The sequence below is a fragment of the Nematostella vectensis genome, chromosome 15 (genome assembly GCF_932526225.1).
Source record: "Nematostella vectensis chromosome 15, jaNemVect1.1, whole genome shotgun sequence".
Classification (NCBI taxonomy): domain Eukaryota; kingdom Metazoa; phylum Cnidaria; class Anthozoa; order Actiniaria; family Edwardsiidae; genus Nematostella; species Nematostella vectensis.
The window spans coordinates 3334578-3554376 of NC_064048.1; the positions used below are offsets into that span (position 1 = coordinate 3334578).

The window sequence follows — 219799 nt, forward strand, 5'->3', positions numbered from 1 at the left end:
GCTACTTTTTTTCCAGATGCAAAAGGTGAGTAACGATGGCTATTTCTGATAACATTGTTGCAGTGTCTCGGTAAGAAAGGCAACAACCGTTGTTTTTTTAGATCAACAGGTTTAGGTAAAAAAAAAGAAATGTGAAAAAGGAAAATACAGGCAGGGACTGAAATGATGAAAGGTAGATGAGGGAAGGAGAAAAGAAAGTTAAAAGGAAAAGGCTAAAAAGAGTTTTTAGGTTAACGACTCTGAATCTGATTTGTGTTATCACCGAAAAATTACTAATCATTATATGCTCCAGCAATGGGATAGTGTCGTTGTTATGGTAGGATGATTTTCACAGTGATTTAAGTGACCTTGGTTCCTATTCCATAGATTTAATGGATTTCATGGATTTACCCACGATGTCCCCATTTTATGGATTTACCCACGATGTCCCCATTTTATGGATTTACCCTCCATATTCCATTTCATGGGTTAACCTTTCATATATCCATTTTAATGATTTACCCTCCATTTTCCTATTTCATGGATTTATCCTCAATATCCCTATTTCATAGATTTACTCTTCATATATCAATTTTATAGATTTACCCTCCATTTTCCTATTTTTATGGATTTATCCTCCATATTCCCATTTTATGGATTTAGCCTCCATATTTCTTTGTCATGGATCCATTCTTCATTTTCTATTTCATGAATTTATTCCGCAGATATTGCCGTAAAAATATTTGACATTGAAAATCAACGTAAAATTAAAGAATTGCTATCCTTGGTGAAAGAGAACAAGGAGCTGTTTGCTCTTTTATTTGGAGCTCCTTTAGCTGGAGCTGCTAGCGCGCTTGTTCTGCAGCGGGTTCAGAGTGGGAGTATAACATTCATCGTTCGAGCACAATCACTGGCTGCTTTAAAGGAGTTATGGAGCATGTACCAGACCGGAGAGCTCAAGAGAAGATTCCAGGAAGCCTTTGCCAAGATATTGGATGGACAAGAAATCAAGTTTTCTGTCTTCATAGACGAGAATGAGTTCCGAAGTATCTGTCTCAATCTGGTCCATTTGTCAAGAGCTGGTAGGTTGTACTCTAAACCCTATAAGGTCTTGGGTCGCAGTTGCCATCTTTGGCAGTGGCGAATCCAGCGGTTGATTTCTTTATCCAATGGAACCACTGTTTTTAAATCAGAATGCCGCTTGTCTTATCCTTAGTGGTATGAAGGCTTGTTAAGAACTTTTTGATGTTTTTTTTTTATTATTATAAACAAAGCACTTTTTTTTATAATGGGGACATTCCCACGTGCGCGCACTGTTTTGAAACTGCTTTGATTCTCAAGCAGATATTACATACTATATGAAGGCATGTGGGTTATGGTATATATTAACTTTTCTTTATAATTAAGAACCTATTTAAAAACCTAAGTAGCCTAAGATTTAAAATAGTACCCGTTAAAATAAGAACCTGTTTAGGCTTAACCGGAAAAACCTAGGTTCTTATTAGCGGGTAAGTACTGTAATTCAAATTTCATTCAAATTTCTTTTCAAATTTCCTTTTCAATTTTTTTTTAAAGCTTATATCTAGATTCCTTCTTTTAGCTAGATTACCTTTAGGGAACTCCCTGATTATAAAAACTTACTTTTTAGTTAATAAACCCCTTCTGGCGGCTGGAATATCGGCGTATAATCTCCAAGGAAATGGTACGAAAAATAAACAGTTGGCCGAGAAACGGAGCTTCGAGGGCAACTGTGAAATTTTCAGGACCAATTTTCATCCGCGGACATCCGCCGATATCACTGTAAGCCAAAGCTTTATTTATTTTTTTATCCCTGGATCCGCCACTGTTTGATTTGGTGATGTGCCTCCTTACCAGTAGCGTGTGTATCACCCTGATTTGTAACAATCAACGGGATAAGTAACAACAACCGGATTTGTAACAATCAACGGGATAAGTAACAACAACCGGATTTGTAACAATCAACGGGATAAGTAACAACAACCGGATTTGTAACAATCAACGGGATAAGTAACAACAACCGGATTTGTAACAATCAACGGGATAAGTAACAACAACCGGATTTGTAACAATCAACGGGATATGTAACAACATCCGGATTTGTAACAATCAACGGGATAAGTAACGACAACCGGATTTGTAACAATCAACGGGATATGTAACAACAACCGGATTTGTAACAATCAACGGGATATGTAACAACAACCGGATTTGTAACAATCAACGGGATATGTAACAATAACCGGATTTTTTAAACGATCAACGGGATATGTAACAACAACCAGATTTGTAACAATCAATGGAATAGGTAACAAACTAGTCAACCGGCTTTATAACAAAAATCAACCGGACATGTAACAAACTAGTCAACCGGATTTGTATCAAAAATAAAACCGCAAATCAGAGTGATACACACGCAACTGGTTGGGAGGCAGAACACCAAATCAAACAGTGGCGGATCCAGGGATTATAGTTAGTTTTTATAACCAGGGAGTTCACTAATGGTAATCTAGCCAAAAGAACGATTCTAGATAAGCTTGAAAAATAATTGAAAGGGAAATTGAACTAGTTAACTAGTCAACCGGCTTTGTAACAAAAATCAACCGGATATTTAAAAACTTGTCAACCGGACAAAAATCAAAATCCGGGTGATTTCCTAAGTTCCTTCTGATAATAATACATGATTTTGGTAGGTGTCGTCTGCTAATGGCTGATATGAGATGCAGCGCATCCATTTGAAATGTTTCAGTTTGAGTGTCTATACCCATGCCTAAATTACTCGTTATAAAAATTATTATTATTTTTTTACATCTTTTAGAATTCGTTTCATCTGGTGAGGCAGAGAGACCTGAAAAGCGAAGAGCGTTATCAATTTCATCAGTTGATGATCTCGATCGAGAGGTCAGAGAAAAACAAGAGTTGATAAGGTGCATGAGAGAAGTCGAGGATGCAGCACAACGCGAGAAGGAGAAACGAAAAGCCATTGAAGCGGACATGGCGCAAATGGTCCAAGAAAACACTTCCAAGATTGTTGACAAGCTGAAAAACAAAGAGTTAACGGAAAAAGAAAGAGAAGAATTGCTCAAGCTCTTGGTAAATCATCACAAGGCGCTTCTTGAAAATGTTTTTTGTTTTGAAGATTCGTTGAGAGATAAAGAACTCGACTCCTTGACAAACATTGTTCACTACCTGAGCAATAGTGTAGAGAATGTTCATAACGGAAAGGAAGAGCTGGCCAAACTGATTCCCAAGTACCATGAGATCTTGATAAAGAAAATCGAACAAGATCCCAGCAGTGAAAAAAGCCACCAAGCACTGAGAGACACGACGCACGATTTGTTTGACGGTTTGCGATACTTTGATCAAGCAAAGGAGGAGCACGCCAAACTGATTCCCAAGTACCATGAGATCATGATAAAGACCATCGAACAAGATCCCAGCAGTGAAAAAAGCTACCAAGCACTGAGAGACACGACGCATGATTTGTTTGACGGTTTGCGATACTTTGATCAAGCAAAGGAGGAGCACGCCAAACTGATTCCCAAGTACCATGAGATCATGATAAAGACCATCGAACAAGATCCCACGAGTGACAAGAGCTACGGCGAGCTGAAAGAGATGATGTGTGAATTGCAAAAACTTACGAGCTCCTCAGAAATAGGAAAGGAAGAGTACGCCAAACTGATTCCCAAGTACCATGAGATCATGATAAAGACCATCGAACAAGATCCTACGAGTGACAAGAGCTACAAAGCACTGAGAGACACGACGCATTATTTGTTAGACGGTTTGCGAGACTTTGATCGTGCAAAAGAGGAGCACGCCAAACTGATTCCCAAGTACCATGAGATCATGATAAAGAACATCGAACAAGATCCCACGAGTGACAAGAGCTACCAAGCACTGAGAGACACGACGCATGATTTGTTAGACGGTTTGCGAGACTTTGATCAAGCAAAGGAGGAGCACGCCAAACTGATTCCCAAGTACCATGAGATCATGATAAAGACCATCGAACAAGATCCCACGAGTGACAAGAGCTACGGCGAGCTGAAAGAGATGATGTGTGAATTAAAAAAACTTACGAGCTCCTCAGAAATAGGAAAGGAAGAGTACGCCAAACTGATTCCCAAGTACCATGAGATCGTGATAAAGATAATCGAACAAGATCCCAAGATTGAAAAAAGTTACCAAGCACTGAGAGACACAACACGTGATTTGGCAAGTATTGCCAGGGATCTCCCTGACAAGGGTAAAGAAGAGGTAACCGAAATTCTCGTTAAGTACCACACGTTCCTCTTAAAGAACATCGAGCAGGAGCCAATGAGTGAAGGAAGTCACAATGCACTAATAGCCGCGACGCATGATTTGTCAAAAATTGTTGCATCGTGGGTCACAGACGAGGGAAAGCAGCAACTTGCCAAACTTCTCCCTCAGTACTACACCACATTGTTTACAAATATTAAACAAGATCCAATGAGTGAAAGCAGCTTCGGCGCACTGAAAACCGCAACTGATGATGTGTTACAAATGTGCCGCTCATCAGAGATCGTCAAACAGGAAATGATCAAGTTTATCCCCAAGCATAATGAGAACCTACTCTGGATAACGAAAAGGGTAGTGAACGAGTCGGGATCTACAGACAGTGGACTTGACCGGTTAGAAAGGGTGATTTCTATTTTAACAAGTTTGGTAGAGCCCCCATCGCAGGATAATCAGATAATCCTCGACCTGATCGATAAAATGGCCGATAAAATATCACAGGACACAGATTCCGGAAAGGGTCTTGATCGAATTGAGAGGATGGTAGGAAACCTAGTCCGTTTTCTTCGACTCTCTTCCTTGACTGACGCCGGGAAAAAGCAGTTGATCGAATTGATAGAAAAACTTTGTAACCCACTGATGCACTTGGAAAAGCCTTACGTTACGTTACGTATCATTCACACTTTTGTAGCCTTGTGTGAAAACCTCTCTGGGCCAATTTCTGACAGAATTGTTACTTCATTACTTTCTGTAATTGAAGCAGCCTCACGGTCAAATTCAAATATTCCACCGCCCGATTCCGACCTTCTCGACAGATTGTGTGACATTGTGATTGAAAGAATGGAGCTCACTCCTATAGATAAAGAAGAACTCTCCTGTATCCTGACCAGCTTGAACAAGTGTTTCGCTGCCTTAGCAGCTGAGATTGCTAGTCCCAAAACAGGCCCGTGGTGGGAAGACACAAGACAGGGACAGTCCGACAAGTTGCAGTTCATAATGGACAATTTGCAGTCGATGCTGGACAAGCAAATGAAGGCATTTGAGGAGATGATTAGAAGGCTTCAAACGTCTGGGGTGTAAGATACCAAGACTATTCCCTCCAGCTCCCTTGGCATCATGGGAATTGAAACAGGAAAATGGCAAGTTGAACAAAAACAAAAGAAAAGGGATCCCTTCGACTTCGCCAAAAAGCCAGTTTGAGACCAGGGAAGACACTGACGTAATATGAACAAATATTTACAATGTAAACATGATAATAAGTCTAAGAGTAGAGGAATGTTGTAGAAGAGTGATTTTAGTGTTATGTTATCTGTATACAGACGCGTACACAGGATTGGCTGGGGGGGGAGGTGCGCAGTCATAGGAAAAAAGCATAGCATTTAAAGATTTCTTGATAAGAAATGACCCACCTTTTAGCCGCAGGCGCACTCAACACTGTGTACGCGCCTGGTACATGTCTCGAACTCGAATGTCATGTCGGAAGATAAAAATAAGCATCCAGGTTTATGATATGACCTTAGCTCTTTAGATAATCAAGTCTGTATTTCACTATTATATTATGTAGTAACTATATATGATGTAGTCACTAGCTATCAAGTGTGTATTTCACTATTATATAATGTAGTCACTATATATGATGTAGTCACTAGCTATCAAGTGTGTATTTCACTATTATATAATGAAGTCACTATATATGATTTAGTCACTAGCTATCAAGTGTGTATTTCACTATTATAATGTAGTCACTATAAGATGTAGTCACTAGCTATCAAGTGTGTATTTCACTATTATATAGTGTAGTCACTATATATGATGTAGTCACTAGCTATCAAGTGTGTATTTCACTATTATAATGTAGTCACTATATATGATGTAGTCACTAGCTATCAAGTGTGTATTTCACTATTATATAATGTAGTCACTATATATGATGTAGTCACTAGCTATCAAGTGTGTATTTCACTATTTTATAATGTAGTCACTATATATGATGTAGTCACTAGCTATCAAGTGTGTATTTCACTATTATAATGTAGTCACTATATATGATGTAGCCACTAGATATCAAGTGTGTATTTCACTATTATATAATGTAGTCACTATATATGATGTAGTCACTAGCTATCAAGTGTGTATTTCACTATTATATAATGTAGTCACTATATATGATGTAGTCACTAGCTATCAAGTGTGTATTTCACTATTTTATAATGTAGTCACTATATATGATGTAGTCACTAGCTATCAAGTGTGTATTTCACTATTATAATGTAGTCACTATATATGATGTAGCCACTAGATATCAAGTGTGTATTTCACTATTATATAATGTAGTCACTATTATGATGTAGTCACTAGCTATCAAGTGTGTATTTCACTATTATAATGTAGTCACTATATATGATGTAGTAACTAGCTATCAAGTGTGTATTTCACTATTATATAATGTAGTCACTATATATGATGTAGTCACTAGCTATCAAGTGTGTATTTCACTATTATATAATGTAGTCACTATATATGATTTAGTCACTAGCTATCAAGTTTGTATTTCACTATTATAATGTAGTCACTATATATGATGTAGTCACTAGCTATCAAGTGTGTATTTCACTATTATATTATGTAGTCACTATATATGATGTAGTCACTAGCTATCAAGTGTGTATTTCACTATTATATAATGTAGTCACTAGATTTAGTCACTAGATATCAAGTGTGTATTTCACTATTATATAATGTAGTCACTATATATGATGTAGTCACTAGCTATCAAGTGTGTATTTCACTATTATATAATGTAGTCACTATATATGATGTAGTCACTAGCTATCAAGTGTGTATTTCACTATTATATAATTTAGTCACTATATATGATGTAGTCACTAGCTATCAAGTGTGAATTTCACTATTATATAATGTAGTCACTATATATGATGTAGTCACTAGCTATCAAGTGTGTATTTCACTATTATAATGTAGTCACTATTATGATGTAGTCACTAGCTATCAAGTGTGTATTTCACTATTATATAATGTAGTCACTATATATGATTTAGTCACTAGCTATCAAGTGTGTATTTCACTATTATATAATGTAGTCACTATATATGATGTAGTCACCAGCTATCGAGTATGTATTTCATTATTATGTAATGTAATCACGATGTAGTCACTAGCGATCAAGTATGTTTCATTATATAATGTAGTCATTATCTCTAGCCCGTGACTTTAGGGTTTTTTGGGAGGGTGCGAATTCGCGAAAAGTGAAGCATTGGTATTTTTTATTACCTTGCTAGATACCCAACTACTCAAACCAACGTTTGCACGTTTAACACAGTAGACTAGGATTTAACCATAATCATCATTCTAGGTATTTTGTAAACACCTTTTATTCATTTTATATGCTAATTGTTATATTGTAGTTTTTTTATTCCCTTGAAGTTAGGCTCGTCCCCGGGCTCCTTTTCGCGCGACTTCTCGTCAGTGTCTCGTCACGTTTGATCTGCCGCTTGCCCACAGCAGTGTCAGCGCTACCTACAGCAGTCCGCAATTTTGAAATGATGACCGCGTTGCATCATGGGGTCCACTAAAAAAGAGCTGACAAAGGATAAGCCTGGGAACGAGGCTAACTTGGCACCTAATTTCTATTGATTTATAGATTGTTGAAGCAGGTGCATAAGATTTTTTAGTTTATAAATAAATTCACTAAGTCTTGGAGATAATATTAGTAGTAATAGTGCTAGTAATATACCGGCTGTTCTATCGTAGTAATCTATATTAAGTTCAAGCCAGGCTTGAAAATTTTGGCTTCTGTTTAGTTATAAATATTTGTAGCTTCAGTTAGATATTTGATTGTTTTCAATTAGAGTGTAAGGATTTTTTTTTCCCTTCACACATTTTTCACCTAAAATCTCCGGGTTTTGTAGACCATTGCTTGTATCTAATATTCGATTTACCTAATAAAATTGTTGCACTCATTTTTCGTTCTATTATTTTTCCTTGTAGGGCTGATTTCGTTAGTCTATTTCTATGCCTTTTTGGTACGATTTCGCGGGCATACTACGATGGATACTTTTTCCACTCAGTATTTTCCTAGGGTGACAAAATGGCGGCGGATCCGATTCCATTCTCTTATGTAAAGCTTGTTGCAGACACTGTTGCCGGTCCACTTACTTGCATAATAAACAATTGTATATCCAGATTGTACTATCCAAATGCCTGGAAAAAAGCGAGAATTAGTCCCATCCCCAAAGTAGACGACCCTACCGCCAACGAACACTTCCGAACCATATCAGTTCTACCTGTGCTCTCTAAAATATTTGAAAAGCTTATTGATAAGCAAATGACTAACTTCTGTGTGGAGCATTCTACTCTAAGGGATACTGTGTCTGATTTCCGGAAAGGACAATCAACCTGCACTGTTCTTATGGGTATTCGCGATGATCTTCTGCGGGCCATGAAGAAGGGCGAAGTTACTCTAAGGTCATGGCCGACTTTTCAAAGGCTTTTGATACTGTCCACTATACGACTCTAGTCCGAAAGCTTCACACACTTGGTTTCTCCAAATCATTCCTGACTTGGCTTTGCAGTTATCTATCGGACCGCTCATATTACGTCCAAATTGACGACCACACATCAACCACCCTCAAATCAAAATTTGGTGCTCCGCAAGGCTCAATTTTAGGACCTATGCTTTTAAATTGACACGTAGCAGATCTCCAAAACAACCTCGCGGCCGGAGCAACTACGTATCAATACGCTGATGACACTACAATCTACCTTGGTGGTCGTCCATCTGACCTCCCTCAGCTTGCTTTGCAGCTTAATTCATCTCTTGAAAACCTATGATCTTGGTCAGCCAATTAACCTTGCGCTAAACCCTATCCAGACCATAACGATGGTCATTTCTACCCGACAAATTTCTCGCGTCCATAAGTTGGACCAATATGACCCCGGTCTGACAGTCTCTAACACAATGCTCGACCGAGTCTGCCAAGCCAAACTTCTAGGCCTACACTTTGACCAATTTCTCAGCTGGGAGGAACACGTATGTACTGTCGCAATTTGTAATAATCGTCGCAATTTGTAATACCTGTGGCAATTTGTAATAAAGTTGTCGCAATTTGTAATAAAAAGCTGTCGCAATTTGTAATACGAACCCATCGCGATTTGTAATAAAAAAAAGCTGTCACAATGTGTAACACACCTCCCTCGCGATTTGTAATAATTATCCAATTAAGTTTATTATTAGCTTATATACGAGAGTTCATTGCTGTCATGTCACACTAAGAAATATTAATTTAAAACAAACAGACAAGCAATGCAAGAAGCCTGATATCTTTTAATATCGCAAATTTGATGAAAAATGCGAGCTTAAAGCGAACTTAACTTAATTCTCGCGAAATTTACAGCTGTTTCACGTCAGGGGCGGATTCAGACTATATCAACTGTATCATACGATGGATGAACGCCTGGCTAAGATTGCGAGAAACAACGGAGCTCAAATGGGTCGTTATTACATCAATTTTGTGGAAAGCGCACAAAAAGTGAAGGCCTTTCTATTAGTTCAAAGTTAGTTTTTGCTCCAAATACGTTATACATGTGGAAAGAAAGAAAAGATACTAAGCGTTGACTCACACAAATTTGAGTATACTATTTTTAAATGTACGTTTGAGTAAAAAGCGACGGCTCCGTTCCGTATTTTCTTCCCTATTTACTAATTCTGTAGTGTATACGTTTTGATATAGGCTTGAAAGGATAATTATCTTTACTTATTTGTTGAACAATTTGAATCCCACCTTTGCTTTGTGTGACCACGACTCGTCGAGTATATTTTATCTTTTCGCGTGGATATTCTTATTTGAAGCTTTCATATTCTTGTTGTGGAATAAATAAAAGAGGACATTCCAATGACGTCACCCTTGTCATCAAGAATAATTTGCAAAGGGAAACCTCGTTTTACTTGTTGGAGTTGTTTTTTAATTTTAACTTTTTTTATAACACCTAATTATTACAAATCGCGACGGAGGTGTGTTACAAATTGCGAAAGTTTTTTTTATTACAATCTTGACAACTTTATTACAAATTGCGAAAGGTATTAAAAATTGTTCCCTGCTAGCAGAGGCCTCTTTTCTCTGTATTTCGCTGGGCTGGAGCTCGCGAACGCAAGCACAGCGAAATACATAGAAAAAAGGCCTCTGCTAGCAGGGAATACAAATTGCGACGTTTATTACAAATTGCGACAGTACACACGTCAAAAAGCTTTCAAAGGCTTGCTATGGCGTCCTCTCGGTTTTGCGCAAAATAAAGCATTTCGCTGATTTTAAACTCAGAAAGCAACTGGCCGAGGGTGGCTGCCAATTCAGGAACGAAGAGACTTTCATCTTCTAAAACTTGTTTTTAAATCTCTTCACTTTAAATCATGGCCCTCTTACCTGAGTCTTCAAGAGGTGAGCCACACCCGCAATCTTCGCTCCAGTTTGGCCCGGCGGCTTGTTATCCCTTTTGAAACAGGCACCTCTCAAGATAATGCTGCAAAACTTTTCAACAGCCTCCCTGCCCATATCCGAAACACCAGCGACCTCAATTATTTCTGCAGGGAGGTCAACTTTTTATTGAGGGCTCGCATCACTGCCTAGCCCATCTACTTTATCGCTTTCTTTCTTTTCTGTTATGTTCTCGACCTATAGTTAATAAAATTTTAAACATACTAAAGTAATATTAGTCTTTTACAGTCAAATAAAATTTTAAACTTATAGTAATATAAATCTTTATTTAGCTCCACTATAGTAAGTCTTTAGATAGCTACAATGTCAGCTGGAGAGCCTCTCTGGGATGCTCTGATATTCTACCATTATTATTTTTATTATCATTATTATAACAATAAAATTCCGTTAAATTTCGCTGAAATGCGCCTTACTTTGTGACGCGCTATCCGTGTTTTTTATTTTAGAAAACCGGGCCAAGCTACGTTGGCGTAATCTCCTATGATTTTTAACGGAAAACGCGAAAAAATTGTCAAAATATTGAAAGCAGTGTGTCTATTGGAAGTTTCTTCGAGGATGTGATCGATAATTTAGAGAGGATGGCCTGTTAAATATCTCGGATTCTAATAGATTCTTTTGTCTTTCAACGGTTGAGGTTTCCGTCGGACCTCCGGAAGTAAACTGGTTACAATGCGGCTTTAACAAGAAATGGGTAGGGGAGTTTGAGTTTCTTACAACACACTAGGATATCAAATATCTTTTTTTATTTCTAAATTTTGCCTATGTACAACTACACAATCATACCAGATGATATGCACATATAGAGGTTTTACCTTTTTACATCAGCTCCAAACATAATCTAAAATTCGTGTAATTTATTGTCGAGTCGTTGGGGGTTTTTACAGGGTTTTGTCAGGAAATTCTAAAAGATTACTATTGGAAGCAGTGTGGAGCAGATATCTGTAGCTCAAACTCTAGATTCTCATAACCCTAACCAAGGTATGCTACTGTAGTTAGAAGAATTATAGTGCGACGCGCGCTACCGTAGCCACCAAGACAAAGCTTTGAGATAGCAAGCCAATCAGAATGCGAGAGTCACAGCTTTGACACCTTGATGATTTATTGTCGTTTTCTGATGGGCAGTGAAGCGCTGGCTGGCTAGTGAAGCCCATGTCAGATAACACGTTCCTCGCATTCTTATTGGCTCTCTTAAAAAAAAACTGTGAAAGTGGCCACGGTAGCACGCGTCGATCTGCAAAGACAACTAGTAGTTTATATACAGTCATCTCTAAACGTCAAATATTCTCAAAATGGTGACCACAATAACGGGAGCTGGCATTAGTTTAATAATAGTTCTATCAAGGTTCATGGTTTCGAAGTTTTAATATAGTTATGTCAGCAATGAACTTCTAAAAAGCTTACAAAATAAGATTTTCCCTATTCTATGTGTCAACTTACAAGACTTAGTTCTACCTGGAAACGTGCAGGCAATGTTTGAGTGGTATTAGCTCACCAACAATGGTTGTCAAGCCATAGTACTGATGACATACTGAGAATACAGAGTCTCTAGTCCAAGGAAGAACACAATATACAGATCTGTCAATCAGACCTGTTTCCATCCAATCCGCAGCGAGGTCCCTCCTGAGTGGGGGCAAGGCAAGTCCATTACTTCCTTGCTCTGTTCTTGGTTGTGTAAAAGGGGGCTCACCAATACTTAAAGGTCAAGTAAGGAAGCCGTCCCTTTTACTGAAGCAGTCCTTTGCTTTGATATGTAAAGTAAGTTCCTGTTGAAGAGAAATGCTGAAAACATCGTTACGACAGAGAATTTGGTTAGGCAATGATACGCAACATAAACGCTACAGCAATAATAATACGAGATTGGAATGAAGAAAGTGTTAGAGTAAGCCCGAGAAGGTAAATCGACAACAATAAAACAATAATCAAACGAAAGTGCTTATGTAGAAGCAACATAAACAACAGTTACAAGCAAAAACAACACTTACAAGTAAAAAAACAAGCAACAAGTGAAAACAGTTGCAAACAAAACAGCAACAATACCAAAAGTTACATCAACCTTCTTTTAGCTTAAATCTGTTTTAGCATGGACTTTTCTCCTGTCATAGGTTTCTACTTTCTTTAAACCTGTTATGTGTATTCATCTGCGACTTATCTATAACTGATCAGGAATAAATTGGAAAAATACCTGCGCCCTGGCTTTGTGAATTTCTAAGTTGCATTGTTTGCGTTTAATAATATAGAACGGATTGTAAAATTATCAAAATATTTGAATTAAAAAGTATTTTTGACAGATTGAACATCTTATTTTACAAACCTTAGACTCTAACAGTTCCACATAAATACAAATTATAAAGCTCTATAATATAAAAGTATTTGGCTGGCAGACAAAAATGCTGCTATCCCAAATGTTTAAGGAAATGCACCGTTGTTAGACTGGCGGATTTACAGCGCACCCGGTACCTTACATCTATGCTATGAGGCGTTGCCCTAGCAATGCCAGCCATAGTCATTCACAACCCAGTCAAGCAATTTCATACTACGCGCTAGAAGTCTTGTAAGACTCGCATACTTGTTTCAATTAAGGAATTCAAAAAAAGTTGTCATTGCAGTGTTCTGGGCGTAAATATAATGACATTTGATATGGAATATTTTGTTGAGTGAACCAACCAATAAAATCGTGTTAACCTTACAGCAGTCCATCAAAGCGATTGGTGGAATCTGAGCAATAGGAGACGCAGCATCTGTGATGTCATTACCACCACTTGAGCAATTACTCTGTATTCGATTCTACGAAAGGATCTCTTCACTTTTCCTCAAGCACTGTTTCTAGGGAATCCTCAACAGCAGGATTTCTTAGAAGTCTACCTTCAAGCAAACTTTCTAGGAAGCTCCCAACATCGGGATTTCTAGGAAGTCTTAGCCGGGATGACCTTTCAGCAAACTTTCTAGGAAGTCCTCACCAGCTGAATTTCTAGGAAGTCCTAGCCAGGATGACCTTTCCCGTAAACTTTCTAGGAAGTCCTACCGAGGAGCGTTTCTAGGAAATCCTACCAAGGAGCGTTTCTAGGAAGTCCTGTATATCGACGCCGTTCTCGCGGCACTTTTTGGCTATGGCGGTCACAGTAGAGGGGTCATCTTTACTCCGGGATACCGCAAACATCAGGTACTAGGAAGAAAAGGGAAGGGAAAGTCATGCAAATGGACAAGGTGAGGGTAACTATACAATAGAGTAATTTCTTACCCTTAAAGAGACCTTGTATGCCATACATTTGTTATTACTTTTCTTTCGAAATCGGAAGATAATTTATTGGAAGATATAAATATCCATCTTAAACATAGCTTTACACGTTATTCGCAGGCTTTGATGGAATATATCGCAATTTTTATTTCAAATCATCTAATGTAAAGGCTGCTTTCTCCCACTTGGTATTTTGCTTAGTTGACAAAACAACGGCTGACAGAGGCCATTTTCAAGAGGAAAAACGACAGATATAATTTGTGTGATAGCTTTGAATGGGGAAACTATAAGTAAATATTCTAAAATATCCCCCGCCCTAGTGATGTTTCCTGAAATATAAGTAATAGATTATGTGATTGAGCTGTCAAATTTACATCTTTCCACAGGGTGGCGGCCAAGGGCAAGGTGCCTGTACTCTGCTCATACAACTTGCGGGCCTACAAATGGAAGAATCAATAGCTGAGGGGGTGGGGAGGACCATAAAGTGAAAAATCGGCAAATGAAGGGGTATGGGGAAAGGAGGATTGCAAATCGTGGAATCAGTAACTGAGGAGGTTTGGGTAAGAAGGACTGTAAATGGAGGAATCAGTTACTAAGGGTGGTTTGGGTTTGAAGGCCTAAAAACATGGAATCAGTAACTGAGGGAGTTAGGGTAAGGAAGATTGTAAATAAAGTAATCAGTAACTATTTTGTTTTTCAATCGTCATCATCTGAGGTGAGGTAGAAAAATCTGACACAAATGGAAGAGTAAATTTCTGAGGGGGCAGGGCTGAAATTAGAAAAGCCATCAGCTGGAATTCAGGATTGGAGGTATACCTCATTACTGTGATTCCGCTGGAGCTCCAAAGATATGGCGCTGTAAATTAAACAACAAAATCAACGGCAAAACGATGCCACATCCGCCACTACAACCATCAAAGGCAAGACTTGTCCAAAACAACGCTGACACCAAATGGCAATCGGAGTATCGACATCATCAGCGAAATAATGTTATTACGAAATAACAATGAACTAAAGCAAGGTATTATATTAGACGTAAGTGACGGATAAAATGATTGGCCTAAATAGAAACGAACTTACAAAGGAACCACTCTAAAGCGGCACTATTTCAAAGCAGCCACTTAAGAAATCCCAAAGAATTTTTATTAAAAAAAGGTCTATTCAGTTATACCTCTAGTGACGCGCGCTATCTTGGCGACCAATACAAAGCTTAAAGAAAGTTACCACTAAGTATGCGAGAACCAGAGCTTTGATTGGCATGAACTTCATAACCGAAGGATTGGCTAGTAAAGCTCATGTCAATCAGATAGTGTTTCTTGCATCCTCATTGGTTTAAAGTGGTTCACTTCAGAAAATAGTCAAGGTTGCCATGGTATCGAACACTGCCCTGTAAGAGGCCAGCAACTACCAAGTGACCAGTTGTCATGATCGCAAGCGCAGAAGAAAGAGGCAAGCAAGCAAACAAAGAATAAACAAACAAACATGGGAGGTAGTAAATCAAACAACCAAGCATATAAGCACGCAATGAAACAGACAAGCGATAAATAAACATGCCAGCAAAAAACAAACAAAGAAAACACACCTGCAAGCAAACAGCCGTACAATCAAAACAAACTAATAAACAAACACAGCACAGTACATTTGCCACATGCTGGCGCAGTGGGGGTTCTCGGACAGAAACTGCACGGCAATGCGCTTTGCTTGATTAGGGCTTCCTGTAGCGATCATATGCTCACAGGCCCTGTGGAGAGAAATACATTCCAACTATTTAGAACAGAGTTATGATTATACAGCTATTAAAAAAAAACGTCCAAGATCGCTCTGCCGATCGATCTTCACTACCGCCGCAAACTCGTTAAGCGCTGTCAGAATAGCAGAACAACAGTCTTTTTTTTTTTATAAAGTCCTTAAGATAAAATAAAAATTCTGAGCAACATATTACCCATACTAGCTCACGGTCTATGGCACGTACGGCTGAGCGCTTTTGGACAACGTTTTTTGAAATAGCTGTATACTTCATGACGGAATACCATATAAATCACAACACTATGTTGACGTTTGTATATACAGTATATACAGTAAGGTTGTCGTCTATATGGCATTTAGCTATGAAGCATATACCAGAGTATGTATCATATCATGTATCATAGAGTTTACATAAAGGCAGTGGCATTTTGAGTTATTGTTATTTTTATAATCATTACCATTATCGCTATTATCAATAATACTTTTGTCATTATCATCATCATCATTATTACTTTTATCAATAATACTTTTATCATTATCATCATCATCATTATTATTACTATTCAGGGCTGCAGCTGGGGGTGAGGCACTGGGGGCACGTCCCCTCCCCCCCCCCCCCCCTCTCCCACAATATTAAAAAAAATCATAAGAAACCGGTAGGGGCGTGGCTGTGCCCCCAAATATTAACCCGCCCTTCACAAATATTCAAAGAACTGCTAAAGCACTGCTATTACCAACATCATCATCATCACTAAGCTGTCTTACTTTTGCGCCAAATGGAGGTCCTGTGGGTACCATTTGAGGTACTTATCGTAGACTAGTTGATGGCTATCCTCTGGCAAACAGCCCAGGTACAGATTGATAACCTGCAAAATTAGAAAAAAAAAAAATATATATATATATATATATATATATATATATATATATATATATAAAATGATGGTTGAAGGCTTTCATAGAAAGTGCTCAATACTCGAAAGTAGAGCGGTGTATAGTGTTGGAATCCCCTGATGAGTGGGCAACCACGAAACAGACCTGTAGGGAAACCTATGTAGTTTGTATTTTGCTCAATATATATATATATATATATATATATATATATATATATATATATATATATATATATATATATATATATATATATATAATAAGGTCTGGTTAACTTCGGTAAGCTTGAATTTTTGCATAGAGGTTACTTATGTTATGTAAATCAACATATCAAAAAGTGTTTTTTCTAATGGCTTCGTCTTCGAGATATGAGGCTTGAAGTGCAATTTTCAAATGTTCAAAGTATAAATTCTCCTCGTTTGTAGGGAGAAGTGGGGCTCTGATAAAAAATTGAGCCAACCTTGCTCGCTAATATCTAAATTTCATCCCTTCTTAATTTCTTTAAAATTTGGAATTAAGAATTTGGTCAGAGGAACTCCTTGTATGCGGAATCTTGAGCTTATATATTGAGAATTGGAAAATTTCATGCCATTTTTTTTGCTCTGTCCGCTGCACTGGATTACAATGATACTGATAAGATAGCTTGTTACTTGGGCTACTACTACAAAAATCTGCCAAGGTAGCCATGGTAAAAGGGATTTACCTTATTATGAAAACGAAAGTCCTGCCACACGTTGGAAGCAGAATGAGGGAATGCAATGCTGGTGCTAAATGAGACCAAGCATCTATTCACAAGGTCACCCAATGCCCTCAGCCCCCCAGCTGTCGACACCCCTTGCCCCGCCCTGTCACGCGTGTAGAACAGGTATTCTAGCCATATGGCCTGTGACTGCTGTCGGTCAAGTGTGCTGTGTACCGCTGTCTCGTAGCATGCACTTGCTGATAGGTTGTACTGGTGGCAGATTGGTGATGCAGAGGGGGAGAGTTCTAGGAAAAGGCTGAAAAGGGAGAAAATATAATTCTTTGAAACCGTGATACAATGATACTCAATAGAACAATCAATCAAAGGCTGGATCTCTTGCCACAATACATGCTTCATTTTCAAATAAACATAATAAGATATGGGAGATCACAGGCTTCCCACCCGGTCAGTGAAGGATTGGTGGACATACGCAAATAATTATCTACGAGTTATATCTTTATTCTCTAATTCATGACATAAACTTAGTTGGGATGTAAATGTATCCGTCTGTGGTGTTTTTCCCCCAAGCAGCTCTAGGGACTACGCTGTCTATGCAAATTATATTTCAAGGATGCCATTTGACTAACTGCTATGTCCCGATCATCGAAGGAAAGCTTAAATTGGTGTTTAAAAAAATCATTTCTAGCAGGTTTGTAATTGATGCAGGATTGCTTAAAAACTCGATTCGGGGATAGTTCCATCCCTCTCCCATCTTTTACCTGTGTCAGTGTTTTCGCACTGCTTAAAATCCGGCAGAAAATCGCGCTGAAGCTGATGTAGTCAGTATAAAGTTTCCAGCCTTGTGTCATTAACATATTTAGCATCGACACAAAATAAGAGACAAACTTATCGCTCTAAACTCTTAAAATTTAGCGTCTAGGGAAGAAAAACCAGCACAGACGGATACATTTACATCCCAACTAAGTTTTTGTTATGAATTAGAGAATTAAGATATAACTCATAGATAATTATTTGCGTGAATTCGTATGTCCATAGAAATCTTTCATTGACGCGGGTGGGAAGCCTGTGGTGAGATGATCCAGTTCACCTAACGCTATACAGAGAATACCTAATTACAAGAACGAGATGTAAAGAAAACCTACCAATATCCTAGCCAGAGGTAAACCCCCTCCTCACCCAGATCATGCACATCCACTCCAGGCTTGAGAGGTGGTGGTTTACAATCATACGGCAATGGCTGTGAAAGCAGCTTGCGGTAAAGGATAACAGGGTCAGCCCCTGCATGGTAGACAGATGGGGCTGACTCTGGCGTGGCAGATAAAGCTGGAGACGACCCCTGGTTGGAAGATGGGGTCGTCACTTGAAAGGCAGATGAAGCTGGAGACGACCCCTGGTTGGAAGATGGGGTCGTCACTTGGATGACAGATGGGGCCGACCTCTGGTTGGAAGATGGGGTGGTCACTTGGATGGCAGATTGGGCCGACCCCTGGTTGGAAGATGGGGTCATCACTTGGATGGCAGATGGGGCCGACCCCTGGTTTGAAGATGGGGTCGTCACTTGGATGACAGATAGGGCCAACCCCTGGTTGGAGGATGGGGTCGTCACTTGGATGACAGATTGGGCCGACCCCTGAATGGAAGATGGGGTCTTTACTTGGCTGACAGATGGGGCCGACCCCTGGTTGGAAGATGGGGTCGTCACTTGGATGACAGATGGGGCCGACCCCTGGTTGGAAGATGGGGTCGTCACTTGGCTGACAGATGGGGCCGACCCCTGGTTTGAAGATGGAGAAATTGCTTGGCTGGCAGATTGAGCTGTCCCATTGGTAGAAGGCAGGGCTGTCTCCTGGATGTCGGCAGTTGGCTGGCACTTTAGCTGGGCAGTCATGTGTTTGGTAGGGTGGACAGATGCCTGTGCCCCATGGGTAAACTTGGCCTGGACTGCTTGGACAAGGGACTGTATGGCTGCTTCTGGGTTACCCTGTTAACAGACATTGTTAAAGAAAACAGCACAATAACAAACTGCACATAGCATCCATTTCAGCTATTTCTGGCAAGTAAAAGAAGTGTGGTAGGGCAGTTAACAGAGAACCGCTCTGTAGTGCATCTTCCTCTCACAACAGAGTTTTAGATTTGATTCCCAGTGCCAACCTGAGTGCAGTTAGTTTTCTCTAGTTTTCCTCCACAAAAACCAACAATTCAGATAATGGCAGCAAGTATTGCATAAGATTTAGGGCATGAGCTAATAAAATTATATGTGTGTCAGCGTTTAGAAAATAAACTGCCACAGCGAGCTAGGGCAGGATACCTATTATCCTCTAAATTGTTAGACGACCACTCTCGCCCTAACACCTTTAATCCTGGTTTCAGGCCTGTAAAAATTTGAAAAAAGTCGTCTTTCCATTCCAACTGCATTTATGCGCCCTTAGTATACCATTCAGTGGGCATATTAGAATTTGAAACTATCATATGAATATTGGATATTTATGGAAAACTTGGTACCTGCTCAAGGTGGAATCGTGCCACACAGTATGACAGCCTTGCGTTAAATCCAGTTTTCTTAAGCCCCTCCTCAAACACCTTAATGGCATTCTGAGGTGTTCCTGTTGCTTCTTCAAGCGCAGCAAGGTACAGCCAAAGCTCGACCTGAGAGCTAGCACCCTGGAGAAGTCTTCGACAGATTCCCTTGGCTGAGTGGTTCCTCTCATAGGCCCGCTCAAGAGCTATTAAGTTACTGTATAATGGGAGGCACAGGGAGATTTTCTCTGGTGCAAGCTTGTTACGTACAGTACACGCCTTTAAAGCATCTGCAAAAAGAGATATGGTAAGTTTCAAGTAATGCCTTTAAGGGTGTTTTGCTTTTCGCGATACATTGTACCATATCCATTCTGGCGTGTTTGACAAAAAAATGGGTTCAAAAACACGCAACATGTTGTCGAGTGTAATGATGCGGAGAACGTTTCGCTATGTGTTACACTGTCAAAAACTTTGTACGATACAATGTATCGCGAAAAGTTTTTGTCGCATTTTATCCCTTTAAGCAGGCTATACAACGTTTTTGGGAGTAGAATAGGCCTTTGAGCTGAATGCCTTTAAACTTGTTTTCACTCCCACGTGTATCTTATACATCAGAGCACGAGAGCATCCTCCTAATCATGAAATTAGTGTCAATAAAAAGTGAGCTTTAAAATCCTTTATCGTGGCATTCAGACAATTAATGCAAAAATCAGTCACTCATACTAAGTTCAAACGTCGTATTATCCATGAGCCGTATTCAATGCACATACATGCAAAAGTAATACAATTAAACCCTAAACTTAACATTGGACCTTTTACTTGGGAACATTGGAACATTGAGGTTACCACAGCAAAGTGTGTTAACATTGGACCTTGAACATACCATTGAACATTGAGGTTGCCTCAGGGAACTGGGTTAAGGCCTCTCGTTGGTAATTGTTTTCAAATATTCATTCAAATTTAAACCTGTTTAGTAGCCCCTTTAAAGCGCGCGATCGATATACTCTGTTTGGAATAGAATCGCCAATGGTTCTATTTTGCAAATTCATAAATAAATATGGTATATTATTGATAGGCGAGGTGCGATGCACGTACAAATGAAATAGCGATTTAGGGATTTTTACAAAATCCAAAAAACTGTAGTTGCAAACCACTCCATTTTGCGTATGTTAAAAGTTAAAAATTTGCACTTTTTTATATATTTTCAAGAAATCGATTAAGTGGTCCGCTTGTCATATAAGACCTCAAGAAACTGTATTAACATTGGACCTTGAACTTACCATGGAACATTGCAAGTAGTTTCTCGCTGGGAGATGAGGTCCCTTTCCCAACTTTCCAGGGAAACACAAACACCTCCTTGTTGACCATCCGAGACGGTTGTCCATCATTGGGATCAAACCACAGCTGAGGCAGGTGGTGGAATTCAAACACGTGTATGTATGCCAACCACATCATGAGCAGGTCACTGGGTGTCAAGCTGGTGACGACGACAGGGGTATCATGATCATCGGGTGTGCCCTTACCGAGCACACACTTCAAGGTGTTGATCCCTTCTTTGAGTCGTCCGCTGTGAAGCTCAACCTGGGCAAGGTAGAGGACTGTTTCTAGCACTCGATGTGAGAGGGTGTCAGAATGGGTGTCTTTCGTATTGATGCTGCCATCTCTCTGTGACTGAGTGTCGCTTCTGGTGGATGATGACATCTTGCTGTGAGTACCCTCATTGGTAAGGAACGCGAGGAGCCGGTAGCAGACAGATCTCTTGCTTTGGTATGTAGTAGAGAAGCGAAGGTACTGCCACCATATAGAGTAAGCATCTGGCACAAACTCCAAAGCTTGCTCGAATAGCTCTTGTTGATCCTCTCGGGTGCTTTGAAGAGAATAGAGTTGAAGGTACTCAAGCCAAAGCTTCTGCATTTAGAAAAAAAAACACAAAAAAGGAATTAGGTTTGCTCAAATGACACGGTTATGGGATCAAGTTTTACACAGGGTTGATACAATATACTCCACTGTGATTTTCTAAAAAGAATCTAAAGGGGTTAAGGCAAAACCACAGAATACACGGTGGGTTACTGATATTTCAAGCATGTGTGAGGCGGATCCAAAGTGAAATTCTCGAATCCTTAGTGAAAGAGAGATTTGACCTAATACTTTATCCCTTTCTCGATTTTTTTTCCGTTTCAACCACACCTATGCAGATCGCTTGGTTTTGCTACAGCCTGTCTGTAATATTTCCACTTGGTTATGCTACAGCCTGTCTGTAATATTTCTAGTAAGACCAAATACTCTATGAAGGCAACACAGATGAACAGACACCGTGGGTATTTGAACTCTTTCCAAACATTGTTCTGTCCTGATCTTTACTCTAAAACCAAAATACTTGCCAACCAACCTCAACCTCATGGGATATCCATAACAGTATTCGAATCAAGCTTTAAAGAATGTCAATTACCCACTCCTTTGTTATTGTTTATCTTTGAAACTTCAAAATAACAATCTACGAATGATGTCTAATATGTTATTGACGATATTTGATTGGAAATATATTGGTTACTTGCTCGAATTAGCCGATGGAAATGGATGCTTTGTGTGACTCGCCATTGAGAGGGAGCATAAAATGGCGGCATTTTAATGGCCATAGATCAAGACCAATGGATACAAATCTTGCTGGACAAACCTCGGAGTTGGCATTAGCCTCCAGGCCCCGTGATAGGGTGTCTAAGGCCTGTATTAAGTTCGCCTTGCCAGCCTCCTGTAGCCTACTGGGTGAATGGACATCACTCTGCTTCTGGTTGAGCCTTAGCTGGGCAAGCTTTATCCAGAGCTCAACATCATTAGGTGTATCTTTCACAGCTGTAGCTAATGCTTCTACACAATTGTAGGCCTCAGAGAAATACCGAATTTCCTGACTAAAAGAAAAAAAAAAGAAATTAGGTATTAAATAGCCCTAAACTGCTGTCTTAAAATTCAGGGCCCGGTTCCTAGAAAGCAAATAAAGTTCATCAAATGTCCCAACAGCAATACTTATCACTGGGTAAACGCTAATCTGCTTTCTAGGAGGTTAGCCCAAAGCCTATCAACCGATCCAGAAAATATTAAAATAATAAAATATTGGCTCATTTCATAGATACTGTCAACCATAAACATGCAGACAGCGCTTAACGACATATGGGCATACGCATGCCTCAGCAAAAAAGAAAACAACAATCATAAAGATAAATCCTTTACATAACGCAATAAAAGGCTGATTTTAGTCGCGGTTTTGACTAGGTGTAAAGCAATCAAACCATAGTGTAGACAGACAGATGATGACATATCTGTTTATATAGCGGTATCTTATTTGTCCAGGAATACTAACCATTCTTCGTTAGCCTTATGAGCTGCTAGCCCACTGTGTCCTGCAATGACACCTCCCTTGATGTTCAGCACTCCTCGAGCCTTATCCGGTACATCCTCCTCAGCAGGCACATTCTTCTTGCCTTGCCGTGGTCGTACAAGCCTTCTACTTAAACTTATAGCATATGGAGGGACCAGCTTTCGTGTGTTCTTCACGTTGTTGGCCAGCAACACATAAAGCTGTTCAGAGCTGACCTTCCCTTCGTACTGCGACTTAAAGAACCCGACCAAGGTGGCCACTTTCTTCTCCAGCTCCTCGCGTGTTTTCTTGGCTTTCTCCTCTGAGAGGTAAGAAGCCAGGTCCTCGAGTGTCTCAGTTTCTGTCAGCATGTAGTCTGTGAGGTGCTGATAGGCACAATCGACATCGTTGCATACACCTTGTATGTCGTACTTGCAGAAGAGCACTTTAGGGCTGATTTTGTTGGAGTAGGATGGTGAGCTCAATAAGAGGTTCGACCTGGTGCGGAAATATGGACTAAGCCTGTGGATAACAAGTAGTTAAACGCACTTATTAGACACAAACATTTTGAGGATTTAAAAACAGATGCTGATAAATGTTGTGGTTTGAAATGCTTCTTGGTTTGAAATGCTTCTTGGTTTGAAATTGTTAAAACCAGTTTGAAAAAAATTCAAACCATGCCACATTTGTTGTAGTTTGAAATGCTTCTTGGTTTGAATTTTTTTCAAACTGGTTTTAACAATTTCAAACCAAGAAGCATTTCAAACCACAACATAAATCATTGTTGGGATGCGCTTCTCCGGCAAAACAAGCCAATTATAGCTTAAAAACATGCCAAAAGTATTGCTTGCTTTTTGTAGGTTTTTAAAATTTATCAAAGGTTTACATTGAGCATCAGCATGATACTACTAGTAAAAACTTTTTGCAGAGTTTGCTGACGTAAATCTCTCGGACTTCATTTCTTGAATCATTAGCAGACGACGAGGCGTGTATCCTATCAATCAACCAAGAGCTCACCGGTATGACTTGAAGTAAAGCAGTGTACTGTCATATGGTGTAAGCGGCACTGGAACATCAACACCACCATCACGTTCCTCTTGGGCAGACTGATTTTCTACCCTCTGGTCCAGCCACCTCAGATTCTCCAGTGAAGCAGTAGAAGCAACAATAGAGGATGTAGATGTAGACGGGTATATACACTGCATGTGTCTTTTGTGTAATGGTACAGGCGATTCTAACAAATGTTCCGGGAAAACAAGACCTTTGGACTGCTTTTCGGACTGGAGTTTGTTAACATATTCAAGTTGCTTTTCAGTGATTGCGAAATCCAACACCTCACTTTCAGTTTTATGCGATTTATCAGACATTGAATCATCTATTTCCATGGGGGAACTACTTGTTTTACTCTTAACACTATCATTTGTCCTTTCAACATCTTTCGCACCTTTTTCCGTATCATTTGATGCACTACTCGAATAATCTTGCCCCGCACTGAGGGTTCCAGGTGTTGTTGTACTGTTAATTTGAATACTTTTACCATGGGGTATATTAGAATTTGTACTGGAGGAGTCACTGTTCCTACCATAGTCCCGCAATTTGGCAGCAAGTTCTTTTTCAAGTATCTGAAGACGAGCTTTCTCCTGGGCGATTCTCTCCGCAATGACCTGTTTACGAGTAGTCTTCGATGGGCTGTCTAGCCTTGCACGTTTTGTAGAGCTCTAAAATGGGTATTGAGAGAGACTTGAGTTGATATGTGTCGACAGTAGAGTCACTTTATGTGATATAATAGATTACACACATGGGATCTAGTTGCCGTACTCTATAAGTAAACTTGCAACCTGTAACGTACTGAAACCTAGAAGTGTATTCCCTTTCTATTTCTTCCAATTAATAGATAATTTAAACAAGCTTTTCGAAATAACATTTTACATTTAGCAGTGTGAGTGTCCTTTTAATGTTCAGAAGACAGTACCGCATATACAGTAGATCTAATTTATGTGAGCCATAGTGCACTGTGTTACACAGTTTTCAATATCCACCAACAAACAATACCTGATCTGAGAGTGCTCCTTCAGCCGCTCCATGCCCTCTCTTGGCTGCACTTGTCCGCTGATCCGTCACACTTAGATTCTCGACATCAACACCCCCCGTGGAACATAGTCCAGGGTTTATTCTTGCAGCAGACACTAGACTCTTGGCACGGAGATACTCCTCTTCAGCATTGCTGATCACAACAGTCTTCTTTCTGATCCTTTCTTTTACAACTGTAGCCTAGATAATAAGGAATTAAATATTGTAATTTATTGACAGCCCTCTAAAAATGTTTAGTTGAATATTGTTCAGTGCAGTTGAACCCTAAGTAAGTTTTAAAACTTCCTGAACATAACAGCCTGCTCCTTTGTGTGTTATTATGCAATGCAATGCAATGCCATGCGATGCAAATGTAATGTAACGCAACGCAATGTACTAACTTCCACCAGTTATACTGGTGCGGAAGACACAACAGAGCATGAGTTACAGTATCATGCCACTCTCCACATTACAGTACCTTTGCATGAAGTCGTTTCACAATGTTTTTGCTGCTCGAAGCTGCTGATTCAAGGACCTCAAGCTGCTCCCGCAATTTCTTGATTCGCAACTCCTGGTTTTCCAGAAGACTTGTTTTCTTGGTCATAAGAGTGGTAAGCTTAGTAAGCAAAGCCCGATCATCTTCCAAGAGCTTTCTGTAGTAATGGAATGGAATCAAATGCTAGGATTAGAAAAGGGTAAAGATCAACAAAATACTCAATCAAAAAAGAAACACTCAAAAAAGGCAAGAGCACCGAAGTGATAATGGTATCACAGTTAGATAAAGACGAGACGAGACGAGACGAGACGAGACGAGACGAGACGAGACGAGACGAGACGAGACGAGACGAGACGAGACGAGACGAGACGAGACGAGACGAGACGAGACGAGACGAGACGAGACGAGACGAGACGAGACGAGACGAGACGAGACGAGACGAGACGAGACAAGACAAGACAAGACAAGGAAAGAAAAGAAAAGGAAAGGAATGAGGCTTGAGGAGTGTATGTATATGGTGTGCTTATGTGCATAAGGCTGCAAGAGTAAAGAGGCGCAAGCCTTTCATAGTACTATTGTAGAATGTGTAAAAAATCTGGCCCCTACATATTACTTGATAAGGACATTGAGCCAGATCCTGTATTTGGGGACGTAGAAGAACCACTGGGGATGCTGTTCCGTGGAACCATCTTCAGTGCCTCTGCTTACACACAAACCCATACTCAATATTGTAAACTCCATACTCCAGCAGTCCAGCAAGGTCTGTTCCAAGTGGAGTACTTAAAGTGCATTTACTTAACTTAAACATACCTATGTTTTTCAAGGTTCTGTTCAGAATTCTGGGCTTTCTCCCTCAGCTTTGCCATGGCGCTGCTCTCCTCCCTCTCATCAGCCCTCTCATCGGCTGTTCCTTCACTAGATAATGGCTCCCCTAGGGGTGTAAGAAATTACACATATCACGAGCACTACAACTGTTGGCAGTCATTCTTGATGCCACCAACCTCATCACCATTATAACATGCTAAACATGTAGAACTATAGTGTAAATTAGTTGTACATTGTAGTTAGGGAACAAATTGAAAATAACTAAAAAGACGGCAGATTAGGTAAGATTACTTATATTTAATTTATGTGAAATAGTAAATGTTTGCTTTGGCGCCTAATTTGATTTCATTTCATTACTTGATCTAATGGGGCGTTATTCAAAGTCAAAGTATGGCAATTTGGCGAGCTGTTTACAAATTGTTTTGTGTCTGGTTCAGTGTAAGCGTCTATCTGTAAGTTCCAAGAAATTGAACGATTGCTCAAGGTCAGAGGTATAGTGTGGCAATGAATTAAATGATTTAATGGGGGCGTTTTTCAAGAGGGGGTGCTCATTGAAGTGGAGTGCTCGTTTCCATCCTTTAACATCAGTGTCAGACGAGATTCAACAAAGGACATGGAAGAAAGGCACTTTGTTATAATATTTATGCCTTAGATGAGGAGGGGGGCTCATTCAAGAACGAATATACAGTAAATGATTCACCACCAGATGGTGTACTTGCGAAAGCTAGCATAAGCAAGTCCGTTACAAAACAATCCAGGAGTTGAAAAGGGGAAAAACTACATAAACTAACTTTTTTATTATCGTCGTCGTCGTCGTCGTCGTCGTCGTCATCATCATCATCATCATCATCATCATTATTATTATTATTGTCATTACATACTGTACCTTTCTCTTGATTGACGTCTGTAAGAGGAAGTCTCCTTTTCCCTTCACGCTGAGCCAGTTGCTCTTTAAGCAGGCGGTACTCAGCTTTCCTATCCTCCGACAGGTGATTGAGTGCATCGGGTGTCTTGGGTACGGCACTCATAGGCTCCTCCTCTTGTTTAGAACGAGTGTTAGCTTGCTTGGTATGGGAAATGGATTGCACCTTGGATTTCTGAAAGAAAAAGAACTCAAGGGTGTGACTTGGAATACACTTTTACTTGCTAACCTGAGGTACAATAAGCTTAAAGGTGCATTGTCGACAGTTTACTTCTGGAGGGCCAACAGTTACCTCAACCGTTAAGAAACAAAAGAATCTATTAGAATCCGTGCTACTTAACAGGCCACCCGCTCTAAATTATCAATCACATCCTTAAAAGAAACGCCCAGTAGATACGCTGCTTACACAATTTTCAAAATTTTCCGCATTTTCTTGAGATTTTTCCGAAGATTGTTACACAATAGTCTGGAATTAAACTGGTGACAATGCGGCTTTAAAATCTCTAAGCTAGGAATTGTAGAAAATTGTTGGAAAGAATGAAATGCTGTTTATCAATCACTAAGTTTTGAAAAGTATTTAAACACATACACATGTATCATACAGTATCAACACATTTAGAAAAGAATTAGTTTTCGAAGTTTGGAATAGTCATGTAGTAACGCAGTGGTATAAAGGGGCATCACTTTTTAGAAGAAAAAAATACTAAAAAAACTGTACTAACCTCTACTGATTGTCGAGCTTGCTTGATCATCTGATCTAGGCTGCCAAAAAATCCCCACCCACTCCCCCCTGGGGGCTGTTGTTTGTAGGCTTCATCTTCATCAGAGTCATCAGAGTCTTGCCCAAGTTGTATTACCACTGGTTTATGGGTAGGCGGAGCATACATCATTGGCTGGGGTTGCTAGAATCAATCAAGATTTTTACACTTAAGGCACATATTCTACTATAATCATAGTGTAGTACCTCATTTCATACATTACATTCTTGATTAAACTCAAAGTGTCTTCATCGAGTTGTATTACCACTGGTTTATGGGTAGGAGGAGCTATTGCTATTTTGCCATTCAATCATATTCTCTGGTCTCATTAAAAAAATGTACCTTTCTGCTTGTAGCTTTTGTGCTGTTTCTATTACTGCTATCTTTCTGCTTGTTATTTTGTGGTTTTAATGATGCTGTTGTTGTTGCTGGTTGAGACGGTTGATCTGCAGTTTCACTATTTTCGTCCTGTGATAAAAGAAAATAGACTACTTAGGGTAGTACACTACAATCAAACAATAGAATGCGAAAATTACAATCTTTATTAACATAAACATTTCTATGAGCTTCCTATTGCGTTCTGATGTGCACTGAAACGCACTTGCCACATTTGTTGGCTAGTGAAGTTCATAATAAATCTCATAGCAAGTTTCAGATATAAATAAGGTACAATCTTTTTTATTAGCCACATAGCTTCCTAAAACTGTTAAGGTTGCCAAGGTTGTACAAATCTTAAAATGCAAAAGCAAGTGTCCCATCTATAACCAACAAAGGTATATTATGTTTAGTTCAAATTATAGATGGAAACATATCAATACAAGCATGGTTTTAATTTTGGACAATGACATTGAATTTAAGTAAAGATGTTTCTGGAAAACAGAGAGCAATTAAAAAAAGGATAAGAAGAAGGGGATTTTTAACTTTCCCCAATACTTGCAGTTTTCTATTATTATTTGATGTGATTCAAAAGGTATTGTAAATATTATTTCATTGGGTAAGAGTAAAAGTCTAAGCAAAGCTCCTTGTTATCAGTCACCTAGGAGCATGCTCACTTAAGCTACCTCATAACTTAGTCTTCTCAACAACAAAAACAGCAATATGAGAAATCACAGAAAAAAAAATTGCAATAAAAAAGCCTTGCCTCACATTCGCTTAAATTAGGATGAATAAAAAAAAAATTAATTGAGATACTGTAGGTTATTAGACAGCCCCTACAAGGAGTTTTAAGTCAGGTGGTACCTTGCTTAGGGTAGTTTTGGCTGCCCTTTTCTTGGCCACAGATTTTAACAGGAGCTCTCTCAGCAAAGAAGCTTCATCGTTATCATCATCATCATCATCACCCTGGGGTTCTGATGCCCGGCTCAATTCATGTTGTTCTATTTCTGATTCTTGGGCATCTCTTTGTTGATCAGCTTTGAGTGTGCTGCTCTCTGATGGATCTTGCGGCTGGTGGGCATTTGAGGCCCATTCGGTGTACATCTACAATAGAAATAGAGTTTAAAGTAACAACACAGGTCATTGGGCACAGTGGCGGATCCAGGGGGAACATGTGCCATTATATTCATTCAGTGCAGCAGTATCTGTGATTACTGTACTTGGCTACTAATGTGAGATGAGTCCTTCAGAAAAAAAAACAATTTTAGGGTCATCTGTTCAAGAATAAAAAGGCAGACAGCTGTGGAAAACATTCAGGTCTATACAATTTTACAGTGAAGTTTACACCTTACAGAGGACAGCTCAGGTAATATGTATCACCTGAGGAATATCTGGGGAATGAATACAGTAAAACCTGTCTATTAAGACCACCCAAGGGACCGGGCTTAGGTGGTCTTAATAGACAGGTGGTCTTAGTAGAGAGGTTCACTTGCTGACCACTTTTCTCCAATTTTCAATTTTGACGAAAATACAAAAAACTGTAATTGCATATTCAAGGTTTATTTCGATCTGAAAGTTAGACATGGGCAACCTGTGTAATCATATTAAGGCATACTTTTCTTGTAATCATGTATGCATGATTTACCCTGTCGCAGCATCTGATCATACTGAAACTAGATGTAACATTTGGTGGTTTGATGGGCGGATCTAGAGGATTTACATGTACATCTGCTTCAGCTCTAGTCATACTAGAAGCAATACTTGCTGCTTTCATGGGTGGATCTAAAGGGGGTTCACACTCCATTTCTGTGGACGAAAAAACATCACCCACACTGCAGGAGCTTACAGCTGTACTCCCTGAGGTTTTATCTGCATGTACTGTTGATTTGAAAAAAATCAGTAAAGTTCTTCTGCTTGACAAATTTCGCTTTCACTAATTCAGATGTTTAATTGTCCTCAAGTTCAGAAGATATGGGAAAGATTCCAGTCATATTCTTCTCTAGAGAAAACAGTTTTAACTGCTGGGCCCAATATAGTGCGGTTTTTGCTTCTTTAATCACTGACATAGGTTCAAGTGACCCACTGCCATCGCTGGTTTCATCACACTCCTCGTCATCATCCGCGGTTTCTGGTACACTGTCTTTATCCAAAACATGTTCCTGAATAACCTCAGGTACCCAGTTTTCATTATCATCGTCCTCAGTTGGCACCTGGTCGTCATGGTGAACAAAATCGTCATCAGTTAATGGCTCAGTTATGTTCAAGCCAGTTGCAACTGTTTCAATTAAGTGTTGAAGATCGGGTTCGGCAGCATTTTGAGCGTCTTGGACCAGTCTGTCATCAGTTAGCAACGACCTAGGGTACCCTGCGTGTGTAAAACAGTTGGTAACTGTCTCAGGCTTTATTTGACGTAAAGCTCAAGCAATCCACATGCAGCAATCAAGCACATCTACCTTACGAGCAACAGAGCAGGCATCAGGAAATTCAGCTTCATTGATAGCTGAGACAACTTTTTCTAGCAATTTCTTGCGATAGAATGCTTTCAAGTTCTTGATAATTCCCTGATCAAGAGGTTGTAATCGAGATGTTGTGTTGGGAGGATAAAATACAACTTTGATGTTTGTCAATTCTATATCCTTCACATGTGATGGAGCATTGTCCTCAAACAACAGAATCTTCCTGTTTTGTAACCTCATCTGTCGATCTAAATCAAGAATGTGCTCGGTATAAAGAGGGGATGTCATCCAAGCTTTTCGATTGTACTTGTATACCACAGGGAGTGAGTTTTTTTATCAAGATTCTTGAAACATCTAGGATTTTCAGACTTTCCTATAATCCAAGTCTTTGTGAATTCTCCCGTCATATTGCATGTTAATACAGCTGTCAGTCGCTCTTTTGAGTGTTTACCACCATGACAGTCAGCGCCACGAACAACAAGAGATCGATCTGGTAGTGCGCGATAGTACATCCCTGTTTCATCCATGTTAAAAATGTCTTCTGCACGGTATCCCTCGCACAAAGCTTCAAGTCTTGACTGCCACTCATCGACTGTCTCGGTAGGAACACTGCTGCTTTCTCCCGATAAAACACTACAGTGAATGTTTTTGCGACACTTAAATTATTCCAGCCATCCATTGGATGCTTTAAAGTCACCGATTCCAAACGTTTCAGCATATTTCAGGGCTTGTGCTTGTATCATTGGGCCTGTAATGGGGATGTTCATTGCCCGACATCTAGTAAACCATTCCCATATAGCGTCATTGATGCGGTCATTAGGTGCAGATACGAAGCTTCTTTTCTCAGAGTTTGAATTCTGCTCAAATGCCACTTCAATTGCACGTTTTTTCTTAATGATGTTCGATATTTGAGTCTTACTAACTTTAAACTGATCAGCAAGCTTTCGTTGACTCGCGCCACCAGCTGCTAGCTTCAAAACCTTTTTCTTCAGTGAGAGCTCAATCCTAGCTTGTTTACTCGCCATCTTGACTCAAAGGCCGGGCTCAAAGGTGACTTGAGGACGCGAGCGTGCTCAGGGTCACGTGTGACCTTTAGAGAGGGAGGTCACTTAAATATGTATGGGAGGTAATTTTTACCAGGGAGGTCACTTTTAGAGATCACTAGCAGTCATGAACCAGAAATCGCGGATGATTTTGTCAGTCAGTGGATTAAGTGGTCTTAATAGACAGGTCACTTTTAGGTCAAGGGACCTAAAAAAGTGGTCTTAATCCCTAATAGACAGGTGGTCTTAGTACACAGGTTGAAAGTCCTATACTTTACATGTAAATTTTCACGGGACCGGAGAAAAGTGGTCTTTATAGCCAGGTGGTCTGAGTACGCAGGTGGTCTTAAGGACAGGTTTTACTGTAAATACAAAACGCCCAAATAGGAGTTTGTGAACCAGAAGAATGAATACAATACCAAAAACTGGAATTCAACTCTGCCAAATTTTCGTCTCTTCAGGGCAGACTCTGAGTTTGAACTGTTTTTATATTACATGATTCCTGATCTCGCTAAATTAGCTAATATCTGTAAAAATACAGCAAATAAGTAATATCACTGAAGATATCATAGCATCTTAACTGGACCATTCCTTACCAATTGTCCGGGTGGATAGAACCCATACAAATTTGGAGGCATCTGCAAAAGAAAAATATTAGCTATGTTTTAGTTTGTGTCCAAATATCACTTGCAAACCTATACCCTTTCATGTATTACACATGAGAAGTTTTCGGGACCAGGATGTTGCATTTTGAGACCATGCTAAGAAAATAGACAATTTCAGGAAAAAAAAACAGTCTTGCACCCTGCTCTCCTAAAAATTAACATTCAATAGATTGACAAAGTCAAAAATTTCTCTGCACACTAAGAGATGTAATGTAGCCTGTGCTAAGATCTTGCTTGTGCACCCTTCTACAAGTTTCTCCTCTATCGTAAATCTAAGGGTACCTGTTACTGTATGTGATAAAATTTACTTTAGTACTTCAATGATATCAAATAGACCATTCTCATGATGTTGTGCGCACATCCAAAAAGCAGCAGATTGGTGGGCCACAAAATGAGGACGAAAGGGAATTCAACTTTAAAACTCTATGAAAGAAGCACTCTGACAGCATTTTCTATAGCTTCATCTGTAAAGTCCACTTTGTACGCCATTTTAGATCAGCGGTGGCTTGCTAGTCTGACATTTTGGATGCGCACGCAACAATGAAAACTATACCGAAGAAACGAGGTTATAGGTTCTTGATTGTGTCGTCTTTTGTGGAATGTGGGTTACCTGTGTTGCAAGAGTTTGGGATGGGTACAAAGGATCATAAGACTGGATTTCCCCTGGGGGAGGTGGTGGTGGGAAACTGTCTCCAGCTTGCTCTATAAGGGGTAACTCTGGACCATCTGTTGAGAAAGTTGAATATCAGAAATAAAAGACACAACTTGGAGCAAAGCCCAGCTTGGACCACAGTCACTTGAAGGTGACCTTAGATGTGGCAACACAACAGCTTAAGTAGCCTAAAGGTAAAAATCTCTACTTTAGCAAAGTTTTACCAAACAAATGTCCCTGTTCTAGCAAGAAACTGAAAATTGGTCCTTTCATGTTACATTGATTTTGATTTTATATCAGACATTGATTAATATATCGGACATTGAGTAATATATCAGACAATGATTAATAATTGGACATTGATTAATATATCTGACATTGATTAATATATTGAACATTGATTAATATATCAGACATTAATTAATACATATATCAGACATTGATTAATACATCACACAGATGGACACCGCTAACCTCCAGTGTCACTCTCCACATCCATAGGCGCCTCAAGATAATCATCCTGGTCGAAGGCAGCAACATTTTTCCGCCGCCCAGGGGAGGGTCCCCTGTCCCGGTTTACTGAGCGGGCCTTTCGCCACTGCTTAAGTCGCTCTCTTCGCTTTTTCTGCCTCTCAGCTGCATCACTATGAAGCAATAGAATAGAGCCTCTGTAAGACACCATTTTGCATCCTAGCTAAATATCCAGTGAGAGAAATAATCCATTTCCACTGTTTGTTTTTTAGAAAGATTTTTTAGATGACTACAGCATTCCAAATTTTTATCCCATAGTTAGGCAATAACAAAGGTTTTGCTGACAGGAGCTCTTTAATAATGAATTAAAGTAGTTGGATCTGTAAGAGAATCCTTAGAAGAATTGAATGACACTGTTTTGCAGGAAGGCTGTGAAAACCCACATTTACATCACACTACATAACAGCTATTTAAAATTTTACCAAGAATGCAATTACCGAGAAATCCAAATTTGATATAAATAAGTATACTTTTCAGCAAAAATCAAGGGTAAGTACGCAGCTGCTTTGTCTCCTATTATCTTTGTTCTACAAAGGAGTTCTTTTGTCTCTATTTTTCTTGTTCCTTGTGTCGAGGTGCGGATATTGTTCATTTGCCCAATCAAATTGCAGCTTGTAAGAGCTGCGTACTGACCCAAAATCAAACCAAATACAATTTTTCTAAATGCAACTATGAACAACCTATTGGATGGTGAAGCAGAAAATGCCAGAAAGAGAGGAAAATCAACACAGAAAAATTGCAAGCCTTCAGTGTATTTCGAGAATCGGCTCTGGGTAAAAAAACAGAGATAATTCTCAGAGCATATTAAGCAAAGCTACTCTGTTTTTAATAAGGTGTAACTACATACAACTTTTACCATGTTGGCAAATTTCAACTTATATGCAGACCACCTACTTTTCAACAGACATTGCATCAGTTGAACTAACCCTTCTCTCATCTGTGAAGAGGCCATGTCATCTAGAGGCGTCACAGCCAGAGTAAGCAGCTTTTCCTCCAGCTCACTGTGAGCATCAACAGGTGGTACACTCTGTGGTGCAGATGATTCAGTGTCATCATCCTTACGTTTATAAGACCACCATCTCATCTCTGCCTTTCTATTCCGCCTTCTTGCTCGTCTCCGCTTACGCCGAGCTGTCACACTCTGATTCTTGATTTGTACCTTGATCTTAGGCAGAGTGCTAGGATTATCACTAGCGATTGTAGCATTAGCACAAGAGTCTGTAACACTTGGGGCTTGCATTACTTCGGTCACACCGCCATCTGATTTACTCTCTTTTTGGCTTAGTTCCTTGAGTGATGGTATATGTGGCCTAAGGGGACGAATTTTGAATGGGGCAAAAGCCTTTGGTTTCTCTTGTTTTCTCTCAGCATCACGACTATCACCATCACCTATCTCAAAATCATCATCTTCATTATTATTATTCCCCTGATCTTTCCTTCGTAAGTCTTCAACTGGTATGTCCACATAGCTATCGTCAATTACCTCTTCATCTAAAGCAGCTTGTTCCTGTTTCTCTAAGGCTTCTAGCTGTTGCTGGATTAGTTTGTGCCGTTCTAGCAATAGATCAAAGTCATCAGTATCTCCTTTAGAAGGGGACTCTTTCTCTTCTGGTGGAGTGATTTGACGTGACCGCATCAGAGGTGGTGCTGGTGGTCGCAATGGAAGCTGAGGGGGTGAGACTAAACCAAGTTAAGAAATCAACATCTAAAAGTGAAAATCGCTGTCACACAAAAAGGCTAAAAAAAAAACAATAAAAAAGTCAATTCCGTCCATTCCCTAAGACATACATTAAAATGGTATTGAAAATGAAAAATGCAAATTTAATACCATAATGGACAAAAATAATGACTCTTTTTTAGCAGCGTTGCCTGAACCGTTTTGCATGACTTAAGGCCAAATATTGTGTACATTTCCTCAGATATTAGTTATCAACATTCCATAAATTTAAAGGATTTTTTTTCTTTTGTTAGTTGTCTGGGGTCATAACAAAATTTAAAAATAATCACATTCTTCATAATTCAACAAAAAGATCTGTTTATATATTTTATTTGGCCTATATACAGCCATTCTGATGTCACTATTACTTTCAGTGAAAAGAAATAGCTACATATTTAAATTTACTGTGAAAAGAAGCTTAACTTAGAAATGTCTATTTAGCTGGACATTCCAGGGGCGTGTCTAGAGAAAAACGCAGGGTGGAGTCCAGAGTAGTTATTCACTGACCACACAGGGGTTTCATTTAGGCTTGGTGGCTGGCGGGACCCCCAGCTACTATTTTTATGTTGATTTTAGTTTTATTTGAACAAATAAAATAAAGTAGCTTCCACCTCCAAATTACCAATCTCCGCCACCTATCTGAAACTTAATGAGACCCCTGCCACAGATCTATAGGGGACTTGCCCTAAGAGATCATGTGACTGTTTGGGTGGCAACCTAGTGCTCAGCAAAATAACAGCAACAAAAAGCAACTTTTGTGTTTCATTTAATTATTTTTTCATTGTTCTCTGGTGCAGTTATTTCTGTTTTTTTTTAATTGATTATTTTGGTTTAAATTTGCCACCCAGGAAGGTCACATGATCTCTTAGTTTAAGTGCCCTATCAAGTTCAAATCAGCATCTTTAACTCTGATAATAGGTCACTATATTCTCAGAGTTAAAGATGCTGATTTGAACTTGATAGGGCACTTAAACTAAGAGATCATGTGACCTTCCTGGGTGGCAAATTCAAACCAAAATAATCAATAAAAAAAAAGATAAAAAAAATAACAGGTTACTATATTGGGGAGGGGGGAGAAAGGGGGAGGGATGGGAGGTTGGAGCTGGAAAAAAGGGAGACTAAAGTTGTAAATTGAAATGCAATTTACAAGTTAAAAAAAAGTCTATAATCTATTAATGTAAAGGAAATAATAAATGAAAAACCTTGTAAAAATGGAAAAATGTGTAACAAAAATGTAAAAACAATCATAGAAAATCTCCAATAAAAAGTATATATTAAAAAAAAGGTCACTATATTCATCTAGAAACTTTTTTCTTTCCAAATACATAAATAAAACTGACAGTCTTCTTGATTACTGTACGAACGAAAAGGTCAACTGGACTCCAGCTCTTCTCATCACAAGCGGTGTTGGGTCCAGACAGCCCTCAGACACCCCTCCAGACCCCTGCCCTCAGACACCCCTCCAGACCCCTGCCCTCAGACACCCCTCCAGACCCCTGCCCTCAGACACCCCTCCAGACCCCTGCCCTCAGACACCCCTCCAGACCCCTGCCCTCAGACACCCCTCCAGACCCCTGCCCCCAGGCACCCCTCCAGACCCCTGCCCTCAGACACCCCTCAAGACCCCTGCCCTCAGACACCCCTCAAGACCCCTGCCTCCAGCCACTTCGAGATCAGCCAAATGAAATAAGAAACTCTGAATAGGAGGACTAATTATCAGAGGGCATTCTTAAAAATGACTTTTTGTGAGTTTTTTTTTACTGAATCAAACAGGATATGAACTTCTGTCAGGTAAAATGGTTCTGTTTTCCGGAAAAGAAAACCTGCAAAAGTACAGTTGTAGTTATAAGAATTTTACAATAAGGATAAGACTATACATGATAGAACTTGCCCAAACTGAACTCACAGACAAGGGATACATGTACAGGAATGACTAACAAGTATACTCCTCATACAATTCTTATAAAACCCCAACGCAAGTTGCTTTCACATAAACGGACAAAAATTGTAATTCCCAGTTTAGTTTCGTTTATGCGAATTTCGGATTTACCAAAAAAAGGGCATTTGAATTTATCATATGTAGCATCAGTACAAAACCTCCAAGCAGCAAACATACGTGAAAACAGAACATGAAGGATACACTTAGGAGGTCCACGCTGAATCCAGGACCCGTTGTTTGGTCTATCAAAATGCCCTGGCGCGGATCTGTTACCACTCGGTCCATGACCTCGAAATGACGGCCGAACTCGCATTCTCGGAGGCCCCCAATCTCGCTCTTCCATAGGTCTAACTTGGGGAATATCCCCTTTTCTCCGTGTAGGAATCCAAGGAGGACCATTGTCTCTAATATCACGAGAATTTCTGTGATTTTGATTCAGATAACTCCGTGAATAAGTCGGGAGGTTTGGGGATCTTGGAGTCGCGGCTTCGTGTTTTTGTCCATTTTGTGTCGTTTTCTTGGGCTCTTCGTCGCTTTCAATCTCACCATCTTCTAGATCGTTGATTTCTCCATCTTCGAGCTCTGTAGAGTTTGTTTCAGTAGCCATCCTAGCTGTTATTTTTGTCCGTTTATCTTACGTTTTATAAAAACCTTCCCTGATCCAAGCCATATTTCCTGTTTCAGTCATAGATTACCCGGCATGCACTGCTCCACTAGTCCCTAGCACACTCCCTGTCAATAGTACCACAGGGACGCCAAATATAATAACAGCAAGTCATCAAAAGCTTTCTTTTTTTTAAGCAGTCTTTTTGTGTCCTTTTTTCTAATTTAATAATTCGGTACGAACAAAAAAATGGTTGCTTGAAAAAATTCATGAAGTCTCTTTATTGAAATTAAGCGTCGTAGTTGATACAGGAAAATGAAGCAATGAATTAGAAGAATCAATACTATAGAATTAAAATATTACATGCATCATGAAGTGGGCTAAGCGATCGACACGTTATTCTTTTTCATTATTTTTATACAAGATGAGTATGACCAGGTTATGAGATGTTCAAATGGTGAAATAAGATAATACAAAATAATACACTTCAGAAACCGCGTCCCTCAAATTCTCGAATTGGTGACCTTAAAATACCCTCTGCATCCTTACATCCAAAAAAAGTTTACATTCCTCGAAACTTTTCCTGGATTTGTTCAAACGATCGTTTATTGGTGGTCAAGATGACGTCACCCTTCTTGAACATAAGTATGCGTGTATGCTAATCAGGGTAGTGACGCACCCGTGACGTCATGGTACCCGTAGCATTGTGTTCGGAGATGAGCGAAGATGTCCGCCATGTTTGTGCTCTTGTTTTCGACGCCAAGCGAGTCATGATTTTCAGCAATGCCGAAAGATAAGCATGAAAATAACGAATACCGGAGGAATTACTCTATTATGAGCCCTGAAGATGTGGCTGCAGGAAAGAAATCATCGTGGAGTGAGTTGGAAATTACTGCTCCGATCAGAAACTTGAGCCCAAATCTTTGGCAGCTGCAGTTTTTGACGGCGTTGTTTTTGAACGATAATAACTTAACCAGGATTCCCCCTGATATATCCAGACTCTGCAACCTAAGACACCTAGATGTTTCTTCCAACAAACTACGAAGTTTGCCCGCAGAAATGGGAGATCTGGTCACATTACGAGAGCTGCTTTTGAGCAACAACGGCTTGCGGGTTTTGCCCAACGAACTTGGCAAACTTTTTCAGCTGCAAACCCTAGGACTTTCTGGAAACCCCTTACCACAGGAAATATTAAACCTTAATGCAGAAGTGAACGGTACAACCAAGCTTTTGGCTTACATGTTGGACAATTTATCCGGTAAGTTTTAGGTAAACATGCTTTCATCTGTGGTGTCAGCTACTAAATTTACACTTCACGAGGACGACGAAAAACTTTATTAAAACAACACAATTAGGCCGAATTCACTCTGATTTACAACGCAAATGGAAGTGGGCTGCTTGTTTAGGATTGTTTGGTTGATTTGGAGGTTTCCGAGGTCGTAATTAAGCGAATTTCTGATGGTCTAGTGTGAACGCTGTGCTCTTTGTTGGGAATCCACGCGGTTGACCTAAGCACAATGGCTTGCTGTCTATTCGCAATTACATCAACAAATCGCACAAAACTCCATCTTAAACCTTTTTTGAATCCTGATATACAACCAAGAAAAAGGTTACTAATTCGGAAAGCCTACGGCATTATTTTTTGTAAAAGAAATTCGCAACCTTCCATTAGCATTCAAGATGATTTGGAATGCGAAACTAATTTTCTATTCACGAAGTTCCATATTGGAAATAATTCCCGTTTCGAGGAGAATAAAGATAGTGATCTTTTCTTCTTTCTTAGTGCTATTGAAGCGTTCAAGATAAGATCCATTACGTTTGAAAACATTTAAGCCAATTCCCATATCAAGGGAAGTTGCATGGCATGAGAACTTTTCCTAAACCGGAAATCAACAATACTAAAAAAAATAGTTGTGATTGTGGGTTCTTTTCCACGTGATCAAATATTGTGTTCATAGTCTGATTGTAACGCATTAGTTAATCCAAATTAGTTACCCTATGATCCGTTGTTTAGTTAAATAATGTGGAAGTATGTGATTTGCTCAACTTGACAACTAGAGGCTTGAAAACCAGGAAATTTGTGTTTTCTGATTAAGATTGGTTAAGTGTTCTTGTTTTACTTTCATTCTTTAATACTATATTCTATGGCAACGCTAACCATTCCATAGCAACATTTTTTATGCTTAAAAAATCTAATTAACTTCTTATTAAATATTATCTTTGTCTTAATATTCAGCTATGATAATTAAAGCAAAACATTGTAACAAATTAAAATTATGATTTTTGGCATCATACAAGAGTGCCATACTCTTTGCATCAGCAAAAAAAAATCGTCTTAGTTACTATGAACAGCATAATTGAGATCTTTATATTATAGTATTTTTTCTGGAAAAAAAAACAAGCTACCTGCTAGAGGGCAGTCTGTATCATGGAATATGTGACCTTTATCAGGGTATTTAGCAGTGAAGCCCTCCTATTTGGTAAATTAAAAATTATTTGAAGCTCATCTAGCCTTTTTTTTCCTGGCTAGAGCCTTAAAAGTTTGTGTTGGGCATAATGAAGCAACTTGGATGCAACAATAAAAAGTCCAGATAGTGTTAGTTCCGATTGATTATCCAGGATTTTTAATAAGTTGCTCTAGGTTTTAGTTAAACCTCTATACAAAGGACTTTCCTTAAGTGGACTACCTCTATATATGTATAACCAACACATCCCATAGTGAAGTTTTCAAATTCTCAAGTCAAACTGTAAATAAAGCCTCCCTTAAATGGAAGGTTTCATATAAATAACTGGCTGCTGTTGCTTAATGTTTAAGGTTATCATGTTAATGTGAGTTATTTGAGGTTAAATAAATTATGTTTTTACAAAAATCTCTAGTATAGTTGTGTCTGCTTAATAAAATACTTATTTCAAGAGGGCCTTGATATAAATTTATATATTATCAGATGCCTATAGATTTTCTGCTTCACCATATCTTAGAAACTATATGAAGAACGAGCTGTTGTGTTGTGAGTTATGATTACATCCTAAAAAAAATTATATATATCCAATGAAAATTACTGTAGTTGTGGACTCTGCTTATTGTAAGACTCCTTTTAAGTGAGCCTTGGGATGTTTTTATCTTCATTATCAGATGTCTGTAGCTTCCCTGCTTGGCCATATCTTTGAATCTAAATAGGGAAAGGGGCATTCTCACCACTGACTGACCTTGGTGTTATAGTCAGACTGTTTTGTCTAGAATTAAAAACAGCCCTATCTTTACCAGTTATCATTTAAGATCATCATATGTGTAGAATATACAACTTCAAGCTCCTACTCAAGTGACTTGTTTTGATAAACTATAGTACATTAGAAAGAATACCACCGTTTTCCAGCTTGGTTTCCTTTTAAGTAATCATCGACGTAAGAACTAGGTAAAGTCCCATTGTCCTGCGACAAAAGGCTTTATCATAGCCTTCCATATAGGGACTTTTAGGTAATAAACATACAAGCAGATATACATATAAAGGATTGTAAGAATTTGAAGAAATTGCATGAAACATGTCCTCTACATTATATATTAAAAAATCAAGGCTGGATTTAAAAAAAAAAAAAGAAATTTAAGCAAATCAAACTGAGACTTTAAATTAAAATAAAAACACTTGTAGGGTAAGTGCTTTGCTGGAAATGTGAATGATTGATTAAAGAACCACTTATGTCTAAATACATAGAACATGATAGCCTTTTGAAAATTTTTTGTGTCGAGTTAAAAAGCGATTTGGGAAGGATGGAGGGTAGAAAATAAAATTCAACATCAACAACAGATTTGAAATACATAGTGTTTGTTCTTAACTCACCTCGTTCTATAACAAAACATAGTTAGTAGGGGGTGATGGTTAGGAAACCTGGCAACTATAAAGAATATAAGCAATAGGCGCTCTCTGATGTTAAACAAACCTTTCACTTGATTGTAAGTGTGCTCAAACCAAGCGTACAGTACAAGAAAACATACGGACGAGATTTATGAATACACATATTCGGCACAAATCTTTTATTGATTTAAGAGGAAACTTTGCTTTTTTTAATCACTTTCTTTCAATCTTTGTCTTTATAACTTCACAAGTTTTATCACCATTATATCATAACTCTACAGCCCTAGAAGGTTAGTTTTATAAAGCCGTCTATATTTTTTACAAGTGCCGAGCGGTGCTGAAATTCTATGGTGAGTAGAGATCTATCAACACACTCGGTGAGCTTTCACTGCAAGTATAGTAGCGTTTGTACGAGTCTGCATCAATACTGAAGATTTTTCTAAAGGTTGAAGTGTGCTATTAATGTAAATAACAACGATTCTTCTTTACTCCATGTAATCTTTTGTACTATATGCTCGACTTGTGCACGGTCGTGTTTGGATAACTTGGAAATAAGAAAACAATAACATGTCCAACCTGTCCCCTCTACTAACAATGATCAAAGATACCACTGATATAAGTAAGTTGACAGTATTTTATAAATGTTAAAACAGTTTGATAAATGAGGTAAAAATGAATAACATAAAATTTAAAATAGCATAGAATAACCTTAAATTGACAAAAGAGCAAAACTACACATTCAGCGAAGTCCAATTACTGTCATGTTATAGGTCCTTTCCAGCATTGCAAATATTACAAGACATTCGGCTTCATTTCATCCAGCTGGTGCTTTATTGTGCAATGCACACTAGAGTAGCAGTCAAATAGCATGTAGCAGTTTAACTAGGAGTACTAGAATACACATTCTAGGGTTACCCTATACAGGCAGATGATTGTTATATCTTGCTTTGTCTTCAGTATGTCCTGCCCCTCCTGAGAGACAATGGATACAGCTTGTTCCAGAACGACCAAGACATAGATCTAGTGGTAAGATATCTACAACAAATGCTCAATGGCTAGCTAGCTCCACTATGCTCTGAAAATGTTGAATTTTCCCCTACGAAGCTGAGTATTGCTGGCGATCTCAAACTATGAGGACTGTTCACAGTTATGGTGCTATAATTCCATCATTGAGTGTTTTTCGCACATTTTGTCATTCCAGGGAATTTCAGCGTCATGTGTTTTAACGTGCTGTGTGATAAATACTGCACGTCTCAGCAGTATGGTTACTGCCCTACATGGGCTCTAAACTGGGATTATAGGAAAACAGCAATTATGAAAGAGATTCTTCACTATGGAGCTGACATTGTCAGTTTACAGGTGAGTCATTTTTCGGTTGAAGGCGGGTATTCGTACCAAAGCACCTGTGGTGGGTGGGTGGTGGGGGGTGTACTAGAATACACGTAAGGTTGCTTTACATTTCGAAGAGCTCTAAGAAATATCCCACCTTTTCATTTTGTAACTCTATATACTCGTTTTTGTCATCCCCATTCTTGCCATTCCACTCCATTTATGTTCAACATTTTCCTCCCTTCCAGATTATCTATCCACCTAACACCCACCCCCCCCCCCCCCCCCCCCACCACCACCCACCCACCCCAGGTGCTTTGGTACGAATACCCGCCTTCAACCGAAAACTAAATATGAATAGCAACATCCATTACATGGGCTGTTGAAACCTAGAGGGCAAACGGCAAACTGGATATATAAATTATATAAACTCTGGTTCTTGTACAGGTGAGTCGTAGATAAATATGAATAGCAACATCCATTACATGGGCTGTTGAAACCTAGAGGGCAGACGGCAAACTGGATATATAAATTATATAAACTCTGGTTCTTGTACAGGTGAGTCGTAGATAAATATGAATAGCAACATCCATTACATGGGCTGTTGAAACCTAGAGGGCAAACGGCAAACTGGATATATAAATTAAACTCTGGTTCTTGTACGGGTGAGTCATAGATAAATATAAATAGCAACATCCATTACATGGGCTGTTGAAACCTAGAGGGCAGACGGCAAACTGGATATATAAATTAAACTCTGGTTCTTGTACGGGTGAAGAGAGAAAAATGGAGTTCCAGTCCATTCCAAGAGGTTGGTACTTAATAGGTAGGGGAAGGTGGGGTGCTGACCAGTTGAATTTTAAAGGGCATTCTCCAAATAAATTGTTGTTGACCAATATAATTTTAAATAGGGCATTCTCTAAATAAATTGGTGTTGACCAATAGAATTTTTAATGGGGCATTCTCCAAATAATTTGGTGTTGACCAATAGAATTTTTAATGGGGCATTCTCCAAATAAATTGGTGTTGACCAATATAACTTTTTAGAGCTCCTTCTCTTATCGGGACATATACCAACATATTTTCCTCAATGTTATGGAGTGCAAGATAGCGTTGATGAAGTAGGTACTGAGATCTTGTTTATGTGCAGGAAGTCGAGACGGAACAGTTTCACAACTTCTTCCTGCCTCAGTTGAAGCAGGATGGTTACAATGGGATCTTTAGTCCCAAGTCAAGAGCAAGGACGATGTCTGAGGATGACAGAAAACATGTTGATGGCTGTGCCATATTCTACAGAACAACAAAGTACGTCCATAACCATATGCCTAATGGATCAAATAAGCACCCTTCTTCAGATAAGCACCGCTTCCCTAATAAGCATTTCTACGTCCTCAATTTTTTAATAAGTGCCCCCCTCCCCCTCCATTTTTTTTCCTAGGAAGAGTCCTAGGAAAAAAGATAGGTATAACAGACTTGGACGTTGAGCATGCTTTGCCTGAAAATCTAGTTCAAGATGATTTATAAACAATAAAAACCCCGCCATGAATTTACCATATTAATTCTGAATACATGTTGCTGTGGTTTCGGTTTATCTTATTTTTTATTTTAATTTTTTTTCGTTTCAGAATTTATTTTCTGTGAAATGAAATCATATTTCAGGGAGATATATTTCAGGGAGGTGCATCAACGTTTGAAATTTTTTTGCTCCTTATTCTGAAAACAGCTGTTTTTGTGCTTTCATTTTATTGTCAATTATATAGTTGGGGCCTCACATCCATTAAGTTAATTTTCTATGATTTTTTTATTGGCACTTGAGATTCTTTAGGTATATACTGACATTTACTATTATCAGGTTTACAATGGTAAAGGAGTTCCTGACGGAGTTCAACCAGCTAGCCATGGCTAATGCCCAAGGCTCGGATGACATGTTAAATCGTGTAATGACCAAGGATAACATTGGTATTGCTGTGTTGCTGGAGCTGAAAGACACTGGGTACATTGGGTACAATGGGGGCCAACAGGTCCTGGTATCCAATGCTCATATTCACTGGGACCCTGAGTTCAGGGACGTCAAGCTCATTCAGACCGTGTTGCTGATGCATGAGCTGCAGATGATCTTGAAGCAGTATATTCCAGGGTTCCACCCACATGGAGGTGAGTTGGTATGCGGTAGAACCTCGGTAAATCAAGCTCAGAAGAGAACAAAGGTCGGTCCAAGCTAGCCAGGGTTCGAGTTAAGAGAGAGTCAGTTTAATTGATCCCAATACGTTTAAAGAATTCCCATGCCCTAGCTGTGAAACCTTCGTTTTATTCCCATGGCATTGGCAGGCTACGGCTTTTCTGTTACTCAGCAACCACTGTTGCAGAAGCTAGCCTGGAGAATTCCACATACATTTGTGCCCTCGCCATCTGGAAAACAATGTATAGATCTTTTCTCACTTCTGTCAAGGTTGCACTATAAATTATGATGTGTATTGACATCATGCTGCAAAAACCTAAAGTGGCTTCGACGTTGTTATTTTTATTGTCATTTGCATTGTCCCTTTCCGTCGTTTTCCAGGCAAGAATGGCACAACACCCTCCAAGTCCATACCCATCGTCCTGTGCGGTGATCTGAACTCGCTACCCAACTCGGGCGTCATTGAGTTCCTGGACAACGGGCGTATCCCCATAGACCACTGCGATTTCCAGGAGATGCAGTACCAGGGTTTTCTTTCCCGGCTGAGCAACGGCAGCAGTAAGAATGGCGACACGTGTGGGGAGCTGACCCACGGGCTCAGGCTCAAGAAGGCGTATGACGGCGACCATCAGCTCCCCTTCAGTAACCTCACCTACGAGTTCAAAGGTGTGATCGATTATGTGTATTACAGCTACGATACGCTTTCACCCTTAGGCGTCTTAGGCTCTGTCAACCCCGACTACATCTCGGAGAACAAGATCATTGGTTGGCCCCACCCGCACTTCCCGTCCGACCATCAAGCGCTGCTTGTGGAATTCGAAGTCTACGGGACGGTACCAAGGTTTGGATTTGGGCAGAATTCTAATCACCTATCCAGGTAGTCTTGGCGAATCGCAATCTTGTATATTTGTAACTAGGGATGTGAAGCCAGACAACTGAATCGCGGATTTAGACTATCCATGATTCGTTCCCAGGCAAAGAGAGTTTTCCAGGCACTGCTTTTAAAATCGAATTGCATCTAACTCTAGTAGTTGCGTTATCACTTCTGCTGCTGTTACCACGTTTGTGTGTGTAGTCTTCCCGTGCGCTACAATCTCGAATATTTTTAACGCCTGAGTAGGAGGCAAAGATGTTCTTTTTTGATATTTTAACTAAATGTTATCCTCCAGCAAAATAAATAGCATTTTGTCGTTTATAAGTAAGAATTTTTGTATCTCAGTTTTATAATTTTGTGTAGCTTTCATTGTTTGTAAATATTAAATACCTTTCATATACGGCATTTTTTTATAAAGCTTTCCAGATGTTCTGAGGATCGCCTTGTTCATGTTATTTGTTTAAGTTCCTCCTTTGTTTTCTGCTTTACTTTACGCGTCGTCGCGAAAAGAGTTCTGGGTAGCATTTCAGCAGGGAAACCGTTTTTGCAAGAGTTCATCCTCCTTTTCACGGAAATCTGTGTTTCCAGGAAGACTTTGCAAACGTTTGCAGCAGCAGCAGTAGTAATAATATCAGTAGTTTTAATGCACCTTGTATTTTAGCTAGTTATTAGATTAACATTGTAACATTGTGAACACCAAAAGACAGACGAATTGGAGAGGCAATTCGGACACTGGAGGGCGAAAGAGTAACAAGTATTGTCAAGTAATTCGCACCGATTTTACCGCAATTTTAATCCAACTTTATTCAGGCTTCGGTATACTTCGCGAGGAGAAGAGCGAAGTTGTTTTTTTACGTTTTGTTTTAATTTTTTTGCACATTGGATTACAGGGAACATAGGCGAAAGCATGGTGAAGGTTTATGCTGCTTCTAGATTAATGAGCGTTCCAGGAATCGTTTTTTTATATACTTTCTGAAAAAACTTGTGAACGCTCTTCAGATATTTTCTTAATTACAAGATGTTAAAAATGCAAACACCTGTAATTTTTATTTCTCATTCCATTCTTCCATCTATTCCCGATGCCGCGATATATCTATAATCTCTCGGAAACTTCCGAGAACTGTTTTGGAAGCAGCATCAATCGTGTAACGTGAAATAGCCTCGCAGTGCACCCTGAGAATGCTATCACGTGACTTGTTAAAGATGTCACGCTGCTTAGCTTGCGTCGCATCAACCGTGACGTAACGGTGATCCCGGCAAACACTGCGGTCTCATAGATTTTGTACGTGAGGATCACGTGCATATCGCGTGCCAAACACATATGTGGATATTTATAATCTTGCGTCGTTTTCGTCCGTGTGTTTAATTCACGAGCTGTCGCGGTTTTTGTTTCACGTTGCGTTACCTTTCGGGTTTTGTTTTCGCGTTGCGTGACTCACGTGACAGGGATGATGTGCTTTGGATAAGGTTTTCTGTTTGGAAAAGAAAGGAGCGATCACCTTCGCCTGTAAGCAAGGGGATCAGGTTAATAAAGAGGGTAACTTTCCAGAGTTTATAGTATCTAGTTATTTTAGGTTTTGCTGTTCTTCTTATAATTGTAAACAAAGCACGCGTTCTTCCAACTTCTTTCTCATAACTTTGTATTTATATATTGTTGTCGCGCGAATGTAAATATACCCGAATTCACGCTTATATATTCAATCTTACATTGTATTGGGGGACCGTTTTCACCTATCGCTTTTCCGCTCGTACAATTGTATTCAATCACAGTTGAATGGGTTCCGGGTGAGCCAATCCGAATCCGCTATTTATACTTGATGTGATTGGTGATTGTTCGCAAATCTCGACTACTTGATTTCTGTCCCCAAATAACATAACTGATCTATTTACTTACGAAGCGTCTTACTTAGAAGATAAGTTGAGAGATGTAAATAAGATTTCCCACTAACGTTACCTACTTTTATACTTCATGATTCGTAAAGAAACATTTTGATCAATATAACTCAATACAAACTGTTCGAGGCCACAAGTGAAGGTCTCTTTACCTTTTAACCTGTAGAATACAATTCTATTTACGTGTATAGAACAGAGCCTACCGAATTTGTTAAGGTAAACAAGTTTTTAAGGTGAACTTTTAAGCCAACTCTACACGGATAGACCAGGTGCTCCTAAGATATCAAGATAGTGTAAATAAGTGTGCGACAGTGTGAGCGAGCCAAGTCATATGTCGGCGCGGCTTTGAAATTTCGATGTAATGAGAGCAAAGCTCTCTATCTAAGACGTGGACAGCGAAGATATGTTTGAAATGATTCCTTAGACCTAGTTTCCACCGCAGTCGTTCTGACATGTCGCGCATCGGCGAATCGAGTCTAACATTCGATCAACGTTTTCACTGTTTACGTGTAATAGCTGATATTTTTTTTCTAATAACAAGGATTACTACTCGGCATTTCGTAAAGCAGCATTCGACAAATGGCTTCGCTCGCGTTTCAAAGTTACCCTAAAGATAGCAGATAAATGTGAATGACACGGAATGATCGCAAGTGGGGGTTTGCACATACACATTGACACTTTGTCGTCTCACTCACAGAACCTGTATACTGCTCAGATTGATAATTACATGCCAAATGAAACTGTTCAAAGAACATTCAGTACGTCGGGATGGACCATTAGTTATCCATTATAAGGATTGGGCTTATTGTGTGTTCCATTTTGGCCTTTCTTTTCTCGTCACGAACACATCCTGAAGAGTAAGTTCGTGCAGTGAAAGCTGTGTTCGAAATTCCTTGTTATTTGACTTACCCCGTCCCTTTGAATATATAATGGTCTATTTCACGCACAGACGACTTACCTTATTTGGTACATGGTCCGATTTCTATAAAGAATACTTGTGCTTGGTTTTTGATTCGATAACATTATTTATCATTTAGATTAGTATATCTGCATCTAATAACGGCTCCCAAAACATTAATTCTGCATTTTATACATTATTTTACGACTAAACTTAAGATATAGATTTTGATTAAAAATAAAGGCATTCATGTGTATGTAAGTTAGGCCAAGCGTTAGTTAAGTTTTGTTCTAGTATGATTATTTAGCTATAAAGATGACTAAACATGTGAGTTTCACGGAGGCATTATGGATTCTAGCAGTATGTAGGTTTCTTTGTGTTTCAGATTACTCGCATTAGTATATAATGACCTGTCAATCACCCCCTGAGGCATCCGGGGGCGTGGCTATGACAGTTTTTATCCTTCACATTATGGACAAAAAATAAATGTCCTTGATCTCGCATTTCTGTCGTCTTGCGTTTGCTACCTTCCCTACTAAAATGCCCTCTTCTTCCATACTCTCTTTTACCATCCTGCCCTATATTGGCATCTATACCTTACTGTCCCACTCATACCATCCTGCCCTATATTGCCATCTATACATTACTGTCCCACTCATACCATCCTGCCCTATATTGCCATCTATACCTTACTGTCCCACTCATACCATCCTGCCCTATATTGCCATCTATACCTTACTGTCCCACTCATACCATCCTGCCCTATATTGCCATCTATACCTTACTGTCCCACTCAAACAATGGTGTCCTTTATTGCCATCTATACCTTACTGTCCCACTCAAACAATGGTGTCCTTTATTGCCCTATGTGTTCTACTGTCCCACTCATACTGTCCCGCCCCATATTGCAATCTATGCCCAACCGTCCAACTCAAACCACACCTTATTTAAGCTTCCCGATTGTTTCATTCTTTAGTACTGTCAACCTACTCGCTGGGTTCTACCTTCTCCCTCTGTAGCAATTCGCCCACTCCCCACAAACCCCACTCTTCTTTGTCAGGCTTACCCTATCCTGACCTAAAAGCCGGATTCCCTTCGGAACGGAATTTAACATATTTACCACCTCCAGCCTTTTTGATTCCCAACACCTTTCGAGAAATCATGGATCCGCCCGTGTTACCCCCTTCCTTCTAGAAGGCCAACACCGTTCGGTAAAAGTAAGGCGTGGTGTGAACTCGGGAGAAAGCTTTCTATTTACGCGGATAGAGATGGCTCCCTTGAATCTCGAAGCAATACTCCTTTCTGAACACACCCACCCTACCCCAGCCGCAATATGATTTGTGTCTGGTTAGCAAAAACAACTAACCCAGTTCTTACGCCGGAACAGGAAATCGAACCCGAACACCCGAACTAGCTAGGAGCGGTTATAGCTCACAATATCTGACCGTCTTGACTGGAAACAATAGCGCTATCTGACATGTCAGCGGCGTAGCCAGGATTTTAAACAGGAGGCCCAAAAGACCCCTTCAAGGCATTTCCTCCTGTATTTAGCTACGCACCTGCATATAGGGCCAAGACGTGATCCATGTATTCGTCTTGAGATTGTCGGAAAGGTCAATGCAGGGCTCAAGGTCCCGTAATCAAAGAAAATGCTTAAATACAATACCAAGTGAATCCAATAAGATCCACTGAAAGGAGGCCTGATACGTTAGAGACAAAGGGATGCAATTTCCTTGGTTTTAGCTTACAAACTTTTTGTCCTTTCGAAACACAAATAATTATGTATAAAACCCTCGATGCCCAAAAGCTTGTTTATTGTGGAATACGACTATGTGCAAAACCTTGTTGGCTCGCCTTCCCAGACATTTTGCGTATTTTTTCACAAAAATCTCCCAATACCGGCAATGTTTGCTTTGAGATTTTGTGGACATGACAGCTTCAGCCGCGTCTCTTTGCAAAATATCCAAACGGTATGTTTGCAGAATTCGACAGGTGATCATCTCAGGTATGACGCATGTGCTCCGAAGAAAAAATGTATTTTTCCGCTTGTCGTCGAGTCGCGAAGATCTGGCACTAGATCCGGGTACTTTGTATGATATCTGTACAACAAGCCATTGTTAATGTATTATATACACCTATTTCAAAATGCGAATGGCTATTGCCAAATGGCAGTTCTTCGTCGGAAAGGTGTTTATGGTTAGCAATTATTTGTAAAAATAAAGGTGATTAATAAACTTAAGCGATGTCAGAACCATATATAAATTATATTAAATGGATACCCGTATGTTTTATTTATATTTTTCTGAATTCGGAACAAATATTTGGGATCCATAAGTCCTTTCGGTCGTAGAACTGCCATTTGTCGTAGAACTGCCATTTTTTTTAAATAATGGTATGTAAGTCTTAGAGCTATAGACATATTGGGTACTAGGGCAGTTTTGGTCGGTGCAGGAAAAAAAAAGTTAACTCAATAATTACTTACTTTCTATGAGCGTCTGTTTTAAACTTCTTTCCCACCGTGGCGTTAAGGCTTCGCTTGTGATGCCATCTGCTATGCTCCGCCCTTGATCCCGGACTTGGCGCCTCCATTCTGCCCCCTCCTTGCAAACGGATCAGCTCGAGAGACGGCAAGTTGTCACTGAAGTCTCCATATCCCAAACAGGATGGTTCCGTTAAGCTGGCAGACACAAGAGTGATGTCTTCCTTACTCGTAACATCGCACCGTGTTTCAGGCCTTGCTTGTGGGGAGTTTAGATCACGAGTTTTTCTTCGACTTGAAGCTCGTCGACCAGGGGTAGGAGTCCGTCGACCAGGAGTTGGAGCCCGTCGACAAGCAAAAGGAGTCCGTCGACCAGGAGTCCAAGCTCGTTTGGTAAGAAGTCGACTAGGCGGTCGAGGTCTGCTTGTGGGCCGCTTTGCTTTTGAACTTTCCTTCGAGCTGGCCCCGATTTGACTTGTCGCCGCTTCGGGCAAAGTTTTCATGTTCGGCAGTTTCTGAGGTGAGGCAGCCCTGGGTTGTCCAAGACTACGTACAACTGTGTTGGCATTTGCCTGGAGGCCATATGTTTGCTTCGTGTCCTCTGCCGTCATATCATGTGGTATGATGGCTGTGTAACCGATGTCTTCAGATAAATCAGTGTTTTCTTTCTCTTCTTCGTCGTCTTCGTCATCTTCTTCATCCTCTAAGCTACTTTCTTCCAATTTCCTGATTTCTGGTAGTTCTCTATGCGCATGCCATGAAGGGTATGTCCGCTGGTAATGCGTAGTGCGGTAAATATTGTCCGATAGTCTTTCAAGTGCAGCGGCGGTGTTAGCACTGAGTTTCTGATTTCTTTTTCTTGGAATAGGAACTAGTGGATGTAAGAAAACAACAAAAAATCGAACATTACAATTTAGATCTCCAAGGGGTGTTACGCAGCCTTTAATAGCTTTTTAGTATCACATCAACTTAGGGTTCATCCACACTAACACGGATTCAAAAGTATCCGGATTCGTTTCACCGTAAACGCATCACTTGATTCGCGTCCACACTATCGTTTTCGCCTGGATCCAGCCGTCCACACTAACACGGATTCAAACGTTTTAAAACGCTTCAAGATACAGGGTGACGTCATTTTTATGATATGCGCATGCTCAAGGCAGCGCGCGCCTGCGATATGGCGCCATCGTTTTCATTTTGATACGGATTCGACCGTCCACACTACGGACCAAAGTATACGGAATCATTTTAATTCACTTTCGACAGCGTTTTCAAAAGTATCTGGATTCGCTGGATCCAGCGCGCGTGTTAGTGTGAACGGAAGGCCTAAACGTATAAAAAAGTATACGGATTCAAACGAATCCGTGTTAGTGTGGACGGCCCCTTACATGGCCATGCTGAATTGCATCCCCTAAAATCGTCCCAGCATGCTGTTCGCTTGTCAACTCGACCCAAATCCCTTGCGCAACATAAGAATGGCGAATATAGATAGCATTACAGCCCTAAATAGTATTCGCTCGATGCTGGTCATGGTCTTCAGGCGAGTGCTGAAGAACACAAGAATAGTTCCAGTATCGCGCGGTTAACAAACCTTGTTTTTGAATTTAAGGCTTTTTATCGGCGAACTGTCACATTTTGGCAAATGCAAAGGAAACTAGCGCAAAGCTAAGGCAATAATTTTCTTTAGGACTGCCTCATTATCAAACAAATCTGTCATCTTTTGTACAGTATGGTTTTAATGCTGTACAGTTAGTCAAAACAGTGACTTAAGTCAGCCTTTCGTACCTTGAACGATTCAACATTGTCTCCGCCAGAGTACGCACATGCGCATATGTCATTCAGCACCGCGGATCTACGTGTAGTTGACACGCTCCGAAATTTTCTTCCATTCATGTGAGTAAAATGGTTTTAATGCTCGCGGGTTTCTAAATTATTCAGCCTCTTACCGTCGAACTTGGTTCTGGCTGCATCAAATCTGGGAAACACGTCGAACTTGCAAATATGGCTTGTGTACATGCTGCGGAGATGCTCCGGCCATGGCTCAGCCGTCTGGATATCTCTGATACAAGCAGCAACGAAATCAGTATTATGGCGCGAATCTAGGATTTACCATGGTGGAAGGGGTGCGTTTTCGAAGATATGTTATGTAGACGACCGAGAGGAATGCGTGCGCACTCTTAGCTCTGTCATAGTTACGACCCTAAAATGAAAATGGCTCTTCAATCCTGTGAACTCCTTCGATCTATACTTCATCGAACAACTTTTAAGTTTAAAAACGTATTATCAGTCACTTCTAATTGTCTTGTAAAGGTGGGATCGATAATAGGCCTTTTAAGGCCTTTCAAGGCCTATTATTAAAGTACTTAAAAATACTTTCTGCCTTTCGTTTATCGCGCCTTTGGTTGTTTGGCGATAGGAGAAGCCCTTACCATGATATCTATTCCGATTAAACGTAGTCAATCATGGGCATTGTATTGATCAACCATGGTAAGAGTTTCGTTAGTACAGCTGGGCATACATTTTCCTACAAGGAAAAACATGGACCTACAAGAAAAACTTACTTGTGCTTCGTTGTGATGAGTGGCTTCGGTAGCCTGAAACAAAATTATAGTTAAAGTTGAATTCGACGCAGAGATGAGACATAAAGCGCAAATTTCAGGAGCATGTCCAAGACTTTTACGGGTGATTTACCCATATTTTAATTACAAATAAGGAAGGTCAGCTTTGGTATTCCCGGGTTCCATATGAAGAAAACGTTGTCGTTTTGGGGGTCTGGTACAGAGAGATCTTAGATTGTTTTCCAAAACTTTCTCCATTGACTAAAGATGGTCACAGTCATTGTTTTTCTCTTCTGATTACAAGTCATAAAGTTTACGAAGCACCTGCGGTACGGTAACCTAAAAAATGACAAGATTCATGCAGTATGCGTATGGCAAAAACGACAATTTTTGTCTAAATTTTCTTGATATGCTCTCGTGAGGTTGGGATTTTAAAGGGCTCACCTTAGACACGCCCATTGTATTTGTACTTACAGTTCATCGTTCAAGCGGCAGGCAGCTAGTGATAGAGTCGTTACCGCAAACGGCTGAGCAGAAGCATTACTAGAATGATAAAAGTGCTCTCAGAACACCAATAGCTAACCCAGCTAATAGAATATAATTAACACTTGTTAAAAAAACCAATGGGATACAGATAGCCTACATACATAGTCCAGCGAGCCTGATGTTAAAATAACCAATGGAATACAGATAGCCTACATACATAGTCCAGCGAGCCTGATGTTAAAATAACCAATGGAATACAGATAGCCTACATACATAGTCCAGCGAGCCTGATGTTAAAATAACCAATGGAATACAGATAGCCTACATACATAGTCCAGCGAGCCTGATGTTAAAATAACCAATGGAATACAGATAGCCTACATACATAGTCCAGCGAGCCTGATGTTAAAATAACCAATGGAATACAGATAGCCTACATACATAGTCCAGCGAGCCTGATGAAATATAGCAAACATAGCTAACAAGCATGGTTTCTTTTGGCAGTTTATTGGGCTTCTTCAAAGGTCGGAGGGTTTATTGGGATCATTTTAAAGGAGAGAATAGTTTAAATTGGCTCAGTTTTAGCGGGTATCAATAGTTCACTAGATGCACACACATGATTCTGATTGAAATTTAAACTTTCAAATTTTCAAATACAGACTATGGCTAGGCTATCTAGCGCCCGTAGCCATATTGTCGCATATTTTTCAAAGTGAACTGTAGGTACATACATTGCGTTCATGCCGCTGGAATAATGCCGATGACTGCGGCTCACCACAGGTTTCCCATCGAGCGAAGTTTCGCCAAGAAATGGCAGCTTCCCGATGCCGCCATATTTAGTGACGTCATGTCCCCAGCATTTCTCCCGCTTCGGACCTTTGGTATGACTAGCAATGGCAATGTTAGTAAATACTCTGGCAGGCCCGTACCCAGGTGGGTACCGCCCACAAAGGCCGAAAGTCCACTTTTGGTTCTCAATAGACGTGCTATTTGTAGACAAAACTATAAATCATAAGCTAGATCACTTTGGTATGTAGCCAAATCCGACAATAAACGTCCCGTGATACTGCAAAGGTATTAAAAAACCCTTTTTTTGTTCTTTCGGAGTTGGTTATATTTTTATTAGAGAACTCGCTCCCTCCCTCCCCCCCCCCCCGGAAAAATTAGGTCCACTTTTCCGGATTTCGCACCCCCCAAAGAAAAATCCTGGGTACGGGCCTGTCTGTTTAAGAAATTAGCGCCAAATTACTCAATTGACGAGTGAGTTATCGTTAGTAACCACGGTAAAGTTCTTCCATGAACATTGACAATGGCAACGTCCAAATTTTAGCATTGATTCATCGGAAACTAAGAAATTTGCATGACTAGGTGAATCGGGTAGCTCACCCCCTCTCATTTTTAAGAACTTGTTTGTTTCATCGAATTCTTTTAATGCTGATTCTCAATTTTGTACAAAAACCTAGCAGGGGCGAAACTAGCTTTTTGTTTAAGGGGGGGGGGGGCTTGTTCAGTGACAAAGGGGGGAGGGGGCAATTTTTTGTTACATATGGCTTTCTGGCAGCCCAAAGGAGGGGGGGGTAAACCCCCTAAACCCTCCCCCCCCCCCCCCTAGATCCGCTACAGCCTAGGGATGTTTTTTTAACAGTTTAAACATCGTTTACTTTCCAATATTGTGTATTAATATAGTAATTTCCAATATTGTGCGAACTTTCGTAAACAATTTCCAACGGATAAACTACATTATAGCTTCCGGCATTCTAACTAACGCCTTGCAAGAGAGGTGGAGGTGATTTAAAACATAGCCGTAGCAGTTTGTGGGGCACCTCCCCTCCTTTCCCCCAATGTTTTCTTAACTTTTCTGTATCGTTTCCCACATAATAACTTGAGGCCTGCTACGGCTATGTTGAAACCATGTTAGCGCTGGCCAGGGAACATGCTTCAAGGATTTTGAATGACGTGAGCCAGAGGGCGATTGCAGCGTCGGCGAGAGTTCGCAAAATATTTAAAACCGTAGCAGGTTTCGAAATATAGGGGGGGAGGGGCGACATGATGGAAAAACATGGAAATGCGCAATTCGAGATTGTTAAAGAAAGACATAATTTCTTACAATAGCTATTGGTTCCTTGTATTCCGGAATGATTTTCAAAACACAAATGACGTGAGGCCGAAAGCCACATACCCGGATTTTTAAAATAGTTTTTCCTTGATCATCCTTGCGCTATGTATTGGCTCAGGGACCAAAAGCTCAAATTTCAATGACACTTTACAAAAAGTCGCATCAATTTAAAAAAATTCACATTTGATATTTTGTTTGCTATTACTCACTAAGTACTTAGTTTTTTCCGTCATGTCAGGGGGGGGGGACAATACAGACACATTTAAGAAAATATTTGGGGCACAGGAATGCCCCTACTGGTTATTTCCTATAATTTTTGTAAATATTGAAGGGGCAAACTGTAGTAATTGATAATTTCCTGACTAAACTTTGTCGAATCTCGCCACTTATGCTACATATACAAATATCTTATTACTTATTTTTTTTGGCAAATGGCTTTTCCTTGTTGTACCTACCCGATAAGGGGAAATCTTTCTAGATCTAACACATTCTCGTGCAGTAAATCTGTAGTTTGGTAAGAAGGAGATATCTCCATCATACATTGTGATACTGAACCCTCCATACTAGGAATTATTCTTTTTCAATCCATCGTGGAAAAAGTCACGTGAAGACGTTCCACCAATCCTGTTACGTCACCTAAGTGGATAAGTGAGATGATGATTTATCTATTTAAGAGCGCGCGCATGAATAGCCGAATCTCAGGCCTCATCGACAGAGAAAAAAATTGTTCCCAAAAGTTTTCCCAAAATAAGGTTCGGTTAACTTCGGTAAGCTTAGATTTTTGCATAGAGGTTCCTTATGTTATGTAAACCAACATATCAAAAAGTGTTTTTTTTTTCTAATGAATCGTCTTCGAGATATGAGGCTTGAAGTGCAATTTTTAAATGTTCAAAGTATGAATTCTCCTCGTTTTTAGGGAGAAGTCGGGCTCTGATCAGAAATTAAGCCAACTCTGCTCGCTAATATCTAAATTTCATATCTTCTAAATTTCTTTAAAATTTGAAATTTAGCTTTTGGTAAGAGGAACTCCTTGTACGCGAAATCTTGAGCTTATATATTAAGAATTGGAAAATTTCATGCCATTTTTTTTTTGCTCTGTCGGCCTCATCTCAGACAATACGGTCAAATCTTCGACCACGTCCAAAAATTATATTATTATTGTCATCAATATTACCATCACTTAAACGCCAGCAATCCTAACGCTTTGTGCGCGGCCTTATTTTTACCAGCCTGTTTCGATAATTGATAGTTCAATCGGAACTGCTAGCCGTGAGGCTTTGGAGAAGAGAGGTCTCTGATGTAAATGTTCTAGCCTTCTCTTATTCGGGCTTGTTCGGAAATGTTTTGTTTATGAATATTGGGGTTTTTGAGGCGCGCGCGAGGCCGAGGTGCGCTGGGCGAGGGTACGAAGAAATAGCATTCATTCATTCGGAAATGTTTTTTTTTTTTCGAATATTGGCATAACACATTAATTAAAAAGGAATAAAATTGCAATTTGCCTTTATTTTTAAAGCTTGCCATACACATTCCGCGATAACCTTAAAAAAGTTATGTGTACATGTGTACATGGGCCAATCGGAGCTGGTTATCAGGCAACTTCATTCTGGTAAAAGAAATACTTTCATATTTTTCTAGCATGTTTCAAAATAAGGCTAAGTTCAAACGTCGTTTTCTTCATGAGCCGTATTCAATGCAAATGCATGCAAATGAATCGAGTCGATTGTTTTATCTTCATATGAATGTATTTGCATTGAATACGGCTCATGGACTTAGCCTAAGTTTCAAACGTCGTATTATCCATGAGCCGTACCTCATACATGCAAATGAAGATGAAACAATCGGCTTGATTCATTTAACATGCATTTGTATCAACACGGTAAACGGATAATACGACTTAGCCTAATAAACGCGATTTCCGTGTTTTAACCTGCGTGTTATAAGCGTGTTACTGCGCGCACGATAGTTGTTTCTTGGATAGTTCTATGAATGACACGCGTAAGGCCTTTCTCTCCGCATTTCTCTCCGTCCCCTTCCTCCGCTAGTGGAAATAAGCCTAATACAGCTTCCGCGTACAGTAAGCTCTCGCCTTACGCACACCAAGCTATTACGTACAGAAATACAATCCCCAAAGAGACCAAAACACAAAGAAATGACTGAAAAATGTTTCCTGTTAATACGGACTCTCGCTATAAGGGCATTCACCAATTCAGTCCTGAGGGTGTCCGTAGCGAGAGTTAACTGTGATCAACGTCCTTAGATCTAATGCGAGTATATGGTTATTCATGTAACCGTCGACATGTGGCCGTCAGACGCCAAAGAAATATGAGATTTTGGCCGGGGCCTTGCAGATCTCTTGTCACTTTAAAACCTTTTATTTTGATTTCTGAAGTGATTAAAATCACTTCTCTTTTAACTCTTTCGTGTTCTGGAAGACTAAAAGCTCCTTGCATTGCCGGTTCTTCGTTTTCTGTTGCATACTTTGGGCTCCACGGTTTTAGAGTTTTCGAGTCAATATTTATCCAAAGTTATTCGAGTAATACCTTGGATTATCGGGAACTCCGATCATGTCCGCGAATTATCGAGTCCTAGCCAACTCCTGTCGTAAGCATTCCGATGTTGGTCGTGTTCCATCAAGTCGTCCGAATTCCTGCCGTAACCACTACGAAAGAACTCGTGATTATTGAGTATTTGTAGTAAACTCATTCATTACCTTCTGAAAGAACTCGTGACTTATCGGGTCCTTTCAAATTCCTGCCGTAACCATTCCGAAAGAACTCGTGACTTATCGGGTCCTTTCGAATTCCTGCCGTAACATTCCGAAAGTACTCTTGACTTATCGGGTCCTTGCGAATTCCAGCCGTAACCATTCCGAAAGTAAAAGTGACTTATCGGGTCCTTGCGAATTCCTGCCGTAACTATTCCGAAAGAACTCGTGACTTATCGAGTCCTTACGAATTCCTGCCGTAACCATTCCGAAAGAACTCGTGACTTATCGGGTCCTTGCGAATTCCTGCCGTAACCATTCCGAAAGAACTCGTGACTTATCGAGTCCTTACGAATTCCTGCCGTAACCATTCCGAAAGAACTCGTGACTTATCGAGTCCTAGCGAAATTCTTCCGTAAGCATCCCTAAAGTACTCGTTACTTATCGAGTCCTAGCAAATTCCTGCCTTAACCACTCCGAGTCTTTATAGAATCGCGGATCACCCAGTCTAAGTGAAGTCCTCTTGTAGAAATAGTAGTAGAGAACCGCTCCTGTAAAACAAAGGGTCAAAGTTAATGAGATCCGCTTACAACCCAAAGGAAAGAAGAGGAATTAGGACTGACTTACAGTGCACTTATCAGCCACAACCTTGTTATTGTTTCATATCAAGAAAATCTAGCCAAAAATTGTCTGTTTTTTCCAAACGCAGTCACTTCCATATAAGGAAACGGTCACCAGAGTGACGCGCCGTGAATATAAAATAACCATTTGAACTTCTAGTTCATTTTATTCTCCACATTGACGGCGCGTCACTCTGGTGACATAGTACTCAAAGGTGACAATATACAGACGAGTAGACGACACAGAGGACGAACCAAATAAATCTGCAACTGCAGTGACTAATATACAGAATGCTTACGTGTACTTATCGAAAATTAGCATGACTCTAATAACAATAGAACGATGTGTTCACGAGAAACTACTAAACCGGCGGCGAACAAAGGGTGTACAAACATATTAACAAAACATCTTGTAACACAAAAATTCAGAGTTTCGCTGTAACAGAAACTAATGTATTCCTTATTTGGAAAAAAATGCATTATTCTTGCCATTCTTTAAGTTGCCGAACGGCAGGGGCTTAGTAAACGATATGACTTGTAATCAAAAGAGAAAAACAGTGACTGTGACCATCTTTAGTCAATGGAGAAAATCTCTGAAAAGGAACTAAGATTCCTTTGTACCAGACCCCAAAACGACAACGCTTTCTTCATATGTCTTTTTATATTGGAAGGCGCATAATTTGATAAAACCTCTAAATAGCCATTTACCAAACTCAATTGGCTTCCGCCGATGGAAATGGATGCCTTTTCGCACTTGGTACTTTGCTAGGATGACAAAATGGCGGCTGTCAGAGGCTGTTTTATTCTGTATAGGCGACTTGCACAAAAACATCAAGTGATTGTTTTGGATTGGCAAACCCACGGCATAATAAATGTAGCAATGGCTGCGGCAGTAAAAAAATCTTTCAATTGAAATAAGCACTTTCTGATAGAGAAAATGTCTGGCTGATTCGTTAGCGCTGAATCTTTTTTGTTGTTATTTTGCCGCCAAAAAGTCACGTGATTTCTTACTGCATGCTGCCTGTTTCAGCCATAGAGAAATTTATACTCTAAATTTCAAGTCGCACAACTGAATAAAAAAAAGTGTACGTAGTACGTTAATACCCTTTTGGTTGGGTGTCCAGAATAGTCGTGAAGATGGACGAAAGGGCCATCTGACAAAAAAAGGTCGACCTGACCCGGGCTCGAACCCTGGTCCTCTTGCGTGCGAAGCGAAGGCCGTACCACTGAGCCATATCGCCATTCTCTTTTCAAACTATACCTGATTTGACGAGCAGCCGAAGACTTCATGTTTGAGGTGTCGAAAAAGAATCCGACACCTTAAAGTGGCAGTGTCATGGCAAGAGCTCTGCAATAGGTTTCCGGCCCGGACACAATTAATTTCCGTGAAATTCTAATATTGACTTATGGGCCTTTGGAACACGTGGGAGACTTAAACTCAAAGGAAATGACCACAAACTGTCAATAGACATAGTTTTCAATAAAATATTGCATATTATTTTTAACAAGGCAACGACAGCTAAAAGTTAAACAGTTTGTAGACAATTAAAAACCCACATTAAACACTGATTACAGACATGCGCAGTACCATGACGCTGCCCCTTTTACATCAAATTTCCTAAAAGCGACAGGAGTCTCGTTTTTCCGTTTCAATAATTGCCAAGGTCATTACAATCACAGTTTTCCTTCCACAAATCTCATGCGCTTCTGTAATGAGACTCAAACATATTTGTATCCTAAAATCGTGCCTTCCGTTACGGTATGGCAAGAGGTAAAATTCGCCTTAACGGGAACTGGAATATAGCGGGCTGATTTTTTAGTCCCTTTAAGAAAAATTCTACAGTAATTTTGAAATAACACACAGAAATTTCATAAATAAGCAACAAAAATCGTAGCCTGCTACTAGTCCCGTTTATCCGAAGACCGCTGCAGTTAGATGCTTTGATACAATAATTTCAAAGAAAAGTCTTGACATGCACAGCATGAATGCTTAACAGCCTCTGTTAGCCGCCATTTTGTCATTCTAGCAAAGTACCAAGTGCGAAAAAGGAATCCAGTTTCATCGGCGGATTTGGGAAAGCCAGTGCAATATTTTAGATTGTATTTAGTAAATAAAGTATTTAACTTTGTTTTCAGATGGTTATTTTGAGATTTTTACACATTATGTACCTTACAATATTAAATGAAAACAATAACAAACGTGTGGCTGACAAGTGCGCTTTAAATATCAGAGCGCAAAAAAATAATTTAGTTGCTTTTGCAGGATATAATGCCAGTCATCGACAAATATGAATAATAATCACAGTTTACTCAAAATAAATTGGAAGTAATAATCAATTGTATCTGTTTAATATGATTTCCTTTGGCAAATAGAAACCACCTGCACAATACAAAATTCAGCAGACGAAGTTTCAAGCCACAAATCTAAACTTCAGACCAATTCTTCGAGGTATATCACTAAAATATCGAAAAGACGTCGGACTATCAGGCTAGACATTTCTCAGGTTAACGTTGCTCTTGATGTAACTTTACAACAAGAGGCTACACGCTCTGTTAGACAATAACAACTTGAAGAGAAAAGAACATGAAAGAAATAGTCAACCATAGGGATTTATCCTTGCAAGGAAACGATAGAGTTTGGCTCTAAAGATGGATGATTGAAGAAACAGAGAGTTTATAGTTAGATTTATGATCAAGGATCCAAGGTTTTTCCCGGCCGGGACAAAACGGTTATCGAGATAAAAGGGGAAAACAAGAACTAGTGATTAAATCTACAAGTCGAAACTTGACATTGAACGGAAACGTCACAAACTCCATTTCCATCATATTTGGTGAGCCATTGCACCTTTAAAAATAATAGGTTTTATCCGCATTTTCCAATAATTAAAGGTTGCACTTTGTCCACAAACACCTTTGGCGAAGCCCCGTTTCTTTAAAAAAAAGATCCGCTTCTACTACTTTCACAAAGTGATCATTTTACTTCCAATGTTTTATGTGAGACCTCGTTTTCGTCGTTTTTCTTATTTTTGTTTACAACTGTTAATTTTCAGTAACTGAAGATTCATCTCCATTTTTAGTGAATTTTTGTTTCTTATTATAATAGGTTTTCTCCTATTTCCAGTAACTAAAAGATCCGTCTTCCTTTAATGAAACCTGGTTTCTTTATAATAGGATTTATCCAATTTCCAATACAGTAACTGAAGGTTGCAGTTTCCATCATCTGCGGCGGAGCATCAGATCTTTAAAATAATTTCCTGTTAATTCTATCAGGAATCTCTTATTTCTAGTTAACCAGGATAATTGCTTATCGCCTCGTTACTCATAACATTGGCTTTCCTTTAACTAAAGCAGTTCCGAAATGGAGAAAACAGCAAAAAATGACACCAAAGACTTCACACCGCGATACATTCTGGACGTTGCCGTGTACGCTTCCGAGGGCTCGATCATTTTCCTTCTCAATTTCCTCACACTGGTGGTGTTCGCCAGCTCTAAGAGGCTAAGGACGCGTCGAGTTCACCTCCTAATGAGCCTAGTCTTCGCTGACTGCTTGGTCGGGATTACTGCCATAGGGTACGCCGTTATCGTGGCGCGTAAAAAAGCCACGCGCGCCTTCGTAAACGGCTCCATTCAACTCTCAAAGTTCACCCAGTTCGATTCCTTCACGGCGTTCGCTTCCATGCTAGGTCTCGTTCTGGTTTCTGTGGACTGTTTCGGTGCTATGGTGTTCCCCCTATGGCATCGTAACGCCCAGAGGATACTGTTTTACACAGGGGTCGCCTTACAGTGGGGTGTGGCAGGGGTGCAAGCGGCCTCCGTCCTCGTCCTGGGGTACAATTATCATCTTCTCGCAAGCTGTCTGTCCCTAGCCGCGCTACTCGTAATCTGTTTCTGCTATACTTCAATCTTCATCCGGGTCCGATCCCAGAACCGTCTTCACCAGCGAGGCGGGATTCCTGTGGTGCAGAGGCGCGAGCGGGAACTGGCGAAGACATTGTTTATCGTGACGGTTCTGTCCCTGTTGACGTGGTTACCGGCGGGGCTCTTGATAAGCCCTAGGTTGACTAACTATAGCGTATCCACAGTGCGCAAAATCCTACTCGGTTTCACGGCATTACGATTCCTGAACAGCCTGGTGAACCCGATCGTGTATGTACTGCGCATGCGTGACTTTAGACGCGCATGCGTCAAGCTACTACTGCGGGTGAGCCCACGTGATCAGAGGGGGCGTGGTTTTGAGCTACATCCGGGGACTCACACTTCAAACGGGAGTGTTGCTCGCCTGGAAGGGGTGGGTAGTGCCATTTACCAAGTGGCAAGTAGGGCCAGTAGCAGCGGAGGCCGTGTGTGACCATATTAGGAAATACGATGTTACCATATTTGGACATTTTGTATTACCATATTTGGAAATTAGGTGTTACCATATTAGGAAATAAGACAAGGCCATCTAGGGGAACTATGTGTCACCATATTTGGAAATAAGGCGTTACCATAATATTTGAAAATTATGTGTAATCGTATTTGGAAATAAGGTGTCACCATATTCTTATTTTTAGCAATTAGACTACAAGTTTGAGTTTTCTATGAGTCAATGAGTTTTCAATGAGGCAATACATAGTCAAAGAGGCGCGTATTTGACTAATAAAGAACCAGTAGTCTAATGGTTTTAGTTTAAATCCACTCACATACTTCCCTGTAATAAGTGATGATTCTAATAATTCTCAGTATTAAATAACTGCTTATGTCGCCGCTTTTTTGCTACTTACTATCTATGGTTAAAAAGATAGAGAGCACGGGAGCCAATGAAATTGCGAGATTATGTAAGTGGATTTATACTAACATCTTATATACAATCACATTCAAAAATTAGGTTGCACTGTCGAGAGGAGCACTATATTGAAGGGGGTGTCTCACTTTCCTTGAATATTATTATAAGAGAAGCTGGGGGAGTGAATTGAGTATTTTACTGACCTACTCTCTGGAAAACGTACAGTGCTTGCAAAGCTTCATTCCAGATGAACTTCTGGGGGTTACCCCATTTCTTGGTCTAAAGGTTGGGAAAAAACAATCAATTTTCATACTATACAATATTCATTTTGTAAAAGACTTACACTTTAACTTGTAAAATACAGAACACTGCTACATCAAACTCATATAGCTCAAATTCCATGTTATTTCAAAATAAGTTACCACAATTTTTACCACCCAATAAACAGCAATTTTGATCATTTATAATCATTACTATGTTTGCTCATTATTCTTCGCAGATGCTTTTCTTCTATAAAACTATAAGCAGTAAATTATATTAATTTAAATCAACCCTTTATTACTCGACCCCTTAGGATGAGTTTAAACATTATTGCATTAGCCAAAGAGTGCAGGCTTAATGGTGAACTGGGTGGAAAAGGGAGGCAATTGTTAGTTTTGATAAATGCTCAGAACATTACATTATGTCATTTTTAACCGATAATTTCCAATTAAAACAGCAGACAAAGTCTTTAGGGAGAACCCAGGAGATTATAAGTATACCTGGCTATATATCCAGCCCATAATGATAATATACTGTACGTGATGCATTACACAAAGATAAGCTAAACAACATCAATAAAACATTATCATTAAAATAAAATAATCATTATTTTGAAATGCTCCAATCAGAGCTTCTAATCATTGGTCGCCCTAAGTTCTTGCATTTTATAGTATATTATTCTCAGTTTTTATGCATTGTTTTGCTGATAAATAATCGAGTCATATTATCATTTGCTTGTGGTGTTGGTATTATCTTTATCTTGTCCCAGCCTTGAAGAAAGATAATCAAAGAAATTTTTAAAAAAAACATAGTTAGGCTCCCCCTGGAATTTATGGGCTACTTCTCCCCCTCCCCATTGAAATTTAAGAGTTTTGGCTCCCCCTCCCCTCAGAATTTCTTCTTTATTGCCATCCCCCCCCCCCTGGAAACTTAGGTCTCTGGAGACCCCCTCCCCCCTAGGATTTTTGAGGTCCTCAAACCCCCGGGAGCGGATAAAAGATCCATTTAGCCATTTGAAAATAAGAACTTATTATTATATTGCCCTTGTTCTCTTTATGTGGCATGGCACAAGTTTGGATCATACTCACAAGAATCCATACATGCAGGCCCACAGAAAGAGCAAAGTAGAGCACAGATATTATGATAGTGGTCTTGAACTTTCTGATGAGCAGTGAGACAAGTCCTGCCTGGAAGATATATGTGTTGAAGAAGAGAAGGAAGACAACGATGATTGCCAAAATGATGCACACATCTTGAATGCTAAAACAACAACAAAAAGATCAAAGACATAATGTTTAGCAGAAAATACGTGGATGGAATCAGTGTTCTGCACATGGTTTCTGTCATATTCCAGTGAGAAAGACAAAGAGAAAGGGTGGAGGTGGTGGTGTTTAAAGCTCGTCGCATTAATACCCAATAGCCTTCATTTCAGAATGTGTCTTATTCCAAAATAACTGAGTTAGCATCACCTCTGGGAGTTCCATTCAAAAGAGTTTTGGTGATGATTGATTATAGAAACTCCACAACTAAAAACCACAGATAAGTTTATTCTAAAATTAACAGAATTTGGTTCCGGTATCAACTGAAAAGATACAGAGAAATATTTTAGGATGGAATAAGCTTGTTTTAAATTATGACTCTTTCTGGTATGATGTGATCAAAACCTTAGTGACAGATACCATAAGAAAAAGAAGAGGTAGTTAGTCATCAACATACCCATGACAGAAAAGATCTACTTGGTGATACATGCCAAAACATGGGGGTGTTAGGAGTCATCAACATACCCGTGTGACAGAAAAAATCTACTTGGTGTTACATGCCAAAACATGGGGGTGTTAGGAGTCATCAACATACCCGTGTGACAGAAAAGATCCACTTGGTGATACATGCCAAAACATGGGGGTGTTAGGAGTCATCAACATACCCGTGTGACAGAAATGATCTACTTGGTGATACATGCCAAAACATGGGGGTGTTAGGAGTCATTATCATACCCGTGTGACAGAAATGATCTACTTGGTGATACATGCCAAAACATGGGGGTGTTAGGAGTCATCAACATACCCGTGTGACAGAAATGATCTACTTGGTGATACATGCCAAAACATAGGGGTGTTAGGAGTCATCAACATACCCGTGTGACAGAAATGATCTACTTGGTGATACATGCCAAAACATGGGGGTGTTAGGAGTCATCAACATACCCGTGTGACAGAAATGATCTACTTGGTGATACATGCCAAAACATGGGGGTGTTAGGAGTCATCAACATACCCGTGTGACAGAAAAGATCTACTTTGTTATACATGCCAAAACATGGGCGTGTTAAGAGGGGCACCAGAGGGAAGTAGGTTACAGCATGATAAGTCAATCCTCACATTATTCGGACTAGGACCAAATGGTTGCATTTATTTGCAATTTTTTTTCAAAATGCGACCGAAATATTCAACACTGTGTACAAAACACCTAGGAGGAAAAAATTGACAAAATATATAAGCATGTAACAAGTCCACTGCAAAGGTATTCTCAGAATATGTCTGTTAATACAATAGTTTATTTGCGAGAAAGCTTTAAAATAACAAACTACGAATGATGTCTGATACGTTATGTACAATATTTGATTGAAAATATCTTGGTTAAGAGCTTGAATTAGCCGATGGAAATGGATTCTTTGTGTGAGTTTGGTGGCATTGAGTGGGAACATAAAATTGTGGCGTGATAGTGTGCACTGAGCCACATACACGAAATGTGAGTTTGCACACTAGGTTTGAGCTCTGCATACGTACAATTGCCTGACTCTAGAAAATGGGAAGGAGATATTGTCACTCCATATACAGTGAAACCAAAAATACACACTGCTGACTCCCTGCTTACTAGAACTGATATTAAATTTTGGTGTATTTTTCAGCCATCTCTACTTTGTGGGAGGGATTTTTATCTGTAAAAAAGGCAATGAGATTTTACAGATTTTTCCAGAGTTCCCCCATTCTCCCACTTAATATTTTAGTAAAACATCAAAAGATGCACAAGTCTTGGAAAGAGGGGTGAAGAAAAAACCACAAATAAGTAAGTAATCTATAACCATTTGACCAGTACAACAATGGACTCACTCTTGATATCAGATAGGTTTTGCATTCTTATCAATGAAAGTAAGGAAATATAAAACCACAGAAGTAGTTTCAAACCATAAAACAACAAGAAACCACTAGAAAATCAGGAAATTCTAAGCGAGGTCAAGTTGATCAAATGAAATCTATGGGAAATTCCATGTTCAAGCACACACACATACACAAAACCTTTGTTTCAAACTTAGGTAAATAAAAAACGGTGAATGTGGTTAGGAAATAACTCTTGTCACCTGGAATAACTTTACCACTGTTGATGTTTTACCAAAGGCAGAGCCAAACATTGAAATTCTTATTGTTTTATAACAGCTATGTGTTGTTGAACTCACAACAAAAGAAAGCTTCAGACTTTTGGATGCCCACAGTTTGGATTGACAAACGAATTTACATTAGTTTATATCGCCAAGAACTAGATTATGGATGTCTTTTAGAGTTTGCTTGAAAAAAAAAAACGTTGAGCATAAAGATTATTCAGGAAATTATAAAAATAATTTTTCAGTCGCAAATATTTCGCCGGTTGTGTCAAGTGAACATTTAGAATTTGCTAAATTGGATTAACTATTTGAGCGAGAAGGCGCTACCGGTAACTGAAAATACGACTAGGGATTTTACCATGTTTACGAAGGAGGTTAGAAAGCAGAGTTTATGGAGATAGGAACGTTAGGAAACTTGAGATTCAACCTCGATGAAGACAAGAATACACATTTCAACGTCAAAACAAAAACACGCGCGAAACAGAAGGACATTTAACGGTTTGTACTTACATAAATAACACTAGCAAGACTACATCAGCTGTTCTGAAGAGCTCTCCGAATGAATTAATAAAAATATCGACGAATAAAAAGAGAAGTTGAATGTAAACGACCGGCCGATAACGTGAAACTCTCATCGCTAAACCACCATCATAACACGCTAATCCATGGAAGCCGCATGACAACTCGGCATAATATCATTCATAAAAGGAGGGCACGTTATTTTGTATGCATGAAGTATTGGGCTGACACCATGATGGGTTTGAACCGCTTGCCGGAAGTGCCAAGGTACCGTAGGCGGATGAGTCATACCGCCTCCCCCAAAAGAGAATACTTTAATAAAAGAATTATAGGAAATTAACGTTGGTAGATATTAACGTGTATTAAATGTACGCGTATCAAATAAACAAGGAGCACAGTAGGCTTACATAAGGATTTCCTGGGACATGGGTTTTTTGGTTCGGGATAGAGAACGGGTTAAAAAAACCTCATTCTCGATGTTGTATTTCGGGATAGGGACAGAACTTGGTGAGTAACTGTATTGTAGGGTCCCCTAAGCTCCACTAAAACGAGGAGGCACGGAATTGCTTATTTGTCGATTTTTAAGCGAAGACATTGAATTTTTAGGAGGATTCTAAATCTAAATAACAATTGAACGAATTCTCTCTTTGGTCATGTCAAATCGAAATAATCTATACCCCTGTCCTTTTACGTACAAATGAAGGCCAGCGCTAAGCTTTGAAGACAACAAAGGTGAAATCTGCTTTCTCTAAAACAAATTGAAGGAAAATGGAGTATGCGGACCAAAAAAATTTACATGGTCAGTTTAGACTTGCCACCGTGATCCCCATCATGCCAAAGTATAAGTTATGTCTCTCCGCAAACTTAAAGAAAAAGCATCGGTTATTTTTGGAAATATATTGGAAAGTTCATAAAATACTGGTCTGTTTATATGTTAAATAACTTTAAATCGGTTACCGATAAATAAAATAAAACAGTAGCACATCAAATACGGATGATTAAATATCAACCTCCGAAAACATAAATAAAATCGGATGAGATTTGAGACTACTAGACGTCAATTTTGTAACGTAAATAGGAAAAAAATGCTATAAAGAATTACTAACGAGCCTCCTTAATGGAGTGGCAATAACCAGGATCCCAGCCCTGTCTTAGTCGGTTACGCCACGCACAGCTCGCTGAGATGTAGACTGAAAAATATCGGGGTCTTTTTCACGCTTGCGTCTCTTGGGAATTAGCGTGTTGCTATAGTAGTGTGATAATATCGTCATCATGCACAGCACGCTGTGATCTTGGCATGATTTATTGCCGTATTTAGCTTTTTGTCCTCCTTTGCTCAGTCGCTCACGTGCATAAGATATCTTTTTCACGTGTTGCCGCCTTGCAAGGGATTCGTGTTTGCAACGATTTTCAGGCCGTCATTTTGGAAATAGTTCCAAGCCCTAGCGTTTTTCTGACATAACAGGATTCCCGCGCGCTCGCCTCTTTTAGAAAATTTAAAAAAATGAAAGCTTGATATGTGTACTGATAAATGAGTTGGGGTATATATATATAGAAGTTGCCCTTACACGCTCAAGTACGGTAATGAGAAAATAAATGGCCGTTCTTTGTCAAATTCCATTTGATTCCATGCCTTATTTCACCGGGCTCATTTCAACAATCTGTTGGCCATGTTAGATCCGGTAAATACTCTAGTGTCGGTCTACTTGTGGAAATGGGCCAGCCTTACCCTGGGTACCAAAGGCTCCGAACTTCGCTAGAGCCGCGAAGCTGCGTCAACGATTTCGCGGCTCTAGCGAAGCTCGGAGCCTCTGGTACCCACGGTAGGCCAGCCTCCGACCCTCGCAAGGGCCTTCGTAGGTCTTTTCGGGTAGCATATGGCGTGCCAATAAAAACACGATTATTTCTTGCCCATTGAGAAATGGGACCATAAACCCTCTGAAATTACCAAGTCCCTCTGCTGTGAGGATGTTTTTTTTTTCTTTTTGGAATTATTCAATCGTGGCCGCCATTTTAGATGTTGACTAAAGTGTACTGTAAGATTGCGGCCACGAATGCAAACTCGTTCCTCTGATATGATTTGCCCTCAAATCCAACGCTTGCATGCAGGGATATTTTGAGTGTTCTGACTTTTAATCTGATAAAACATCCGTAACAAAAACTGTACATATATTATTGTAAACCTTTGCCATATTGAATTTAGGTCTTTAGCAGGCCTGCGAAATAATGGGGGTTTATACTGGTTATTTTTTTATCTCTTTTTTGTAAGCATTAGGGGAGGAGGGCAGGGGGGTATACCCCATCTCTGCATTTGCCTGCATTTGAAATATGTTACATAAATATATCAAATAATATTTACTTAGACTAAAACTAACAATAAAAGATTACAGTTAAAAGATAAATATTATTTATAAACTTTAATTTTAGCGTGAAAATTATTCAACCCCCGTATTAACTAACACATATACCCGATTATAATTCTAACGCTTTGACTCTAATTCTAAATCTTTATGTACATGAACTTAGAAAGACCTGTAAAACCCAACTATGGAATTTAGACTCAATAACTTAATTTAGTACCCATGACTGTTTTTCACAGTATAAAAAACCTCTTTTTATAAGAACTTTGCACATGCGCTGTAAACCTGTGTAATACCACAGAACATTTCAGAAAAAAAACGTATTTGTAAGACAACAACTGCCTATATAACACCAACCGAATTTGGACGTATTTTCGTTATTGCATGAGAGAAGAGAGTGGTTCCTAATACTTTGCATCTCCGGTCTCATGAGGCTTTTTCGTGTTTCAACAGATCGTTTTCGCGATGTTGCGCGCGCATCCACAGATGATCTACAACGGCGTACAAAGTGGAGTTTACAGACGAAGCTATAGAAAAAGCTGCCAGTGTGCTTCTTTTGCAGAGTTTTGGCGTTAGAGTCAAATTCCCCTTTGTCCGCATTGTTTTGGATCAGCTATGGTCCGCCAGTCTGTGGCATTTTGGACGCGCGCGCAACATCGTGAAAACGGTATATTAACGACAGCTAATAGTTAAGGGTTATATGAACGATTCAAGAAGTCCTTGTTCCAGCTCTCCTCTTTTGTTCTTTTCCACAGGGCTCCCAGGTGGTCGATCAGGAATATCGGAGCACGAACACGAGTACTGAAGCAAGTTCGATGTTTCGTCGCTGTCGAAATAAATCGCATGTCTCTTGTTACGATTGCGATTTCCATGTGTCCTTCTCGTCACTACTTGAGTCGTATCGTGCGACAAACTCGCGCTTTTCTGAAGTTTCTTCTCCCTATCAGTAAGTTTTTCATCCGATGTGCAATAAGTCCCCGGTAGCGGGGGTCGATATACGGGCCCGTGGTCGTATAATTTGCTTCTCCGATAAATCGCATCTCTAAACGGGCTTTTATTCAAACTTTCTAACGACGGACCTCCGTTGACTGCGGGCATGGATCTAGTGTCAGCGGTCATATCACAAATACCATGTGCCAAATTTTCAAAGCTCATACCGTATAATGGGCTTATCGAAAATGTGGGATCTTCCCGTCCATTTGTCAGCTTCGTCACCGAGGCTTTATCTTGTAAATACGTGACCTGAGTGTCGCTTACGGTGTAGCTAAATGTCGTAGTGGCGTGGCTCGATGACGAACCAAATGTGCGAGTCTCTACGGTGTTTAATCCGTTAACGAAACCGGACTCTACGGTATTTGATGAGCTGCTAAACACCCGAGACTCTGCGGTAGTAGATGGACTACTACTAAATTGCAGGTTGTCTACGGTATTTGCTGGAACTGTTCGGTTCTCTAGGACATCACCAGAATCCCCGATACCGGAAATCAATACAGTTTCTCGGTAGCCATCCTGTGTAGGAGCAATCGTTCGAGAATAAGTTGAATTGAAACCTAATGAATGACCCACAGAAGATGTAGGCCCCGGGGAAGTGGGGGAAAAATTCACCGGAAATGACGTCTGTGAAGGTTTCCCAGAACTTCGGGTCAGCGGTTTTCCATTCTGGAAGTCCCAGTCTAACGAGTGAGCGCTCGCGTTTGTAGACTGTAAGTTCACATATTCGTAAGTCCGTGGAGGCTTCGGGGGCGGGTTCTCCACCCTTATCGGAATAATCCGAGTCTCCTCGGTAGCAAACGTCCGGGGGGGCTTGGGAGGAGGGATAACAGTCCCCACCACTACCGGGGTTGGGGAAATTTCCCTTGGCATCGAGGAGAGCGAAGACTTGTAGCTGACAGTAGGACTAGGCGCGTAGAATGGTTCCCCAGAGTGGTTTCGTGAGCAGGGCGAGGAACCACTTTTGGGGGATAGGAGACAGTCGGTGCTTTGTGGGACGACAGCGAGGTTGAAATCTTTCCAAGTGCTAGAGATTCTGTTTGGGCCGGAATCCTCGATGTCTGAATCATCAATGGCGCTTTCCGGACGAGCCAATGGAGCCAGGGGGGACAGTCTCTTGCAGCACGCACCCGCTGCGCCTCTGGTGGGGGCCCTGTGGGATTCTGCGGAGGAAGACGTAAGTGAGATAGGATCATTTTAGTAGGGGCGGAAGAAAATCGGTAACGTGACAGGGGTAAATACATGTCCCACATTGGACATGAACCCAATTGTACCCACAAACCCTAGCCCACCGAGGAAATCATCTATCAGTCCTAAAACACCCACAAGCCATATCGCGCCGAGATAACCATCCATCAGCCCTAGCGCGCCGAGATAATAAACCATTAGACCTAGAACACTCACAAGCCATATCGCATTGAACTAGTTACCCATCAGCCCTAGAACAACCACAAGCCGTATCACAGCGAGATAAATTCCGTCAGCCCTAAAGCACCCGCAAGACCTAGAGTAGAGAGAAAATTACTCATCAGCCCTAGAGCATCCGTTTTGTCTAGCGCAGCGAGACAATCGGACCAACGAAGAAGTGAATAAAAGAAGTCCGAAACTTATTAGAACTTCAGTTTAATATTCGGATAAATTCAAAATGGCGACTCCCATTCAAATCCTTATAAACATCGACTCGATTTATTCACCCAGAAACATTCCCACAATTGATCACGATCCAAGATTCGCCAATTGTGTGTGAAATGGAATTTTTTTAGACAATAAGGGAACGCATGCGTACCGTAGATCATCTATGAATTGCATGAGATTTTAGACATCAAGACAACATACAAAAAAACATCCTCGGACCAAGGTTGTTGCGACAACCGGGACCGGAAGAGAGCACTTTCTCGCACATTTCCGGTTTCGCTTCGGAAGATATTAGACCAGCGCATACACAAGAAAATCCTTGGACCTAGGTTGTCGCGCCAACCGGAAATTAGCAATTTTTCTGTCTCACGCCATTTCAGGTCCCGCTTGACCGCGACGTTCAGTACGTTCTCCATACAAAATGCTATGAAATACAGAGCTATACATAACCACATTGAAGTGCTGGCGCAAAAGGCACGATAGAGAAAATCACTTATAAGAATACACATAAGAATACAATACGTAGAATCCTGTGTTAGTTTTTATATTGCGACAAGTAATTAGGAGGAAAGATTTCTTTACATGATTACATTTAGCTATAGGAGTTTAAGTCACTTAAAGTATTATACAGTATTATATCCCTTCACCGCAAACCGACTATTTAGAACAGCGTGATTTTTAAACCTTTAAATCTGAAGAAGATCATGATTAGCAAGGTTAATATTGTTTACATGCTATTGCCATGCAAACGGGATTTAACACATTACAGTAGCAGGCATTTCAATTAACATCGCAGCCAGCGTAGCTTTAAGCCAATTTATCCATTAGTTCGCGCATGAAGTCTTCAAAGGTTTAAGATTGTGTTGTCGATTTTTATACATTTTTTATTGTCCGATTTAACGCGCACTGTCAGTCTGCGGTCAGCGGGGAATACCACAAGTTCCTTGGAGCTGTGGATCTTCCCAGATATCCGATTGATAACGAGGTTTTGACGGATCGGATCTTGTTTCCAGCCCCCTCACGGTTAATGCTAATTACTGCCAACCTAACCTTCCGATATCATCCATCTATACAAACCCCGTCTGATTTTTGGTAATTGAAGTATAAAACATTGATTTTAGATTTTTATTTCGAAATCTCATTAGTTTACTTTTGATATTTAATGAGAATAAACATGTGGCAGACTTTATAGTCGCCATATTCAGACATATCAAATATGTACATGCCACCAAATAAGGGCATACTCCAAATTTAGACCTGTAGTCACTTAATATAGATATTACCAAATATAGGTGAGAATGCCACCAAATAAGGTATCAAATTTGGACCCCCCGCTAAATATAGACATACCACCAAATATGGATATGTATGCCACCAAATAAGGACATATAATCAAATTTCGGCCCGTCACTAGATATAGACATATGACCAAATATGGGTAGGTATGCCACCAAATAAGGACATCATCAAATTTGTACCCTCCACCAAATATAGACATATGACCAAATATGGGTAGGTATGCCACCAAATAAGGACATCATCAAATTTGTACCCTCCACCAAATATAGACATATTACCAAATATGGGGGTAGGTATGCCACCAAATAAGGATATCATCAAATTTGTACCCTCCACCAAATATAGGCATATTACCAAATATGGGTAGGTATGCCACCAAATAAGGATATCATCAAATTTGTACCCTCCACCAAATATAGACATATTACCAAATATGTGTAGGTATGCCACCAAATAAGGATACATCATCCAAATATAGACATCTCACCAAATAAGGGCAGACTGACAGCGCGCGCGAGCGACTTGATTGGTTCCTACCTGCGCATGAGCGTGAGGTTTAGAGAGTAGAGACGCTTATTTCACCGGTGCTCGGTGCTCTGTTATGCTCAGAAAGCGAGGCGTCGACAGGCACTTCTGTGGCGGTTACCAAGAGAGAAACTATCACAGTTACATCAAGAATTTATTTATTTTACACTTTTAAATTAAAATCACAACTTGTATGGAGAATTTATCCATTTAACATAGCTTTTAAAGACTTTTAATAATTTCAGTCATAACTTATACGGATAATTTATCCATTTATTCATTGAAGACTTTTTAATAATTTCAGTCCCAGTAACTTCGAGAGTTTATTCTTTTGTCACAACATTTGAAGACTTTAAAAAGCGGCCACCTAGTGAGACAGCCACAGTCCCATTAAAAATATACATTTTAACCTTTAAATAACTGTCACTACTGGAACTGAAATTTTAATTTGTCACAACATTTTAAATCTTTTGAAGAATTTCCCCTGAAGACGGTATGAGTCGCAACTCGTGATTCGCAATTCGTGATTTAACAGTAACAGTAACAGTAAGTAATTTTTTTTACAAAAAGTCTCTTTTTATCTTTTTGATTTATTGTCAGTTACAAAAAGAAACAGCTTGTAGGTAAAATGTCACATCAATACAAATTTACTCATTGTATCCACTCACTTTTAATTCAGACACAGTTTCATTTCACATTTTTCATTAAAATAATATTGTCAGAGAGAACGTTGCCACTCATCACTTACTTCAAAAGATAATCGCAAAGTCCTACTGAAAAATATTTGGAATAAAATTTTTAATTTAAAAATCAACCATCGTCAACAAGGTAGCAGATGTGCAAGTGAATACGCTTCCCAGGACTACATATGAGGAATAACAGATCAATCAAAATACCCAAATAGTCGTGTTCGATAACCAGAGTATAAATATGGTTCACCAAAAACTGGTAGTCGACTCTGAAAATGTTTTTGTCTCTAAAGTAAGACTTTAGACTTAAGACTTAAATTTTTGTCTCTAATAAGACTTCTTTTTGTCTCTAATAAGACTTCTTCAGAGTCCACTTCCAGTTTTTGGTGAACTTGAGGAATAATAGAGGGAATTCCACATTAAACTATTTAAAATGGAGCTTACACTGCGACTCTCAATATCCAAAGAAATCTTATCACTAATTTTCAACTGTAATCTGCTTTTAGGCCTTCGTCAATAATTTAAACTGACAGAATTACATTTGGTGCTTCTTGGTTGGTTAACGCTTTGCTGATAATTGGCGCGTACCATCTAAGTGTAGACCAATAAAAACGCTTTAAGTATTTTGAATGACGGCAGCAAGAAAGCCATTTAGCTGTTGCGAATCGTTGTCAAGAAAGGAGTCACATGATTGATTAGGAATATCCCGTCCTCTCCTCCTTTTAAAAATCTTTTGAATATTTTTTTTTTTCGCGAAAACGAAATATGGTTCTAGGTAGGACCGGAAACAAACAAAGAAACATAAAAGTAAAATTAAACTTAGAGAGAGACAGTTTAAATATCAAGTATTATTTTAAGCACAACAAGATTGCATTAGTTAGATACAACTAGAATACAATTAGTCAGATTAAGGGCCAGCCAACCATCATTCTCAAAGAAAATCTCAATCTGTAGATTCTCATCGCCTGACTGACCGAATCCCTTACACTGGCTAAAGTAAGCACAAGACAGCTTTATTATCAACTAGGCAAAATACGCAAACAAATATTTATCAGCAGCATAAGATAATTAGTAGATCAGATACGCCGTATAGAGTATAGCGAGTTCGAGTGGCCCAAGCACCAAATTGTGAGTAATACCATTTTCGAATGAGAGAGTATGGAAAGAATAAAGGATAAGCAGCAACAGAATGAGGGATAGGCGAAAGAGTAAAAATTAAACAAGAACGGTGACTAGTTTTAGCCGTGCGTAGCGCTAAAAAAAGGGAAAGACACAAAAGGTCCAAGGATCGATCTGTGCGTGAAAAAGGGAATACTTATGATGTTGAATTAATTATGACGTTAATCGTTGACTCTGCTAGGTCCATTGTTAGTCAAATAAACTAAGAGAAATACTAATCGAAAAAAGTAGAATACAAAATTGAACAATTAAAAATCCTCGCTCATCTTATTTTCAATTGCGAATATAGTCACCCAAGTCTCGTCCTTACAATAACAAAATTACACACGTTTCTCTCTTATCTTCAATCAGATTTGACCTTTGAACTAGAGTAAGGGCTTTGAAAAAACAAGCTTAGGCGATGTCTGTTTTAGGATTTCAAAACCACTAAGTATGTTCTCTCCACTAAACGATCTAGCAACACCGTACATAGATATTTTAAAGAGTTCCAAGCACGAAATGTCATATAAAGCTCGCGTCTTGACGCCATGATATGGAATTTTAAGGGAGTCACGACTGAGATGTTAAGTATGCATGAGGAAAATTGATACTCTTTCACCTTTTAGGCTTGTAGGAAAAACGTACAAACAGACAGCAGGGAAAACGCAGCGGTAGAATTAAGCACTTAAATGGTTATTAATTTATTGTTAGCGTTATCCGGTTATAATTAGTGGGAATAGTTGGAGGTTTTGGGAGAGAACGGGTGAAGCTTACAGAAATGGTGCGAACATAAGTTCTGACGTTGGTGTGTTTAAAAATTAAAAGGTCAACATTTGAGTAGTATACATTACACTGGATTTTTTTAAGAAAGTTAAAATCATGTATTGTTATTAGGTAAAAAAAGTGACCAACAAAAATGAAATAATAATAATTTTAAGTTTATGAAAGCCGTACTTACGAGAAAATGTGTTGATGTCGGGGGGGGGGGGGGGGGGATTTGACGAAAGATGGATTAACCTAATGTTTTTGTGCGATTTGCTTTAAGGTTGTTTTTTCAATTGCAAGGAAGTGATAACGATTAGAACAAGTTTGTCAGCGGTAATTTGACATAAATTGCTATCTTTAATGTTCAAGAACCAAACAAAGAACAAAAGAGATAGCGCGTTTAATTACAAATTTTCTAAGCATGACGCAGTTTATATATCTTGACATTTACAGCGTTCTAGTGAAAAATATATGAGCAAACGATAGCGCGTAAATGACAAAATGACAAAACTGCATCGACCAAAAGACTACGTCAATAAATGGATAAGAATAGCACAAGGCCAGGGTTAATAATCAAAAATAACAGTGACATGAAATAGTCAGTCAAAAAGTCGCCATGCTTCAGGACTGTTTCGCTTTTACGATTAACACAAACACGTACATATAAACAAGTCAACCTTTAGATATCAACGTCCGAAAAAGAGCATTTCCTAAGACCTCTTAAGCTAAAAGTCGTGTACTGGTTTCTTCTAAGGGTTAAATAATTATTATAAACAAACTGAAGGAGTAAAGAGTTTGGTACTTTGCGGTCTCGATACTTTCGCTATAAGTCGAGTTTACCCACGAATCGCTTTAAACCGGAGATTTTGTTACTTACCGACACTGAGGGAGTCCTTGGATCCAGAGCATTCTACGGACCGTACCACTGATGATCCTGTATGAGAGAAAACCGGTCGGAACTTTCGCTTGGTAAAATACATGAACTTGATCATGGTTGCTGTGCGAGGGATGAGTGAGGCGATGTGATGGCGAGGGTGGTGTTAGCGTGAGGTGTGCGCGGCGCGAGGCGAGGAAGCCAGATATACATTGATCTGATAAAGCATCGATCTCGCGTACATGCACATTCATTTACAAACTACTCAGACAAGATTGCGTGACACGTGGTCACGGCACTACACAAGATCACGGGAACAATGGGCCAGGTATAAATACACACACACATCCATTTAAAACTACATAGACAAGGTTGCATAAGAAGTCATGCCAAACACGAATTCCTGCAGTACTGAAGACGGCGGAAAGTTTTCCTATTGTCGGGGGGGGGGGGGGGGGGGGGGGGGGGGGGGGGGGGGGGGGGGGGAAAGGGTTCCCACCTCCGACCGTCAAAAAGTGGGATGATATCAATATATAATGACTGCTTACCCCCCCACCCCCCCTTGATATCCCCCCCCTGATAGCCATGACTTTTCGACCCCCCCCCCCCCAGGCTAGGCTTCTGATTATTTGATACCGTACATGACAGGTATACACTGACGTCATAACAAAGCACCGAAAACGCCCACATTTTTGTAGCACGTTAGATATTTCCCCGTTGTGATTTTTAGTAGAAGGGCGAGAAGAATGCGTAGCCCACGTATCCGCTTTGAGTATTACCCGAAAGGCTGCATAAATTAAGCCCGGAAAGCCACGCTTAGTTTTGGCGGCCGTTTGGACCGAGATGATCGCCGGTAGATGAACCGTGGGATCTGGGGCAAGTTTCCTGTGACGTCAAATTTCTATCTCACCACAGGGAACCCGCCAGTTACTAAAGGATGCGGAATGCTGCTGCTTCTATACTTGACTCTATTTAAAAGTGCGACTAATGGAATTGAGAAGGTTTGTTTCCCTAGGGAAATAGGGGATTTATTTCTTCATGTAAAAATAGTCGATATCGGCTGTATGTTATGGGAGGTTTTCAGATGGGAGGTTTTCAGGAGAAAAACTCCCGTTTTTGAATGCTTTCTCTCTGTGTCTCTGATGTCATAAATAACCTTATCAAATTCCACAAACATACCTCACATTCTTTTTTTTTGACAGATTGCAGATCGTGACTCTCTGGGTTCTCATCAGACAACACAGCAAAATACAGTCAACTCTCGCCAAACGAACAGCCCGCTATTAAAGTAGCTCCTTATAACGGGCAGAAACGCAATCCCCGAGAGGCCGAAATACAAAGAAATGACTAAGAAGTGTCTCCCACTATTACAGAGACCTCGTCATTACGACAGGGTCCTGAAGGGGGGGTCTAAATCCCGTTTCCCGGTCGTTATTTTTGCAAAATCCCGGTGGTTATACTTGATATTATACCCCTTCAGGGCCCTCTTACGAACAGAAAGACATTCTCCAAGTGATCGAAATACAAAGAAATGACTTGAAGGTATATCCTACTATTACAGAGACCTCGTCATTACGAAGGGAAAGACATTCTCAAAGTGACCGAAATTCAAAGAAATGACTTGAAGGTATATCCTACTATTACAGAGACCTCGTCATTACGAACATTTAATTATGGACCCGAGGGTGTCCGTAATAGCGAGGGTTGACTGTATTACGAACACTAGACTAAGGTCCCGAGGGCGTCCGTAATAGCAAGGGTTGACTGTATTACGAACACTAGACTAAGGTCCCGAGGGTGTTCGTTATAGCGAGGGTTGACTGTATTACGAACACTAGACTAAGGTCCCGAGGGTGTCCGTAATAGCGAGGGTTGACTGTATTACGAACACTAGACTAAGGTCCCTAGAGTGACGGAGTAGCGAGGGTTGACTGGAAACCGCCATAATACGATGAAAATGCGCATGCACCTTCTTTTATAATCATTTTAGAGCACTGCGATAAACAAGCGACCTCTCTGGAATAAACCCCCAACAAACAATAGAGTTCTTTAATCATGGAAAGGCGTTATAGATGCGTATAAATACGTCAGACTCACCAGGGGGGGTGTCCGTGGGGTATCCGGGAACCTCCACCGAGTACTCCTCCACATCATCCGACCTGTCAATCATCGTCATCATCATAAGCACTTTTATCATCGTTAGCATTATCATCATTATCATCGGCATCAGCATCACCACCAGTATCACCCTCAATATTATAATCATATACCACCGTCAACGCCGTCATAATGATTAGCACTACATCAGCATAATCTATAACTGTATGATACATGCTATCACCATCATCAGCACAACCATCACCACCATCATCAGCACAACCATCACCACCATCATCAGCACAACCATCACCACCATCATCAGCACAACCATCACCACCACCATCAGCACAACCGTCACCACCATCATCAGCACAACCATCACCACCATCATCAGCACAACCATCACCACCACCATCAGCACAACCATCATCACCATCATCAGCACAACCATCACCACCATCAGCACAACCATCACCACCATCATCAGCACAACCATCATCACCATCATCAGCACAACCATCACCACCATCATCAGCACAACCATCATCACCACCATCAGCACAACCATCACCACCATCATCAGCACAACCATCACCACCATCATCAGCACAATCATCACCACCATCATCAGCACAACCATCACCACCATCAACAGCACAACCATCACCATCATCATCAGCACAACCATCACCACCATCATCAGCACAACCATCACCACCATCATCAGCACAACCATCACCACCATCAGCACAACCATCACCACCATCATCAGCACAACCATCACCACCATCATCAGCACAACCATCACCACCATCATCAGCACAACCAGCACAACCATCACCACCATCATCAGCACAACCATCACAACCATCATCAGCACAACCATCACAACCATCATCAGCACAACCATCACCATCATCATCAGCACAACCATCACCATCATCATCAGCACAACCATCACCACCATCATCAGCACAACCAGCACAACCATCATCAGCACAACCATCACCATCATCATCAGCACAACCATCACCACCATCATCAGCACAACCAGCACAACCATCACCACCATCATCAGCACAACCATCACAACCATCATCAGCACAACCATCACCACCATCAGCACAACCATCACAACCATCATCAGCATCATCAGCACAACCATCAGCACAACCATCACCACCATCATCAGCACAACCATCACCACCATCATCAGCACAACCATCACCACCATCATCAGCATCATCAGCACAACCATCACCACCATCATCAGCACAACCATCACCACCATCATCAGCACAACCATCACTACCATCATCAGCACAACCATCACCACCATCATCAGCATCATCAGCACAACCATCACAACCATCATCAGCACAACCATCACCACCATCATCAGCACAACCATCACCACCATCAGCACAACCATCACAACCATCATCAGCATCATCAGCACAACCATCAGCACAACCATCACCACCATCATCAGCACAACCATCACCACCATCATCAGCACAATCATCACCACCATCATCAGCACAACCATCACCACCATCAACAGCACAACCATCACCATCATCATCAGCACAACCATCACCACCATCATCAGCACAACCATCACAACCATCATCAGCATCATCAGCACAACCATCACCACCACCATCACCACTACCATCACCACCATCATCAGCACAACCATCACAACCATCATCAGCATCATCAGCACAACCATCACAACCATCATCAGCACAACCATCACCACCATCATCAGCACAACCATCACCACCATCATCAGCATCATCAGCACAACCATCACCACCATCATCAGCATCATCAGCACAACCATCAGCACAACCATCACCACCATCATCAGCACAACCATCACCACCATCATCAGCACAATCATCACCACCATCATCAGCACAACCATCACCACCATCAACAGCACAACCATCACCATCATCATCAGCACAACCATCACCACCATCATCAGCACAACCATCACAACCATCATCAGCATCATCAGCACAACCATCACCACCACCATCACCACTACCATCACCACCATCATCAGCACAACCATCACAACCATCATCAGCATCATCAGCACAACCATCACAACCATTATCAGCACAACCATCACCACCATCATCAGCACAACCATCACCACCATCATCAGCATCATCAGCACAACCATCACCACCACCATCACCACTACCATCACCACCATCATCAGCACAACCATCACCACCATCATCAGCATCATCAGCACAACCATCACCACCACCATCACCACTACCATCACCACCATCATCAGCACAACCATCACCACCATCATCAGCATCATCAGCACAACCATCACCACCATCATCAGCACAACCATCACCACCATCATCAGCACAACCATCACCACCATCATCAGCACAACCATCACCACCATCAGCACAACCATCACCACCATCATCAGCACAACCATCACCACCATCATCGTCACCGCCATCGTTACTCTCACCACCATCACCATCATTACCATTAACATCATTAACACCAGTATCACCACCGACCATCACTACCACCACAATTATCACAACTGTCACCATCATTACCACCACCATTATAACCACCACCATACCATCACCATTCTCACCACCACCACCACCATCACCACCACTATAACCACCACCATACCATCATCATCACCATTATCACCACCACCACCACCACCATAACCACCACCAACACCACCACCATCATAACGATCATTACCACCACCACCATATCATCACCATCACCATCACCACCATCATCGACACCATAAACACTACTACCACCACCATCATAACCATCACCACCACCATCATTACCACCACAATCACTCCATCACCACCACCACCAACATCATAACCACCACCACCACCAACATCATAACCACCACCACCACCACCATCATTACAACCATCACCAACCATCATTACCATCATCACCACCACCACCACCATCATCATCACCACCACCATCATCACCATAATCACCACCATAAACACACCACCATCATTACCTCCACCGTCACAACACCTACCTGTACGATATGCTGTCCTCCATCCTGCTCACGCAATACCAGTCCGCCGCCGTATGGGGTACATCCAGGGTGTGGCCGATGGGGATACCCCTCCCGTTCATGATGCTTTGCTCCTGTTCCTTGGTTGGGAGGCACTTGTTGAGCGCCTCGAGCACGAAGTCCGGCATGTGGTCCATCCACATGAGACCGGAGATCTTGATGTTCTGGAAGTCCTCTAGGTCCGCCCACACCGGCTCAAACATCGTCTCCTTTTGACCACACCCTCTGTGGAAAACAGATATCACTATAGGGTAAAAAAAATTAACCTTTTGACCACCAAATTGGGGAAAATAACCATTACTATCGGGTAAAACAAATTCTCCTTTTGACCACACACATTGGGGAAAATAACCCTAACTATCGGGTTAAACAAAGTCTTCTTTTGACCACACCCACGGGGGAATTATATTTTACTATAGGGCAAACAAAGTCTACTTTTGAAGACCACTGGGGGAAACAGATATTAGTATATATATTAATATTGGTATTAGTATATATATATTATTACTATTAGTCTATATATTATGAGTCAGTGTCTATGAAGCCTCTGTAGTCTCTGTGTCTCTGTGTTTTCACGTCTATGTCTTAATGTCTAGGTCCTAACGTCAATGTCTGTCTTTACGTCAATTTTAATGCCCTTACGTCAATGTTAATGTCTGATTGCGTCTTTAAGACGTTCATGCCCACGTCTATGTCAGTACGTGTCTACCCCTTACCGTGAGACGGAGACGGTCTTAACCACGTGCATGATGCGGCCGGGTGGAAAGAACCTCATGGAGTTCGAATGAGTGATCTCGGGGATCTGGATGGTCTGAACCTCGCCATCGATCTCGTGCTGGTGACCTTCAATATTGACACAGCGGCAGCCTGCACAGCAGACGAACGCACAACGACATGCGCAGCCACGCAGGATTTTCCACTAGGGAGGGGAGGGAGAGTAATAATGTACTAAGCGTACGAACGTACAATGATATTCGCAGCCACGCTGGATTGTCCACTAGGGAGGGGAGGGAGAGTAATAATGTGCTAAGCGGACGAACGTACAATGATATTCGCAGCCACGCTGGATTGTCCACTAGGGAGGGGAGGGAGATTTAGTAATAATGCGCTCAGCGGGGTAACGTAGAATAGGAAGGGGCGGGAAGTATGGTGGTTATTAACCATGTGCAGAGTGGACGAAGCCATGGGCCTCTACGAAGGATAGCCTGGTGCGTACCTGAATGAGCTATGGAGAATACCTTAGAAAGTAGCCTGCATAGCTATCGGTTTTGTTGATTTTCAGAGAATGTTTTTATCGGCGAATACGCGAAATCGTTCGTAGTTTGTTTTCCAAGCTTTTTTATGGCGGCGCGAGAGAGAGCTGGGCAAGTGTTAACCGCCAGCTACGCAGGCTACTAACAAAGCGCTTGTTATCATACCTTGGGTATTCTAGAACGAGTGATCAGCGTCATGATCTTGTTACGCAGGTCCTCCAGGGTGAATAGACTCAACCTGTCAAAAGACAGAGAAAAGGTTAGAGCAGCTGGTCTCATCTCTACCTTCCTTTCTCCGTTTGGATTAATGCCTTAAAATCAGATCCCAAGACACTCCATACATGATATACATTCCGAGCTGTAAAAGGCCTAGAAATATAAGGGGGGGGGGGGGCATGAAACAGAAACATTAAGAGCATACTTAGGAGGCAAAGTAACGCCCCTACTGGTCATTTGCACAGCCCCCTTTCTTCAGATTAAGCCGCAAAATCAGACATCAAGACACTAAATATATTGAGTGCCGCAAAAATTCCATGCAAATATGATATACATATACATTCAGGGCTGTAGCTGACCTCGAAATATTTCTCTTTTTGGGGGGGTGGGGGAGACGATACATAAATATGTGTGTGTGTGGGGGGGGGGGGGGTGCACAGCTACGCCCCTAACACGGTAGCGAACAAACTCCACTTGAATCACGCAGTGAGTCCGTATCTGCACACGGACGAGTAAAATCAGTCACATGTGAAGCGCATTTGATAACTTCTCGAGATATTTATTTGCGCTATACAAATACTAAACATTTAATCATTTTACCATTATAAAAAGACGTTCCCCGAAGCATACTTTACCTCGGGACGAGATCCTTGCCGATAACGATGGAGATGACGAAATCCCTGGCGTACTTGGCGGCCGAAAGGGACAGGTTGGCGCCGGGAGGGGAGTAGGCGTAACAGAACAGGTCCGGGTAGCGGGGCCGCAGGAGGAAGGCCAGGATAGCGGCAGTACCGGCGCCAAGGGAGTGGCCTAGGAGAACGAGGCGGTAGGAGCGGGTGCCGCAGTCCTAGGGGGGAGGGGTGTATATGTTAACACTTTATCTTCACTTTGTTATCTATAATTATTATCCCTGCATTATCAAGTTAAAATCGATTTCACTGCTGCGTGCACACTGTGTGTGGTTGAACTTCAATCAACGTTTGCAATTTTATAGTGGCTTCTATGATCGTTGAAGTTATCTCGCAGCGGGTAGGTCCAAAATTCGAAAAAAAGTAGCCTTAGGGTAGTGAGGTTAGTGACAATTCAACACAGAACGGGCGATAGTCCAATGATCCGGGTTTGCTTTTCATGCGAAGGGGCCCAGTTTTATTCTGCTTGAGCGATGAGTGTTTTCTACTCACCGGATCGGCGTTGAAAGCAGTGTGTAAAATCCCGTCATTCTCGAGTTTTCTCTGGATATAGACAGCACAGCGCACCATACCCTTAACAAACAACAAGCAGAACAGAACTTTTTAGATGCCGATCTTTGCAAAGAGTAGGAAATCAAAATATTGGTCACTAAAAATTGTATTTTATACCCCTTTTAAGCGGCAACCTCCGATAAACGGCCGCGGCAATGATTTTTCAAGTCCCAAATCAATTATTTATTTTTATTATCGGCTCTAGTAAACTCCCAGGAATCCCTTTATTGGGATCTTAGAACCCTTTAAGGTAATAACATAGCTAGCTTTGAGAGCCTTTTTGTAAAGAGCGACATAAATTTGACATAAACGAGCATACAAGCGACCAATATAACTTAGACATATTTTGCGGTGGCTTTCATCGTTTGGTATACCTTTTTTCAGTTTTATTGCTTTTCATTTGAAACTCTATTAAACGACAAACCTAAACTTAGCGGCCAACCTATGGTCCCAAAGACGACCGCTTAATAGAGGTACCACTGCAGTTTGGCTTGGCAAGAGATACCTAGTTCTAAAGCATCAGCAAAGACAATATGCCCACTAAAAATTGATGCGCATTTTTTTTTAAACAACGCGCACTTTGTTTTCTGCCATAGTTCGAAACAACTGGAAAACACCAAAGAAACGTATGCACTTATTTTTTCCCCAATGTTCGTCCTTGTTCAGCCAGGGCTTATCATGTGCACACGTCTTTTATATAATGGCGGATGGTTAAGTGTTGGCCCACGATAAAACACGTGGTACAGCCCCTTTAAGACGTACCTTGTGTTCTTTTCTATAATGACGGATGGTTAAGTGTTGGCCCACGATAAAACACGTGGAACAGCCCCTTTAAGACGTACCTTGTGTTCTTTTCTATAATGGCGGATGGTTAAGTGTTGGCCCACGATAAAACACGTGGTACAGCCCCTTTAAGACATACCTTGTGTTCTTTTCTATAATGGCGGATGGTTAAGTGTTGGCCCACGATAAAACACGTGGTACAGCCCCTTTAAGACGTACCTTGTGTTCTTTTCTATAATGACGGATGGTTAAGTGTTGGCCCACGATAAAACACGTGGAACAGCCCCTTTAAGACGTACCTTGTGTTCTTTTCTATAATGGCGGATGGTTAAGTGTTGGCCCACGATAAAACACGTGGTACAGCCCCTTTAAGACATACCTTGTGTTCTTTTCTATAATGACGGATAGTTGAGTGTTGGCCCACGATAAAACACGTGGTACAGCCCCTTTAAGACGTACCTTGTGTTCTTTTCTATAATGGCGGATAGTTGAGTGTTGGCTCACGATAAAACACGTGGTACAGCCCCTTTAAGACATACCTTGTGTTCTTTTCTATAATGGCGGATAGTTGAGTGTTGGCCCACGATAAAACACGTGGTACAGCCCCTTTAAGACATACCTTGTGTTCTTTTCTATAATGGCGGATAGTTGAGTGTTGGCCCCACGATAAAACACGTGGAACAGCCCCTTTAAGACGTACCTTGTGTTCTTTTCTATAATGGCGGATAGTTGAGTGTTGGCCCACGATAAAACACGTGGAACAGCCCCTTTAAGACATACCTTGTGTTCTTTTCTATAATGGCGGATAGTTAAGTGTTGGCCCACGATAAAACACGTGGAACAGCCCCTTTAAGACGTACCTTGTGTTCTTTTCTATATTGGCGGATAGTTAAGTGTTGGCCCACGATAAAACACGTGGAACAGCCCCTTTAAGACATACCTTGTGTTCTTTTCTATAATGGCGGATAGTTAAGTGTTGGCCCACGATAAAACACGTGGAACAGCCCCTTTAAGACATACCTTGTGTTCTTTTCTATAATGGCGGATGGTTAAGTGTTGGCCCACGATAAAACACGTGTTACAGCCCCTTTAAGACGTACCTTGTGTTCTTTTCTATAATGGCGGATGGTTAAGTGTTGGCCCACGATAAAACACGTGGAACAGCCCCTTTAAGACATACCTTGTGTTCTTTTCTATAATGGCGGATAGTTAAGTGTTGGCCCACGATAAAACACGTGGAACAGCCCCTTTAAGACATACCTTGTGTTCTTTTCTATAATGGCGGATGGTTAAGTGTTGGCCCACGATAAAACACGTGGTACAGCCCCTTTAAGACATACCTTGTGTTCTTTTCTATAATGGCGGATAGTTGAGTGTTGGCCCCACGATAAAACACGTGGAACAGCCCCTTTAAGACGTACCTTGTGTTCTTTTCTATAATGGCGGATAGTTGAGTGTTGGCCCACGATAAAACACGTGGTACAGCCCCTTTAAGACGTACCTTGTGTTCTTTTCTATAATGACGGATAGTTGAGTGTTGGCCCACGATAAAACACGTGGTACAGCCCCTTTAAGACATACCTTGTGTTCTTTTCTATAATGGCGGGTGGTAAAGTGTTGGCCCACGATAAAACACGTGTTACAGCCCCTTTAAGACGTACCTTGTGTTCTTTTCTATAATGACGGATAGTTGAGTGTTGGCCCACGATAAAACACGTGGTACAGCCCCTTTAAGACATACCTTGTGTTCTTTTCTATAATGGCGGATGGTTAAGTGTTGGCCCACGATAAAACACGTGGTACAGCCCCTTTAAGACGTACCTTGTGTTCTTTTCTATAATGGCGGATGGTTAAGTGTTGGCCCACGATAAAACACGTGGAACAGCCCCTTTAAGACATACCTTGTGTTCTTTTCTATAATGGCGGATGGTTAAGTGTTGGCCCACGATAAAACACGTGGTACAGCCCCTTTAAGACGTACCTTGTGTTCTTTTCTATAATGGCGGATGGTTAAGTGTTGGCCCACGATAAAACACGTGGAACAGCCCCTTTAAGACATACCTTGTGTTCTTTTCTATAATGGCGGATGGTTAAGTGTTGGCCCACGATAAAACACGTGGTACAGCCCCTTTAAGACGTACCTTGTGTTCTTTTCTATAATGACGGATAGTTAAGTGTTGGCCCACGATAAAACACGTGGTACAGCCCCTTTAAGACGTACCTTGTGTTCTTTTCTATAATGACGGATAGTTAAGTGTTGGCCCACGATAAAACACGTGGAACAGCCCCTTTAAGACATACCTTGTGTTCTTTTCTATAATGGCGGATTTTTAAGTGTTGGCCCACGATAAAACACGTGGAACAGCCCCTTTAAGACATACCTTGTGTTCTTTTCTATAATGGCGGATGGTTAAGTGTTGGCCCACGATAAAACACGTGGTACAGCCCCTTTAAGACGTACCTTGTGTTCTTTTCTATAATGACGGATAGTTAAGTGTTGGCCCACGATAAAACACGTGGTACAGCCCCTTTAAGACGTACCTTGTGTTCTTTTCTATAATGGCGGATGGTTAAGTGTTGGCCCACGATAAAACACGTGGAACAGCCCCTTTAAGACATACCTTGTGTTCTTTTCTATAATGGCGGATGGTTAAGTGTTGGCCCACGATAAAACACGTGGTACAGCCCCTTTAAGACGTACCTTGTGTCCAAACCATGAGGGGTCACCACCTTCAGCCGGAATCCGCTCGGGTTCAACGGTGAAGTCTGTTAGAATATCCTAGCAAGAATGATCCAAACATGACAATCTCATCAGCAATACCAATGAACAAATAGTCACGTGAGAAGGCTCACACAGGTTTAGCCTCACAAAATCCATAACAAAACAAGCTTTTAATTATTATTAAAAAAATTGTGGCTGGTAGTACTGTCTGTTTTCGTTGCGGCCCTTCTAGCATACACTTTTCTCTTCACGTTAGTTTTTCATGGGAGGCACTTATTCGTGCAAAAAGGGACTTGCGCTAAGAGATCACGTGACTGTTTGGGTGGCAAACTAGCGCGCGCTCAGCCTTTTAGCGGCAAAATAACAGCAACAAAAAGCAACTTATTCAGCGCTTAAGAAAAAAGCCATAATTCTTTTTTTTTTTAGAAAGGGTTTAAGTTCATTTAAAAATTTCTTTTTCGTCGTTCTCTGGTGTGACGGGCGCAGTCATTTCTGATGTTTTTGTTTGATTATTTTGTTTTCAATTTGCCACCCAGAAAGGTCACGCGATCTCTTATTACCGTAGTCACTGACTGTGCTCATACACACACCTAACACCAAACTAGTATAAATTATCATACTTTTTAAAATTTTCTTTTTGTGGACCATAGTAACAAGAGTTACCTGCAGCGAGAGAGTTCCCCGTATGACCACTACTACGGCTTTCTTGTGGTGATCAAGAGCCACGTAGAATGGGGACTTGTACAGCTAGTCGGAGAGAAACACAAAAACAAGTCGAATTAAGCATTCGCCAAACAAGATCGCGTGCTACGTCCTTGTAAACGTACTGAGTTATGGTAACTGACATAGATGACGTAAAAGGCTTGGATGACGTCACTTACCGAGTTATGGTAACTGACATAGATGACGTAAAAGGCTTGGATGACGTCACTTACCGAGTTATGCTAGCTGACACAGAGGCGTAATAGGCTTGGATGACGTCAATTACCGAGTTATGGTAACTGACATAGATGACGTAAAAGGCTTGGATGACGTCACTCACCGAGTTATGGTAGCTGACGTAGATGACGTAAAAGGCTTGGATGACGTCACTCACCGAGTTATGGTAGCTGACGTAGATGACGTAAAAGGCTTGGATGACGTCACTTACCGAGTTATGGTAGCTGACGTAGATGACGTCGGTGTTGTGAAGTCCCGCTATTCTTTTTAAAGCTGAGAAATGGCAGCGACAACAGTTGTCTTCGTCAACTTGTACGATTTTGTGAAGTCTGCTATCGTTATTACGACAGCCATAACAGCATCTAATACACACAAAAGCTCAAAGTAAATAACATAACTTTTGAAATCAAATCAGTTTGCGTGCACCCGCACTATTTTTTGAATGTCTACTGTCGTAAGTACGATACCCGTAACATCACCTGATGTAAGAAAGAAATTAAGAATAAACGAATTGCGGTGGTTTAACTAGAAACCTGGTTCGCTCGAAAGCCAATTCGCTCGAAAGTTGCTTCGCCCGAAACCTTGGATGGGTTGTTCGAAGATTTAATACCGAGTTTACATCGGTTTAGTATTAGTTTTTTACGGGTTAATAGCGATGGAAAGGACAAGTAACTTCAGATTTCCCAAGCGTCGTTGTTTGATACGCGATTTTTTGGGCGAACGGCTAAAAAAATCGCGTATCAAACAGACCCTCAAAGATTCCCCGATATGTGAGCTTTCATTTGAGTAAAGATTGTCGCAACCGCTACACTGCTCCATTACATCTTATACGTTACATCGTATACGCCTGTCGTCCCTCGCACTTTTTATACAGAGTAATACTTAAAGCCGCATTGTCACCAGCTTACTTCCGGAAGGTCTGACGGAAACCTCCACTGACAAGAGACAAAAGAATCTATTTGAATCCGAGATATTTAACAGGCCATCCGCTCTAAATTATCGATCACATCCTCGAAGAAACTTCCAATAGACACACTGCTTTCAATATTTCGAAATATTTTTCGCGTTTTCCGTTAAAAGCCATCGGAGATTGCTACGTAATCGACCGGAAGTAAACAGGTGACAATGCGGCTTTAACACCGCATTGGCACCAATTTTATTGCTCCATACAACAATGAAAATGTTGACACAAAGCGTGCGTGTGCCCTTTAATAACAAATGTACCTTGACCAATCAGAGCGCGCGATTTACGTTGTAAAGTCTCGTTGTATATAACAAATAGTCATCAATCTTCACCTAAAGCTTTTTCCCAATTTGCAACAGCCACAAAGCACGTGGTTTTTCATGTAGATGGGCCATCCGTAAGCAGCAAGGGCGTGGTTCATGAAGTAGGCTATCTCCTTGTACAGCAAGAATTCCTCCTGTGTATGAAAGATCAGCAGGACTTATACAACTAATTGATGATGATGCGTTGGTAATGACAACAAATATGGCGACAACGATGCTGATGTCGTTGCAGTTAAAGATGCATATTGATGATTTAAAAGATAATAATGGTGATGATTATTGAGTGTAATGGTAAAGGTGATGATAGAGGTTATGATAAGGATGATGGTGATGATGATGATAAAGATGACGAAGACATGATGACGATTATAAAGATGAGATTACGATGATAATGATAAAGATGATACGTTTCTGGTGACAATGACGATTTTGGGAATATGGTTAAGATGATAATGATGATGTCGATGATGATGGTGGTGATGATGATTAAGATGATAAGGATGATGGCCTTTATGGAGAAAATGATGATTATGAGGATATGATAATAGTAGAAATGGCTGCAAATCGGTCACCTTATTGTTCAGGTTAAGAACTCTTGCGTTGCTGGTTCGCTGATACCTCAGCGATGACTTCTTCATTCTAACTCCATCCTAAAATAACACAAGAATTGCAAGAACATGGTGAGGCAAGCCTTTGTATGACCACTCTCTCTACATTACCTGCTAAAATAACTAAAACTATGCAGTCTTTTGCGGCCACTACTCCTCTTAAATCCGTGCCACTCCAATCCACGCCTTAACCCTATCTTTCCAATGTCATTGTAGTCCAACTTCACTAGGGGGTGAAGTTTACCATGCACCCAGCTAATCACCCAGGAGAGTCCCCAGGATTGGCAGAGAGGGGGGGTGCGCAGTCATATGGAAAAAGCATAGTATTTGAAGATTCCTTAATGAGAAATGACCCACTTTTTGGCCTTCAAGGGGGGGGGCTTGCGTGCACCCTGCGCACCCCCCTGTGTATGTGTCTGTCCCCTTATCTCCTGCATGAACACTGAAACGTTTACAGAAATTCTCCCTTACTGTCGTCATCTCTTGGACCCGTCGCTCCTGAAGAGCTCTTTCCAGCTCCTGGTGTTCCTCGCATTTCTGATGTCTCCTTAGCAACACCAGGCCTGCAGCAAAGTCTGATGGGACCACGTCTAAATCCTGGAAGAACTCTGCTAGTGTCCTGCAAAGAGGGGACACACGAGTCTGAATATTTTTTTGATTAGGAGAAGATGATTTTTCATTATCTTTCGAGTGTTTTAAAGTTCAAGGTTTATCTGAATGTACAATAGGGTTCGCAAAGAGAAATTATTATTTTTATTTTAAATACTGTCCCATATATTTATTGTATGGGACAGTCCATTGCAATATTAGTATCTTTTTTCTATAAGCAATTACCATAATTAAAGATTGTACTTTTGGTAGCTACATAGGGGGCCTGGGTTACTATGCCCCGCCCACTCTGGCTCTGCTTTGTGTATATCATGCCGGCAGTAAACTTTAAGGTCGATCAGACATGTTTTGCATCAATATGTATACCGGAAAAAATATATATTTGGCATTATTTTCAGCTAATATCCTAAGTAATACTAATATCTTATGATATTATTTGATGTATTTATAAACATGGTACAGGGTTCCCACAGCTATTAATAATAGGTGATGTCACTGCCACTGTAGCCCCACCTGCCAATAAAGGCGTAGACGTTTTCATCACCCTGGCCCTCAGCGCCAATGCAGCAGAAAGCATATCTGAAGCAGCCCTTCCATCTGCTTTCATACTTTTTAGCGATCCGTGTGCGGTATTTACATGGGGCGTCTATTGAGTCTGTGTTAAAGGGACATAAAAATATAGGTTAGACAATCTGGATATGAATTTTCTAGAAACTGCTACTGGAATTTAATCTCATTTGCTTTATTTTCGTGTAGAAGATATGTAATTCCTGAAGGAATAACTCAAACTTCACACAAACTCAGACTGACAAGTGTGAGTTCAGGGTCTTTGGCTTCTTGAGGTCTTGTTGACTGTTTGCATACCTAAAAGTAACTGATTGGTTTGAACAAAGTTTTCAAAGCAGCAGCATAAAAACGAATAAAAACAAATTCATACTGAACAGACACAGTAATTCAAAAGTTGCAGGGACCAGAATGCTAAGACAAATGTAAGATCTAGTCATATCTATTAGACCAATTCACTCACCTAATACATGCCCTCCATCTCTTGCCCGCTGCATTGCGAACCACGTCCTTCCAGCAGTATCAAATGTACACAGAATAATCACAGTCACAATAAACAAAAACATCCAATTAAAAACCACCACTGCCCTTGCAATATAAATCTCATCAGTGAGTGGACAAACTTGTGTGTCTAAAAATATCCATTTCACTCCAATGGCGAGCCATACGACCTCTATGATTGACAACATTAGGCGGACGTACAGAAGTGCTGGAATAAAGTTCCGTGGCTCTGTGTCCATTAAGGACCCCTTGCCACTCATCCATGCGACTGAGAGTTCCATGATTTCGGTTGCAAATAGTAGGGCAAGGTAACCACCAATGAAGTAGTCGACGGTCTGTTCACATACGTTCTCCTCTTTTGTGATCAGATGGTGCTGGTGTTGGAAGCCGTGGAATAGTATCATAGAAACGCCAAGTATTATCAACCTGGGAAATAAATTTGTCAGAATTTACCATGAGTAACCAGCACACAAATAATGTATTGTAATTCCAGGAAATATCCAAGCACCTACAAAGGTGCCTCCACCTCACACCCAAGAATTGTCACTGTTTTAAATACAGTGTTCATATAGAAATAAAATTACCCCCCCAGAGAATTTACATGGGGGAAAGGGGTTAAGTTTTTTTTCTGGATTAGTGCTTGGAAATTTGGTTGATACTCTACTAGTGCCAAAATAAGTATATAAGGGAAAGGTAATTATTCATCGGTTCTGGAATTTTTTTCCGGTTCAAAAATTTCGCTCCTCCCCCTGTTTAAAGCCCAAAAATGGTGACTCTCACACAAAAAGACAACTAAAAATTAAGGAACCTAAAAAAACCTAAATAGCATCATTTTCCACCAGAATCCTTATTTGTATATCTATTCATACTACCAATCTGAAAATTTAGTGGGGGGATGACATAATGGATGAAAAACTGAAACTTCAAAAGATAAAACAAATAGAAGGGCATCCAAGCGGAAGTCATGAAAATGTAGGCAAGATGCCCATATTTATTGATTTAACTTTTAGGAGGTCTGGGGCTCTCCCCACAAAAATTTCAAAATCCAGAATATTAGGAGGCTCGGAAATTGATCAGTATACCTGTTCAAAAAATAAGCCCCTCACCTAAACCCTGTTTAAAAATTGAGGCCCTCCCTCAAATCGGCGTTCAAAAAATTAAACCCTCCCCCAAACATTGCAGCCCTCCCCCGTTAAATAATGACCCTTCCCTAACTTGTCTGTAACCTTTATAATCAAATTAAGTTTAAGCCATCATTTGATTTGAAGTAGGCACACTTTACAGTCTCTTTTTTGCCACTGATATAGTGATCATTCTTTTTTTTTTTTTTTGCAAAGTAAATAGCAAAACCGTAAAACAAACAAATGATAATCTCATATCAAAACAGTTTGAATAATAATCCACAACTTAATCAAATTGGGTAAAAATAGTAGTCATAAATAATAAAAAAATCTAACTTATTTATCCTTCCATTAGTAGTGGGCTGTTATGGGAAAAAACACTTGGAAAAAAATAAAACATATTTTATCAATTTTCCATAAGAAATTCTTTTTGGAACTGTATTCTAGTCTAGACATAGCCACTTGATTAAAACAATCCTGCTGGAAATCAATTTGAAACTCTTACTCTAGAGTAATGCAGATATCGTCACCTTGACATGCTTTTAGGGATTTCTACTCAACTGAGAAATATCATGGCCATCTTAATCAGATAATCCCAATCTATCTATTAACACACTGCTGTGAGTCAAATAGAATTTTCAAAACAAAAAAAGTACCTGGAAAACCAAAGACTTAAAAATAATTAGGGAAACTATTATAAATGTTTTGAGAAAAATTGAATAGTAAGAAAAGGACAGAGTCTGCAAGCTCACAGTGTGCATATATAATGCTGCTTCATGTGTAAACACAATCACCCTGAGGTATGTTTGTGGTTAAGATCATGAATTTTAAATTTCTCTTCTAAACACACTTAATAAATCTATATAGTATTTAAAGGGTATCATTAAACAGTTCAAATTGCCACTCAACACTTCTGTCAATGATATTAGTCTCCAGCTCACTAGTTTTATCTTAGTATTTAGTGCTTGTGTTGTAGAGTTACTCTGTCTGGTTATCTGTGTGTTACAAAGGGTGTCCTTGGTGAACCATCGCCACCTGCTGGCCTGGGAAGATTGCTTTATTATTCAGATAAAGAGATCCTTTGAGAAATCCAAGCATTGGACTCTCCCAAGGCCTATCTTGTTCACCCATACTTAAATTTATTTGTAGTTACAACAGTTTAATATGAAGTCGTATTGTTTAAAGCCTTGTTATTTAGATAAAAAATCGATTGAGAAATCGAAGCAGTGGAAATTTGCAAGGTTCATTCTTTTTACCCAACAGCTATTAACCTATAGTTTTTAGTTATAACAACAGTTGAATATTCAGTTACAATATTAAAACCTTTATTTAGTTAGAGAATAGAATTTGACCACCAGCCAGAACCTAACTTCAACTTACTCACATTGAAAATTCAATACAGAACTATGCATATAATTAAGGACTTAAACCCCTTATTTCTTTATCAAACAAAAAAATATATCACAGTTGCACTTTTTCACTGTGATTCTTACTTACAAAGTCATAATTTCATTAAGATTAAAAGGAATAAAGGTTTGTGATGAATTTGATAAAATAAATAGAAAAAAATCATGCAAATACAAGTTGGACAATAATAAATAGCGAAATTATGAAAAGTACCACTAACAGTTCAGATAAATTTCTAGGTAAATGCTTCTAGCAAAGGTGTTTGAACAAGACATTTATTAGGTCTATCTCTGATGTGAAATACACAGTAAACATATATATCATATTTTATTTTATCAGTTACAAAGGGTAAGTATATTTCCAATTGATAATGCTAGAAAAATTCAGATGAAGAAAATAACATGCCGAATTTGTATAAGCACACAACTGGCATAGTTACTGTGAAAATAATTCATTATATTAACATTTGGGTGAATTGATCAAGACTGTATTATTGAGGAAATCCTTACATTTTCACAGGAAAATTACTGAATGGCATTTTATCTTAAATTTCTTTAAACAGCATGGCAATGCTGGGAAAAAAGCTAATTTAAGGCGGTTTTATTTACTTCAGGCTATAGATATGTCTGGCAAAAATAAACTAAATTACATCAACATTCAAACTGCCATAGAATACTGCATTAAATATTCAAGTGTATGAAATCTTCTGCCAAGCGAAATTATGACACAATACATGTTACACTAGCGATATTATAGCTAGGGAAATTGCTTCCATTTCTCTGTTTGCGAATTCATGGTCATTTCCAATTATTTTGAGGTATGTTATCTGAAACATTGGGAATACGCACTGTTGGAAATTGTATTGTACACTCTCAATAAATCAGCGAAAATGTCTAAATGTCTGGTAGTTTAAGGGCTGCTTGCTCCATTCTTAACGCGCTCGAATTGCACAACAAACTAGACATCGCCTTAGCCTAACTACTCAATTCTAAAAAAATCGAAATAATGAAAAATAGTATTTTGTAATGAAGTTGTGCAAGTATGACTCTTGTAAAACTTGAATCTTTGTGAGAAAGACGTTCTCGAATAACGCCGGATTTCGAATTCGCGCGCCTTCGATAATAGCTATGCGGATGTAAGGTTCAAGTTGTATTTCGTGATACCAAAATATTATATTTACGTATCACATTAGCGTGTTTGTAATCCACGAGGAGATTTATGTATTGGCTTATTACTGAGCTTGAGAAAGAAACTAGAGTAATGAGATCCTCGATTTTTTAACTTACCATATTCCCCGTACAACGAAAGCAATCGTAAAGGGAATTACAAAATCATCGCTTGCCACCATCCATCTTCGTCTAAAGACAACGATCCCCGGCATTTTTCTTGTACTTCGGTTTTCCGCGTATAATGAAGGAAAATCTCAAACCTGCCACCGGCGCGAGAATACCATGTCACATGCGAATTCTTTCCATGTTGCTGCTGGCTTTATCGATCAACTAACAGATTTCAAATGCAGATTCGTCATATTATATTCATCTAGATCTGGTCTTTGAGATAATGGCAGGTTGTTTTGAAGCTTGCCGTAAAATGCCGAGAAATCTTCCGTTATAACAATAAACAACACACTTCCATCTTTTACAAGACTTCGTGACAACATTGACATCTGCGCATGTGCCATCACAGGCTACCCGCAAGAAAGCCATTGAAGTCGATATTTTTACTTTTAGAAAATAAATCTACTTTATCTACAGGAATAAATTAAAAGCAATAAAATTGATTTAACCTTATTGTGTAATCATTTATTTCCTAAAAAGATGTTAGACCCATTTAGCTTAGGCCTTTGCGGAAAAGCTTACTTCTTTACAGCTAAAAAAAATTCGCCTGCATTTGATAAATTAAAGCTACTAGCATGTAAATTTGTGATGAGTTAAAAGAAAAATTTTAATATGAAAAATTAAACAGGATATTATTCACTTTTATTTGGGTAACAATAACACAGGAAACCCATCGCCACCCAGCCATAAAAAGTATTCTGTGTTTTGATTGGTCGGTGGCAACGTTCGGTAAAATTCAAATGCGTGAAATAAAGGAAGGCGGAGTGTTCTGAAGCATTCGTTTGCGCCGGCAAAGAAAATCGCGAATCATAAGTTTTTAGCTGCTTTATTTCTTCTAATTCCGCAGACGAACTTAGGAGCAGATAATATAGGGACCCTTTTTCCAAAATTGATAGAAGGTTAGTAGAAATTTACCGCCTCAAATACGAACTTGATGTTTGTGAGAGTTTGCAAGCTGTTGGTTGTTTATCAGATTCGGTCTTGTGTAAAATCTAAGTTAAATTGTTGTTTTTCTGCTATAGAAGTTCAAGTGAGGCGATCTGCCTTGAAAAAACCTTCTCAAACTCTCCTGGAGTAGTCTGAGGCCTTTCTAATGCCGGAATTTTCTCGTGATCTGTAACTAAAGTTAGAACCACAAAGAAGACATTTCGTGTTCGTTCCCGCGTGAGTTGATCAAAATGGCGTTCCCGAAACCAAATAAGGAACCGTTTGGGTATGTGTTTCATAAAAAGGCGTCGGAGCTCTTAGAAGAATTCAAGACATCTGTGGATGAAAGCTTTAAATGGCTAAACGAAATTCTTGCTGAAGCAAAAAGTCAGTTTGGAAGGTGAGTTGTTTTTTTTAAACTGATCTTCAGCATTTCTCAAAAGAAGGTTATTTCAGAATAGTGTGATGTTTTTAAGATGTATTAAACTGTTAATTAGGAACTATTTCGGGCTATGGCCAAGATTTATTACTCTGTTATGTTAACTTAGATAAAACTGAAATCCTTCTTGTATAATGCACCTATCAGCGGCTTGCCCGAGGGGTCGACCCCTGGGGATACCACGGGGATTGTAAAATTGGAGAAACAATCTCAATGGTTTCCCCCTGGGGAAGGGAATTTTTCATCTACTAAGTCCCCTTGTTAGGTTCTTTTTGCGTTGCAATCCCCCTGCTATCTAACAGTTTCTAGAAGGTTGACAATTTAATTCACCTTGAAGTTGAGACATACCTTGACTTGTGATGTTGGAGACTTCCCATGAAACACGTCAACTTGACAAACTTTTCCCCTTAGTCACATGCCAACTTCCATGCACTTTTCTCAAGAAATTATGGGTGATATTTGCTTATTGGGTGCCCTTTTTGCCAGACAAGTATTTCTAATTACATGCCTGAACACACGAGACTGCTGATAAAAACTAAGTGCTGGGTACCATTTATAGTTGAGACACAAAAATAAATTCGACAGCATAGAACAATTTGTTTAACACACTTGCTGCAAAAAAACTTGTCAAGCAGCTCTGCCTCCTCCTCCCCAATGTCAATACACTCGATTTTACTAAACTTTTCGGCTTCAAATCGGGCAGACGAGGATGAAAGAGAACGAGCGGTAATCACTGTAACATGATATTATACGCTGGAAAAAACAACACATGGAGCCGGAACATTTAGTTCAATATTTTTCCTCAAATATGGCAGCAAGCTTGCGCCCACGCAGATAAAGGGCTTCAAAACCAAATAATGCCATTGACGGCGGTACCCAAATATATTTTAATTGACAAAAGAAGAAATACAAAGTCATGACAATTCCCCCAACCAAAACTTGTTTCGCAAATACAAAGCCGAGTATTTGCCAGACCCCAGGGCCCATATCTACCTGCCATCCCCCTGATGTCCCCCACATATCCCCGGGGGTTGACCCCTCGGGGAAGCCACTGATAGGTGCATAAAACACAAAAGAAATGATAGATTATTTTTTAAAGGTTGGATTGATTGGGCTACAAGCCTACAAGTACAGGCCATGTTACACGAGGCAATTTTTCCTGCAACTTGCAATTCAATTTTAAGTTGCATTTCCAGCTGCATAAATGTAGCTGAAATACTGTAGTAGTAACTGAACTACGTGTATCATTCTGTATCAAGAATGACAAGTACAGTCAGTTACATGTTAAGCACTCATAGAGACTTAATGCGTAAGCAGAAACCTAGTTATGAATATCGTGTCAACCAAAACTGGAACTATTTTCCGGTGTCTACAGTAGTGCCTGTCAGGCTATAATGATAGCAATTACAAATATGGAATTTGTCTTTCATTTAAATTAATATCTGTTGCAGTAGTGATAGCATTCCTTTGCTGCCAAAGACGCCAAGCATGAAGAGAAAGCGTGAGAAGGAGATTCCACTGTATCTGAATGAATCATACTTTAATGAAAACAGCTTCCAGGCATCATCTCCTGTTTCTGTCATTCCTACGGACGTTATCTTGTCCCCAAAATGTAAACGTCCAGCCATCAGCTCCCCTGTCCAGAATACTGATGACCTCCTTGAAGAAAGCACCCAAGGAAAGCCCAGTAGAGGAGGCAGAAAGCAGCCTGCTAGGCAAAGTAAAAAGCAACCCAAGAGAGGTGTCAAAAATACAAAGCAGGCATCCAAGAACAATGACACAACAGTTGAGGAGGAGGAAAAGCAAACACAACCAAAACGAACCACAAGAAGTAAACGGAAACTTAATGATGATTCATCTTCGAAAGAGACTGAAGAAGAAAACCCCAAACCAAAGCGTGTTACAAGAGGCAAAAAGAATGCTGAAGCCACTGCCAAGGTTGATACTACTGATAACAGTTTTGTAGATTTTGAAGATGAAAAGTCGAACAAAAACAAAAGGAAACAAAGTGAAATAATACAAGAAGAGAAAGTAGAGAGTAGCACAGATTTTGAAACCCATGTTTCCACTACTCCTGAAAATCAAGAATCTGCAAAGAAACTTAAAATGTCTGACACTCCACAAAAAGAGATTTCACCAAAGGTTGAAGTGATTATTCCAGAAACACCAGAGGTTCACTCCTCTCTTAATGCAAATCAGAATACCCCATCTCCTCGCCGATGTAAGACTTCAATGAGTATTGTTATAAGCCCAGTGAAGCCATTGTCTGTGATTCAAGAAACTACAGAAAGCTCAATCAAAGAAGATGAACACAGCCAGGTGGTTGAAGTTGTAGAGGTTTTGCCAGAGCAAGAGCCGAAACAGAGAAATGAATCAGATCCTAAAGGAAAGAGAAAGTCACAGGAGTCTCCTGTTCTTCGAAGATCCAAAAGACTTACACGTTCAGATGCTTCAGCAAATGGTACATTATCAGCCAATGAAGATAAACAGAAAAACAATAATGAAGAAGACGTTGCATTTGTCTCGACATCTACCCCAACTCTTGGCAGAGAAAACAGGGATGACAGTCCAGGTGGGGAAAAGGTTTGTATCACACATGGAAGCTCACCCAAGCCGGAAGACAAAATTGTAACTTCAAGTGCTGGATCCCCTGACAAGAGACGCAGTTGCAGAGTAACACAAAAAGAGTGCACACCCTCTCCTAGAACAAGAAAGCGTCAAACACAGCAGAAAAGCCTTGTGAAGAGTTCAGTTAAATTGAAGCTGAATACACAAAAGTTGATGCCACCCTTGACCCCAACCTCCAGTAGCCATAAGAGTTCTGATGACAATGATGGAGATATGGATGATATCAGAGGGGAATTGTTCTCAGAGGAGAGAGAAGATATAAATGCAGCTAGTGAGGCTGTCAGTGAAATAATTGTTACCACAACAGTTTCTTCCAGTGTTGGCACAGTCACATCAAGTTCAAGCCCTGAGGAGTCTACCAAGTCTGTTTGTGCTGTATTACATGAGTGTAAGAAAGAGGACGAGGAAAATGATGGAGGAGATGAGGTGTTCCATGATGCCTCTGATCATTTGGAAGAAGTAGAGGAAAGCCATGATAAGAAAGAAGATGAGAGCAAGGAAGAGAATGAAAGGTATTGTATATGGCTAAATTTTCTATTCGTTTGCTTTGAACGCCGCCATTTTGGTACTGTACAACCTGTTTTAAATGGTCAACCTGGGACCAAAGAGGTTAGTCTGTTACTTTAAAAAAAATACAAATATTTGGGGACTTTGTAGTGAGGGTAGAGAGGCTCAAAGTTTATCTGTTTTTGTAACCACATCCATACTAATAAATATACATTAGTCACAAGTTAAAGCTGTGTCGTCACCAGTTTACTGAGCTTCAAGTATGATGGAAACCTCAACTGTTAAGAAAATAGAATCTATTAGAATCTGCATATTTATCAGGCCATCCGCTCTGAATTATCAATTTTATCCTTGAAGAGTTTTCCAATAGACATACTGATTCACAAGTTTGAAATATTTTTCGCGTTTTCCGTTAAAAATCATTGGAGATTGTAAAATAATCAACCGGAGGTAAACTGGTGATTGGCTGTAATGGACTAATAGATTCTTCATACATCTTTAGCTGGTGATCTCATATACTAATGTTTCGTTAGCAACGATAATCACCTGTTCATTGTAACAGTTGAACTTTTTGTTTTTTGTTACTTTGCAACTTTATCTGGTTGACTTCGATTGTTGAGCCACTAAAATTGAGCCCTTGGTTAAAAAGCCCCTGTGATAGAAGCTTAATGAAACGAGTATAGAAAGGTGTCCTTTATGTAGCGATCTCTGTTTCATGCATATTTTTAGTCTAAATTAGCAGATTTCAAATTATGTCTCATAAAAGGCTGTTTACTTCCCTAGTCAGTAAGAAATGGACCAAGGACAAAAAAGTGTTGTTGCAATGCAGCACAAACTACTCTAAATTTTCCCAAACAAAAAAAAAATGTTAAATGTAACCAGCTAAAGAGGTTTTTTTGCACAGTGTCCTGCGATTTCATAATAATGGCGTACTAACCAGGAACTCTTTCCAATTTTATTTAAGGCCACAGACCAGGGCATCCTCACGGATCAAGCGCAAGGCTAGTGACCAAACCAGCAGTGAATCTGAAGAGGCTAGCAGCGGGGATGAGGATGAGATACACGCCCACTCAACAGATGAACATGATACCACTCCAGATGATCCAGGAACACCGAGGAAGCAAGCGGAAACTGCAGCAGGGATCTCTAAGGTATACCGTCATGTATCTTAATTTAGTGGCTTATTGCAACATGACAATGTAGCCATATGGTGCTTAAAGAAGGCAATGATCATTCTCTAGTCAGCCTTGCTGGCAGATAGTTAAAGGACAATGTTAATACATTTAGGAGAAAGGATATGAGTTGGCAATTTGCGTATAAGTTATGAGTGTGTAAAATATGTGGTTCTTCTTGCAGCATAGAAACATCGTCATCAACAGCTTCATCAAAAGAAACACCCCGAAAAAAGTCGATAAAAAGGTTAGTATATGTTTCCAAATTCTTCTGAGAGAATACCGTAAACATCATTTGAACAAGCTTCCTCACAATTGTATAGACACTCATCGTGCTTTAAAAACAGGCAGAACAAATAAGGCGCAGTATAGTGAAGCTACTAACATTTATCGTGAACCTTATCTCATCCAGGAGAAAACCCAAAGACTCAAGTATGCCATAGAAGAGAAGGCGAAGAAGGAGAGAGAGCGCATGGAACAACTCGAGATTCAACGGCAGAAGAAAGTTGAAGAGCAGAAAAAGTGAGTTTTTAGATTTGATCGAAAACTCAATCTATAATTACTAATCAGTCACCCCAACTGTGAAAACTTTTGCCTCACTTTTATATGAAATATTGAAAACGTAAAATATGTTGAATCAATACAAATGGCCCAAATAGTCGTATTCGTAAACCAGGAGAATAAATACAATACACCAAAACACCACTTGTAATAGGGGGATTGCAACCTATGGGACTTCACTCTGGATGAATAACTGTCATGTTTTTGGGCGGGTATATGGCGATTTGTGCCTTAAAGAAGGCTAATCACGCCGCCATTTCATACCCCCGCTCAATGCCTAGTCACAAGTATCCATTTCCTTCGGCTAATTAAACGAGTAACTAAGATATTTTCAATCAACCTTCGTCAATAACGTATCAGACTTCTTGTAGATTGTTATTTCGAAGTTTCCTTGCAAAAAAAAACAACTACTGTATTATTGTATATTATACAATAACAAAGGAGTGGTTGGTCGACATTCTTTAAGAAGGGGTGCTAGGTTGAGGCAACGCGCTTATTTGAATCTGGGCGCTTAAAGTCACTCTTAGGGATGCGTACAATTCTCACAAGCCTCTTTCGTCTCTTAACAGGAAACGGGAAGAAAAGGAGAAACGAGTCGCCGAGCTCCGCGCCGAGAGGCAACGAGAACTCATGGAGAAAAAGAAACAACTCTTAGAGAAAGACAAGCTGATCTCGACGCTGACCGAGAAAGCGAAGAAGAAAAAGGAAAGAGAAGAGGATGCTAAGCGCAGACTGAGGCTTCAAAAGAAGGCAGACCTTGACGCCAGACGAAAACAGGAAGAGGAGGCGAGAAAACAGCGGCAGTTAGAGCAGGAAGAGGAGGCGAAGAGGCACCAGGAGTTACTCTTGAGGAAGCAGGAATTCGAGGAGCAGGAGAGGCAGAGGAAGATTGCAGAGGCCAAACACCAGCAGGAGGAGAGAGAGAAAGATATGGAGCGGGAGAGGACGGAAGAGAAGGCGCGAATCATGAAAGAGATTGAGGAGAAAGAGAAAAAGGTACGGTGACAGTAAACATGGGTAGCTCACCCTATGTTACTGATAATCCACAATGTCATTATGCCAGATTTTATCATGTCTTATGTTTTGATTCCATAAAAGAACAGAGTGCTATTTTTATTGGGCTCAACCACAGAAGAGCTTTCCTCTTTATTGGTTTTTTTCCCATAAATGACTTTTGTGGAGCGTTGATTGTTGTCCTTAGAAACAAAACAAGGCTTCTCCGATTCCGCTCTGAAAAAAAAAACAATTCGAATGTGGTGTACCGTTTTTCTAAGTCTTCTGTCGGCTGTCGAAAGCGCTTTCTATGCCTTGGACTCAAGTACGTTGTATCTGCGTTGATATAATTCAGGATTCCAACTCTAAGGAAAGAGATTAGCTTCTTAAATTTATGTGATTTTAAGGGAGTCTAACATGAGTCATTGTATTTTAGCAGGAAGAGGTGGAACGTAAAGCGAAGGAGGAGAAAGAAAGGGAGGAACGAGAGCGGAAGAGAATCTGTCAGCTCCTCAAAGAGAAGGCGGAGCAAGAGAGGAGGGAGCGGGAGCTAAAGGCACGGGAAGAAAAACTTCGCCTGGCACGCGAACAGATGATGCGCGAGGAGAGGGAAAGAGCGCTCAAACTGGAGCTTGAAAGGAAACGCATGGAGGAACGACTTAAAGACCAAGCTAGTAAAAACGGTCCCGACTCCTACGATATGACCCCACCCCCTCCCCCACGATCACGCAGTGTCACGCAAGGAGACAACTACAACATTGATGACATCTGCAGTGATGACTCAACCGACGACGAGGACGCACCGAGAAAGAAGATCCCGGCGTGGGCACAGAATAATAGATTACGGGCCACGCTGATAAACCAAGAGCTAGCTAAAATCGAAACGGACGTGATCTTCGGGCCGGTCGCTATGCCTGATTTGTCCGATATTTTCCGTAAACAGAAGAAGAAGAGGTTTTTCCAGCGAACAAGTTCTGCTCATTGGGAATCGCCGCCTTTAAGGCCGCTAAATCGATCAACGTTCGTCTAAGGCCGCTAAATCGATCAACGTTCGTCTAATGAGCGTGACTACAAGAGAAGGGTGATATGGTGCGCACAATGGCGTGACCGACTCACGCTGTTCGTGACGTTCCCATTTTACGCAGTAAACGCAACTTTAACTAGTTTTTTTGTCAAAATGATAAATTCGTCCAAATACAGTATCATGCCAACAAATTATAAGACTTCTAAGAATGTACATACGTTTTCTTATAGTATATGTAAAATTTACTCTTATTCCGCAACAATGTCTGGGATTCTTGGCATTCAATATTTTTTATGTGATTGGCCGAAAGAAATATTTATTTCCAGCTTAATGGCTGTTCTCATATGATCCTTACGTTGAAGCGTAATGATTAATCGGTCACCCAACACAGAACGATGGGTTTGTTCGCCAAGCCCGACCGTACTGATCAAATGAAAACCAGCCTTAGGCAAACGTTTAATTTTACATGTGCCTTTCAAAAGCATGCGAACGAACCAAGTCTAATGTTTCGTCTTCAATTGCATGCATATGGGATGGCACATGAAAAGTATTGTTCGCCTTAGGCTTTAGTCGCTGTTGGCGTTGGCATTTTTTTTATTTCCAAGAAGTATACGACAGTATAAGGTACTAAGGTTCGCTCCAATCCTGCAGCAGAGGTTTCTTTTCTCCTTATTTCTTAGGGTTGCGTTCGTCTCTTCGTCTTGCGAATACCAGCTTAGGGGAATAGAGAAAAAAGAGGCCTATGCTAACGGGGTAGCCTGTTGTATAACGGCCATCTTGTGCCTGTTTCTTTTATAGTTTGCAAACATGATTCTGTCTTATGTAACAACTCAAGAACATATTTGGTACATGGCTCTTCTTAACATACAATCGGTGGAGGACTTTTAAGTCGTGTTTTTGACAAGTTCGAGTGCAAACAAACTAAAAGTGTGAATATACCGATATGGCCTTGATCATCCAAACTTGATTATAGCATAAAATATTTTCTTTTATCAAGTCTAGTTTTATGCACTATCGTTTGCGCAAATAAGGCGACACGCGATCAGACATTCAATGTATAAATTTGGTCTAATCTAGTCTGTTTTTCGATGTATTAATATTTCACATGGGCCTAAAGAAAAACGAAGTATATCATTACTTTCGTTATGTAAATAAATTGTGGGAACTGTATTTTGGTCTGTTGCTGATGAAATGGCTTTTTTTTTTTTTTTTTTCAAAAAACATAGATAGCACGAGTGTCTAAATTCCCGGTCCTCATTCGGTGAAATACAGTCTTCTTTTTGAAGAATAAACAAAAAGCATTTTGTATTTACCTGGTTGGCAATATTTTTTGCTGAAGATTTCCAAAGGCTAAAATTGCCTACTGGCTTCCGTCATACAAAATCCTTGGAGCGTTTTCACTGAAATGGTATCTAATCGCGCAACCTATCTTCAAGAAAATACGTACACAGGAAGGCGATTCCCTCCCCCTTGGCGGAAAAAACTCCATGCGACCCCATGCCCCCCCCCCCCCCCCCCCCCCCCCCCCCCCCCCCCAAGCCATTCCTGGGTACGCGCCTGCTGTTATTTTGAATCACATAGGCCAGCAAGTTGTTTAGCATTTGAAGATCATTACGAGAGTTCGCAGACTGCGCATCCCTGTTATCCCGGCCACGTACCCGTGATATATTGCTTTTGGCGGTTTGAACAGCAGCTAGAGTCGGGACCAAAATTCTTTAGCTGTAAATTTGTTGTTAGTTTGGATTATTCAGATTTTCTTTATTTGACGCTATTTGCACCTGGTGGTGGGGGACTATAAATATACGGCGATGGTTGTCTTATCTTTTAGGATGTGAATTTATACCAACTGCTATCCCTTAGGGGTGTTTAAAAGAGTCATCCGAATCTGCTATCCTTTGGGGGCGTCTCATCTCAAAGGATCACCTATGCAATAACAACAGGACTGATGGTGGTGACGTTTAAAAGGACTGCGATAAAAATGCGATCATTTAAAGTGCTATCTCTTTGGTTAAGATATTTGCTTCGACCAACACCCAAAGTGCTATCAGGTTTAAAACTGATTTTGCCGACGTTCACACAAGTCTGTTTTGCATTACGGGTGTTTGCATCACTACGTAGCCACCCTAGACCGTCTCGTTGATGAAACTGCGAATATTCTTCTGTCGATCAAAAGTGATAACGGCATGTTTTGTATGTGCGTATTCAAAGGGACGCCAAAAGGGGATAATGTAATCATTTACCCAGTAAGCGGAGGAAGCTCGTCTTGGCTCGCAGTGGTACTTCACTTTCCCTCATAAGAGCGGACCTCCAAGTCCCCCTGGCTACAGACTAGCAGGATTTTCATGGTCAGCTTAAACACGAGAATCATTAGGTCTCAACGGCCATCTACCGAAGTTAGCCAAAGCAGAGAGGTTGGATCTTAATGGCGCTTTACCAAAGTTTCAAAATTATCACCAGCAGGATTTTATTGCTCAGCTTACTCACGAGAATTATTGGGTCTCAACGGCGCTCTACAGAAGTTTGCAAAATTAGCCATAGCACATATTACACATTCCGCTATGATAGTTGAACAACGCACCAAAAAAAATACATTGAGACAAAATAGCGAATGATCTGAATGCGCACTCAAACAGTATGTTCCGCCGTGCTTTAGGTCCGCCGTGCTCTAGCGTGCGCCTTTATTTCATAAACAACAGGCTATTCAAATGATTGGTCGAGGCTAGGCCAGAGAGTACCAGAGAAACTTGCTTTTCTGCGCTGTTAGGGGTTATTTGTATACCCTTCGACACTAGATATACCACTAGAAACAGAGTTTAAAAAACACAATTAGCGATTAAATTATCAGACAACTGTCTCGTTTAAGGTAAGACCCCTAAGCAATGGAAACATTAAAAGATGCACCAAATTGAAAACAAAAATAACAATTGGTTACTGCAAGCTTTATTGACTTTTTCACTCAAAGCCTGGTTCGCCTTTGGTAACCACGCCAGATTGTTGAATAATGTAGTTTGCACACCAGTGGCCGCATCGAACACACTCCTCCACAGGCTTCCCAAGGACCAGCTGACTTAGATACCCTGAAAGATTCAAGTAAAGGAGATCAGGCTTTTGTAGCACTAGTGTATATTTGTGTTGGGATATTTTTGCAGATACAAATGTAGTCGGAGTTGTAAAGCGATGAAGAATTTCAAACATCGGCCAAAGGAGTGCCGTCCACTTGAAATTTCCACTTGGGTCGAGGACGCAAAGGGGGGTCAGTACCAAATGCTGCCTTTGAGCAAGAATGGTAATCTGAATGCTTTTGAGCAACAATGGTAACCTGAATGCTTTTAAGCAAAAATAGTAATCTGAATGCCTTTGAGCAAGAATGGTAGTCTGAATGCTTTTGAGCAAGAATGGTAGTCTGAATGCTTTTGAGCAACAATAGTAATCTGAATGCCTTTGAGCAAGAATGGTAATCTGAATTCCTTTGAGCAACAATGGTAACCTGAATGCTTTTGAGCAACAATAGTAATCTGAATGCCTTTGAGCAAGAATGGTAATTTGAATGCCTTTCAGCAACAATGGTAATTTGAATGCCTTTGAGCAGCAATGGTAATCTGAATGCTTTTGAGCAACAATGGTAATCTGAATGCTTTTGAGCAACAATAGTTATCTGAATGCCTTTGAGCAAGAATGGTAATCTGAATGCTTTTGAGCAACAATGGTAACCTGAATGCTTTTAAGCAAAAATAGTAATCTGAATGCCTTTGAGCAAGAATGGTAGTCTGAGTGCCTTTGAGCAAGAATGGTAGTCTGAATGCTTTTGAGCAACAATGGTAAACAGAATGCCTTTGAGCAACAATGGTAACCTGAATGCTTTTGAGCAACAATATTAATCTGAATGCCTTTGAGCAAGAATGGTAATCTGAATGCCTTTGAGCAACAATAGTAACCTGAATGCTTTTGAGCAACAATAGTAACCTGAATGCTTTTGAGCAACAATAGTAATCTGAATGCCTTTGAGCAACAATAGTAATCTGAATGCCTTTGAGCAACAATAGTAACCTGGATGCTTTTGAGCAAGAATGGTAACCTGAATGCTTTTGAGCAACAATAGTAATCTGAATGCCTTTGAGCAAGAATGGTAATCTGAATGCCTTTGAGCAACAATGGTAACCTGAATGCTTTTGAGCAACAATAGTAATCTGAATGCCTTTGAGCAAGAATGGTAATTTGAATGCCTTTCAGCAACAATGGTAATTTGAATGCTTTTGAGCAACAATAGTAATCTGAATGCCTTTGAGCAAGAATGGTAATTTGAATGCCTTTCAGCAACAATGGTAATTTGAATGCCTTTGAGCAGCAATGGTAATCTTAATGCTTTCGAGCAACAATGGTAATCTGAATGCTTTTGAGCAACAATAGTAACCTGAATGCCTTTGAACAGCAATGGTAATCTGAATGCCTTTGAGCAAGAATGGTAATTTGAATGCCTTTGAGCAACAATGGTAACCTGAATGCTTTTGAGCAACAATAGTAATCTGAATGCCTTTGAGCAAGAATGGTAATTTGAATGCCTTTCAGCAACAATGGTAATTTGAATGCTTTTGAGCAACAATAGTAATCTGAATGCCTTTGAGCAAGAATGGTAATTTGAATGCCTTTCAGCAACAATGGTAATTTGAATGCCTTTGAGCAGCAATGGTAATCTGAATGCTTTCGAGCAACAATGGTAATCTGAATGCTTTTGAGCAGCAATAGTAATCTGAATGCCTTTGAACAGCAATGGTAATCTGAATGCCTTTTAGCAACAATGGTAGTCTGAATGCCTTTGAGCAGCAATGGTAATCTGAATGCTTTTTAGCAACAATGGTAATCTGAATGTTTTTGAGCAGCAATGGTAATCTGAATGCTTTTGGGCAAAAATGGTAAACAGAATGCCTTTGAGTAACAATGTGAAAACGAATGCCTTTGAAAAACGATGTGAAAACGAATGCCTTTCAGAAACAACGTGAAACTAAATTAAATTCTTTGAATAAAAGCCATTGAGAAGTATGGTTAGTCAAGTAATTGCTAATAGTCAAAACATTTACTTACCCCCAACAAAAGCGTCACCAGCGCCATTTGTATCGACGATGTCTTCTTCTTTGATGGCGATAACAGGAAACTCTCTCACCTCGCCGTCTGAAGGGTAATGAATAAGACCATAATGTTAGAAAGCAGAGACGCTATGTTACTTGGGTTGGAATTCTCCCAGCTGACTGAGGAGAACCCTTTAGAAAATCACGTACTACCATGTCCCGTTACACCTCAACAGTTCCTTACCAACGTTTTGAGAGGCTACTCTAGGCTTCCCAGAGAGGCTATTCTTTGCTTAGCAGAGAGGCTACTCTTTGCTTACCAGAGAGGAAAATCTAATGAAAAATGCTTCAAAGTTGCCCCTACCAACTTACGAGATAATAAATATGGAGTTTGGCGGGATGGGGGTTTGAAAAGCCGCCAGTGGGCTTTCCGCTTACGATATTTCAGTTTCTTCCTTAACAGTGAAGGGGGTGAACTTATTGAGATTTCCAAGCATGCCTTTGTTGTGACACTCACATATAATCAGAAATAGTATGATGAAATTAGAAAGCCCTCGCCGTCCCCCCCACAAAGTTCATTATCACCGAGATCTTCACTTACCCTGAGCGACGAGGGTGGGTTCTTTCCCGTGAGTTATCACGACAGTACGGGACCTCTTCTCGTTTACTTTAGTCAACTTTGACATCTTAAGTATTATTTCCTTGAGGTCTTCTGTCTGTGGATGATACAGTAAAAAAGTAAGAAACTATCAGACTTCAGCCTTTACACTGATTATTATGATAATGATCACTTTATTTATACACATACCTTGAAATTTTGCTCCTTTGCAAAAACTAGTGCTTCCTAAATTAGAAAAGTAGCGTTGGTCTTAGTTCTCAGGAATAAAAACGACTATACGTAATACCAGTGTTGCGGGTACTTGAAAGTGTGGACAAAGCAACACTGAGGCGAACAGTCCTTCCATCCCCAACACAACCCCTTCACCCCCCTTATAACCACCCCATCTACCACGTAACCCATCCCCAACGTAACCCCTCTATCCCAAATGCAACCACACAAGCTTTATCCCCATGCAAACACACAATCCCTAACAAAATATCTCCATCCCTCAACACAACTCCTCCATCCCCTAACACAAATTTTTCCTACCCCCCCCCCCCCCCCCAACCCACGGAATCCCTCAACACAACCCCTCTATTCCACATACAACCACATAATCCCCCTTCACCCACGAAATCCCCTAACACAACCCCTCTATTCCACATACAACCACATAATCCCCCTTCACCCACGAAATCCCCTAACACAACCCCTCTATTCCACATACAACCACATAATCCCCCTTCACCCACGAAATCCCCTAACACAACCCCTCTATTCCACATACAACCACATAATCCCCCTTCACCCACGAAATCCCCTAACACAACCCCTCTATTCCCCATACAACCACATAATCCCCCTTCACCCACGAAATCCCCTAACACAACCCCTCTATTCCCCATACAACCACATAATCCCCCTTCACCCACGAAATCCCCTAACACAACCCCTCTATTCCCCATACAACCACATATTCCCCCTTACAACCCCTCTATCCCTTATAAATCATGTAACACCCCATCACAACCCCTCTATCCACATATAACCACATGACCCCCCTAACAACACCTCTATCCCCCATAAACCACATAACACCCCATCACAACCCCTCTATCCCCCATTAACCACATAATCCCCCAACAAAACCTCTCTATCCCTCAACACAACTCCTTTATCCTCCAACACAACTCCCTCAACCCCCAACACAAATTTTTCCTCCCCCTCCCACGAAGCCACACAATCCCCTCTATTCCCCATGCAACCATATAACCCCCCTCACAACCCCTGCATCCCCCATAAAACCACACAATCCCCAACATACTTAAGAACCCTTTCATTCTCCTGAGCAGTCTCTCCACCCACGCAAACCACATCCCTGTTTTATGCGAGTCATAGGACTGCTATGTTTTACTTACTGTCTCATTTCCAAAGAGGATATCTATATAAGGCATTGCATTCATCATTGGTTCCTTGAAGAATTGGCACAAGAATGGAGCAGACAGATTCATCATGAATAGCTGGAGAAAATACACCATAAGAGAATAATGTTAAAAAATAAATCAAAAGGTGGATGGTGTACCCCAAAAAGTTTTAGAAAGCATATTCTTAATACAATTTGGCGAAACTACATTTGCCTGCTTGACATCCTTGGAAGGAAGGATTTTAGAAACTTGTTTGTTTTTCCTTTTTTTTGGTACATTATTGAGGGTCAGGTTGGGTTAGAATGATTTGTATTTTTTGTGGAAGGAGGAAAATCAGATAAACTGGAAAAACTCAAAGCAAAGGCAAGAAACTCAACTTATCTCTGAATCCAGACCCAGAACCCAGTGGTGAAAGGCACAGACCTCACAGAGCGACGCTTTGCCAACTATGCTACCCAGACTCGCCCTCTCAGACCCCCAATCATTTTATTAGATAGGTAATCCTGAAGTTGATGATGCACACGCTGTTTTGAAGGGGGCACCAACCTTGTCTGTCTCTGCAGCATACTTTCCAACAGCTACTATGGATTCTGGCGATACTGTCAAGAAGAAACCCTGTGGAATAACACACACTTCAGACCACTGGACCTACCACAGAAATTAGGATAGTGACATGACTCCTTTCCAAAGATTCAGTGAATATCTAAGTGCAGTACCTACCCCAATATAGAAGAAGTTGGCTTTCACCACAAGTGCCCAGTTTTCAGGCTGATCCAAGTGGGATTTGGTGTAGTTATTAGCAGCAGCTAAATTAGCGACTAGAGACCTGTAACATAGACAAACCAAAAGACGTGAGTTGTGTGCCAAAGAATATTAAAAATGAACAAAAGCTACAGTTTATAAGTGACATGCCTTGGATAAGTTGCATTCCAGCCAGACTTTCAAGAACAGTCAAGTACAGAGCTCTATTTAATATCGAAAAAGCAGGGCCACAAATCAACTTCAATAATTTCTAAGTTCAAAAGAAGAAGAAGGACGTTGTTGTTATATAAAAAACAAATTGCAATAAGAGCCCACATTTGAAGACATTGATATAAAAAAATGTATTTAAAAACAGTGCATGTTCATTTAAATTAATCCAATTCTAGTGAGGGCACATCAAAATAACGAAATATTAAAACTTTTCTCATCTGACCTGTTCTCAGAGAAGATTAGAAACTCAATTGAATTTGCAGTAACTACGTATTCAGAATTTTTTTTAAACTTGATCCTATCTTTTTAGCTTTTTCTTACCAAGCTCTGTACTTGAAGAAGCTAGCGGGAATAACCACATATCCTTGGCACGTCTTTTCTATAGCTCACATTTGTGTTAACAAATCTATTTCTTGGCTAGAAGATTGTACCTGCATTGAAAGTGAAACTTTCAGGGTTCTCTGTGGTAGATTCATCTAAATAGCTATATTCTACTGTTCATAATAACTGACCCTGAAACTTAAATCTTCAAAAATGCTAGGCAACATTGTGTTTTATATTTAATTTATGCTACATAATGTGTTGTCTTGGCCTATCAAATTTCCAGTATCAAGAAAGACATTTTTAACAAGCACACATGTTCTTGCCATTAGGATGCATAGTTCTTACACAGACAATACTTAAGTAACCTCTAGTGTTGATAAATACAGACAATACGGACCTGTGCTTGCCGGTAATGCAGACAGCACAAGTCCCAGTAGGGATCTCCTTGTTAATCAAGTAATTTACATGGACCCCTGCTGCTGTTGCAATATCTGTCAGAGTTTTACCAAATGCATCTTCACCTAAAAACAATAAATACAAGGTTTCAAGGTTTAAAATCGACATGCCTCGTTGTGTCAAACATAAATGTCTCTTAAAAAAGTATAATGAAACCTATAATGAAAAGTCCACATTTTTTTATCTATGGTGAGACAACATTAAAAAAAAATTCATACCTATACAACCCATGTATGATGTTGCTTTAGTTTCTTTGCCTAACAACCACTGAAAAAAAACACAAAGAAATGAACAAACAAACAAACAAGCAAGCTAACAAACAAATAAATAATAATATCTCCTGTCAAGCATATATCTCTATGAATGGAAGGGTGCAAGGGACACAAGATGTATGATGACATTGTTTTATAGTTTACCTCCTTACTCACATATCAAGTGTTCCCTATTAATTAAAAGGTATAGAATATTGCCATACCAATGTCCTCTAGACCCAAGGGAGAGGGTCTATAAACTACCACACCCATGTCCTCTAGACCAAATTGAGAGGATCTATAAACTACCACACCAACGTCCTCTAGACCCAAGGGAGAGGGTCTATAAACTACCACACCAATGTCCTCTAGACCCAAGGGAGAGGGTCTATAAACTACCACACCCATGTCCTCTAGACCCAAGGGAGAGGGTCTATAAACTACCACACCAGTGTCCTCTAGACCCAAGGGAGAGGGTCTATAAACTATGTACAATACCAGTGTCCTCTAGAACCAATTGAGAGGGTCTATAAACTACCGCACCAACGTCCTCTAGACCCAATTGAGAGGATCTATAAACTACCACACCAACGTCCTCTAGAACCAAGGAGAGTGTCTATAAACTACCACACCCATGTCCTCTAGACCCAAGGGAGAGGGTCTATAAACTACCACACCAACGTCCTCTAGACCCAAGGGAGAGGGTCTATAAACTACCACACCCATGTCCTCTAGACCCAAGGGAGAGGGTCTATAAACTACCACACCAGTGTCCTCTAGACCCAAGGGAGAGGGTCTATAAACTACCACACCAATGTCCTCTAGAACCAAGGGAGAGGGTCTATAAACTACCACACCCATGTCCTCTAGACCCAAGGGAGAGGGTCTATAAACTACCACACTAGTGTCCTCTAGACCCAAGGGAGAGGGTCTATAAACTATGTACAATACCAGTGTCCTCTAGACCCAATTGAGAGGATCTATAAACTACCACACCAACGTCCTCTAGACCCAAGGGAGAGGGTCTATAAACTACCACACCCATGTCCTCTAGACCCAAGGGAGAGGGTCTATAAACTACCACACCAGTGTCCTCTAGACCCAAGGGAGAGGGTCTATAAACTACCACACCAATGTCCTCTAGAACCAAGGGAGAGGGTCTATAAACTACCACACCCATGTCCTCTAGACCCAAGGGAGAGGGTCTATAAACTACCACACCAGTGTCCTCTAGACCCAAGGGAGAGGGTCTATAAACTACCACACCCACGTCCTCTAGACCCAAGGGAGAGGATCTATAAACTACCGCACCAGTGTCCTCTAGACCCAAGGGAGAGGGTCTATAAACTACCACACCAATGTCCTCTAGACCCAAGGGAGAGGGTCTATAAACTACCACACCCATGTCCTCTAGACCCAAGGGAGAGGGTCTATAAACTACCACACCAACGTCCTCTAGAACCAAGTAAGGGGGTTAATTAATTGCCACACCCATGTCCTCTACACCCAGATGACCACACCCCTTTCAAATCTTAAGCAGATTTTCAACAAAATTTATATTGAACCTCAAGGTAAAAGTGAAAAATATTATACCAATGTAACATTTTATACAATTTTTTATGCAATTGATTTTATTCTAACCTGAGCTATACGGATACTGTTCTGTGTCGCTCCACCAGGTAGATAATCAACATTGAACTTATCGATCATTTCCTGGTACCTGGGTAAAATTGAAAATTGCCAAAAGGGTAAGAAAGAGGATCTTGTTTGGCTGGTCAAATCACAAAAACATGAGCAACACAGGCATAATTTTCAGTCATGCTAAAAGGCCATCTTTTTGTAAGTCACATAAAGGGACTCAGTCAGCCTTTCATCTTTTGTTGTTAACCTTTGTTGTTAACTTTATTCCAAATAACAAAACAACAATCCAAAAATATGTTGATTTTGGCTAATCAAACCTGATTATCAAAAACGCCAAAGAGATGGTGCAAATGGATATTTTCTAATGGTTCTATAATGCTAATACGACAGCTGACAGAGAAAGGGTTATATACAGGTTCTTGGATAGGCTAGTGGTGAAAAAACAAGCAGGGCAACCTATTTCATCTGTTTGAATTCTAAATATGAATAGCCCCTGTATTCAAGTGTACAGTAGAATAATACATAAATAATGCATCGAAAGATTGGTGACCCTGATAGCTTACATTGGCTTGTGCTTGTCTTCGGCTAAGATTGCATTGTTCTCATCAAGTCCATACCTGACAATAAATGAGGTTATTTAATAAATAGATCTCATTTTTGTGTGCATCTGTCCTCTAATAGATGCATAGATAACAACACAGTGTGTCATGAACAAAAAAGTACACAACCAGATGCAGTCAAGTTGCATGACTATTTTTCGTTACTCGCTGTGACGTCTTTTGTGTGTCTGTTATGGACAGATGCACAAAAGAAAGAGATCGATTTGTTTTTTACAATGTCTATAATGTTGTCTTACTTCACTATCTCATTTTTTACAATGTCTAGAATGTTGTCTTACTTCACTATCTCATTTTTTACAATGTCTAGAATGTTGTCTTACTTCACTATCTCATTTTTTACAATGTCTAGAATGTTGTCTTACTTCACTATCTCATTTTTTACAATGTCTAGAATGTTGTCTTACTTCACTATCTCATTTTTTACAATGTCTAGAATGTTGTCTTACTTCACTATCTCATTTTTTACAATGTCTAGAATGTTGTCTTACTTCACTATCTCATTTTTTACAATGTCTAGAATGTTGTCTTACTTCACTATCTCATTTTTTACAATGTCTAGAATGTTGTCTTACTTCACTATCTCATTTTTTACAATGTCTAGAATGTTGTCTTACTTCACTATCTCATTTTTTACAATGTCTAGAATGTTGTCTTACTTCACTATCTCATTTTTTACAATGTCTAGAATGTTGTCTTACTTCACTATCTCATTTTTTACAATGTCTAGAATGTTGTCTTAATTCACTATCTCATTTTTTACATTGTCTAGAATGTTGTCTTACTTCACTATCTCATTTTTTACAATGTCTAGAATGTTGTCTTACTTCACTATCTCATTTTTTTTACAATGTCTAGAATGTTGTCTTACTTCACTATCTCATTTTTTTTACAATGTCTAGAATGTTGTCTTACTTCACTATCTCATTTTTTTACAATGTCTAGAATGTTGTCTTACTTCACTATCTCATTTTTTTACAATGTCTAGAATGTTGTCTTACTTCACTATCTCATTTTTTACAATGTCTAGAATGTTGTCTTACTTCACTATCTCATTTTTTTTACAATGTCTAGAATGTTGTCTTACTTCACTATCTCATTTTTTTACAATGTCTAGAATGTTGTCTTACTTCACTATCTCATTTTTTACAATGTCTAGAATGTTGTCTTACTTCACTATCTCATTTTTTACAATGTCTAGAATGTTGTCTTACTTCACTATCTCATTTTTTTTACAATGTCTAGAATGTTGTCTTACTTCACTATCTCATTTTGGGGAAACATGGGTGCCTGCTGATGCCAGGCATAGGTGTCCTGACAATAACACAGGAAATGGCGCTATTATTATTGTTATTATTGTTATTTTTATTATTATTGTCATTATTATCATCATCATCATCATCATCATCATCATCATCATCATCATCATCATCATCATCATCATCATCATCATCATCATCATCATTATTCAATTAGACCCTTCACCAATCAGAGTGGGCAATTTACAAGCGTCGATGTATAATGTTTGTAACATTTCCCACTGTGTATATCATATTTTAAAGTTAATGCATATGGCTGTCATATAAGTGATCTTGGGTGCTGGGATGCAGCGGAAACTAATGCTAAATCCACCATTCTATGCTTTTGTCAAACACAATAGAGAAGCAGAGGGATTAGAAGGTATTGTTTACGTACTTATCTAAGAAGTCCTTGTCAACAGTTGCTGAGATATCAAGAAGAGGATTTCCCATGCCCAGCAGAACACCTTCACTAAAAAAAAGAATAAAATACATATAACTATACGACATGTAGCAAGAGATTACTCACTGAAAAAAGAATAGAATGCATATAACACTCAGGTGTGCAGCTAGGAGTTAACCATGCCCCAGCAGAACACCCTCACTTAATAAAGAATAGAATGCAAAAAAGCAATCAGGTGTGCAGCTTGGGGTTAACCATGCCCCAGCAGAACACCCTTACTTAATAAAGAATAGAATGCAAAAAACAATCAGGTGTGCAGCTAGGGGTTAACCATGCCCCAGCAGAACACCCTTACTTCATAAATAATAGAATGCAAAAAACAATCAGGTGTGCAGCTAGGGGTTAACCATGCCCCAGCAGAACACCCTTACTTAATAAAGAATAGAATGCAAAAAACAATCAGGTGTGCAGCTAGGGGTTACCAACACCCATTAGAACACCCTTAATGATTAAAGAATATAATGCATATAACTAACCCTTGTGTAGCTAGGGGTTACCCATAACCATTAGAACACCCTCACTGAATAAAGAATAGAATGCGTAGCTAGGGGTTAACTAGGGGCACCCATTCAATTGCCAAAAAGCTGGTAAGTTACCTAATATTAGACATTGGTTGTTCTATGCGGGTAGAAGCCCTATATGTACCAAGAACAAAGCATCATTATAAAAAAAAAATGTGTATGTGTTAACGTATGGGTGTATGGAGGGGGGGGGGGGGGTGGGTCAAAGAAAGTATTTGATGCATGCTTGAAGATTCAGCATACTTTGTGGGCGCTCCCAACGGTTACCCCTGTGTAAGAGCTGCTGGAAAAGTTTCCTAGTAAGACTAGTTCTGGGGGCATGACGGTCGCAAGCTTAAGCCAATTTAAAACTGACAGTCGATGAAATCAAACTTATTCTGACAGAATTCTTTCTTTAGGATACAAAAATAGAACCTCAGGCCACACTAAATCCTTGTTTCTAATTGGTTTTAACTTCTTGGGAAGAAATGCTGTTTTAGACAAAATGTGGGAAATTTAGCTCTTGTTTATGCTATTTTCATGCTGCAGCCCATTAGGAATTTTCACTCGTAAAGTTTACGCTTGGAGCTTCTTGGCTTGATTACCAGGCTTTTACCAAAGCCTGTCGGTAGCTCAGCAAAAAAGTTGTTTTTTCCCACAAAACATGACTGGATCACCAGCAAGTGTTCTGGCTTCAGAGTTTTTCTTATCGCCAACAAAGTAATTTCATCCATCAAACAGATCTTTGGGAGAGCGCCCACAACATATGCTGGATCTTGGAGCATGTATTTGACCTAGATTCAAGTGAAGTGAGGATAGAATAATCCTCATTGATCATGGTGCAACACAAATATATCTTGTAAAAGTCCTAGACATCTCCTTAATATGCCTTTAATGCAACCAAAGCCCAAAAACGTCTAATAAAAAACGGAGCTTTCCCAGCAGGAAAAATCTCTGTGATAAGGGTAGGAATAGAATAGCAAACACACCTAAGAAGGAAATCTTGTATATTTTTTGTAAATCCAAACTTTTGAAATACCCTGCCACATAGGTCCCCTAGTTCTTTGTGAAGTTCTCTTGTAAAACAAATGTGGCAGGGAATTTTGAAGCTGCTCTTAAATCCCTCTAAAACAACATTTATATAATACATAAGACACAAGGTCAAATTTGATCGGCCCACGTGGACTCGGTACGATTATTTTGGTTCAAAGCAGAAAACAGGCGCTTGTTTCAAAAACATATTTGGGGCTTATTCAACAAATATTTAATCATAAATCCCACAGTTTAGATAATCTATAGAATATCCAACACCATTATTATAAAGCTATATTAAGCTATAAACATCAATCATAGTTGAGTACGTGAGCTCTACCCTTACAAACCAAATACCGGTCACACTAAAACATTCCGAATGAGCGTAATTAATCAAGCGCTTTCCACAAACGAAACCCTGCATTCGACAGGTAACCTATTCAGTATTGTTCCATAATAGTACTGGTTGTATTTAGTAGATTGTAAAAAGCTTATCCTGACCTGAGTTCAAGCTTGTATTTCTTCGCCTCAGGTGCCATGTTGGATTTTTTTTGTGAAGAGAACGGAGCCTCTCTCTCGCAAACAGAAATACATTCGAGGGGAGGGGAGGGTACATTCCAATCACATCGTTGGAATGTGCTTTGCCTTGGGAAGAAGCGGGTGGATATTTGATTAATTCTCTATTTCTATTAAAACTTTTCTTTGATTTCGTCCCAATGCTTAATGTCACCCACGCTTGTTATACATTTCCCCATCTCTTAGATTTTTTTATTACTAATCACCGTCATACCCGCAAGTTACGTCATATCCCGCGGGACTCCCGACAAAAGAAGGCACACCTCTATAGGCTGCGACAACCTGGGACTACGTCACGTGACAGGGCCGGTGCCTAGAGCGCGTGCGTGTTTTATCCGCCATTTTGCGAGCGGAGCGAAATCCTCAACAGGAAGTCAAGGGTATAGAGCTGGCGATAAAATTCTGCTTTTTTGAGAGGCTTTCGTCGATCTTCAAAATATTAACAAACCATGGCTTTGAAGAGAATCAATAAAGTAAGGAATCAAGATTGCTTACATGCTTTCCAAGCGACGGTTTTGCCTTTAGTTTGACGAGAAAACGTGGTTCACCCTTTTGTGACATGAAGTATGGCGGTTAGCGGATTGTGAAAGGGCACCATCCACGCCGGGAGTTTTTGGCGTCGTTTCGTGAATCAAATAGGAGCAATGGGCTGCTTCGGGTCTAACAAGTTTATAGATATTTGGTGTAGTTGGTTACTGAGTGGATTATTTGTGTTTTTAATCCCAGGAACTGCAAGATCTTGGCCGTGATCCCCCTGCACAGTGCAGTGCCGGGCCTGTCGGAGATGATTGTAAGTTTAACATTTTTAACACAATTTTGAGCCTCGACTGAAATCTCGTATCAAACAGCTCCTTAGCGGAAGATGAATTCATTCTTTCTTCCTCGTCGATCCCATAATATACAATTTGAACTCGCAAAACTTTGTACTTAATTGTTCAAAGTTTCAAAGGCAATGACGTATTTGTGAACGTTCGTTGAACTTCAACAAAATTGCTCGCTTTTTCGTTTCAGTGTTTCACTGGCAAGCAACTATTATGGGCCCGGTAAGTATAGCCTTTCTTCTTTTACCTCAAATATATGTCTTTCTTATCATCAATAAACGTGTGGCCTCGCAATTCTTCGTTCTGATACCTGTTTTTGTGATTTTTCAGGCCGATAGTCCCTACCAAGGAGGAGTTTTCTTTCTTACGATACATTTTCCCACGGATTACCCATTCAAGCCTCCAAAAGTAAGATATGAGCAATTTCTAATGAACTAGCACCTAATAAATTTGTACAATGTACATTTATTTTTATTTTTCACGGCCACCAATTTCTCAAAAAAAGTCTTAGTCAAGTATAATAGTGAATTGTTGCTCCGCGAAAAAACAAAACAAATACAGAGTAGACAGTATGGTTTCCGGGGCGATTATTTTTAGTAAATTTTCAAATTTACTTATGTTCATACATTACAAATTCACATTGACCAAATTTGTAGAGATTGAGACATTTACAGCAAAAAGATGAAGCGATTTTACAGAGTCTAATTCATAATGTAAGCCCAGCGGAATCTCGCAATTTGCAGTACTCATGTTTTCCTCTATTCGTCTATGATTATTTTATAAACTGGATCATTTTCGCTTTATTTTCTTCATTTAAAAACTTCTTTCAAGAACTTCGATAGAAAGATTACCTTTTTTCAGTACTTTATGCATTTTGAACAGTTTCTGTCGTTTCTACTGCTTGATATATCGAAATCTCGATTCACGTTTTGGATTGTTTTGGTGGTTAAGTCAACGATGATGTGATAAAAACCTTAGACAGAATCCACCCAAACTCTTCTTCTTTCTAAGAGTTTTAAAGCTAATTTCAAGAAGCCACTAAACTCCATCGCATTATGTCTTGTAAATAGTGTAATTTGCTGTCAAAATGTTTCTGCTTTTAGCTCAATCTCACTCGGTTTAAAACCTTTAGCTTTCTATCTTTTTTCTAAGAATAAACTTGGTTTAACCTTACAAACTTTGTTCACTGAAATCGAATAAAACGCGACAGTTCTATAATAATATAATAATAATATTTAATGAGGATGCCTACATCCCTGGAGCAGTTTTCAGAAGGGCCCTAACTTAGATATAAAATAAATAAATAAATAAATACGAGCAGTTTTCAGAAGGGCCCTAACTTAGATATAAAATAAATGAATAAAAACGATTTAAAATTATTAAAAATATTTACAAGAAGTGGTTTAAAATTGTCACAATTAAATGTTTACAAATATTGTTTTCAATTCTCTAAAGATTAACAGTCCATGGCTGCGGCAGGCAGTTCATTCCACTCCCTGGATGCTTAGTACAAAACAGTTTGTATGGTTCTCCAAATTTGGGAGTTTGGTCGACCTGTGTCTATAGCGGCGTGATAAGACCTTTGTCGAAACATACGCGATGACACGTCAGTGGACGTCAATCAACTAGCCAATACTGGCCAATTATAGATCTGAATCCGAAATCACACTTCTGTGCCGATCATATGCAAATGTGTAACTTAAGTTTAACGAAAACATCCCATAGCGATACAATTATCAATACAAAACCTTCCTTCCATCGGTGGGATAAGCGCTGCCAGAATCTCATCTCAACTGCTTAAGGGTGTACTGACATATGTTGCTAAGGAAAACTGAATATAGCATAAAAGCCTTGTAAAAAGTCATAAGTGACTGATATTTGCCAAGTTGACCAACAAGTGTGCTGACTATTATGATGATGTTACCCTGTGACGTCATAATATGACGTCATAGATACAGATAAAAGCAAATATTCAAAGTAATTTTGCTGAAAACAAATACTGAATACATTTTATGAATCTTGAGGGATGGGTGCATTAAGCCAAGCATGCGTTTTAGAAATGATTGAGTAATTGTTTTTTTATGATTTTTCAAAGGTCCTGAAATCCAGATTATTTGAAATCATTTTGATTTCTGTTAGATTAACGCTAAATCCATGCTTGGCTATATGAAGGAGGTTTTAATAAAAAAGAATACAGAAAAAATACTGAGTTTTGAAATAATTTGGCGACAAAAAAGCTTTTTTTTTTAGAAAAACACAGAACCGAAAGTGAAACAAAGCCCGCGCATGCACATTCGGCCTGCTCAGACACACTGATATCTCACATGATGAAATTGAAATGAAGTTTAAAAACAAATTCCAATAGTGTTTCTTGGTATTTACACTTCAAAGGAACAATATCTGTCATGTCATGATGAAAATTGAAAAAGTATTTTAAAATTCCGATACAGGGCACGCTACTTTGAAATAAGATTTTTAGTGCGTGCGCGAGCGTTTGCAACCGGTGTTTGCAGCACGCGCAGGTAGTGAACATTGAAAACTTTGGCTTCAAAAAGGTTGGCTTGAATAAATCTCCGCTGAATCTTCGTTTTTACAAAATATGGGAAATATTATCACCCTTTTTTGGGTACATTAAAACGCAAATTTTTGTTTCTTTTACTTAAGGGAAGCTTGTGAATGACGAATTCCGTGTTATGTATATGCGCGCGCTCAACGCCACCAGCGTAGCAACGTCGTTACTGAGCAACACTAATGTCAGTACACCTTTAACTGGTGTCAAATTAATTTTGCATTTCTCAAGACAACTTCAAGTTGGCTGAGATTTTGTTTGTGTTAAAAAATTCAGTCTTTATACAAAGAAAATGACAAGTCACTAACAGTTTTTTACCTGCATGGACGTATCCACATTGTGAGAAATACTTTTTGTGAATTTATCTCATAGTTTGTGGAGGATTCAAACAACTATCTCTACAATCAAATTCGATTTGAAATGGGAAATCGACGCGTCAGTCTTCAAAATAATGTTACTGTACAGTTGTTTGTTGCACGTTTAGGGGTCTAGTTAGTCGAATAATTGTTAAATAAAATGGACATGCAAAAGGTTGAATTATAGTTGCTTTTACAGTCGTGCGTGTCAAACTGTGGCCACCCGCATAAAGTTTTTGACAAGTTTGGCGAGTTTGATGATTTCCAGTTGCGTCACGTTGCTTTATATCTATTATAAAAGACAGTGCTTTTTACGACTTGTTCTTTTTGCTTAGTAAGCATGTCGGCAGTACAAGAAACTTTTGCCTTTTTTAAATGCTTATACACTGGTTTAATCAGCCTGTCTACTTCAATATATTGTGAAGCTGCAACATCAATTTTCTTCGGTGGTGGGCAAACTTTTGGTGCTCTGACTGAAGTATTTGCTTCATTATAACATTTTGATAACTTTTTAAACGAACGTTCGGCTGACATGAACGTCTCTTGCTATAACCTTCATGGAAGAGATCTAATATTTGTTCTCTGTGAAGAATTGACAAATAATGACCTTTGTCGTAAATCCTGCCATTTTGATTTAGGCGAAGCTGGATGTTTGCTGTTGACAAAAGTTTAAATTAATATATTTCAGGCTGCCGATCAAAAAAAAAAAGTATTCTGCAAATGAGTACGAGTAGTACTTACGAAAGTTTGTTTGCGAGATTGTTATTTCGTGAACACGAACTTGTACCGCGTAACCGAAGACTTACTGATACTCACTTCATACAGGAGTTCTGCAAGCGATTCAAATAAATTGTTCATGTAAAAGTCAGCTGAGAGCTATGGTTATCGTTAAAATCAGAAACAACAAATTCAGTTATAGTCTGATATGCCTCGAGTTCAATTATTTGTAGACGATCTAGACAAGACACTTTCAAGTTTGAGAAATAAAGACGATAAGACGGATGAAAGCCAAAGCATGCGAATGATTTGATCGTGGATTTACGAGGGCAGACACAGGCAAAAAAGTTAGTTAGTTTATTCTCAAAATCTTGCCCCGAAGAGGGCAGGAATGTCGATCGCTTGATATTCTTCGAGGATTTTCGAATGTGTGACAACTGCTAGCGTAGACTTAATAACAGCGGGAAGCCATTATTTGACAAAGACATGTAATAAACACAGGAGAATTAGTTTGAGGAAGGAATGCCAATCGCTTGATATTATTCGAAGATTTTAGAATGTGTAAAAACTGCTAGCGAATACTTTTGAACACTGGGAAGCCATTTATTTGACAAGGAACTTGTCACGGCTTAGATATTTGTCATTTCATGACTTAGGGCTTGTTTCCCGAGAAAGAAAAGCATCCTCTACACATTTGGAGGTTTGTTTGCTTCTATTTTTTCATCGTAAAAGCTTGCACGAAGCTCCGAATTTTAGAGAAAATTGAATCGAGACTTGTTTTGATCGTCGCTGGAATCTACTCCGCATTTGTAAAAATCTTCCCCATGCCACTTTCCTCTTGGTACAGCTAAGTTGTTCTCATTTGTATTTCTTTCTATTCCTTCTGCGAGTTTTGTTTCCATGTATTACTAAAGTTATTTAAATAAATGTGGAGAAGTCAAGAATTGAAATCCATCGTGTTTACTTTTGATTTAATGCAGCCATATGCAGCCAGCAAAAAAATATTTTGTGATTAAATTCTTCATGGCAATAGTTTTTCTCTTAGCTATAAATCGGAATAACCCTGCTATCTGTGCTATACAGTATGTGTTATTGAATAAAGTTTATTTTCATATTTTTGAATATCTTGGTTGTTTGTTATAGAATCCTTTGATCAATCCTGTAGAATACTAAACGAATGCGTCTAATGAGTTTTTTGTTAGGTCTCCGAAGCCACTCGAGCAGTATTTTATTCACTACAGTGACCAAATTCCTCTTCTTCACCTAGCTACAGGCCTGCTTACTTGCTTGATAACATGATTCTTCAGTAAAGCTTTCAACTCTCAACCCCAATTGAAGGAATCTAGCACAGTTATAACTTTTTTCAACACTTTGGTCTCATGGTGGACCCCTGAAAGTTGGATTTTTGATTTCCGCCTATACAAAGAACCATAATTGATAAGCCAAAAACTATGGAAAGAGAGGAGATGGAGCAATTGTGATGGCATATTCTGAAAGCCTGGACCAGAATTAGTCAGAGTAGTAATTTTCAGCCCTGTCCTGTAGTTAGTTTTGAAGATATTGAGCTCAGAAATTCGTATAAACTGACGTTTGCCCCTCACGAGGGCAAAATGGTGGCGTAGCCCTCGATTTTGAGAAGGCCATATCTCGGAGACCCTTTAGAGTTGGACCCTAAAATTTTGCATGTGTTCCTTATACATATAGAGGTATTACCAAAATAAATTTGAGCAAAATCTGTGTCAGTGACCTAGGGACCTCTGGTTGAGTTTATATGGAATGACCCAAATTATAAACAAAGCATAGCCAACTTTTTTATACAATTCATTTACAAAGCATATTTATCTTTGTATGGCTGATAAGAAGACTTACTAGTATTACAAACAACAGAAATAAAACCTAAAATCAATAAACATTTCTAGTTTTTAGGAGGAGGAAAGGGAAAGTGGGGGTTTCAAGGTATCCTTGTTATGAGTTGCCAGCTAACTGTTTCTTTTCTTAACATGAACGTGCACAATAAAAGGCATAACGCTACCTCTTTTTTCCTATAACCGTGCCCTAGTTGTCAGTACTTAACAAATGTATCTCATTGAGTGCAAACCGATTTAACTGCCAAAAAAGAACATGGCAAAAAGCACAACTGTGAAAACAACTACGCTCTAAGTTTATGTTATCAAAGTAAAATGACTGAAAATATAGTTCAAATCCAAGAGAAATCCATCTTAGTTCGGGTTCACGGGGATTCCAAGTTTCCTGCTAGCAGAGGCCTTTTTTCTCTGTATTTCGCTGGGCTGGCGTTCGCGAGGAAAAGAGACCTCTGCCATGGGTTGACACTGTTTTCGTTGCACATGCCGTCCACGATTGTGGACGGCAGTTTGATCAAACGAACTTGCGACCCATGGCAGAGGTATCTTTTCCTCGCGAATGTCTCTGCTAGCAGGCAAATTCCAAGTTGTCTGTGTTGAAATAAACTTGATTTTACTATATTTGTTGTTTTTTCGTGGTGAGCTTGCCAATAGCTCCCAGGCATGTGAGAAATCATTGTTTTCATAATTGTAATACACTTATTGCATCCCTTTTTTTTTCAGGTGTCATTTACTACCAAAATATATCATCCTAATATTAACAGTAATGGAAGTATCTGTCTGGACATATTACGGTCACAATGGAGCCCTGCATTGACAATTTCTAAGGGTAAGTCCTACATTTATCTTGCACATAGTCTTTAATATGTGAACAAGGGGCCCTTTGGTATATGGCGCATTCCCTACCAAAAAAAAAACTTCATGGTGAAGTGCGATCACCTCCTGGCTAAAAATTCAGCTAGGGCCTGGTTTTTATTTCGTGGAAGAACTACACTTTCAGAGCAAGCTTAATTAGAACAAAATTGAGCACAGGCATATGGGAATTCAAGATGCTTTGTGGAAATCTTGAATTCACCTTTGCTTTTTATCATCTGAAACAAAAACCCCTTGGTGCTAAAGCTTAAATTGTTACAACAAGCTTTAAGTAGAATGAAATTGCCGGCCTGAAAAATTTAGGCTAGTTTTTCCTACGTGCCTGTTATTTGGTTAGTAACTTGGCAATTTTAAGTCGACATGTTTGGCTAGTTGTTTTTCTCACTGGATGAACAGTCTTTTCTTCAAACGAAAGCTCATTTTGATGGAGATGATGATGACGAAGTCTTTTATAAAGGTTAGTTGAGTTTATTGTTATTATTATAATATGTATATTATAATTTTTATTTATTATTTTTATAGGCATTCTTGTTACTGCATCATTAGATTATTACTCCTGCAGTACATGATTTTCCCCTAGAATTTGTTTGATTCATGGTGTCCTTAAGTGGATAGCATTTTTCATGTGGGGTAATGTATTTTGGACAAGGGAACAAAAAAGGATTGAATAATTGAGGGAGATCTGTTGAGGCCAAAAGGGGTCTCCTGGGGAGGCCTGTAGATTGTGGTCATTCTCATCAACAAAATCATCTCCTTCCATTCTGGTGTTGGTTCCAAAAGGCCAAACACCATAGAGTATATAGTACAATAGTTGGAGATGAAATATAGGCCAATTGCAGAATACCTTTATCTTTAAAGCAATGATTAAGACAAAAGCTTTTGACAGCTTTATATGACCTGGGGTTCAAACACTCTTAAAATACTATGGAACATTTTCCATGTAATGGCAATTGCCATTGATATTTCTATTTTTTGTATACTTATTTTCCATTTGGCTGTTGTTTGTGTGTGTTTCAAACAACTGAACTGTTTTTACAAGGTTCATGCAAACATGAAGCAGTAACGTGTACGCCACCTTAAACCTGTGTATGCCTGAACAAGATTTTTTTTCGAATGTTCAGTAAGATGTTTTACCTCTCATTTGCCAAAAAAGGATTTCTCTACAAGAACCTGGATCCCTGCTTTAGCATGGTAAGCTTTTCCACCATTTGTGTCTATCCTCTGTTAAAGATTAACCTAGATGCTTTGTGTCTTGTGAACTTGCCCAGTCTGCAGCACTGCTAATGATTTTCTCTGTTGTTTCTAGTGGCTGGGGCAATGTTTCGGCAAGCAGTTCACCCTTCTTGGCCCCAATAGATTTTATTAGACAATGGCCAAATTCTAGTAACTTAGATCATTGTATCAAAGACACAACTACTAAGATTTAGTTTGAAAACTACTTCACTTTATACAAAACGATTATTAGTTAAAGCTAATAAATAAATAAATAAATAAATAAATATATAAATATAGTTAGCTGAAGACTTATACTAGAAACCACTAGATTTTATAGTTTCTAAAAATTAGTTAGTTAATAAGTGCTAAGGTTGGGTCCCCACATTGGATGAAATTTTAAAAAAAGTGAATGGTGTGAAAATTTTAGCCATGGGGAGATTATCAGTTTTCACAAAAGTTTCCTCAAACTGGAATATGTCAAAATTATTTCTAAAAATGAAACATCAAGAGGAAATAAGAAAATCATGTTTGCATGAGATATGGAAACCTCTGTTAGACAGTCAAAATATGACTCAAATGTAGTAATATCCAATGTAAACATGGCATTACTTAAAATAAATATCATTTTCTCAATGTTATTTGTTGCTTATCAGTCCTCTGTCATCGTGATGGTCCTTGCCTTATCTTTGGAAAGTTGGATTTATGTTACAAATCTTGGTTACAGAATCTTAGTTAATGCCCTGCAAAATAGGATTTAGGTGGGAGGCACCTCCCATTGCCGGATTTTGAATAAAGACTCCTTTAAATATGTGAGAAACAGAAAATTCTAATGTTTTTCCAATGGTTGTGGTGCATTTTTAAGGCATTAAATGAGAAATTTTAGATCTTATCAAGCCTGGGAAGTTTTTATTTACCCACTTATGGCACACATTAAAGCTCATAGCAATAGAACATAAGCAGCAATTTTCAGCTGAATTACATTGTTGTCTTCTTTTCCAGTGCTTCTCTCCATATGTTCACTTCTCACTGACCCGAACCCAGATGACCCTCTGGTACCAGACATAGCAAAGTTATTTAAAATGGATAAAAAAAAATATTATCAAATGGCCAAAGACTGGACCCAGAAGTATGCAATGTGACAGTAGTGTGAAGTAGAATTTCTAATCACTTCCTTGCAACATTGCCTTTGCTGACATTGAGAACCCTTTGTAGATGACATGCTCTATTTCACTCTTGGCTATGATATATTTGTTGCTATAAACTACCTTGTACAATAACTCATCTGATTGTAACGAAATCAAGCACTGATTTGAGTTTTCAAGCACAGAAGGAAAACAGTAGCAGCTCTTTATTGGGCTTGCCTTTGCATAATTAGAGATTCATAAAGTGTGATGTCTTGGAAAATTAGATGGTTTTTAAAGCATTGAACATTGAAATGGGTAGTCGAACTCTTCGCATACCAAAAATAAAGCCAATCAGTATTGTTCTGTACACAATTTGGCTCAATTTTTAAAGTTTTTAATTGAGCTAAAAATACATTTTCAAACATTTATTTCTGGTATAAGATGTTCTGGTGTGAGACTGACATTATCTTCTGTTCTAAAATCATTATTTGGCTTGAAATATTTTGTACTGTGATCTTTTGATTTTGATGGCATTGAAAGGGTGATAGAAAAAAGAAAAGTGGATTTGCTTGTATATTATCTATGCCATTGCCACACTGGTTATGACTTGTACCACAGATAGAACACAATAAATGTTGGTATATATTATGTTCATTTGTTTCTCTAAAAAGTAGCCTGAATATCAGGCGATTTTATTTTTCAAACGGTGGAGAGGAAAAATAAAACTACACCTGACGCTACGCATACGCTGTCCAAATACATCGGCTATCAATTGTCCCAATGGCGTGGGTGGTAGCACAATCAAATGCACAAATCTAATTATAAACAGTAAAAAAAAATACATTGGTGTTATATATATGCAAGGGTAACAATTTTAGTAATGACAAACCAGGGGAACTTTATGCTGAATGATTTAAAAAGCAAAAATAGTTCACACTAAATTACTACAGGATATTCACATCACCAATTTACTGCCTGAACACAAATGCCATTATTTGATAAGCTCGATCAACTCGAAAGAAGTACAACAAACAATCCCAAGAATTATTTGTACTCTCACAGACAAATTTCTTGAATATTCAGTGCCTGGTCTTGTCTAAGAATTTGATAACTACTACTAATGATGTCCGTAGTATTAAGCAGCTTCCATGATATCCATATTTCCAGCGCCTTTAGTATAACTAGTAGATCTTAGCTTCAAAAAATGATACCAACTAGAAAAAAACACACAATGATCGTCCTGGGCTACCCTGGGTATTAGAGGCTCCAAGCTTCACAGCGACAACGTTGTCGTTGGTTGTGGTCACGAAGCTCAGAGCCTCTCTGGTACCCAGGGCAAGACATTTGAAAATCTATCGAAAGCAGCAAGGCGACTGGAGCCAGTCACCTTCAAGATTATCCATAACAAATAAACCAATTAGAACACCCGTTCAAGTATCATTGCCTTATGGCCAATCAGAGGCTGCTATCCAATTTGGATCGTTAAACATGAGATCTGTACAGTATTTGTATCAGGCCTTCTTTTTATCGCTTTCCGGTATATACTTCATAGGGAACGGTAAACGGGCCTGACACTCAGGCTATCTAAGAAGCACAAAAAACTCTTTTGGGAAATTTCACCACTGAAAGGGGGGCTGGGGTGGGGATACCATAGGAAGAGAAAGACAGTTCGAAAGACATTTCAGGTACCTTTGAATTATGACTGAAGCAAAGGGGAGGAGTTGTGTATTGGAAAAGCATTGCTTATCTCAGAAGATCTAATTCGCATGTTCTATAACCACGGTACGTACTTGGTTACTGGAAATGAAGAAAGGTTTCTAAAGCCCTGTGAAAACTCTGCCAGCATTGCTGGTGGGATACTAGTCCAGCAGTGCTGGTGCAGTTTGAACACAACACCTTGTTGGAAGGTGTTGGCAAATGTTGGCAAAATTTTGGTCAAACTAAATTTTATAGCCAGCATTGCTTATCTCAAGAGATCTGATTCGCATGTTCTACGACCATGGTACTTGGTTGCTGGAAATGTTCCAAGAAAAGTTTCTAAAGCCCTGTGGAAAATGCGCCAGCATTATGCGGGTGCAGTTTGAGCACAAAACCTTGTTGGAAGGTGTTGGCAAAATTTTGATCACACTCAAACTTATAGCCAGCATTTTGCCATCATCTCCTTTGTCTCAAGGTCAACCGAGCAGATGCTGGCGCAGTTGGCACAAAACCAGCAATGCTGGGCTCATTTGCATTGTTTGTATAGCGAAAGTAGCTCATGTTCAAATAATACTGTCATTTCAAAGAGAGGTTAGCATTACTGCATCTATAATTAAAGCATTGTGATTTTGTTTATCTCGAAACCAATGAAATGTTTCATACAGAACACAATCCCTAGTAATACTATTTATCATCAGATTTGGTTGCTCATTGTTTTTCATAACAATGGCCATCACTACAACATCAGGAATAGCAGTTGGTCGAATTTTATTCCCTAAAAGACAACATAATCTCTCTCTCTCGTATGGGCAACAAGAGTCGCCCTCCCCGGGTTATCAGTAGATCCAAGAGTTGTTCAGGAAGTTTGAAGCTTTGGAAACTCTGGCATAGCTCTTATGAATATTCAAGGCCCGTTTTCTGCTTTTGTCATGAACATGTTTGTCTTAAAGGTGGTTTGTTAGTATTTCTTTAGTAGCTGTTTATTACATTGTTTCAACAAGGACATGCCAGGGCTTTGTATTGTTAGACCACAATCTTATTGTGGAGATGCACTACAAAGATAAAAGAAAGAGCCACCGTAAAGTGCATCTGAAGGAATAACAGCGATATCCTCCAAAACGCCTCATTCATCGATATCTAATATCTCCTAGGCAAGAAGAAGCGCTATACCAACAACATTATTTCTTCCACAATCCCCGATTTTTTTCCAGCCCTTTGAATATAGAAGTTTGTAAAACGCCTTTGTTGCTGACCGACAAACGTATTGCGGACGCGTTGCGAGAAAATCAACCTTGTCCATCTCGCGCGCAGTCTAATCTTCTTTCACGAAAATGAGCGTTTCTCCCCGTGAAAGGACAAGCTCTACAGAGTTAATAGGTCTAGTCAATCTACGTCAAAAAACAGGACCAACTTCGGACTAATTGCGACACAGGGTTTTTTAACGGTTTCTTGCATAGAAAGCATCCCTCCATAACATACTTAAAGTCTAAAAAAATCAGAGAAGGCAAACACCCCGAAAAACAGGATCGAATTTTCACATACAAGGCTTGTATAAATAAACCACAGGGTGTCCAAATCATGAAAATCACGAAAAAATATATTCTTTATAAAAAAGGAATTTATACCAGTATAGATTACTAGAGTTATATAATTCTACACGATTAGGATAAAAAATAACGTTATTTGAAGAAGTTCAGTTAATTGGGGTAAAATGAACTGGTTTTTTAGCTATCCTTGTCGCCAACACTTTGATCTTGCAGACATTTCGTTATCATAAATGATTAAACATGCTGGAAACAGGTTCTCATACAAATAGTGCTTAGTGGCTCTTAATAATAATGTCATTGATTCAGTATAAAACAAGAAAGTATGTGGACACATAACTTATAATATAATCATTCTCATGGTATCGCTTTTTATGAAAATAGATTCTATTATATTGGAAGGGTTTTTTTTATAATTTCTTTATAATTAAGACCCTGTTACAGGTTCTAAAACTCTAGGTTCTTAGTCGTGGGTGCAGATTAAATCCATGTAATCCGTGACTTCGATTGAGGGGGAATTAGTACACGATGACCCTGATTGTCCATGCGGCAGGAGCACTAAACGTGCTGCAGTCCTGGAGGTCTCTCAAGATCTGTTTAGGGTTCACCCTGTCGTTGACCAACATCTAGGCTCAGACTTCAGACCGTCTTTCTATCGCCTCTCCATTGGTTGACTTGATAGAATACTGGAACTTGGAACTGTGAAACATGGCTGCTGCTGAAGTTGAGGATAGATTTTGAGGGCTCTCTTAGCTCTGCCCTGTTAACAGTTGCGTGTGCGCGCCGATGTAGGGTGAGAAGACAAGCTTCTTGAACAATGCGTCCTTTCCTGTTCGTATTCATGGAAGGTGGAATCACAACCAAGAAGCGCATAGATAAAAAGCAAAAATAAAATGAGAAATAGAAGTAACATTAAAACTTTTCTCTAGCAGCTCATTCATGGCCGTCATTCCCCACATCTTCGTGTAGATTTGATTTCGGCTCAGGAAGATGTCATGGGCTTTCATACGGAATTATAGGAATGCCGTGGAACGGTGATGCTTATCGTGTGGATGATTTTACCGCAGCTTTCCACATAAGCAATCGTATCTTCGATTTGTCATCAGCTTCCGTGTCCATTGTGCCACAACCGCTAACCCTCGGCTACTTGCCCAACATTTGAATAAAATTCTGCTTGTTTTTCTTTTTCGCCAAAAAACCCTTTTAGTCTTCATAGGGACCGCCATGTTTAAAAAAGAACGTAAGGGAGGCTATGATTTGACCTGATTATTTTTTCCTGGCATGACCTCTGTTGAGAAGCCATCGGCGTTACCGATGAATGCACCACGATACAGTTACAACAGTTTCAATCTTTGTGAAATAATGTGTCGGCTTCCTTGGGCCAGGGTATTCAGTATAGATGAGCACCTTCATCCAATGGATACTGTAGCTCGTTAAATGGTGTTTTGGTATCCAATTTGGACCAAATGACCTCGGCCAAAACAGGCTTCTGCACCACTGACATCATAGTGTCTAACAAAAGGAAAACTTCAGAGCTCAAAAGAGAAATGTTGTTTAAGGTCTTCTGAGGATGAACTAGAATTGAGCGCTGAAACGACAGCTGTAACATTTACGACGTCATTGTCAATGGAAACTGCCGGTTGCGAGGTTGTGCTATCTGCTTACAAGATCTCTTTTCGGTCACTTTAGCGGTATCAACATAAACTGCGCTGTCGGCTTAGACACCCGAGCGGGTGTTTTTCAGTGCAAAGTCTTGCAAAAAAGGGCGGCCTCGCAAGAACTGCATCGCGATGGGGAAAAAATTTATATTTTTTACAATGTTTTCATAGGGTGAGCCCCTTCAGACTCCGTCTGATATTACTGTGGTCCTGCATTTAAAATCACACTTAATAATTATAATTAAAAGCAGGGTTGCAAAAAAAAATAACAAACTTGAGATCGACGCCATTAAAATCAAACAAACTCAAACTAATGGTAATAATTACGTGCTTGGTTCTCCTCTTCTAAATACCCGTAAAGATCGCTGGAAACCTGTAGATTTTGCCCAAAACAGATAAGCTATATCAGATAACGTTTATTTTATCCAGATCGTGCAAGAAAAATATGTATATTTCTTATCATTTATAGTGGTATAAATTTGATTTTTTGTAAATTTGATTTTTTGTATGTATATTTTTCGTGATTTTCATTATTTGGAATCCCTGTGGTGTTTCATACAAGCCTTGTATGGAGAAATTCGATGCGGTTTTTCGGGGTGTTTGCGTGCTCCGATTTTTTTAAAAACTTTTAACAAGTTATAAAGGAGACTTAATTAATACAAAAACGTCGAAAACCTTGTGTTGCAATTAGTCCGATCTTAAACCGTAGATTGATTGGACTATAAGGTTGGTTCTCACTAGGACGTAAACGTAGCACAAGTGAGAATCGGTCAAACACAAGCGCAAGAAAATCAAGCAGTTGCGTTCTCTTGCGCTTATGTTCTAGCGAGAATCGGAAAACTACGTGCGTTTCGCTTGCGCTTACGTCCAAGTGAGAACCAACCTTTAGAAAGCGATGCCAGTTGTTATTAAAAAAAAAAGCGACTCAACAACAATACAGCAACGTATTCTTGCCATACCATTCAATATATGGATGGTGGATGACAAATTGTCGAAAAATAAGGAAGGGAACAGGAGGAAAAGCTTGTCAGCCTTCTGAATGTTTTTACAACAGTAGAATCATCAGTGTGATATCTGTACAGACAAAAGGAATTACATGAGTTAGTTTACATCATAAAGTTTATTGTTCTTTTATTTCATCGTTCCATCAAGCGAGTACAACTGCTCGACAAATATTTTGTTGTTTTTATGGATTTTTTTTTTACGAACTCTGCTTTGTTCTTGGAATCTACGCTTCTTTTGTTTGAACACAACAAGTTGTACATTCAGATATCGTCTCTAAAACGATGAATTAATTTTCCCAACCCAGAAAATAGACAACCAAATGAGTGTGGGGTAATGGGGCTGGAAATGAAGAGCTTGCAGGTCAAGGCTCTTATAGCGGAGGGATTGTCCTCATTGTGGAAGGACCTGTTCCAGGGATGCACTTGCAAACCCGTAGAGGGTCCCCTCGCCCCCAGAGCTGCAGTCACAATAAGTAGGATCCACTCCAATGCATCTAATAGCATATTAAATTAATATGGGGCGCTTCTTAATGAGGCGGAAGGCAGATTCTATATCCGTCTTGTCAAGATAGTATCCCTGACCATGAGAAATTATGCCCTCAACTGCGTCTATCAATAATGATATACTGAAGGCTGGACTCTTTCTTTTAGAGAGGCATTGATGCTAGTAAATTCTGATCTGGGGTAAAATACTTAATGAGACAGAGGATATTTGCGTGCCAAGAACGATAACGTATTGAAGAATAGTAGTGTCTCAATTGCCATTTTTCTTTCATAACTGCAGGAATCTAGATTCATTTCTTCAGGTGCCATAAACATAATGCTTTGTTGTCCCGATTTTGTTAGTACGACAGCACACGCTTTTTGACTTGTCCTAACTATCACGGGTTGCTTACGATTTGTTGGACTTTGACCCCGTAAAACGCACGTGACAGCGCCGAAAGGGTGAGTTGATTCAAGATCTTAGATTAAAAATTTGCCCTGCATTACATTACATGCATTACATGATTCTCTTTATAGATTTATAGATTTTTATCTTTCCCTAACTTGTTTTGGCGACTTTTTTTTGATTAGCTGACGTCGAGAGTTGTACACACTTGATGGGGTTCCAGTCCATCCTCGGGGACCCAGGGCGTCGCGGAGATCGGGCACACAGGGAGCGCTTGAAAAAGAAAGAGCACTGTTTCTTTTACGCGCCACGCTCCATGTTGTGCCCGACTCAGCGACGCCCTGGGTCCCCGAGGATCGTTCCAGTCGAACTTCGCTTGCCATTGTAGATTTGTAAAGATGAGGACTAGCATATCTCTTGTATTTTTTCTATTTCCCCGCTTTTCAAGACTTGGAAAAGAAAGATGATAACAATGTCCAAACAATGGATCCAAGAATAACTTTTTTCTATCACTAAGATGGGGGTGTAATGGAAACCTGAAGTGAATGAAATGAAAAGACATCTCTAGAGTGTTTACCAGTTCGAGACGATCGGTTCATTCAAGCAAATGAATTTCAACCGGATTATTTTGGCCTGTTTTGATCACTACGCTTCATTTTTACCGGTAAGGATGAATGGTTTGATTATTAGAATATGTTCTATTGCATTGGACTTCATTTCAATGCATTTTTATTCGCAAACTGAGTTGTAGATATACGATTTCTTCCACGTGCGAATGTGAACGGCCATAAAACCAAGACGGGCGATTAACAAAGTTAGTAAACCCGCAAAAATACCAGTTCACCTTCAAACAGCACCACGGGGTGAAAAATGTTGAAAGAACCACATGCAATTGTTATAATCTGATTCCATGTTGAGCCTCGAAATACAGTTTTACCGCGCCGATTGACAACAGGATTTGATTCAGTCATTCAAGGAATGATATTTCTCTACAAAGCAAACAGTCGAATTATCGACAATAATCAGTCCTTACAATCGGGAGGGAGGAAAGGTAAACATAAAATTCGAATTTGCTTTAGAGCCAAGAAAAGCACGGTGTAGGGTGCAAGTTTTCTTGAGTGTTTTCTTATCGCACCGTACGCTTTGTTTTGCTAGTACTTAAATGTACATTTGTGCGGTTGTTGTGCATTCCCTTGCACATATACCAAGTCTTGATGGCAGTTTTTCTTTAAAAGAACATTAGAACTATTCAGGAATTATAATGCTAGTACCATCTACTGCATTAGTTTGTTTGTTTATTAAAAGAGAATTAAATACAATCGATTTTTTTTTTTTGCCGTTCACTCATTGATGAGTTTCATTCAGAAATGACTATGATTGATAAAAATAATCGAAGTGTACATCTTATAAGAAATTTCAAATCGAGAAAGCAAATGTACCAACAAAATAAGCCCATTGAGTATGATATGTACTTAATACAATTAAATCTAGGGATTTAAAATAACCTTGTAACTGATGTAGAGAAGCGATGGGCTTCAGCATACTAAATAGCCTTAATAAAGCTTTTTTCTTGAGTGATAATGCTGGTCCTTGCAGCTAGCGTGAAGCTGCCATTCTCCCTGCCGTTTTGCAAAGTAGAGAAATCAAATTTTCAACCTTTTGCAAAATTATCACGTTTTTCGCCGAACAAAACATAAATACACTTTCCAGAAGACAATCATTTTTCATCCGTTTAATACCAAGGGTTTCAATCATCTACAAACAAAAAGTAGGACTGCATGTTTTTGTAGGCTTTCGTCTCGTTTGAAGAACAAAAAGAGGACTGCAAACGACAGACGAGTGAAGAATAAAAGTTGAAAATCTGTTGAAAAAATCTACTTTTTTTAGAATGCAGGGGTCAACTCCGTTACAATAACACATCTTTTGAAAGTAATGCTATCGAATATCTAGACTTAAAGAGCGAAAGCAATTGGAAAATACGGGAGAAACCTGGTTTTCGCCTACAGCTGCCATGTTCGCGCGTTGCTGTTTTTGACCACCACTTCACCACCGGAAGTAAATTCACACGCCAAAAGTCACGTGAATGAAACCCAAGAATATTTACATTTTAAGCCAGCTCCCAAGAGGAAAAGCACTTTAATTCCACGTTAAATAAAGTTGCAAGGTAAAGATATCGCATGTTGTCAAAATAAGGTTTCTCAAACACAAACTCATGCGAACTTGTGCAATACTCCTTATTTGGTGATTCTTTTGCGCAACTTTGTGCTTTAGCCATGAAAGGACTGGGCAAGTAGGTGTTCTACAGACAGGTATATTCAAATGGCTGTAAAAGAATCAGGGATTTGAAAATAAAATTGGTAATAGCGATTCTTTTAGCATAGAAGATATTACATAATAATGAATGAACCTTTTTGGAGGATATTGCTTTTATTCCTTCAGATGCACTTTAAATCAGCTTAGGCCCAGTTTAGGCTTTGTACTGAATTGTTACTGTACCATCTTTTTATTTGTATTCCAGTCCTGTTGTCTATCTGCTCTCTCATGGATGACCCGAACCCAGATGACCCTCTTGTACCTGAAATAGCAAGGTCTTTTAAAACAGATAGAAAAAAATATAATGATATGGCCAAAGAGTGGACCAGGAAGTATGCAATGTGACAGTAGTGAAGTAGGATTTCTAATCATTACCTTGTATCATAGCCTTAGCTGACATTGAGAACCCTTTATAAATGACATGTTCTATGTAGCTTTTGGTGGTATAAGGTATTCTATGATTTATTTGTTGCTATACCCTGTACAATTACCCATCTGATTGTAGCAAAATTGTGCACTGACTTAAATTTTCAAGCACAGAAAGAGTGCGGTGGCGGCTCTTTATTGGCTTGCCTTTGCATTAAATATAGTAGTAAAAAGTGATGTCTTGGAAAAATAGAGGATTTTAAAGCCTTGTCAATTGAAAGTGTAGTTAAGCTCATCGCATGCCAAAAATAAAGCCAATCAGTATATAGACAGCTGAATGCATAGTTTCACACACAATTTGGCTCAATTTTTAAAGTTTTGATTTGAGCTAAAAATACGTTTTAGAACATTTATTTCTGGTATGAGATGTTCTGGTGTAAGATATCTTCTGACATTATCTTCTGCTGTTCCAAAATCATTATTTGTCTTGTAATATTTTGTACTATTGTCTTTCTATTTTGATGTCATTGAAAGGGTAAAAGAAAAAAAGGAAAGTGGATTTGCTTGTATATTATTATGCCATAGCTAACTCTACTGGTTATGACTTGTACCACAGATAGAACAAAATAAATGTTGGTTTATATTATGTTGTTCAACTGTTCTCTAAGAAGCACAAAAAACTCTTTTTGGGAGTTTCAGCACTAAGGGGGGGGGACAACTATAAGAAGACAAAGGCAGTTCAAACACTTTTCAGGCACCTTTGAATTAAGACTGAAGCAAAGGAAATGGTTTGTGTATTGGGAAAGCATTGCTTATCTCAGAAGATTTGATTTGCATGTTCTACAGGGTTCCTACAAGTCCTTCAAAACCTTGAAAGTGCTTGAATTTTAATATTTGAAATTCAAGGTCTGGAAAGTGCTTGAATTCTTATTATCAGTCCTTGAAAAATATTTGATTAAAGAAACAAAAGTAAATCTTATTGGAGTGAAGATTAAAAGCAAATTGAAGCCAAGTATATGGTTTGCGAGCTATTTCTTTGTATAATTATGTACAAGATAAAGTATGTAAAATCCATGCCCAGAAACAGGATCAGCATAGATCATACGCAGATTGTACAGTAAAAGGAAGTGTGCTTCGCGAAGTTAAAGCTCTTGCTGATGACGATGGTGGGCTACAAGCATGTGAAGATAGGAGGTTGTGATCTCCTGGTGCTCCAGTACAAAGAATTTGTGGAGAAAGCTGAGCAAGCCCAGAAGACGATCTTCCTGAATTTCGACTACAAGAGAGGTGGTTCCTTGGATATATTAATTTTCTCTCCAAATTTTAAGGCATCTCTATTTCTCGAATTTTAGAGATTCGGCTTCTCGTTCTGGTACTTAAGATAGCAAGATCTCGTTTTCTCTGATTTTCAAAAAAGGCCTTCTTGTCTTCTCGGATTGACCATTCGCCACAAGCTAGACAGGCTGGGTGCGTACTTCCTTCCATATAACTCCATCTCCTTCTATGCGAAGATTCTTATGAGGTATAATAATTTCAACAAAAACGATAAAATATCAAAAATATAACATAAGTAAAGTTACATAAGTCCACGCAATAATAGTTCGCTTGCTTTCTCAAAAGCGTTGCACTTAGTTCCGGTAGACAGTTCCAGTCCCTGATGGTCCGCGGGATTTTTTTTGTGATAGTTGGTTTTTGAAGGTGGCACTTTGTAGCCTTGGCTATTCATATGCCTGCTTATTCTATACATCGGTGGGACTGTTGACAGGCCATCAGTAACAACAAGGCCATGGTGTATCTTGTAGAACATCAGGAGCCTTGCTCTCTTTCTTCGGATTTCTAGTGAGGACCAACCCAGATAATTGAGCATCTCACTTACACTTGCTGTTCTGTCGTAGCGATGAAGCGCAAACCTTGCTGCGCGACGTTGTACCATCACTTTTCTGATGATGTTTGTCTTTGTGAATCGGTCCCATACAGTACACACATACTCAAGGTATGGACGCACTACAGCGAAGTAAGCAGACGTCTTTAGCTTGGGGGAGCCTATTCTAAGGTTACGCCGAGGGTGCTGCTTGCTTTGTTGCAGATGTTGTTTATATGCTTATCCACCTAAAGTCTGATGTTAGGGTGACCCCAAGGTATTTTGCCGAGTCGACAGCACACATGGTTTTGAGAGGACGTCTACAAATTCAGATTATTCCCCGACAAACACCACCTTCTGCTTCCTTGCAGATAGGAAGGACTTAATCCACTGATTGGTTTTAACACAAACGCCATAGTGCTTTAACTTTGATACAAGGAGTCGGTAATTTCCCTTGTCAAATGCTTTACTGAAATCCATCACCAAAACGTCGATCTGATTACCTTCATGCATATTGTCCACCAACGAGTGTATAAAACCAAGAAGCTGTGTTTCACATGATCGTAGTGCTTTAAATCCATGCTGCTGTCTCTCCTACAGTGCTTTATAAAGGACCAGAAACGCTTCGTCCCCTAGAATTCACCTTCTGAATTATGAGTTGTTGTTATACGTGTGTCCAATATTCTTTCCTTGATTCTGACTGGATTCTTCTTACAGCATCTAGCCTGGAAGAGTTGTATTTGTATCTGACACTCTCTCATGGTCAGGCAAGAGTCGAAAGAGACTTCTCTGTAAATGTCAGTTGAAAACCTTAATAAAGAAACTTGTTGAAACTTGTTCACAATCGTGGGCTTGCTGATCTAGATATAAGTAAGGCGCTGCTAGATGCGGCAAGTCAAGGGAGGAAACATTAGATCCAATGTCATGAAGACTAGAGAAGGGCCAAGGAGAAGATTGTTGTAAGCTGTAAGCGAAAATGCCAAGAAGAACTAGAGAACAAGTGAAACTGTTCAAAGGGAACAACTAGGCCTCCTAGATTGCACAATTGTCGATTGCACTGCGAATCTGTGCCAAGGAAAAGCAAAAGGCTTTGAAAGAAGAAAGTTTGGAAAATTTGAGGATCTCACCCAAAGTTGAAAATCTGTAGGCGAACGTTTGCTTGAAATCACTGTTTAATAACAGTCTATTTTCTATTTTCGTATAAACAAGGTACAATTGATAAAAGCTTTGGTAAGACTTGGAAAAGTATATTTGCCCTCTATTGTCTCTATGAATTTATCGTATCACTAGTCCTTGAATTTCTACAAAAAGTCATTGAAAAAGTCCTTAAAAGTCCTTGAATTTCATTTGTGGAAAATTGTACGAACCCTGTTCTACGACCACCGTACTTGGTTACTGTGGCCGAAATGTATCATTCATACCACAATCCCAAATGATACTTTCTAATCAGATTTAATTTTTCATTGTTTTTCTTAACAATGGCGACCACTACAACATTAGGAGAAGAAATAGACCCAAATTCAGCTGAAATCCAGGAGAATCGTGGGTTGCCTTTTGAAAACAAGTAAAATGGTCGAGTCTTGGGTTGCCTTTGGTCCCATCATCCTCAAACACCAGTTACTTGTGAACTTATTACCCAACATGAGTAGCATGTTGGCCATGTGTTGGGGCAATTAGCACATTAGCCTTTCTCTGGCCCAGCACTGTGCCTGCCTATAAATGCTGGTGCAGTTTACACAGGGCCTAAGAGTCATTTTGATAGTATAGCAATAAGAGAAAAAGGTTGTTGGTTGTTTTCCCAATCAGGTTAGCACTGAGCTCCCCTGGAAAATGTACCTTTTATAAATTTATCTTCAAGACAATGTAGAAGTAAGAGTCTCTGTGAGAAAAAACTAAATGTCTGTCTAAGCTCGTCCAATTCAAACAAATGCACCCAGTTGCTGTGTAATATGGCTTGACACTCTTATCATTGATTAGCCAAACTCAGCGAATAACACTTTGTTCAAATTTGCCCTGTGTGAAATGGTTTCCACTGCACATATGGTTGTCTCAGCGTACATCTGATAAAAACAGATAGGGGTGATCTTTGTCAAAATAAATTTTAACCCTAATGGATAACACTTTCGATGTGGTAAATAGCAATTCTTACCTCTTAGAGATAGCACTTTGGGTGTGGTTAACAGTAATTCTTACCTCTAGGAGTTAGCAAATTGGGTGTGGTCAACAGCAATTCTTACCTCTAGAAGATAGCACTTTGGGTGTGGTCAACAGCAATTCTTATCTCTAGGAGATAGCAAATTGGGTGTGAGCAAAGGGAGTCGCCCTCCCTGGGGTATCAGTAGATCCAAGAGTTGTTCAAGAGGTTTGACAGAACACCCCTTTATGCAAAATTGTACTTGTGAAATTCTGGCATAGTTCTTATGAATACACCTATTTCAATAAAAGGTTTTCAGTGCAAATGGAAAATGGCTGTTTTAAGACCATTCACACCTTATGGGTATAATTATTTGTAAGATTAAAGATGATAAGTAGTATAATCGCAGAAATTATCCACATGTTCCTACAGTCAGTAGAAGTTTGCCAAGTTTCGTGGTATTTTTTGATAGGAGAACTGCCATTTGACAACGGCAACTTGCCGTTTGCACTGACAACGTTTATTGAAATAGGAGTTTATTGAAATAGGTGATTATTGAAATAGGTGTTTATTGAAATAGGGATCCGTTTTCTGCTTTTTTCATGAACATATTTGAATTCAAGGTGGCTTGTTAGTATTGCTTTATTAGCTGTTTAATACATTGTTTTGAAATTGAGACCTACAAGATTATAATCTCAAGCCCATGGTTTATGGGAAAGGGATTCAACAAGGACATGCCAAGGCTCTGTATTGTTAGACTACAATCTTTTTGTGGAGATGCACTGCAAAAATAAAAGCAAAAGCCACTTTAAATCAGCTTAGGCCTTGTTTAGGCTTCATACTGAGTTGTTACCTTTTCTATTTGTATTCCTGTCCTGTTGTCTGTCTGCTTTCTCCTGGATGAACAGGATAACATTGTTATGTCTTCTTTTCCAGTGCTTCTCTCCATATGTTCACTACTCTGTGACCCAAACCCAGATGACCCTCTGGTACCAGATATAGCAAGGATCTATAAAACAGATAAACCTAAATATAATGAATTGGCCAAAGAGTGGACCAAGAAGTATGCAATGTGACAGTAGTGAAGTAGACTTTCTAATCATTACCTTGTATCATAGCCTTAGCTGACATTGAGAACCCTTTGTAGATGACATGCTCTATGTAGCTTTTGACTGTATGAGTTAATTACTTGTTGCTACACCCTGTACAATTACCCATCTAATTGTAACAAAATCATGCACTGACTTAAGTTTTCAAGCACAGAAGGAATACAGTAGCAGCTCTTCACTGGCTTGCCTTTGCATAAATATAGTCGTAAAGAGTGATGTCTTGGAAAATTAGATGATTTTTAAAGCCTTGTCAATTGTAATGGGTAGTCAAACTCATCGCATACCAAAAATAAAGCCAATCAGTATATAGACGGCTGAGTGCATAGTTTCGCACACAATTTTGATTTGAGCTAAAAACACATTATCAAACATTTATTTCTGGTATGAGATGTTCTGACATTATCGTCTGCTGTTCCAAAATCATTATTTGTAATATTTTTTACTATTGTCTTTCGATTTTGATGTCATTGAAAGGGTAATAGAAAAAAGGAAAGTGGATTTGCTTGTATATTATCTGCTAACACTACTGGTTATGACTTGTACCACTGATATAACACAATAAATGTTGGTTTATATTATGTTGTATATCTGTTTCTCATCTGTTTTTCAGTGTCACCACTAAAAGGGAGGTTGGGTTGGGCCACCATAAGAAGAGAAAAGCAGTTTGAAAGACATTTCAAGCATTTTTGAATTGAGTGAAGCAAAGAAAAGGGGTTGTGTATTGGGAAAGCATTGCTTATCTCAAGAGATCTGATTCGCATGTTCTACGACCATGGTACTTGGTTGCTGGAAATGTTCCAAGAAAAGTTTCTAAAGCCCTGTGGAAAATGCGCCAGCATTATGCGGGTGCAGTTTGAGCACAAAACATTGTTGGAAGGTGTTGGCAAAATTTTGATCACACTCAAACTTATAGCCAGCATTTTGCCATCATCTCCTTTGTCTCAAGGTCAACCGAGCAGATGCTGGCGCAGTTGGAACACAAAACCAGCAATGCTGGGCTCATTTGTATTGTTGCAGTTGTATAAGCATTCTCACAAAATTTAGGCTTGTGCTGAGGTCCAAAATCTTGTGACCAAAATCTTTAACACTCCCTTACTTTAATAATAGCAGTTGGTCGAATTCTATACCCTGAGATAACAGAATCTGAAAAAAATGTTAAATGCACCCTTAGCTCTAGCATTGGTTGTATCTTATACCCTCAGAAAAAGCAGAATCAGGAAAATCCCTAAGGGGGCCATGAAGGGCTCAAAATTTCATACTCTAAAAGATAGGACGATCACCTCTGTCTAATTTTCTGGATAGTCCCCCCATGGGGACAGGGTGTGTGTGTCCCTTCCCTATATGCAGCTGATAAAACAAATTTATTGACAAAAGATGTTCTAAGGTTATGGGAAGGATTCGGATCAAAACAGACAGGTGATCTTCGGCAAAATAAATTTTAACCCTAAGGGATAGCACTTTGGGTGTGGTCAGCAGCAATTATTTCCTCTAAAGCCCCGTGCAAACTGCGCCAGCAGTGCTGGCGAATTTTCGCTTGACTGATGGTAAAAGGACTTTCTGACAATTCCTTTGTCTCTTGGTCAGTCGAACAAGAATTTGCCAGCAATGCTGGCAGGTGCTGGCGCAGTTTGCATGGGGCTTTAGAGAGCACTTTGGGTGTGGTTAACAGTAATTCTTACCTCTAGGAGATAGCGAATTGGGTGTGGGCAAAGAGAGTCCCCCTCCCCGGGTTATCAGTAGATCCAAGAGTTGTTCAGGAAGTTTGACAGAACACCCCTTTATGCAAAATAATACTTGTGATTTGAAACTATGGCATAGCTCTTATCAATATTCAAGGGACCCATTTTCCGTTTTTGTCATGAGCATGTTTGTCTGAAAGGCAGCTTGGTAGTATTTCTTTAGTAGCTGTTTATTGCATTGTTTTGAAATTGTCACTAAAAGATTGAAACCTCAAACCATGTTGTTTATGGGCGAGGAGATTCAACAAGGAAATACCAGGGCTCTTGTATTGTTAGACAAGAATCACATTTTGGGTTGCATTACCAATATAAACGCAAAAGCCACCTAATATCAGCTTAGGCCCAGTTTAGGCTTCGTACTGAATTGTTACCATCTTTCTTTGTATTCCAGTCCTGTTGTCTATCTGCTCTCTCATGGATGACCCGAACCCAGAGGACCCTTTGGTTCCAGAAATTGCCCGCATTTTTAAGACAAACCGCGAGCAATACATCAAAACTGCCAGAGAATGGACCAACAGATATGCCACATAATCACCATGGACACTGACCCTATAACACTTGTTATATATGCCTTTATACGGACATTACTATGCCTTTAGAATGGTTAAACCTAATCCATGAGCCACTAGTTTAATTAGGGAATTTTGTACAGATAATTGTTTGAGACATTGCTTGTGAGCATGTAGTACACTAGTAACCCTTTCACGGATTACGTTTAAGGACACTATCAGAATATTGCCTTACAACTCTGCAACAACCATCTGGCATGGAAAACGAAAATGTCAGCTTTGGATTGCTTTTTGATAAAAAAAAAAAAAAACTATGTACAAACGAACCAAAAGGTCCTATATATACCTATCTACTTCTGTGTAATGAAAAGAAGCTAGTTTAGATTTCAACCCCTTTCCACTATAGAGTGATTTAACTCATTTGTTAGACATAACTTCTCTATAGTGTATAGCTGAAGAGTGATATGCGAAAAAGGAAACAAAGGATTGTTTTAAATTTTGACTCCTTTTAGTTTGTGACTATCTTATCGAAAGGTTTAGTAACTCTAATTAAAGTGGAATACATAAATTACATTTCCAACTAAAAAAATAAACTCTTCTCCACTGGTTTGGTTTAGTATTTATTTGTTGGCCTGTCAAGGGGAAGGGGGGGGGGGGGCGTTCAATAGATAGGTGTTTAGTCGAAAGGGGCGTTCTTTACAAACTATGAAAATATAATAAACCCAAGTGCAGTGGGGTTTCTAGTCTCAGGATTACGTTAAATTAAAGTGCATCTTAAGGAATAAACCGATATCCTTCAAAACGGCTCAATCATCGATATCTAATATCTCCTATGCTAAAAGAATCTTCACTACAAAAAAAACCCGATTTCCCATATTCCCCAATTTTTTTACAGCCCTTTGAATATACCAGTCTGTAAAACACCTTTGTCGCTGACCGACAAACGTATTGCGGGCGCGTGGCGCGAAAATCAAACTTGTCATCTCGCGCGCAGTCTGCATCTTCATTCACGAAAATTAGCGCTTCTCCCTGTGAAAGGACAAGCTCTACAGAGTTAATAGGTCTAGTCAATCTACGTCAAAAAACAGGACCAACAAAAAAGGGAACTGGAGGAGAAGCTTGTAAGCCGTCTAAATGGTTTGACAGCAGTAGAATCGTGAGTGTGATATTTGTAGATACGAACAAAAGGAATTATACCGTTAACTTACATCATAAAGTTTATTGTTGTCTTATTTCATGTACACATCACGCGAGTACAACTGCTCGCTATATTTCGTTGTTTTTGAGAATTTTTTTTACGAACTCCGTTTTTCGCTTCGGTCTTCGATTCTACGCTACTTTTTTGTTTGAACACAGCAAGTTTTACATTCAAACACCGTCTCTAAAACGGTGGATATACGACCCTGAAATAAAATTAAACGATTTATTACCTGTTTGCCGTTTTCGTCACTCGTCTTTTTCTGACTTGACATGAGTATTTTGCAATGTAAGATGTTTACATGAGCACTTACAAAAAAAAAATGAAAATTTATAAGCAAATCTTATATCACGAAAAAATGTGGGTCGGCTTTTCGCCTAGGTTTTGAGGATCGTATATCATTGAAATTATCAGTGATCTATACGAAACATAAAGGACCCCACTTTGAGCAAGATATAAAGCATTTTGTGCGAGGTGAAATTGAACTTTTTGTGGCTAAAGCAAATGATGCTATAAGAATGGTGGCCTCGTCCCCAAGCTACTCCCTTGCTCCATGATGCTTTGCACGCAGACTCACACTTTCCAATATGGCGGACGCTTCAAGCTGACTTCGAGTAGCCTGGCAGATCCTTCACTAATATCTCCGTTTCTCCAAAAATACTGTTTATTTCACCAGCGATCAAAGAAAAAGTGTGCTTTATAAAGTTTTCAGTAGTTTTTTTTAGTAGGTTTCGCTGCTTACATCAGAAAAATTCGGTTTGTCAGTTTTGGAGTATATGGAGGGTTCGAAAGCCTCTAAAAACTCTTCCCTGAGGCCCAAAACCGTACCCGTTTGGCCAAGACGAGCTAGTAGAAAGTATGCAGCTAGTTGGCAAGAGCTTGATAACATGAGTACGCGAATTTCAACGCTAACAACTTTGAAGTTCCTCCTTTCAAGGTGAGTATAAAAAAGCTTTAATATTGTTACTGAAATTTCAACAGTTAATGGCAAACTCCATACACTACATAAATGATGTAATATTGCTTACATTTGCTTTTTTTTCAGAAACAAAACTACGATGGCTATAGGTTTTAGAATCCTACAAGATAGTTTTGAGATCAACAACAGGACTGCTATATGCCATTTGATGACATTGCCCTGGTTCTTAGAAATCAACTACATGACATTAAAGCAGCCTTTCCTTCTATGAAAAAGAAACGTTCAGGGACAGACACAATTTCAAGCTGCCAGTCATAGGGATTTTTAACTGGGGGGGACTGGGGGGTTTCATAGACAGCAGACTAAGGATCGCGTAGATAAACAATTAGCAATTGCTAATCTACGTCGGGCAGGGTTCTGGTAGATAAACAATTGCTAATTGTTAATCTACGTCGGGCGGGGTTCTGGTAGATAAATAATTGGCAATTGCTAATCTACGTCGGGCGGGGTTCGGGTACACAACTCTTTGGGGCGAAAAAGCGCTGCCCCCCCCCTTGTGTGGTAACATGTGGGAACCTTGCAATTAGACCCCCGTCTGTCCTGTAGTATACCGAGCATTCGAAGGATGAAGCGCGGAAAAGATTACTGCGGGCGACTAAAGGTCGGCCATGCAAACACGTGTGGCCAGAGGTGCATTGACACCTACTGCAAGGTGCACCTCCAAAGCCTCCGTAAGGGCAGCCTCCGTGCCGTGCAGGATCTGCGGCATAGGGACGCAGTCGGAGACGCGGTTGTGCCGCCCCTGCGGAGCGAATCGTGTAGGGCAGAGGATGCGCGGCACCGAGAGGCGCGCCCGGGAACGGTTCGCACTCGTCCTGTCTGACATCGTATCCCGCGATACGGGCAATTAGAGACTGGGTGGCACAAGGCATACCCAAACATGGACGCTTACATAGAGGAGATTCTCAATAGCATGCCTGACAAAGAGGCGCCTGCCGTACTAGCAGGACTGGTCTGCGGGCAAACGCAGTGTTGCCACAGGTGCTTGTGATGGTAGACCCTGACCGGCGTTACAGACTCTTTGCGGTCGTTGGTAAGGCCCCCACAGAGCCATTGGCGCCAATCACAGAGGCGGAAGGGCGCTCGGAGCACAAGATTGGTGGGTCATTAGTCAAATAGACGGGTGGACTTTAAGGGCAAGCCCGTTCGCCTTGTATTAGAGCTAACCTAGCTCCGACATAACAAACATGGCAAACAGCGACGTTAGCGGTGGTGCCATATACCCCTCGCTTCCCAGTATGCACAGCAGCGGCGACGTGCAAAGCTTCCGACTCCAGAAAATATGTGACAGGCGGTTCTAGACAACGAGATAACGCATCATCGACAGGTGCGGAAAAAGTATAAGCGCGCCTTTGCCGTTACCCATGCTGTGTCTGTGGCATCCGGCATCGCTGCAGGGGCGCTTTCCAGCGCCGGGGTAGGAGTCTCTTTGAGTGGGATAGGTGTTCTGATCGGCGGTCCGCTGGCAAGGGTCGCTGGGCTGATCGGTGGCGTAGGCGCAGGGATAGTCTCTAGGGGTCTTACGAGCAAGGTGGCTAAACACGAAGACACGATGGTTTTAGCGGAGAGTAAGAAAAACTCCATCAGCGAGCTGGTCTCTAAGGCTCTACAAGACGGGCATATCTCAGACGAAGAGTTCCAGCTAATACTTCGGGAACAAGAGAGATACTACGCGCTCAAGGCCACTATCAGAGCTCGACACGGCCTCGCATCGCGTGAGAAAAAAAGCAAGAAAGGGCCCCCGAGAAAGTCCCTGGAGACGCGCGAAAAGATGAAAAAGAGGCTGCGAGAAATTCGCGAAGAGTTCGGGAGTTCGAGTAAAACTCAGGTTTAAACGCCACGCAAGCGGCTTCGAATTTACGGCCGAAAAACGGTTATTCCGTGCTCCGTAGGGTGGCGGTCCAATCGAATGCTCGGTATACTACAGGACAGACGGGGGTGTAATTGCAAGGTTCCTTTTTCGGTTCCTTTTTTGGTGACTTAAAAGTCACCAAGATTTGCTGCAAAAAAGTCACCAAGATTTGTCAAGATTTGTCACCAAGATTTCCAGCTGCTGATCCATGAAGAAAATGTGGTATTTCTTACTCTGCAAAAAAGAAAATATGCTTATAGGATACACTTCTCTTTGCATGAATGAATATGTGGTATTTGATTTACAGATTACAGTAAGTTTCAGAATAAAAGGGATGTCTCTATATAAAATATCTTACACTACTTTTTTCGCAGCATATCTTCTGAATGGTTAGCTATGTTTACAATAAATTTTAAATGAATATAAAAAAAATATACTCCATCTTTACAGTGAGAAAGTTATTTGGTCGATTAGTATCAATGTATAAATCATTAGTCTCAATGGCTGGTAATCAAAGAGTGTTGGGGCCTTAGATATAAATAAGTAATATCTCACATAGCAAAGGCAATATGCATGAAAGTTGGATTCAAACTCTGTGACAACAATAACATGAATGGTTTTTGACAATGCATTAAAAGCTACACAATGGATATAACTTCTAAGTTCCTTGTATGCTTTAACAAAGTTTACGTGAAATTAATCATCTGTTGAAAAGAAAGAAGCGTTGTTTGAACTCTACTAGAACTCAAGTGGAGTCGAAAAGTGCGAGTTAATTTTCGAAAGCTTCACTAAATTGGTGTCAGTGCGATTGTTTATAGCCAATTTATAAAAAAAAGGAGCATTTATCATTTGGAAGATCACGTAAAGCTGTTTTTTCTTTGTGCCAAACATGATGTCGCTGTCATAACAAGGGATTCGAGCGAGTCGTTAAATTTTAGTTAGTACCCTCTCAAATATTGCCTATTTTACGCAGAAAATCAACATATTTTTCATATCTTTTAGTCTGAATATCTTGAATAATAGATACCTTATTAAAATAAACGTACCTTTACAGCTTTGATGATAGAAATGCATGTTTTTTAGGGCTGCCAAAAATGACGTCGCTTCAGTCAAAGGGGTAGACGCCATTTGTGGCGCTTTCGGAAGAATCTGCCAGGCTTCTCGGGGGCGAGAGCAGAAAGGGCCAGTGACGTCATAGCCATGTAGAGCGTGATAGGCCCGCCGAGAAGCAAAGGGGAAGAGGCTATAAGAATGGCAAAAAAACTACTCAAACCATTCCGATTAAGAATCTATTACCCTTAGAAAGGCAGATGGCTACTATATCACATACATACTGTATATAATAAATGCTTTTTGCATACTTTTGTCATAGAGTTTAGCAAAGTTTACATTTTAAAAGGCAGAGAGCGCACGGCTCACAATACGCGATGTCCTACACGAGACGAAAATATTATCACTGTTTGTGCGAAACAATATGGGTCCTTTAGCATTTCATCTAGGTTTCTAGCTTTAAAACACTCCCACGATTATTAAGAACAGCCAAGCGACGATTTTTAGCCTGAAGCTATGCAACAAGCGGCCCGTAAATGCTCGGTAAAGTATGAACGAAGCGTGGAGTTCGACATTTCATGCATCGTTTTTTATGTGTCGAGCACTAGAATGTCGCCTTTTGCGCATTTTTTCAAGCTCGAAGCCATCGTTTGACGGTTCTAAATAACGGTGGAAAGTTTTTAAAGTCAAAACTTTTCATTTTGGCTTAATGGCAAAAAGAAAAAAGGGAAGTGCATCTACTTTTTTCTCCTTGCACAGCTGTTATGGCGAAAACGAGGTGTCGAATTCCACGCTTCGTTCATACTGTGCCGAGCATTTGCGGGTCACTCAATGCACAGCTTTTCAAGCTAAAAAAACATCTCTTGGCTGTTCTTAGTAATCGTGGGAGTGTTTCAAAGCCAGAAACTTGTTATTTAGGCTAAAAATCGAGAAAATGGGAGACAGCCGTGCAGCTAGTTTTTTTTTTCTCCTTTAACGGAAGCCGTGCAAGTAGACACAGCGAACAAAATATGATGTTTACCTACACAGCAAAAATGTCAAAGCAAATTATATCACTGTTTGTGCAAAAAAATGTGGGTCCTTTACATTTCATCCAGGTTTTGGAGGTTATACATTATCTAAATTATATGCAATCTATATCGATATCTAAAGGACCCATCTTTAAGCGAGATAATCAGCATTTTGTACAACTAGTTTAGTAAACTATGATAGCGGCAATGGCACCATGTTGGGGCAAGTAATGCAAAGTAAATGGCTTCAAAATCATTTGAATTATCAATAAGTGGCTACTTTAAAATGCAAGCAGGATATACGTTTTATATTTTTTATAAGCCAGCTACCAAGAGGAAAAGCACTGTTTTTCCACGTCTAATAAAGTTGCAAGGTAAAGACGCCACATGTAGCCAAAATTGTTTTCTTTTACGCAAATTCACACGAGCTCTCGCAATTCTTCTTATATGGTGATCATTTCGCGCCACTTGGAGCTTTATCTGTGAGGGGACTGGGCAAGTAGGTGTTTTACAGACTGGTATATTCGAAAGGCTGTAAAAAATCGGGGATTATGGGAAATCGGGGATTTTTGGTAATAAAGATTTTTCTATCATAGGAGATATTAGATATCGATGGATGAACTGTTTTGGAGGATATTGCTTTTATTCCTTCAGATGCACTTTAAAGCCTGCGTTGCAAGCATTTCTTGACGTTAAGCAAGTGTCATTAATTTATAACACCGAAATTCTTATGTCATTTGTTTTTAAGCTGGGAGGGGGGGGGGGGGGGGGGTAGAGTGCTTGCAATTTAAGCGTGAAACACTAAATAATATTTAGTACTATTTTGTAGAATTAGTGAATTTAGTAAAAAATAGTTGAAGCATGTTTGTTTAGGGAGTTATTGAGAAGATAAAAATAGGGTTTTTTCAGGACAGATATCATTTGGCTGGACATTATCAACTGATGATATTTGTCCTTTGTCCTGTAAAAATGTGCACGCCACCCATATGGACCAATGAGAGTGCGTGAAAATTCATCACTGGGATATAACACTAAATATTTAGTGTTTCACGCTTTTATTGCAAGCACTCTAGGGGGGGATGGGGGGGCGTTCATTACAAACTTGTAATTTCTTTAGATTGTTCAGTTTGCCCACCTGGGAATGGTTGCAAACCATCAATAGTTTTTAGCAATTGGCTAGTCAAGGGGGAGGGGGTTCTAGGGTGCTTGTGCTACCTCCTTTTTACAAGTACCATAATGTTACAAGTATTTTTCACAATTTTTAGATATGAAAAGGGGGAAGGGGTTTAAAGACTAAATAAGGATTAGCTTCTAGTCGGAATTGTTGTGGCATGGCAGCACATAGTACAACTGAGGATGGTTTTAATTGTTTGTTTGATTCACCTATATTCCCAAACAAGCGACAAATTTTGGGTCCTTGAGGTCGTGCAACTAATTTTGGCAATAAACATCTTAATTTGTATGGAGAAATATACGTAACAACACTCAAAACAAAAACAGAGAGATCTTTTAAGTGTCAAACACAGGTATGCCCTGAAAGGTCATTTCCATATGCCCTTTGACCAACACTGGTTGTGGTGGGGGTGGGCTGCTTTGTCATCGCTGGATTACATTTATAACCTTTATGATTGGTAATAAAATAAGTACTCATAAGCCACTTGGAACTGTCATTTGCCATTCAAACTGACAACTTCTTCTGAGATTTTTCAAATGAGAGGTAAATTTGTGGATTTTAGCTCCCAAGAATAGACTGCAACAAACTAATTTATGATAAAAATCTTTTTATTCTCTAAATTACAAACTGATAATGGTGATCTTGGGGTGAACTAGTTGGTCGTCTAGTAGGTCTGCAGATAGCCACTGTAAAGAAAGGAGACAAGCATACTGTGAATACAACATCAGTCTATGCTTAAGGGGAAAAATATTCTAAACTGATGTTAAGAGTGGGTGGATGTCCTACCATCTATAGGTTATAAGGAGAAAACAACTGAACAGGTATATATATAAAACATACACTTAAAATAAGTTAAAGCTGCATGCCTAATTTGAAATAAATAATACATGGGAACAATATCTAAGACCACCTTAACAAAGAGCGAACTGCAACTTACACAAACGGAAAGAAAGTGCAACTGCAGAAAAAAAGATGAGTGCCCATGAAATGGTGAATGCTTACCCAAGAAATAGATTACCAAGCTGATGTAAAAACAGAGGGAAAAACCGAAACCTACATAGGCTTCACTGCAAACAACTAGGTGGGGAAACCACAAGCAGTCATTTAGAAATGAAAATAGAAGGACTGACACGGAGCTTAGTATGGTAACCTAAAGAGAAGAAAAAGGATTATTCTATGAAAAGTCCTAGCTAGAGCTAAACATACTCGAATAGAACGAAAATATGCAATTTGTGCACTACAGAAAAAGCACCTTATCATTACTAAACCAAATATGGCAACCCTCAACAAGAGAAACGAACTTATCTCGACATGTAGACAGGTTTAACACTTCTAGAACAGAAAATGTAGCGCGTACATGACAATATTTAAACACGCGCAGTTTATAACCGCTTATTACATTATGCATCTAACGAAATCATACACATATCTCGTAGACATACATTGATGTCACAGTTTTTAACTGAGGAGTGGATCAACCTTACAGTTGACCCACCAAACAAGCCTGTATTTAACATTTTTACCTGGATGAACTGAGAATTCTCTTGGCTAAAGGTGAAAACAATTACTTGAATACAACTTGTATTATATAATTGATGGGCAAGTGTTGACACTCACAGTTAAAGGTAATGTAGGACTTTTCAGCTGCAATCTTTACTACAATCTCACTACTCTAGCCCCCCCCCATTTGTTATAGCCTTGTTACCCCCCCCCCCCCCCCCCCCTTAGAACTTGTACTTACGGAAGCTTCATTCTCATGAAGACACGGCAGGTGAAGAATGATACAAGCACGCACACAAAACCAATAAAAAGTAGTAGGAACCGGTTAAGCTTGGACATGCCCACTGAATTAGACTTGTCTAGGATGATGAACCCTATGCCCCCCATAGAGAACAAGAAGCTGGAGGCAAGACCCTCCATGATGTACTGTCCATTAACTCTGTACGGCATGAAAGCAACCTGAAAAGGAAGGAGGTGTTGGGTAGAAGTCTTTTTTACTCTTCAGGAGCAGCCAGCCATGCAAGATATGCATATATACCTAAGCATGCAAAGAATGTGACAAAAAAAGCATGAAACCAACAATAGCCAGAACCATGCTGGAACAAGTCAGTTTTCTAAACAAAATGCCAAAACAAAGTCAGCATTTAAAATTCTCAATTGAAAACATTTCTTGCCTGTGTATAATAATTTTTAGTATATAAAACTTGGGAACCTCGCAAGAACAAGCGATTTGACTGGTTGAGAAATGTGGGATAAGATGAAATATACACATCCTGGGAGGTGGATACTTTGCCGCACCCCGAAATCAAGCAAAATGACAGGCGTAACAGCCGATTTGTATGCGTTTCTGAAAAGAAAATTGCTCTTAAGCTCATCTTACATACTAAAACAATTGTACCATTTTAATTTTGGTGGATAGTCGCTTTAAAAATATATTCCTCTATATTTCACTATCCCCACCACTATCCACCTCAATGAAAATGGTATATTGTTAAATATTTCAGGCTAATGTTTTTTTATTGTCTCTGTCCTGCTGCCAAGAAAATTTTCAAAGCTTTGTAGAAAATTTCAATCAAATCCCCTTTTCAAAATTTAAAAGCTTAACTATTCTTTCTTTTGGATTGCTATAAGCAAAAGGTCATATTTTCTCCCAGCAACTGTAAATCAAATAAGTTGTGCCTTTTTTTTTTTGTTATCTACTAGGGGCAATTTCCCTGCAAAGGCGGTAATCATATCCAACTAGCTTCTTTGGGGTAGTGCACATTTCTAATTAGAGACAGATGCCCCACACATCTTGCCTTTCGAGAATGTCTGGTAAAAGGCAGAGACAAAACAATGTTATATTTTGTTCAAATGTTTGTTTACAGAGCTAATAATGTTGTAAAAATACAGATGTTTCAAGGCTACTGCCTCTTCATTAGTGTCTAAAAGCAACTGACACTGATAAAGAGACAGTAGCCTCGAAACATCTGTATTTTTACAACATTATTAGAGCTGTAAACAAACATTTGAACAAAATATAATGTGAATTTCCTAGTGCTACCAGCCCTAATCAACACCACGTTGAATTTTTACCAGAAACAAAACAATGACTAGCATTAAGTTTCCCTAAGTTGATGGATTAATGACAGCTTTTGTCCCCAGGTGCTGCACTCTGTTGCTACAGGTTTTTGACCAAGTTGTTGCTTACTGTTACCAGGGGATATTTTCCTCACAAGTGAAACATTAGAGAAAAATACCCCTGGGTTCCCGAGAATGAGTTTGTATCAAGTATTGTTACAAAAAAAATTCTTACAGGTTTGCTGTGTCCATGTTCATCGGTTGTGCTACCCACACTTGGGGGCTCGACAATCACATCATAAATTATCCCTAAAATAAAATAAAAATATCAATCAACTACCCAATAAAAACAACAATAAAAAAAAAACAGTTAAAAAATTAAATCAAAATTAGAAGCCAGGTTTCAAAATAGCGATTGGAACCCGGCTGTTCTCTGGTCTTCGCCAGCTCTGTTTTTCTGTATTCCCCTCTCATGTTTTGAGTATGCAGGCTTTTTTTCCCCACCAAAATCCACAAACCTGGCAAAATCAAGCATTTTAAAGAAATTTTTTGAACCCTGGAAGTAATAAAGAAGTAAACCCAGGAGTATGGTCACTTTAACTTGTCATCTGTGTGATCCTTGTTCAATTATTTTTTAATGTTGCTTTATTTTATTTTACTTCAGTAAGAGGGGCTTTATGTTGCTCTAATTTTACTTCAATAATAGTGGCAGAGAGACATGAAAACATAAACCACATAGAGACAAATAAACAATAACATCGGACTAAACAGATATTATGCCGTGAACAGTAAAGGTTTCAAATAGAACATGGATACTCATTCTTACAATATCATGTATCATATGTAAAGAAATAAAACTTTGTAAACTAATATGGTCGTAGATTTTGGCCACGTATGCTTTTACACATATTGTTTCAGCGTGTAAAATTCTCGTCTTAACCAACCTACCTCCACAAACCAAAAAGTATGAGAGCAGAACAAGTGCAAATACGACCATGGCTGACGGTGCTTTAACCCATGATGGTTTTTTTAGCTTTAAATGTGGGATTTCTAGAACGTGGAAGGGCAAACCATAAAGAGCCTCCATTTTGGACTTAGAGAAAGAAAGAAGAAAGACTATTGATACTAGTACAGCGGAAGTGATTGGTCGACTTGTAAGCTAATGGGCCAATCAAATAGTAGCTTAGGAAATTATAAAACTCTTCCTGATTGGTCTAAAATCTGGATGCCCAATCAAACGTTTTTTTATGAAGTCCCAATCTTACTGGTTACAGATTAAACGTCTTAACCAATAGGAAGTGTTGTTAGATTTAAAGACCAGTGTTGCGATGAGCCTTTTGATTGGTTGATGTAACAAGCACCGCGATTTTCAAAATTCTTAGCACGAGAGGCGATCAGTTGAGGTGGAGGTGATCAGTGCGTTTGGTTCTACAGAATTCTTCTAAAAGGTTTGTAATTCCTCACAAATAGCAATTCGGATATCAGAAACCCACGCTATAGATGTATTTTCAAACTTTCATTTTTCGTTCCCACCTTTGTTTTTTTATATATTTGTAACCTTCATCAAATATTTCGTCTCAATTTAGGAGGATAAAACCGTTGATTTGAATCCCTCGCTCTCACCGGGATCGAATCCCTTGATAGATTATGATGTTTCTAGCTTGTGATATGTTTTACAGAGTAGAAATAAAGTCAATTTAGGCTTAGATAAGTATCACTTTGGAATTGCATGGGGTTTGGGGAACTATTCTGAGTTTTGTTCAAAAGATGATTCGAAATTCGGCGGTATCGTCGTTATGAAAGACCACCACCCGCAATTCCAAAACTCCCTCATACATCGTTCCTTTTTTAACCAAAATGGTTACAACAGCACAACATGTATTAAAATTGTTCATCGCCATTCCCTTTTAGCTTGAGATTTCACAAAATGAGGAGCCAGAATAATGTGCTCACTATTATTTAAGTTTAATCGCGAGGCGATTTTATATTGAAATAAACTCAGTCTAAAATCGTCCCAGTTAGATTGGTTCGCACCAAATACTTAATGGGTAATATTTTGGTCTCCATTGCTTAGCTCTCTAAACGAAAAAGGGAATTGTAAGGGGATAAGTCGCGACGGTAGTTTATTTAGTATCAAACGTACTTTCGAACAAACGATCTCCCCATTATAGTTTCGCGCTACGGTTTTCACGACTTATTGTGCCTTTGACTTCAAAACCCCTTAGAATTATTTCATCTTTTCATTGTTATTATTATTATTTTATTTATTTTAGAAGGTGGGTTATTCTCTTCAAGATGTCTGGTGGTAACAACTTTATTATATCCTCCATGGATGACTTCAGTAAAATCGAGAAAATTGGAGAAGGTGATAAGTATATATTTATACCTGGAGATTGCTTCCATTCACAAATTTACTTACTTACATAACTTATCCCAAAAAAACAATTTCAGGTACATATGGTGTAGTATACAAGGCAAAGAATTTAAAAACTGGTGGATTTGCTGCATTGAAGAAGATTCGACTTGAGGTTGAAGATGAAGGTATCCCCAGTACAGCCGTGAGGGAAATCTCTCTTCTCAAAGAACTCCGTCATCATCCAAATGTCGTGGAATTGCAGCATATTTTGCACCAAGAACCCAAACTGTATCTAGTCTTTGAATATCTAACCTGTGATTTAAAGAAACACCTGGACACAACACGAGGAATGTTGGACAAGACCCTTGTTAAGGTAGTTATGTAGTGTGCATTGCAAAGAGTTGTAAAAAAATGTGTGGAAGAAGAATCAGGTTGGAGTATCATTGAAAATGAAAGTAGTATAGATTCTACTGTCACACCCTGGAATAAACTTTCCCTGGATATTGCGGACATACCTGTCAAAAGATAATGAATCATATAAAGGCTTGTTTTTACTGTGATGTAAGGTCGGGCCTTCTGTATACTAAAACAGTGCCACATTTCACCAAACCTTTACTGTTGGGAGAAAGAAAAAAAATGATTGAACCCTTATAGTCTCCTCATGAGGTAATAATTTGTTACAATCAGTGCGTATTAATTTTATCCTATTTTACAGAGTTACCTGTATCAAATCACAAATGCAATATACTTCTGTCATGCAAGAAGGATACTTCACAGAGATCTCAAGCCACAAAATCTATTAATTGACTCTAAAGGACTTATAAAGCTGGCCGACTTTGGCCTTGGAAGAGCATTTGGAATTCCTGTTAGAGCATATACACACGAGGTTTGTCCCAAAAAAAGAATATCTTTTATTGATATTCCTCATACACCCTTTGTCCTCCAAATTTTTTCAAATTGTAGCAGTATAAAAATGCTGATAAAATTAACATTCGTCTTCTCCAGGTGGTTACCCTGTGGTACCGCGCACCAGAGGTTTTGTTAGGAGGGCAGCGGTATTCCTGCCCTATTGATGTCTGGAGTATTGGGACAATCTTCGCCGAGATGGTAACCAAGCGGCCGCTTTTCCATGGCGACTCTGAAATTGATCAACTATTTCGTATTTTTAGGTAAGTGCTTGGAGATATATCACTGGACATTTTTTCCAGTGTTTTTTTGAACAGAGTCAGTTTCTGATGTGTAGACTAGCACTTACCCAGGAATAAACCATATAAGATGAATTAATTCTAAGTATAAGTATCATTCCTTGTTTGCTGTATTACCTGGTTTAACTCCAAAGTGTTTGCCTTTCATGCTATTGTATGTGTCCCCCTTATTTTTTTCAGGATTCTTGGTACTCCCACAGAAGAAACATGGAAGGGTGTCACATCCCTACCTGACTACAAACCAACGTTTCCCAAGTGGGCTGGTGATGGCCTAAAGAAAGCTGTACCCCAGCTGGACAGTGATGGACTGGACCTTTTAAAGGTGGGCTGCTCTTTGTATTATTCTCAAATAGACAGTTTCATGCATTGGTTGTTCTAAGAGCGTCTTATACGAATGGGGCTTATTGATGTGTGTGTGTGGGGGGATACTATAGCAGAGGTGTTAGTCTTTTTTTTTGGTGGGGGGGGGGAGTTTATAAGAGAGTCATATGCAGAAAAAATTATTTGAGAAAAGTTATGAAACAATCCTTAAATAAGCAAGGCTGTATGGTACCCTGGGTACTAAAGGGCTCCAAGGTTTGCAGCAAAAACTTTTTGAGCAAAGAGAATGAGCTTGTAAGCTTTGCTCAAATCGTTGTTGCCATCAAGCTTGTATCCTCTGGTACCCAGGGTAGGTTTTATACTTTGTTTAAAAATTCGACTTAAGTTTTATATGAGCTAAAAAGATAAAATAACTTCCATCCCCTACCTATCAATCTCCACCGCCTACTCTGAAAGTTAATGAAAGCCCTAAAACTGTTTATTGAAAGGTTGAAGACGACTATTTGGGTACTGATAAACAACTGTTTAGAAGGCCCTAAATGGGCATTTATAGTTGTCATGTTTGTCTTGGTTTATTTTCAGAAAATGTTGATCTACGACCCTGCTCTGAGGATATCTGCAAAGACGTCATTAAAGCATCCTTACTTTCTCAATGACCCTAAATTTGACATCAACTCCCTTCCAAAGACACCTGAAGTTGATTCAGTTATGTGATCGGGTTAACAGATAGTTAACTCCTCAACGCTAAAATTCCATTGTACATATAGGGAAAATAAATATAGTCTGTTTTTGATTATTTCTTTACCACTCCCTTGATTATATTCCTTGTTTTACTTTTGCATAATTATTATTGGCTGGATGAATCTAGGGACCTTAGAAAATGCAACCTCTCTAAAACAGCTTGTGTAGAGCATACAACCTCTTTGTAAAAAAAAAGTCCAATAATATAGAGTGGTTTTTAAAAACCTGTGGAATACTATTTAGTACTAATACATTGCCTTTGTTCTGGCATGACTATTACTAATAGTCAATTACTAATAGCTTTACTATTACTAATAGTCAATTACTAATAGCTTTACTATTACTAATAGTCAATTACTAATAGCTTTACTATTACTAATAGTCAAGTTTGAAATTTAAACTATTACATTTTGTTGCATGGGATTTTGAAAACCACTCTAAGAAGGCGGCTTTTATTTTCTATTAGTGTTACTTTTTAGAAGATGAAAGTTGCTAGTGTACATAGGGATAAGGACTCAAGTTTATTACAAAGGGGGTTTGCAATAAGATTATACTATTGTTTAATTAGATGTCATTTTATTAAATTTCTTTTTATGCTGTATAAAAGTGTACTGTTGTTTCCATTAGTTTGTTCCCTGGTTTGTTGTAGTGATAAACAAGTTAACGTTATCGGGGCCTTCCTTTGACACCTCTTTCAATGAGCGTCAGATATGGTTCAACAGGGCCATAGCAGGGGGTAAGGCACGGCCCGCCCTCCCCCCATTATGGCTGTGCCCCATTGTTTCCTTAAACACGAGGTTCCGCTATAATTAGGAAAGCTCCACCCACCCACGGGCTCCATTTTGCAATTACAATCATAACACTGCCAAGCTAGCAGTCACAGATTATTATAAGTCTTGTAAAATTGCTTATCTTTGTGCCTCAGTCGGCTGAAATAAAACTTGTTTTTCTCTCGAAGCAATTGTCCTGACATGTTGGCTCATTGACAGCTTATTGATAACACATTGTTCTTGAGCCAGGGGGTGGGTCATTTGCGGGCCTACCGTGTGCTATTTTGAGGTTCATTTGCGGGCCTGTACAGACGCGACACGGATAAGTGAACTGATACGGAGGGTAAAAAATGCAGGTGAGGTGATTTTACAAATTTTTTTTTGTTGCTTTCTCTATTTTATTCAATTTCTACGGCTCACGTGACGCTGAAAAATATTTAATACTTAGATTCTCGTTTATTACTAAGCCATTACGTGACCTTGGGAATAATACGAATATCTTGCCAGCGATTTGCTGCACATCAAGCAAACTTGGGTCAAGTAATGTATAGCAGTATAAATATCTCAGTAAAAATTGTATAAACGTAAACCCACGAATTTTCCTCCGCAACATGCTTAACATACCCCCTTCGAAAATGTCTAGATTCACCCCTGCTGTCAATTGGACTTATTAAAACAAGCTATATACTAGAAAGTGAACCATTTCTCTAACACATATAGTCACCACATTTTGGAGTTTATTCAATTTATTTTTGGTTGATGAGCAGCAAATCACTGGCGAGATATTCGTAGTTTTCCCACGGTCACGTGATCTGTGACGTAACCACCTATACACATTTTTTCACTTGTCCATCTGACATTATACATAAATTGACCCAAGTTTGGTTGATGTGCAGCAAAGTCACGGGATTGCTTATGCTTAGTTATAAAAGAGAATCTGAGCGTCACGTCAGCCGTAGAAATTGAATGAAATAGAGGAAGCAAAAAAAAGTAAAAAATCACCCGAGCTGCATTTTGTACTCAACCTGCATCTAACCTGCACCCGACCTGCAACCTTGCATCTCAGGCTGGACGTTCTTATAAAAAGGATAAAAAAGTGTATACCTTTGGTAATAGGTCATCAGCTTCATCTAGAAACTTTTACAATACAAATACACATAAAATTAGCCGTATTCTTAACTACCAACAAGGAAGCCGGACTTCGATCGAGTCACATGAAAAAGTTTGGGTTCGGACCCCCCCCTGGACACAGGCCTGAAACAAGTAGCGAAGTAAAATATGGTTGAATTGAACAGACTGGCGGGGAGGGAGGGAGGTTGAAGCCACTGCCATATAAAATAATACTAATGAAACTGTTATGGTATACCTGTTGAATTTGCTAGTTACCAGGCCTTGCGCAGCATGGCTTAGCTTGTAGTAAATTGAACACGAATAAAACAGCCATCTTATCTGAAAAAAAAAATTCCGAGAGTTCACCAAGGCATGGGAAATATATCACGTAACTGTAAGTCCTCATCACCACAAGTCTAACGGGAAGGTGGAGTCGGCAGTGAAGATTATGAAGAAGAGAAGATACGAGAAGAAATAGAATATATCGACATGCAGGAGTCCCTGTTTGTGACTAACGAACGACTTGACATAACATCACTCCAAACCTTAATGACAGTCACCAAGCAAGGTTGGCCAGACAACAAAACTGAAGTTCCCACTTGTATTCGTGAATACTGGCCATACAGAGATGAACTATCAACTCAGAACGGACTTGCCTTCAGGGGAACCAGGATCGTCATTCCTACAACAATGACAACCGAGATGACAACACGAGCACATGCGTCACACCTAGGTATCCAGCACACTACAAATACAGCTAGAGACATCATGTATTGGCCAGGCATGTCAGCTGACCTTACAGAAGCAGTACAGCGATGCCCCACCTGTCAAGAAATGCAACCAGCACAGCAGAAAGAACCAATGATGACACATCCCATACCTCAGCTACCATAGCAAGCAGTTGCCAGTGATTGCCTGGAAGTGCAAGGCAAACACTACTTGTTCCTAGTAGATATGTACTCTGACTACATAGAAATAGTTCAGCTTCCAGACATGTCATCTAAAACGCTTATCCAGCAGATGATATTTGCAACCCACGGGACACCAGCAGTTCTTATATCAAACAATGGAACCAACTACAGTTCACAGGAATTCCGAGAGTTCACCAAAGCATGGGAAATATATCACGTAACTGTAAGTCCTAATCACCACAAGTCTAACGGGAAGGTGGAGTCGGCAGTGAAGATTATGAAGAGAATCATCATCAAGGCCAAGAAAGACGGCTGAGACCTGTGGAAGTCACTATTGGAATAGAGAAACTCACCAACTCCAGGAACATCCAGCTCACCGGCACAACGACTTATGTCCCGCCGAACCAGGTCTATGTTGCCTTGCAGCCAGGCCCTGTACAAGCCCGAAGTACAGGCAGCGGTGACAGAACAGATCATCCAAAAGCGCAAGCAGGCCAAACGCTATCATGGTCGCACAGCGAAGTCACTGCCTAGTCTTGTTGTTGGTCAACCAGTAAGAGTGAAGGTACATCCACAACAGGCTCATTGCAATTGGAAGGCAGGGACAGTGGTTTCCATGGCAACAACGCCACGCAGTTACGTTGTACAAGTCAATGGCAGGACGTATCGCAGAAATCGGGTACATTTGCGAGACGCTCAACCTGACCTATCAGCTGCACAAGACCATTCTGCTCCAGAGCCCAGCCATGATGCAACTAAGTCTTCAGGAATGTCTACCTGCAGTCCAGAACCAGAACCAAGTGGTCCAGGTCCATTAGTCGCCACGACAACAGTACTTACACAACCAGTAGTCACACGATCAGGACGAGTTGTGAAGCCTCCACAAAGGCTGATCAATGCTCAGTCATAGTTTACTACGTAGTGACTTTTAAATGCCAGTCATAAGTTATTTGAAACTGACTTATAGTTATAGTTGCTGTTTAGTCTACAATTGTGTTTTATGTTTGTTGTCCCTAGAAAGGGAGATGTTATGGTATACCTGTTGAGTTTGCTAGTTACCAGGCCGTGCGCAGCATGGCTTAGCTTGTAGTAAATTGAACACGAATAAAACAGAAACAAATTCAATATATTTTTTTATTTATATGCTCTAAAACGTTAATTCCTTGGCATCTTCCTGTCGCTTTCTTCCAATTCCTGTTCTTTATTTGCATGCAAGCTCTCCTATGTTTTAAAAGACAGCCGCTGTAGCAGAGAGTGGGGCACTGGGGGGACGTGCCCCCCCCCAATATTTTGAAAAATTATATGGTAATGAGCAGTAGGGGCGTGTCTGTGTTCCCGAATATTTTCTTAATGCTTCTGTATTGTGTCCCCCCCCCCAATATTTCGAGGCCTGCTACGGCCCTGAAAGATAAGACCTGGTCGCTGATAACATACTTGAAATTTATGTTTTGTGAGGGGGGAAGGGGAGGATCAGTAGTAAGTGGTGGTGCCCTTGTACGTGGAGCTTTCAGCACTCTTTTCACCGAAAGATGTCACCGTTAAAGAGCCCTTGTCAGCCACACCTTTGTTATTGTTTTCATTTGATATTTGAAGGGTTATGATGTGATAAAATCTCAAAATAAACATCTAAAAACAAAGTTTGATACTTTATCCGTTGGCTTCCCCAAATCCGCTTCTCTGCTAGCAGGATACAAATCAGCCGATGTAAAATGCTTTTTTATTCTTGTACTTTGCTAGGATGAAAAAATGGCGGCAGACGGAGGCTGTTTAAATGAACAGATTGGAAGTGTCCGCAGGCTTGGCTTTCTCGGAACCCTGGGCGTCGAAGGTAAGCGTAACGAGGCGCGAGAACGTGGCGGGACGAGGCCGGTGGATTGGGCGGAGATGACGTCTTCTCCCTCCTTTCTATTCTCTTCCGCCTTCTCAGCCCCGTTCTTGTGACTCGTTGCGCTGACCTCGATTACAAGGATGCAGGCTGAAAAAATTTGAACCGAAAGTTTGGAAAGCGCCCTTTATATAGAACTCACTTTACTTTATTGTTTGCGCAACCTATTTATACAAATGATATATTAGTTTGTCCGTTAAACGGGGGTCCGTCATAACGGTTCCACCTGAGTGTATACCTATTTCGATAAACCTTGTCAGTGCAAACGGCGAATGGAAAATGGCAGTTCTAAGACCATTCACTGCTTATCGGTATCATTATTTGGGAGAATAAAGATGATAAGTAATCAAGAGACCATGATACATCATGGTCTCTTGTAAGTAATATAATAGCAGAAATTATCCACATTTTCCTGTACATTTAGTAGACATTTGACGAGTTCCATGCTATATTTTGATAGAAGAACTGCCATTTGACAAAATTTCTTGCAAGGGCCTCTTGGGTCCCCTCCTGTTAAAAATCCTGTCTATGCCGATGCTGCCAACCCTATTTGAAAGGTGTATATTGTTACTCCATAAAGGTACCGAGCATCTGCGGGCTCGATTCTTGCTAAAAAGGGTTCTGGCTGAAGTTCAGTCAATCTATACCCGGCGAACCTCCAGCAACATAACTCATTTCACTCTTTAAAAAATATAAACTGTATTCTGATCTTCGAAATCCATGTATTTTGAAGGAAACATTTTCTTTTGCCATTCTGGATTATTAATAGGAGCACTAATCCTCCGTGGCCAAAACAAAAACATCAAAAGTGGGTGTGTAATGTTAGTGGAAGTGTTTTCCTGTTCGATATGCTTCAAGGATTTTGAAATGAAATTTCAGAATGGCTGTACTGCTAGTATCAGGTTCTCGTTTGTACAGCTCAACTCGTACTTTCGGATCCGAGTCTACTCCAGTGATCACTTCCGGTTCCGGATCTTGAGTACTTCAGTTGCTACTTCCGGTTCCCGGTTGTCAATGCAGGTTGGGGTTGTTCCCTATATCAGTACCTCCTAAGCGTAAAAAGTCCTTTTTGCACAGCTCGACCCTGACATGGGTGCGGTCTTGGAACTCTAAGGGGCGTCTGGCCGGGTGGCCATACACGGACGAGGAGAGGACTGGGACTCGCACGGCGGTCTCCTAGGATAGGAATAAAACCAAGAAACACGATTGTTATTCATGGAAAATTATTCACCGCGGCCCCTAGCTCTAAATTATTTCCTCTGCGTCAGCGGTCTACCCTTACCTCGTCATTTACTCTTAGACCACGAGACTTGGCGTGTTCGCGGTCATCTCGATGTAGTTTCTGGTTGTAGCCGAGGGCGACGGTGTTGATTCGATCGTAAGTCGAGACGCGGTCATGCTTGAGAAACAGGAAGAGGAGATGAGAAGAAAAACGATCTGTCTGTCTGTCTGGTCTGTCTGGTCTGTCTGGTCTGTCTGGTCTGTCTGGTCTGTCTGGTCTGTCTGGTCTGTCTGGTCTGTCTGGTCTGTCTGGTCTGTCTGGTCTGTCTGGTCTGTCTGGTCTGTCTGGTCTGTCTGGTCTGTCTGGTCTGTCTGGTCTGTCTGGTCTGTCTGGTCTGTCTGGTCTGTCTGGTCTGTCTGGTCTGTCTGGTCTGTCTGTCTGTCTGTCTGTCTTACCTCTGTTTTCGCCTTGAAGTAGCTTGTGCTCTGGTTCAAGTCTAAGGGCTCCGGTCTCTCTATTTTCCAGGAGCTTGACATGCCCTCATCTCCCTTGGTCACGAGATGGGTGTTTCGGATTTTCTCCTCTCTCTGTGAATAGAGACAATAACATAAAGCGTAACTTCAATATCTACTTGATCTCAAGATTTTTGATAACTCCCCAAGCTCGAACTAACTTTGCGTTTCCTTAGAGCGAAACTCTGTTAACCCAAATCTAAGAAGGCCAAAAAAAAGAAAACCGTTCGGGTTAACCAAGTAGAAATGACTTAAAAGAAGCATCTAGTTTTACCTAGGAAACACAAGGCTAGTTTTTATAGTAAGCGGAGGGTTCGAGTTACGTCGAGTTATCCGAGTTCGAGTTATTATCGCTGAAACAGTTTGACAAGATTATTTAAATGATTATGGCCACTTAATAAATACTTGGGCATTGTTAGAACCAGTACAAACCCCCAGTGGCCAATAGCGCGCAGAAAGACAAACCACGACAAAGGTTGAAACAACCTACACCACAGCAAAAGAGCTGCAAAAGGCGTTCAGATTTCTCAAATGAAGGAGGAATCGTGCACCATTGCCAGGTCAGGACAAGCCAAAACCATGACCCTTTCTATCATGAAAGCATCCCCCAACAAAGACTGCATGGACCTTGAAGAGAGTCCACAAAAAAAAAGATCATCCTCTATACACACCCTAAAAAGGCCCTAATGAAAGTGTCAACCTAAGAAGATAAAAGCGATTATTGGCCGCACGGCCCTGGAGGGAGCAGACAAGCCAAGAAGAAACCCATCAACACCCGCACACTTGACCTCAACTAACTGGCAGTCAATGCTGGTGGTAGAGGAGAAGCGAGCGATCGGACAATCCGTTAAATCAAAGCATTATGATTTCCACAAATTCAAGTTCAGTTATATCGTCAATCTTTCTCCTGGCCCGTAGCCAGAGGGGTTTGGGGGATTCGGAAGAACCACACCACTCGACTGGAAGGTCCGCTCTGATGAAGGAAAATTGAGTAACACTGCGAGCTTGGACGAACTATAAGAGAAAATGGTCCGCTAAATGGGGGAAACGAACCCCCTCGCTCAAAATCCTGGCTATGAGCCGGCCTGTTCTCTGTGCTGCATCTTCTTCAGTTCCTGACCAAAGAGGGCTGCCGTTTTATCACTTATGCTTTCTGTGAATTTTCAGAATATTCAGTCAATTTTTAATGTTTTACATGTCAATCAATTCCTGATCAGTTTACCGCGCTTTGACTTATATTATCTAAGTATCATGCTCTCTTTGGTACTTGATTAAATTTGGCTTTTACTGGAGTTTTTCCTTTTTTCGTGTTAAAGTGCTTATCTGTACGTTTTAAGGGATGTTGGCATATATCTATGTATACGCGAGTTTTTTCATGGTCTTGTAAGACATACAGTGTAGTTTTCTCATTCGGTTTTGGTATCAAAGCAAAAAAACAAAACAAAAACAATAACAGCTCTATAAAGCTACCCTGCCATTGTCTTTAACTTCACATCTACTCTTTCACTCCTGGTATCTTATGAAATATGAGGAAAAACGTTTCTATAAACAACTTTTACTCTTTTAGCACATAACATTTTTATCACACCACTGGTACCAATGGAAAGCTTTGTTAAGCGAAAATCAAGTAGAGAGTAGACAAAGTTCAAGTAATATACCTTGCATGTTTCAAGCCATTGGCCTCTTTCTTCTTCAGGATTGTAGGTCTTCAAGCCGTATCCAGACATTTTATATCCGTCACCAGGGTAGTCTCCCATTTTAGATCAAATTCTTGAATGAAACTCCGACTAAATTCCGTTTAGAAGTGTATTCTTGTGGTCCTCGCGGTGTTATGAAGAGAGATGAGTTTTATGATAATTTTTATATCGGTCGCTATGGTAATGCAGCATGTTTCATGTCCCATTGGGAGTTCGTATTGTCTGAGGACTAATTTATTTTAAAGTTTTAAAGTATCCAGCAATGAATGGCAAAGCTAGCGGATGGTTTGTGATATCATTGGCGTCACCGTATACAGCAATTAAAATAAGATGATATTTTGGTTTAGACTTAATAGTATCTAGAAATTGGCAGAAAATCTATTGAGCGTCAAAAAAAAATTAACAATCGTCAACCGACAAAGCATGGCTGTTTCATATTTTTCAAGCTATGGTTCATTGTTGCCTAAACATTCCTTCAAGGATCCGGTTATTTGTCCGACGGTTAGTCGACAGAGCAAGAACTGGAAACTTCATAGCCTGCTTGAAGACTTTACTCGGAAAACCCTCTCCGTTCGGTGATCGGGCACCAGCTTGTATTATAAGCCGACAAACTCGTATTACCATATTCACGATCGCCAACCTGCCACTTTTCTGTAAAAGTTATTGTTGTAATTGCGTGCCTAAATAAAGCTGTACATAGTATGTAGTAATCCTGTCACCAGGAAGCCGGTACGAGATGGGGTTTCTCCGCACGCTAAATTAACACTTGTCAGGCTATCACGATACGATAAGGCACATAGTTTTTCCTATGTGAGGTTGCCCACTTTATAGAGGTGCAATGTCAATTATTTGCGCCAACACTAGCTTGCTAGCCGGTTCACGTTCGGGCTTTTTCGAAAATGTTGGGAGTTGGGATCTGTGGCGCGCGCGAAGGCAGGGTGCACCTTTATCGAGATCCAAAGAATAGAATTCCCAATATTCGAAGGCAAAATATGTACTACTTATTAACCGAGCACGAGGTCCGTACTGAGAAATCTCAGCCCGTGGGCAAAAAGATTTTTCAGTACGGGCCGAGCAAGCGAGGTTAATAAGTTATTTATTATATGGCTTTTTTAATATTTGTAAGGAAAACTGCTGAAGTGAAAGAAGAATCAAGCCACGAGTGCTCAACTCCAAAGCCCGAAATAACGAGTCTATTTGGATTTCACTGAATGGTCATTGCGAACAAAATCTTCACAAACATCGGCGAAACTTCAGAAGCAACTGAAGAAAGGTATACAAAGTTGGAAATTATATTGAGGAAAATAAGATAAGTAAGCTTAAGTATTTAACAAAACTCACTGTCTGAATATAAATATCATCGTTGCAGAAAAGTGGCAACAAATTGCTATTACAGTGTAAAAAGCAACCCTTTTTTTGTTGATTTTCTCAAGTGAGTCGTGTCGGTCCGGAAATTTTTTTGTAACGACAGCGGTCGTTAAAGGAGGATCCGGACCGCTCAACAGCCAATCAGCGTGCGCCATTCCACCGGTAGTGGTTGTTGCCATATAATAATTCTAAATAAACCCTCAGAGAGCCGGCTAGCAAGCTACGCAAACACCGGCTCCGTAAGAGACTCAACACACGGAATCTAAAGTTGTTTACCATTTAATCGGAAATTCCGGAATGAGATCCCAGTTTTCCGGAATGCCAAAATGGTTAGAAACAGATATGAACTTATGTACCATTTGCTTCTGTCCCCAGATATTCTTCTTTTCGGGTCTCGGGGAATAGTGGCACATGGAGACCTTGGTCAAATATCCTATGGAAAACTGTAAATGGCCTACGTGATTTTCCGGTATCCCCGGTGAAAGTGGACTACTTCTCAAGAAATTCCCGTTTCCAGAATTTTTCTAGTGGCAGGAATCTGTCCTATTTACGAAATAACCAGAAGTACCGGAATTTCCGTTAAAATGGTGAACAACCAACGCCGTGGGCCATAGTCTCCTACACCGTCGTTCTGACCTTTGTCACAAAGTGCACTTGAAAGGTATTGCGTGGCAGAGGTTAGAACGACTGCGTAGTGTAGATTATTAAACAATTCGGCAGTTAGACTAGGAGAGACGAAAACTAGTCTGGGAAAGCTACAGGAATCTATATGTTCCCTTTGACTGCTGATGCATAGATCGAATCTAGGATTTCTTTCCTCCAGGGTTGCTCATCCTTCATTCATAGTCTATTATGAAATATGGCTTTTAATACGGAACATCCCGCCGCTTTGTCCAGGCCCGTACCCAGGGGGCGCACCCCCCCCCCCCCCCCCCCCCCCCCCCCCCCCCCCACACACACACACACACACACAGTGGCCGAAGGTCCACTTCTGGTTCTCAATAGACGAACTATTTGTAAACAAAACTAAAAAGCATAAGCTGGATCACTCTGGTATGTAGTCAAATCCGACCAATAAACGTCCCGTGAAGATACTGCAAAGGCATAAAAAAATCATTTTTGTTTTTCAGCGGGTGGTCAGATTTTTATCAGATTACTCCCTCCACCCCCCGCCCCCCCTTTCCCGGATTAGGTCCGGATTTCGCACCCCCAAGAAAAATCCTTGGTACGGGTTTGTTGTCGCATTGAGACGCGAATAGGAATATAAAAAAAATATTGCCACTTTCACTGAAAACGCAAAATACAGAGGAACCTTTGAGGCCTAGTCCGAACACGGAGAACTCCCTGTATTAGGTTTCCCAGAGACTAATTTCTAAACTTTACTCGATAACTCAAATCCTCCACTAACTCGAAATGTTAAAAGGCCCAACCAGCCTCGCATTTTCTATTGTTTGCCTTAACTAAAATTAAGACTTTCTTATAAAAAAGAGTGAATCGAGTCCTAGTAGCGTTGCACTTATATAAATATCGCAAGCTAATCAGCCGATGGAAATGGGTATTTTCTTACACTTGGTAGATTGCTAGGCAGATAGAGATCTACTTTATATGTGAGTCCGAAGTGGAATTTCGCAAATTACGCGAATTCCAAATTGCTTGTGAACATTTTCTGTGTAATAAGCTGTTGCGTTACAGCGCATCGCGTGACACTCCCTCTTAGTAACATTGTAAACAATAAGTAAAACGAAACGAAGAAGCTTTTGTTAACTTATTTGTGTGTTCCTACAGCTTCACTCGGATAACTCCACAATTTTTCTTTCATAATACAATTGGTCTAACAAACACATTCGACTACAAGTAATAATGTTGCGCCAACTAAGTATTCATATTTAAGAATTCGTAAATCTTCGCTTCTCCTGCTGAGATATAACAGCTAAACAAATTGGTTCAAAACTATAAACTAAAACATCGGAATGCTAAAACTAACAACAAACCTTGTATCTCTTCAGTTGAAACTGGTCGTACGCCTGTTAAGACGGAGAAAAAGATAGGAATGATGTTAAAATTTGTGATAATAACATAAGCGATAATCGTTCACAATGATTGATTTGACTCTCACGCGAGTTGATTAATTCTCGACTAAAATTACCTTCGATAGAAGTCCCACAGGTCTTAATGTATCTAACGCTTCCTTAACCTCGGTTTCTTTTGGGTAATACGCGAAGTTAAATCCATTAACGGCGTTCATTTTGACGAGAACTTTGAGAACATGCAACCAATACAACCAAGCTTTGCTGTAAATCCGGCTCTCTATGCCGGGCGTTACCATGGCATTTTGTCAATCATTAACCAATACGTTTGGGTGCTTGGACCATTGTTTGGCGATTGTGTGAATCGAGGACGTGATTGCTTGGTTTGTTTGGGGCTTAATTGATTACAAAAGGTTTTAATGGCTCTAACGTATGGCTTTTGAAAGCCACCAAATGGTGGCGTCCATTATATCTGAGTATCCATCCCGTCTACTTTTATGGATAGACTTACCCCTATTAATCCACCTTTGCTTGCAAACATTCGTACACTCTCCCAATATGCTAATGAACTTTTTTTTTAAATTATAAACTCTTTTTAATAAGAACGTCCAGCCAATTATTTTGCCAAATTTTAAGAACATGCCGAGGGCCAGATAAAACTATTTTTAGTGTGATGTGTTCTAAAATGTAGAATCGAATTTTCTTGACAATAACAATCTTGAAAATTATTTCTATTGATCATTAGTTTAATTTTCTTTTAATAGTCCATTGGGTACTATATTCTTATATACTTAAAATTCAATACTAAAGGACATTTTCAGCCTTGAAATACTCCAAAAATAAAAATAGACGTTATAAAAGAGTGAAGCTGTATTTTGTTATGAAAAAATATAAGCAACTGTCAGGTTATGCTTGCCCTAAAAGAACGTGGACTTCAGAAGCACACTAGCATACACACATTGGCACCAGTCGGGCCAAGACGGGACGCTAGCACAGTCTATTACCCGTGCAGTTCGGCAACCATGGACAGCTGTTTCGTCCTTATTAGGACTCGTCAGCATGAAGTTTAACTGAGGCAAACCGGCTATGCCATGCTGACGAGTCCTAATAAGGACGAAACAGCTGTCCATGGTTGCCGAACTGCACGGGTAATAGACTGTGCTAGCGTCCCGTCTTGGCCCGACTGGTGCCAATGTGTGTATGCTAGTGTGCTTCTAAAGTCCTAAAAAAACGATACGAGATTAGAGTTGGGACCGCAAAGCACCTTTTAATATATGTCTAACAGTGCCGTAGCGGTCACAATACAGAAACAAAGAAAATAATTGGGGACACGGCCACGCCCCTACTGCCATTTCCTTGTTTTCAAAATATTAGGGGGCCCCCAGCGTGCTACGGTTTAAGGAAAATGTAAAGAAACACGACGGTAGGGTGGGTACACCAGTCTTAGTGATACACATCAGCTAGTTTGTGACTCCAACTTTGAATCCCTAGGTTTTATCTTACTTGTATTTTAAAGTTAATTTTGGCTGGCTAACCAGGAAAATAAATTCACGCGCAAGTGCTCATGGACATGTAGGGTGTCACCCCCCCAACCCCACCCAAAAGCGCCGTGACAAACCTATATAACTCTACAAAAATGTGGCCAAGTTGATTGCCCCTTTTTATTAGCCCCTGCAGGGGCTCATAAGTAGGGGCAATGAACTTCCCCACATTCTGGTATTATAAATATGTCACGGCGTTTCCTAGGATCAGGCTATTTTTAGACGCGCGGATGAGCCAATCAGATTCAACCTTTGTGTTGACGTTTTGGCTGAGCTCAACTGCACGCGCAGTCTCAGACAAAAAGCTATGTTCACTCTTCGGTACTTTGACTTTTTGTTGCTCGTTTCTTTAATATGAATCCAACCCTACCTATGACTTTGAATTCTAGCTTGCAATTCTTTTGGTAAACAAACAAAACCGACGGATGATAGGTAAAAATATATTCTTCATAACTGCAATTTGCGCGTGCAGCCTCACGTCACTCGCGCGCGCGACCAACGTCAACGTAGCTGATTGGACCGTTCGTGCGCGCGCGTCTAAAAATAGCCTGATCCTAGGAAACGCCGTGACATATAATACAGATGATTGCCCCTACTTGTGAGCCCCTGGTCGCTGCTAATACCAAATTTCAGACATAAATACAAGGGCATACAACAAGCCCCCTTACCGAAACACGTTAAAATGGCATATTTCGTCGTTTGAATATGTTCTGATGCCATAAATAGCCATTTTAAAAGTTGCTGAGAAAAAAACTATCTGTTCCTTTTACCCAGGAGGAACCATTCCTTTTTTTCCCAGCCAGCATTGGTTAACCGATCGGCACGACTTTTAGTCCCCAAGCATCCGATCCTGCGCCCCCAAAAATATTCCCAGCACAACTAGTTCGACTCCACAAATCTGCCAGCAGAACCATTCGGTACGATTGTTTTCTCCAGCAACCGAGGGGTCTAACATCTGCCCAGCCAGCAAAAAAATCGGGCTGCGGAACAAATATTTTGCGGCTTTTATTCGGCTCTTTTCTCCCTTTCCACAGGAATCTCGAAACTCCGAATACAGTAATTTCCGAATAAACCCACTGGAGAGTCGGTGAGCAGGCTAATAAGCGAAATGACAAATAGGCGATGAGAGTAAATATCTCACTCACGTTTCAGAAATTGGCATTAATGAACAATTCCTTCATAACAAAATACTTTATTAATACAGCAATTCGAAGACAAAAATACTTTACATGCAACTGAGACCACATTAGTTGTTAATTTAGAGCTTTATTGGCTATTAAAATACGTCTATGATGTCTTATATTCGTGCTTTGATCTCTCCCAATCTTGATGAAATCTTCACTGTACAAAGTTTTAAAAAGACGAGAAAGAGAAAGAAAAAAAGAAACACCTTTTCAGTCTCGATCTTTTGCAAAATATTGTGTCAGCGGTATCTCACCGCAGAGGACCTCTCATCGGCTCCCGTTGCGCGCCATTTTGAATGTTTACATGTTTTTTCCTGCCGAATTTCTGATCACGGGGCCGTCGTAGCCTCGCATCACCACCATAACACTCTGACTAAACAAAGAATTCGAGGTAAGTCCTTTTGAATTTTTTTGTCTCTAATGGAGAAACACAGCCAAAAGTTTGGAATGCATCGCGAGGTACTCATTGTAGTCGAGTTTGCTGCGGTTTCTTTTGAATTTTGAGTTGTTTATCGTTATAAGAAAATAGAACAATTTATTCCCTAGATATAGAAAAAAACGTAGAAGAGCTTGAATGCCAAAGCAGTCAGAACAATAAATATTGGTCTGCGATACGCTATATTTATAGGTTTATTTTAAGCGTCGCGAAAACGTGCTTTTTATTTCAATGAATGCTGCACTAAAGAATTTGTGTTTGATCTCAATTGTTTTACAATGTTCGAAGATCTTTGCAAAATTCACGATTCTTCTTCAACAAAAAGTCATAGGAAGAATGCTTACAGCTCTAAGAAGTGTGATTTTTTAGTTTAAAATCACGGAGTAGTATTTTTAATGATCTTTTTTCGTTAAAATGCAGAGACATGCACATGCAAATTCCTTTGTTCAGAAACTCAACCAGCTGTACCATTCGCTGACATAAGTAATTTCCCATGGAAATAACGCCCTTTCTGGTTCAAAACTTAGATACAAATGGAATATTTAATCAAATCATTTATAGAAAGGACGCGACAAATAGATTTTGGAAATGTCTAGCTTGTGGATGGTGGTATTTAGTAACTGATTAGGATGAATATATTTTCTGCTCCATGCCCATAATTAGTATGCTGAATACGAAATGAGTTTTAGAAACCGCTTTTTGTTGGACCATTGTTTGGCTTTTGGAATTAATTTCATAGCTATAATTTTAGTTTTGGGGCAGTTTATGGGATTTTTTGAATAGCATTTTTTCTTCCCAAATTTTTTTTCCTGAAAACCATTTATTTATTATATGTTTTTTCATCCGTCTTACAGTGGAATTCTCAAAATGATTTAAATTTTTATCTTTATGCACACAGTAACCTTGACAAAAATTTGAATCAATTTGTATTGTGAACCACCTGTGTCTTGTTTTTTTTTTGCCATACTACACTAGATATGTTTTAATCCCATGATTGTTTGTTTTTACAGCATATTTATACAGTACTAACCCGCTTTTAAGAACCTGCAATTTAAGAACTTGTTAGCCTTAAAATTCTAAATTAGACTCCCAGTTAAATTAGAACCTATTTAGCCAAAAATTATTAAATCAATATTTTTAGCACGATAATGATAGTTCAAATATTTTGAGGGGTTTTGAATATATATTGTACCAAAGGCCAGGCCGGTATTAACATCCTTTTTTTCAGTTACAATAGCCATCCACTTGAAAAACGCTATGCGATCCTCATAGTCGCAGAAGATATTCTCATGATGAAAAGCTTAAGCCGTCAATATAAACGAGCATAACAAGCTACTTTGCGTATAATTAATTGCTATTAAATAAAACAACTTATCTTGATAAGTTATCAAGATAACTTTTAGATTCCATTTTAGTTAAGCTCCCGTAAGCAACCAACACCTATTGTTCAAGTTTTTTGCGGCCAGTGGTTGCTTATGAGAGCAAGCTCTCATAAGAGACCAGCTCTGTCAAAACCACAATTGTCAGTCGCTTACGAGAGCAAGCTCTGTCAAAACCACAATTGTCAGTCGCTTACGAGAGCTTCAACTGTATTAGATTTCTTGTGTGACACATTGATTAAAACATAGCTAGAGTAGGTGCTATGTAAGGCTTATACGAGACGGCCTCCTAAATCTGAACAAAACTACTTATTTGATAGTATGGACAGTCAGGTTAATTGTTTAAAAATTTGTTTGGAGAGCTTTCATTATTTTAATACTTTAAATTAAACATGCTCACACAAACTCAATTGGAGAAAGAAAAAATAATTGATTTAGGCTTAGGCTAGTTATTTGAAACTGCACTGAGAAAACGTGTCTCAGCTTTGTTATCAGTCTTGAATCCTGACATTGTGGGAACTAATTGGCTAGCAAGACTGTGTTTTTTTACTGTAAAATGGATTCTGTGTCCAGCATATCTGTGAAACTTCTTGCACAGTTGAGAATTGACTAAAAAATAAATTCTCCCCCAGGAATTGAACGCATTGACGAATTGACCTAATGGAAAAGAATAAACTGTGCTACTTTTGTTCCATGACTTATTATTATACTCCTTTATTATATGGCTAAGATTGTGGTTGGGCTAGCAGGTTGTAAGAGGCTAGTCTTTGCCATACTTCCTCCAATACTGGCAAAGTCACTGATTCCAAAATGTAAAAAGCTTTCTCAAATAAACAAGCATATTAAGATTCTTAAAGCTCTCAGAAAAAGTGCTGTATGTAGTGTTAGCTAAATGTAAAATTCACGTAAAACGCAGAAAATATTAAAAACTTTGCAGACTTAAATTATGCAGTCACACGCTGGCGTATTACGGGATAGGTTAGTCATGCCAGGAAATATCACACTGAGGCTTTGGCCCAACAATCTTGTAAAGCCTACAGTAAGTCTGGATGCAAAAGCCTCAGTTTGACATTTCCTGGCGTGACCTCAATTTAAGTAGTTACTGTTAGTAATTGAAGAGATAAATGTTGGTATTGCTACAAACACTTTTAGGACAGTTTATTTCCAGTGATTATTTAAAAAAATGATCTTTAACAGGCCCATACCCAGAGGGGTGCAGGGGTGAGTTTGCACCCCCCACAACGGCAGAAAATCCACTTCTGGTCCGCAATAGACATGCTTATGTCATAAGTCTATAAGTCAAACTTTTTACTAATCAGAGAATATAAGTCCTGTGAATATACTGCAATGGCAGAAAAAAATCCTTTATTTGTACTTTCCGGGATGGTGAGATTTTTATCAGTAAACTTACCCGCTCTACCACCCCTTGGAAAATAAGGTCCATTGTTTTGGATGTCACCTCCCCCCCCCAAGAAAAAACCTGGGTATAGCAGGGCCTGCTATATATAGCATCTATTGTTTAAATTTTAATTTACGTCATATCCTATATACATAACATCTATTGAGTTTAAATTTAATGTGTGACATATTTGAAAAAGGATAGTATTTTTTAAAAAAACACTGGATTATGTTATTTCGTATATATAGTAGAGTTATGTTCTAGTACATTGTTGATTTTATTTGATGTTAGTTTATTTATGTTTTTATTATACTATACAGTAGAAGCTCTCTGAGCGACCGCTCTCGTAAGCGACCAGCTCCAATAACGATCACGAATCACCGATTGAATTGTCACACAAACTTTGTAATTCTTAGCTCTCATAAACGACCAACTTATCAGTGCGACCAGCTCCGTTAACGCCCAAAAATTCAAACCACCAACTGAGATTTTCTTTTATTTTTAAGCTCTCGTAAGCGACCACAATCTTTTTTTTCCTCTACAACACGAGTCAACACCTGATAAATATCATATCCAATGCATGCTAAAATCATATACAAAGCGGAAATGTTGTGATGTTCACAAAAGCTGCTTTTCCAGTAGGCAATCATTAAAGAATTTCATAATTACAATTTTCTAACTTTGATTTCAACCATGGGATTGACATTTCTGCCTCCAGAAAAAGTATAAATGCAATGAATCTCTAGTCCATTGCCAGCTCCACGATTTATTCTTTTTCATGTTACAATAGCCATCCCTTTGTATGTTGCACGCTTTAGAAATCGGCTAACAAAAGACGCCATGCGATTGGTCCTCTTAGACGCAGAAAATACTCTCATGACGATTAAGTCGTCAATATAATCGAGCATAACGAGCTATTTGCGTAGAATTAATTGCTAATAAAGCAACTCACTCTCATAATAAGTTAAATACCTGGTTTTGCGAACATTTTGCTAACATGGTTCCATGTATTTATGAGTCAGTTATTTTAAGTTTGTTTTGTTCACAGTTACAGTTATTAGGGATTGTATAAATATTCGGAAAAAGAAAAATGAATCGTAGAAATGTGGTTGAGTGCCGTTGTTTTGCCCTTCTTTGTAGATGTTTTCAGTCAAATTTTCTCTTTAAATCAAGCAATAAACCAAAATATTACAGCGTTGTTATTATCACGATAACGTTTAGATCCCATTTTAATTAAGCTCTCGTAAGCGACCAACACCTATTGTTCAAGTTTTTGGCGACCAGTGGTCACTTATGAGAGCAAGCTCTCGTAAGAGACCAGCTCCGTTAACGACCACAATTTTCAGTTCCCAAGGTGGTCGCTTACGAGAGCTTCAACTGTATTTCCTTTAATTCTTCTTCTGCCTAATTTTATTTTTCTGACTAATTAAAAAAGGTAATGTGCTTTGTTATATCCTTTTTTGCTTTGACCATGGCCATAAGAAAAAAATTGTAGAAAAACCTGCAACAGCATAGTTTTTTACCCCTTTTTCCACTTTAAAATAGAAATCCTGTAGTGTGCATTCCAACATACTTCAATTTAATTGTTTTTATATAGTACCTCTTTACATTTTTGTATTATATTACTTCAGATGGATCCCAATATTACCATAAAGACCGAGCCTGTTGAAGTTTTATTCTGCTACATGACAGCAACAGGGGAACATGAGGGACCACATATGCCAGACTGTCCACTTTATGTGAGTTGATAACCAATTGTCTGCATGTGGTAGATGCCTGACTGTCCACTTTATGTGGGTTGATAACCAATAGTCTGTATGTAGTAGATGCCAGACTGTCCACTTTATGTGAGTTGATAACCAATAGTCTGTATGTAGTAGATGCCAGACTGTCCACTTTATGTAGGGTGATAACCAATAGTCTGTATGTAGTGGATGCCAGACTGTCCACTTTAAGTAGGGTGATAAACAATAGTCTGTATATAGTAGATGCCAGACTGTCCACTTTATATGAGTTGATAACCAATAGTCTGTATGTAGTAGATGCCAGACTGTCCACTTTATGTGAGTTGATAACCAATAGTCTGTATATGTAGTAGATGCCAGACTGTCCACTTTATGTGGGGTGATAACCAATAGCCTGTATGTAGTAGATGTCATACTGTCCACTTTATGTGAGTTGATAATCAATAGTCTGTATGTAATAGATGCCAGACTGTCCACTTTATGTGGGGTGATAACCAATAGTCTGTATGTAGTAGATGCCAGACTGTCCACTTTATGTGAGTTGATAACCAATAGTCTGTATGTAGTAGATGTCATACTGTCCACTTTATGTGAGTTGATAACCAATAGTCTGTATGTAGTAGATGCCAGACTGTCCACTTTATGTGAGTTGATAACCAATAGTCTGTATATGTAGTAGATGTCATACTGTCCACTTTATGTGAGTTGATAACCAATAGTCTGTATGTAGTAGATGCCATATTGCCCTATTTATACGAGTTGGTAACCAATTGTCTGCATGGTCTTTATGTTTTGGACGACGAATCGCCTACTTTATGTAGGTTCCGGGACTTAAAAACAGGCTTTAAAAACATGCACCAATATGTCCACTGCCTGTGACAAGTAGATTTAAAGGTGAAGTATTTGAATTTCTCTTTTTGTTTTACCAGGAACATTCTACAGAGGGTGAAAGTGATACGAAACTTAATGAGGAATACAAGAAAGATGACCTGCCAAGTAGTAATGATTTACCAGTGTCCAACGCAACTGTAAAGGTTTCGGAAACAAAGCAGAAGGCTAGTATTGACGAGAGAAATAAGGAAGACAGTATTGCGAACACTCTCGTGGAAGACCACTTCGCTAAATCACTCAAAACTAGTGATGCGTTGAAGTCAATCAAAGGGTTGCGTCCCACACGGAAGACAACAGACCAGGGAACTATAGACTCTATCGAGGAGCACTTTAAGAAGTCTCTAATGATGCTGAATGATAAGATAATAGCGGATAAGGTCGGCGGAGAGTCCCTGGTGGAAAATAACTCTGTGAAGCGATTAAGGAACAAAGTAATGAAATGTGCATCGCAGGCACATATAAAGCACAGACACAATTTTAAATGCCACATTTGCCAGTCAATATTCTTTACAAGGAGTGATGATTTGCTTGAGCACGTGCGCGCTTACCACCCGAACAGTGTAAGTCTGGCAGTACTTTATACGAAGCCCGAATCAAGTACCGAGTGGGGAGGCGAAGCTTTGGATCATTTAAATAGTCCTCAATGTCTAGATAGCGTTGATAGTGATAAATCAAATATTTTGATGAAAGATGAAAATGCAGAATCACCAAAAAAATCTGCATTAAACGGATCGTTTTCTGAATATCATTCTGATGTGCACGCAGCGAGGCGTACAAAAGAACTGAGAAGACTCGAGTCTGAAATAAAGGTTTTCCCAGAGTCATCAACCGAATCGTCAACTCTTGGAAGCGGTTGCGCTAGTGGTACCTCTGATTTGGAAAACGGTTTAATGTGTCATATTTGCAATACTTCGTTCACAACAAATGTAGCATCACTGGAGCATGCTATTGCCAGCCATCCCAAGCCATACAAATGCAAAGATTGTGGACGGTGCTTCCGACTTCTTGGACATCTGTACAGTCATCTACAGACTCATTCCAAGAGAAAGGGCCGCGAAGTCAAGGCTTTTGAGTACGAAATAAATACTAAGGCGCCATCAAAGAGGGTCAGGGTGCATCAGTTACCTGGAATAAAGCTGGATAAAAGTGAATATCGAAAGGCTAAGAGGGAAGTTGCAGAAAAACGTCATCTGACTAAGCAAGCAAAGGTAGAGAAGGAAGAGGACACTATTGAAATGGATGGCATCCACACAACGCAGGGATTGGAAGGTGAATATGAGACAGAGAAAGAAGCTAAGAGTTCCGCTACATTTCTCAGGAATCGTAAACTACGCGAGGATACTAGTTGCCCATTTAATGAAAACGGTATATCCCAGTCAAATGGAAATGAAAAAGAGAAGGGCAACAGGAAAAGCTTGTTGGATTACAGAGACGAAGATCAGAAGAGTATTGGGGAAGATCGCGTGAATTACCATAATGATGACGAGTCTACCTTCATAAATAGCCGTGAAGTGAAGTTGGAAAAAGGGAAAAATCAAGCGTGGGAGGACCTACGGTCCGTTAATGCACATACTTTCGATGTAAAGCTATTCAAGGAAGCAGACGAAAGTTATCCACTAAGTGAAAAACCGTTAAATGCACCTGAAAGAGTTCCCGTGAAAGAAGAAAAACGAGATAATAGTTTGATAACGGAAATCACTGAGGAACAAAGTGCCGACTTTCCTGGCGCCATGATTCATCCAAACACGAACGTTCTACCTTTAGCTAGCGATGATAGCCGTGCTCATACAGGAAAGAATCGGACATACCCGAGCAAGCCATGCAAGTGCAAGGAATGCGGGAGAAGTTTTCGTTACCGTGGTCACTTATCGAGCCACCAGCGCATCCATTCCGGCGAGAAACCCTACGAGTGTGATATATGCGGAAGGAGGTTTCGTCAATCCGGGACATTGTTACGTCACAAGAAGATCCATTTAATGGAATGTCCAAGTGTAATGTCATCTCCAAATAAGGAGTTTGGAGAACTGGAACAGAGAAGTGAAAGTGCTCCTCAAGATAATCCAGAAAAGGCACGTAAAGGGAAGAGAAGATACGCAGACTCAAAGGGCAAAGTCAAGGCAAACTTTGGAGAAATGGGTGACGGTTATAGTGATGGGGAGGGCGTGGATAATAAACACGGAGACATAGAGAGCGATACTGGCTCAAGCGACAGTGGTTCCTCATCTGAGGTGGGAACCATCATTGTTCAAGAGAATGGACGATGCGTGGTTCAAATGGTCTCAGATTTGAAAAAGAAGCCAAGGAATTATGAAATTACGCATAAAACTAAAAAGGTTTTCTTAGGTAAAGAGGAATTCAAAATTAGAAATTCCACACAAGAGCATAATGGAGTAGGAATGTGGAATATGGAACGCTCAAGTGTGCTGTTCGAAGATGTCGAAGGAGAACAAAGTACAAACGAGGAAGAGATAATGCCTGAAGCATTGAACGACACCAAACGTCCAGAAAGGTATGATTTTATAAAGAAACCATTCAAGTGCGTTGATTGCGGAGCATGTTTCCGGTTCAAAAGTCATTTGGAAAGTCACGCAATGCGACATTCTGGTGAGAAGCCCTTTAAGTGCGCGCACTGCGAGAGGCTCTTCCGTCAGGCCAGTACCCTGGTGAGACATGTGCGCACGCACACGAGACTTAGACCTTGCTCCTGTACGAACCCTTCCTCGAACATGAAATTTGTCAATCATGTTCACGAGGGCGAGAAGCCATTTCAGTGCCATTACTGCATGGAAACATTCCACTTGACCAATGACCTCGTGCAACATGTCAGAGTGCATTTTGGGAAATCCCCTGGAAAGCCGTAACAGTAACATAACAGGCAACACCATGAGTAACGCTGCGATACGCAACGCCTACCTTGTGTCACGCAACACCTCCAATGAGTCACACTACGTCACGCAATACCTATCTTATGTCACGCAACCCCCCCCAATGTGTCACGCTACGTCATGCAATACCTACCTTGTGTCACGCAACAGATCCAATGTGTCACGCTGTGTCACGAAATATATATCATACATTACGCAAAAGAGCCCAGAGTTGAAACAGTAATGTATATCTTTTTAAGTGGTTTTAATCATTAAGCATAGCTTCAAATATTGGAATGTTGAGAAAGTTTAGAGGTAAACAAGTTTTATAAGTCTTACAATATTTATCCCAGGAAAACTCGCTCAGTTCATAAAACATGCGGTCCTATTTTAATTTTAAAACATATTTATGAGCGTTCACTCGAAGGAGAAGTCATCACATTGATAATCATATAAACTATTGTATAAAAATCAAACATCCTGTAACATTATTTGAGAATTAAAAATATTTAAGAATAGCTATAGTTCGATACAGTTTTTTTGTGAACCATATTTATATAGGCTCGATTTCCAGCTCGTTCGTGTGAGCCCGCGATCAGGCCCAGGAGGGAGGGAGAGAAAAGGAGGGTGGGGGCGTTTATTAGAGAGGTGGCGTTCTTTAGATAGGGGGCGTTTATTAGATAATTTACGGTTACCACTCTTTTGTTACCTCATCTTCTTCCCTACCTCATTCAACATATTATATATGTTGAAGGGGGTAGGGGTGACCGAATTTTACGAAACTTCACAGAGGTAATTATACAATTATCACTTCTAACCGCTTGGTGAGTTTCGTGTGTTTTTATTAAGAATTACTCAGAAAACCCCCCAAAAACACTAACTGTGAGCTTGGGCTCCCTGTGCATTTTCGGAAGTATATTGTTATTTTTATTAAAAACCATAAAATAAGTGTGACCCCTTAATAAAAACAAAACACATAATATTACTATTCCTTATTTTTTACACAAGCCCTACACCATTATTTCGGATTATATCTCTAACCATATTATAACTCAATAATTTGTTATGTAGAAAACATTCCAGGTTCATAGCTCTTCACGGCTACACAACAATCAATTGTTCCTTTCGGCAATTTTCGACCAACCACATTGCAGCATCTGACTTTCACATTGACCTTTAATATTGAATTTAGGTCGCTCGCGCGTTAATAAACAGATCACAAACTGAGCGCGTCATTAAATCTGACTCGTTCCCAGTCGTGATCGTGTGCGGAGATAGAAAAAAAAAAGGCGGCGCGCAAAGGTTCACGGACAGTGAGAAGCAAGACAATGCAAACGCAATGCATGCTGGAGCGTCAAAAGAGCTCGAACCTCCGGTCCGCCTTCCCGTTGTCCTTTGCGCGCCGCGTGTTTTTTTTAACAGAGCCGAGACTGGGGACGAGACAGTCATCAATTTTAAACTTCGCACAGAAGCGTCAATGTTCATGCGATTGCTCTAGATTTTTTACAAAAGACGGCTCAATGTATGTAGAGTGCAAAAATTTAAAAATTGCATTTGTATTAACGCGCAATAATGTAGTAGCACTTAAAAAGTAAACAACATTTTTTGCACTTATTTGAGACTGACGCAAAATTGAGCGTTAGCTTTTTGACGATATTGCCAAAATCAGTACGCCCTCTGTTTATGATCTGTTAACGCACGAGCGACCTTAAATTTAAACTTACAAAAACGAATCCGGAACGAATCCAAAAAAGAGTTGAAACTCTCTTACAAACGTGCTATGTGCTATGCACCTGTATTTCTTAACTTATTAAGTTAGTATAAATATAGCTTGCAATTTAGAGAATATTCACTACTACACTTCGCTCCACTCTCTGTACTCTACTCTGCACTCGATCTGAAATATATCAAGTTGCGACGAAAGTCTCTTGCCTCCATTCTGAGCTAGAATCCCTCCTCGACAGTATAATGCGGTTGCGACCGATCTTTTCGATTCTTGAATTAAAGCTTTGAATTTGGAATCGAGCGGTGTATACTCTATAAGTGTTCGTGAATACTCGAACCTCCACCGAGGCTATACGCGTATTTAGGCTTCATCGAATAAAAATAAGGAGGAGTTGAATTAGAAACTCCCATTTTTTTAACACCTGCAAAGTTATGTCTAAAGTTGTGATGTTAGCGTAAGACAGGGTTGACGAGTTTACAACTCAACTCGTGTTTCCGTTTATTATTCAGAATTCACCGATTAAGTATCTTAGCTCCTGAAATCATGGCCGCCATCTTGTTTTATATGTCGCGGAAGAGGTAAATCAAGATGAATTTTCTGACGCTAAAATCACTAAGTAAACATACGGGGTGGCTTTCATTGTGGTACCCCTTGCTAGCAGACCTATAACCATTCTTCTATGTACTCATAATTTTACTTATAGCTATGCAATGTGAAAAAGGTGTAAAAGACAATTAGGGTTTTTAATATTGCCCTTCTCCAAAAATTAAACTTTAATTGTGGTCAAGTTGCTGCTAACAGATATAGAAAGACATCTGGAACGTGTTTATGAAATTACATATTCATGTTTTTATTGGCTCGTTTCTTAGTACCCAAAATAGTTGAAGCATACTATTTGATGGCCTTCATATGGGACAATTAATTCTGGTGCACTATTCCCGTCAACATAATGTTTCATTAAGCTAATGACTTATTTCCTCTCGTTTAGAAGAGACCATCACGGCAGACTGCATCGTCCATAATAAACATAACGTAAGTGTGTTATTTCAATTTCTGATTCTGATATTTTTCCTCCTCCCCCTCAAAATCGAACACATAGTTTTTTGACACTATCTAACTTGTGAAAGACAGACAAAACAAGACAAGAAAGACACATTTTATTTCTTCTCGATGAAAAAAAAAGAGACCGCGTTGATCCTGGTTCCTATACCGAAATTTTGGGGTTTTTTTTTCTGTTCAAGTCGAAAAATACCGAAAAATCGCTAATTATATTCGAAAAATACATTTCCCCCTCTCAAGCCAAAAATATTTACCCGATTCGTTTCAAACTTTCCCAGAATACTAAGGTCATCAAGGGCTGAGACGGTCACTCTTAATACACTTGAGTGGTTCCTAAACCTCTTGGTTCCTACTTTGTTCCTACTCAGTTACTAATCAGTTCCTAATGGTAAGGGGGGGGGGAGGCAAATTTTCAATAACAAAAAATCGAAATTATTTAAAAAAATCAAAAAAACAATAAAATCCAAGTCCAGCCCGGGCTGAATAGAACTGAACCCGGGATGGATTTAAGGCATATAATAGGTAAGCAGCTACTCGGGATGTAGTGTCAGCCCGGGTTATTGTTAATGAAAACTCAGCCCGGGCTGGAATTCATCATGTAATCGGCCTCTAAGTTGGCTAATGTGGTGATGTTAGTGGGAGACATGGTTGACGACTTTACAGCTCAACTCGTCTTTCCGTTTATTAGCTCCTGGAATCATGGCCGCCATTTTATCTAAATTCGCGGAAGAGGTAAATCAAGATGAATTTTCTGACGTTAAAATCACTAAGTAAACGTGCGGGGTAGCTTTCATTGTGGTGCCCCAATGAATATGTAAGTCAGTTAAATTTCTTTTTATGACGAAAAATAACGATTCAAAACAGCTTTCCTGTCTACAACGCCAGCAGCAATGAGCAATTAATGCCAACAAATTGATCAGGAAATGTTAATTAGCTATTCTAAAACTGTACAATGCATAAAACTTTATCTTAAAAACTATATTCAGATGCTAAAATCAGCTAACCAAAAACCATTTGTCTATGCACTCCTAATTACTTATAGCTATAGAGTACGTGACAAAGGTGTCAAAGACAATTAGGGTTTTTAATATTGCACTTCTCTAAAAATAAAACTTTAATTGTGGTCTAGTTGCTGCTAACAGAGATGAAAAGACATCTGGAACATGTATTTGAAATTACATATCATTCATGTTTTTATTGGCTCGTTTCTTAGTACCCAAAATAGTTGAAGCATACTATTTGATGGCCTTTATATGGGACAATTAATTCTGGTGCACTATTCCTGTCAACATAATGTTTCATTAAGCTCGTTTAATTACATGACTTTTGTCCTCTCGCTTCGAAGAAACCAAGGCGGACGCATCGTCCACGAGAAACATAAGGCAAGTGTGTTATTTCAATTTTTGATTCTGATATTTTTTTCTCCCCCCGCCCTCAAAATTGTACACATTCACTATCATACACTATCATCACATTTATATTGTGACAGACAGACAAAACAAGACACATTTCATTTAATGTTGGGTAATTGGAATTGCTTCTTTTGAAGTTTTCTTCAACTGAATTTGGATTTAGGGATCTCTTTTTAGCCATAATATTTTTGAATATTGAATCGCGAAGAAAAAGGAAGGGTTATTTTTTATTAGCTTTAGTATTTAGTTTTTTTTCTATTTTTTTATGTGCACATCAAGCCATCTTGTTGTCTTGTATTTTTTATTAAAAGGGTTAAAAAAAATCGAAATGAGAAAATCAAACAGAGAACCGCTCGTTTCCCTGGAGACAGGGAGTGATTGTTTTCGCTGTTCAAACTCATACTAACAGGTAGATATGAGATGTCAATCGAAAGGAAATGTAATCTTCCCTTCTTAACACCAAAACGCCATGATCTTTTGGCCTACCTGGTGAATCCTGTTAAAAAAACTGAAATGTTTGATAATATTTGAAATGTATCAGGCTCTCCCTGTGGTGTGGTACTCCACTGCTAGATATAGATAAAAATAATATGAATCTGACTAAAGAATTTTGATACAGGATAAAAGCAGTCTATACGTTTCCCTGTGGTATGGTAGTCCAAGTGCACCTGACTATTGGTTTCCCTGTGGTATGGTAGTCCAATTGCACCTGACTATTGGTTTCCCTGTGGTATGGCACTCCATGTGCACTTGACTATTGGTTTCCCTGTGGTATGGCACTCCATGTGCACCTGACTATTGGTTTCCCTGTGGTATGGCACTCCATGTGCACCTGACTATTGGTTTCCCTGTGGTATGGTAGTCCAAGTGCACCTGACTATTAGTTTCCCTGTGGTATGGTAGCCCAAGTGCTCCTCACTATTGGTTTCCCTGTGGTATGGCACTCCATGTGCACCTGACTATTGGTTTCCCTGTGGTATGGCACTCTATGTGCACCTGACTATTGGTTTCCCTGTGGTATGGTACTCCATGTGTACCTGACTATTGGTTTCCCTGTGTTATGGTATTCCATGTGCACCTGACTATTGGTTTCCCTGTGGTATGCTACTCCATGTGTACCTGACTATTGGTTTCCCTGTGTTATGATATTCCATGTGCACCTGACTATTGGTTTTCCTGTGGTATGGTACTCCTTGTGTACCTGACTATTGGTTTCCCTGTGGTATGGCACTCTATGTGCACCTGACTATTGGTTTCCCTGTGGTATGGTACTCCATGTGCACTTGACTATTGGTTTCCCTGTGTTATGGTATTCCATGTGCACCTGACTATTGGTTTCCCTGTGGTATGCTACTCCATGTGTACCTGACTATTGGTTTCCCTGTGTTATGATATTCCATGTGCACCTGACTATTGGTTTTCCTGTGGTATGGTACTCCTTGTGTACCTGACTATTGGTTTCCCTGTGGTATGGCACTCCATGTGCACCTGACTATTGGTTTCCCTGTGGTATGGCACTCCATGTGCACTTGACTATTGGTTTCCCTGTGGTATGGCACTCCATGTGCACCTGACTATTGGTTTCCCTGTGGTATGGCACTCCATGTGCACCTGACTATTGGTTTCCCTGTGGTATGGTAGCCCAAGTGCTCCTCACTATTGGTTTCCCTGTGGTATGGCACTCCATGTGTACCTGACTATTGGTTTCCCTGTGGTATGGCACTCTATGTGCACCTGACTATTGGTTTCCCTGTGGTATGGTACTCCATGTGTACCTGACTATTGGTTTCCCTGTGTTATGATATTCCATGTGCACCTGACTATTGGTTTTCCTGTGGTATGGTACTCCTTGTGTACCTGACTATTGGTTTCCCTGTGGTATGGTAGTCCAAGTGCTCCTGACTATTGGTTTCCCTGTGGTATGGCACTCCATGTGTACCTGACTATTGGTTTCCCTGTGGTATGGTACTCCATGTGTACCTGACTATTGGTTTCCCTGTGTTATGGTATTCCATGTGCACCTGACCATTGGTTTCCCTGTGGTATGGTACTCCATGTGTACCTGACTATTGGTTTCCCTGTGTTATGGTACTCCATGTGCACCTGACTATTGGTTTTCCTGTGGTATGGTACTACATATGTACCTGACTATTGGTTTCCCTGTGTTATGGTATTCCATGTGCACCTGACTATTGGTTTCCCTGTGGTATGGCACTCTATGTGCACCTGACTATTGGTTTTCCTGTGTTATGCTACTCCATGTGTACCTGACTATTGGTTTCCCTGTGTTATGGTATTCCATGTGCACCTGACTATTGGTTTCCCTGTGGTATGTCACTCTATGTGCACCTGACTATTGGTTTCCCTGTGGTATGGTACTCTATGTGCACCTGACTATTGGTTTCCCTGTGGTATGGTACTCTATGTGCACCTGACTATTGGTTTCCCTGTGGTATGGTACTCTATGTGTACCTGACTATTGGTTTCCCTGTGGTATGGTACTCCATGTGTACCTGACTATTGGTTTCCCTGTGTTATGGTATTCCATGTGCACCTGACTATTGGTTTTCCTGTGGTATGGTACTACATATGTACCTGACTATTGGTTTCCCTGTGTTATGGTATTCCATGTGCACCTGACTATTGGTTTCCCTGTGGCATGGCACTCTATGTGCACCTGACTATCGGTTTTCCTGTGTTATGGTACTCCATGTGTACCTGACTATTGGTTTCCCTGTGTTATGGTATTCCATGTGCACCTGACTATTGGTTTCCCTGTGGTATGTCACTCTATGTGCACCTGACTATTGGTTTCCCTGTGGTATGGTTCTCTATGTGCACCTGACTATTGGTTTCCCTGTGGTATGGTACTCTATGTGCACCTGACTATTGGTTTCCCTGTGGTATGGTACTCTATGTGTACCTGACTATTGGTTTCCCTGTGGTATGGTATTCCATGTGCACCTGGAAATTGGTTTCCCTGTGGTATGATTCACCTCTGCCACGTAAGTTAATGAATATGTATTATTCTGTCGAAGAAATGTAACATATCAATCAATCTTTTTTTTTTTGAACTGTCGTTTTTTAGCTTGCTCGGTCAATTTCTAATTAGGACATTGCATATCATATTTGGGAGTTCGCTTTGATAATTTGTTTTCACTTTTCTATCATCCCTGAACTGCGTACGTCAAGAATCTTCAAATAAACCTTTAGGAATTCGTGTTTACTACGATTTTACAGGCCGCCATTTTGAAAAATCGGCCTAGATCCTAACGTTTTAAAGTATTACAGGTTTACCGTGCGCTCGCCTCAGGCTTTTTTAGACAATTTAGATGAACAACAGTCATTGATTGATATGACACGCCCAGTTCAGCCGCGATGATATTCCTGCCGGAGTCGTGCTTTAATATCTTTGCTCGGAGGGAGCGCAGCGAACGGAGAGCAAGTCTAATGGTATCGCATATGCGGAAACCTGATTTTTCGTGTCCACACCACAGGTTTCCCAGTCGGCTGATTTGTATTTTGATTTTATGCTTGTCAGCGGTCTTTTTCAAAAACCCTGTACTGAAACATGTTCGTCCCGTCCTCCGAGCATTCACTTTCTATTAGAAACTTCTAGTTTTAAATAATGTGAGCCCCGCTCTTTGCTTCCCTGTGGCCATACTTATCCACGGCTTATTAACAGGAAACCAAAGGTAGAACATACCCATCTTGGTCTCCCTGTGTTATTGTGTGGGATAGTACTCGCGTGAAAATGCGTGATCGTTTGCTTGACAAGTTTAGTGGTTTCCGTTACTTCTTAACGTGACGTTTTTCAATTATACTTATAATAAGCCATAGTGAAACCTTTAACCCCATATTATTTATTTCCTTGAAAAGCCACATTATGAATGTTTAAAAAATAACAAACACATGATGAGATAGATACACAAAATGTGCTTAAAGCTTTCAACAATCAACTGTAAAAGTTAGCAAGCTGTTTTCTTATAAAATATTTTAAAACATATCCATTCAAAACGCCACAGACTTTAACAGTAGAGCAGTATTTAGATATTCTCTATCAATCACAAAGGCATTATGCCTAAACAAAAAAAAGGAAATTATTAGTCAAGAATCAAACTTAATGTCTGCAGACGCTTCCTTTAGAGGCCTTCACGAGTTATTGCACGACCTACTGTGATATATACGTTTACCATCTTTATGTGCCTTTAGTGATCCTGACAATCAGAAAAAAAAATGACTTACGGTAAGGGCAAATATTTGAATTTCGATACAGGATAAAAGCAGGCTATACGTTTCCCTGTGGTATGGTAGTCCAATTATATTGATTCAACAATCAAAATACCCAAAGAAAGAGTCGTATCTTCGTTAGCAGAGTAATACAGCGCATAGAATATAGTTCACCATACACTGGTTATCGACTCTGCCAAATTTTGGTCTTTAATAGTCATCAGACTTTTTCAGGGTAGACTCAGCATAAACTATAGCACGACCACTTGATATTTGAGGAGAATTTTTCCCTACTTGGTTAATTTTTTTTTCACAGCCAGTTGGCATGCTGTTACTTTATGTAGCTGGTATGCTTGATTAGACGAACTTTTAAACCAAACTTATTTTCCTCAATGTTATTCTAAAGATTTTTACATTATTATAGAATCTCATATCATATAATCTTGCACGGGGTCACAGCTACCGAACAACAGCAAATCGAACGTAAATCAGATGATTTTTAGGAGCTGAATTGTGGTGGTGGTGGTGGTGGTGGTGGTGGTGGGGGGGGGGGGGGGGGGTTCCTGGCTGCATTTCTCATGTGGGACACCGAGCAGAGTGGTTGACCATGTTAAGGTACCTACCCGCCTCTTGGTCTACCTGTGTTACGAGTACCTACCCGCCACTTGGTCTACCTGTGCTTAGGTACTACCCGCCTCTTGGTCAACCTGTGTTACGAGTACCTACCCGCCACTTGGTCTACCTGTGCTTAGGTACTTACCCGCCTCTTGGTCTACCTGTGTTAAGGTACTTACCCGCCTCTTGGTCTACCTGTGTTAAGGTACTTACCCGCCTCATGGTCTACCTGTGCTTAGGTACTTACCCGCCTCTTGGTCTACCTGTGCTGAGGCACTTACAATTGGGGTGTTTGATGGAGACGAAGTATTGATGGTCTTGTCTTAAGTTACGTCTAAATATTTCTGTACACTCATGAATGTTTACTGTTTAATTTGACCTTTGCAATTATGACCCAATTCTACTGAAATGTGTCAAACGAAAAAAACTGCTTGAAAATATGTTTTAAAAATAGAGAAAACCGGATGAAAACAATATGTGAAGAACATATAGGCTCTCAAACGCCACCTCAACATTTGAACAAAGCCGCTCTTTACCACAATAATATTGATTCCTTCCGCAAAACGTGACACAGACTTTGATAGAAAAACTTATTTGCGCCTATATTCGTACATCCCACCAAAACGTCAGACCAACAATAAACTAAATTATCTATAAGTATCGAAAAGTCATGCTATTTAGACCAGCAGTCTGCGTGTTTGTGCGAGGACGGATTTGTTGTTGCCTTGTGTTTGTCTGATCGTGTTCAAGAAAGTTAAAAAAAGCAGTCACTCTTGCTAGGTGAGATGTTAATACAGGGTTCAACTCCCGCGATGGCACCTCACAATTATGGACACCACGCTTTACAGACAGAAACCGTCACCAAATGAGACTTGAACACAAAAAGGGACTCAAATCGTTAACATTTTAGGACTACAGCAGGGTACCCTTGGTGCCCGTAATAACGTGTTTAATTATTTTTTTACAAGTCTTAATAGATAACAATCCTGATCTGTTTAGACATTGTTATCTTTCATAGCGGAAGACACAGCGGAATATCTGACACCTTCGGAAGGTTTTATGGAGTTGTCCGCTTAATGACGGAAGAATTTGGTTTAAGGACTATGGAATTTGTCCGTTAAATCGAGGTTGTTTGGCCCGTTGCGTTGCGGTTTTACTGTACAGAGATCAAGGTGCCGCAAAAAGTTAGTTGTTTTGGATTCTCTTAATCGTGTATTCTACAAGTTAAAATAAAAATAGAAATCCACAAAAATTTTAGAAGGAAAGAAAAAGTGATCAAGATTAAAAAAAAAAAAAAAAACAACAAGACAGTTTTAAACTTTAAAACTGTTTTTTTTTTCTTGGCTGAGCCGTCAGGTTCCATCGACCACCAGTCGCTGTCGATGACGCGCTAAGCCTAGATATTATCATCAGTTATTCTAAGCTAGGCAATCGTCTTTAAAAGGAACCTTACAGCTTGTTATATGTGGCTTCGTAGATCGAAAATGAGATAACACTGAAATTGATTTACATTGCCATAAAGCAAACCTTCGACGACATGGCCATAACAGAAAAATGCCAGTTAATGTCGCTTTACGCGCGAAAAGGAAAATCCCCGCTTTGCAACGCAATGAATACACTAAGCACGATCATGGCAGAATATAGAAACAAACACTTCTTGATTGGTGCTTTCTATTATGCTGCAATTTCGCCCTTTTTCTTGTAGTTTTTGGGTTTTGTTCAAAAGACCCGCAATTTCGCGACAAAGCCGCTATTAGAATTTGCACAAGTATTATCTCAATGAGAACATCTGTTATTTTAGTTATAACATGAAGATAATAACATCCTTATTGTATGCGCTTGTGGTGGAAAAGAATCTTAGGAAATTTTACAGAAAAAAAATAGGATCGCGAAAGCGCGGTTTCTGCGGCGACATGGAGACTAGATAAAGATGCCATGGTTTTTGCCGCGTCCATTGAAAGAAATCGACACAGATTAGATTTTAAGACTAAGATAACACAGGTATTGTTGCAGAGTCTGTAAATACTGCCCCGTACGGATAGATTGTACAGTCTTTGTAGTCGTAAACGGCGCTGCGTTCGTTTGTGGGTGGTCAAGTGCATGACTGCGAAATATAGAGTAAGGCATGAACAAGTTATACTTTTTTTCGCTGGATTTTCTAGGTCATAAAAGCGTATAAAGAGTATAGGGGGTGGTAAGCTTTTACACGAGGTGATAAATATGGAGTTCTAAAAATCTCGAGTACACTAATACAATGATATTTATTTATTTCAGGTGCAAACTGTAATATCTGTAATTTTCCTGGAAGTGTCACCTCGTAAACTTTGTACTCACAAAGAACAATTTTGGTACAGCAAGTGGTTTTGAACAAAGGCAACTGAGGTGTAGATATAATCGGGGGAAATTAGTTTTCGGGCACAAACTTTTAATCTTCTTTATTTCTTTTACCTAACAAGCCCTGCCGTGCTATTGTGTTTTGGGAAAGGTAATGCAAACGAAATAAATGTCAAAAAGCCAAGTATTAATAGTTAAGAATATTTTACTTAAAAGCCATCGACTGATTTTGAGGCAGGAAATTACTTTTTTTAATTACTTTTACATAGCTGTTAATCCGTCTAATTTTGTACAATGAAAACTGCTTCTTTTTTAAGTATCACTTCTCACATTTGAACTAGCACTTCAGGATATTCAAAAGCTCGAGGTATGCAACCGATGTGAGCCAGGTTTGTTTAACCGGATTATTTAGGCCGCCCAGGGGTCTTGTAAAACGGCGGGTCATACGGTTTGACGGTACATAGAATGTCAAAGAGCCCATGTCCTGGGATAAAACTCATTTATTTTGACCGTCTGTAGGAGCTGCACAGAAGCCTTGTTATTACCACCGAAAAAAATAGCAAGGTCTGGGCTAGATCCTCAGATCTAGTGGAAATTGAATTTTGTTTTGCATTACCTACTAAATTAATAATTACTTTGCAATAACAACCTGAGGCAAAACAATCAAGAAAAGAAATCCAACCGAATTCAAAAGCGAGAAGTGTTTTTAAAATAAACATTACTTATAATGCTCATTTGACAAGTCTTTTAAAATTTCAAACGAAAAAGAAGATCGATCTTCGGTTTCTTATTGACAGGCGAACTTCATTTTTATCAACTGATTTCTCCAGCCTTCCTCGCCCTGTAAACAGATCGTACCGATTGCACTCCCCCAAGCTTGAAACAACCCGAGACATGATGGATATTTTTATCAAGATTCTCGTTACCTGGTTGCCTTAACAATCTTTCCATAACCATCGTCCCGAGTAAGCAATTGATAGTAGTATAGAATAATTCGACTTAAATAGAAATCAGTAAAAACCAGTTAGGGGTATCGGTGGGGTGTCGCCGCTCTTTGCAATGTGATAGGTCCAGAATTACGAGGGAGATTACCACCAATGAAAAAACAAATAAAAAATGCAGCAGAAGTGTGGTGGGGGAAATCACTCCTTTCTGCATATAAAGATTACGAAGCGCGATTTGTGTTGTGTTCCACAGACTGACTTGGCGACAAGATGGAAGTCATTGCTTCGATTCTCCTGTTGGGCTTGAGTCTACAAGTAAACGCTAATGAGTAAGTCTAGTAGCCGAGGTTTATTTGTAGCGTTTTACTATCTAAATATTACACTTATTGATATAACATTTGAACCGTGCATGGTTTGTTTTTGTGTCGACATTTGAACCGTGCATGGTTCGTTTTTGTGTCGACAATGGCAGGTTAATGGAGTCAATGCAAACTGTATAAGCTAGCTTATATTTCTCACTAGGACTAAAGCGCAACAGAATGTCCAACGCAGTGAGAATAGGGCTCAAAGACAAGCGCAATAAAAATGAAAATAGCTCAAATACAAGAAAACCTTAGTCCCAGGGCCTTTACAGCCAAATTTGTTGTTGCGCGACCTCAACGAATCCAAAATCCATGTCTCGTTTGGGAATAGCACTTAGTCAGACACAATCCTTGGGGGCGGTTTGTCTGGTTTTGATTGTTTGTTTTGATATTGACTACGCGCTATTCCCATACAAGAAACAAAATTTGGATTCTGGGAGGTCGAGCAACAACTAATTTGGCTATAACATCTCAGTTACTGAGAGAATGATAGAATTGAAAATTGCTTTTGTATTTAAATGGTATTTCCTCTTTCAAGACTTCTTGTTAACTCTAATTAGCTATATTCGTGGCTCTGGAAGCAGAAAGACTTAAGTCAATTTTGTTTGGCTGTACAAAGTCAAACAGCGACATCATCATGTCGTTACTTTTCGCAAACTTTAACATTAGATTTTTTTGGGCTTTATATAACAATATTATTATGAAATAAAAATTGAGTTTGGAGAAAAAGAATAGATGGGGATCGTGTAGGTATATCTCGTAATTGAAAGTTTCCGCGATTAAGGGTGGGAATGATAGACATGTTTTGATCTTGAGATAAGTACTAGGAAGTCGCTGCGCTGGGAGGCATACTAAAGGCTAAAGGGGGAAAGGGGATGGGGGGGGGGGGGGGGGAATTTAAGGTAAATGTAAGTTTTTGTACTCGCCCCCAGGACCCGCACGGCTCAAAATATAAGATGGCGTCCGATCACCTAACGATTTTTTCGAAATTATATCACCAAACACAGCTTGCAAGCCTGAAATATGTCTTAGCTACGTGCGACGTATTTGGCGTTCTTAGTTTGTTGTTGGTCATGGCCTTTATCAGCTTGAAGCATTTTTACCTTTAATCCCCCCTCCCCCCAGATAGCGATTTTAGACATAATGTCAGGCACTTTAGCATGCCCCTCGGCACAGCGATATGTAACTTTCTATTGCATATCTCAAATGCGTGTGTTTCATTAATATCGAGACCAGGATCAAAGCATGTTTAATATTCACACGCGGACACTTTTGATTACCAGGTACTTGTATCTGGTATTTATCACTAGGCTTTACCCGATCCAGACGCCGTCCTTTTCATATACTATTCCAAAGTGCTTGCGGTCGTCGTTCGAAGTCGATTGTCTCATCTTCTACGTGTTTTTACAAATAAAATGAACATTAATCGAGCCCTTGCGCAACTTCTGACACCATTTTAAAGATTACCCAGAAGACTCCGGGATTGATTAGTACACGCACTTAATCTACGCACTTCGGTTATTGTTCTCAAGTTCACCAAACGTTGTGTTTGCAACATTGTTATGTAACGCAACATTTTTGTGCTATGTTGTAGGATATTAAGCCAGAATCAAAATCTGAAATAACAAACCATTAAAATGTGATCCATGTAACAGCACGTGGTAGTTCTTGTGCAATACATTCGACCACGTACGTGGTCATGTCTAGTCGACAAACAAAACGGGCCACTTCTGATCTTCTCCAGCCTCTTTTGCAAACGATGTCGCAAAACCATCCGTGTATCACGTGGCATGTGGCGTCATTTGTTGTACTAAAAAGATGTTCCTCGCTCGCTCTCTATTCCTGCTGAAACTCTACAGAAACGCTTGCTACGCAGGCAACGATTTAGACAGCACGATTTAGTCGTGTGCGACCTGTCTACGACATGTCTTAGCCTTGAATTACAAACTACGACTTTCGCAGTCGAACATCGTAAAGGAGTCGTAGGCTGATTTATACTCTACGACTCGAGTTGTAAGAGTGTCGCATACAACTAAATCGTGCTATCTAAATCAGCCTTAACACAAAGCAATAGAGACACTTCTACTAGAATTACGATGATCCCTGTGATATCCATTTCTCTTTCTTTTACACAGTGATTTCAACACTAGCAAAGCTATCGACAAACTGTTCAGTAAAGAATCATATGACCGACGACTCAGGCCGCACAGACAGACGGGAAGACTGATAAACGTCACGATCGGGATGACTGTGGTCTCATTCGGACAAATACGAGAAAGAGATATGGTAGGGCTGATACACTTATTGTATAAATGCTGATGGCAATGATAATAGTGGTGATCGGTGGTGGCAATGATAATAGTGGTGATCGGTGGTGGCAATGATAATAGTGGTGATCGGTGATGGCAATGATAATCGTGGTGATCGGTGGTGGCAATGATAATAGTGGTGATGACAATGATAATAGTGGTGATCGGTGGTGGCAATGATAATAGTGGTGATCGGTGGTGGCAATGATAATAGTGGTGATCGGTGATGGCAATGATAATCGTGGTGATCGGTGGTGGCAATGATAATAGTGGTGGTGGCAATGATAATAGTGGTGATGGCAATGATAATAGTGGTGATGACAATGATAATAGTGGTGATGACTATGATAATAGTGGTGATGGCAATAATAATAGTGGTGATGGCAATGATAATAGTGGTGATGGCAATGATAATAGTGGTGATGACAATGATAATAGTGGTGATGACAATGATAATAGTGGTGATGGCAATGATAATAGTGGTGATGACAATGATAATAGTGGTGATGGCAATGATAATAGTGGTGGTGGCAATGATAATAGTGGTGATGGCAATGATAATAGTGGTGATGACAATGATAATAGTGGTGATGACTATGATAATAGTGGTTAGGGCAATGATAATAGAGATGATGACAATGATAATAGTGGTGGTGGCAATGATAATAGTGGTGGTGGCAATGATAATAGTGGTGATGGCAATGATAATAGTGGTGATGACAATGATAATAGTGGTGATGACAATGATAATAGTGGTGATGACAATAATAATAGTGGTGATGGCAATGATAATAGTGGTGATGGCAATGATAATAGTGGTGATGACAATGATAATAGTGGTGGTGGCAATGATAATAGTGGTGATGACAATGATAATAGTGGTGATGGCAATGATAATAGAGATGATGGCAATGATAATAGTGGTGATGGCAATGATAATAGAGATGATGACAATGATAATAGTGGTGATGGCAATGATAATAGTGGTGATGGAAATGATAATAGTGGTGATGGCAATGATGATAGTGGTTATGGCAATGATAATAGTGGTGATGGCAATGATAATAGTGGTGATGGCAATGATAATAGTGGTGATGACAATGATAATAGTGGTGATGGCAATGATAATAGTGGTGATGGCAATGATAATAGTGGTGATGGCAATGATAATAGAGATGATGGCAATGATAATAGTGGTGATGGCAATGATAATAGTGGTGATGGCAATGATAATAGTGGTGATGGCAATGATAATAGAGATGATGGCAATGATAATAGTGGTGATGGCAATGATAATAGAGATGATGGCAATGATAATAGTGGTTAGGGCAATGATGATAGTGGTGATGGCAATGATAATAGAGATGATGGCAATGATAATAGTGGTGATGGCAATGATAATAGAGATGATGACAATGATAATAGTGGTTAGGGCAATGATGATAGTGGTTATGGCAATGATAATAGTGGTGATGGCAATGATAATAGTGGTGATGACAATGATAATAGTGGTGATGACAATGATAATAGTGGTGATGACAATAATAATAGTGGTGATGGCAATGATAATAGTGGTGATGGCAATGATAGTAATGGTGATGGCAATGATAATAGTGGTGATGACAATGATAATAGTGGTGATGACAATGATAATAGTGGTGATGACAATGATAATAGTGGTGATGGCAATGATGATAGTGATTATGGCAATGATAATAGAGATGATGACAATGATGATAGTTGTGATGACAATGATAATAGTGGTGATGGCAATGATAATAGTGGTGATGGCAATAATAATAGTGGTGATGACAATGATAATAGTGGTGATGGCAATGATAATAGAGATGATGACAATGATAATAGTGGTGATGGCAATGATAATAGTGGTTAGGGCAATGATAATAGTGGTGATGGCAATGATAGTAATGGTGATGGCAATGATAATAGAGATGATGGCAATGATGATAGTGGTTATGGCAATGATAATAGAGATGATGACAATGATAATAGTGGTTATGGCAATGATAATAGTGGTGATGGCAATGATAATAGTGGTGATGGCAATGATAATAGTGGTGATGACAATGATAATAGTGGTGATGGCAATGATAATAGAGATGATGACAATGATAATAGTGGTGATGGCAATGATAATAGTGGTTAGGGCAATGATAATAGTGGTGATGGCAATGATAATAGTGGTGATGGCAATGATAATAGTGGTGATGACAATGATAATAGTGGTGATGACAATGATAATAGTGGTGATGACAATGATAATAGTGGTGATGGCAATGATGATAGTGGTTATGGCAATGATAATAGTGGTGATGGCAATGATAATAGTGGTGATGGCAATGATAATAGTGGTGATGGCAATGATAATAGTGGTGATGGCAATGATAATAGTGGTGATGGCAATGATAATAGTGGTGATGACAATGATAATAGTGGTGATGACAATGATAATAGTGGTGATGACAATGATAATAGTGGTGATGGCAATGATAATAGTGGTGATGGCAATGATAATAGAGATGATGGCAATGATAATAGTGGTTAGGGCAATGATGATAGTGGTGATGGCAATGATAATAGAGATGATGGCAATGATAATAGTGGTGATGGCAATGATAATAGAGATGATGACAATGATAATAGTGGTTAGGGCAATGATGATAGTGGTTATGGCAATGATAATAGTGGTGATGGCAATGATAATAGTGGTGATGACAATGATAATAGTGGTGATGACAATGATAATAGTGGTGATGACAATGATAATAGTGGTGATGGCAATGATAATAGTGGTGATGGCAATGATAGTAATGGTGATGGCAATGATAATAGTGGTGATGACAATGATAATAGTGGTGATGACAATGATAATAGTGGTGATGACAATGATAATAGTGGTGATGGCAATGATGATAGTGATTATGGCAATGATAATAGAGATGATGACAATGATGATAGTTGTGATGACAATGATAATAGTGGTGATGGCAATGATAATAGTGGTGATGGCAATAATAATAGTGGTGATGACAATGATAATAGTGGTGATGGCAATGATAATAGAGATGATGACAATGATAATAGTGGTGATGGCAATGATAATAGTGGTTAGGGCAATGATAATAGTGGTGATGGCAATGATAGTAATGGTGATGGCAATGATAATAGAGATGATGGCAATGATGATAGTGGTTATGGCAATGATAATAGAGATGATGACAATGATAATAGTGGTTATGGCAATGATAATAGTGGTGATGGCAATGATAATAGTGGTGATGGCAATGATAATAGTGGTGATGACAATGATAATAGTGGTGATGGCAATGATAATAGAGATGATGACAATGATAATAGTGGTGATGGCAATGATAATAGTGGTTAGGGCAATGATAATAGTGGTGATGGCAATGATAATAGTGGTGATGGCAATGATAATAGTGGTGATGACAATGATAATAGTGGTGATGACAATGATAATAGTGGTGATGACAATGATAATAGTGGTGATGGCAATGATGATAGTGGTTATGGCAATGATAATAGAGATGATGACAATGATGATAGTTGTGATGACAATGATAATAGTGGTGATGGCAATGATAATAGTGGTGATGGCAATGATAATAGTGGTGATGACAATGATAATAGTGGTGATGGCAATGATAATAGAGATGATGACAATGATAATAGTGGTGATGGCAATGATAATAGTGGTTAGGGCAATGATAATAGTGGTGATGGCAATGATAGTAATGGTGATGGCAATGATAATAGAGATGATGGCAATGATGATAGTGGTTATGGCAATGATAATAGAGATGATGACAATGATAATAGTGGTTATGGCAATGATAATAGTGGTGATGGCAATGATAATAGTGGTGATGGCAATGATAATAGTGGTGATGACAATGATAATAGTGGTGATGGCAATGATAATAGAGATGATGGCAATGATAATAGTGGTGATGGCAATGATAATAGAGATGATGACAATGATAATAGTGGTGATGGCAATGATAATAGTGGTGATGAAAATGATAATAGTGGTGATGGCAATGATGATAGTGGTTATGGCAATGATAATAGTGGTGATGGCAATGATAATAGTGGTGATGGCAATGATAATAGTGGTGATGACAATGATAATAGTGGTGATGGCAATGATAATAGTGGTGATGGCAATGATGATAGTGGTTATGGCAATGATAATAGAGATGATGACAATGATAATAGTGGTGATGGCAATGATAATAGTGGTGATGGCAATGATAATAGTGGTGATGGCAATGTTAATAGTTGTGATGACAATGATAATAGTGGTTATGGCAATGATAATAGTGGTGATGGCAATGATAATAGAGATGATGACAATGATAATAGTGGTTAGGGCAATGATAATAGTGGTTATGGCAATGATAATAGAGATGATGACAATGATAATAGTGGTGATGGCAATGATAATAGTGGTGATGGCAATGGTAATAGGGATGATGGCAATGATAATAGTGGTGATGGCAATGATAATAGTGGTGATGACAATGGTAATAGGGATGATGACAATGATAATAGTGGTTATGGCAATGATAATAGTTGTGATGACAATGATAATAGTGGTGATGGCAATGATAATAGAGATGATGACAATGATAATAGTGGTGATGGCAATGATGATAGTGGTTATGGCAATGATAATAGAGATGATGACAATGATAATAGTGGTGATGGCAATGATAATAGTGTTGATGGCAATGGTAATAGGGATGATGGCAATGATAATAGTGGTGATGGCAATGATAATAGTGGTGATGGCAATGATAATAGTGGTTATGGCAATGATAATAGTTGTGATGACAATGATAATAGTGGTGATGGCAATGATAATAGAGATGATGGCAATGATAATAGTGGTGATAGCAATGATAATAGTGGTGATGACAATGATAATAGTGGTGATGACAATGATAATAGTGGTGATGACAATGATAATAGTGGTGATGGCAATGATAATAGTGGTGATGGCAATGATAATAGTGGTGATGGCAATGATAATAGAGATGATGGCAATGATAATAGTGGTGATGGCAATGATAATAGAGATGATGGCAATGATAATAGTGGTGATGACAATGATAATAGTGGTGATGACAATGATAATAGTTGTGATGACAATGATAATAGTGGTTATGGCAATGATAATAGTTGTGATGACAATGATAATAGTGGTGATGGCAATGATAATAGAGATGATGACAATGATAATAGTGGTGATGGCAATGATGATAGTGGTTATGGCAATGATAATAGAGATGATGACAATGATAATAGTGGTGATGGCAATGATAATAGTGGTGATGGCAATGGTAATAGGGATGATGGCAATGATAATAGTGGTGATGGCAATGATAATAGTGGTGATGGCAATGATAATAGTGGTTATGGCAATGATAATAGTTGTGATGACAATGATAATAGTGGTGATGGCAATGATAATAGAGATGATGGCAATGATAATAGTGGTGATGGCAATGATAATAGTGGTGATGACAATGATAATAGTGGTGATGACAATGATAATAGTGGTGATGACAATGATAATAGTGGTGATGGCAATGATAATAGTGGTGATGGCAATGATAATAGTGGTGATGGCAATGATAATAGAGATGATGGCAATGATAATAGTGGTGATGGCAATGATAATAGAGATGATGGCAATGATAATAGTGGTGATGGCAATGATAATAGTGGTGATGGCAATGGTAATAGGGATGATGGCAATGATAATAGTGGTGATGGCAATGATAATAGTTGTGATGACAATGATAATAGTGGTTATGGCAATGATAATAGTTGTGATGACAATGATAATAGTGGTGATGGCAATGATAATAGAGATGATGACAATGATAATAGTGGTTAGGGCAATGATAATAGTGGTTATGGCAATGATAATAGAGATGATGACAATGATAATAGTGGTGATGGCAATGATAATAGTGGTGATGGCAATGGTAATAGGGATGATGGTGTGCGTTGGTGCGACCAAGTGGCCAAGACATTTTTATTCAGAATCGTCCAGAACATGTAAGACTGCATTCGTATATGATCTATTTTGAAGTTTCCTTGCGAATATACCGTTGTATTTTCAATGATAAGCAATAACAAAGGATTTGGAAACGTACAACCTCACAACCAGTCTCCTTTGCAGCCGCCCGAGGTCATAGTTACGCAAAAACGCTCGCTGCAACCTTCTCTGGTATTATATAGGTTTTGCCAATCTGTGTGACCTTTGTGTTGACGGGCTGAGATCATCCGCGCGCAGAGGACAGAGCAAAAAAATGGCACTAAATTTTCCAATTCTCAATATATAAGCTCAAAATTTTAAAGAAATTTAAAAGATATGAAATTTAAATATTAGCGAGCAAAGTTGGCTTCATTTCTGATCAGAGCCCGACTTCTCCCTAAAAACGAGGAGAATTCATACTTTGAGCATTTGAAAATTGCACTTCAAGCCCCATATCTCGAAGACGAATCCATTAAAAAAAACACTTTTTGATATGTTGGTTTTCATAACATAAGGAACCTCTATGCAAAAATTCAAGCTTACCGAAGTTAACCAGAGCTTATTTTGGGAAATCTTGCCATTTTTTTGCCCTGCGCGCGAGTCCCAAACAAACACCATTATACCAGGCTTGGCCAACAGGATTTAAAATTCTTTCATAGCATCGTAATCAGGCGCGTACCGAGGGGAGAGGAGTCGGGATGGGGAAGGGGGAGGGAGAGGGGGCAGTCAAAGGCATGTGGAAAAATAGTATTTGACGATTTTCGATGAGAAATGACCCACTTTTTTTTGACGGGAGGTTTTTTATGAGAAACATTTATAGAACATCCAGCCTGTTTCACAAAATTTTAAGGACGTACCACAAGCATATCGGGGCTCAGATAGCAGCAAAATACATCTTTAGAGCACTGCGTTCCGAAATGTTAAAGCAAATTGTTTTCATAATAACAACCAATAATAACAAAGTATCATTGTTTTTGTCGTTTGTGTTATTCTCTTTTTATAAAACATGATCCGTTTTATATTTCTATATACACTAGCTGGTGTATGGTTACATCATAGTTACTATGGTTACATTAATCCGAAAATCATCTTAGTCAGTTACCAAAAGTCTAATGTTGGAGCATGAGCTATGTGGCCAAGATATGGACAGAAAGTCTAATGTGCAAGCATGAGCTCTGATGCCAAGATATGGACAGCAAGTCTAATGTGCAAGCATGAGCTCTGAGGCCAAGGTATGGACAGAAAGTCTAATAGACAGAAAGTCTTAATCGTCAGTGCGATGTTGACGATTAAGAGAACGGCGTCTCTGTGCATGACTATGTTCGTGGATCCGCTGTCTCGGAGTTTTGCACTTAATGCGTTGATTTGTTAGTTTCATTTGAGAGAAACTCGTCTTTCTTTGATGTTTGAATCATGCTGCCTGTGAAATTGACAGTTGTCCCACATAATTTTAAGCTGATGGGTGCAATCCTTTTTGTTTGGCGCCTCTTAATAACCACCATAAACAGCGGTAGCTTCACTGTACTTTCTATACACGTACTGGACATACATAGCGATAATCGCATCGTATGTTAGCCCCCTAGGCCATGGGATGGGGTGTAATATTGCGCCACCATCAAGAACGAAGTGGACTTAGTTGCAAGTTTCGGCAGTAGAAACGAGTAAAACACTGACGGGAGGTAACTACACATCTCAAATCTATAACTATCTATTGCATTGTCGATTTACTCTCCTATTCCAAAAAAAACACTGAGTCTTTGCAACAAGAGTTGAGGGTCAACTTCCACGACATCGGCGGTTTTTTCTAGCTAGAGTCACAGTTTTAGCCTTCTTGTAAGGAGAAATATTGTACCTTCTTGCCTGCCATTGAAGAATGAATCTCTCCTACTTCCTTAGCTCTATCTGCATTTACATTTTCGTCAGAAACAACAACTGAAACAAAGTTGCGCAGGGAAGGATCCGGTGCGAAGGGATTACGGTCGCTAAGGTATGCGGCTATCTCTTGGGTTTCCTTGAAGTCACGGTAATTGCGCGCCTTGGTTGTGTCTTTGTGCTGTTCACTGGTCTTGTAGATAGTACCCGTAAGACTTTGCATTGTATTATTTATCTCCGCAGGCATGGAGATAAACCACATCAGACGTTGTGTCTCCGTCATCTCTTGGCCACGCATCGATCCTCCCGTGGTTTTGACACTGCGCATCAAAGCCTGCTCTATTAAGTCCGTAAACAATACAAACCAATACCTGTCACTCTGGCAGCAAACCTGTGTCGCTTCTACTCTACACACAACACGTCTCGCCGTTGTACATTTAATTGCGCAGACAAAGAATGCAACTGTTTGAAATGGCTTTATTCATTATACACTTTTACACCGAATGGAGGTTGATAAATCCTAAAACAAATAATAAACCCAAATGGCTTTGAAAATGTATTCTTCTTCATGCCCAACAGCAAGTAAGTTTCTTCGGTGTCGTAGACATTTCGATTAAAAGTTAACTTAACTTGACTTCTAACGTCGATGAGTATCGCGACGGCATAGTACTTTATGGAGCCCGAAGATAACGTGTCCTAATATCAGAACACATAACACTTTGCTTACATTGAGTACTAGCTCAAGTTGATTCCCCGTATGTAAATAAAGCCCGAGGCGCGCGGTGCACTAATATGCTTAGGATCCTTTAAATCTTTTTCATTGCTATTGCAATAGCAATATTCCAAATCAGCATATTGAGATGAAGTAGCTTTTCCTGTATCTTGTGGAACGTAGTTTTTTTTCCGTAATCACAAAGCCTTACAAAAAGAGAGAGTTTGACATCGTTTTTCCCATACCGAGATTAAGAACATTGTGCTAGCATAAAAACAACTTGTCTATCAGGACAAGCTTTAATAAAAAAATGCATTCTTTCATTTACACACAAAACGGGCCCCTGAGTGCACTGTACCATGAAGTAAACATTCTTTGTGCAGACAAATGGAAGACTCTAATGATTGTTATTGATGATAGGATACATTAAATGTAGGAAAAAAATCTTAAAATTTCTTAAAATGGGATCCAAGCCGGTTTCTGCTGTAGTGGTCTCCCTGCCTGTTGGCCCTCGTATGTCCTTTGTAGTATTATATCTTTGTTCATCCTGGCGAAGCAAAATAGATAATTAAAAATTCGAAACAAGATGCGAAACAAGATGAAACCACGAAATAATTAATAATTATTCGCCGACGGCGAAGTAAATAGCGGTGGATAGTACCCGAGACGCGAAGCGTCGAAAGGATTATCCACCGCTATTCGCTGAGCCTGAGGAGAATAATTGTTTTAGTATATTTGTTCGTATTTTTTTTTTAAGATTTTGCCCACTCTGAATATTGAGGGCACCAAATAATAATAATAAGCGCCTGCACCCGCGAACGGGTATAACACAGTTTGTATTTAACTGTTCTCCGCCCTTTTACGGCGAGCTTCCCTTTGTTTTAAATAGGTTTCATATCTTTTTTTGTCGTATGACGTGCAGATGTTATTTGTGATCGCCCTCCATTCCTTTCTATTATGTACATGATAGTTCCACGCTTCAAGGACGCATCCAATTTTGAGGTCTTTTTTCAAAATGTCCTTGAATCTTAGTTTAGGACGACCAACTGGGCGAGACCCGTGTTCTAGCTCCGAAAATAACAGCTGCTTAGGCACTCTGTCATCGTCCATTCGGCAGAGGTGACCAAGCCAGCGGAGACGATTTCTAGCTAATTTTGTTTCAATATCATCTACGTTTGCACGACGGAGGACGTCTTCATTGCTTATATAGTCATCCCACTTAATCTTGAGGATTAGGCGTAAATGGCGTTGTTGCAGAGTACGAAGTTCTCTAACTTCATGCTGATATACAGTCCATGTCTCACTACCGTACAATAAGAGAGGCATTAGACATTGATTATAAACAGCGATCTTGGTTGGTACAGTGAGATCACGTGAGTCGAAAACTCTCTTTCGAAGGCGACCATAAGCACATGATACAGCTTGTATACGAGATGTGAGCTCCGCTCTCATTGAGCAGTCACTTGACAGGATACTACCAAGGTATTTAAAGTGAGTAACATTGACCAGCTTAATGCCATCAACATAAAAGTCGGCAGTATTACCAATACACATAGTCTCCGTCTTTTTAGTGTTAATGCGCATCCCCATTCTTTTAGCAAGTTCATTGTACGATTTAAGTAAAAACTGCAGACCCTCTGGGGTATCGCTAAATAAGGCGATATCGTCAGCGTACTGTGCCTCCCTGATGAATTCCGTAAGGACTTTTGTTTTTGCTTTGAGCCTGCGAAGATCGAAGAGATTACCATCAAATCGGAATCTTATCTTGATGCTGCAGGTGTGTTCAATTTTATTAAAGGCCAACCAGAGCAGGACAGCAGCATAGATGCCGAATAGAGTTGGTGCTAACTTACATCCAAATCCATTCTGTTTTTCCACACAATGCCTTTAACCACCACGAAATACAGAACTTCCAATGAAGACAATATACGAATTTTTAATAACATGATTTTGTAGACTAATTTAGTCCCGTTTGACTAGTCGTTTTCACGAATTTAATCGTAGAAAATTATATATTTCTTTCGCTTTGAATCCTCCACAGACGATAAGGTACATTCACTAAAATACTTCTGTAGATTGTGGATACATTATAAAGGCCTAAACTTTGAGTAACTTGTCGTTTTCTTCGTATGAGAATGAGGATGTGGTGCATTTGTTTATCGCAAATGAAAAAAAATCCGAATATCTAATTTGCATATCACTTGTGACGTCAAGAGATGTACAAGTGCGGGATGAACATTAGACATTCCCATACAAAATAGGACGCTCCCACCCAAAATACACACATAATTGATCGTGCAGCCCGAATCTTCCCCAGAAAAAAGCTGAGTGTAACCTGAGCAAAGTATCCATAAGGAATCCTGCAGCAATTGGAGCGGCGATTTTTATTAATATTTTTTATAAGATTTTGAACATCGTTTTTGCGCGCGAATCACCCAATTTTTCGGCAAACTCATTGTCGCACGCAAAATCATTTCGGCTTGAAATTGTCAAAACAAATAGAGTTTGAAGCCGATTTTCCGTAAAGGACAATGAATCTAAATCAATTTTTAGCAAAAATGCCGTTTTCATGTGAAGCTCGGTAATTTCGAGTGCCAAAAGCAAGTTTTTTTAAATGGTAATTTCACAAATCGACTCATTATTCCCAGTCTTAGCGGTGAAATCGGTGAATAGACCAATAAGAGCGCGCGTTCTTATGAAGTTCCCGCCAAGTATATACTAAACCCATTATATAATGTCCTTTGTGATTATATCTATGTTTATCTTGGCAAAGCAAAATAAATAGATAATTAAAAATTCCAACAAACGTATGAAGCGAAACAAGAATGAAAGCACGAAATAAAACCCATTATCTAATATCCTTCGTGGTTATATTTATGTTTATCTTGGCAAAGCAAAATAAAGAGATACTGCAATTAAAAATTTCAACAAACAACTGAAGCGAAACAAGAATTACGAAAATAAACAGTCTCCTATATATTAAGAACGTCTAATTTTAAGTTGAGGTTATAAGCCGTTCTTATTTTTGGAGCATTTTCAGGCTGAAAATGTTCTTTATGATGTTCTTAAATTTTAGTCTGTATAAAAATATGATGCCCAATAACTTATTTAGGCAGAGAAATACACAAATGATCAATAGCAATGGTTGAAGTTTTATCACATAACAAAAAATTAGATTCTCTAAGTGACTCATATCAGTGATTTAAAGAACTAATGAATAAATAAGTTATAATATAAGTAATTAGTAATTACTGGAAGCTTTTACTGTCGAACGTGCCCTGGAAGCTCTGGTTAGCTTGCCAAGTGTTTAGGAATCTAGTTATGTTGTTTATCGTTCTTTTATCGCCTTTTAATGTATGTAAAAACTTCTTCCTCTTAATGTTATACTAACGATTAATGAAATAAAAATTGCCCCTTTATTTAATAGTAACGCATAATGTAATAACAAATCAAGGTTTAATGTTATAAAACAGGTAAGGCTTAATGTTAATGACGGGCTTAACGGAAAATTCCGACATGTATTAAAATGTGAACGGAAACGAGTTCACATAACTGCAGTTCAACAATTTTTTTTTTAAATTTTGTACGTGAAGAGTTTTATGCTCAAAACTTTAGATTTTTTTCCGCTTTCGCGAATCTTTTTTTTTTTTTGCTTCTTGTGATATTGAACTGTTGAAATGTCATTTTACGCTCGATGTATCATAGGGTTATTCCGGGTCAGTACGCAATTCTTACAAGCTGCAACTTGATTGGGCAAATGAACAATATCCGCACCTCGACACAAAGAAGGAAAAGAGTAGAGACAAAAAAACCCCTTTGTAGAACAAAGATAATAAGAGACAAAGCAATTGCGTACTCACTCGTTATTCCTGAAGGCAGTTTGACACAGGGGTTCGTGAGGATGGCGCTTATGATTTTAAACACGGCGCAACTTTCGACTTTTATCAGAGTCTTTGCTGAACTGCGTTTGCTGAAGACGCCTGCAAATTCCTGCGAACGTTAAACGTAAGGTAAGGCAGCATCTTTATATACTTATAAAACATGTTCTTTGGCAGGTAAACGCAGGAAATCAAGAAAAAAGCAAATCAAGAAAGCTTCTGATTTAATCTGTGAATAATTGTTTTAGTATAAAACAATATAGGCTAAACAAGACCTATATTGCTGTTATTAAGTAAGGAACACACCTTACATATGGTCGCACGCGGCGCTACAGAAAGTTTGAAGATAATATTCGTGTTTTTTTAAATTAATACAAAAAGCCCAAATATTCGTGTTTGAGAACAAAGAATAAATACAATGCATCAAAAACTGGTATTCGACTACTATGTCAAATTTTCGTTTTTAATTAGACTTCTTAACCCTATTCAGAAACGGGTAGGGCTAGAGCATTGAAATTTAATGACTTTTCTTAAAATTTATCTGGGATCAGTTTGGTGTAAACAAAATTTTGATACGTTTACCATGGTAACCATAGTAACCAAGTTTTGAGACAAAGGTTTAATGAAAATTAGGCAAAACGCTTTAAGTCGTTAAGATCAACTATTAATACGACGTGCTCAACGTAAATACATTTCATATAAACGTTTATACCAAGTTATGAGAAAACACAATAAAAATTTTAGGGGGGAGGGGTGGTGTTTTTTTTTTGTCAATTTTCACCTTCTCGAAATAGTGCTTGTAGAAATAGCCAAAAAAAAATTCATATCCACCTAAAATCATTAATACAACTTGAAACGAAGATTAAATATTGTCAAAAAGCTTCAGATTTTGCCACCCAGTTTTTATTGATTAAAATAAATAACTTTAATGAAATCCAAGATGGCGGATCCAAGATGGCGGATGCAGATGTCACATAATTAGCTAGAATTAGCTGTTTTTTTTAAAACTAACATCGAAATTTGGCAAAATACTTTTTATATTCCCCTATTTTAAATAAAAAGTAGAAAAAACATTTTTGGGAAAAATATTTAAATTATTACTTTAAATTATTACTTCAATGAAGTCCATTTGCAAACTTATGCTATATTAAAGGTACCATGCCAATCAATGACGTCACTGGTGACGTATATTGTTGTCGTAGAAAGAGTGTCACTAATAATATATGTCTACTGCAAGATTATCGAAAAAAGACATACAGAAATAAATTTCTAACAAAAACAGTAATATTGCTCGTTTCTGCTCCCTTAAGTGACGTCATCCTGACGTCACAAAGACAATTTTTGTTTGAAGAATAACGGTTGCTTTTTGAATACGGACTGATTATGATAACTTATTCGGATTTTGGATGTTCTATGCAAAGGTTTGAAAGGTAGGCTATTTATAACCATATGTCCTAAAATGACGTCATAATGACGTCATATTGTGTTGCTATGGCAACACAATATATCATTTTGTTCCTCGTTGACAGATAATGATTCTTTGAAAATTTGGTCATAATAGCTCCAATGGGTTAATAAGTCTGCCCTAAAAAAGTCTCATCAAGGGCACACAATGAGCCCTCTTTGGTGCCGAAATTATAGATTTTAAAAGTTGCTGGGAAAAACTATCTGTTTCTCTTTCCCAGGAGGGACCATTCCCTTTTTCCCCAGACAACATTGGTTAGGATTTTTATCCCAGAGAGCAGTGGTTGGGCATTTTAGCACATGAATAATTGCTCGTATAACCAGTCGGGACGAACTTTCCCCAAGCATTCCACTCCAGCGCCCCCAAAATATTTCAAGCACAATTTGCTAGCATCACCATTCGTGACGATTTTCTTCCCGGCAACCGAGGTGTCTAACATCGTTCCCAGCCATAAAATAACGGGGTGCGGAACAGATCCGTTTTGTGCCCTATGTCAGAAGCGATTCTGACATAGAGCTCATACCTATTGAAAAAATAAGAAATAACCGCGACTCCATCGGAACTCTTGAACCCGGTGGCCTCAACCGGGGTGAAGAAACCGTTTAGCTACTTAGTAATCCACACCACCCTATTTACCATCTTCCATAAGTCACTCTTTACTCAATTACTATTTTTACCTTTTGTTAGTTAATCATCAATTAACTTTGTACATATACTAGCTATAACATGCCATTGTAACTCATTTAAAACCTGAAGAAGGCAGGTATTGGCCTGCAGATAGAGGCTGTCCGGTGGTTTCTTCCTACGTTAAACAAGAACACGAGCCCTCACCCTTCCCATTCCATACCTTTCCTAATAATTTTATTAACAACTTGACTTTTTAAGCTTCTATAACATTTCCCATTTTTGGTAGTGCGCCGACATCTTACGTTTCTTTTTTGCAACTAGGAATTTAATTTTTTTCGTATTGTTTTAGAAAGTTTTGGAAGACCATTAAGGAGGGGATTTAAGGAGTCATTTTTATGTTTAAAAAGGCACAATTTATAAAGGAGGATTATGAAATTTTCTGGGCCTTCATCCTTAATACCGAGTAAAATATTTTCAAGATTAGATCCTGATTAGATCAGTGAAATATTATACTGTTCAAGCCATTGCCTTGCTTCAAAGTATAAGTTCTTGGATTCTATACATTCGACAAAGAAATGGTCTATTGTTTCAGGGAATGATAAGCAAAAAGAACATCTAGAGTCAGGAATAATGCCAAACTTATGTAACTGCTTATTTAAAAACAAAACATTGTTTAGAATTTTGTATTGAAAGTGTCTAATATAACTATCTATTGTGCTTTAATAAATTATAAGTATAAACTAATATAAAGTATAAACATTTCCCCATTTTATTTCACTACTACTATTTTTTCCCTTTTCCTGAATTCTTTTGAGCTGTCGGTGGCTTCAGTATTCTCTCAATAAGATAATCATATATCACTTTTGTTTTTATAGAGTCCGCTTTAATACACGAGTCCTATAAGTTTACATACTTCTCCCTTATTACACTGCTAATTTCCAACTTGATCTTCAATGAACTCTGCTAAGCAGAGCTGATTGAAGATCAAGCTGAAAATGACCCAGAGCTAGAGACAGAGGCTGCTGAAGACGAAGGAGGAAGAGCCAGAGAATGCAAGGCTTGCCGGAAAAGATGATGACAACGATGATGAAGATAGTGAGGTTGCAGATGTTCAGGGCGGACAGTTAAAAGAGAGGTATGAAATATTGCTTTGCATTATATTAGAAAGACCAGATCCATTTCCTTATTATCGTCGTCGTCGCTACAATCCGCTTCACCGCCGCCGTCGTCGTTCCTCTGTTGGGAAGTAAAAAAAAATGAAACCTAGATGCTACAATCACGTGAGTATATTACATTTATTTTATATGATATTATTATTTTATTTTATATTATTATAATTATTATTGTTTTTTAATGGTATTAATCCAAATAAACCGTTAGGCTCAATTTATTATTGTTGAAACCTTTTCAGCCCTTCCTAGGGGCGTGCCAAGGGAGGTTTCCTATCGCCCTTGGACCAAGGCATTGAGCTAAAATTTAAATGGAAAATGGTACAAAATGGTATATTTAAAGCATTCACAAGAACGTGAGTATTTTGCTATTTTTGTCGACTGCCGAAAACAATTGGAATAAATAAAAATAAAAACACAGGGAAAACAAAGGGAACATCGAAAAGGATAAACCTCTAGGCTCTAATAAGAAGAATAAATGCCTATACTGAAACAAAGCACTGCTCGCATACCGCCCTTTCCTCACCCACTTATCCCCCTCTCTGCTCTCCCTCTTCCCCACCCTATGTCTCCCCAGCCTCCAAACTTTTACACAAGAAGCCCGCCGTCATTTCCTCTATTTTTTTTCAAGTAGAGGTATTTTTGGGGTGAAGGGGAGGGGGGGGGGGGAGGGGGAGGCTTGTTAGATGGCTGATTATAATATTTGTCTATTAACAGAAACCGGATCATGGACAAGCTTTGTAACCAACTAGATAGAGAAGCACAAGCAAATGATACAATGCCTACTAGAATGAGAATAGTGTTCACGGATGAAACGACTTAATGAATCGAACATATAAATCGATATTAGAATTGCTTTGAATCGTCTTTCCGATCATGAATAGATAAAAAAGAATGCGATCCTAGGGCAGGAAAGCGCATGATGTGTAGGAGCAGAAACCCTTTTTAAAATAAAGAGCACTTATAAGTATTTGCAATTGTCTTAAGGATGGTGTAGGGGGAGGAGGAGGGGAGACTGGGAGAGAGGGAGGTCTGTTCCCTGTAACGCAGTCCTCTCCCTTGCAACCTTAGGTTAAAATTATACTGTGACCAGGGGCTTATAAGTAGTGGCAATCAAACTTCTCTGGTATTATATTGGTTTTGCCAATCTGTGCGTTGGTGCGACCAAGTGACCAAGACATTTTTATTCAGATATCGTCAATAACATGTAAGACTGCATTCGTATATGATCTATTTTGAAGTTTCCTTGCGAATAAACCGTTGTATTTTCAATGATAAGCAATAACAAAGGATTGGGAAACGCACAACCTCACAACCAGTCTCCACCGAGGTCATAGTCACGCAAAAACGCTCTCTGCAAAGGAGACTACCATACAACTGACCCGCTGGAAATTTTTGCCCATCCTCGGAAACCCAGGGGTATTTTACTCTAGCGTTTCACTCGCGAGAAAAATAACCCCTGGGGAACAGTAAAGAACGAACTTGGCAAAAAAATCGAGGCCAATGGTGAGATGTGATTGGTCGACCTCCCGAGGTCGACCAATCACAGGCGCGCTTCCCGAACAATGCACCAAAAATTTACATAAATTGTTCTGTGTTGGCTAGAGATCAAATATGGCGTCTGGCGTAAACAACTTCTTATTCGAACGGCTAATTCCCGACATCATTTCAGCGGTAAAAAACACGTTTAGAGTGTCTTCATTGAAGCCAAAACAGCTTTTGTACGTACTTAACGTACAGCCGATATTTCCAACCCAAAAGACACTGACATTCTAGTCAAGGGAAAAGCGAGGATCGTGCTCGAGTCATTCGGCAGTAAAGCGGTAAAGCTATTACTTTGCACCGAAGTTTAAGCTTACAGAGGGAATGTCGTAGATCCTTGGCTTGCAAAATGTGCAAATAAAGTCCGTAAAACCATCTTGTTGTGATACATTTCTTCCAGTAATCGATGAGAGTTGTTCTTCAAGCAAATGCGATCCGAATAGCTTGCGCCTTTTTT

At 39.5% G+C, this 219799-nt stretch overlaps 14 protein-coding genes, 4 long non-coding RNA genes and 1 other non-coding gene across 35 annotated transcripts in view; 10 read left to right on the forward strand and 9 right to left on the reverse strand.

The window, feature by feature from the left end:
* The window catches only part of LOC116608461, a 9243-nt gene extending 3739 nt beyond the window's left edge, over window positions 1-5504 (forward strand). The window contains exons 3-6 of one of the 3 annotated variants that reach the window (XM_048722434.1): window positions 17-25; window positions 705-1061; window positions 2816-3258; window positions 3406-5504. In XM_048722434.1, the coding sequence (XP_048578391.1) occupies window positions 17-25; window positions 705-1061; window positions 2816-3258; window positions 3406-5340 (2744 nt within the window). In that variant the 3' untranslated portion in view covers window positions 5341-5504. Of the gene's footprint in view, window positions 1-16; window positions 26-704; window positions 1062-2815 lie in introns of all 3 variants that reach the window. The other 2 variants (XM_048722433.1, XM_048722435.1) reach the window with 2 other exon arrangements.
* Window positions 5505-11497: 5993 nt separating this feature from the next.
* LOC5501089 (zinc finger C3H1 domain-containing protein) lies at window positions 11498-38375 on the reverse strand. 4 transcript variants are annotated; one of them, XM_048722430.1, is made up of 25 exons: window positions 37861-38375; window positions 34930-35683; window positions 33947-34116; window positions 33431-33546; window positions 32752-32793; window positions 29521-29760; window positions 28624-28749; window positions 28246-28425; window positions 27488-27698; window positions 26587-26707; window positions 25759-25933; window positions 25263-25481; window positions 24228-24928; window positions 23214-23732; window positions 22533-22764; window positions 21139-21766; window positions 19844-20148; window positions 18874-19322; window positions 18484-18729; window positions 17342-17636; window positions 16516-16616; window positions 15644-15745; window positions 14821-14860; window positions 14379-14441; window positions 11498-13932 (listed from the first exon to the last, which is right to left on the reverse strand). In XM_048722430.1, the coding sequence occupies exons 1-25, from the start codon at window positions 38264-38266 to the stop codon at window positions 13804-13806; spliced, it is 6570 nt and encodes a 2189-aa protein (XP_048578387.1). In that variant the 5' UTR covers window positions 38267-38375; the 3' UTR covers window positions 11498-13803. The 4 variants fall into 4 exon arrangements, with proteins under 4 accessions (XP_048578387.1, XP_048578386.1, XP_048578388.1 ...); XM_048722429.1 differs by having other exon boundaries at window positions 18484-19322; XM_048722431.1 differs by lacking the exon at window positions 37861-38375 and having other exon boundaries at window positions 18484-19322; window positions 34898-35035.
* LOC116607669 (tigger transposable element-derived protein 6-like) lies at window positions 30606-32740 on the reverse strand. The gene is given in 2 exon segments (XM_032369226.2): window positions 30606-31436; window positions 31439-32740. Coding segments are annotated over 2 exon segments (564 nt in total). The 5' UTR covers window positions 31640-32740; the 3' UTR covers window positions 30606-31073.
* A 576-nt stretch (window positions 38376-38951) lies between the features above and the next one.
* On the forward strand, window positions 38952-49790 carry LOC5501087 (CCR4-NOT transcription complex subunit 6-like). The gene is made up of 6 exons (XM_001622386.3): window positions 38952-39521; window positions 43072-43140; window positions 43316-43473; window positions 44594-44748; window positions 45296-45597; window positions 46004-49790. Exons 1-6 carry the CDS (start codon window positions 39047-39049, stop codon window positions 46501-46503), a joined length of 1659 nt encoding a protein of 552 aa, XP_001622436.2. The 5' UTR covers window positions 38952-39046; the 3' UTR covers window positions 46504-49790.
* A 1294-nt stretch (window positions 49791-51084) lies between these two features.
* On the reverse strand, window positions 51085-57669 carry LOC116608141. 2 transcript variants are annotated; one of them, XM_048722561.1, is made up of 7 exons: window positions 57382-57669; window positions 55542-55697; window positions 54799-54867; window positions 54328-54360; window positions 53713-53825; window positions 51770-52637; window positions 51085-51386 (listed from the first exon to the last, which is right to left on the reverse strand). In XM_048722561.1, exons 1-7 carry the CDS (start codon window positions 57486-57488, stop codon window positions 51284-51286), a joined length of 1449 nt encoding a protein of 482 aa, XP_048578518.1. In that variant the 5' UTR covers window positions 57489-57669; the 3' UTR covers window positions 51085-51283. The 2 variants fall into 2 exon arrangements, with proteins under 2 accessions (XP_048578518.1, XP_048578519.1); XM_048722562.1 differs by lacking the exon at window positions 55542-55697.
* A 740-nt stretch (window positions 57670-58409) lies between these two features.
* On the reverse strand, window positions 58410-69357 carry LOC5501086 (transmembrane protein 138). Its single transcript, XM_001622384.3, has 4 exons — window positions 69166-69357; window positions 66365-66536; window positions 65219-65294; window positions 58410-60181 (listed from the first exon to the last, which is right to left on the reverse strand). The coding sequence occupies exons 1-4, from the start codon at window positions 69288-69290 to the stop codon at window positions 60072-60074; spliced, it is 483 nt and encodes a 160-aa protein (XP_001622434.1). The 5' UTR covers window positions 69291-69357; the 3' UTR covers window positions 58410-60071.
* A 1931-nt stretch (window positions 69358-71288) lies between these two features.
* On the reverse strand, window positions 71289-99602 carry LOC5515611 (diacylglycerol lipase-alpha). Of its 2 annotated transcripts, XM_048722853.1 has the most exons (18): window positions 99228-99602; window positions 95376-95839; window positions 94862-95003; window positions 94211-94358; window positions 93704-93781; window positions 93141-93265; window positions 92056-92206; window positions 91569-91652; window positions 90885-90962; window positions 87341-87421; window positions 86795-87006; window positions 86109-86181; window positions 85407-85609; window positions 84652-84915; window positions 81567-81628; window positions 79473-79529; window positions 75996-76091; window positions 73503-73687 (listed from the first exon to the last, which is right to left on the reverse strand). In XM_048722853.1, exons 1-17 carry the CDS (start codon window positions 99320-99322, stop codon window positions 76015-76017), a joined length of 2394 nt encoding a protein of 797 aa, XP_048578810.1. In that variant the 5' UTR covers window positions 99323-99602; the 3' UTR covers window positions 73503-73687; window positions 75996-76014. The 2 variants fall into 2 exon arrangements, with proteins under 2 accessions (XP_048578809.1, XP_048578810.1); XM_048722852.1 differs by lacking the exon at window positions 75996-76091 and having other exon boundaries at window positions 71289-73687.
* Window positions 99603-100026: 424 nt separating this feature from the next.
* Window positions 100027-108699, forward strand: LOC116619989 (inner centromere protein A). 2 transcript variants are annotated; one of them, XM_032385383.2, is made up of 8 exons: window positions 100027-100177; window positions 100301-100605; window positions 102096-103784; window positions 104744-104930; window positions 105136-105198; window positions 105364-105473; window positions 106082-106508; window positions 106942-108699. In XM_032385383.2, the coding sequence occupies exons 2-8, from the start codon at window positions 100457-100459 to the stop codon at window positions 107533-107535; spliced, it is 3219 nt and encodes a 1072-aa protein (XP_032241274.2). In that variant the 5' UTR covers window positions 100027-100177; window positions 100301-100456; the 3' UTR covers window positions 107536-108699. The 2 variants fall into 2 exon arrangements, with proteins under 2 accessions (XP_032241274.2, XP_032241275.2); XM_032385384.2 differs by having other exon boundaries at window positions 102099-103784.
* Window positions 108700-110452: 1753 nt separating this feature from the next.
* On the reverse strand, window positions 110453-122821 carry LOC5515620 (adenosine kinase). Of its 2 annotated transcripts, XM_032385385.2 has the most exons (14): window positions 122673-122725; window positions 121236-121274; window positions 120574-120648; window positions 118825-118878; window positions 118262-118340; window positions 116588-116636; window positions 116311-116434; window positions 115338-115443; window positions 115164-115232; window positions 114612-114713; window positions 113401-113436; window positions 113194-113308; window positions 112609-112695; window positions 110453-110606 (listed from the first exon to the last, which is right to left on the reverse strand). In XM_032385385.2, exons 1-14 carry the CDS (start codon window positions 122708-122710, stop codon window positions 110482-110484), a joined length of 1098 nt encoding a protein of 365 aa, XP_032241276.2. In that variant the 5' UTR covers window positions 122711-122725; the 3' UTR covers window positions 110453-110481. The 2 variants fall into 2 exon arrangements, with proteins under 2 accessions (XP_032241276.2, XP_001635774.2); XM_001635724.3 differs by lacking the exon at window positions 121236-121274 and having other exon boundaries at window positions 122673-122821.
* Window positions 122822-123060: 239 nt separating this feature from the next.
* LOC5515607 (ubiquitin-conjugating enzyme E2-17 kDa) lies at window positions 123061-149715 on the forward strand. 4 transcript variants are annotated; one of them, XM_032385391.2, is made up of 6 exons: window positions 123061-123220; window positions 123474-123537; window positions 123759-123790; window positions 123899-123976; window positions 129796-129901; window positions 148991-149715. In XM_032385391.2, the coding sequence occupies exons 1-6, from the start codon at window positions 123197-123199 to the stop codon at window positions 149128-149130; spliced, it is 444 nt and encodes a 147-aa protein (XP_032241282.1). In that variant the 5' UTR covers window positions 123061-123196; the 3' UTR covers window positions 149131-149715. The 4 variants fall into 4 exon arrangements, with proteins under 4 accessions (XP_032241282.1, XP_032241279.1, XP_032241278.1 ...); XM_032385388.2 differs by lacking the exon at window positions 148991-149715 and adding an exon at window positions 146688-147438; XM_032385387.2 differs by lacking the exon at window positions 148991-149715 and adding an exon at window positions 141596-142402.
* A 3505-nt stretch (window positions 149716-153220) lies between these two features.
* On the reverse strand, window positions 153221-154374 carry LOC125560769. Its single transcript, XR_007306850.1, has 2 exons — window positions 154184-154374; window positions 153221-153371 (listed from the first exon to the last, which is right to left on the reverse strand). It is a non-coding gene; the product is annotated as an uncharacterized LOC125560769 (long non-coding RNA).
* A 2587-nt stretch (window positions 154375-156961) lies between these two features.
* LOC5515606 (oligosaccharyltransferase complex subunit ostc-B) lies at window positions 156962-160553 on the reverse strand. Its single transcript, XM_001635725.3, has 4 exons — window positions 160380-160553; window positions 159667-159740; window positions 158113-158330; window positions 156962-157057 (listed from the first exon to the last, which is right to left on the reverse strand). The coding sequence occupies exons 1-4, from the start codon at window positions 160516-160518 to the stop codon at window positions 157036-157038; spliced, it is 453 nt and encodes a 150-aa protein (XP_001635775.2). The 5' UTR covers window positions 160519-160553; the 3' UTR covers window positions 156962-157035.
* A 185-nt stretch (window positions 160554-160738) lies between these two features.
* LOC5515613 (cyclin-dependent kinase 1) lies at window positions 160739-164189 on the forward strand. The gene is made up of 7 exons (XM_001635684.3): window positions 160739-160879; window positions 161705-161796; window positions 161883-162160; window positions 162503-162673; window positions 162793-162956; window positions 163173-163314; window positions 163896-164189. The coding sequence occupies exons 2-7, from the start codon at window positions 161727-161729 to the stop codon at window positions 164025-164027; spliced, it is 957 nt and encodes a 318-aa protein (XP_001635734.2). The 5' UTR covers window positions 160739-160879; window positions 161705-161726; the 3' UTR covers window positions 164028-164189.
* Window positions 164190-168842: 4653 nt separating this feature from the next.
* Window positions 168843-175850, reverse strand: LOC5515609 (uncharacterized protein C5orf49). 2 transcript variants are annotated; one of them, XM_032385343.2, is made up of 5 exons: window positions 175676-175850; window positions 175521-175553; window positions 170408-170539; window positions 170013-170129; window positions 168843-169906 (listed from the first exon to the last, which is right to left on the reverse strand). In XM_032385343.2, the coding sequence occupies exons 1-5, from the start codon at window positions 175772-175774 to the stop codon at window positions 169742-169744; spliced, it is 546 nt and encodes a 181-aa protein (XP_032241234.2). In that variant the 5' UTR covers window positions 175775-175850; the 3' UTR covers window positions 168843-169741. The 2 variants fall into 2 exon arrangements, with proteins under 2 accessions (XP_032241234.2, XP_032241235.1); XM_032385344.2 differs by lacking the exons at window positions 175521-175553; window positions 175676-175850 and adding an exon at window positions 172123-172325.
* Window positions 175851-178497: 2647 nt separating this feature from the next.
* On the forward strand, window positions 178498-187513 carry LOC116619984 (zinc finger protein 420). Of its 3 annotated transcripts, XM_048722992.1 has the most exons (4): window positions 178498-178672; window positions 183127-183234; window positions 184170-184492; window positions 184526-187513. In XM_048722992.1, exons 2-4 carry the CDS (start codon window positions 183127-183129, stop codon window positions 186990-186992), a joined length of 2898 nt encoding a protein of 965 aa, XP_048578949.1. In that variant the 5' UTR covers window positions 178498-178672; the 3' UTR covers window positions 186993-187513. The 3 variants fall into 3 exon arrangements, with proteins under 3 accessions (XP_048578949.1, XP_032241264.2, XP_048578950.1); XM_032385373.2 differs by having other exon boundaries at window positions 178499-178672; window positions 184170-187513; XM_048722993.1 differs by lacking the exons at window positions 178498-178672; window positions 183127-183234 and adding an exon at window positions 183255-183830 and having other exon boundaries at window positions 184170-187513.
* A 1672-nt stretch (window positions 187514-189185) lies between these two features.
* On the forward strand, window positions 189186-191162 carry LOC125556755. The gene is made up of 3 exons (XR_007306780.1): window positions 189186-189299; window positions 189710-189753; window positions 191126-191162. It is a non-coding gene; the product is annotated as an uncharacterized LOC125556755 (long non-coding RNA).
* Window positions 191163-196215: 5053 nt separating this feature from the next.
* LOC5515627 lies at window positions 196216-210504 on the forward strand. Of its 2 annotated transcripts, XR_007306778.1 has the most exons (4): window positions 196216-198419; window positions 199169-199644; window positions 201813-201963; window positions 210193-210504. It is a non-coding gene; the product is annotated as an uncharacterized LOC5515627 (transcript). The 2 variants fall into 2 exon arrangements; XR_007306777.1 differs by having other exon boundaries at window positions 196218-199644.
* A 3183-nt stretch (window positions 210505-213687) lies between these two features.
* Window positions 213688-217755, forward strand: LOC116619785. The gene is made up of 2 exons (XR_004296865.2): window positions 213688-214671; window positions 217603-217755. It is a non-coding gene; the product is annotated as an uncharacterized LOC116619785 (long non-coding RNA).
* A 17-nt stretch (window positions 217756-217772) lies between these two features.
* Window positions 217773-218726, forward strand: LOC125560686. The gene is made up of 2 exons (XR_007306776.1): window positions 217773-217911; window positions 218518-218726. It is a non-coding gene; the product is annotated as an uncharacterized LOC125560686 (long non-coding RNA).
* The last annotated feature ends 1073 nt before the right edge of the window (window positions 218727-219799 follow it).

Bases quoted from the DNA above. Each gene is read 5' to 3' on its own strand.
- LOC5501089 (XM_048722429.1), bottom strand. From the start codon at position 38,266: ATGGCTACTGAAACAAACTCTACAGAGCTCGAAGATGGAGAAATCAAC. The intron at 27,699-28,245 runs GTTAGTACAGTT...TTTTTCTTTCAG, and splicing joins AAGCTCGACAATCAGTAGAG to AAATCCAAGGTGCAATCCAT. The intron at 16,617-17,341 runs GTAAATCCCTTT...CTAATTTTGCAG, and splicing joins ACTTTCGTTTTCATAATAAG to GTTATCAATCTGTACCTGGG.
- LOC116619984 (XM_032385373.2), top strand. From the start codon at position 183,127: ATGGATCCCAATATTACCATAAAGACCGAGCCTGTTGAAGTTTTATTC. The intron at 183,235-184,169 runs GTGAGTTGATAA...TTGTTTTACCAG, and splicing joins TGCCAGACTGTCCACTTTAT to GAACATTCTACAGAGGGTGA.
- LOC5501087 (XM_001622386.3), top strand. From the start codon at position 39,047: ATGCCGAAAGATAAGCATGAAAATAACGAATACCGGAGGAATTACTCT. The intron at 43,141-43,315 runs GTAAGATATCTA...TTGTCATTCCAG, and splicing joins ACCAAGACATAGATCTAGTG to GGAATTTCAGCGTCATGTGT. The intron at 43,474-44,593 runs GTGAGTCATTTT...GTTTATGTGCAG, and splicing joins CTGACATTGTCAGTTTACAG to GAAGTCGAGACGGAACAGTT.
- LOC5501086 (XM_001622384.3), bottom strand. From the start codon at position 69,290: ATGAGAGTTTCACGTTATCGGCCGGTCGTTTACATTCAACTTCTCTTT. The intron at 65,295-66,364 runs GTGAGTATGATC...CCCAACCTTTAG, and splicing joins GCCTGCATGTATGGATTCTT to ACCAAGAAATGGGGTAACCC. The intron at 60,182-65,218 runs GTCAGTAAAATA...TTTGTTTTACAG, and splicing joins GTACGTTTTCCAGAGAGTAG to GAGCGGTTCTCTACTACTAT.
- LOC5515611 (XM_048722852.1), bottom strand. From the start codon at position 99,322: ATGCCGGGGATCGTTGTCTTTAGACGAAGATGGATGGTGGCAAGCGAT. The intron at 87,007-87,340 runs GTGAGTAGAAAA...CCTCCCCCCTAG, and splicing joins CTGCTTTCAACGCCGATCCG to GACTGCGGCACCCGCTCCTA. The intron at 86,182-86,794 runs GTAAAGTATGCT...GTCTTTTGACAG, and splicing joins GGCAAGGATCTCGTCCCGAG to GTTGAGTCTATTCACCCTGG.
- LOC116619989 (XM_032385383.2), top strand. From the start codon at position 100,457: ATGGCGTTCCCGAAACCAAATAAGGAACCGTTTGGGTATGTGTTTCAT. The intron at 100,606-102,095 runs GTGAGTTGTTTT...TATCTGTTGCAG, and splicing joins GCAAAAAGTCAGTTTGGAAG to TAGTGATAGCATTCCTTTGC. The intron at 105,199-105,363 runs GTTAGTATATGT...TATCTCATCCAG, and splicing joins CGAAAAAAGTCGATAAAAAG to GAGAAAACCCAAAGACTCAA.
- LOC5515613 (XM_001635684.3), top strand. From the start codon at position 161,727: ATGTCTGGTGGTAACAACTTTATTATATCCTCCATGGATGACTTCAGT. The intron at 161,797-161,882 runs GTGATAAGTATA...AAACAATTTCAG, and splicing joins AATCGAGAAAATTGGAGAAG to GTACATATGGTGTAGTATAC. The intron at 163,315-163,895 runs GTGGGCTGCTCT...GTTTATTTTCAG, and splicing joins ATGGACTGGACCTTTTAAAG to AAAATGTTGATCTACGACCC.
- LOC5515620 (XM_032385385.2), bottom strand. From the start codon at position 122,710: ATGGCACCTGAGGCGAAGAAATACAAGCTTGAACTCAG. The intron at 115,233-115,337 runs GTAGGTACTGCA...GTTATTCCACAG, and splicing joins CCAACTTCTTCTATATTGGG to GGTTTCTTCTTGACAGTATC. The intron at 110,607-112,608 runs GTAAGTAAATGT...TGAATCTTTCAG, and splicing joins TGGTGACGCTTTTGTTGGGG to GGTATCTAAGTCAGCTGGTC.
- LOC5515606 (XM_001635725.3), bottom strand. From the start codon at position 160,518: ATGGAGGCTCTTTATGGTTTGCCCTTCCACGTTCTAGAAATCCCACAT. The intron at 159,741-160,379 runs GTAGGTTGGTTA...ATTTTATTTTAG, and splicing joins ATACTTTTTGGTTTGTGGAG to GGATAATTTATGATGTGATT. The intron at 157,058-158,112 runs GTAAGTACAAGT...CTTTCTTTACAG, and splicing joins TTCATGAGAATGAAGCTTCC to TGGCTATCTGCAGACCTACT.
- LOC5515609 (XM_032385343.2), bottom strand. From the start codon at position 175,774: ATGAACGCCGTTAATGGATTTAACTTCGCGTATTACCCAAAAGAAACC. The intron at 170,130-170,407 runs GTAAGACAGACA...CTGTTTCTCAAG, and splicing joins ACTTCAAGGCGAAAACAGAG to CATGACCGCGTCTCGACTTA. The intron at 169,907-170,012 runs GTAAGGGTAGAC...TTCCTATCCTAG, and splicing joins GTCTAAGAGTAAATGACGAG to GAGACCGCCGTGCGAGTCCC.
- LOC116608141 (XM_048722561.1), bottom strand. From the start codon at position 57,488: ATGGAGGGTTCAGTATCACAATGTATGATGGAGATATCTCCTTCTTAC. The intron at 53,826-54,327 runs GTAAGTTTTTCT...TGCTTGTATCAG, and splicing joins CTCATCACAACGAAGCACAA to AGATATCCAGACGGCTGAGC. The intron at 51,387-51,769 runs GTAAGTAATTAT...CTTGTTGTACAG, and splicing joins AAAACAGACGCTCATAGAAA to ATATCATACAAAGTACCCGG.
- LOC5515607 (XM_032385391.2), top strand. From the start codon at position 123,197: ATGGCTTTGAAGAGAATCAATAAA. The intron at 123,791-123,898 runs GTAAGTATAGCC...GTGATTTTTCAG, and splicing joins AAGCAACTATTATGGGCCCG to GCCGATAGTCCCTACCAAGG. The intron at 123,977-129,795 runs GTAAGATATGAG...TTTTTTTTTCAG, and splicing joins ACCCATTCAAGCCTCCAAAA to GTGTCATTTACTACCAAAAT.